This window comes from Hemicordylus capensis, chromosome 1, assembly GCF_027244095.1.
Source record: "Hemicordylus capensis ecotype Gifberg chromosome 1, rHemCap1.1.pri, whole genome shotgun sequence".
NCBI classification, from domain to species: Eukaryota; Metazoa; Chordata; class Lepidosauria; order Squamata; family Cordylidae; genus Hemicordylus; species Hemicordylus capensis.
In genome coordinates, this window is record NC_069657.1 from 411,432,263 (window position 1) to 411,692,928 (window position 260,666).

Consider the following 260,666-nt stretch of genomic DNA (forward strand, 5'->3'; position numbering starts at 1 on the left):
ATACCAGAAGACATTGATTCCATCTTCTATCCCAAGAAATTTGAAGCAGAACTTGAACGGGAGGCCTAGGAAAATCCAACTTCAGAACCAGAAGACATCTACTCTGGGTGTTCGCTGCAAAAACAACTACACCTGACCACTATAACCCCAAAATCACTACTGGCTGAAGCAGAGGATAGCAACTACCAAAAGATTGCCCTTCAGCTCCACCACCTTAGGATCCTGACCCTGACAACCAGAATTCAGGAGAAGCACAACAGGAGGAGGAGGAGGAAGAGGAGGATGTCGAGGGCTCCCTCTCACCACAGTAGGAGGTCACATCCCTGGTCTCCTCCCCCAATGATCAATTAGTGTTATTTCATCGAATTAATAATAATAATAATAATAATAATAATAATAATAATAATAATAATAGTAGTAGTAGTAGTAGTAGTAGTAGTAGTAGTAGTAGTAGTAGACCACAAACCAACTTCCACTTCGGAAGACTACAAGCTCTATGCCAATTACCTATCATGCATGGCTTCCTCACTGGGCATCCAACTCGGCCAACAAAATGGACCCGCTTTTGGGGCTCATAGATGCAGATGCTTGTGCACCAGTGTCCTCGCCACTTAACTCAGACATTGCCAAGTCCTGCTGGAACAAGCCATACTCCTTACTGCAACCAACAAAACATCTAGAAAACTTTTACAAAGTCCACACAGTTGATGAGGCTGCAGGCAATTTCCTGCAAAAACACCCCACCCCAAGTTCAGAGGTGATTGAGGTTCTGTAAAAGAGTACGCACCTCCTCTTCCCCAGCAGACAGGGAAGGCAAGAAACTGGATTCATTTGGATGCAGACTATACTCCATCTCGGCATTACAGCTCAAAATGGCAGCTACCAAGCATACAATGCCAAATATAGTCACTTTCTATGTGAAACTATCGGTCCCTTCCTGGAATACCTACCCCAGGATAAAAAAGATGCAGCTAAAGTTTTCTTCAAACTAGCAAAACAAGAACTACCACTAGTACTAGAGATGGAAAATAGGTAATAGCTTTGCAATACTTTCAGTGATGTGCACAAGCGTGCATGCAATGTATGCACGTGCACTGGGCACTTCTGGCCACTTCCGGTCCGAGGAAGCACCGGGGTGGCAAGGAGGTATGCTGCCACTCTGCCGAACTGTTTTAAAAGACAGCACCAGTGAGAGAAACGCACTAGAAGGGGTAAGAGGACCCTCCCCCATCCTTAAAGATATCCCTCCCACCTTTGAACCGGCCAAACCACTGGACATTTGTACCAGTTCAGAGGCCTGTAAAAGGGCCTCTGAACTGGTTCGTGCACATCCCTACATTCATCCCAAGTAAAGTGTGCTGTCGAGTTGGTGTCGACTCCTAGCGACCACAGAGCCCTGTGATGGTCTTTGGTAGAATACAGGATGAGTTTACCATTGCCTCCTCCCACGCAGTATGAGATGCCGCCTTTCAGCATCTTCCTATATTGCTGCTGCCTGATATAGGTGTTTCCCATAGTCTGGGAATCATACCAGCGGGGATTTGAACCGGCAACCTCTGGCTTGTTGGTTCAGATGGTATCAAAGAGCAAAATTTGTGGTCCTAGCTAGACCAGTCCTCGCAGAAAACCTATTGGTGAACCAGATCTCTCTAGAAAGGAGATCTGGTCTACCAATAGGTTTTCTGCGAAGATTGGACTACCCATTCAATCGGTAGACCAGCTTGCCCAAGAAAAACAGCCAAATTGCAGTTTTTCTGTGGAGAGCATTCATTGAGTTAAATGGGTAGACCAGTTCTCCCAGGATAACTATTGGTAGACCTGCTCTCCCCACATCACATGGAGAGAAAAAACATTAAAAACTGCCTGATTGCCCGATTGCTCTGGGACAGTGTTTCTTCCTCCAACAGGGATTCCCAGATGTTGTTGACTGCAACTCCCATAATCCCCAAGCAAAAGCCATTGTAGCTGGGGATTCTGGGAGTTGTGGTCAGCAATATCTGGGAAACCCTGTTAGAGGGACCACTGCTCTGGGGGTTGGGTGGTGGGTAAGACCATCATGCTCATCACCCAACCTGCTGTGTGGCCACCAGAAGCCTCCTATGGGGGACAATGGAGTGTTTTGAGTCCCATTGTTCCCTTTGGGAGAAACACAGCACCCACAAGCTTTCCTTCCCAGCAGAACACACATTTCAAAGACATTTAAAAGTAGATTACAAAAAAATGATTCACACTGGCACATAATCCACTGCCAGCACTTCAGTAAAGTCATAGGCACAATTTGCTCTCTCACACAGTTATGACTCTATCCTTACTGCCACAGCACAGCAGCACCCTTAGCAGCCAGAATTTGAAAGCAAGCTCAACTACAGCAACACCTTCAGTCACAACTGAATCCAATGGTGATTTTGACCTGATTTGAATCAAATCGATTTGCCAGCGAATCTCTATGCATATCCCCAGTGTAAAGACATCTATAAACTCTCTCTCTCTCTCTCTCTCTCTCTCTCTCTCTCTCTCTCTCTCTCTCTCTCTCAAGCGTACCTGTGGTTAATCCAATGTGTGGCAGCTCTTACAAGAGTTTGCAAGCAGAAGCACTGTGGTGATTGGGCAGTGGGGATTCCATATGAAGAAAGGGAGGAGGAGCCCGTGAGAGCAGATTTCCCTCTGAAGTGGCTATTTGTTAGAAATAACTTGTTTGAGCAGAATTTTCAGCAGGAAAATGGCACAAGAGGAAAGGATTAATCCCCCCCACACACACACACACCTCATGTGCCATGGTCTCAACTGGAATTAGACTTCATGACTGTATTTTTGTGGGGAAAGGTGCTCCTGGCTGGAAACACACTTCTTTGTAATGTGTTGCCAAGAATGTCTCACTTGGCACTCATACTAAAGAGGGAAGTTTCCAATCTGGCAAATCCACATTCTTCCTAAACTGACTGATTTGGAGAACTGAATACACAGCTAAATTTAGAAACAAATTCTCAGAATTGTTTGCGAAAGGAGACTGATGTGTTTCTAGCATCATTTGTATTTGAAGAGATCATATGAATCATTAACTGCTTATTATTGTAATGTTTGAAATCCAGTCCGGTGATATCTCTTTGGGATCAGAGTTGTCCTCTGTGGGCTTATATCCCTAATTTGCATTTGTGTTAAAATGCTAAGTGTCTAAGAGGAAATTGAGGCACAGAAAATTCCCCTTTAGGTTATATCCACGCAAATAGACTGATATGATCAGTTTCACAAAGGGCCAGGTTTCTAACCTAGATGTACCGAATGTTAGGTGAGAAATACCATTCCCAGTATGTTGAAAGAGTCCACATTTGAGAGAAGTTCTGGTTTCTCTCACTCACTCACTCAAACACACTCCACCCTATCTCACTTCTTGAATGTGTCCTTTTGTTCAGTGACTAACAATAATCCTTGAAAGGGTGTTGGATGAACATAAACAAAAGCTCGCAGGGACTTTGGGGTAAATATGGGTGATATGTGAACGTACGTACCCCCTCCATTCCGGAGGAGATGCAAACTAAAAGCCGGGTGGAAAACTTCTTGAAGTGGTAAAGAGGGATTTCATACTCTGTATGCTTTCTGACAGTGCAAAACATCACCCTTGATTCTTTTTCATCAGGCAAGAAAACTAGCTCTGCTATGTGTTCCCTGCCAGACACGATTGATTGCTTACTACATTTATATCCTGCAGATTCCTGCTCTTCCTCCAGGAGGCGAGTTGTACATAGTTATTTTTATTCTCACAATGACCCTGTGAGGTAGGTTAGGCTGAGAGGTAAGTGACTAGCCCAGAGTCACCCAGTAAGTTTCAAGCCTGAACAACGATTTGAACAATGGTCTCTCTGATCCTAATCCAACCCTCTTACCACTATACCACAAGAATGGGATGTTATGTTGTCAGCACTGGAATCTTGCACTGAAGATCAAAAGAGGAGTTTTATCATCTGGATCAGGGATTCTCAATGTTGGGTCCCCAGATGTTATTGGACTTCAACTCCCATAATTCTAGCCAAAGGCCACTGAGACTGGGGATTATGGGAGTTGAAGTCCAATAACATCTGGGGACCCAACCGTTGAGAATCCCTGATCTGGGTAATAGGAGCAGGGTGTGCTCCTGGACAGGGTGTAATTCAGGGTGTGCCATCTAGATGTCCTGTGCTGTATACAATACTAGACAGGAAAATTCAAAAATATTTTCTCTTACTGGATAATTTTGAACCATAAAAAGAAGATGAAATTTGGAAGTAGGAAAATGGAATCTCAACTGGAATCTGTCACCTGAAATGATGGTTTCAAAATGCAAATAAATGTGACAGAGATATGGCAAACAGAAGGTAGGAATGGGTTGGGCATGCCTTCTCCCTTGCTGTTACTCCCCTGCAACTGGTACTCAGAGGCATCCTGCCTTTGAGGCTGGAGGAGGTCCTCCGACTAATAGGACCACTGTTGATAGACCTCTCCTCCATGAAGTTATCCAAGCCCCTCTTAAAGCCTGGCAATCTGCACCAGGAGCAAGGGCATGCCCTCAGCTCTTGCCTGTGGGCTTCTCAGAGGCATCTGGTGGGCCACTATGTGAAACAGGATGCTGGACTAGATGGGCCTTGGGCCTGATCCAGCAGGGCTGTTCTTATGTTCTTATGAGTAAGCCCTAATAAACACAATGGCAGATTTTCTGAGTTAAGAAGCATTAGATTATGCTGTTAGTCAGTTTACCTAATTACTTCCAGTTTTGATGGCTCCCTCGGGGTGGCTGGGGTGGAAATCAAAAGGGTAGAATATTTTTTCAGGAAGATATGGTAAGGTAGGGATATGTGTGTGTGTGTGTGTGTGTGAGAGAGAGAGAGAGAGAGAGAGAGAGAGAGAGAGAGAGAGAGAGAGAGACTTTGAGAAGCTTAGATTAAAATTACTGCAAACATATAATAAAGGTATTAGCTGTGTACATTTTTTACATGCATAGCAAGTTGTGTGTATGGTTTTTGTGGGGGGTGGTTATATTCATTAACCAAAATCTTGCTATTTATATGTATAACACTCCACATGGCAGGGACAATGTGAATGAAGCAAGCAAGATCAGTGGTGTATAAAACTGAGTAAGTTTCCCAAGGTGAAATGAACATCAAGTGCCCAGCTTAGTGCTCAGTTTCTTGTGCTTCCATGAAGATACATCATCTGCATCATCTTAAAAACTGAGGCATGTTTCTTTTTGTAACAGCAGTTTTTCAGAGGCTGATTGTTCAGAAACTGCAGGTTGTTGAGGGAGAGGGTCTTGCCAATTGTGAGATTCCAAAGGTATCTAGCTGGTTGTTGCTGGGACAGGATAGGCCTCAGAGTGGCTCTGCCATGTGGCCATGCAAAGCAATGGCCCGCTCAGGCAGCAAGTACAAGATGGGTTGGTAAGTGCAAGCACTTCGTCCACCCCCTGCGAGCTGTGTTCCCTGCAACAGGGATTCCCAGGTGTTGCTGACTACAACTCCCATTATCCCCAGCTGCAAGGAGGTGGAGAGCTGGTCTTGTGGTAATGAGCATGGATTGTCCCCTTTGCTAAGCAGGCTTTGCCTTGGTTTGAATTTGGATGGGTGACTGCATGTGATCGCTGTCTGCGGGAAGATATTTCCCTGAGGGCATGGGGGCCGTAGCTCAGCGGTAGAGCATCTGCTTACACATAGATGGTCCCAAGTTCACTCCCTGGCATCCCTGCCACCAGCCTACTCCCTGCTGCTGCTGCTCACCCTTGCTCTCAAGCCCCTCTACTGCTGTTAGGGCTGGGAGAGAGATGGACCTGGTGAGCAAGCAAGGTAAAGGGCTGCGGGAGCAAGGCTGGTGCTCGAAGAGCAGGATTAGCAGGAGGTTATATAGAGAGATAGATATAGTGCTAGCACCACAGCCAAGAAGAGGCTGCCAGTGCTTGGATGCTCACTAATTGTTGCCTCGTAGCATGCAAGAAGCAGCCGTGATGATGAAGAGATGGCATTTAGCCTTGTGAGGGATGGGGAAGAGCCAGCGAGGGGGGGCAGCAGGGCATTGCTGTTCACCTCAGGGGGCGAATGGAAATGGGCTGGTGCCAGATGGCACAGGACATGATCTACCAAGGTAATTATCTGGGCTCTTTGGTTTCTGTTTTCTTTCATTTTTCTTTTCTTCATATACTACCAGACCTAGGGACAGCCTATTCAAGAGCGATATAGCTGTGTAATCTGCCAGGTACACTGGTAATGCAAGAGCTGTAGCCAGGGGATGGAGAATCGTTTGCAAAACACGGGAAAAATAATTGAAGAGTTTGCCCAATTGATTGGCCAAACCAGACTCTTCATTGCCAGCTGGTTCTCTTTCCCTCTCCCAGAGTGAGGGAGAGGAAGCAAGCGCCCAGCCAGTCCTTCACTCGCTGGCTGGGAAGGAGCAGGCGAGGAGCTGCACCTCATGCTTGCAGCCAGAGAGTGCTTCATTCTCTGGCTAGGTATGGGAGGAGGACAAGGGGGGCCCTGCCAGCACCGTGGTGGCTTCCCTGACTCTGGCCCAGGACATCTGTCGCCCCTTGCCCAGTGGTGTATATGCCATGGAGTACAGGGGGGGAGCATAGCATGATACTGCCTCTCATATTTTCCCATTCACTGCATTGGCGGCCACTTCCAGGCAGTGGGGAAATGTGAGCACAAATTATATTGTTTGCCACTTTTTTCTCAACTACATGTTACTGGCAAATACAGGTGAATTCTTTTTTTTTTTTTTAGGGTAAAAAACAAGAGCTGCCTTATTGGCATATCCCAGTTATATGCCAATGAGATGACACTTATACCAACTTAAGGGTTCATCATTTTGATCACACTGCACCCGGTAGTGACTAGCAATTATGAATGAACTATCGCAACTCAAAACATTATGGACAGAACTTTGACTCTGGACCTATTTGCATTGTATGTTCAAAACATTTGTGTACAGTGTATGTGTATACATACAGTGTATGTGTATACATGTACACACACACACACACACACACACATCCACACATGTTCAATGCATGCACAGTAGCACAGTTCTCTTCTGTATTCTGCACTTGAGGGGGTCTGTACCCAGGTTCCGTTTGAAAATGAATACATGTACAGTCATTCACACTAGAACCCCTGTAGGCATGTACAACATACAGTCCGAACAGGGCTGTTTCCTCAGTCACAGCGGATGGCATTCAAGTCTTTGATGTAGCAATGCAAGCTCCTTCTGTGAATGTCAGGTGTGTTGCTTGCACAAAGGTCTCTTGTGTGAGTGGCCAACAGTGTGCCTAAAGTCTGGATGTTACCCAGTGTGTGTTTCAGTGGAATCTTTCACACATTCCGTTGTGAATCATCAGGTGTTAAGTGACATACCTGCATTGAACTGGCCTTAAGTCAATTCAAGAAGAAGTATAGTTTAAGTACTTTGTATGACTTGGATTGAGGAATAGGCAAAGTTCTTATAAACATAAAGGAAGTCTTAAATTTTGGTTTGTGTGAAAATCAGCAAGTAAATGGAGCCTGACATCCTGACTATTCAAGTTAGCAGGATCTGTGGGGGTGCAGCAGGAACCCTCACGCAACTCCCCCACTCCTCTTGAACTTGAACTATTGCACCAGAACCCTACAATTTTCCAAGTGCTGCCCACGCTCCAGATAGGGGTGTGCATGAACTGTGGTTTGAGCACCGGTTCGGCATCATGGGGAGGGGAGCAGGAACTTTAAGAAATAGGAGAGCAGGTCCTTGCATGCTCTCCACCACCCCAAACAGCTTCCTGCTGGGAAAGCGCTCAGCCCAAGTACCCCTGTGTGGCGCCAGCATGTACATGGCATCATCGCATGTCCTCTCCCCTCCCCGCGGTGCTGAAGTGGTTGAGACCTTGTCTGAACCAGTTTGGCACGGAACCACTGCTCGAACCATGGCTTGTGCACACCCCAAGCTCTAGAAGTGCTGTGTAAGAACAGGAACACGTCACTTTGTAAGAACAGGAACACAACACATCACAGCAATGTGTTTCTACTCTTACAGAGCACTTCCGGAGTGCAGCCACTGCTTGGATGTATTAGCCCTGTGGCACAAAAAATGCAAGCGCAGGAAAAGCAGGAGAGTTGTCTGAGGGCTCCCAACACATCCCTGTAGACCCTGCTAACATGTGCACTTCATTAGGATACCAGCCACTGCTGTGGAAAACTCTGGAGACAGTGTGAGTGCATGCAGCCCTCAGGCTTCCATATTGCAACTCCCTGTCCCCTTTTTAAACATTTGCTTTTGATTTCTCAAAAGATAGATATTACTACATCAGGAATCAATATTTAAAATAGCAAATATAAATTTCTGCTTGCACATACCGGTGAATATGCACAGATAGATTGGATCTGGATTGCACCATTCAAACCCATGTTTGTGTTACCTTTACCCTGTTGAAAAATATGACAGTCATCCGAGTTACTGCTTGTACAAATGTTTGCTTTGAGATTGGGAAATGGTTGTTGTTTTGGTTCTGGACAATGCAATACCCAACCTGAACTGATTCCTTTTTATTGCACCAACCTCCTGCCATAACTGTGCAATAAACTATCTCAGATGTTGCTTTAATGACTGGTTTTTTAATACTTGCTGGTTGGAAATGAGATTTTGAAGTTTCAACAGAAATGGCTAGTTAAAGTAAAACATGGAATGGCTGTAAGCACATGGTAGTTGTCAATTTGTATCAACTTGCCAAGTTCTAAGGGGAATTTGTGTAGCAGTATAACTGAAGTGGGGAGTGTGCCCTGAAAACCAATGCAAGTATTACTGGGGTTAAACAGCTTCAGAGAGGTTTAAAGATTTTGCTCACTTGTAAGGAGCCAATAGCTGGCACTTCACCTGATGTTCATTGGCCCTCCTTCCTGTTTCAACAACTGGTTCTGCTAAAGGGCCATGCAACCAGGCATCTACAAATCCACTTTCCAGCTTGTCAGTGGCAAGGGCTTCTTCTTCTTCTTCTCCTTCTGGCCAGTAGAACACCCAGCACCACACAGATTTCCTCACCACAGGTTGAATTTCCACTGCCATTTTTGGGAAGGTAATAGCAGAAATCCATTCTGAGCGTAACAGGAGAGGGCTCCCACTCTTTCTTACCATTTCCATATCCCTGTGCAAATAACAGAAGACCTGCATCTCCCAAGACCCGCAAAGGATCTGAGAAGAGAGGGGAATGGAGGTAACCACAAACAACGGCTGGTTAGCAAGCTAAGCTGATACGATAATGATACAATACGGTAATTTTTTATTCAGTCACAGATGAGAAAAAGTCAAAGTAAAAAATATATGCATCAAAATACCAGAACATAACAATACTATCCAACAGCTATAATACAGAGAGGTTAAAGGGCTGTAGAAGACTTCATAACTTTTCTAATCCTGTTAGCAATCAGAAGAAATTTGGCCACATTATATGTAACTTCAATATCTCGATCCAAAAGTGAACAGCTAATACAAGTTTGATCTGAATGACCATAACAATGTCTTAGATGTGGATCAATAAGAGAAACCCGAAAGTCATTATAAAATTTACAATGTAATAAAATATGAGTAATTGACTCAACTGCTTTAACACCACACAAAGACACATTGAATAAGGGACTTTTTTGTACCTGCCCTCTAATACCACAGATGGAAATGCATTGAAGCAAGCTAAAGAGAATATTCTCCTATATTTGGGAACCACAAGTGAATTTACATATTTGGCAGGTAAAACTTCAAATAAGGGCAGATTGTAAACAGATATATCAGACAGATGAGTGTGTTCTTGATGAGCCACATCCAGTATCCTCTGCTTGAGAACAAGCTTAGTTCACTTGTAGCCCCAATCCAATAATAGGGCAGAAGAAAAGCCAAAATGATGCAATTTGGTCTCAATAGAGGACCTCCAGCTGGAATTAAAACTATCTGATAATAACAGGGGGATTAGACCTTTAGGGAAGAGAAAAGGTTTTAACCAAAAATTACAGATTAGCATCCAAGCTCTGACTTCCACCCTATGCATACCTGACTCCAAATGTATAACAGTATTAGATATGCACTGAGGGACCTGAAACAAACTCCTCAAAAATTTGTACTGAATAACTTCAAGAGATGCCAGGTCCTGATGGGGGAAAATCTGAATTCCAAAAAGCAGCTGAGCAAGAGCCTTAGCTTCATATAGTCTAACCACAGCAGGGATAAATTGTCTACCTTTAGATCTATAAGAAGCCAAAATGGCCAAGGAACTTTTTGCGCATTCTGTTTCACATATTCTTTGAGGCAGTTCAGTCTACCTTTACAATGGAAAATTACACCCAAGTATTTAAAATGATCTACTTGACGAGCTAAACCTACATTTGTGGATGCCTGACTGAGAGGCGAACCCAGTTTCTCCCTGCCCCCCAGCTTCCATTACTTTTGTTGACCACTCCCCTCACCCCACTTCACCTTAATCCCCCTTCTGTCTATTTTTCATCTAGTGTCTTGCTCAAACAGTAATTCTAGCAATGTGTTTAGAGTTTTTCAGACTTGTTTATAATGCATAGAAGATGGATATCTTCAGCCAAGCCTCATGATAATTTATTTATTTTTAAGAGGCTTATCACTTGAAGGCTTTTCAGTGGATTGAACCATATGTAGCTTAAATGGACTGGTTACACATTAAACTGCTTTAGGTCCACCTGAGTTGTCTAGGGTTGTAAGGTGGCTAGTTTATGACCTCGGCCCTCCCCCCTTGAATTTGAACTTGGAACCACCTGTTACTTGCTGTGATGTCTTTAATGACTTTTTTGCAGATAAAATTTCTTGTACAGTATTCATGGCAAATTGGACTCCACATTTTTTGCAGAGTCTATTGTATAGGTGTCCAGCAACTCCTCTTATAGGATTAGATTAGTTCACTTTCAGTTTGTGACTCCTGAGGAAGTGGGCAAAGTGCTTCAGATTGTGTGTCCTACAACCTGTTCTCTTGACCCTTGCCCAGCTTGGCTGATACCTCCTTGTCTTAAGGAGGCTATTATTAGACCTTATCTGAAGAAACCTGCATTGGGTCCAGGTATTTAAGAGAGTGCCTTCTTTGTCATGAACCCTGCCGCCTACTACGATCTTCTGGAGAGGTCCACTTATGGATGCCTCCGGCTCGTTTGGTGGCAAATCAGGACTGGACTTTCTCTGTGACTGCCCCGGAGCTTTGGAATATGCTCCCTGTTGAAATAAGAGCATCTCCTTCTCTGTTTGTTTTCAGGAGGACCCTAAAGACACATCTGTTCTCACAGGCTTTTAACCGGATTTAATTTTAATAATTTGTTTTAACAACTTGTTTTATGAGATTGTTTTAATTGTGTTTTATGGATTTTTAATTTGTTTTTACTTTTTATATTGTTTTAAATTTTGAACACTGCCTATTATTCCAAAAATGGCTCAGGGCAGTTTACACAGAGAAATAATAAATAAATAAGATAGATCCCTGTCCCCAAAGGGCTCATAATCTAAAAAGAAACATAAGACAGACACCAGCAACAGTCACTGGAGGTACTGTGCTGGGGGTGGATAGGGCCAGTTACTCTCCCCCTGCTAAATAAAGAGGCATGTTAAAAGGTGCCTCTTTGCCAAGTCAGCAGGGGATGCCTAGAGATGTATATATCGGAATATGATAAATAAAAACATAAATACTGTAAAACATACTGTAAAAATAAATTGGACCCCTCAGAATTGGCTAATTACAGACCCATTTCTGTAACACTTGGAGACTGTTACTCTGCTAAAGTGTGGAGTTCTACAAGGCTCCACACTATCTCCAATGCTTTTTAACATCTACATGAAACCACTGGGAGAAATTATCAGGAGGTTTGGTGCAGGGTGTTATCAATATGCTGATGACACCCACATATATTTTTCCATACTAACCTCATCAGGAAATGGCATAAACCCCCTAAATGCCTGCCTGGAGGCGATAATGAGCTGGATGAGGGATAACAAACAGCAAGTGTACAGAGGCCCGAAATGGGACAAAAACTGTCATTTGTGCAGCAGGCAGGCTCAGGGAAGGAGCTCTTGCCACCTCCTCCCCCTCCTTGGTCTCCCCTCGAGTGCCCGCACCCCACCGGCTGCCCCTGTATCCACTTACCATCCCCGTAGCGCAGTGGTTGAAAAGTTTTTTTAAAAGATTTAACTTGCCTCCAGCCCTTCAAGCCAAGGCAGGAGGCTCCAAAGCCCTTCAAGTCTGGGCTCCAAAATTACCTAGGTGCACCCTTGGTCAGGACTCAAGAGATAGTTTAGATGTCTCTGCTCTGGATGGGGTTACACTCCCCCTGAAAGATCAGGTATGTAATTTGGCAGTGCTCCTGGATCCCAAAATCGCTCTGGTTTTTCAGACTGAGGCAGTGGCCAGGAGTGCCTTTATCAGCTTCGGCTTATAGGCCAGCTATGTCCATTTCTGAAGGTAAATGACCTTAAAACAGTGGTACTTACGCTGGTAGCCTCCAGACTTAACAACTAATGCACTCTATGTGGGGCTGCCTTTGTATGTAGTCCAGAAACTACAAGTGGTACAGAATGCAGCAGCCAGACTGGTCTCTGTGTCAACCCAAAGGGACCATATAACACCGATTTTAAAATAATTCCACTGGCTGCCAATAGGTTTCCGAACCAAATACAAAGTGCTGGTTCTTACCAATAAAGCCCTTAATGGCTTGTCCAGGGTACTTAAGAGAGCGCCTTCTCTGTCATGAACCCTGTCGCCAAGATCAGGTTTCTGCCAACTTGTTTGGTGGTAACTCATGACCAGGCCTTCTCTCTGGCTGCCCCAGGGCTCTGGAATACACTCCCTCATGAAATAGGTGCATTGCCTTCTCTGCCTGCTTTTAGGAAGAACCTCAACATACCTGTTTTTCCAGGCTTTTAACTGAAATTTATTTTTTTTTTAAAAATATGTTTTTATCTTTTGAGATTGTTTTTTTACTTGTTTTGTGAATTTTAACTGTTTTCTATTTTACATTCGCTATGTTTTAACTTTTATGTCTAGAGATGTCTATATCAGCTGGTATAGAAACAATTATTCTTAATTAATTAATTAATTAATTAATCTCATCATGTCAACTATTGAGTTTCATGTATTTGCTTTCAAATAAGTAGGATCAAGATTGCAGCCATGCAACCCATATGCATGTTTGCTCAGAAGTAATTGGACACAAGTGAGTGTATTTAGGATTATTGTAGGCTGGTCTTGAGCCTGCCTGTGACTGATCCTATGTAAGGTAAAGGTAAAGTGTGCCATCAAGTCAGTGTGGACTCCTGGTGCCCACAGAGCCCTTTGGTTTTCTTTGGTAGAATACAGGAGGGGTTTACTATTGCCTCCTCCCGTACAGTGTGAGATGATGCCTTTCAGCATCTTCATATCTCTGCTGCCTAATATAGTAGTAGTAGTGGGGATTTGAACCGGCAACCTTCTGCTTGTAAGTCAAGCATTTCCCTGCTGTGTCTATTTAGGGTTGCCTAAATCCATCAGAATCACTTTTCTTGCAACATGAGAAAAGACCCTGGATCTCTCATAGGAAAGGAGAAACTACTGCATTTGTCGAGATGGAAAAGTCCTTGACTTTTCTTTGGGCAAACTCCCTTGACCCCTTTATTTGCTCTCTCTGCCTCAAACAGTTTCCGGACAGGACTGCCCATATGGGTACTGAGCGCTGGAAAAAGCTTTGGCGGGCTCGCACAGTGGAAATACTTCATGCTATACGATCTGAAGCAGATTTACTCCGAAGGAAGCTCCACTGAGTCCGATGAGGACGTACAGTTTGATAACGTCTGCGTATGGTTAACTGAAAGAATTCTCTTCGACTCCAGGCCTGCGCACACTTAGTTGAGAGCCAGTTCCCCTGGATTGAGGGAGACAGACTTCCTTCTTTCCGTTTCGTGTCAAGATGCACGGGGTCGGGGCGGGGGCACCCCCGCTGACACAGAGCTTTTTACTTTAGGGCGACGACGCAGGAAGCGGTCGCGCCCCCAGAACGAGGAGGAGTTTGGGAAGCCGAAGAGCTCAGTCAGTTTGCTTATTTGCTTTGGACGGAGGACTGGTCTACAGGGGCTCAGAAGCGCAGGCACTCCTCCGCAGGCGCACTTGTCCGGCGAAGGATGAGAGAGCGGGGCGGCGCTTGGCAAAGGTGGGCGCGACGGCCTGAAGCTAGCGACGAATGGCCGCGGCAGCGTGGCGAAGCGCGCGTGGAGCGTGAAAGCGGCCAACGCAGGCTTGCTCGCTGCTTGGGAGGGAGCTGGCGGGGGCGTAGGGGTCTCGGTCGCTGCGCTGACTGAGGCTAGAGAAGGAGGAGGTATGTCGCTGCTGCTCGGCCAGGCAACGGGTCGTTTCCCCTGTTGAAGGGGTCGTTTCCCCTTTTCCTCAGGACTGCCGTCAAGGACAGGCTTTGGTGCTCCCAAAGGTATGGAATTGGAGGAGGCTGGACAATGTATATATGAAGCGACATCTCTTTGGTAGAGAACTCCTCGGGCTCTGCCACAGAGTCCCTATTTGGGACCATGGTCCAGTCCTTTCACTATCTTCTACTTGCAGGTTGGCTGGGAGGGGGAGCAGATATATTAACTGTTATAGTAATAATAGTAATAATTAAAACTTTATTTGTTAGCTTCCCCATAACAAATTGTTCTCTGAGCATCTCACAACATGGATATAATCTCTGGAAGGAACATATGAAATGACCCCAAATAAATTTCAAAAATTTCAGCCCCCAGCTTGGATGGCTTTAAAAGGGGCTTAGACAGATTCATGGAGGAAAGGTCTATCAATGGCTACTAGTCTGGTGGCTGTGGGCCATCTCCAGCCTCAGAGGCACGATGCCTCTGTTGCGAGAAAACCCTCTGGAATCTAGCCTTCCTGTTTGATTCAGCCACTTGCGTTCATCCTTCTATCACATGGATAGAGAATGGGGCATCTTACCAGAACCAAAGAGGATTAGACCAAATTCCCGCAGTTATACTTGTTGCCTGACTGAATGAAGTCAAATGCAGCAAGGGTGCGATGCCTTTAAAAAAAAAAAAAAAAAAAGCTTTTCATGTCATGAAAGGCACAAGCACAGTCAGAGAACATCTGGCTGATACTGCGTACTTCCAAGCCATACAGTTGGCTATCTTTTATAGGTTTCAAACATACAAGCATATCAATAAAGCAATTAACACATGTTATTTGTTATTAAACATACATATTCCAGAGGTGTCACCTAGAGCCTGGGAAGATGAGTTACTACCTGGTTTTTCTGACAACTTTAATCCCTGTTGTATCTCCTCTACCAGCAAGATCCTCTTTCTGCTGACTGAGGAAGTTGGCTAATGGCCTGTGTTTGACAGGTCCTGGTACCTGTTATCTCTAGTGGGCTTCTCACCTCCCATTCTTGAGAGGGGCCCAAGCTCTTGGCTTTGGCCTCTGTTACCAAGAGGCTTCTCAATTCTGAGCAATTCTTATTTCAGTCCTGCTGGCTTTATATTCTGTTAGGGATCTGAACCAAACTACTTTGAATTATACTTTGATACACACTTTTATATACTTATTTGTAGGCCTGGATTAATCAATCCTTTATCACCTCTGAGTACCAGTTGCAGGGAAGCAACAGCAGGCGAGAGGGCATGCCCTCAGCTCCTGCCTGTGGGCTCCCCAGAGGCATCTGGTGGGCCACTGTGCGAAACAGGATGTTGGACTAAATAGGTCTTGGGCCTGATACAGCAGGGCTGTTCTTATGTTCTTAAATTGCTTTTCCTTCACCATTGTGAGAAAAAGCTTGGTTTTACTATCTTCTGTTTGCGGGTGGGCTGGGAGGGGGAGCAGACATAATAATAATAATAATAATGACAAAGATAATGATGATAATAATAATTAATAAATAATATTTATTTGTTAGCTGCCCCATAACAAATTGTTCTCTGGGTGTCTCATAACATGGATATAATCTCTAGAAGGAACATATGAAATGATTCCAAATAAATTGCCTTTCCCTCATAATCATGAGGAAGAGCTTGGTTTTGAAAGGGCTGAATGAAGTAAAAATAGGTTTTCAGATTTCTGAGCATGTTTAAAGTGCCTTTCCCACACTGAGTGGAGAGACTTTTCAGCTTCAGGTGGCTACTTGAAATACCTGGTTTTGTGGTAGCAAGCATGACTTTTCTCGTTAGGTCCGCCCTGGTTGTATATGAATGGGAGACTAAACGTGTGAGCACTGTAAGATATTCCCCTGAGGGGATGGAGCCGCTCTGGGAAGAGCATCTAGGTTCCAAGTTCCCTCCCTGGCATCTCCAAGATAGGGCTGAGAGAGATTCCTGCCTGCAACCTTGGAGAAGCCGCTGCCAGTCTGGGTAGACAACACTGAGCTAGATGGACCAATGGTCTGACTCAGTATATGGTAGCTTCCTATGTTCCTAATGTAGTAGGGCTTTTCCTTCTTTGTGGGAGGGAGGGGTACTGATCTTGCCTCTGGAGAAAGTAAATTGAAGAATGGGCCCTTGGTACATGTGGTGTGCTTTTTCTCACCTTGAACTCTCTTTGTGAAGCTGTACATACCTGCTTGCGGGTCAGAGTGCATACCAAACATTTTGTCCCAGGAACAAGGCCTCCTGGTCAGACAAATGTACTTGTGGTCTGAGTCACAGTATGCATCTTTTTAGAAACCAGCTGCTAGCATTGGGAAATCTAGGTATAAGAGGTTTCCCATTGTCTGCCACCTAATAGTTTCAGCTATAGGTTCTAGGAATCGAACCTGGGACCTTCTGTTGTCACCAGGCTGTCCTCTTCTGCAACTGCACAAAGGTTACACTCAGGGGCACACCTAAGTAATTTTGGCACCCAGACCTGAAGGGCTTCAGATCTGCACAAGGCAGCCGAGAAGTTCCCCCCCCCCCAAAAAAAATTCACGTCAAACTCCTCACCACCACCAAGTCCATTGACCCAAATGGAGCAGGAAGAGGGGCACATAAGCATGTTTCAAGGAGAATATGGTCTTGCCTTGAAAACACGTTGCAATTGAAGGAAAATATGAATGGCCACCAGCCTACAACAAAGCATTGAATAACACTTTACTCTTGGTTTTAAACTGTTGCACTATTCCCTCACACTTTGCAACACTTTACCCTTTGCAAATCTCGTAGTCCCGAAAACACCCTGTAGAAGCAAAGGAAACAAAACAGTGGCAAGCGTTTGGTGTCGGGTCGGGTGGGGGGGATCGTGGTGTGTATTTGTACTGAACCAGCACAAAAAATACCTAACAAAAAGCGATACCACCCCCACCCCCCGACTCCCTGTGTTATCTGAATTCTGAGTTCTCTGCCTTCCAGAGTTCGTGACACAGTTTTTACTTTTAAGAGTAAAGCTACCTAAGAAGGAGGGAAAACACACCCTGGAATGCAGCCAAGGCAAAGTTCTAGATCTCTTATGGAAATTTGGCACAAAAGCACCCTTTTGTTCTGCACTTCCCCTGAGTAGCCACCACCACATCTGCATCTGGAATTCCCCAACTGTTTTTCTCTTGTGTATGTAAAGATACAAGTACATGTATTTCTTCCTTCATTGGGAGAAAGAGCTGCATAGGTGGGTTTTGGTTGAGGGGAACATGCTAGAGGGGGAAAGGTAAATAAATGCTTTGCCTTTCCCCATTTAAATCTCCCACTGCAGATTGCAGCCTTTGCAGCTGCTTTAGGTAAAAAGAAAAAAAAACTAAAACATATGACTGAATGGCATGTGTAGTTTGGCACTTATTCTAGCTGTATGCGTTGTTTGGTTATATAACCATAACAGGCTCTGCCAATAATATTGGTTGAAAGCAGCATCAGAAATTAATTCATTAAAAGTGAGCACCAGATCTCATTTCATCTATTCTTTGTTCCGGTGTTTACTTTTAGATGATTGGTTTTATAAGCTTTTATCATTTTGTAAATAATTTATCGGATTTATTGTTATAATTTTGTGATTGCCTGTAGTCAAACAAGCAAAACTGTTAGCTTACCTCTGTGTGCAGGCACTGTGCCCATTCAAGGAAGGATCATATCATTTGCTGGCTGGTCAATTGATTCAAAAATATCTTGTGGACAATTAACAGTAAACAGAATTTCCCCTTCCCTGATTATCAGAGTTGCTAGATGTTTCATTTCTGCTAATTTCCAAGTAAGAGGTGGTACATGGCCATTGGGAATGTACCTGCCCATTAGTGTCTACCTTGAGTAGTGAATGTTCTGTACCTCCTTTCTATGTGTGCAGCTTATTAGGTCATATTTCAAGGGTTTTTTAAATTAGGTTAGAAAAGGTCATACTGTGTAGCTAGTTTTTTTCTTTTCTTTTGTGATGGGGAAAGAGTAGAAGAGATATTTTATAGGTTTTGGTACCCAAACGACGTTTCTAAAGTAAAGTGTAAGCATAATTCAGCAAGTCTTCAGATATTCCTTAACACAGGAAAGTATGAGTACCCTTCTATTACACAGAGGAACAGAGTGACCCGCACACATTCAACACGCTTTTAGCAAGTATAATAAATACATAACAGGTTGGAAGAGCCGGTTAGCTCAAACAGGGCAGCTGTGACTAAATAGTTACAGCCAACTATTCTTAATGAATTCTCAATGATTTCTGAAAATTTAGTCCTCCTAACTTTTTGTAGATCAACTTGCTATCTAGAAAGGATATGATATAAAGCTAAACATTTGACAGCCAAACTTTACTAGACTTCTTATTTAATTAATAAATATTTACCCTGCTTTCTAAATTTTTTTTAAAGTTACCCAATGTGGCTTACAAGATATTTTATATTTATTTATTCAGTTTCTATACCGCCCTTCCAAAAATAGCTCAGGGCAGTTTACACAGAGAAATAATAAATAAATAAAATGGATCCCTGTCCCCAAAGGGCTCACAATCTAAAAATTGTGAGATATCTAAAAATATAAAAGATATCTAAAAATATAAACATGGACAGCAATCACTGAATGCATAATTAAATCAAAACAAAACATAAAAATGTAAAAGACAAAACTTATACATAATACAACTCTTAGCTTTTAAATATATAGAAATAGAGTAAAACCTTCAAGACACAGCAAACACACTGAGCATCAAAGTCCTGTTTAAACAAATGTTTAAGTACCCACTTGAATCTGAGACAAGAAGAAGCTCAACTGGTCTCCTCCCAAGAGGGCATTCCATAAATTCGCACCACCTTTGGAAAGGCTCCTGGTACTGCATAATCATTTTCAGTTCAAATGGTTAATTTTTCACTTCTTGCTCTTTTCCTTCAAGAAATGCCCAGAATACAAAGTGTTTCTGAAATAGCTAGTGGCACCATTCAGATATTGCAAAGGGTTGTGAGCTGGGAGTGGTTACGCATGAGTGTTGTGTCCTGAGTGGTGTTTCCTACTTAGACTATAATGGGGATTTCCTGATGGACAATGCGAGACAAATGCTAATAGCAGAGGAGAAAGTGAGGAAAGGAGATGATTGGTGAGTCCAGTTAAATTCAGTGCCAAAAACCCTCACTGACAAGATGTGCATCATTATGATTCTGTAACACTGTACCCCAGGTCTGCTGCAGAGTCGGAACGCAGCCAGCCCCAATGCTGTTAAGAATGGGCTGTAGTACTAGCTGTGCTGTCACATTTCCCCCCTCTGCTACAATTGCCAGACTGGCATTCTGATTCAGCAGCAGTCCTGAGACAGAGCCCACAGCATGTGGCCCCTAGAATGAGAAATCTATCAATTCCTGCTCCTGATGGCTGCCAGGCTGCTTAAGCTTAGCACTGTGGTGTTGGGCAGTAAAAGGAATCAAAATGACAAAACTTCTAAAATGAGAACACCAACCCAACAAAATCGGCATTGTGAAATAATGTAGACGTGCTTGATTGAGCTGAAAATGCAATTCCCTTTTAATAAGAGAGAAAATGGAAATTATACATTTTAAAGCCATGATTTTATGAGCTTGTGAAACTAAAAGTGGGTGTCCAGCTAATGAACGGTATTATAAGACTTGTTATAAACCCCTCTGTTCCTTTCACTACATTATATTGCATAAGGTAAAGATGCATCTGCTGACAGTTGATGAGACAGCCTAATGGCTGATTTTGTGTTTCCTTAGTTTTTGTGTTTTAAGTGTCCAGACTTTATGCCTTCAATTTCCGTTTAGTGGCATGTTTTCTCCAATGAATGTTGTTGTAAGTTGCAATTGAAAAAGGACAACTCTTGTCAAATTCTGCTTCCATGAAAGTATGGAAGAAACCTCAAATTCTGTTTGCAGTTAAGCAAAACAGAGTTACCTTAATTGGCATTTCAGCTTGTTATAAATGAGTGAGGAACTACAGATGATAATAGAAGATTGAAACTTGTTCCTTTTGGTTATTTCCTGTTAAACATTGCACCATATCCTGATATTGTACAATATGTTTATATATAAAGGATACATTTTCAGAAGAGCTTGTCCTTCAGAACCAGGAACAAGAAGGATTCAGCATAGCTTGAAATCATTACCCAAGCCCACCACTGTGGAGGAAAGCGGGGCAGGGGGGGAAGGCACACCTTGGTGACTGGACTCTCCGCTGTTGCCCCTGGTCCCACCAGCCATTACTGATCTGTATGAAGGGTCTGGGGTGGATTTATGGGGTTTTGTTGTTGTTATTTTGATTGTGTAATCTCATTTAAACCTTAACCAAAAAAACACTATAAGATAATAATGTCCAGGGCGGTGCAGAAGCACAGCCACAGAAGAGGGGAAGGTCATACATCACTACATATTAAAGGCTTGGTGAAATGAGCATGTTTTCATCAGGTAGCAGCTAGTGAAACTCCAAAAGTGAGGGTGACAAATGGGCTTCATGGGGCAGGGAGTTCCAAAGGTGACAAACCACAATCAAAAAGCTCCTGCCATGTATCCATGCTAGTGAGACTTTTAATGGCAGAGGAATGTGGAGCAGGGCCTCAGTTGAATGAAGTGGATAGACAGTTTTCAGGTAGGGCAAGATGGCTCTTCAAATAACCTGATCCCAAATAAAGTTAGTAAGTTCTGAACTGGTGAAATTGAAGGACGTCTGACATGTATATGTTTCTTCATTCTTCAGATAATCCTTTGTAAAGAGAGTTCAGTTATGTCAGAAAAGAAAGTTGCTCAATAACTATGAGCAATAGTCAACTTTTCTACTTCTGTAAATGTGCTGGAGAATTTCCAAACTGTGACTTGGAACAGACTCGGCTTTTTAAATTATTTATTTAAAGCATTTTTTTAAAGCAACAAACTGAAAAATTCACTGCAAACAAAGAGAAAATTGTGCCAGTGGAACAGTTTAAGTTTGGGCCATGAGCCTTTCTATCGCAGAGTTTAGGGAGGCAGTTTTAGTACCAGTGGGGAGTGAGAAAATGAGGTTTGGCTGGAGTCTATTGGACTGTCATCTGTGCATACTTGCTAGTATGTAAAAGAGGTTTCCCGGAAAGTACTTTTTGCCTGTCATTTCTGATGGGCACTCTGCCTAGTATATTAATAGTTTATGGTTGACCTCAAAAAGGAGGATTGTTTTTTCTCAGTTCCCCCCCATAAAGAATAGCAGCCTTTCACTCTGTCTGAAGCAGTAAGAATCTTATAAATATTCATTCTCGCTGTATCTTTGTAACCAGAAAAGGTAACTTCAGCATTCCTACTGGTTTAATTTATCTAATCTTCTGACATATTTATTTATTACATTTATGTGTCACCTGATATGTGTATCCCTAGGTGGTGTACATAATTTAAATACAACAAAAGTAAAATCAGAAAAACAATTTTAAAAGTTTTACAGAATTAAAAACAGTTTGAAATTAATTTTTACTAAGGGCCTGAGAAAGCAGGTGCATCCTGAAGGTCGGAGATGCTCTTCTTTTGACTGCATTCCAGAGCCCTGGAGCAACCATAGAGAAGGCCTGGTCCTGAGTCGCCACAAAATGACAAAGGACGCTTTCTCTTAAATTATTACTATTATTATTAATTATTATGATTACTAATTTTATTATTAATAATAGTTTTGAAACTTTTATATATCACTTTTCAGGTGAACTTCCCAAAGCAGTTTACAGAAAAGCTTAAATAAGGACCCATACATCAAACAACATGTTTAGATCTTTACACTTCACTTCAACATGGTGAGCTCTTTAGGCTCACTTCTTTCTCCTCTCTTCTCCTTGGAGCAAGATGGCCACTGGTTGCTCTGTGATGGGAGCTGGGGAAGGGAGGGGCCACTTCAGGTGGAACATGGGAGCTGGATGGTGGCAGCTTCCCAGTCTGTGTGTCTCTCTTCTCTCCTCTCCTCTGAACAAGACAGTCCGTTCATATACATGTAGTTTGCTCCTTTGTGTAATAAAGTCTCAAGCCTTCACTTTTCTATTTTTAATTTTTTTTTTTTAATGAAAGGCAACCTTGAAGCTTTATGATTTTTAAGAGAGAAGCAGAATGGGAGCAGGGAGGAGATGAGTGCTTTAATCCTTTCCTTGACAGTTTTTTTTCTGCTCAGCTCTTTGGTGGCCTTTTCTCCTGTAGGGTTCCAAATCCATGTTTGCAAGGGTAGTTTTTACACAACTGAAAGCCCACAGGGGAGAAATAGTTAGGTGGATATATTTGAAAGTAAATTGGCCAGTGGGTTTACTATGTGTGTCTGCACACACATCCCACCATTCCTCTGCTCAAATCACAGCCTCCCAGAGGTGACTCCAAGGGGTAGTGAGTGCTCCTCCGAAAATATTTCCCACTCCCCCATTCACCTGGGTGCTTTCCAGTTTAGCCGCTCAACAGTGGCAAAATGCTTCCATTCAGGCAAATCACATTCAAAACTTAAATGGTAAAGCGCCCAGCAGGGGGAGCAGTCCCCTGAAAACTAACAACCTGAAAAAATAGCAACCTTTTTACACTGGACATACAACGTTTTAGCAATAAATCGCAGGGATTAAATTTGAAACAAGGCATCGGAAATGTAAACGGCACCCTGCTGTCAGCGTAGGAACTGCGGTGTCACAACACAGGAAGTGTGGGAGCATACTTCAGAGATACACTGTGACCCTGTTGCAGGGTCTAATCTGGAAAGCGCCCAAGTGGGAACTTTACAGCAAAGTGTCAGTCATGGTATATAATGATCCTATACACTGAATTAATTTTTTTAAAAAGACCTCTGTTATTCAAAGAAGCCTTATTCACTCACTCTTCTACCCCAGAACATGCAGCAGAAGGCAGTGCATCCAGGTAGGTAGAGACTCCTCTAACCTCCCAGGAGCTTTTAGCTTCCTTCCTGACCAGGAACTAGGCTGGGTGAGACCATGTGTGCAGGTGGTTACAGAGTTATCTCCCTTGAAAATTTCAGCTGGCCTGATTCTCACATCTCTCACCACTCCTGTCTTTCCTGCCACATGGTCTTGGACAGGAAGAGGAAACTAGCCTGGAAAGCAGACTGAATGGTTTGGCTTAATCCCAAAACACAGCATTTTCTAAGAATTGGGCTCATTTTCTGAACAGATAATGATTAATCCCTAAGAATGAGGGACTTGGCTATCATGAGTATGGGGGTGGGGGGAAATGTCACATAATCCCAAAGAAAAAATATCAGTACAGGTATAGAAAAATAATGCAAGTGTCAAGGACACTGTTGTAAATAACATAAGAAAAGTCCTGATCATTACGAGTTGAGCTTTGGCTGCCACCTGGAACAAAATGGCGGCCATCATTTTCCACATATATCTCACAAAGTGTTGCTGCAGTGGGAAAATGTTAAATAAGAAAATGGTAGAGCATTACATTCTCTATAACAATGTGGTGTTGAATGTAGAATTCAATGGTTTTGCCTTAAAATGAAAATTTTCATGGAACACTACTTCATGGTAATACACAAAACACAAAGCAACAGCTGTAAAAATTGTACTCTCATTTAAAAACCTGGGTGAAGAGCCATGTCTTTACTTGTTTTCTAAAAACTGTGATAGAGGCTGAGGAGTGGATGCCAGCCAGAAGAGCATTCCAAAGCCTGGGGGCAATGACAGAGATGGCCCTTTCCGTGTGTACGACAACCAAGCCTCTCTCACCGTCTGAGCAGAGCCCCTTCTGATGATCTTGTCAAGCAGGCAGAAACCCTTGGGAGCAGACAGTCCTTCAGATATCCAGGGCCCAAACCATTGAGGGCTTTAAAAGTCAAAACCACCACCTTGAATTGGACCTGGAAACAAATTGGTAGCCAAAGCAACTCTTTCTGAATGGGTGTAATATGATCCCAACAGGCAGCTCCAGGTCATTCCAACAGGCAGCTCCTAGCTGCTGCATCTTGCGCTAGCTGCAGTTTCCAAAAATTCTTCAAGGGCAGCCCCACGTAAAGTGTGTTACAGTAATCCAGCTGTGATGTGACTAGGGCATGGGTAACTGTGGCCAGATCTGCCGCCTTGAGAAAGGGATGCAACTGGGGCACTAGCCGAAACTGTGCAAAAGTACCTCTGGCCACCGGCTCCACCTGAGCATCCAAAAAGCAGAGCTGGATCCATCAGTACTCCCAAAGTTGTGCACTTCCTCTTTCAAGGGGAAAGAGAACCCATTCAGAACCAGTCAAATCCCTTCATCCTGATTGGCTCTCCTACTGACTAACAGCACCTCCGTCTTGTCTAGGTTCAATCTCAGTTTACTAGTCCACATCTAGCCCATCATATCCTCCAGGCCCAGATTCAGGTCATCCACTGCCTCCCTAGGATCAGGTGATAAGGAGAGATAGAGCTGAGTGTTATCTGCATATTGCTAATAATTCAGTCCAAGTCCCCAGATGACTTCTCCTAGTGGTTTCATGTAGATGTTAAATAGCATGGGGGACAAAACTGAACCCTGTGGGACCCCACAAGTCAGTAGCCAAGGAGCTGAGTAGTAGTCCCTCAGCAGCACCTTCTGGACCCTCCCGCCAAAAAAGGACCAAAGCCGCTTGAAAGCAGGGCCTCCAATCCCCATCCTCAAGAGGTGGTCCAAAAGGATATCATAGTTGGTGGTATTGAACACTGCTGAGAAGTCCAGCAGAACCAACAGGAACGTGCTTCCTCTGTGAAGCTCCCAGCATAGGTAATCCACTAGGGTGACCAAGGCAATTTCAGTCCCATATCCAGGATGGAAGCCATATTGAAAGGGATCTAGATAATCTGTTTTATCCAAGACCTTCTGCAGCTGAGTCTATCACCTTGCCCCAAAAGGGAAGGTTAGAAACAGATCTGTAATTGTGCAGGTTGGAGGGATTAAAGGAGAACTTTTTAAATGGTGATCTCACCACCGCCTCCTTGAGGCATGATGGCACTCTGCCTCCTTTAATGAAGCATTGATAATATCCTCCAAGCACTTGCCCATACCTTCCCTGGCAGATTTTATTAGCCGTGAAGGGCAGGGGGCCAAAGTGCATGACGCTGCCCAGGATCTTGTCCACATCCTCAGGCTGCACCAACTGAAAAGAATCCAACACAACAGGAACAGACAGTACCCGAGGCACATCTGCTACAATCCTGATGTCCAAAATGGCACGGATGCGAGTTACTTTATCTGCAAAGTGGCATGCAAACTGGTCACAGTAGGCTCCTCCCCACTTTGTAGGGAAGCAATAATTTTGCTACATGAAAAGGTTCCGCTGGCCTGCACTGAGCAGACACAATGGAGGTGGAGAAAAAATGTTTCTTTGCAACACTCCACCACCACAGAATAGTCCCAAAAATGGGTTCTAGTCCATGTTCGGTCAGATTCATCACAACTTCTTCCAGCATTGTTCCAGCCATTGATCAAATTGTTTCATTGCCCTAAACTCCTCAGAAAATCAAGGAGCAGCAGAACAGGCTCCACCTAACCAGAGAGGGTGTTTAGGAGTGATTGTGTCAATCGCCTGTCTCTGTGTTCCAGAGATTCACCAGGGCTTCGACAGATTTGCCAGCTCTGGACACTGGAAACTCCCCGAGGGCTGTATGGAAACTGAACAGACCCATAAGCCTCCGGGGGTGACCATTCTAATTGGTCTACCAGCCCTGCAGAGGGTAGATGAAGAAGTCAAGCTAAACCCCATCAGATAATGATCTGTCCATGACAAGGGAGTTGTATCAAACTGCCCCACCTCCAGATCATTTATTCCCTGGTCAGCAAAAACCAGATCCAAGGTATGTCCTGCCATGTGGGTAGGGCCCAATACCAATTGAGATAGGCCCATGGTGGCCATAAAGTCCTGAGCCTTCCCTACTGGGGGCGGTGCTCAGCATGGACATTGAAGTCCCCCAAGACAATAAGTCTGGGGGAACTGTTAATGAAACTGCCTGAAGGGTGTTTGGTCAGCACCCCCAGTTTGGGTGAATGTGGGGAATTTAGCTCAAAAGGAGAGACAGTTCCAATCAGCCTTAATTTGTGCAAGCTTATGAACTCAAGAAAATTGGCTTGAGAGAGAGGTTTTAATTAACTAACAGGGTTTATTGTAAGAAAAATACATGAAAGCAATAAGACTAGGTTACTAGGCAGTCCTAGCATAAAAGTGATACAAATATGTTAAAAAAAAGTTATTGTAAGACAGATTTAGCTTAAAGTTCCAAATTATGTGTAAATTCCCAGGCAGACTAGAAAAGTATTTTAAGATAGAGGGGCAAGATTTCAGAAATAAGAGAAAGGGAGAGGTTCAGCCCTGAAGAAGCCAGGCAAGAGGCTATATCACCTGACCTGAAGAGGAACACCAAGGTGGTCTGCTGGGTTTTCTGGTTACAGTCTGCTGGGGTCCAGAGTGAGAGTCACAAAGGAACACTGAGATGTTTCTCAGTGGGAGTCCCAGGTGTAAATACAGGAGGAAGCACACTGGGTCATGGAGTTAGGGATACTTATATCCCAAAATGTGCCTTGAGGGCACACTTTTTTTGTCCTGCTCTGATGAATAGGGGAGCCCAGACAACCTTTTTTTTTTTTTTAATAAAGACATTGTGTCTTAGTCCTTCCTGGATATGAATGTGTATGAATCACCTATGGCATTCAAGGGTGATTGTGAGGACAACTGGAGTGTGCAGGTGCATTGAAAGAATATTCTATGCTGGGACTGACTCTCCCAATAATTCTATCAACAGTCTCAATGGGCACACTTTCAAAGTTATATCACTTACTCATCCCTATTGTAAAGGAGGCTGCAAATAAGAAACTTGTCTTATCTGTCTTTTCTCCCTGGCCTGATGGCTAGGTATTGTCTCTCTTTGAGAGAGGAAGAAGGAAGTGCTGAAATGATCTTAGATGCCAGACACTTGCAGCAGCTAATCCTGGGAGTCTGCTTAGCTGGGCACCCCTCATAGAGAGTGTGAAGCTAATCCCCTTTCCAATTTATGGGACTTGCAGCCAATCTTAGGGCGACCAGTCCACTGCCAACTAAGCGACTCATCCCCATGTATAACATAGACTGGGAGCTCACATTGCGGTACAGCTCCTGAGCATAGCAAAAGTGCAATCTCTAAGCCTGGAAATGCAGTTGCAACCAAGGAGACTTCTGGGAGCGAGAAGAATAAGCTCAGCTGGTAACAGAATGCACTGCCACCCCTGAGACCACTATTGCCAGCTGAGGTAGGGAAACTGAAGTGCAGCAAGGTGGTCAGCACAGCAACAGAATCCAAAGCCTACCTCAGAGGCCCACCCTCAAGGACAAGCACTCGAAATCAGGAGATTGCCTAACCAGGCACCTGGAAAGGGGAAACGTCTCACAAGAGATGACTGCCACGCCCCTTCCTCACTCCTCACGGCAGGGCTGCTGAAAGATGAGGAAGCCTGGAGGACAAAGCTGAGAGAGACCAACTCCCGCCCCCCAGGTCATCCAACCATCGCACATACCAGGTCAGCATGCTCATCCACAATCAAATCATGGATGAGAGATGTTTTACCATTCACTGACCTGGCATTCAGCAGCAGCACCCTACTCCTTGATAGAGTGTTCCCAGAGCTCCCCGGGGCTGCAGGATTGTGAGAAGAGCCAGAAAAAGAAACAGACCTTAGTTGTGTGGAACATTTCCCCCTGTAATGGCCTGCCCAACTCCCACCGCCATATCTCCCTCTGCCTGCTACCTGCTAAATCACTGCCCCCAGACCCTCCTCAATCTTCCACTCTCTCGGACACATTCTTTAACTCAGCTACCTCAAATCCTATGTGTCCTCAGCACCAAGCCCAAATTCCCTTGACCATGCATAAAACCACAGCCATGAAGCAAGCTCTGCCCAGTGCCCAGGTATGCTCACACCAATCCCGGGCCTAGTGAAGCACTACAACTGCCCACCCCCAGAGGCTTATGAACTCATTCAGTTTCCAGACAGCCCTTGTGGAGTTGAAGGAGGGGGAGATAATTTAAATAAGTCCTCCTAGATGTGGCAAGCCCAGAGAAAGACTCCCTCTCACAAGTCCTCACCTTGCCCTCTCCCCACACCTTAAATAGTCATAAGAAAAGCCCTGCTGGATCAGGCCCAAGGCCTATCTAGTCCAGCATCCTGTTTCACACAGTGGTCCACCAGTTGCCTCTGGGAAGCTAAGGGCATGCCCTCTCTCCTACTACTGCTACTCCCCTGCAACTGGTATTTAGAAGCATCTTGCCTCTGATGCTGGAGGTGGCCTATAGACACCCCCACTGTCAGCCCAGAGGGGATATAGTAGCCCCACAAATGTCAAACATGCCACTAAGAGCAATCCTGACCACACATTTCTAAATAGCCAACCCTAAGGAAAAAGCAATTCCAGGTGGCTGGTCTTAGTCTTTCCAAACAAGCTATTGCTGTTACACCGGGCTGCTGCTGTTGTCTGCACACCCAGTTGCAGCTGCTAACTGTCTCTTAATGCTCTTTGTTAGCCCACATTGTCAAACTTGCAGGGAATGTTCAAATGATCTTGGTGCGGGTTGGGGAGTGGAGGGCTCAATCTCCTCGCCACAAGGACAAGAGCCCTTGTGCTTTCACCCTTAGGCTTGCAGGAAGAGGACCTCTGGCATAAGCAGCTAATCACCTGGAGGGTGGAGGAGCAAAGACAAACAAGGCTCCACCCAGCAGAATATCTTCCTTCCCTTCCCTTCCCTTCCCTTTGATGGAACAGATTAGGATCAGTTCCATCAGCAAGAAGTATTGCAAATGTCAGCCACATCCAGCACAAGATATATAAAAAAGTTGGTGACTGTGGTTTACAGAAAGTCACAGTACAGAATCTTATTTATTTATTTTTATTTCTCTGTGTAAACTGTTTTGGTAACTTTTGTTGAAAAGCGGTATATAAATATTTGTTGTTGTCTCTTGTAAGTCATTGTCTATGCAATTGCACAACACAGCTGTCACCCTGTGAAATATATGCAAAAAATGATGGCCACCATGTTTCCAAGATGGTGGCCAAAGCTCAACTCATAATGATCAGTACTTTTAGTATGTTACTTACCGTATTTTACGGACTATAAGACGCTACGGACTATATGATGCACCTTAAATTTAATCCAGTTTTTGAGAGTTTTCCTTCTCTGAGCTTTCCTTCTGAGTTTTCCTTCTCTGAGCTTTCCTTCTGAGTTTTCCTTCTCTGAGCTTTCCTTCTGAGCTTTCCTTCTTTCCTTCTGAGTTTTCCTTCTCTGAGCTTTCCTTCTGAGCTTTCCTTCTTTCCTTCTGAGCTTTCCTTCTCTGAGCTTTCCTTCTGAGCTTTCCTTCTTTCCTTCTGAGCTTTCCTTCTCTGAGCTTTCCTTCTGAGCTTTCCTTCTTTCCTTCTGAGCTTTCCTTCTCTGAGCTTTCCTTCTCCTCTTGCCTCCATCTCCCCTTGCCTCCATCTCCCCTCCAAGCCCTTCCACCGCGCCCCGCGCTGTCCTTTTGCTTTCGTTCTCTTGCGGGGTGAGCAGCTGGTTGTTGTTCATCGCGGCCGCCAGCGGGCAGCAGCCTCCCTCACTGCAGGAGCATCGGAGCATCGGAACGGCAACCGGAGGGAGCCTGGGGAAGGGGGCGGTGAGCGGGCTGACTAGGACGCTCCCGGCAGGCCCCAGCGAGAGAGGAAGAGAGGTGGGAAGCGAATCCTCCCTGCTTGCCCTTCCTCATCCTCCCCCCCCCCTTTCCTGACAAGCCCAACTTCCAACTTCTCCCCAGAGTACAAGACGCACCTGAATTTGGGCGGTTGTTTTTCAAGGAAAAAAGTGCGTCTTATACTCCGTAAAATACGGTACAACCATGTCCTCAACATCTGCACCTATTTTAAAACCGGAATCCCCCCCACCCCCCGCTATTTAGCTTAGAATATTTTCCGAGTGAAATACAGTTTGCTGGTTAGTATCTATAAAGCCCATAATGGCTTGGGTCCAGGGAATTTAAGAGAGTGCCTCTAGAATGCACTCCCTGTTGAAATCAGAGCTTCTCTATCGCTGACTCTTTTTTTTTTTTTAAGACCCTTAAGACACACCTGTTTTCTTAGGCTTTAAATAAATTTATTTAAAATAGTCTGTTTTATATCATTAAATTTTAATCATTTTATCCTGGGTTATACTTGTGTTTTAACTTTGTACACTGCCTAGGGATGTACATGTCAGGAGATCTATAAGTATGATTTATATATAAATATAAATAAAATGACTGGTCTGCAGACAGATTTGCTTTTTGTCACAACAGGCATATCCAGCTTCATCAATAAGGTAAGTCAACTAACATTATGTACCGTAATTCTATCAGTATTTAATGTTCAGCAAAATCCTCACCAGGGCCGGCCCAAAGATTAGGGGCATCCCTGGCTAAGCCTGACTTTGGCGCCCCCTTTGCCGCAATGGGTGGGTGCCTGCCTCTGGTTACTCTTCATTTTTGTTCAGTTCAGTTCAGTTCAAAGTTTATTATGGTCTATGACCAACACAACAAGGGAAGCTCTTCACTTTAAAAAACCTGCCAAGGTTTAATTAATTTAAAAGAATTGTTTATTTTGCTGCTTCTGTGTGTTTTACCCGTGTATAGTTTTTATGTTTGTATTTTATATATTTTAAATTAGATTTGTTTCATATTTTTAGCTTAATATTTTAATTGTCATTTTTATTGTATGTTTTTTAACTTTTGTAAACCGCCTTGGGATTGTTTTTAACGAAAGGTGGTATATAAATTTAACAATAAAATAAATACATTTACATGCATTTGCCCTGTAAAATGTAGTTTTATCTCTTTATTTTATTCATCTATTTGTCACATTTATATACTGCTCTATACAAAATCTCAGGGTGGTATACATTCTTATCAAACCAAAACCTAAAAATCATGTAAATAATTTGTCCTCAGGAAATCCTGCTTCAGAATTTCTCTGCTGACAGCAAAACATAAAGGGCAAATTTGACGTTTCCTCATGTTGCTTAAGAAGTGGATGTTGAAGAACGGGAAGTAACTAACCATGCTGAGCTTCTCATACCTCTTGAGCACATTTCTCATCTCGCCTGTGGGGATAAAGCAGCTGTTGCCATTGGTTCAAAACAGCTAAATTCTTCTTGTGGATTTTTGCAAACGTGCTCCAAAAGCAAACAGTGCAGGTCAGTTTTACAAGCTGAGCAATACACAGGGCTTTTCCTTCTGTGATTTCTCCAATGCTGTTCCCCATATGGTAAAGAATGCTTTCAACCCTGTCTAGACCTATAGATATGGGAGCACAGCCTCTCTAAACATTCTCCTTGACTTGCATTTCTGATGATGAAGCCTCCTCCCTTGTGCCAAGTAGAAGGACAACAGTGTCCTTCACTACAAAATAGCTTGCAACTTTGAAGCACAAAGCTGCAGCTAAACCCAAATACACTGTCCTCCCCCTGGCATTGTTCAGAGATGACTGTACGTCTAAGAAAGTACAGTCCTTCTCAATGCTTTCATTATAGAGCTCTATGGGGGAAGTCCCGAGAAGGACTACACTTCCCACTGCTCCGTACATGCCTTCCAGAATGATCCTGGGGCTTGAAAGGGCTCAATTTAAAGGTGTGGGGGTGGGTGGGAGGGAGGATGTAGAACCCAGAGAAGAGAGTTGTGATATGCATGGACAAGATAGTCGAGTTGAATCAGGAATATTAATAGTTTAATAAGATAGATGTTGTTTAAAGAGAAGCAAGTGCCTTCAGCGCTCTTGCTGCTGGCTGTTTGTTAGCCCCGCCTCTATTCCAGGACTGGAATAAAAGTAACTAAAGCACCACTCAAAAGCTGGCCTGGATCAAGGAACGAATTGTCCAAAAACACCACAGGGGGCAATGCTGAGAAAAGTGTTGTACTGTGTAGAGGTCAATACAGTCGGAAATGACTCTCACATTGAATTGAATTTATTTATTTATTTATTTACATTTCTATCCCACTCTTCCTCCAAGGAGCCTAGAGTGGTGTACATGGTTATGTTTATCCTCACAACAACTCTGTGAGGTAGGTTAGGCTGAGAGATACAGGATTGGCCCAGAGTCAGCCTGTGAGCTTCATGGCTGCATGGGGATTTGAACTCAGGTCTTCCCGGTCCTAGTCCAACACTCTGACCACTTCACCATGCTGGCTCTAAAGTGTTTTGTTGTGGGTTTTTTTTGCCAAAGTGAAGATCACTGGGATAGAAGTAGGTATCCTCTGTGGAATGCTGCAGTTCAATGTGACTACTTCATGTGATGCTAGCCTTACTTATGTGATGCTAAATGCTGAAGACACATTTATTCACCCAGGCTTTTAATTAGATTTATGGTTTTAAATTTTAATGCTGGTTTTAAATGATTTTAATGTTACTGTTTTTAATGTTTAAAATGATTTAGTTTTGATTTTAACTGTTAAATTGATTTTAATTGTTTTTATTTATTGTAAACCACCCTGAGCCATTTTGGAGGAGTGGTATATAAATCAAATAAATAAATAAATAAATAAATAAATATTTGTGATCGTTATTTTACAGAAAGACTTAAGTGGGCCCATAACCATATCCACAGAAAAGTGATTAGAAATCATATTGACTAGCTGTCATTGTCAGATTAGTAGTGGACTAAAGGCAGCTGCTCTTTTTACTTTGTGGTGAGAGTCCACATACTGAAAACTCTATTGCTTAAAAATACAATAAAAGTTTCTAGTCACACACAAAAAGGATAATTAGTTGTGCAGATAACCTCAGAAAAACAGTCTGTGTGAGATGCTGGCAGTCTATACTGTTAATGTTGCAATTTAGTTATTTGGTATCAATAATTTATGGGATTGGCCTATTCATTAATTATTGACCAAGGGCTTTTCCCCTTCCCTCTCCATGAAATATTTTTATGGGATTGCTTGCAGGGATTTGGTTCCACAACAGTTTACACATATTGAGTATGAAAATGATTATGCTGAAGGGTTCAAAAATTCCTTCTCTGGTTTTCAGCCAACGATTTCAGCTATATTATTTGCAAATGATTATTATTATTTTTTTAGATTGAACTGGCTGCTTTAATACGTCCACTGCATAGTGTTCTCTGCAGAACATCTTATGCCCACTGCATTGTTTATAGCTTTCTCGTAGGAGCTGCTTTCTCTCAGTTCTTTCTATGATAGGCTCACAACCACACAGGCAGAACCAGTCCCAGGGATCCTTCTCTCAGAAACAGGCCCAGGAGAAAGCACTGTGTGATCAGCCCCACCATGGGCTGTGCGAGCCTACAGTTGTGCCATGGGAGGAACCCCCAGAAAAGTGGCTCCTACAGCAAAGCTATAACATGAAGGACAAATAAGATACTTTATTCTCTTCAGAACACTTTCTGTACCCACACATACAGGCATTTTGAGCAATGGCAGTCAAGATGGCCAGATAGTTATGTGCTCAGTCTAGAGAATAGTTTGTGCAAAGCCAGTTGATAGGTGCAAGCTTTATTTAGCCAGCGTGGTGCAGTAGTTAGAGTGTTGGGCTAGGACTGGGGAGACCCAAGTTCAAATCCCCATTCAGCCATGAAACTCACTGGGTGACTCTGGGCCAGTCGCATATCTCTCAGCCTAACCTACCTCACAGGGTTGTTGTGAGGATCAACATCACCATGTACACCACTCTGGGCTCCTTAGAGGAAGCGGGATATAAATGAAATAAATAAATAAATATTTGGGGGGGTTTCTCAAGGTAGCAGTCGTGTGCTTCAGGATGTCATCAGGCCTCTTCTTAAAGGCAATCTACTGGTGCTTTACTGATTTCCAATTAAACCTTCTTGTACACACAGCCAAAGAACACCAATTCACAGGGGCTCTTCCATACCAGATTTCCTCCTCTGCAACGCTGATACTGTTCATTTGTTTATTTCTAAAAATCCAGATGCTATTCCTTTTAAATTGTTGCTTTTCCATTGTTTCTGAAGTATTATCTTGTGCCCCCCCCCATTGCAAGGTTGCAAAGATGTTTAATTTATTTTTATTTCAGTCCATGACCAGCAGTGCTGTTTATTGCTTCAAACCCAATTTAAATGTGAAGCTTTCAAGTGTAACCTGACTAATGCTTTTGCTTACTGGTGTGGAGATGTCAGTGTAGTGGTTGGTGACTCTGTGTCACCTGCACCACCATTTCCTTCACTGTTGTCATCCCCCTCTGGTCAGTGAAACTGCCAGTTGAGTTGGAGGTGGGCTCCATGTCCATTTCACTGCTGCCTTGTCTGGTTTTGTGTTTTGGTTTTGTTGCTAACTGTGTAGTGAAATGGTGAACATCTGATTATTCAAATGCAGGGGGGAAGCGGTGGGAGCTGGTGGTCACCTTTATAATCTATTTGTGACCTTTCAGAGGGATCGGGGGGGGGGGCACTGTTGGAAGCATGGCATTGAACTAGATGGGCCTTGGTCTGTTCTAGCAAAGCACTTGTATTTAACCCAGTTCTCCGCAGCCCAACATGAAATGTATGAGAGAGCCTTTGTTCTTACAATGTTCTTTTTGTCCTTCCTCCAGGGCAAAGGCATGATGCATCATCATCATCATCACCACCATCTAATATTTTTCATTGGAATGTTGCTTGTCTACCGAAAAACAGTTGCAGATCCTCGATGTTCAGTGAAAGGCAAGTTTGCGAACTATGATGCATGCAGCCTCACTCAGGTTCCACCTCTGCCTGAAGATATAGTTATGCTCTCCCTAAACTTCAATTTCATCCAGGAAGTGAATGTTGCCTCCTTCCCATTGCTGGAGAGACTGCTTGTTTTGTCACTTGGAACACAGCAAGTCTCTCCTGTAACCATAGGAAATGAAACTTTTAGAAACTTGCCAAATCTTCAGCAACTTGATTTGGGTGGCAATAAAATCCTCCTGTTGAACCCAGATGCTTTTTTGGGCCTATCTGCATTGCGTGTACTTCGGCTATATTTTAATGGACTTAAGGAGTCCATTCTGGAGGAGGATTACCTTCGAGATTTGGTCTCTCTGGAATATCTGGATCTTGCTTACAATGAGATCACTAGGCTTCGTCCTCACCATTTGTTCTACAGCATGACATCCTTGGATATTCTGAACTTGAAATTAAACAGGATCAGGACCATATGTGAAGGAGATCTTGAGAGCTTTCAGGGGAAAGCTTTCAAAGTGTTAATTCTTGAGTCTAATCAGTTGTATACAGCAAATCCTGTGGACTGGACATCTTGTGGGAATCCTTTAAAAAACATTCTCATAGATACATTGATTGTTGATGGTAATGGCTGGGGTGTAGCTACAACACAGCAATTCTGCAAAGCTATTCAAGGAACACAACTTACAGCTTTAAGACTTGGACATCACACCATGGGCTCTTCATTTGGCTTCAATAACCTCAAGGATCCAGACAATAGTACATTTTCAGGTCTTGCTAACAGTGGCCTTCATATACTTAATATTTCACATGGTTATATTTTCTCTCTTAACCCATACGTATTTCAGTATCTTGGCATCTTGGAATTGCTTGATCTTAACAACAATAAGATTAATCGGATTCAAAAAACAGCATTTTTTGGTCTTTGGAACCTGAAATATCTAATCCTCTCCTACAATCTCCTGGGGGAACTTCTCGATGACACCTTCAAAGGACTTCATAATGTGCTTTCTATAGATTTGCAATATAATCATATTGGGGTGATTGGTGGGGCTCCATTCAAATACTTGCAAAAGCTTCAGGCACTAGACCTCAGGGATAATGCCCTAAAAAGAATTGAGTCACTTCCATATCTCATAAATGTTTTTTTAGGTGGCAACCGGCTGGTCTCTAAAGGACTTGACAAAATAAAGGCTATAAATACTACTTTCCTTGACTTGGGAGGAAACAGGTTGGAAGATCTGGGTGACCTCTATGAACTCCTCAGAATTCCGGATTTGCAAGGGATCATTTTAAACTACAATCGTTTATCTTACTGCTACAAACATAATGATATTTCAGAGAACAACCAGCTAACCTACTTGGATCTTGGGGAAAATATGTTGACGCTTGTATGGGCAAGAAATGCTTGCTTAGATGTCTTCAAGGCACTTTCCAAGCTTCAAGTCCTCCATCTTAATAATAACTATCTTAGTTTCCTTCCAGAAGGTATATTTGATGGCCTGGTATCACTGCAGAGGCTTAATTTGGCTTCTAACCTGTTGACTTACATTTCTCACAATGCCTTACCTACAAACCTGAAGAAGCTTGAATTGTCCTCAAACCAGCTGTTTTCTCCAAATCCTGACATCTTTGCAAATCTAGACTATCTGAATATTACCTATAATAAATTTTACTGTGATTGCCACTTAAGCAGCTTCATTCTGATGCTAAACCAAACAAACATCACCATAGCTGGATCACCAGAGGACATGTTTTGTTTTGGACCGCCTGAACTTGCTACTGTTCCCCTATATACACTTTCTGTTGATAACTGCTCTGAAGACAAACTCTTGGAGCCTCTGCAGTTATCACTCTTCATCTTGACTTGTGTTATTTTGACAGTGTTCCTAGCAGTAGTGATTGTGTTTACTCGCTTTAGGGGGACTTGTTTTGTTTGCTATAAGACTATTATAAAGATGTTCTTGAAGGAGCGTCCACCAGAGGTCAACAGAGAGACTTGTAGATATGATGCCTACCTGTGCTATAGCATCAGGGACTTTGAGTGGGTCCAAGATTCCTTGATAAAGCACCTGGACTCCCAGTATGCTGACAATAATAGGTTTGCACTCTGCTTTGAAGAGCGAGATTTCCTACCAGGGGAGGATCAAATTGTCAACATTCGTGATGCCATCTGGAATAGCAGGAAAACTATTTGCATTGTGACCAAGCAGTTTCTCAAGGATGGCTGGTGTGTGGAAGCTTTTAATTTTGCACAGAGTAGATACTTTTCTGACCTGAAAGATGTCCTCATTATGGTTGTTGCTGGATCACTTTCTCAGTATCAGCTAATGAAATACCAGCCAATTAGAGTTTTTCTGCAAAGAGGTCGGTACTACAGATGGCCTGAAGACCAACAAGATGTGGAATGGTTTTTAAGCTCGCTTTCTCACCAAATACTAAAGGAGAAGGAGGTCAAAAAGAAGCCTACATCATTGCAAACTGTAGAATTGCAAACTATAGCTATCTCGTAATGGAGAAGTTGGCAACCATTTCAATAGCATAAGAGAACAGGTTCTTCAAATAATTGAGGCAGTTCTTGGAATACACAGAACCCTAATATCTCCACATAAGCAAGGCACCAGAATTGCTCCATGAGCACTTGGGTGACCTTTGGGTTGTTCCCCTTGACTGCCAAGTGCAAGATTAAACAACCATGTCATGCTTGGTGGAAGTGACTGAGCTTTGGGCTGCAGAGATCAATATGCTCCCCTGGAGGGACCTTACACAAGCAGGTGTGTGGTTAAATGAAAGGGCTTCTGATCCTGTTAATTGTTTGTGCTCTTGTTGACTTAAGGATTATTAATAACTAGCCGACCCCACACAGAGCATCTGTGCCCTCTTTGGGGCCGGCGGTTACCTCTTCTCCCCCACCTTCTGCCCCAGACTCCACTTCCAGGCCCAGCTGCCTCTCCTCCCCACTGCCCCCCCTTTCTCCCCCCCCACTCTTGGGCCTTGCCTCCACAGCTGGGCTGGGCCCGCCGCTGCCTCTGGCCTCTGCGGCCTGGCCTATTGCTGCCGTGGCAACCGATCCTCCTGGGTGCGCCTGAGTCAATCAGGCCCGTCCGCTGCCCAGCCAATCAGCTGGGCGCTGGGACGCACATTCCAAAGCACACCCAGGAGAATTATATATATGTAGATTAACATCCCATTATGTTGCTTGGGAACCTGTTGCCAATTTCTAGCTTTTGTGGTTTCAGAGATTAAATTAAATTTATGAAGGTACTGTTTATTGAGTCAGAACATTGGTCTGTCGATGTGGTCTGTAATGGCAGTGGCTCTCCAGGGTTTGAGAAAAAAGACTTTCCAAACCCTACCTGGAGACTGAACCCTACCCAGGGGCTGAACTCGGGACATTTTGCATGCCAAGCAGGTGTTCTGCCACTGAGTTATGGCCCCTCTCCACATAGGATGCAACGACTAAATTTTCCATGATGCCCTTTTCAGCACGCAGCAGAACTGGCTACCCCTACTGATGCTTACTGTATAATCGTCTTATTGTACATATATAAAAATGAATATAGGTAGGTTTCTCACAAGCACAATGTCTTGTTCTACTGAAAGGCTACAGCTTTTGAGTGTCAACTGCCTTGAGGCCTGTTCTGTTTGAGATCTTGGTGGAATGCAGCAGAGTTCTGCATCTCCTGCTTTATTTAGTAAAGTAAAGTGTGCTGCCGAGTTGGTGTTGACTCCTGGTGACCACAGAGCCCTGTGGTTGTCTTTGGTAGAATACAGGAGGGGTTTACCTCTGCCGCCTCCCATGCTGTATGATATGACGCCTTTCAGCATCTTCCTATATTGCTGCTGCCCGGTATAGGTGTTTCCCATAGTCTGGGTAAGTCGTGTGTTCTGACAAATGATAAAAACCTGTGTAAACACCTATTGAAGCCAAGTTTTTCTGTAGTCTAACTTGGTATCTTAACAGATCTTACGGACATTTTTCACTTGTATATCTTAGCATCCCTGCAGTGATCACTTTGTTGATCCTAAGAGCTCACTGTTTTTCTCTTTTCCCAAACTTTTACTTAGTCTAGAAATCTCAATATGCACATGTCCCATGATGAAGCAAAAAGTGTACATTGGAAAAGTGCTAAACCTTTTAACATTCAGCACCAAACTTCTTAAAATGTGCTCAATTTTAAAAGTGGTTTTAATGTTAGAGCTGTGGTTTTTTGACTGTTTTGTTTATTTGCTATTTATACTGTGATAATTTGTAGATTTTTATACTTGGTAAAACTGTCAGTTTTTTCTAATGTTTACATTACAAATAAAAAAATTTAAGTGTTCCATTTTAATGTGCTGAGCTAGGTTCTGTACTCATAACCACTGTTCCCTCTAAGGCGTGTGCACGCTCAGAAAATTTCTGATGTCCGCTCAGTTAATTTTAGATCCCGCTCAGGTTGCATCAGGAAGGCCCTGCTCTGAATGCATCTGCGCACACAATGCCTTGATATTGCCGCCCAGAACAAAACTCTCTCCACAGACCACTGCTCATAACGGTTACACGAAATTGGTTAGGAAGGTACTGAAAACAGCCTCTGAACATTCTCCCCTTCATAAGGCTTGGATGTCTCCCCCCGCCCCCACTGCAATTAAAAAGGCCTTCCTGATGTGAGCCTTCGGGCCCCTCCCCCACCCAAGGGCACTTCCAGATGAGGTGTTGAGTCTGGGATTGTTTTACCTTGTCCACTCTTTTGAGAGCAGCAGTGATGTTCTGCTGTGCACATGCTATGCAAGTGAACCAGACATATGCACACGAAAGTGCCCAAGATGAAGTGCTGTGAGTGGAAGAGTAATTGTAGTGCTACACGGAGCGTGACTGGAAGCGCCCCATGTGTCCAGTAGACAGAAGGGAGGGGAAGACAACTTCCGTCATGATGGACCTGAATGCATGGCGATTACATCAGTGAGAGGGCCCAGCCATGAGGAGGAAGCTCTTCCCCCAGCTCTTTAGGCAAGCTCCCCAATCCCTTCGGGTGACCAAGAATGAGACATGCAGACACAGCTCCCTACAGTGAAGGGTTTGTCCTGTAAAGTCAATAGCTGAAGAGCTGTGCCAGCAAGCCTTTGTGTAGAGGCAGATATCCCATCTTTTCCAATACAGGGGGAAGCCAGCAGTTTAGTTTAGATTAGAATCTTTTATATATCACTTCTCAACAAAAATTTCACATGGTGATTTCCATGGCACAGAAATGGGGAGGGCGGCGAGAAAAGGTTCCCTGCTGTACCAAAAGGGGTCACTATCTTCTTTCCTTCCCCTACCCTTTTTTAAAAAAGAAGATACCAGTAACGGCCACTGGAAAATACACTATGCTGGGCTGAAGCGGGACAGTTGGTCTCCACTTGCTAACTATAAGAGAGCTTCTATTTGGCGGCAGGAGATCATTGCACACATTGCAGCACTGAGGGCTCTGAACCAAAGCAAATGTCAAGAAGAGCATTCACACTCTTCTTCCGAGTATAGGGCTGCTTTGTTGTGAGAGGCACAATCAGCATGCACATGTTTTGCTTTTACATACTGGCTGACATGACATGCAGCCTACAGTCTCCAGAACACTCTGCCCTGCAGCTGCTCAGGACTAGACTAGCGGTTGCTCAAGCAGCTGTCATTGCAGTGAATGTAGAAAGCGGTGGTAGCACCACTTGCACAGTCACTGCTTCAGAACAGCCCCAGGCCTGCTTCTGAGTCTGCAGCAGCCCCAGGCAGAGAGTGATGGAGCCAGATCACTGCACACCATCGTAAATCACTGTGACTATTATTTTTTATTAATTATTATTATTATTACATTTAATATCCCGCTCTTCCTCCAGGGAGCCCAGAGCGGTGTACTACATACTTAGGCTTCTCCTCACAACAGCCCTGTGAAGTAGGTTAGGCTGAGAGAGAAGTGACTGGCCCAGAGTCACCATGCCAGTATCATGGCAGAATGGGGATTTGAACTCAGGTCTCCCTGGTCCTAGTCCAGCACTCTAACCACTATACCACACTGGCCACTTTTCTCTGAAATGGCTGGTCAGTGTTTATTGATGTGCTTACATTTCTTAGTATACAATCACTCCATTAAAGCTCCATTAAGTGACTAGTTTAGGGGAAGAAACAAAACTTTTGTTTATAAAAAAGACAACATTTTATTAATTGCACGGTCATTGATTTCTTTCGTAGTTGTGAAAACTAGGAAGTTATATGCTCCTCTTTATCCACTAGGTGGTGCTGTGGGATTAAAAAGGTTTTACTGCTATTTGTGTAAGTGTAAAGGTAGTGGGTCCTTGTGCCAAGATTACTGTTCAGCTGCTTAAATGAAACATTTCAGCCTAAATGTATGCCACATAACATTTAGAAAGGCCCTGACACTCTATCTGCACTCTATCCTATTGTTTAGTTCTCTATGTTAACCGCTTTGGCAACTTTTATTGAAAAGTCGTATATAAATAGTAGTAGTCGTTAGAAGTAAGTAACCCTCTTTGCTTTCCAATGGAGACTGTTCTCTACATCTCCTTCTCACACTTTTTTTTTTTGTCACCTAGAGTTGACACCAACTCCACAGCACAATTCTACTTTAGTGACAAATGACTGCAAAAACCAAAAGGCGTTTTATTGCATCTTAAAGACTAAAGAGTTAATTATGCATTAAAATTGTAGGCAGCTGTGTTGGTCTAATTTTTAAATAACGCAGCTCTCCTCCTTTTCTATGTTAACCATCTTGAGCACTTTGTTGAAAAGCATTATATAAATACTCACAGTAACCCAGCAGTGATGCAAGCATGCAGCCTCTGTGCTGCTACCTTGAGTCATGCATCTTTGCCTGCGCGTTACGTGATAATGCAAGTTATTGAATCTTGACCTGCTTTCTTCCACCTTTCCATTGCCAGCATGTTCCTCTGCAGCATTAGCTTGGTTGGGGCAGAGCAAACCCCCATAGTGTATCTGAGCCTACAACCTAAATCCATCATGATGGTCCTTCAGGTACATGATGCAGGTGTGCAGTGGGACCTCTGACCACACAATCCCTTTTACTTCCTTATAGGACATTGCTGAAATCGGAGGCACTTTTTAGAGAAGCCTTGCAGACATGTAGTCTGGATTTAAAAAACAAAAACACCATTGGGGAAGTATTTCTGCATGGGCAAAGTGAGCCCAACCCTTGTGCTCAGTCGTCAGTTTGCTATACCAAGCACCTAGCGGGAATGAGCCATAACTCAGTGGTGGAGCAGCCATATTGCATGCAGCTGGTCCCAGGTTCAACCCCCCCCCGGCATCTCTTAAGTAGGGCTGATGCTGCCTCTCAGTGTAAACTGTGGTATGCAACTTTGGCTCTCCAGCTGTCATTGAACTACAACTCCCATCATCCCCAGCCACAATAAATTGTGGATGGGGGTGATGGGAGTTGTGATTTAACAGCTGGAGTGCCAAGGTTGCCTACCCCGGTGTAGACAATACCATGTGAGATGGACTCATGAGAGAGATCTTCATGAAATCTTCAATGATTTTTTAGTGAGTTGAACTGAAGTTTGCATCGCTTCATTCTTAGGCTATCCTCATCTGCTGGAAATATATTTCTCTGTTGACTGAAGACTAAGGACCAGCCTGTTTTGAGTTTCTTCTAGAAATGAGGACATTTTCCTGCTTACCAAGCTTATAGACCACCACCTGGTTTACTAGGAAGCCATGCAAATGTGTGTTCTTCCCCGGAGTGTGTGCTCCTGCCTCTGAGGTCATTTGGACATCACAGTGTCCTTTTCATGGGTGTTCCTCTCTGAAGAGCTTCATTCATTCATCATAGTCTTAGGTGGCGGTGTACATGGGCCTCACTGATTTATTTATTTTTTAGAAGTCCACAATTTCAGTCATATACTAAATATGTACTCATTTGACAGCTGATTAAAAAACCTAACATGGGGGGAATTTGCTCACAAATACATTCTATTTTAAGCTTTGGGTTTGGTTTGGGATTGGACATCCAGAATATTTGGCAGCCCATATATATTTCCCAACCGCGACATCTGTGCAGCCAGAACAACATGTACTGTACACCTTGTCAGGAAGGCTGTTGCTTAAACCAATGGCAATAGAGATTAATGTTGGTTATACTTTAAGCGGCTCCTAGAAGCCTGAGCCCAAAGCTTACCAGAAACTGGAGGGGCCAAGTCTACTACAGGCTGCAATATATTGTATTGCTGTGAGCCATGCCATCCTGTTTTTGTAAAGCGTGATGGTGCCTGATCTGGCCCAATACATACATTTGCTTCTGCATGGTTCTGTGGTATGCCCTGATCATTGCTGGAGACAGTAGCTCCTAATGAGCAATTCAGTTGCTCTTTTTCCAAAGCCCCCTTGGACTGTATCATACTTCCTAACCAGGGGCGTAGCTAGGGCAGAGGGGGCCTGTGTTCATCCCTCACTCTGGCGGCCTCCCAGAGTGAGGGAGATAATGAAAAAAATAGGGAGGGGTGGAGCTGGAGGGCCCTCAGGAGCTGGGGGCCCGTGTTCTTTGAGCCCTTTCACTCAATTATAGCTACGCCCCTGCTTCCTAACTATTAACTGAGGAATGGAAATCTAAAACCAGTAAGTGAGCCAGGTCTCACAATCAGTGAGATGCGGTTTCTGCAGCATCCGTGACGGAGCCGGCAGGGGCTGGGCAGCTCAGGGGCCACACAGCCCCCGGAAGCTCCAGTGTGCTCTGCATGAGCACGCAGGGCATACTGGGGAGACCCCCAGAGCCGGGAGGTGGCTTTTCGCCTCCCCTCCAGGGGTCTACTCGTGAGTAGCCATGGCGCAGAGCCGCACCGCAGCTACTCATGATCAGGAAGCACTCGCTCCATACACCTGGGCTTAGGGAGGGCTACAAAAGCGGGCTAGCCGCTTGTAAGCCACTGGGCTCGCCTAGCCCGATTTTTGCTGCTCGTGAGAATAGCCCCAGTGTTAGGCTGAGCCTGTTCAGTGTGTTTGAAAAGAGCTGTACAGCCTGTTGTATTGCTTCTGTTCTCCCATTGTAGACACACAACCTCTACACTTGTATATAAACAGATAATTACACAGTCACCAGATACAGCTGCAGGCAACAACATGTACAGGTGAAACTCGGAAAATTAGAATATCGTGCAAAAGTCCATTAATTTCAGTAACGCAAATTAAAAGGTGAAACTGATATATGAGACAGACGCATTACATGCAAAGCGAGATAAGTCAAGCCTTAATTTGTTATAATTGTGATGATCATGGCGTACAGCTCATGAAAACCCCAAATCCACAATCTCAGAAAATTAGAATATTACATGGAACCAAGAAGACAAGGATTGAAGAATAGAACAATATCGGACCTCTGAAAAGTATAAGCATGCATATGTATTCAGTACTTGGTTTGGGCCCCTTTTGCAGCAATTACTGCCTCAATGCGGCGTGGCATGGATGCTATCAGCCTGTGGCACTGATGAGGTATTATGGAAGACCAGGATGCTTCATTAGCGGCCTTCAGCAATTCTGCATTGTTTGGTCTCATGTCTCTCATCCTTCTCTTGGCAATGCCCCATAGATTCTCTATGGGGTCAGGTCAGGCGGGTTTGCTGGCTAATCAAGCACTGTATACTTTTCAGAGGTCCGATATTGTTCTATTCTACAATCCTTGTCTTCTTGGTTCCATGTAATATTCTAATTTTCTGGGATTGTGGATTTGGGGTTTTCATGAGCTGTACACCATGATCATCACAATTTTAACAAATTAAGGCTTGACTTATCTCGCTTTGCATGTAATGCGTCTGTCTCAGATATCAGTTTCACCTTTTAATTTGCATTACTGAAATTAATGGACTTTTGCACGATATTCTAATTTTCCGAGTTTCACCTGTATGTGGGAATGCACAACAACAGTGTGCATTCGCAACAAGCTGGGAATGCACACTGCTGTCTGTGTTGTAATTCAAATGGAAATGGACATGCCTTTTCACACCACGTAATGCAAATGGGGGCTGCATCAAACACTTCAGTATCACATTATCGCAATTCTGGTGTACTTTTACATCCACTACGCAGGCATGATGCCTGAGGCAGCAAAGGAATTGGTTTCCACATACACCTTGCGCTTCCTTGATAAGGATGCATGGGTCTCTGGTCCAATGAAAAGGATGCTTGGGTCTCTCCTCCACTGAAAATGTGAGCTGCAATGCTCATCGTGAATGCTCATCCTGGCCAGGGAAGGGAAACATGAAACAATACTGGTGGTTTTGTTGAGTTGCTTTGTTTGTATTTTTTTTATATTACCACTTTAAGTGCTGTGACAAAGAAACAGTTGGTTTGGGAGCTGCAACGACATCACTCTGGCAGAAAATTATAGAATAATGTCCTGATCCAAGGACCAGAATGGCCCCCGAGGCTGCTCACTCCTCGGTGTGCTTCAGCTCTTCATGGAATAACACCGCCGGTTGTGCATGCGTTCCTCCATTATTGGATGCTGGCTTCTTCTCCCATGTGTACACAGACACCCAGAGAAGTCACATGGTTTCAATTTCCATGTAGAAATAGGCATCCTAAACAACCATTTCCATCCCGCCCCCGCCCCCCACAAGTTATAATACATACTTATTCTGACCATGCAATTCTAGTTGTGCCAGCACTATTCTTGCCTGAACCACTTCCTTCCCTTCCCCTTCCCCTTCTGCAAAGTTGCCAAGCTAAATGCCTCTAGGCATGTTTCTCTTTGTGGTGGCCGCAGCAACTACAAGGGAAAATCTTTACGGGCACAACACAGCACTCCTGCTATAGTGAAGCTGTGGGGTGCAGCACCGTAATCAATCCCGTTGGCCTGTGGTGGAGACACTGCACACGGTTCTATATGCAAACCTAAGTCCCCATACTCTCTGAAAGACAGAGGTACATAATATATTGTTCCATTGCATCGCTAAGTCCCTCGTTTTTCTTCCTCCCCACCTCTCCTTTCACACATGCACACAAACCACTCCATATGCATGATGGGACTGAGCAGTTGGCTGGACCTTGGGGTGTGTGACCCCTTTTCAAAACCTTGATCTGCCAAGACCTTGCCACACATCAGGCAGTATCGACCTGGCTGTGCCACTGAGTGTATACTCAACATGGGCCCACAGACAATTGCAGCTTGCCAGCATGTCTTATGAGATACTTTTCTTTCTTTCTTTTGCTGCACTCAAAGTGAGGAATACTCTATGAAGAGAACAAAAGAAGTACAATGGCAACACAGGCTTACATGCTGCTCAGTGACCCGTGGGCGTTGCGGGCACTCCAGGAAAAGCTGCATGCCCATAAAGACAGCGTGGATGTCATTGCGCAAGAACACACATGCGCAAATGCAGTTGTATGATGGAAAGCCATCATTTCCAATGAAACCAGAAAAATGTATACCAGGATCTTACATGTCACCAAAACGAATGAAGAATGCAAATACGACAAATATTAATATACTGCTTTGCAACAGAAGTTCCCTTGAAAACACTCTTTGAACAGGTCGATTTGTAAGTGAAAAGAGCAGTTGATAAATAGATGAAGCAGTAATTATGGACTGACTGGGTTTCTCTTTGACTAGACAGATAACTATCAAAATTAAGGCAGTTTCCAAAGCTAGGTTTTTTTTTAGCAGCACAGATTTAAAAACACATGTTCAGAAGTCAACTTATTTAACTAGCAAGAATATCAGTATTTTCTGTGCCAAAAAAAAAAAAAAGTGAAGGTAACTAGTTTGCACACGATGTTAAGAGAACACTCATTTACTAATAACTTTATGGTGTCACACAAAAGCATCAGAATGTAAGAGCTTTAATACTAAAAGGTTAAAACATGGCACCACATTCTAGGGAAGAACATGAGCTTTTAGGTGGAAAAGCTCTAAGGGCTGCTTTCTGGCTAACTTTACTGGCAAGGAGCGCAAAGCCTTGGCCAATGTAATTTGGAACAGCTAGATATAAGTCAATTTCACTTCCCCCAGAGGAGCAGTTTTGCATAATCTTCTGCAATTTTCCAAAGGTTTGTCTCCCAAGTAAAATTGACATGCATCTAATTCTGCAAAAACCGTTTCACACACAAAATGCTAGCAATCTTGCTAGTTAAATGAGCTCTTCCATCAACCATCTGAAATTAGATGAAACTCCCTGGAAGAGTGCAGGCGTTGCTTTGTCAGCATGAGACATGAATGGCATTTTAATAGTCCACTTAACAGTAATGAAACAGTAATTTATCCTAATTGGTATAACACTGATTATACAGGAAACGTGATGCACTTGCAGACACAGATGGCAGAGAGCAAAAAAGAAAGAAAGAAAAAAGATCCAGTATGACAAGTAGGTGAATTATCTTGGCAAAGCTACTGTCTTTGTGTATCCCTTGTGGTTTCCCAACCTGTTGAAACCTGGTACCAGTTAAAACTCAAAACCAAGCAGTTAATTATAACTAGAAAAGCCAGACATGTAGCTTAGCCAAGTAGCACTACAATCCTATACATGGGAGAAGGTCACGTTGGGTTAAAGTCACAGACTCTCATCCTGTGCAGTGCTCCATCTGCCTAGCAACAGAGTGTGCAGTTGCACAAAAGTGCTCTTGTGCAAGATGCTAGAATTGTGAAATGCAGTCGTGCAATAGAGGGTCACTGATAGTCCTCTACTGGTCAACTATGTTTGCTTATTTCTAGCATCTTGTGCAACTGCACTAACAAGTCCATTGCTAGGCAGACAAAGCACTGCTTGGTACGTAATGGCCATCTATTGCACGATTCCATTTGTACCATACTAGCATCTTGGACAAGAGTGCTCTTGTGAAACTGTACAAACATCCCATTGCGAGGCAGATGGAGCACTGCACATGATAAGAGCCACAGTTTGGCCTTTGTGTGAGTTTGTTGTTTAAAAAAATCAGCCACAGGAGACCTGGTCTGAATTGGAACCATGGCAGAGTGAGGACTTTGACCCTTTCCCTCCAGAGCAGTCCTAATCCATTTTAGAGCCTCTTGCAACTGCTGTTTCTCGTAAGAGGGAAGCTCCCACAGACATGAATGAGAGCTTCCCTCCTGGGGGAAAATAGCAGCCATGGAGTGAGGTGGGCCCAATCTAGATCAGAACTGTGGTGACAGACAGGAGTTAAAACCTCCCTCTACCCTATCATAGTCTTAGTCCAGACTGGGCCCCTGTGGCTCAGTTTTAGCACAAGGATACTAAAACTGATGTGTAGTTTGGCCCTCAGTCGTCTGAACAGATATGCACCAAACCTGGCTGCAAGAGGCATATACCATAGTGAAACAGAATGAGTCAGGCTGGTCTGAGAGGTGGTGCTGTTCCAAGGGGAATGTAGATGACCCCTCTGCATCTTGCCACCTGGTTTGGTGCTAGTGGTAGTCTAGGACTAGTGATCCAGGTTCAGAGGCAGGACACGTCTGAATACCAATTGCAGGGGAGCAACAACAAGAGAAGGGGCTGCATTCATCTCCTGCTTATGAGGTTCCCAGAAGCATCTGGATGGCCATTGTGACCAAAAAGACGTTGGACTAAATAGGCCTTTGGTCTGATCCAGAAGGGCTCTTCTTACGTTGTAATCCAGTATAGTCTAGTACTTGTGCTTCGAGCCAGGAGATTTGGGTTCACGTTCCCATTCCACCTATGAATTCACTAGATCACCTTAAAGGCAGTGGCTATCAGTCTTCACAGCCCTCTGGCAATGGAAGGAGATGACACGTGTGCAAGAAAATCAGCATCCCTGTGCTGAAGGCTTCTTGCACAGCATAGCAGGGGCAGAGTGGGTGCCCTTTTCCTCTCCCTCCTGGGTGGAAGAAGAGTGGGTGCCTCTCCCTCCTGAAGCCTGTTCCTCCTGTATAAATACGTTCCTGAGGGTCACGCAGCCCTTTGGAACATATTTATATAAGTGGAAAGAGCTTTTGGAGGGAGGAGAAAAATGTGAAAAGTGTCCCTGCCCCCGCCCCCCGCCACACTCTGTACCTGTTCCGCTGCACAAGTAGCCTTCAACACAGGAATGCTGATGTCCTTACAGACGTGCATGGCTTTCCTTCCATTGCCGGAGGGCTGCAGAGAATGTCAGCCATCATTCCCAGAGTTGCAGCTTCCCACTATGTAAATGAGAACATTTACTCACCCAATGGGATTATTCTGAGGATGACTGGGAAAGGTGTATTGTGCATATGGTAAATACGAATGCTAGGAAAACTCCATCCAGAATGCCCCATGAGCCACTAAGCATGTTGATGCTTAGGGAAAGCCCCAGAGGCACAATCCAGCCAGAGTTAGGCAGTTTTAAAAACCATTTATTGCAGTGGGAGATTTCAGCATGTGTTTGACTTGCCCACTGAAATCAATGGACCTTAAGTACTGGACTCGAGCATGTCCTGTGTAAATAGTTGTAAGTATTGGCTCAGCTGTACGCAAATTTGCTGCAGGAAGCCACGCTCAGTTTTAGCAGACCCTAAATATGGAACAGGCCTTCTATATACTATTCATCAGTATTTGTGGAACAAGGACAAAAATCCTGACACCTACTTAAAAAGGAACCAAAACAAAATGCAAGGGTTGTCCGTGAACGCACAGAACCCAGATCCCAGTCTGTGGAGAGAGAGCCCTCAGAATGAGCTTCTGTGAAGAACCCAGGATGCTGGAATCCAAAAACATTTATTCTACAGCCGCATTACTCAAAGGCTTAAAATATTATCAGAACTGGCTGCGGGGAAGCCATGCAAACAGAGGTGGTGTTAATGTGCTGAAAATGCCCTGTCAATGCATGAGCTCCAGCCAAGCACTAAATGCCTTTTCCTAAAAAAAGAATATTGGAAATGGAATGAGATGCCAAACCTCTAAAATAAATCATGGAATGATAGGACTAGAAGAGACAGGACAGTCACCGAGTCTGCATTTAAGGCGCGTTGCACCACCTGTCAATCCACTGCCCCCTGCCTTGAAATTAATTGGTCACAAACAGGCAACAAGCATAAATAAGGGGCACCACGATCCAGCATGTACCAAACCAGGAGAAGGGAGCTGGCTAAGAGTAGGAACATAGGAAGCTGCCATATACTGAGTCTGACCATGAGTCTATCTAGCTCAGTATTGTCTACACAGATTGGCAGCGGCTTCTCCAAGGTTGCAGGCAGGAGTCTCTCTCAGCCCTATCTTGGAGATGCTGCCAGGGAGAGAACTTGGAATGCTCTTCCCAGAGCGGCTCCATCCCCTGAGGGGAATATCTCACAGTGCTCACACTTCTAGTCTCCCATTCACATGCAACCAGGGCAGACCCTGCTTAGCTAAGGGGACAAGTCAGGCATGCTACCACAAGACCAGCTCTCCTCTCGTGTAGTGGCTACAAGACTGAGCTGCGACTCAGGACTTCCCCAGTTTGAATCTCGCCTCTGCCATGAACTGACTAGGTAAGCTAAGGCAAGCTGCTCTCTCTCAGACTTGGCTCCCCAGCTGTAATCTAGGTATAATAATTGCTTTACAGCAAGGGTATCCAACTGTGGCCCTCCAGCTATTTTCAACCAACAACTCCCATCATTGCCAGTCCGGTAGCTAGAGATGTCCGGTAGCTAGAGATGATGGGAGTTGTAGGCCCAAAACAGTGGGAGTGCTGCACTTGGACACTACTGCTTTACAGGGTTTTTGTAAGGGTTAGATCAAGATTATACCTGTGAAGCACTTGGCACACTCAAAAAGAGCCAGACAAATGTTAAGAATGGAGGCAGGGCTGCACAACTCGGCCCTCCTGCAGATACTGGCCTGCAACTCCCATCATTCCTGATTATTGGCCCCTGCGGCTGGGAGTGATGGGAGTTGTAGTCCAACTTAGGTAGCTGTAGGGCCAAAGTTGTGCAGCCCTGAATTAAAGGGACCATATTTTCTTCAAGGCCACTCAGGGATACAGATATGAGGCACAGCACATGTATTGTGCTAACATAAGAAGAGCCCTTAGATCAGTAAGCATCACTGTAGCATCACTGTAGCCTCTTCCTTCCTTCCTTCCTTCCTTCCTCAGCACTAGAGCCAGGGGTCTGTACGGACAAAAGTACTTCCTCACACAGCATAAAATTAATCTATGGAATTTTGTGCCAGGGAATGTGGTGATGGCCACTAGTTTAGATGGCTTTAAGAGGGGGTTAGACAAATTTGTGGAGGACAAATTTATCAGTGTCTACGAGTCTTGATGGCTATAGGCTACCACCAAGATCAGAGGCCAGAGATGCCTTTGAATATCAGTTGCAGGGGTGCATTGGTGAGAGAGAGGGCTTACCTTCTCCTGCTGATAGACTTCCCAGAGGCTTTTGGTTGATCATTGTGGAAGACAGGATGCTGGACTAAATAGGCCTTGGCCTGACACTATGTTGAAATTTCCCAGAAGGCTTTATGGAGGGAAAATATTAACACTGAGAATGAGATTTTTCAGCAAACGGCATATTACGAATATGACAAATATTTATTTACCACTTTTCAACAAAAGTCCCCAAAGCAGTGTACATAGGCATTAATCAATCAATCAATCAATCAATCAATCAAAATGGCTCCTGTAGTGATCAACCACTGATCAGCCAGCCCTCCCCGATAAAGAGTTAACTGGAAAGAGTTGTCCTGACTGACAGGCTGGTGAACTCCAGGGCTCAGCCTATCAGCACACTAGGTGGGTGGGACATAGAGAGCCATGAGGAGAAAGAGAAGGTTCCCTTGTTAGAAGAAGCTAGGAACATAGGAAGCTGCCATATACTGAGTCAGACCATAGGTCCATCTCGCTCAGTATTGTCTACACAGACTGGCAGCGGCTTCTCCAAGGTTGCAGGCAGGAATCTCTCTCAGCCCTATCTTGGAGAAGCCAGGGAAGGAACTTAGAGCCTAGATGCTCTTCCCAGAGCGGCTCCAACCCCTAAGGGGAATATCTTACAGTGCTCACACTTCTACAGGTGAAACTCGGAAAATTAGAATATCGTGCAAAAGTCCATTAATTTCAGTAATGCAAATTAAAAGGTGAAACTGATATATGAGACAGATGCATTACATGCAAAGCGAGATAAGTCAAGCCTTAATTTGTTATAATTGTGATGATCATGGTGTACAGCTCATGAAAACCCCAAATCCACAATCTCAGAAAATTAGAATATTACATGGAACCAAGAAGACAAGGATTGAAGAATAGAACAATATCGGACCTCTGAAAAGTATAAGCATGCATATGTATTCAGTACTTGGTTTGGGCCCCTTTTGCAGCAATTACTGCCTCAATGCGGCGTGGCATGGATGCTATCAGCCTGTGGCACTGATGAGGTGTTATGGAAGACCAGGATGCTTCATTAGCGGCCTTCAGCAATTCTGCATTGTTTGGTCGCATGTCTCTCATCCTTCTCTTGGCAATGCCCCATAGATTCTCTATGGGGTCAGGTCAGGCGAGTTTGCTGGCCAATCAAGCACAGTACACTGTATACTTTTCAGAGGTCCGATATTGTTCTATTCTTCAATCCTTGTCTTCTTGGTTCCATGTAATATTCTAATTTTCTGAGATTGTGGATTTGGGGTTTTCATGAGCTGTATGCCATGATCATCACAATTATAACAAATTAAGGCTTGACTTATCTCGCTTTGCATGTAATGCGTCTGTCTCATATATCAGTTTCACCTTTTAATTTGCATTACTGAAATTAATGGACTTTTGCACGATATTCTAATTTTCCGAGTTTCACCTGTAGTCTCCCTTTCGTATGCAACCAAGGCGGATCCTGCTTAGTTTAAGGGGACAAGTCATGCTTGCTACCACAAGACCAGCTCTCTTCCCATGGAGGCTGGAGGTGAGAGAAGCACAGGTGGAAAGGCTTAGTGAGGAGCAATGGAGTTTTGCTCCCTCATAGTCAAAAGCTAGCCTGAAGATTTCTCTAATAGAAGGACCTCTGCAGATCCTTGAGAGACAGGATGCAGGAAGCTTGATTCTCATCAGATGGCGGGTGAGTTTCAAAGGGAAAGGGGATTCAGCCTAGGGAACAGTCAGTTTTTGCATTAGAAGCTTATATTTCTTTTGTGTGCTTTGTAAATCCCTGATACTGTTCTAGGATGGTCTGTCTGTAGGCTTTTAAAGGTGTTTTTGTATTTTCCTACATCCATGTTCTTTGCAACTGGGTAACCACGATTTTTAAAGTGTACCAATATCATCTGGGGTGCTTTATGAAGTATTCTTGTAACTACTGAGTATTTTTACCTGTAACTAAAAGCTGAAAAAGCCTCAGATGGAAGCCGTCTGAAGTATTTTGAATAGCTCCCCCCCCCCCTTTTTTTTTGTTCTTTGCATTTTACAAGCTTCTCTGAGTGGATTTTTTAACTCAGGAAAGCGGGGTCTGGAAGGGGGTCAATCTATGGTACAGCACACCTCATAAGTTCAGCAACTACCAGTTTTCTCACCATGTGTAAGCTTGCACATGGAAGGTTTTTGTATACTTTTCCAGTAGCAAAAGAAAGCGAGTTTCCCTGGAATTTCACCCAAGCCCAGGGGGAATTTAAACTCTGTCAATAATTGGGTGGTGGCGGCATCCTAGATCCTGCCAAGGTTCCAGGAAAGTTTGGGGAGAAGCCTTTGCTCGGAAAGCATAGAGAGGATGATTCAGAATTTTTCTTCCCCTCACGTGGCCTTGCTCTTGGACAAAGGCTGGTAATCCGTTACAGCTCCCTGTCCTGAAAGGGCTCACAATCTAAAAAAAGCAAAAGTCCCTGGAGGGATGCTGTGCTAGGGATGGAGAGGGCCAGTTGCTCTCCCCCTGCTCAATAAAGAGAATCACCACTTTTAAAGGTGCCTCTTTTGTTCAGTTAGCAGGAATCCAGCAAAGCTCTTATTATTGCTGGACTTCTGAATGAACCGCAGCAGCAACACAGGCAGATCCTTTAGGCTAATACAAGTTTACATCTTACAATCATAGAATGCCAGATATGGAAGGGACCCTTGGAGGCCTTCTAGTCCAACTTCCTGCTCAGGGCAGGAATCTCCTATCACATCCTTGACAGGGGGCTGTTCAGCCAAACCTCATCCTTGCCATTCCGAGACATATTATACCCTGAAACTTTGCAGGAGGGTGGAAGCTGAGCAGGAGGGTGGAAGCTGAGCAGCCCTGGACTAAGAGGATCCATTGTGTTGTGTGCCAAAATTTCTACATCTAATGGAGCTGTTGATAGCATTTTGAATGGGAATATGGTCCTTGAAAATAAAAATGTATCTGTTGATGTGATAGATCAGGACTTAATTACTATCTGTCAGCTCTCAGTTCAGGTTAGACAAATTACTGCTAGGCTGGGCTGCCATCTCAAAATTTCAGGCCTTGCCAAAGCCTACATATAGAGATAATATTGTCCTCCATTTGAATAATAGCAAGAGGGGAATGTATTTATTCTTTGCATTTATATCCCGCTCTTCCTCCAAGGAGCCCAGAGCAGTGTACTATATACTTGAGTTTCTCCTCACAACAACCCTGTGAAGTAGGTTAGGCTGAGAGAGAAGTGACTGGCCCAGAGTCACCCAGCTAGTTTCATGGCTGAATGAGGATTTTACCTCGGGTCTCCCCAGTCCTAGTCCAGCACTCTAACCACTACACCACACTGCTCCTTCATTTTAAGGAGGACAAATAAGCAGTGTAGAATAGTGATTATTTTAAAAACCTTTATCATAAGACCTCCTATAAAAGCAAGAGCAGTAAGCAAAGTGTCTTTTTAAAATGAACAACCCATTTTTTATAACAAGGCTTAAAAGCATACATCATAAACAATAAATGAAAAACATTCTTTCATTCTACAGTACAATAAAACTTGAAGTTTATTGAAAAATAAGTGGCCATTTTCCTCTTTCTTTATATTCTTGGAGACTAATAGCTTATCTACTGATAAGAAAGAATAAAGCTGTTAATTAGAAAGATGTTTGGAGAGTCAGGAAACCTAGGTAGAAATCCTAAATTTGTCATTGCTTTCCTGAGATGGCGAGGTAGGTCTGAAGGGTGTTTATTTATTTATTTATTTATTTATTTATTTATTTATTTGAAATATTTCTATACTGCCCAAAACTTGTGTCTCTGGGTGGTTTACAATTAAAATCATTTAAAACATCTTAGACATTAAATCAATTAACAATTACAATCATTTAAAAGATTTAAAATATTTAAAACCCAGTATTAACATTATTTAAAACTATAAATCTAATTAAAAGCCTGGGTGAATAAATGTGTCTTCAATGCCTTTTTTAAAGTTGCCAGAGGTGTTTACAGGCCTGGAGTGAATTCATAGAAGTCACCTTGGGTGGGGGAGGCTTGGATGCATTCATACATATCTCTGCATGTTCGACTGCAATTTCCCCCATCTGCCTCTACAGCAGATGTGGGGACTCCTTGATTGGTCACAAGAGAGCTGGTCTTGTGGTAGCATGCATGAATTGCCCCCTTTACTAAGCAGGGTCTGTCCTGGTTTGCATTTGAATGGGAAACTACATGTGTGAGCACTGTAAGATGTTCTCTTTAGGGAATATGGGGCCACTCTGGGAAGAGCACTGACCTCCTTCCATGCAGAACTTTCCAAGGTCCCTCCCTGGCATCTCCAAGATAGGGCTGAGAGAGATTCCTGCCTGCAACCTTGGGGAAGCCACTGCCAGTCTGTGTAGACAATCCTGAGCTAGATGGACCAGTGGCCTGACTCACTCGAAGGCAGCTTCCTATGTCTGTCCATGGGTGCACACTCCATGCCCAATAAAGTGTTGTACTCGCTCGAGAAATTCCGCACCAGACCTGGGAGTCTTCTTGAGAATCATTCTTGAGCTTCTGATAGTGTTTCAAGGATGAAACAGAAACCTGCAGATGAGGGTAAAGGATGGGTCATGGGGAAGTTGCTCACACTTGTCATTCTCAGAACCATTATGAGGTGACCCTTTCTGAGGTTACTTTAGTAGTGGAGGAGCTGTTCCTGCATGTGTCTTTCCTACATTGCTCTGGTACTGTCAGAAGCCTGAACTGATGCTGAAAGGGTCCCCTTCAGGTGTTTTTATTAGAAAAGGGATGGAGGGGAGGGGGCTGACACTGTGCTTGTGCTCGCGATTCTTAGACTGCGCCCGCAAGCCCCACTCTGGCACTGATGATGTGCTCAGAAGCCTCCCCCCTACACTGTCCACGCTTACAGTGTTTGCAGAGACAAATGCTGTAACTGGGTTCAGCATGGGGGTGAGGCTTCTGAGTATGTCAGTGCCAGAGTGGGGCTTCTGGGTGTATTCTTGGAATGCTGGACTTGCATACAGCATTTCTTTTCCTTTCCCTTTTTAATGTCTGAAGTGGGCTGCTGCTTCCCATACTAGCTTTGCCGTCGTTTCTAGCGGGGTCCTTCCTTCTGTGTCACTACCAGACACAGCTGTAGTTCCCACATGTTGGTTGGTTGGTTTTGTTTTTTACACCCAAGTGCCTCACAGCTTTTGGGGCTGGCTTTAAACTATTTATTTATTTATTTATTTATTTATTTATTACATTTTATATCCCGCTCTTCCTCCAAGGAGCCCAGAGCGGTGTACTACATACTTAAGTTTCTCCTCACAGCAACCCGGTGAAGTAGGTTGGGCTGAGAGAGAAGTAACTGGCCCAGAGTCACCCAGCAAGTCTCATGGCTGAATGGGGATTTGAACTCGGGTCTTCTCAGTCCAGCACTCTAACCACTACACCATACTGGCTCTCCAGTCCAGGAACTGTTAAAATATATTCCGTATACAAACCCAGACATATGGCCAGGCTTCCCAGATCCCAACTTGTTGGAGATGGAGTTCCAGTGCATCTGTCACGAGCTTGTTTGTCTGCTGGCTGGTCCAAGGTCTCTCTATCTGGAGAAGCTCCAGAGTTGTTCTGCATCTACAAAGAAACACAAGAGTACTAACCATACCGAGTACCCAGTCCACATCGTCCCTCCGAGACCCAGGCTGCTCACCAGATTCCAAATGTTCTGAGCCCAGAGTCCAAGGCGACACAGAGGGAGATGAAAAGGCTGTTGATGAGTCTCCTTCAGCAGCCCATCCGGGGGGAAGCAATCCAAAGCCTAGTTCAGGAATCAGGTTATAAGCAGGAGAGGCCAGGAACCCAGGAGTCCGATCACGACCGGGGGTTCCACGTAACCGAAGGCTGGAGATGCAGCAAGCTCAAACGACACGTTGCTTCCAGCAACTTGTTCCTTGCCTGCCGGCTGATTTATAGTCCTTGACTAAGTGCTCTCCAATTCTGGCCAGCTGTTAGAGATTCTGTGTTTATCTTGCGCTGACTCCTTCTGAGTGTCTGCACCTGCTGTCGGCGTTTTGCACGTCTCCACTCTTGGGGGGTTAATGATTGATCATCCTCCGGCTCAGAGTTTGGCTTTTTGCCCCCCGTCTCCTCTGCTCCCAATGGGCCTTTTTGTCCTGAACATTCGTCCCGGCCCATCTCTGCTACCTCCTGGGGGCCAAAACACAATATCTCCCCCTCAGCTTCTCCTGATGCTGGAAGGTTGCCAGCCTCTGACTCCTCTTTGCTATCTGTGGGTGAGGGCATGACAGCATCGACCTTTTGCACCGACTGTCCTAATTACCACTAGGGGCATTGGGAGTAGAGGTAGTTAGTGAGAGTCTCCTTACCTGTCCCTGCTTGCCTCTACTCTATGACCGCTGCCTTGACTCCTCAGGTACTTCCTGTGCTGAGTCAGTCCCTTTCCTTTCCTCTTGGAGAGTAGATGGAAACATATTATATAGCTAATAGATAGGACTAGGTCTTTCCTATCCAAAGTACTTCACCAATACACCTATTTAGTTTAGATTGTACAATAATCTCCATGTGTGTTCTTCAGATAACTGCAGCAACTAAACTCTGCACTCCACTCTGTAGCTGGAGTGGGTAGCTTCCTTTGTTGGTGCTTCTCTGTCCCTAACCACCCATTCAGCCAACTCACCCTAGTACTGCCTTGGACAGCCGCCGTGTCTTCAGCTGCTCACGGAGTGAGTGAGTCAGAAGCCTCAAAACTGATGAGGGAGTTCAGAGAAGCATGCAGGGTTGTTAGGGCAACCCAGTAAGGTACTGTGGGGGTGGGACTCAGGGACGCTTCCGAGAGCAGAGGCATCAGAAGCTCTCATAAAAACATGGGAGGGAGGGAGGGAATCTTATTAGAACGTGAAGGGGAAGAGGCCAAAGAAGGAGAACCATCTGGGCACTGGATGGCTGGCCAGATGAAGGGAGCACAAGGAGGAGGACAAGGTCGAACCTGTGAGAAACCCACTCCATTACTAAGGCCTCAGGAAGGTGAATGGGAGAGGCCAAGGAAGGGTGGTAGGGTAAAGTGTGCCATCACATCGATTTTGACTCCTGGCGCCCACAGAGCCCTGTGGTTTTCTTGGATAGAATACAGGAGGGATTTACCATTGCCTCCTCCCACACAGTCTGAGATGATGACTTTCAGCATCTTCCTATGTCACTGCTGCCTGATATAGTACCAGTGGGGATTCGAACTGGCAACTAGGGATGTGCACGGAACCACAGCAGGGCAGTTTGAACGCGGCAGGGATGCCACTTTAAGAGCAGGGGAGAGTGCACTTACACCTCCCTCCACTTGCCCCCCGCCAGCTTCCTTTGTTTAGAAAGCTAATCGGGGTGGTAGCATACCTCCCTGCCACCCCATTGCCCCCATTGGCCAGATATGACCGGAAGTCCCTGATGCGCCTGCGCCCACAGAGAAAATTAGCTTTCTAAACAAAGGACGCCAGTGGGGGGGAAGTGGCGGGGGGGGGAGTGGCGGGAGGGGAAAGTGCACCCTCCCCTGCTCTCAAAGCTCCACCCCCACTGCCTTCGGTCCACAGATTATCTAAATAATTCTGAAAGAGTTATTTTCCCCTGATAACTGAGCAAAGGGGCACCTTTTAAAAGTGGCGGTTATCTTTATTTAAGCAACTGGCCCTGTCCATCCCCAGCACAGCATCCCTCCAGTGGCTATTGCTGGTGTCTGCCTTATGTTTCTTTTGTAGATTGTGAGCACTTTGAAGACAGGGAGCCATTTATTTATTTATTTGTATCTATGTAAACCGCTTTGGAACTTTTGTTGGAAAACTGTATATAAATATTAATCATATTTGTAAAAGCCAAAAAGCGGGGGGGGGGGGAGAAGCTGATCCCTTCTTTGGCTAGTCATAGACTGCCAGCAATGGATGCCCATTAAATTGGCCTTTCAAGATAAAAACAAATACTTGACCTGACTCAGTTAAACTCTTCCCTTAATGATGAAAGAATTTATTTGAAACAGAGTTACATCACAATCTCTCATGAGTAAGGAGCTGTCTCCAGAATGTTTTTGATAACACAGCTTAAACATTTTAAAAATCCAAGAACAAGAAACAAAAGCCTTGGAGGTATTGTGATGAAAATCCACCTATGTCACCACAGATATTGACTCGTATGTTTCAACAGGAAAAGGAAAGGAAAGGTTGTGCCGTTGAGTCGGTGTCTACTCCTGGCGCCCACAGAGCTCTGTGGTTGTCTTCGGTAGAATACAGGAGGGGTTTACCATTGCCATCTCCCGCACAGTCTGAGATGATGCCTTTCAGCACCTTCCTATATCGCTGCAGCCTGATACAGGAGTTCCCCATATTCTGGGAAACACACCAGCAGGGTTTCAAACCAACAGCCTCCTGCTTTCTAGGCAGGTTACTTCCCCGCTGCATGGGGACAGGCATACGGACAAAATGGCAGCAATGTCTGAAAAACACACCCTTTGTTCCAACAATGCCAAGATATTTGCAAAATCAATATGCTGCACAGGCACACTCATATTTTTGTCATAGCGTGCCTCATTTGTAAAATGAGGACGAGATCGATAACCCAGAGGTACGGCGGCTATAATATAAAGCCTGTGAGAAGTTAGGTATGGCAGCAGTCATAGAGCTGGAAGACATTACAGATAATCTATTGCAATCACCTGGCAGTTAGCAGCTAGGTTTTCTTCATTGAAACTGTATTTAGTATATGCACATCTATTCTTCTTAAAACCCTTCAGGAAACGAAATGCCACAAATTCTCTGAACACGGCCTATCTGTTTTAGCAGTTAGGAAGTATGCTCTCATATCCAACATAAATCAGTTTTTCTGTTGTTTCTTGTCCTTCTCTTAGAGGCCCCAAGATAAACATAGTTTCTTCCAGTCTAATGCTGTACGTTATATATTAGATAACGAATATATTGGCTGTCCATCACCAGTAACCTCCTTTTGCTCAGGTTTGCTCTCCACAGGTCATTAGGGGGAAATTGCTTTTCTTCTGGAATTTCGTAATTGGCAAATACAAATGCATTGATGCTTCCCCAACTGATTCAGCATTCAGTGCAATTAATCAAGGCATACTAACGGTAATGTATTCAAACTAACCTGATGTGGTATTTTATGCTCTGCTTTTTTCTTATCATCTCTGTCCTGCTACATTTTCGGTGCCAATTCTGCTAATCATTTGGTCACTACTACTGCACTATTTATTACCACTTTTCAACAAAAAAGAACGTTCTCAAAGTGGCTTACATGGGGTGGGGAAAAGAAGAGTACTTCCTAAATGCAAAGGTCTCACAGGGCTTAATATAAAGAGGATATAAAGAAGAGGATACTTTGAAAAGCTGCTTCTTTGCCCAGTTAGCAGGGGTTACAACCTGTAGAGGCATGCTCTCTTCAGAAAGGCAGATCTATCTCTGCAGGACCTCTCTCTCCCCTCTCCTCCCATTGGCGTGAAGGAAAACATGGAGCATGCCATGTGGACTTGTTTCAAAAAGAAAACTGAGAGCAGAGGGGAGGGGCTGCTTCCCTCAATGCCACGAGTGTCCTTCGAAGTGGCTTTGCTCAACCTTTACCCCGAAGCCTGAAGCCAAGTGCAAATAATTCCCTGAGGAAATTTCTCCCTCACTTGGCAGAAAAATCAAAACCACCATTAAGCCCCCAACAATCATGGTATCGGGGTGAGGTGGCACAAAGAACAGCTTTTGAAGATATAGACATGCCTTCAGCACACCCCTACTTTTGGTCCTCTACAATCCAAATACAGCCATCAAGGTCTCAGCCGATGCCGCTTCTTCTGGAATCCTCCTCCAGGAACTGTTTGCTGGCAACCAATTGCTTTTGCATCAAGATCAATCACAGCCACCAAACAACTCAAATAGAAAAAGAGTCCCTGGCCATTATGTGAGCTTGTGAGTGATTTAATGACGACCTCTTAGGACCGATGTTTCACATAGAAACCGACCACAAACCCCTCCTCACATTGTGGGGGTGCAAAATCCTGGATGAGCTACCACTGAGGATCCAACGCGTCTGCATGAGACTAACGAGATTTCATTTTACAATCTCCCATGTACCTGGAAAGAAACTCACTGCAACTGATACCCTCTCCAGGGCTCCACATCTTGAGATGGTACCAGAAGACCATGCTCGTGTAGAGCACGAGCCAAAATGTCTGTGTGGTGGCCAGAGCTGAGTACGCAGCTCCAAAAGTGGGTCAATCCCTGTGAGAAATGTGCCAGCATGTGAACCGATCCACCAGAACCACTTAAGCCTTCTGAACTCCCAAATTGACCTTGGCAAAAGGTTGGAACTGACCTTTATTACTTTGATAACAGCTCTTAGCTCATACTGACAGATTACTTTTCTAAAGTTGCTCACCTACCCAGTACTACTCCTCAAGTGGTTATCAGTAATATGAAGCCCATCCCCCCCTTTGGAATACCTGAGCAGATCATTTCTGATAATGGACCTCAATTTTCATCAGATCCTTTCAAACTGTTTGCAACAGATTATGGATTTCAATAAATCACCTCCAGCCCTCTGTTTCCTCAGAGCAATTACAAAGCCAAAAGGGCAGTCCAGTCAGTAAAACACCTATTGTCCAAGGCTCCTGATCCCTAGATTGCCTTGCTAGGCTATCGATCAATGCCCTTGGCTAATGGTTTCAGCCCTGCGGAACTGCTCTGTGGGCCAGAAACCTTTACTTCTCAGCTAACTCCCAGGTGGCCCGATTTTCACAGCCTCTGAAAATAAGATGAACATTGCAAAGCTTCCTAAAAGAGAGCCTATGGCAAATGCCACAACGCTAATCCCTGCCAGCACTGAACCCAGGAGAGTTAGTCTGGGTGAAGGACTCCCATGAAAAAGGGAGAGTACAGGGAAATGCAAAGACTCCTCAATCCTATCTGGTTGCATTCCCAGCTGGTATTATTCATCACAACCATGCTAAGCAGGGTCTGTCCTGCTTTTCATTTGAATGAGAGACTACATATGTGACCACTGTAAGATATTCTCCTTAGGGGATGCAGCTGTTCTGGGAAGAGCATCTGCATGCCTGCATGCAGAAAGTTCCAAGTTCCTTCGTATCTCATCTCCAAGACAGGGCTGAGAGAGATTCCTGCCTGTAACTTGGAGAAGCTGCTGCCAGTCTGTATAGACAATGCTGAGCTAGATGGACCAGTGGCCTGACTCGGTGGAAGTGTTCCTAAGACTTCACTGAAGCACAGCCTGCAGAAGATGGTACCCAGGACATAATCTTAGCTGATACTTCAACCCCTTGCCCTGTGTGGAGGCATCCAGACAAGAACAACCTCCAGGTTTTCTATGTAACATCTGGAAGCCCACAGCATACTCAGACTTAGAGCCTAACTGACTATATGGCAGAATAATCACTGACAGGAAGCCGAGGTTTCAGGTAGCTCACAGGAGCTGGTCTTGTGGTAGCAATCGTGACTTATCCCCTTAGCTAAGCAGGGACCACCCTGGTTGCATATGAATGGGAGACTTGATGTGTGAGCACTGTAAGAGATTCCCCTCAGGGGATGGAGCCGCTCTGGGAAGAGCAGAAGGTTTCAAGTTCCCTCCCTGGCTTCTCCAAGATAGGGCTGAGAGAGATTCCTGCCTGCAGCCTTGGAGAAGCCACTGCCAGTCTGGGTAGACAATACTCTGCTAGATAGACCAATGATTTGACCCAATATATGGCAGCTTCCTATGTATTTTCATTTAAATGAAACTGAGAGAGAAAACACATGCTCACTGTGTGTGCCCACACACATGCTAAGTGTAAAAATGTACCTGGGTATGGGCTCCCTCAAATGCAAGGCACAGATAGGAAGAGTACATGCACTTAGCATACTATGTGAGTGAATAACTGTACAGATCTGTACATGCATTCATTGTATACAAATTGTACTTGTGTTTGATATAGCATGTGAAGAGGCTATCGATGGAAAGCAGGGGGCATGGTTGAAGAGTAAATAAGTGAGGCATGTGGGCGGGGCTTGCTGGCATGCTCCCCCGTGGATGCTGTGCCTGGGCACAGTATCCACTGTTCTATTTGTAGTATTATCATCTGAACAGGGCTTTGCTTTCTTGTTGGAACTGCGCAGTAGTTGAAGAGTAAAGGTGCTAGCCCTCAGCAAGGCCTTAGTAAGACACTCAGAGACGCGAGTAAAATCACAGCCAAGTTGTATTGAGTTGAAGGACACTCACAAGATATGAAGTCCAAGGCTGATCCAGATACACGTAAAGTCAGATACACATAAAGCAGGAACATAGATTTCAGCAGCAGGTACACAGTGTGATGTCAGTCACAGAGTGGACAAAGGACTCTTACATAGGCTCTGTATATATACTGACCCAAGCCAATCACATTCAGTCATGTTTCACTCACATGGCGGCTTGTTACATAACCCCTGCTTAGATTCACTTGTCAGCAGTTTATCTCTGATTGCAGCAGTAGTGACTTGCACTTTGTGTTCTAGCTTGCACTTTCCTGTTCTTACAGGAAATCCGTTCTTTTATACATCCTGACATTTCTGATGTATTCATGCAACTACTTCTTACTCTTAACATCTCCCATTAGCCATCTCCCATGAATCTCCAGTTCATGTTTCATTTTCTGATATTATGTTGAATTTCTGAAATCAGCTTGGCAATGCATAGGTAGTTCATACAACTTAAAAGAATAATTCACATTGCCAATGTTAAATTCTTATACATAGAAAAGACTTTCAGGAACAGTCCTCTGACTTGAAAATATAACATGGGAACCAGTTATTACATTATAGATAGGTATAGATTTCATGTATGATCTATGGAAAATCATGGATTTCAACTTCCAGGCTGTAGTGCTGAAAGCCAAGAGGTGGGTTACTGTATTGTTTTCACATTAACATTTCACAGAATGTTACTCAAAAGCATTTTGTAATTTTCATGATGTATTTATTTAAAATTTTATACCATATCTGTACCCACCACCACCAAAAAAAATATCCGGCAAGCAAGTTACTAGTTAAACTCTGTTTGAACCTAGTTTCAACCAGCACAACAATGAGAAAATTATGTGAGGATATATTTTTGTATGCCCTAGGAAAGCATTTTAATATCAGATAGTTTGAAGTACTCGGCACAGCTGCTCTTGTCTAAGTTTACTGTAGGAATGATAATAATGAGTAATTAGACAGCAATTAGAAATGTTTGGTTATTTAACAAGCATAGACATATCCCTAGTAAATCAATCATTCTTATCCCATTTACAAAATGAAGAACCCAGAGACAGAGACAAAGCTGCCAATATTCAATTGAGGCAGAGTGGACCAGGGGCAAAAATTGGCAGGGGTAGGCCTCAGAGCATCTGATGGGTTGATGCACGGAGTCTGGTAGGTCCAGGAACAGGGCCAATAGCAAATATACATGCAGAAATGGGGGTGGGAGGCGGGAGAGAATGAGTGAATGAATGAATTCTGATTATCAAATCTGGTTACCTGCCAGACTGCAGTTTTATGAGATGAGAAAACTAATGAATGGTTGACAACTTAATTAGTGAAGGGCTGCATGAATGATGAGTGTACTGAAAGAATCACAGCTCAGTGGTGGAGCATCTGCTTGCATGCAGACGGTCCCAGGTTCAATCTTGGAATCTCTTGGTAGGGCTGGAGAAGACTCCTGCCTGAAACCTTGGAGAGCCACTTGTTAGTGTAGACAATACTGAACTAGATGGATCAGCATCTGACACAGTATAAGGCAGCTTTATCTGCTCATGGTGTCCCATTGGAAATCTCAATGCAAATATATGGCCTGAGGCCCAGAAAGCACAATGGACATAGCACGAAACCATATAGATACAAAGTGCCTGTCCACAAGTCAGCATTAAGGTGAAGCAAATAGAAATCAAATTATTATTATTAGTAACAATAACAATAACAATAATAATAATTCCTGGCAAGCAAGAATTGGTGGAATCATCCGACTGAGAAGGTCACAGAAAATGACGAGGTAAAAATCCTTTGGGATTTTCAAAGACAAACTGATAGGCATTTAGTGCACAATATGCCTGATCTGACAGTCATCAAGAAGAATCGGGTTCTGATCTTCATTGATATTGTAATCCCAGGGGATGGATAAGTCAAGAAAAAAACAATTGGAGAAAATAACTAAATACCACGACCTTCAGATTAAAATTGTGCAGCTCTGGAAAAAGAAAACAATAGTGGGGCCAATAGTTGTTGGTGCCATTGGTGCAGTACCAAAAGAACTTGAACACCATCTTGACACCTTGGGCATCAATAAAATTACAACACATCAACTACAGAAGACCACGCTACTTGGGACAGCACGAATACTAAAACGAGATCTTTAATTTTTCTTTAGTTATCCTAAACCCTTGGAAAGAGCCCGATAATTAAATTACCAAATCCAGTCAATAATATCTGTGTAAATACGATGATGATGATGATGATTGACAATGATGATGATGATAATGATAATGATAATAAACAAACTGGAATAATAGCAGATGAAGTAATGCAACACTTATTAACTAACAAACAGCTTCCAGTTGAACAGAAAGGAAATTGCCCGAACACCAGAGGCACAAAAGACCAGCTGCTGATTGACAAAATCATTTTAGAAAATTGCAGGAGAAGAAAAACAAATCTAAGTGTTGCATAGATTGACTACAAGAAGGCCTTCGACTCATTGCCTCTTACATGGATACTAAAATGTTTAGAAACAACTGGTGTCAGCAAAAACATTCAGATATTTATTTTTAAAAAGCAATGAGCATGTGGAGTACACAGTTAACAATCAATGGTGAGACACTTGGACAGGTTAGCATTAGAAGAGGCATTTTCCAAGGGGACTCACTATCCCCTCTGTTGTTTGTAATCGCCATGACCCCACTTTCACAAATACTAACAAAACAGGCTTCCGATACCAAACATCTAAAACATCAAGTAAAATAAACCATCTGCTGTACATGGATGATCTGAAGTTGTATGGAAAGTCCCAATCAGAAATCGAATCACTGCTAAACACTGTCCGTATATTCAGTAGCGATATAGCAATGGAGTTTGGACTAGACAAGTGTGTTGCATTAATAATGAACAGAGGGAAAATAACAAAAACAGAAGGAATAGAACTGCCCAATGGAAGCAACATCAAGAATCTGGAAGAGAAAGAACATTACAAATACTTGGGCATTCTCCAGGCTGATAACATCGCACACACTGAAGTGAAAAGAAAAATTGGAAGTGAATACATCAGGAGAGTTAGAAAAATCCTCAAGTCCAAACTCAATGGCGGGAACACCATACAAGCCATAAACACCTGGGCTATACCTATTATCAGATACACTGCAGGAATGATAGACTGGACCCAGGCAGAGCTAGAGACGCTAGATCGTAAGACCAGGAAAATAATGACCATCAATCATGCTCTGTACTCCTGCAGTGATGTAGAAAGGCTATACCTCCCTCGCAGCTCAGGTGGAAGAGGAATGCTGCAAGTCCATCAAACAGTAGAGGAGGAGAAATAATATATAAGAATATATAAGAAGAATATATAAAGAATATATATTGAAGAATATATTAAGGACAGTGAAGAAGATGCACTGAAAATGGTCAATAATGAGAAACTATTAAACACCAATGAAACAAAGCAGGCCTACAAGAAAGAACAAATCAAGAACCAAGCAGAAAAATGGAAAAATAAGCCACTGCGTGATCAATATTTGCACAATATAAGTGGAAAATCAGACATCACCAAGACCTGGCAATGGCTTAAGAATGGCAACTTGAGGGTTTTGTAATACTGGCTGCAAAAGAACAGGCACTAAGAACAAATGCAATAAGAGCCAAAGTCGAAAAATCCACAACAAACAGCAAGTGCCGCCTTTGTAAAGAAGATGTAAAGATGAAACAGTGGACCACCTAATCAGCTGTTGTAAAAATATCACACAGACTGACTACAAAGAAAGGCATGACAAGGTAGCAGGGATGGTACACTGGAATATCTGCAAAAAATACAAGCTACCTGTAGCCAAAAATTGGTGGGACCATAAAACTGAAATAGGGGTAGAAAATGAAGATGCAAAAATATGATGGGACTTCAGACTACAAACAGACAAACATCTGCAACACAATACACCAGATATAACTGTAGTTGAGAAGAAAGAAAAACAAGTTAAAATAATCGACATAGCAATACCAGGGGATAGCAGAATAGAAGAAAAAGAAATAGAAAAGATCACCAAATACAAAGATCTACAAACTGAAACTGAATGGCTGTGGCAGAAAAAGACCAAAATAATCCCAGTGGTAACTGGCGCCCTGGGTGCAGTTCCAAAAGACCTTGAAGAGCACCTCAACACCATAGGGGCCACAGAAATCACCATCAGCCAATTACAAACAAACAACTTTACTGGGAACAGCCTATATTCTGCGACGATATCTATAATAATAACAGCAACAATATTGATCATAAAATTCAGCCATCCCAGGTCCTTGGGAAGGACTCAATGTCTGGATAAAACAAACCAGTCAATAACACCTGTCTGACTGTGTAAACAACAACAACAACAACAACAATATTGAACTCCCTTCTCCCCCTGGCTGGGGCTCCCGCTTCTGTAGCTGTCACTGCCGCCAGCCATCTCCCTTGGTTGCTCACCCAGCTCCACTCATCCTTCTTTCATCCACTGGCCTCCTGGGTGGTAGAAGGAAGGTGTGCCTGCACTCATGGGCCACATGTGCACCCTCCCTCCATCGCCCAGGAGCCCGGCCAATGAAAGGAGGATGGGTGGACCTGGGCCAGCAGCCAAAGGAGGCAGGTGGTGGTGGCTGCAGATGGTTGGTGGTGGCGGGAGCACCAGCCTGAGGCAGGAATAAGTGGAGGTGGTGCACTGCCATGGGGGCACTGTTGCAAGGGGGTGGGCGTCTGTGTTCATGGTGTGAACATGGGCCCATTCTGCCCTCGCTACGCCCCTGATTGGAGGCACTGCCTAGAAAGAATTTCCCTGTGATACATAACTGCAAAATCCAATTACCTTGGGAGAAAATTAAAACCGGCCTTGGAGTACATGAACTGAAAATACAGTGGCCACAATCCAGTGCAAAGGTATGCACAATTGAGTCCCACGACTTGCTTGCAGGATTGTGACCACCATGTGTGCAAGCATTTAGATTTTGTTCCAGGCACTGACTCTAGGCTAGGGACAAATTTTTTCAGACTCTTCAAAGTGGCATGAAAGACAAACGGCTGCTCCCCATATGTGCATGAACCTCTCCTGATTTTGCCTCTGGTAAAGAGGTTTTGCAGATTTTTGTATGAATTCAAAGTCTTGCAATACATATTTGATGAGAGGTGGCAGTGGGACCAAAGACTTCTTAATTTAACTACTATTTTTCTAAATTATATTCTCTTTTTTAAAATTAATTTTTTATTAATTTTAACAATAATCATTCACAATACATTAAACAAATATGGACTTCCCGCTCACACCTCCTCGTGAATCACCAACTATAGAATTAACCCTTGCTATAATCTATTTTTCTAAATTATATTCCATACCAAAGGGATGTTGGACCAGTTTGGATGATACAGTCCATGCCTCATGCAATCATAGTCCATCAGTCAAGCTGAGCCCAAACATTTTGGCCAACAGTACCATCTTAGGGAACAAATACTCCAAGTGGTGTTTGGCAACATCTACCCGCTCAGAGATGGAAAATAGGTGATAGCATCGTTGCACTTATAGCTTTCTCTATGTTATCACCTCTTCTTTATCCCTACCCCCAAATAGTTGTGGTAAAATTGCAGTCATTTTTTGCACAGATGAGAGGGTTAGTGTTAGGGTAACAATAAATGAACACATAGTTGTGCTTTCTCTGTGGAGTAATCTTTGGAGGACATTCCTGCCAATCTTCCTCTCCATTCCTCTGACAACACTGATGACATTTTATAATTGTTGTGTGTGTGTTTAAATTTCTTAAAAACTTTTAGAATATGATTGCAAATTTGGCCGCTGAAGGACCAGTAATAAAAGTATGATAACCCATTGCAAGCTGAAAGTATTGTGATGCAATCACATATTTTCAGTCTCCAGGGGCGTGGACTTTGTCAAAAATCACAGGGAGCATTTGTCCCCCAGATGGTACTGACCATCCCAGCTGGCTCATGTGGAAGAAGGGGACATGCACACATTCTGTCCTCCGCTGATGTCCTGAGAGCTAGCACATCTCTTTATCACGTGTGTAGCGGGATGCTTCTCATCTAAATGGTCCCTCTATATATGCTCCAGTATCCAGAGTTTGCTCTATGTTATTTAGCATGTACCATTACAAAACTATGAACTGCATCCAAGTTCTTTTCCCCCAAGTTTTTTGATGTTAGAAATCAGGGCAGCATCTTAAATTGAGAATCCTCTTCATTTTGGGTAAATATAATATAATATAATATATAATATAAATATAATAATATACATATGTACATAATCTTAATATACATAATCTGTATTTTCTAAGCGGGTCATCTAAAATTCAGAGACATCTTCTATTCAGGTAAATACAGTAATAAATATAGTAATAAAAGCAATCTAAAATAAACATTTTGTTTTAAGACATGTGTACACCATGGGAAACTATGTTTCTCTCAAAACCACTTTTAGCTAAAACATTGGCTAAGCCTAACGACTTGGAAAATGTCTCAGAAGTGGACCTTCAGCCTTGCCTGACACATTTGCAATACTTAATTCTTCATCGTATTCTGAGGAAATGTCTGAAAACACATTTTGCAGCACAAAAACAGATTTCTTGCTCAGATAGGAGACAAAGCCAATGATTCATCTAGCTTAGCATTTTGCTTTTTAATGGTGTCTGACCAAATGCTGTTTTATTTTTGACGCCTTTTCTAGCTGACATGCTTCGCTCTAAACTCTTTGCTCATTTCCTTAGGACAAAAGGGTTTTGTTCAGCCCAAATGTCAACGACCAGCCAATTAAATTGCATGATTCCATCCTACTTTGGAGGAGGCAGGGTTATCTGCAATGTGAAATGCTTTCATAAAAGGAGACCTTTGTGTATAAAACAGAAATAAGAGTGCCCTATAAGAGCAGAAGTGGGTGGCAGCTGCAGCACACACATTTATATCTAGAGCTGTGGATGATTTTTGTAGGTGCAGGTTTAAGTATATTGCTGTGAAATCTCAGAGCTTGTGGGCAAAGGAAATGGGGCCTCGTAACTGAGGAAATTTCAAAGGGCCACTCATGAGTAAAATAAGTTTTGTTTCCTTTTCATTGCTGTTGGCCCAAGCAACCCATAATTACCAGTCATATGAAAGGATGCCTTATTAGGTCTAATTAGTGTCTAAAATGTTAGAAGCAAGCCTTTTGAGTCACACAAAATTCTTCTTCTAGATGTTCAATGCAAAGAACAGGGTGGGGGAGAAAGAAATAACCAGAATGGTAATTCTGCTGTTTTTCCTACTACATGCAGATAAGTAGATTCCAACTAGGCCTTGTTGTTAAGAGTCAAGTTACAAAAATCCCCTCTAGGGACAAAGCAGTCAATGAAAAATAGATGCTCGCTCTGGAACAATGTCAACAAGAAGTTAGGCTCATCGGTGCTTTCAAGACCACTGCTCTTGGCAAGTAGAGGTAGGCAAGACAAAACACAGTAGTTATCAGAGCAAAGACAGAGATTAATTTTGAAAACTCATTAGGCAAAGTGTCAGCTGAAGTCCTGGCTGGCGGTAGTGCCTGCTAGTGGGAGGACTTGGAGATGTGTCCTCTTGGAACAAAGTCTCCTTTCTTAATGTCATGGGGGGACGGACGGTTTGTTGACTCACAGAATTGGCCTTCCTGAGAGAGTCTTGGCTCAGATTTAAGTATAAACCTCCATGCCAAGTCAGTCAAATGAATTACCATCCAAGCTCTGCATCAGGGGAAGAATGCCCAAGAACCCAGTCGACAGGAGGAGACCAAGAGTGACTCATTTCCTGTCTTCCACCCTCTAATAAGGACTTGCTATGGAAACTTGCACCATTGTCCCTTTTCCCAACTGCTATAAAGAATGGGGGTAAAAGGCCAAGCTGAATGTTTGGATATTGAGAAGTTGAAAATTGTAGGGGCTAAAGCCACTGTAATGGCCTCAGACCACCTGAGCAGACTGTGGCTGTGCTGGGGTTGGATGTCCACCTGCTAAATATAAGAGAATAACTGCTTTACAACATGCCTCTTTGCTCAGTTAGCAGGGAAACTATCAGCTCCAGAACACCAACCTCTCACTTGACAGTGGTGTGAATTTTTCAAGGACTGTAATATTAACCAGATTATTGGTAGGTAGGTAGACAGATAACATAGTTGTTTGTTCCCCTTAGACACTACAGAACATTGATTTCAAGTTTGGCAGGAAAACCAGAGAAAATGGCAGGGGGAAGACCAAGGCCACTTACTTTAGCAGCTCTCTAAGAATATCACCGTGGAGTTCTAAAGATCCTGAAGAGATTTCACTGCACTCCATGAATTGGTTTTTCAGACATATTGGGATTTGGCAGCATGTAGAAGGAATCCCTAAACCACAATGGTTTGGGGGAAGGCTTTGACTTCCTACCTCACTTGAACTGAAGTTGTTTGATCTGTGTTTTTGACTGAGCGCAGCTTTGCTTTGGCAGCAGCGCATATAATTTCCTGAGGTCGTGTCAATATTTTGCAGTTTGGAGGCCCTCACTCCTCCACAACACTATGATTATTATTAGGTCTACACAAAATATGAGAGCATTATGCCAAATCTTCCAAAAGCTTGCCAGCTAAAGAAAGCAGAACCTGAAGATGGGGGAAACCTTGTAAATCACTGCCATACATGTACTGAAACATGAAGCTCATCCAGCATCAAAGATCATGCTCACTTCTGGCTGGTTTCCCCATCTCAGGGGCACTCAGGGAATACAAGGCTTTGGGGTTTTTTTCATCCTTATATCCCACCCCTCCAGTGCAATATTGCTCAGAGCGGTTCACAAAAATGACAAAACAGACACAACATTAATAAAATACATAAAATAAATAAAAACAGGACCAAGTTAAAACCCGATTTAGAAGCTGAAAGTTAATTTGTAAAAAGTATTTTAAAAATTAAATAGAAAAACCCACCAGATACAGCTGCATATGAAACATTAAATAGTCTCTCTAAAATGATGAGTTTTCAGATGCTTTTTTTAAACCCTGAGGGAAGGATCCTGGCGAAGTTCATTCTTCACAGTTCTATATACAGGGGAGTACTGCCTGGTTCAGCATTGTTGGAATTCCAAGCAATCCCAAATTGAGGGACAGAAGCATATACCTCACGCCCAATTCATCTGTGGAAGCATATAATATTATAACAGTCAGTACAGAACGAGATTAAACCTTCCTTGGAAAGAGTTGGCAGTAGCAACTCTGATTGGTTAGGGTTCAGCTCCTTTCAACGCTTAGCTCAATTTAATTGTCCCTCTCACCAGTAAGGGGGTCATCCTGGAAATGTTCCAAGCGGTTATTGTGCTGCACTCCCAACACCCACCCAGCACATCCCTTTATTGTATGCAGTGGGGGTGGGGGAGTCCTTTTATCCCAGCACTTGTCTAAATACTTATTGTCTAAAGAAGTAGACAATACTTATTTGCTCAATACTTGCATGTACAAGGGCCATGAAGATGAACAGCTGCCCCTCCCACACAATAGTGGAATGTGCAAGGAGGGCATCAGGACATCCACGGAGGATGTTTCGGCTGGTGTGCTCTCAGCACACCGCCTTCATAACTGTGTGTGTCAGGGGCAACATCATCTGAACCAGATCCTCTTACACAGGGCTACACCACTTTGTCCTTCCTGCAGAAGTTGGACTACAGTTCCCATAATCCCTGACTATTGACTATCATGGATGGGGATGATGGGAGTTGTGAGTGGAGGGCCAAAGTTGAGCAGTCCTGCTCTAACAAGTTTTGCTCAGCCATGACCAAATTTAATCACTCTGAGTTAAAAGCCAGACAGCTAGGATTTTCAGGATTCTTACAAGCTCTCTCAAGCTGCACAAAACCCGTAAATTACATTCTGCTAACTTCAACCACATTTCCTAAGAGGAAACCGTTCTGAAGCAGGGCACCGTTCAGAGGGGGAAATCTCCCCATTATTACAACAATGTGCGATAGGAGAAGCTGCACTCCTGGCTCAGCTCTCTTTCTCAGAACTCCTAAAATAATGGATGCTTTGTCCCCTTAGGGACCATAGGAGGCTACCTTCTACTGAGTAAGACGATTGGTCCATTTAGCTCAGTATTGGCTACTCTGACTTGTAGTGCCTCTCCAAGGCTTCAGGGAGAGATCTTCCCCAGCCATACCTGGAGATGCTAGGGATTGAACCTGTGACCTTATGCATACAAAGCAGTTGCTCTGCCACTGAGCTATGGCCCCACCCCTCCTATAATATGGCCAGAGGCGCACTAAACCGGGCAGCCCTAATCACCTTGGTGCGCCCCTGAATATTTATTTATTTATTTATTCATTCATTCATTCATTCATTCATTTATTTATTTATTTATTTGGTTTCTATACCGCTCTTCCAAAAATGGCTCGGGGCAGTTTACACGGATAAATAAACAAATAAGATGGAACCCTGTCCCCGAAGGGCTCACAGTCTAAAAAGAAATATAAGATAGACACCAGCAGCAGTCACTGGAGGTATCGTGCTGGGGCTGGATAGGGCCAGTTACTCTCCCCCTGCTAAATAAAGAGAATCACCACATTAAAAGGTGCCTCTTTGCCAAGTTAGCAGGGGTTATGGCAACTCTAGAGCTTATTAGAGTCATAAACCATTCGTGGCAGGGAATATGTGAGACCAGGTAGGTATAAGAATTTTGCTCTGACTCAACCAGCAAGCTGGCAGAAGCCACTAATAGTGGGAAAGCGAGGTTTCTTCAAGCAGCCAGTGATGTCATTCACACAGTCAAAAACTGTTCTACCCAGGTTTGGGAGCTGTGTGTGCTCCCTGTTTTTGGTTGTGTGGAAGCAAGGTAGGAGGAAAACCTGGGCAGCTTTTCCTCCTACCTTGCTTCCACACTGTCATGTTTACCCAGGTTTTCCTCTTACCTTGCTTTCACAAAACTGAACATTGGGAGCACCCAGCTCCCAAACCTGAGTAGAACACGGTTATTGATTGTGTGAATGACATCACTTCCTTCAGGATGGGGGCCAACCTGGCTACCACTTTGCTCACAGACCTCAATATATAATTATGTCAGTGGGATTTCTGTGCAAAGCAAATAGGGCTGAATCGGTTGGTATAATCCTGTCCACTTATGTGCAAGCCTATCCACATTGCATTGCTGGATTGTGACAGCTGTTTTGAGCCTGCCCGCTTCAGGCAGAAACCTCTGTGGTGATATGGGAAGAGTTACAGCCAGGAGCATTCTGCTGTTTTGATTAGGTTCCCCTTTACTCAGTGGTGTATCTAGGGTGGGGCAGGCAGGGCACATGCCCCAGGTGCCACTTGAAGGGGGGCGTCATTTTTTAAAATTAGATATTTTGAAAAAATGGCCACCAAAAACAAAATGGCCACCGTGCATGCTCAAATGGCCTCTGTGAGGCCCTAGGCCATGCCAGGCCTCACAGAGACCATTTGAGCATACACGGTGGCCATGTTGTTTTCAACAGCCATTAAAAACAACATTATTTTTAAAAATGGCCACCACACATGCTCAAATGGTCCCTGCGAGGCCCTAGAGGCCAGCAGAGGGAGGGGGAACCTTTGCAGACCCCCCCCCCATGGCCTTTAGGAAGCCCCCAAAAGGGGCTACAGGTAAAAAAAATTAAAAAATTAATATAATATAAGTCACTGTACACATATTCAGTTTGACACTATGTACAGAGAATCAGGGCTTGTGAATACTGAGCTGAAGCTTATGAGCTAGGATTGTATTCATTTGCTCTTACTTTGCTTCTTGTAATAAGTGAGTTAAATGTGAGGTCTTAATAATATGGCTATTAATGGTGAGTTTGTCTTTGAATCAGTGTGAAATCCTTAGTATTAAGGCCCACTGGGAGTTTCTTGCTCTCTTTCTCTCATTTTAACTGTCTTTCTGAAATACTATAATATATTCCAAGCAGTAACACAGTTTACTCTGCATATCCTTTAATTATTTTCAGAGTATCTGGGGAAAGTCAAATTCTCCATTTATTTTTAAAACTTATGTAATAGTGATGCTACAATGCATAGCAGATAATTAGACAGGCACTTCTGTTTATTTTTCCAAGTACAGCTCCACATAGTATTTGGGTATTTCATGAGCCCCAGCATACTGAAATTTGTCGTTTTCCAGCATTTTTTGGTCTGGAAATAGTTATTGAAATATTAAAAAATTAACGAGCTTGACTTGTATTTTTCAGCTGATATTATGGTAAAGTTATCTGAAAGATGGGTGTCAGACGTTTGGACAGTGGGCGCAATTTCAGTGCTTGCCCTAGACGCTATTTTCCCTAGATTAGCCTCTGCCTTTACTCCTACATCATTACCAATCTACTTACAACTCAAAACCAAAGTTCCCACCTGTAGACACAACCACTCCTTGCTCTTCAGGAACAGTAAACCCTCTTCACCTTTCAGTCAAGCTTTTAACTGGGCAAAGACCTGGAGATATGGGAGTAGGGCTACCATATGGAAAAGAGGTCAGGTTTTCTGTAACTTTAACAGATGCACAAAAGAGGGAAATTCAGCAGGTGCAGCTTTTCTTTTTCTTGCATGACAAGCCACTCCTGGGCCTTTCCCAGATGGCAGGTTTAAATGCGGAATTAAGTGGGGTAAAGTAGAGTGAGTTATATATAACAGTTATATAATTGTTATTATTATCAGTTCACATAGGGCTGCTTTAATAGGGTCCTGTCAGTTCTTTCCAAAAAAAATTTCCATGCACTGTTCATACCGTGCACCATTCAAGACCGTGTAGGGGTACCATTCCCAGTTATACTTTATGGTGAACATAGGAACATAAGTAGGCTTTTCTTAAAGCCTTGCTTTTTCCTTTCCCCCCTTTCCCCCCTCATTTCCTTGGTGCTTTTGCGGAACATTGTATGCACCTGCCCCATGCGGTTTGGGTGCGTACGGTGTTCCACAAGATGACTAAGCACATGTTTGTTGTTGTTTAAAATATAGGTTATGTTTTAAGAAAAGCCTATTTATGTTCTTAGGTTCTTATGGGATGTGTGAGCCTGCTCGATTTGACTGTGGTTCAGATTGAACCAGCTCAGTTCGGCCGGTCTGAGTTTGAACCAAAACAGCCTTGCTTCGGGGATACTGCTTCAGGGATACCTGTGAGCCATTCGGGAGCACTTCACCCACAAATAGAATTTTTCATTGCGTGTTATAGTGTAGCCCAATTTATATCCAGGGTATAAAAACCCACTTTTTGCATTGGTTTTTGGGGGCAACTTTGAACTTGCAGTAAAGCCTCACAGTAAACTCGCAGAAAAGCCTGCTGTGTCAAAAACACCCAGCACATGGAAAGTTGTCTGTTTCTCTCCTCCAGCAAGAGCGCCATTGGCTACAAGTAAGAGTAATTCCTCAGTAATCTCTAGCATCTTATCAAAACTTGGGTCAGGAGTGACACATGAGCGGCATTACAGGATAGCACAACCCTCTCTCCCCTAGTAAATATCAGGAGACTCTGACTGTCTAGTGTCAGATTTTCCTAGGGAGAGGGAAGCCACAGCTGGCAAAGTGAGCGGGGAGAGCACAAGGAACATCTGATATAGATCTCTGTTCTCTTAATCCTAAATCATAACAGTGTGAAACCAGAGCAAGTGTGAGAGCCGCCATGCCCAGCTGGGATTCACATCAGCTCTTTTGCTTCATGTTGGGTATGAAAGAGAGACTCGTTCATTACGTGCAGGGGCCATTTCCACCGGCTCAGAATAGACACTGTGATGGCCAGAACAAAACCACTGATTCCCATCAAGAAGCATTAGAGCTCCTTAACATCATTAATGAACAACCCCTGGATGCCATTCAAAGTGCAGAGCATGAGAGACGCCCTCCCCTCTGGGAAGCGCTTTGGGGCAATGCAGTGCGTGAGCGTTCTGGAATGCAAACCAGGAAGGTGCCCTGATGGACAAGAGCAGCTGCCAGCGAAGTGGGAGGAAGGGTGCCAAAAACCTCATTCTGTATAACGAGGTGCAGTGATGATAAAAACACTCAAAGGAGATGGGGAGTGCACATACCACTTGGTGGAACTCACAGAGAAGCCAAAGGACAGCAAGGAGAGGAAATTTCAGACCAAATGTCAGGAAAATAGATTGCTGCAAGATCCATTAGGCTGGAGCCTGAAATCCCCCAAGGGAAAAGGCGGAGAAACTTCATTGCTTTGTAATTAGGGCTGTATTCCTTTTCATGGCAATAGATTGTGCATTTCATGGTCCGTCCCCCACCTCCCCAGTCCTAAAATGGATCCTTATGCGACTCTTTTCACAAATGGAGATTTTTGCAGGGAACTGATATTACACAGCCATGGGAGGATTTCACAGACATTACAAAATCCTTGATGCTGGTGGAAAAAAATAAATACATATGACCCTACTTGCAAAATTCCAGACTGTGATGTGTGACTCACTCACTGACCCCCTTTGCAAGAAATGTTACATTTCTTTTAAGGGAATGAGACACAAGGGAAGCAGAGTACTCAAGGCAGGCCGCTTGAACTAGATTATCAAACTGTCCTTTTTTGCACACAATTACAAGCTTCAGTTTGGAGATGGATCTTTTTGTGACAGTCCACTGTCTATAAATATTAACTGGGTTTAAAAAAAAACACCCAAACACCTTAGAAGGGTTACACTTTCCCCCAAACACTGAAATATATTGAACTGGTCGATGTCAATTAGACTAAAAGAAATTAATGATCTACTTCATCAAAAGGGCAAACTCATGAAAAGTCCCTTAGGAATAGGTAGAAACCACATCCTGCTAATCAAAAGCCAAATTGCACAAAAGCTGCATCTTATGTGGCTTGAACAAAGCATTCCAATTCAACAATAGAGGGACGAGGTTTCAGACTGGGAAGTGGGAAACATTTTTGATGCCACCTTTTTTCTTGGCTGTCTACTGTTGCTAGGGGTAGAAAGTCTGAGCAGAGAACTGATGATTGATCCAGCTTTCTTCTTACTATTATTTTTAAATTAGCAACACTTCTCTATGCCATCTTTCAGTTTGTAAAAAAATGCCTATGTCTTCATGGCTGTCACATAAAGGCTCTTAATTCTGTCACATTGCAGCAGCCATATTTGAAAGCTGTTTTTCTTGCTGATTGTCGGGATCAGATGCAACCTCTCCAGTGCCATTGTCTTCCCTGGGATTCATGATACCCATAGGGTATTAATACCCTAGTGTCTCCACACTGTCTGAGTGATGCCCGAATGAGCTGTTTAAAAAGTATTATGGTCCTTGCACAGAAGCATCTCTAGCAACTTGGAGAAGTAACAGCAGGAGAGAAGGCATGCCCTAAAGTCCTGCCTGTAGGTTCCCAATGGCATCTGGTGGGCCACTATGTGCAACAGGTTGCTGGACTAGATGGGCCATGGGCCTGACCCAGCAGGGCTGTTCTTATGCAACTTTCCTCAAATAGGATGACTCATTTGACCAAACGAATGGTGGGGCTATTAATTTACGGAAAGAAACCAGGATGTGGAACAATAATCCAAGGCAATCAACATCAGAACATGGGATAAAATCCAGTCTGTACCAACTCCCAAAAGCAGCGGGGAAATGACTTGACTAGCAAGCCAGAGGTTGATGGTTCGAATCCCTGCTGATATGTTTCCCAGACTATGGCAGCAGCAATATAGGAAGGTGCTGAAAGGCATCCTCTCATACTGCACGGGATTTGGCAATGGCAAACCCCTTCTGTATTCTACCAAAGAAAATCACAGGGCTCCGTGGTCACCAGGAGTCGACACCGACTCAACGGCACACTTTGCCTTTACCAACTCCCAAATCAAAACTGCATGACAGTCAGCTGTTGTAGACAGTGACATACTTATGGTTAGGTCTTTAGCCCAATTTAACATCTGATTGTATTATTTTGTGTAGAGGCTGACGTGTTTGTCCTATGTAGGTAGCAGAAGGATACTGTTAGCAGGTGGTAGTATGTATGTATACAATGTTAGAGCCTTGGGTCCCCAGATTTTGTTGGACTGCAATTCCCATCATCCCTTTGGCCATTGTGGCTGGAGATTCTTGGAGTTGTAGTCCAACACCATCCAAGGCTGGGAATCCCTGTGTTAGAGAATGAGCAGCTTCATGAATCTCCTATAGTCTAGCTGAAGTTACTAGGTTCTGCAATAGTGTTCTTGGAATAGATATGGGGATGGAGTTTTTCTTTTACTTTTTATACAATCCCTGCCAACTGAAGATAGCGGTGTGTGGAATTGTTTGGAATCGAACCTGGTTCAATTTGAACCAGCCGGGTTTAACCACTTTGAGCTCTAACTGGACTGCAGGGGCCAGTCCAAGTTTGAACTGAACTGGGCCCAGTTCAGAATTAACTGGTTCAGTCCGGTTCAACCAACTCAAATCTGCTTGTAAAGGGGAATCTAGTAAGGCGGCTTACCATAATTGTGTGGTGATGTCAATGGCCTCGGCGCATGTGCAGAGGTCATGCAAGTGGCTTCTGTTCTTGAATGGAGGTCATGCAAATGGCCTCCATACATGCAAGGAGGTTGAAACCAGGCCACCTGCCAGCCAGCAGTGCAAGGGGCGAGCGTGGCAGGGCCGAGAGGGGCTGCCAGTGGCGAGCCACCACCACAGCGGCTGCCTCAAGAGCCAGTAAGGTGCCCATTCGCCCACCCACCCAACCCATTTTTAGATAGGAAGTCCCCCTTTGCTTCCACCTTTACAAGCAGGACAATCGAACCAGGTTGAACCGGTTCCAACCAATTAAACAGCCCAAATTGCACCGAACCACTGCCAGTTCTAGTAAACTGGCTCATAGACCAGGTGGGTCAGTTTGGGTTCAGTTCTAGCTTGACCTGCACCACCGGTTCCATGCACACCTCCAACTGAAGGCAACACTTCATGCATCTGATGGACCGTAGTCCACAAGAACTACAGTCCTTTATTATTATTATTATTATTATTATTTTATTTTATTTTATTTTATTTTATTTTACATTTATATCCCGCTCTTCCTCCAAGGAGCCCAGAGCGGTGTACTACATACTTGAGTTTCTCTTTCACAACAACCCTGTGAAGTAGGTTAGGCTGAGAGAGAAGTGACTGAGTCACCCAGCAAGTATCATGGCTGAATGGGGATTTGAACTCGGGTCTTCCCAGTCCTAGTCCAGCACTCTAACCACTACACCACGCTGGCTCCTTAAGGTGCCTCTAGATGTTTTGTTGCTTTTGATATAAAGTCTGAAGATAATACAAAAAGAAGAGTTTGAAGAAAATTATTTTATTTGGAGTTACACAAGGAGGGAGTCGATGCAATGGACTGAAGTCTTGGTCAAATAAGATCTCATTTCCCATAGGTGAAAACATCAAGAATTAAGAATTCTGGACACAAAAGCAAAAATGTGAGATCAGACAGATAGGGCAGTGTGAGCCGAATTCCAATGCTAGTCCCAACATGTAACTCCAACATTAGGTATGAATTCAGGGTTCACTAGAGAACAATATTCATGCTAAGAACATATATACACTGGTAGCTATACCTCATGTCTTTCACAGAATATCCACATATCCTCAATCTCCCAGAGAAATTTTTTCCTCCAATCTGACACAACTGCATCCTTACATAGACAGCTGCCAGTTCAAATGCAGGTCTCCATCCTCGTCTTGTTACAGGCCAGAGAAAACAATACAGGCTTCCTTAAACTAGCCTACAAATGACCCCCTCACCTCTGAGTGATCCATAGGTAACCAGTGGTTCAGGACATCCTATGCCCTGAACTTTGACAATCGTGCTTTTTTGACCTTTATTTAGCATTGACTTTTGCAAGGAGTAATGCTGGATTTCAGATCCCAATGAACCCATGTTGGCTCTTCCTGCCAGTTCAGAAGTAATCCTAAGGATGTCTTAGTCTGGAATGCAACATTATGAATGCTGATAATACAGGACAGAAAGGGGAAGATTCAGAACCAATTGTGAAGTAAATGTCAACTTCCCATTCAAATTAGAGATGCAGCATGGTATAGTGGTTAGAGTGTTGGACTAGGACTTGAAAGACCCAGATTCAAATCCCCACTCAACTATCCCTACACAGCTATAAACATGTATCTATTTAAATCCCCACTCAGCCATGAAAATCACTGGGTGACTCTGGGCCGGTCACTTATCTGTCAAGCTAAATGACCTTACAGGGTTGTTGTGAGGATAAATATCACCTTGGAAGAAGCACAGGATATAAATGTAAAAATAAATAAAACTGATTTTGAGCATAGCTTATGAGAATGACTTTAATCAACACAACGCTCTTTTCATTTTAAGTTAATCCAGTATGTAGGGCAGGTCATTTTTGTATAGTCTGCCACTCTAGCTCTATTAAGACATTATGTTGCATGTGTGGACAGATTTCTGCACATCCATACATGTTTTTGTGTGAGTGACTGTATCTGTGTTCACTTTAAAAGTGAACCTGGGTGTAGGCCCCTGAAATGCAGGGTACAGATAGGAAGTGTACTGCTCTACCTGTACTCCACATAACATGTGAATAACTATACCTGTGTACAGATCTGTACGTGTGTACACTGTGCACTTGTGCAAGTGTTCAACATAATATTAATATTAATATTTTAATTGTCTTTTTCACACTTGTTTTTAAATTGTGCTGTAAACCGCCTTGGGATTGTTTTAATGAAAGGCGATATATAAATGCAACAACAAACAAACAAATAATGTCTGTATAGGACTTTTCTGATCTTTTAAGGAAGTGTGGTGGGAGTAATTTACCGTTTTAAAATGTATTAAACTTCATCAGTATCTCAAGTGATGTCAGAGAATATCAGCCACTCTAATGGTGGCCCTGGGGCACAGCTTTTCACATTTTATTGGCCTAGTAATTGAAAGCTGTTGATCTGAGCTATCCAGGTCACCCACTGAGCTGTCTCAAATCCTTGCTTAGGGCCTTGTGTATCTTGCCATTAAAACAGCCTTGGTCCAATCCTTTGCATTGCTGTTGCTCTGCAAATGAGAGCAAGGAAGAAACCCTTGAGAAATTGTTTTCATTCAGACATTTCCCCCTTTAGCAAGATCTCATCTTTCTTTAGGTTTGTTCAGATTACTAGATTCATTCAAAATGTGTTTAATAACTTGTATAGGTGCCTACTTTCATCTATTTTTCAAACTTTCCCCCAGCTCTGTTAAAGGGTTCATCGTGTTTTGTGCCTGTATAGCTGTTGCTAGGGTAAACACTCTGAAGATATAATTAGTTCTTCCAGGTATAAGAAATTGCTTATTATGTACTGATGGTTTATCCTCACCCAGATGATTAAAAAAATAATATCCAAAAGAGTATGAGGGAAGCAAAATCCTAGAACTCATTATGTGAATGTTAACGAAAAGCAGGTGATTCCAGCAGCATGCATGAACTACGTGGTTAGGCAGAGTCATGGGCTCATCATAGGCCAAGCCACATGTGTATAAAGCCATCTGTACTCCAGCAGATTTGGAGCAACTGCAAACTATTCCTAAATACTTTGGCCTATTTTTATGGTGCAAGCATTGTATAAGTGTGAAAAATATATATATTGCCTTTCTCTGCCAGAAAGGAGAATGGCAGAAAATCATAATCGTTCACAACGTGAAGAGGAGCCAGCGTGGTATAGTGGTTAGAGTGCTGGACTAGGACTGGGGAGACCCAAGTTCAAATCCCCATTCAGCCATGAAACTAGCTGGGTGCCTCTGGGCCAGTCACTTCTCTCTCAGCCAAACCTACTTCACAGGGTTGTTGTGAGGAGAAATTCAAGTATGTTGTACACCGCTCTGGGCTCCTTGGAGGTAGACCAGGATATAAATGTAAAAACAAATAAATATAAATTTAAAAAAACGTGCAAAGGAAATAATCTTAAGAATGTGAGGAGCAAGAAGCAGATCTCTGCCTGCAACTGTTTCTCAACAAGGTGATATATCAAATGAGAACTCCAAGACCTATATATGGCTAGTATGTGAGAGGATGCCACATTCCTCTCATCTGCAACCATACAATATCTGGGCAATGTTGCCTCGAAATTACATGCCATTCTTATGAGTCCCAGAATCATGAGGTTTTCCAAGCAAGAGAGCTACCACGTGAAACACGGACAAGAAAATCATGGAAATAAATTATCAAATGAGTTTAGAAAGCATTTGCATGACACCATAAACCAACCATGAAACAAACAACATTATTGGATCAGTCCCATCATAGAATAATAAGTGCTATTTGTAATGAATGAATGCCGAAATGTGGAGAATGTCAGAACGTAAGCAGATGTGAGTGAGTACTATAAGTCTGGGCCCAAACACATAAGATTATTCTTGTTTAAAGCAGCTGTCTTCTGCCTTTTCAGACCGATGAGTATAGTTTAAGGTGTGTGTGTGTGTTTGTGTGTGTGTTGGGGGGGAAGTAATCCACTGTTCTCCTTCTCTGACTGTTTTAACTGTTCTCTTTGCTCTTACTATATCCTCCTAACAAAATACAATAAAAATGGGGTTGGGGGCAGGCAGAGGTGCACCTAGGTAATTTTGGAGCCTGGAACTAAAGGCCTTTGTAGCCCCTGCCCCTTGCTGGAGGCGCCTCCCACTGAAAGTTAAGCATCCCCCCCACACACACACACACAACTACCTGTGACAAACGCAGTATTTTTTTTTTTGGGTTCTTAAGGACACAGACAGCAACTGAACTCACAAGAATGTAAGAATATGAAACAGGCATATTTATGCAATTATGCATTAGCAATAACCTTTCAACACACAACTTAACATATCCCCAACCCACATTTTTCTTTCCCCACTCCCTCCTCTGGCTCTGAAACACCTGGCACAGGTCATACTCATACTCCACCACCGCCCAGCATAGTGCGGGCCAGTGGTAACAACACCACCCAGGGCAGACTAAAGAGGATTGGAGGCCCACAGGGGCTATGGAGGCCCTGGTCTTCAGCCCTGAAGTCCAGGGGTAAGAATGCCACTGCAAGGGGGGGAGAAAGCCCCCCCTTACCCCCCACAGTGTGACATGGACATAGGCCAGTGGTTGAAAGGACTGTGGCACCAAAACTGGGGTGCAGACAGAGGAGCCAATTCTCACTTAATTTTTTTATGGGGCAGCATGGGTGCCCAGAGGGCAGGCAAGAGGAGGCAGTCCCCCCCTCCCCGGATTGAGTCAGTTCCATTTAATTCAGTGGAGTTTATTCCCAGTAATTGGGCATAGGATCGCAAACTTTGCCCCCCTCCCGCCCAGAAAAGGTTCTGTGAACGCCCATGGTGGGGTTATAAACATGTTTTGAGCGAGGAAGATATAGGTTATACGTCTGAGAAGAGAGCTGGTGAGAGGACAGCTTGTCTTGTAGTAGCAAGCATGACTTGTTCCCTTAGCTAAGCAGTGTCCACCCTGGTTTGCATTGGAATGGGAGTCTACATATGTGAGCATTGTAAGATACTCCCCTCAGGATGGAGCCACTCTGGGAAGAGCAGAAGGTTCCAAGTTCCCTCCCTGGCTTCTCCAAGATTGGGCTGAGAGAGATTCCTGCCTGCAACCTTGGAGAAGCCGCTGCCAGTCTGTGAAGACAATACTTAGCTAAATAGACCAATGGTCTGACTCAGTATATGGCAGCTTCCTATGTTCCTAAGTCTTTTGTGCAAGCGGAACTCTGTTCACACTTCTCAGATTCCTGTACACACTTTCTCTCTTTCTCTCTCAAACACACACACGATTTCTTTTTTCTTGGACCCACTGCTCTGTTTCCATCTGGTACAATGAGATGCACGCCAAGTGTATTTTCAAGGGAATATCCTTGTTCTAATTTAATCAAGTGCAAGTTGGAAATCATGCCAGATGTCCAATGACGAGTTAAGAGTTGAAAAATACTGGAAAGGGAAGAAAGTAAACAAACATTTGGCTACTTCCCCCTTTATTTTCTTTAAATTCTTCCATATCAAACTGCAGAACTAAAGTTAGAACTTTTTTCTTTGAAGTGTGACAGTGTAATGAAGTGAGGTTACAATATGTTTCCTGTTTTTTTCCTTCTATTAGTGCTTGCATAGACACAGCTATTGTGCTAGACGTTATATTAAGACACAGAGATACTATGAAAATCTTATCGAAGATGTTTACTACTTAATCAGCAATATCCAGCAAGGGTACCATTTGTTCTTCATATCAAATTATCGTTCTGTAAACTGTAGCCTAGATCCTATCATCAAATGGCTGTTTTTGTGCCTTCCTTTGAGACCTACAAAATAATCTGTTCTTTTGTCTGATTTTGGTTCATACCAGGCCTCTCCTCTTTCCCCACAAATGCCTATTTTCCCCCCTCTTCCACGACCACAGGTTAGGCTGCTGCATCTCGCTTGTGTAAATGCAACTGACAGCATGCACATATCAGCTCAAATGGAAACAAATGTTTCATATACAGACTTTGGATGCTGCTTTTCTATTACTTTTTGATCTTGATTACTTCTTTTTTTCTTTTTTTTCTTTTTTTTTTAGTGTTTGGTTACTTTTTATTGAGTTGGATCTGAATTAGCATTTGTGTGAGTGGAACAGCCTTCCACATGCACAAGGCAGGGAGGAATTTCCACAAACTGACGAACCCTCTGGATTTGCTTTCAGGGGCACTGGGGGCTGCAGGATAGCCAGGAAAATCCACCATCACTTGACTCTGAGCCGTTATGGTTTCATGGGTTTTTTGTTTGTCTTTGGACTTGAGACCATCCTGTCTACTTATTTGGAAGGCCGGGCGTTAAAATGTCAAATACACAGAACACACAAAGTCAGTGCACAGTACTTTCCTTAATTCCTTCCCTCTCCTTTTCCTTGCATGTTTGTTTACTTAGATGGTAAAACTGTGAGCAGAATTCAGTCTTTTATTCTATTTTATATTGTACAATACCTTTTAAAATAGAATATTAATATTAAAAAGTAGGGATGTGCCAAAACATTATTAGGGCATCTGAATCGCAGGGACATCCTTTTAAAAATGAGGGCTTACACAGCCATAATCCTGCCCCCCCCCCATCCTGCAACACAGAGGCTGATGTAGGTGTCAGGATCACACAGGGACAGCTGGGAGATGCCCCACCAGTGTGCAGGCATAGCTGGGGGAGTGCCGGGATTATGGCAATGGTGGCGATTGGAGGAGGAGCAGGTATGGACATGCTCTCCTCCGCTTTAAAGGAGCTGTAGAAACCCTCATTGATAAAGGGCTATGCCTGCGATCTGGACCGAATTGCACTTTGGCACATCCCTAATTAAAAGGCAATTTCCCCCAATGTGGTTGCTAGCTACTGAAAAAATCTACTTGTCAGATATTTGGGGTGTGTATGAACCATTCACTGCTGAACCAGTTCACCTCAAACGGAGCCGGTTTGGAGGCTTGGTCACGAACCGAAGTGGGGGCAGTTAGGTCCGTGATCAAACTGAACCAAGCCTGGTTTGGGAGAACTGATTCAGCAGCAAATGGGCGGCCTGGCAGGGCTGGTGAAAGAAGAAGTAAGGCTCTTACCTGGCTGGCAGCACCACCACTCATCCCCAAGTGCACACAATGCTTTGTTAGGAAGTCACCCGTGCAGTGGTAGTGCAGTTCCGGCCTCAGTGCATCTGCAGAAACTGGCACCATGCCGCTGCTGCACGGGTGGCTTCCTAACAAAGCATCGAGTGCACTTGAGGCTGTGCCACCGGGGGGTGGGGTGAGCAGTGCTGCCAGCAGCCACACCATCTAGTTAAGTTCCTTCTCTTGATGCCCCTGCCCAGTTTCCCTTTAGCATTCCTTCACAAGACCTGTTCCACTTTACTTGTAAAGGAGAATCCTCACCAGATTCCCCTTTACAAGTATTAGCCGCCCAAACTGCCAAACCAGTTTGGTCAAATGGACCGGACCAGCCAGTCGGTTCAACCAAACTGGTTTGGCAGCACATGGTTTGGCTCGAATTCAATTCTAATTTGAGCTGAACCGTGATTTTTGGTTTGTGCACACCCCTATCAGAGATTTTTATGTATAGGAATTTTATTTTTAAAATAATGGAAACAAAGCCAATTCAAAAAGTTAGAGCAGTTGTACAAAGCATGGCACAGCATGCTTATGGATACACTGATGGCACAAAAGAATTGGTGGCAACAAAACTAATTCTCTTCTCCAGTTTGAGGAGCAATGGCATCTGCTTATATTATTCTGGAACCAAAAGAAATGGAATTAAAATTTAAAGATGGAAGTATTGGCTTTAGTAGGTTTATTTTTGCTGTCAAGAAGATTGTGGCTTTGTTGAGTTACAGGGGTGACTGTGTGTTTTTAATGCATTCTTTTTCTCTTAAAGAGAAATTTAATAAATAATATATATTTTTAGAAAAGTTCAACCTAACAGAAAGTTTGGCAGAAACCACTGAAGATATCAAGTTGAACATAACAATGAGTCAAATATGTGCACGCTGCTTTGTTTTGTTCATCAGCCAAGAGCACAGCTAATTTAGTTTTATAAATATACACTAGCTCACAATCCTTTATCTAAATCCAGAGATGTTCCTAAGAAAGTTATTTTAAGAAACAGTTTATCAATCTTGTATTGTTAACTTTTCACATAAAATATGAATTAAATGACCAACAGGACTGAGTTCTGTTGTAGCAAATGACTTGATGAAAATCAATACTGAAGGCCTTACTTGTCTTTTAGCTGGATAGCCAAGGAGAATATGGATGTGCCCTAAGACAATGCAAACAAGTTTTAAGCCTCTAATTTTTCTAGGCTTCCGCCAAATAATGTTAGGAAATGTGGTTTGGGAAAGGTGTTGGGAATACTTTGTTAGATCCCAGCTGCCACTTCTGCATTTTTTTAAAAAACAGACACATGCCTAACTCCCATCATCTCCAGCCATAATAAATTGTGGATGAAGAAGAAGTTGTAGTTTCATCATGACGATGATGGGAGTTGTAGTTCAATCACTGCTGGATAGCCAAATTTGCCTATCTCTGCAGTAGAATGTTTGGTGCAATCTCTGTAATATTGGTTTAGTTGAATCATGCAGGACTTGGCGCTTACTTTGTTCCTAGATTAGGGCTGTGATTAAAAAGAATTACTTGAGTGAAGTTATAACTCGCTGTGCTCTAATGCAAAACACTTCTCACCCACTCAACTCAGTGTCAGAAAGCACCTCAAGCAGAGTTTAATTATACCTGCCTGAACAGGCCTGTCTAAACTTTATAATGTGGAATCAGGCAAAAATTGCTGAAACACATACCAAACAGCTGAGAAAATTGCTCATATGGTCCTTGAAGCACTGAAATAAAGAATAGCAGCTAGGGTAGATGAAAATTCACCAATTTATTATCTTTCTACAGTGACTTTTGGGCACTGGGCTTTTGAGGGTTTGTTTGTTGTTATTCTGTCTCTCACAGCTACAATAAACCTACCATTCCAATTATAGCCTGGTCATTTCTGTGTCAGAGGGCAAACGGACAAAATCAGCAGGGAATCAAATACTTATTTCCCTCACTGTATATAATTCTCGAAGAGATGTTCTCCTTTGCTAATCCCATGTGTGGCAGCTCTCGTGAGAGTTCACGAGCAAGGTGCTGGGAGGGGGAGATGAAAGTGACGGCCGACAGAGAAAACGGCAGCCATGGTGGCGGGGGAAACAGTGGTAGCGACCGGGGGAGAAGAAAATGGTGGAGGAGGGAGGTGGCAAGGGCAGTGGAGGAGAAAACGGCGGTGGCGAGGAGAAAGCGGGGGGGGGGGGGGGAGAAAGCAGCAGTGGCGGGGAAGTGGTGGCGGCAGTTGGAGGGGCTGAGAACGGGGGAAGAGCTGGGAAGGAGGGGGCAGAACTAGAGGTGCAGCTGCTCTGCACCTGGGCCAGCTAGTTATTAAAATGTACAGACTATAAATAAGAACATAAAAGGTAAAGTGTGCCGTCGAGTCGATGTCTACTCCTGGCGACCACAAAGCGCTGTGGTTTTTCTTTGGTAGAATGCAGGAGGGGTTTACCATTGCCATCTCCCATGCAGAGTGAGATGATGCCTTTCAGCATCTTCCTAGATCGCTGCTGCCCGATGTAGGTATTTCCCATAGTCTGGGAAACATACCAGTAGGGATTTGAACTGGGAATCTCTGGCTTGCTAGTCAAGTCATTTCCTCACTGCACCATTAAGAACATAACAGAATATTAAGAGCACCTGGTTGAACTACAGCTCCCATCATCCTCAGCCACAATGTATTATGGCTGGAAATGATGAGAATCCACCTAGTTCTGCATCTGTGCCAACGGATGCTGAACTTCGCATAGTGCTACCTAGATTAGGGATGAGCCCGGACCGTTCTGGAGGCCATTGAAAAGGCCTCCGGACCGGTCCGGACCTGGGTGGTTCGGTTCGGGGTGGGGGGTACCTTTAAGAGCGGCGGGAGGGTTTACTTACCCCTCCCGCTGCTTTCCTGCTGTGGCACCGTAATCTTAAGAGTAATTGGGGTGGCAGGATACCTCCCTGCTGCCCCTTCCCCGACGTTGCTTGCAAAACCTCCCAGCAGTGCTTTGCGCGCGCACGTCACAGAGATGAGTACACGCTTCACGTCTCTGTGACATGCGCACACGCAAAGCACTGCTGGGAGGTTTTGCAAGCAACGTCGGGGAAGGGGCAGCAGGGAGGTATCCTGCCACCCCAATTACTCTTAAGATTATGGCGCCACAGCGGGAAAGCGGCAGGAGGGGTAAGTAAACCCTCCCGCAGCTCTTAAAGGTACCCCCCACCCCAGTGCCGGACCACAGTTGGCGGTTCCGTGCACACCCCTAACCTAGATGCCTCTGGAAAGTCCACAAGAAAGAGAAGCAAACATACTCCCTTGCTCCCCTGAAATATTCAGAAGCATACTGTTTCCGAATAGCCATCCAGACTAGAAATCATTCATAGATTTGTCCTAATTTGTATAATGAATTCTCTTTTAGCTCATCTAAGCTAATGGCCATCGCCACATCTGGTGGCAGCAAATTTGCAAGGCTGATTATGCAGTGTGTGAAGTAGCTCTTCCTTTTATATGTCCTAAGCCTCAATCAGTTTCATTGGATGACCCCTGCTTCTAATCTTGTGAGGGAGAAAAACCTCACTTTCTCTATACAATGGATGATTTTATAAGCCAGATTCCCTCCTTAGCCATCTTTTTCAGCACTAAAAAGCCCCAAACACTGTAGTCTTTTCTTGCAAGGAAGATGTTCCACCCCCCTGATCATGTTGGTTGCCCTCCTCTGCAACTCTTCCATCTCTGCAACATCCTTTTATTTATTATTTATTTATTTATTAGATTTATGTACCGCCCTTCCAAAATGGCTCAGGGCGATTCACAGCATGATAAAAACAATTAAAACAAACTAACAATTAAAATCAAACTATTAAAACACAATAAAACCAATAAAACAGCTAAAAGTCCTGAAAATCAGGGCAACAATTTAAAACAATTTAAAAGAGTTAATCATTTAAAACCCTGGAAGGCCAGGCCAAACAGATGGGTTTTAAGGGCTCTCCTGAAGGACAGCAATTGTCTCAATTACGAATTCCTGCCAGGAGTGCATTCCACAGCCCAGGAGCAGCTACAGAGAAGGCCCACCTCTGCACCGCCACCAGACAAACCAGTGGCAACTGGGGACGGACCTCCTCAGATGACCTTAACGTGCGGTGGGGAGCATGTAAAAGAAGGTGATCTCTTAGATAGCTCGGACCCAAGCCGTTCAGGGTTTCAAAGGTAATAGCCAGCACTTTGTATTTTGCCTGGAAACATATCGGCAGCCAGTGTAGCTGTTTCAAAACAGGCATAATATGGTCTCTCCGGGTTGCCCCGGAGACCAACCTGGCTGTCGCATTCTGAACTAACTGAAGTTTCTGGACTACGTACAAAGGCAGCCACACGTAGAGTGCATTGCAGTAGTCAAGCCGGGAGGTTACCAGCTGATGCACCACTGTTTTGAGGTCATCCTCTCCAAGGAATGAGCGCAGCTGTCGAATCAGCCGAAGCTGATAGAAAGCACTCCTGGCCATGGCCTCCACCTCAGATACCAGGGTGAGGCCTGGGTTCAGGAATACTCCCAAGCTGTGCACCTGCTCCTTTTGGGGGAGTGTAACCCCATCCAGCACAGGGAGATCTAACTCATCCCTCAGATTCTGAGCCCCCACAATGAGCACCTTCGTCTTGCTTGGATTCAGCTTCAATTTTTCTCCCTCATCCAGCCCATTACTGCCTGTAGGCAGGCATTTAGAGAATGAGTGCCATTTCCTGAAGATGAAAGGGAGAAGTAGATTTGGGTGTCATCAGCATACTGCTAGCACGCAGTACCAAATCTCCTGATGACCTCACCTAGTGGTTTCATGTAGACATTAAAAAGCATTGGTGACAGAATGGAGCCCTGGGGGACTCCATATAGCAGCTCCCATTTTGAGGAGCAACTGTCACCAAGCTCCAACATCTGGAATCTACCCGAGAGATAGGAGCGGAACGACTGCAAAGCAGTGTCTCCTATCTCCAACTTCCCCAGGTGATCCAGAAGGATACCATGGTCGATGGTATCGAACGCCGCCAAGAGATCCAGAAGAACCAGCAGAGTCACACTCCCTCTGTTGATTCCCTGGTAAAGGTCGACCAAGGCTGTCTCAACCCCATAGCCAGCCCTAAAGCCAGTTTGAAATGGATCTAGATAATCAGTTTCCTCCAAGACTGCCTGGAGCTGGTCGGCCACCACCCTCTCAATCACCTTGCCCAACCAAGGGAGATTGGCCTGTAACAGTCCATCACTAAGGGATAAAGAGAAGGCTTCTTTAGGAGTGGTCTAATCAATCCCTCCTTCAAACAAGGGGGCACCCTACCCTCCCTCAGTGATGCGTTTATATTAACTTGGCCATCTCCAACAATCTCCCGGCTAGATAGAAGCAGCCAAGTTGGGCAAGGATCCAGAGAACAGGTGGTAGGCCTCACCGCCCCAAGCAGCTTGTCCACATCCTCAGGAGTCACAGGTTGAAACTGATTCAATCTAATACTGCAGAAGGGATTGCTGGACACCTCCTCCATAGATCCTGCAAAAACAGTGGAGTCCAAGTCAGCCCGAATACAGGAGATCTTGTTTGCAAAAAACCCATTAAAGGCATCACAGCAGAATGCCCCCGGGGACTAATTTGAAGTAGAAAGAGCAGAAATCAAACTCCTCACAACCCGGGATAGCTCCACTGAGCGCAAACCTGCAGCCGCAATGTGCGCAGACCAAAAGCTCTTTTTTGCCCCACACACCGCAACTGCATAACTCATCAAATGGGTCACATGCTGTATCCTGTCAGATTCAAACCGAGTTCTCCTCCACTTGCGCTCTAGTCGCCTACCCAACTGCTTCAGCCCCCGCAGCTCCTCAGTATACCAAGGGGCCATTTTTGAAGCAGGTCGGAAGGGACGCTTAGGAGCAGTCATATCTACTGCCCTGATGAGTTCCTTGTTCCAGGTTCCCACCGGGGCATCGACAGAATCACTGGCTGCACCAACATCAAAATCCTGTGAGGTTGGCTGTGAGACCAACCTTAACCAGGTAGTGGTCCGTCCATGACAAGGGGGAAACGACAGGATCCCCCACCCACGGAACACCCCCCCGATCCGAACAAAAGACCAAATCAAGTGTGAGGCTGGCAACGTGAGTTGGTTCAGAAACTAATTGGGATAGGCCCATAGTTGTCATGGCCGCTATGAACTCCTGAGCCGCACCAGACAAGCCAGTCCCAAAGTAGATATTGAAGTTCCCCAGCACTAAAAGTCTAGGAGACTCCAACACCAACTCCGCGACCAGCTCCGTCAGCTCAGTTAGGGAGTCGGTTGGGCAGCGGGGTGGACGGTACACCAACAGAATCCCCAATCTATCCTTAGTTCCCAGCCACAAAAATATGTACTCGATATAAGTTAGCTGTCTCACAGGGGCCCTGGTAAGAGAAATGGTATTCTTATGGACCACAGCCACTCCCACTCCCCGCCCACATCCTCTAGGCTGCTCCACAACAGAATAACCTGGTGGGAGAAGCTGAGCCCACACATGACCACTCGCCTCCCCCAACCAGGTCTTGGTTATGCATGCCAGGTCAGCTCCCTCATCCACGATCAAATCGTGGACAATTTCGGTCTTATTCTGAACTGACCTGGCATTACAGAGGAGCAAGGCCAGACTCTGTAGGTCACTGGGGCTGCTCCCCGAGGCCTGGGAGTTGACAGAGCAGTTGGAAGTGGAAACAGTTATTAAATTACTAATTTCCCTTCCCCTGTAACGACCAGCTGCTCTGCCAGCGCTGATTCTTCTATTCCCCACCACAACAGTAATAGCTGTCCTTTTGGAGATCATTATGCGCAGAGGGGCTTCAAATTGTCCATATCATATCATATTTCCAAACTCTCAGTCAATATGCCACCATCCTCTCAGGGCACTTAACAGTGTCATAGACATGGTACTCTGGGTTTGGCTGAAAGGTCATTAGGAAAACAAATCAAACAGTGGATGATCAAAATGAGTGAAATTCTAGCAGCCATGGGTGTCACCATGCTGGAACCATGGACTTAATACTTTGCCTACTACTTTGCCAATTGGAGAAAGCACATGAATGAGAGACTAGAAAATCCATCCAGGTTAAGGAAAATTCCTGTTGACTTCAGTTGTATTGCGATTTCTGACTTTAAGCTACATTCGTGGAGGTTAGGTGCAGTCACATAAGTAAGGAACTTCTTTCTTTCTTTTAAAGGCACTGCCCACCACATCCCAGAAGCCCCCCTTGCAGGGGCATTTCTAGGGTGGGGCAGGCAGGGCACGTGCCCCGGGCGCCACTTGAAGGGGGTGCAATTTTTTAAAATGAACATTTAAAAAATGGCTGCCAAAAACAAAATGGCCACTGCACATGCTCAAATGGCCTCTGTGAGGCCATGGGCCATGCCAGGCCTCACAGAGGCCATTTGAGCATGTGCAGTGGCCATTTTATTTTTGGCAGCCATTTAAAAAAACCCATTATTTTTAAAAATGGCCACCGAACATGCTCCAATGGTCCCTGTGAGGCCCTAGGCCTTGCTAGGCTTTGCAGAGGCCATTTGAGCATGCATGGCGGCCTCCAAAATGGCCACCATGCCGATCTTTGTAGTCTCAAACAGGCCCAAAAATCAGCCCAGGTCAGGCTGCAGCAGTGAATAAAGAGGCTGGCAGGAGGATGGGGGTCCTTTGCAGCCCCCCACCATGGCCTTTAGGAAGTCCCCGAAAGGGGCTATAGGTTTTTGTTTTTTTTTTTTTAATTTAATATAAGTCACTGTACACATATTCAGTTTGGCACTATGTACAGAGGGCTTGTGAATACTGAGTGGAAGCTTATGAGCTAGGATTGTATTCATTTGCTCTTACTTTGCTTCTTGTGATAAGTAAGTTAAATGTGATGCCTTAATAATAAGGCTATTAATGGTGAGTTTGTCTTTGAATCAGTGTGAAATCTTTAGTATTAAGGCCCACTGGGAGTTTCTTGCTGCTCTCTTTCTCTTATTTTAACTGTCTTTCTGAAATACTAGAATATATTCCAAGCAGTAACACAGTTTACTCTGCATATCCTTTAATTATTTTCAGAGTATCTGGGAAAGGCAAATTCTCCATTTATTTTTAAAACTGATGTAATAGTGATGCTACAGTACATAGTAGAGAATTAGACAGGCATTTCTGTTTAGTTTTCCAAGTACAGCTCCACATAGTATTTGGGTATTTCATGAGCCCCAGCATACTGAAATTTGTAGTTTTCCAGCATTTTTTGGTCTGGCTATGTCCACTGCTAAATACTTTTTGAAATATTAAAAGATTAATGAGCTTGATTTGTATTTTTCAGCTGATAGTATGGTAAAGTTATCTGAAAGATGGGTGTCAGATGTTTGGCCAGGGGGCGCAATTTCAGTGCTTACCCTAGGCGCTATTTTCCCTAGATACTCCTCTGCCCCCTTGAACCACCAAACTGGTTCGTGATTGGGCTGAACTGGTATGAAACAGTTTGTGGAATCTTGAACCAGTGCATGAAGCTTGATTTGTGCACATGCCTAGTTTTAAGTCTTTCATAATATTCCGACAGAGCAATAATGTGGAAGCATTACCCCTAAGAAGCTCATCACAGTGCTAAAGAAGAGAACTAGGAAATAGGGGCGTTGCTGCCATCTTGCTTGGAAGGCACAGTAGGAAGGGAGCTAAGAACTGATCCCTTACACTAGGGGTCAAACTACAGCCCTTCTGCTGTTGCTGGCCTACAACTCCTATCATCTCCAGTCACAATGCCCAGTACCCAGTGATGATGGAAATTGTAGGCCAACATCTGCAGGAGGGCTGCAGTTTGACATTCCTACTTTACACTATTGTCTGGGGAGGGGAGGCATGCTGATCTTGGCTGGAACCATGGGCATTCAAAGAAAGGGGCAAGGGAGGCAGTTCCCCATCCCCCTAATGAGCCAGTCCAAGTGAATTCAATGGGGTTTACTCCCAGGGTTATGAGATTGCAGATTTTACATACTCACTCACTATCCTGAAAAAGTCCTGCAGACACACCCATGATTGAGACATTGCTCCAATGGAACTTAATCATCTCTTCTCTTTCCATATAGAAGACACTGGGAAAGCAGACATGGAACATCTACTGTCCTAGTGAAGACAATTCAGTATCTCCCCCATGCCCTATCCTCTCCAAAGGAGAAAGTAAAGAACCAGATGTTTAGAATGGGCTGGAATGCAGCATACACTTAACCCACATTATCGGAGGAAAGCAGGTACTTTGCCCTAACTAGGGGTGTGCATGGATCACAATCTGCGCACTGGTCTGAATTTGGACTGGTCTGCGGTCTGGTTTGGCCAAAGCTGATTGAAGTGGAGGTCTGGCTATTTTTAAAGGTGCTGCTTGCCGCTGCCGCTGCCGCTGCCGCCCCCACCCCCACCCCCGAGTCGCCCCGAACTGCCGGACCAGGCCACCGGACTGTGGTGCTGCCCCTGACAGTCTGTACATGGCGTGGCTCCAACACTCACCTGGCCTCAACACATGTGTGAAGGCCATCTGCATGGTCAGCATGTACAGAGGCCAGGTGAGTGATGGTGCTATGCAGGCTGTCAAGGGGAGTGCTGCCACAGCAGGAAGCTGCTTGGAGTGCTGATCTGGCTGCATTGCTTTCAAAGGCGCTGCTTGCCACCGTGTCCCTCCCCCGGAGCTGCCTTGAACCGCTGGACCAGGCTGTGAGACTGCGAACGGATTCGAATTTGAACCGGTGCATGAACTGCGGTCCATGCACACCCCTAGCCCGAAAACTAGTAACAACCCATTTAGTTTCTACATAATTTCCCTCCAACATGTCTTGTTAGATGGAGCTAATTGCTAATAAATGAGGGGAATTAACAAGTTGTTTGCTAAAGCTACCAGGTGTTTTTTTAAAGTTCATCAAAACGTCCCAATATCTACTGGCAAATTTCCAAAATTTAAATATCTGGGTAAAATCAATATATGATGAATGCTTGAAAGTTATCGTGACATCTATGAGCTATAATTTTTCCATTTTTAATTACTCAAGTGACTGTCCATGTCATTTCACTTATGACAAAATGGAAAAAAGAAAGAGCACCCTAAGAGTTACCAAAAGAAAAACAGAGGGGAAAAGAAGAAACACAAAAAAGAAAGAAAGAAAAAACTCAAACCCAAAATTTATATGTATGGAGAAATGTTGAAACAATTTGAGCATCAGTACTATTCTGTGGCTTATTGGATCAATGAGTGACAGTTCAGTTTGAGGTTGTGATGTAGTTTGATCTTCTTTATAAATACTACACGAATAATAAATCTTACTAGATTTAATTGAAGACACAAAACTAACAGCTGACATGCTTCAGTGCCATTTTGAACTTCTAACGCAAGGGTTTTGAGAGTCTAATCAACATGGAACAGAATTCATATAGTCAAACTAAATTGGTTAAATTTGCGGCTCAAGGAGCTGAGAGAACAAACTCCTAAGGAGTACAGTGGAATTATTTTGACTATAATTTCTCTTTCATTATATTCTTTGGGGCTTTCCTTCATCTAATTTTGTTACCCTCACTGATCTCCTGGAGAGAGAAGCACTCTTCAGATGTTATACAAAAAGCAGGGACGCTGTACAGCATCTCAAGAGAGCACCCTCAAGCGCTGGCCCTGCACGGACACACTCAGAATCACCACCCATCTGCTGTCCAGTTTTTGTAATGGCGGGGCTTCCGAGATCATCAGCGGGAGTGGGGGGTGGATGGGAGGAGAGCTGGTCTTGTCCTAGCAAGCATGGATTGACCCCTTTGGTAAGCAGGGTCCACCCATATTTCCATTTGAATGGGAGACTACATGTGAGTACTGTAAGATCCTTAGGGGATGGGACTGCTCTGGGAAGAGCACCTGCATGCTGCATACAGAAGGTTCCAAGTTCCCTCCCTGGCATCTCCAAGGTGAGAGAGACTCCTGCCTGCAACCTTGGAGAAGCTGTTGCCAGTCTGTGTAGACAATAGGGAGCTAGAGGGACCAACGGTCTGACCCGATATAAGGCTGCTTCTTGTGTCCCTTTTACTTTAGGACACACTCTTGAGACACCATACTTGAATACACTTGCTTTTTTAAACAGCATCTGAAGGCTACAGTCAGCTAGCAATCTAAGCAATAATCTAGGGCAGAGCTGCACAATTTTGGCCCTCCAGCTGCTTTTGGACTACAACTCCCATACTCCCCAGTCACAATGGCTATTAACATGGGATCATGGGAGTTGTAGTCCAACATCTGCAGGAGAGCCAAAGCTGTGCAGCCCTGATCTAGGGACACAGTAATATGTTGTCATAACAGGATGATATGGTGCAACTGTAACTACAAAGAATAATTTTCTGTTTAAAAAAAAATATCCCAGGAAATTGGTATTTGGAATGTTTTGTTTTTCATCTAGGTAGAAAAAGAATAACCCAAATTCTTTTGGCATCTATAGAGCAGGATCTGAATTAACCATCTTTTTGTATTCTTGGCAAATGGCTCATCAGTTTTGTAATGGATTAAAGAAACCTACAAGCATTCACTTCTCTTTTATATAGGTTTCTAATGTCAAAACGTTGGCTTTAGTATATGAGCTGCTTTCAGTATTTAAAACCATGTTTTAAAAGGAAGACAGGACTGCCAAGCTCAAGATTTATTATAGTGTTTTTATTAGCAAACTTTCATTGGAAAGTTCTGGGTGTGCTAATAGAGCAGGCACATGGGCTTCAGTGTTTGGCATATGACACTCAACAGAATTGCACTTTGTTGCTATGGTTCTGTTACAATACTGTGAATTTTCAGGACAAGACTCATAACCAGCCTCTACTGCTGTACTACTCTCTATACAATTCCACTCCTTCTGGTTAGCCTTCACACCTGGAGCAGTTTGTGATAAGTTCTGCATACCCTCGGTTTCAGCTTTCTTGCTTTGCTTTGATGCAGAAATCTCCTTTTCATTCCCATTTACTTCAGTGACCCATTGGTCTCTGTAGTTACTAGCAAGTCCCTTTTGATTACTGGACGTGCTTTTTTCCATTTCACAATATGATTTCATTAGTGAACCAGCATTGTTGCAGATAAATGGTGAAGAACTTGCTTCCTTTGGAAGAGTTCTTAAATTCTCCTCTGTGTTTGGAAGACTGTGGGATTGAAAATGTTGCATGGAATGGAAAAATATATTTCTAGGGAGTGAATTCTGAACTGGAGGTCTTTTTAATCTGCCCTGTAGACAGTTACAGTGGAGAACATGCTGGACAGCATTCACATAACCATCAGAAGAATGGTGCAAAGCATTGATGGGAACCAGAGAACTCTGGATATGCACATTTCCAGATGAAGGAGAGCAGTGGTAGCATAATGTTTCATTTAACTGTTGACATGACCGTGGGCTCCATTTCATGTCCACATGCTTATATCCACCTGAACAATTACACTGTTGGTTTTGAGACATCAACTGGCAAGGGATATTCTGCTCGCCAGAAGACGTCACGGCTGATCCAGATTCAGTTTTAGTGCTTATGTTCAGTTCGTTGTTATATGCTGACTGGGGAAGAACACATGTGTTTGGGGGTCTACCATTGAAAAGTTCAGAACAGATGTGTGTTTCTTCATAGGTTCTCTTCTCCGATGCACTGCACTTGTTGGTATGCAATGCTAAAGGCTCTAGCTCATAATGATCATGCTCCAAGTCTGGTTTTTGACTTCGAGAGTCCAACTTGTATTTGTTAGGAGAATTAGCTTTGTTTTGTTCCCCATCTCCTTTGTTTCCTGACAATGCCTCAGAAAAAGCGCTACACTGCAGTTTTTTTGGCAGAGGAATCTGACCACAGGTTCCTTGGGGCCCAAGGCAACGGCACATGCACTGGAAAAAGAAGGTTGCAAAAGCCCAACTGATGCACATAATAAGCATCATGAAGGTGCCAAGTTGAGTGTATGCTAAAACCGTGGAAGGCATCATCATTGCTCCAGCTACAAATGTGGTCAGTGCAGCCATAGCAATTGCTGAACCCATGCGGCTCAGGGAGAAGATTACTTTTCCTTCTCGATCAGGGTCAGGAGCTAAGCGGTAAGCAACTCCATAATGGACAGCAAAGTCTACTGATAAGCCAACAGCAACCGATATGGTGACAGACTCCAACACATTTAGTTCCCATCCAAGAAGAACAAGAGAGCCGACAGTGACAAATATCGTTCCAGCTATTGAAACTATTGCATAAAGGCTTATTATTATATTCCAAGTTGTAAGCAGCATTACACTGAAAGCAACAGCAACTGAAAGACCCATGGCAATCAAAGTACCATCAGAGAGACTGTCCTGGAGGTCATAGAATTCTAAATTACTCACAAACCACCCATTACTTAGACCCTCAGGAGCAGTAATAAGCTCATTTGAAATCCATGAATCCACCTCCCTATAGAACTGATGCATCTTCTCATAAGCCAAGGTGAAGAGGTAGGTGCTCTGGAATTCCAATACTACTGCTCTGATGGTATCATTGATGTCAAAGCGAGGTCCAGGGGTCTTGCTGTCCAGGTGGTACCCTGTGCTCCTCTCAAGCTCCATGATGGCCCTCTTGATACATAACTCAAAAACTTCCTGTTTGTAGGGAAAGCTCCAGTGACTGCAGCAGGGATAAAGAGCCGGCTCATCACAATCCTGATTTTCCATCCACTGTTTAAATGTTTCAATGAAGCAGCTTGTGAAGTCTTGCTCTTCCGTTTGATAATAAAAGGTTTGATTTCTCAGCTTCTGACAGAACTTTAAAATCCAGAGCTGTGAGTCTGGGCTTGCAATATTAAAAGCGCTGTCGAGTTTTAGCTTTCCTTTACTTTTAGGATTTAAGGGATCCCCATTATCTTCAGAAGAGACACCCCAGATAATAGTGATGGGCATATGAAGCTCCTCCCCATGATGGACACGTTCAAACATAAAAAGCTTTTTGAACTCAGCATCGTAACGTTCAAAAGGGTGAGAAGACCGGAACACTTGAAACTCTGCGAGTTCCAGTGATGGGAGCTTCATCTTTGGATTCACGCACACAATATATGCTCCACCAACAGTTAAGGCTAGAAACCAGACCAACCAGATGTAGCGAAACTTGATAACAATGCATGGCAACACTTTTTCAAAAAAGATCCTGGATGCTTCGGAGAGGGCAAAAATAACCTTATGGCACATTTGGCACAGCACTGTGCAGCAGCTTTTGTGACTGTACACCCTTGCCTGAGGCTTTCTGAAACAGCTAAATATATTGAGCAAGTACCGTTCATGTAACACAACGACTGCGGGTAACCATGTTACCATTAGAACATAGTTCACTAATATGGCAGTGCCAGCATAAACACCAAAACATCTGATTGCTGTGATATTGCTGACATAATTGGCATAGAAGGCAGCAGCGGTAGTAAAACTGGTAACAAACATGGAAAGAGCAGCATGTTGCAAGGTGATGCTCACCGTCTCCGATGTTTCGGCATGAGACTTATCAAATTTTGTGTAGTTCCACACATCACACAAGACGAAAGCATCATCTGCTCCAATACCAACGAGAATAATCAGTGCAGTGAGGTTCATAAAGGGGAAAAACTCAAAATTAAATACTACCCGATAAAGGAAGTAAGAAACAATCAAGGAGCTAATTATTGCAAACATGGTCATCAGTGTGATAAACATGGACTTTGTATATATGCACATGACTAAAAGAACAATCACAATGGCTATAGCAGGATACACGGTATCCATTAAAAGATAATCTTGGAATAAGCTGTGCTTTATCCCAAACTCAATCCCTGTGATGGTGGTTATTCCATCAGAAGAGTTCCAATTCTCAAAGTTATCTAAGTAGATATTCATCATGCTCTCCCCCTTTTCAGTAGGTGAAAAGAGCATGCTGTACTTTAAAGCTGGTAAAACATAGTCCATGGTCTTTGGGCTTAGGAAATCTTTGTCTACTAGGTAGTGGAGGATCTGGTAAACAGCATTGTACTTTGTACATTTACGAGGCACGTTTGTACATTTGAGCTGGTCCTTCCTCCTGGCTGCCATATCCCAGCAATCTGGCCCCAGAGTCCCATTGTAGTAGTATTTGGCACATGTACGGAGCAGCTTCAGAGTATGAGAAACATCTCTCTCCACAATCTGCTGACAGGATGATCTGTTGTTTAAAATGGCAATATAATTGCCTAGTGTCCAGCTGGGACAGCATGAAGCAGCAGTGGTCCTCTGGCAGAGATCACCAAACTGAAAATGGGATCGTATCTGTGTAAAGACAAATATAGAGAATTACAGTACAATGCAGAAATGCAGAACTAAGAACCATTTAACATCATCATCCACAAAGACAATAAAACTTTGTTTGGCTTATGGCTGCAAATAAAATGATTAAAATGATTATAAAACTTTCTTCCTACCATCCCTAAAAATTACATCAACCGTGGGCTCTCCCAGAAAGCATTTTGAAGTGATTTGGTGCCAATCTTTGAGATCCTTAACCAGAAACACTTTGAGCTCAGTCTCTCCCTTATGCACATTTAAAGGAAGAGTAACTTAAATTACACAATTGGTGGTTTAGAGGACTGAAAAAAATTGTGCAAATGATGAGCTAATGAGATGCAATGTTAAAGATAATCTGCTTTGGAGACTACAGCTAATGCTTGAAGATCCATTTAGTGCACACAAAAAGCCAACAGGCCTGGTTAGGATTAGTTCACTTTTAGAAATCACAAGAGGAGGGCATGAGAAGCAGCAGCAATTACTTCCACATCTTGAAAATGACGACACTGGAGATTCTTGTGAATAGTTTTAGCTGCATTTGCACAGATGTGAGCTCATGTGCAAAATGGAACATTTTAACCTGGCAATCAAAACTTGGCCATATCTTTAGCTGTGTTAATAACTGTTGGTGGGGAATGACTTAGTGGACAAAACTCTAATCAAAATTTGTTTATTTCATTCAGTCTGCTTTTCGAGTAGGTCAATAGCTTTTCTCTTCTACACTGGGTCAAGAAAGGACAACAATGGAACCAAACAGATAGAGGCTGGGTTTAGTACACACACACCATTTTAAATTCTCAACCTGCTTAAAAGATTGTCCTGACTGGACAATAGTAAACCCACCCACAAGCCACAGTGAACATACATTTCTGAAAAGTGGCTTGCGACCACAGAAAAGCCACCCCCCGCCAAACATACTTCTAGCCCAATGCTATCCATGTTTGCTCAGAAGTCAATCCACCGTGTCCAGTGGAACTTACTCTCTAGTAAACCTGTTTAAGACTACAGCCCTAACAGCTTAACATGCACTGACTGTAGCATAGCCAAACCCTGAATATGTATGTAGATGCTTTTTCAGGCCAGTCTTTTGAACAGGTTCTTACATCAACAGGCTACAGATAAATAACTACATGGACTAAGCCCTAGCAGGCCACATGCTGTATGAAAAAGCTCCACTGGACATAGGAACAAAGGAAGCTGCCATATATCGAGTCAGACCATTGATTCATCTAGCTCAGTATTGTCTACACAGACTGGTGGCAGCAACTGCTCCAAGGTTGCAGCCCTATCTTGGAGATGCTAGGGAGGGAACTTGGAACCTTCTGCTCTTCTCAGAGCAGCTCCATCCCCTAGGAGGAATACCTTACAGTGCTCACAATTTAAGTCTCCCATTCATATGCAACTAGGGCAGACCCTGCTTAGCTAAGGGGACAAGTCATGCTTGCTACCAGAAGACCAGCTCTGCTCCCTCAGAAAGACAGCTTTCTGCAGACATGATGGCAGCAGATAATCAACATTTCTCTGATGCCATCACTACTATGGAGTACTCCTGCAGTTGGGCTCTAATTTGCGTTGAGTTAGGTATGGCTCAGGTTTGGCTCCACTGCTGCGCAAGCCATCTTGTCTGTCATTTTCACCACCAACAATTCTGTGATAGACCACTGAGTTCTGTTCAGGCCCGGACTGGCCCACAGGGCAACAGGACATATTCCCAGTGCGCCCCACCCACAGTGCGCCCCACAGCACTCGGCAGCCCCTGCGCCCCGCCACACTCAGCAGCAGTGAATATTCCCACCCTTAAGTACCCATTCTGCTCAAAACCCAGCACCCTCTCCACATACATTCCACTGCCCCCAGTCCAGCCCTGGTTCTGTTGGCTCTGTGGTGGGGGAGAGGTCACTCAGGCGTGATCGTGTGGCAGCTGTATTAATTGGGCAATACCCCAGAGCCAGCAAAAATCCAGTCAGATCTATACGTTTCTGAAGGCACAGCACCTTAACAGGTCTCCCCCACCCTTGCCATTATATATTTATGCTACCACAGGCCCCTTCAGACCTAGAAATCTTGGTGACTGCATCAGCGCAGCACTGTTTGGGGAGCAGGCTGCCCATTAATTAGTTAGGCCTGAAAAGCTTTAGAATTAAATATTTTAATGCACATCTGGACTCACTAGTCAAATTTCCTGGTTGGAATGCATAACAAAGAACCAATCCTGAATACACTTATGTACATTCCCAATATTATTATAGGATTAGTCTTACTGAGTCAGTTACACACATGCTTAAGCATCTGAAAGCCAGGCAGATTTCAGACATTCAAGCATTTTCATTTTGAGTCATACTGAAATTGCTTTGGCTTATTATATGCAATCCTTTTATAGCACAGACAAAAACCAGGATTTAGGGATTGATTGTTATAAAAGATTTAATATGGGCTTAATTTTGTCAAACAATCTCAGAACAAGAATGACCTGGCATTCCATAAAAACAGGATAATTCACATTTGATTGTTTCCAGATAAAAACACTCACACATGAAACCTCAGGAAAAAAATGAACAACCTAATAAATAAAAGGAAGCACTGGAATGCCATCTCTTTATTTTTCATGGCACATCTCCAGTTTTATCAAGGAGAACACAATATGCAAGGTCTTGGGGTCAGCCAGATGAGCTAGGAGGAAAAGACTATTGTCCACTTCATTGATTCAAGTTCAAGTTGAAACAATGAGTGTTGTTTGCTCTTCTTCAGCATGCAGGCCGTAATATGTTTGCTGCTGAAGTAACCATCGCTGAAGATAAAGATGAATTGGCAGCCAGGACTGGGATGGAGAGACTTCGCCTGGAACTTATCAAAAAGCCTCATGAAAACATTTTGTTTTAGAAATATTGCTAGCACACTCAAAGGATATGTCCTGTTTTGTTGCTTGATCAAAAGATGTTGTCGAGGCCACATTGTGCATGCTAGATCAGAGAAACCATTATTTCCTACCTGGTATATCTAAAGAAAATATTGTGCATATACTATTACTTATTTATTTTATTATATTTCTCTATGGCCCCATCGATCAGCTCAGCGGGTTGCAACAGACAAAACATAAACCTAATCAATTAAAATCAACAAAGCAATCAAAAACTAAGCAATATATAAAAGAGTGTAAAACCATTTTTAAAACCCTGGAAGGCCAGACCAAAAAAGTTAAGGGCTTTCTCTTAATGGTATATGTTCCAAATATTGGAATGTTCCAAGTACTATGTTCCAAATACTGCACATATAAGAAGCCTAAATGAAATACTGTGCATATTCTGAGCCACTTACTGCACAGTACTACACAGATGGCAGGGAAGCACCCACACTGTTGTGGAACCAGGCAGTTCGCCTCCATCTTAAAGTTATGTGACACGATGGCCACTGGAACGGCTTTGTTCTTCAGGGGTGCGCTGTGCAAGCAGTGCCCTGCTGCCCTCAAATTGCTATGCAGTATGTCTAGGCATATTGTGCATATACTGTACTATTGTGCACCTTCTATTTGTCTTCCAATGCGTACTGCAGGCAGCCCTGATGTGCTATCTAGGGCCCTTTCTTGGTTCATTTGGGGAGCCAGTCAGGCCTGTGGGGCCTTGCCATTGCTCCACTGTGTGAAGTACATGCCTTTATGCCCTAGAACTAAAGCAATACACCTCTGTAAATGTAACACTGTAGGGAAAACTTGGTAATGGCAGACAACCTGCCTTTCAGGAGGCTTTGTCCATCATGATCTGATCTTCTCACTGAAGAACTATTGTTAAGTTTAAAAAACCAACAATAGAGGGTTTCTCAAGTGCATAAATCACTGCTAAAAATACACTTAGATGCATCTTGGAACAGGTTTTTCTCTGTGACTCTATGTTAGTTGGAAGCACTGTGGAGAGAATGTTCAGATCACTTGAAATTTAAAAGTATATGGTTGATTGTAGAAAAGTCAAATGTCAGCAGTACACAAAATGGAGGTGTGCCCCATAGCCACTCTGCATATGGCATTACCATTAAGATTATGAGAGTGCCATGTGTAGAACAGTTACAGGATATAAGTCCAAATACAAGCAAACCAGATGGCTAGCACTGATAGAGCATGCCCCAAGACAATTATGTTTGAATGGTACACAGCTGGCAATACAATACACCTCCCTTTCGATATGCTGGGAACTTATAATCAAAGCTTTCATTAACAGCATAGAAATGCTGAGGAAAATACGTTGTTAAATCTTAAAGTAGTCCTTAAGCTTAACTTTCAAAACTCCAAAGCAGTTGTATTTGCTTCCACTGTAGTTAAGGCCCTGGCTTCACTTTAAAAGCAGTGGGACCTTTAAGAGCATGAATTGAAAAGAGATATGGACAGCAGCCAACGAAAGAGAGACTAATAAAGATTAAAACCACAGAAGACTCACGGTAATTTCTCATTACTATGTAAGGCAGCATCTTTTCAAAGTTCCAGAGGTTTGCAACAGGGCAAAACTGTTTTCTAAACACAACACACGCTTGAAAGCACCATATATAATGGTCCTGTTAGAAAAACTAGCTTTCTTCACATTATTATTCATGTTATACCACCCATTCCATTAAACCTTTTAAGTTGGTGGATTTTTATAACAGGGAACCATCTGTTTTAATGTCTGCTGCTTCTCCAAACATACAGGATAGAGGGGCTACATTTCTAAAGATAAAGTAATAACCCAAGGAGCTGCCATCTGGCTGAAAATAAGCCCACTATTTTTAAGTGATCTTGATCGGGCTCATGCTGGCTATAATGAATAATACCTATAAAGTGCCACAAAAGAGAGAGTCCACGCAAATGTGCTGGCAAGCTGCCCGACTGCTTGTATAAAATCAAATTACACTAGAAATAGGATTTTTTTTTTAAAGTTACAACAATGTAGAAATGGACACAGCTTTAAAGCATCCTTTACAGACTCTCTCATTTTGTTATCTAAAGCCTTTTTTGGAAGAAAGCTTGCAGTGCCAAGAGATAATGGGGGACTAACATCAAAAGCAGAAGTCATCATTAAGAAGCAACTGAAAACATTTATTTTTACATATAACTTGCCCAATCCCTAGAATCCAGGGTGAGCTGCACAAGCCTTTCAATAATTTGAGAAGAAATACGAATCATTCTCTCCAGAGAACTAACAAATCAGTTTCCTACCCACGTATTCCTGCAAGTGCACACCCATTCCAAAGGGTTCTCCATATTTCCACTAAATGGAGAGCTGGTCTTGTGGTAGCAAGCATGAATTGTCCCCTTTGCTAAGCAGGGTCCACCCTGGCTTGCATTTGAATGGGAGACTACAAGTGTAAGCAATGTAAGATATTCCCCTTAGGGGATGGGGCCATGCTGGGAAGAGCATCTGCATGCTTGCATGCCGAAGGTTCCAAGTTTCCTCCCTGGCATCTCGAAGAAAGGGCTGAGAGAGACTCCAGCCTGCAGCCTTGCAGAAGCCACTGCCAGTCTGTGTAGACAATACTGCGCGAGATGGACCAATGGTCTGACTCGGTATAAGGCAGCTTCCTATGTTCCTACAAGCATTCATCCTTCCCTTTTCTCAGCTTGCATGTCCTCTCACAATGTTGGGGTATAGCAGTCCAATATAGGCAAACCTCGCTAGTTACGGACCCGACACCCATGGTTCCGCGTATCTGCATTTGGGTAATTGACACCCCACCTTGGCATACGTGGAGAGGAAAGGATTAATTTTTGTGTCTGGAAATTACCTCTGAGGTCATTTACAGCCACCATTTTCAGAAAAGGAGCCATTTTGTAGCTCTTTTTAAAAAAACAATTTTTCTCACGGGTTTTTGTGGGGAACTGTGGCTGAGCGGGGGGGCGCATTCCTGGACAGGTAGAGACTTGTGGAGCATGGTAGAGCACTTTTTTCCCTTTCTGGGGGGTGTTTTTCACCAATTGTTGCCCATTTTCCCAGTCTCCAAGAAACTAGCCCACTCCCATTCCTATAATGCCCCATTATCCGTGGTTTCATCATCTGCAGTTGTAGCAGAGAATGGAATCCCCACAGATAATGGGGTTCACCGGTATCCCATAAAAATCAAACTTCCCTTTCTCCCTGCCCATACAACAGTATATACTGCTTGCTGCCAACATATACTGCCAACATCTGTGACTCCAGCACCTGTCAAAGCGTACCTAGTGATAAGCTCACAGATCATCACAGATATGCAGCACGATCTGTGCTCTTTACTTCAGCACAGACCTTGCACCAGTTAAGGTCCATTAGTTAAAACCAGACTTTGCTCTCAACTATGTGCAATGTTAACTTCTAACACATGCAATAGGAACTCGTGCAGCCCCTGAAGCTGCCAGTTACTTTTTACATTTTGGTTCCTTAGGGGAATAAAAAAAGGCCCTGACTATTCTAGTGATGGAAAACATTCTCTCCTGATCAGAGAAGTCAAGACCAAAGTGTCTTCTTTCATCCCCTTGTGTTCTGAAGAGGAAGCAAACTTTGCTTTCTCAGAACTCCAGGATCTGGATCAAATTATTTTTTGGTATTTACACAGTATATATGGCTGTCTGGGTTCCCTATTGCCAATCTATTCCCTTTAGAGGTTACAGGTCTAAGCATCACACCCAACATAATGCTGACAAACTGCTTTAAGGGGAATTAAAAATGGGCAAAAAGAAAGTTACTTTCTGGCATACTTTTGAAGGATAAGAGATGACAGAAAGCAAGCAAGGGGGGAAAGCAAAGGCATGTTCTGAAATACGCTTTACTAAACCCTTCCCCAGCATCCCCCCATCCAATTTCTCAAAACAGGAAATGTTGGAGAAAAGAAACAGATGGCATTGTTAAGCTTGAGAAGGGTTCACCGAGAAATGTTGGGCTGCATCCTTATCACCGAAAAGGCAAAGTTAATTCTGTCGTAATGGCTACCTGTTGATAGCAGACTCTATCATTTCATGACAGGAAAAAGACAAAAATTTTGACATGTATTTTTTATCATATTAAGTTACATATCTTTATTTACCCTCAAATTATCCACATTGCACATTGATTTTATTGCTGGTAAATTCCACAAGTTCTCTCCATCTGTTGATGTAAACACCACACGTGAATAGCGGTCACCTGAAAAATAATATTGATATATTGAAAAGGTTTCTGATGTCACACAGCTTCAGAGCTAATGTACTGTCAATAAGACAGAAAACACAAGAGGCTGCTTGTGGTGCAGACGTACAGCTGAGGACATTGAAGCCACCTAGCTATAGGGCTGTGTCTAAAACGTCTTCTGGACTGCAGAAATGTGTTTCCAAGAAAATGTGTTTGTGCATGTGTATCAATTCAAGCAGCTCAGTTAACTGTGCAGAATTAATTTTAAGAAAGACTGAGTAAACATTTTGTGGTAGCAAATTTTTCACAAGTTATATGCTGAAGGATTCTAGTGTCAAGTGTATTGTTTTAGAATATTAAAATACACACTTGCAATATCATTATAGTTTTATAGGTATAATGAAATCCTAGCTCACTGGAGCCAAAATGACCCATATGCTTTGGGGTATGAGGCAGGATTCAGAGAAGAAACAATTACTTCTTCCACTGATTTTAACAGCAAGTAGAAGAGGTCTGTGGACTAGGGATGTGCATGGAACCGGCGGGGGTGGTGGTGGTGGCTTGAGGGTGGAGGGGAGAATACCTTTAAGGGCGGGGGAAGGTGCTCTTACCCCTCCTGCTGTGTTTCCCCTGCCGGAGCTGCAGTTTAAAAGGATCCAGCGGGGCAGCAGCCGTTGCCTCATTGGACTGGAAGTGACCCAACATGCGCACACACCCGGCATGAGGCAACAGAGTGGAAGGCTGCCACCCTGCCGGACCCTTTTAAACTGCAGCGCCGGCGGGGAAACATGGTGGGAGGGGTAAGAGCACCCTCTCCCGCCCTTAAAGGTATCCCCCCTCCACCTTCGAACCGGCTCGAACGCAGGTCCATGGAACCAGTTCAGCACTCCTAGAATGGAGCACTGAACGGTTCCGTACACATCCCTACTGTGGACCCACTTTCCCCCATCCCTACAGAAGTGCAAAACTGACCAAGACTCTCCAGTTTCCATATCAGTCCCACACCATCTGGAAGAAGGTAGCACTAAGCAATTTACTTCCAGCAATGAGAAGCAAGGATGGACAGGAGGTGATTTCTTTCTACCCCAAACCTCAAAAGAACTGCAGAGAGAATGCAAGCATCAATAGATCACTTCAAAATAATCTTCAGAGGATAGATGTTATTTTCTCCCACATGTGTGTTTGTGTGTGTGTGGAGGGGGGGAGATTGTGTACACGTTAAGTAATGAAGGAGCTGACCTGGCTTGTATAACTAAGACCCTGTTGGGGGCGGTTAGTGGTCCTGTGTGGGCCCAACTTCTTTCCGCAGGGTACTATTTGCTGAGCAGGTTAGGAGAAGTGGGGTGGTGGTATGTGGAGTGGCCATAAGAATGACATCTCCCTTACTCTCTGTAAGGGATCCCTGTGAAAGAATTGACTTGTATTGAGTGTATGTACCTTAGGCTGGGGACTTGAGATAGATTGGGCAGCCCTCTATTTAGGGCTGCCTTTGTGCGGAATTTGGAAAGTTCAAAATGCAGCAGCCAGATTGGTCTCTGGTGTATCCCAGAAAGACCACGTTATGCCTGTTTGTAAACAGTTGCACTGGGTGCTGATATATTTCCAACAAAGTACAAACTGCTGGTTATTACCTTTAAAGCCCTGAATGGCTAAGGTCCGGGTTACCTGAGAGAGCACCATTCTCTAGAAGATTCCCATTGTTCATTAAGATCACCAGAAGGGGGTCCATCTTGGGTGCCAGCAGTTCATTTGGTGGTGACCTGGGATCTGGCCTTCTCAGTTGTTGCCCCGGGTTGTGGAATGCGCTCCCCATGGATATAAGAGGATTGTCTTTCTTGGAGGCCTTCAGAGAGCCTTAAAGACCCATCTTTTAGCCTAGCTTTTAATGAGATCTAGTTTTAATTTTAATCTGGTTTAAATGTTTCTATCTTCTTTATATATAATTCTCTCAATTGTACCCATCGCGAATCCCATGCCTGCTAATCCCATGTATGGCAGCTCTCGTGAGACTTTGCGAGCAGCTGCTGGGAGATAAGCAACAGGGACAGAGGGAGAAAACAGCCATGGCGGCTGTTGGAGCCATAACTGCTGGTGGAGCTGTGCCAGCGGGAGGTGGCAGCCGGCCAGTGGAGCTGTGCTGGCAGGCTCCTGGCAGAGCCATGCTGGCGGGAGAAGGTGGCCAGCCGGTGGAGCTGTGCTGGCAGGCAAAGCCGCGCTGGCAGGAGGAGCCGAGGAGGCACCCGGCAGACTGAAGGAGGTAGTGGCGGGCCAGCCAGAGGTGGCTGGCAGATGGGTGGGTGGGAAGTTAGGCCCCAGCGGGTGGCCAGCGAGAAAACAACAGCGGCAGCGGTGAGTGGGAGAAAACGGCTGGGCCAAACTAGAGGCGCAGAGGCTCTGTGCCCGGCCCAGCTAGTTTTATTTTAATTGTTTTATTATGTGTTCTTGATTTTAATGTAAACCACCCTGAGCCACTTTAGGAAGGGCAACATATAAATTGAATGAATGGATAAAAAAATAAAATAAAATGTAACTTCTACTATAATAATCTAAGGCTGCAATCCTAAATACATTGACTAAGATGTATTACTAAATACGTTTACTAAAATACATTTACTAAGGAGGCAGTGTGGCAGTAGCACAGCAGGGCCCTCTGACTGATGAGAAGCTCTACACTGTGGAGAGGGCCTCAAAGCAACAGAGTTCCTCCCCGCCTTTCCTTGTCTGTATTTAATTGGTTTAGCTGTGGCGTTTAAGGTGATGCGCTGTTTCTGATGGGTTTTTGAAAAAATCCAGCCTTTTCCCCTCAGTGTGGTGTTTACGCCAATGCGGTGCTTCTGCCCAAAATTACAGTAGTGCAAATTCCTCAGTCCCACAAGAAATCATGTATATAAAACCAGAATTGCTTTAATACTGAGGGTATATCCTGAAACATGTTCATGCAAACACTAAAGAATCCAGCTTATTCCCAGCAGGAAATGTCACAGAAAAACTCACTTGGAATGTCACAGAAAAAGCTGTCCTTGTGGAAATCCCAGTCTGCTTCTCTCCTCTCCCTTTCATAGTGGTCATCTGACCATCTGTCCTGGTGACTAAAAGAGAACAAATTTATCTCAGTATCTAAACCAGACACATTTTCAATTGGTTTCCCCCCCAATAATAAATGTACAAGGGGAAAATGTGCTTAAAGCTATTTAGAAAAGGAAAAACGAAAAGCGAGATCTTCATAAAACAGCTGAATTGAAAACAAACCCAGAACTAATCCAGAACCCAGAACAAATCTTTACTATTATGACCCTCTAACCTTAAAAGCATCTTAACATGAAATAGTATAAAAACAGAGAACACAGAGAAATAATGTCACTTAGTCAATGTAGTGCAGTGGTTAGGATGTTGGACTAGCATCAGGGAGACCAGAATCAAAATCTTTGTACAGACATGATACTCACTGGGTGACTTTGGGTCAGTCACTTATCTCTCAGCCTAACTTATCTCACAAGGTTGCTGTGAGGATAAACATAACAATGTACAATGTTCTGGACTATTTGGAAGAAGAGCAAGATATAATTGCAAAAACGAATAAAACCTTATAAGTTTTTATATTATAAATATATGTATTTATATTATAAAGTTTATATTATAAATGGATCCTATATAATAAAGAGCTTGGCGTGCGTCCGTGTCTCCCTCGGCTGTTCTGGGCATGCGCAGAGCACATGCCCAGAACACGCCGAGGGAGACACGACCGCCGGGACCAGGCGGCCTTGATGGACAGGAGAAAGAGAAGCGGAGGCCGCCACAAAGCCGGGCAGGGGGAAGACCTTGGGGCCCTTGCCCGGCCGGGTAGACCGGCCGCAGCATGGAGGCTGGTGGCGGGGGGAGGGGGAATGGCGGCGGGGGGCCCGGAGCGCACAACTCTCCTAGCGCCTGTTATTTAACGGGCCTAAAATAACTAGTAGCAATATAAAACATCAGAAATTTTCAGCAGCTATCACCAGAGAAAGTAATACTTTGCAAAATAAACTCTGAAAGTAAAGATGAGGAGATGAAGCTGTAGGCTCAGGAGGCAGAGCATCTGCTTTGCATAGAGAAGAGAGGAGAGCTGGTCTTGTGGTAGCAAGCATGACTTGTCCCCTTAACTAAGCAGGGTACAACCTGGTTGCATTTGAATGGGAGACGAGAAGTGTGAGCACTGTAAGATATTCCCCTCAGGGGATGGAGCCACTCTGGGAAGAGCATCTAGGTTCCAAGTTCCCTCCCTGGCATCTCCAAGATAGGGCTGAGAGAGATTCCTGCCTGCAACGTTGGAGACGCCGCTGCCAGTCTGTGCAGACAATGGTGAGCAAGATGGACCTATGGTTTGACTCAGTATATGGCAGCTTCCTATGTTCCTATGAGGTTAGTGTCCACTACTGCCTACCACCTGCCTTCTGAGCCCTGCCCCTTGGCAAGTGTATTGAGTGATGATGGGTGACAGCAGGAACAGATGTCATATGAACAGCCTTGCTTGATCAGGCCCAAGGCCTATCTAGTCCCACATCTTGTTTCACACAGTGACGCATTAGGTGACTCTGAGAGTCTATTGTCTGTGTAGACAATACTGAGCTAGACAGACCAATGGTCTTACTCAGTTTACGGCCGCTTCCTAAGATCCTAGGCTCAGTCCCTGGTAGGGCTGGGAAAGGTCCCTTCCCAGAACCACAGCAATTGCAGGGGAGCAGTAATGGGAGAGAGGGTCTGCCTTTATCTCCTGTTTGTTGGCTTCCTTGAGGGAACTGTGGGAACATGGTACTGGACTAGAACAGCCTTGGTCTGATTCCTCTTCATTTCTTATAGAGAACCATTTACCACTAAGAGCAGACAATTCAGAGCTAGGCAGATCAGTAGCCTAAACTCTGCATAAGGCAACTTTACCTAAGGGGCGGGGGGGGGGAACATACCTCACATGATGACTTTCATCATTTAAGAACTCAAATATTTAAAATCATTTTTAATATCACTGTAACATTTTGTGGCATATCACCTTGTTATTAACAGTGAACAGTGTTTACAGTTAAAAGATAGCCAGATGTCAGATGTGCAATGTGCAATACTATTTTTGTTGTATGGTAGGAACACTTTAAAAAAAAACACTCCCATATTTCACTGCATATACTTGGCCATATGATAAATAAATAATCAAGGCAAGACAGTTGTGAAGAAGAACATGACTGATAATCCTCACCTTTTAGCCTGCTCATCTGCATATTTAAAAGGGTAATTTGCTAGTGTTGCTTTGTAGCCTGTATTTTTCACCATGTTATTCCAGGTGACCAGTCTCTGCCCAATTGCAGTCCCTCTTGGCTCAAAACCCTACGGCAAAACAAGAGAGAGCTGTTAGCAAAAGCCACCCTTTTGCTTTACCAGGAAGAAAGCAATCAGAATGAGTTTCATTAGCAAGCACATTCTTTACAGACAAATATTAAATTGCTTTACATCCCAAAGGCAGAACTTCATGACCAGAAACATAGGACTACCACCAGAACCAGCAGCCTCTTGCAAATTCCACCCTCCCCCTGTAATAAGTAGTAATTTCCCAGTCTCCTGACATCATTATGGTGAATATTTCACAACCCTCACCAGCCAGTGATGCGGAGTGGGTGCAGGGAAATACACGCCACGAAGATGCCAAGACACAGGACAAATGGTAGTATACATTATGTAGGAGGAGAACTCAATCAATCGGTCTTTTATTATGGTCCTAGACCAGCATAAAGTACAAGTAAAAGGTAGGGTAAATAAAAGTATAAACGGCATAAAGGACATAAGGGCATATTTACGGCATAAAAAGACAAAGGCATAAAAAGGTTAAAAAATACATTTAAAAGTATATAAAGGCATAAAAAGCATATAAAATCATACAGGGGCAGCTATTGGCATAATATAAATTTTGTCACTTTAGGACAAGGTAAGGAGCCAAGAGGCTGTAGACTAGGGTTGCCAACTGTCCTGCACTGTGCGGGATGTCTCTCATTCCTGGGGAGAAATTCTCATCCTGTTCGGGACTCAATTTCTCCAGTTTTTAACCACTTAAAATATATATATTTTAACCCTTTTAAAGCCACCGCTGAGCAGGACGGTGGCAAGAGCTGTCCCGCCTCCCAAACGATGTGAATGTTTGCCACTGTTGAGCTGCTCTGGCCGGGGCAGGGCTCACTGGGATGGACACACTGCAGCTGAAGAACTGAAAGCAAATCACTCACCAATGAATGAATGGCTGATGGGAGGGCGGGAGTCAGAGAGAAGGTGGCAAAAGACTGCCTTCCTCGGCCCCACCTTCCTTCCAAATAGGGCAGGCTCGTCTACCTCATTTAGGAAGAAGGCGGGGCCAAGTAAGGCAGTCTTTTGCTGCCTTCTCTCTGATTCCGTCTGTCCGTCCCTCCCCTCCTCCCTCTGTACTTCCAGTGGTAGGAGGAGAGCAGGACACCAGCAAGAGCTCTCCTGCCTCCCAAAAGATGTGAACGGCTGCCACTGCTGAGCTACTCTGGCTGGGGCAGGGCTCGCTGGGACAGGCGCGCTGCAGCTGAAGAACTGAAAGCAAAGCGCTCACCAGTGAGTGAATGACTGATGGGAGGGAGAGAGGGACGCAGTCAGAGAGAAGGCGGCAAAAGACTGCCTTTCTTGGCCCCACCTTCCTCCCAAATGAGGCAGGCCCATCTACCTCATTTGGGAGGAAGGTGGGGCCAAGGAAGGCAGTCTTTTGCCACCTTCTCTTCAACCCTCCCTTCTTCCGTACTTCCAGTTGTAGGAGGAGAACTCAGCATGGAGCTTGAAACAGAGCAATTTGTCTTTCTTTTAATATGCAATTTCACATATAGCTTCACCCTCAGAGTTCAACAAAAGGAGAACAATGCATGGAAATGGAAAGGAAGATTTAGACGATGGCTCCTGCAGAATGGGCGTTCAGGCAACTCCATACAGATAGAGCTTTTTTGTATGCAACAAGTTCTCAAATGCACTTTTTTCTGCCTCTTCACTACTATAGGTGAAAAATGCAAAGTTATAAAGTGCTTGGTTAATATCTCTCACTAGCTTCCTCTTTTAAACCTTCTACCTTGCAATCCTCGAGGCACTGTGGTGTGCTTTCCTATTCACATGGCGGGGGAGTTTCAAGACAGGATGGCAGAATATTTAGAATTTTTATATATGGTAAAAAAAATTCTGAAGTTAGTGCTTTAAGTCCTTAAAGACTATGCCTCCCTCCCAACTGCTATTTTAGAAAATGGCAATTAAAAAGCTGTTGCAGAAGGGTGAGGGATGTTAAAATCAGGGGCGTAGCTAGGGGAGAGGGGGCCCATGTTCATCCCTCTCTCTGGCGGCCCCCCAGAGTGAGGGAGATAATGAAGAAAATAGGGAGGGGTGGAGCTGGAGGGCCCTTAGGAGCTGGGGGCCCATGTTCTTTGAACCCTTTCACTCAATTATAGCTACGCCCCTGGTTAAAATACCTCCTACCACCGCACTGCAGTCCTGATCTGAATCACAGTACAAGGCTGCTACCTGAGAGTAAATATAAGTAAATATAAACATGCTGATGGACTTGATGCCACATGTACTTGGCCCTTAGCAACGGTGGATACAAATCTCATTTTCTCACAAATGAATATATTAGACCAGACTTTTCCTGTAATGCATTTGTTCATTTTGGTATTCCAAGAGACAACGGTAGTTCTTCAGGCAACAAACCTTCTACTAACTGAAATCTTTATACTTTGAATAAATGTAAGTTTTGCTGCAGATATAATAAAATGCAAGCACCAGAAGTTACCAACTAGTTTGTACAAAATGTTGGTGTCTGGTTTTATGTCTTACCATATATCTGCCTTGCAGACTAATCCATTTGGTTCTTATGCCTTTCTGAACAGCAATAGGTCTTAATGGCCAATGAGGGAACCTGCTCCACCTAGGGAGCTCATACAGACTGCCCTGTGACAATTTTAATAGCTTAATTATACTTAGTTTTAGAAAAATAAATCCCTTTCATGATTTATTTTTATTATTAGAAGGGTACCTTTACCACACCCAGATGTTCCTTTTCCATTTTAATTAATTCTGCCAATGTTTGATTGGTCAGCTGCCTCACTTTGAGAAAGTATGCAGTTTGCCATATTGCCCACATCAAGTGTTGATATGTATGAAGCTATCATCATCATTCACTTCACCCTACCGTAAGCATGTATAGGTCTGCTTTGTAAAACATAAAGACACTCAGAACTGAAGGTCCATGGCAGCTGCTACATGATGTGAACCATTTTCCCCACAATGCCTCAGTATGTGTATTGGTTGCCATCATGTGGTTCATCTCTAAGCTAATGCAAAACAACCCTGACATCTTGACTAATGAAGAACCACTGCAACGGAAGAAGCACCAGTGTAGTACCAGTGATTCTGAAGAGTTCCAGACTAACGCTGTACCAGTGTTAATAATATATATGTGGAGGAATTCCAACTATCTCCCTATCCTCCAGAAGCCCTCTGTGTCACCCAAAAACATGTCCCTGAAGGCTGCATGAACCTCAGGGATATATTTTTGGATGGCACAGATCTGCTTGCTGGGGAAGTGGAGATTGAAATTTGCCCATACTGCTGAGCCAGCAGTGGGGCTGAGTTAGCTGGACTTTTTTTCTCTTGTGTACTGGTGCTTTATTGATCAGGATGTCAGCCAGTAGTTTGTGGAAGCGTGGAGAGAAAACTGGTGGCAGTGAATTCCTGTGCCTAGCTGCTGCACACACATAGTTCACTGCATGGAGCAATGGGAGATGAAGAGGAGAGCTGGTCCTGTGGTAGGAAGCATGGATGTTATTAATTTATTAATTCACTTTATTAATATTTTACTTTACATTGTATCTGTTTTGGTGATGTTGTGAGCTGCCCTGAGCAGTAGTGTACCCAGGGGCTGGGTATAAATATTTTAAATAAACAAAATAATAATGACAATAATTGTCCTCTTTGCTAAGCAGGGTCTACCCTGGTTTGCTTTTGAATGAGAGATTATGTGTAAGCACTGTAAGATATTCCCCTTAATGGGGTTACTTTGGGAAAAGCATCATAGGGCAGCTTCCTATGTTCCTAACTGTCTTATAGTGCAATTTCAAGTAGCCTTCTATTGAAAACCATTTGAAATCAAACAAGGCCTGTGTCCTACCACCTTCCTTTCTTCTGGAACTTTGCATACTAAGCCCTTTATAGCACTGCGGCTGATGTGCCCTGTACTCTCTTCATGCTGTCAAAATGCTTAAGCACAGAGTCCTAAACCAAAGACAGTGTTTGGGCTAAGGCCTGAAAAACACAAAAGATTGTGACCATTATTGTATGCATTTTAGATGCAGTTTGTTTAACGCAATTTTAATGACACCCTGAAAAAGAAAAAGAGGTCTTCTAACATTTCTTGGAAGCTAACACTTCAGGACATTGAAGCTGCTATGCTTGACATTTTAGATATTGCAGTAAAATAAACCCATAACCTTGCTAGCACTAGAACAGCTTTCTACAGTAAATTCATAAACCACATTATTTTCAGAGGTGTTGCTGGAGGGGTGGAGGTGCAAGTTTTGTTACTGATGAAAATATTTAACAGCTGCTCAGACACATTTAAAACATCTGGACTCTACCAAGCTTCACAAATATTCAGATTTGGGGGTTTGATTTGTACACATCTGTATTTGAGAAATATAATATATTCACTGAGAATTCCTTATAGCTTTCTGTTTATCATTATTTCTGGACAAAGAATATGCCAACACAACACTTTGACAGCATGGGATACTAATGTTTACTTACCAATAATGGATCGGAGAAGTCTGGAAGATCTGGTACTAATATTCCAACCAATGCACACACTACTATTAACACAGTACACAGGCCTAAAACTACCACAGGCCAGTCGGCTATCAAGGCTGCATAGCTAGAACAAAATGAAAATAGCAATTAAATGAGATAACAGGGAGAGGGTTACTTATCTTTCCTTAATAAAAATGTCTTCAAGAAGAAAAGCTCAGAGAGGTTGACCCAGTTCACATTTGGTTGAGTTTTAAGCATAGACAGAGATTCTCGAGAAAAAATACAGAGGGTGACACAGACTACTGTTTGTGAATGTGTTTCTTTGGATTCAACTGTATTTCTTCTGTCCCACTATGGTAATTAAATTAAAAAATAAGATTCTGATGAGTAATTTGCTAGCAGGTGTTCAATCATATGCTAGTTGCCTGAACTTGGAAAAACATGAAGCTTCTCTTTAGAGGAACAGTGCCAGAAACTACAGGCTGACATCCTGACTAAGAAGACTTGATGCAAGGCCCACAGAAATTAATACAACAATCATGACTAATGCCCTATTAATTTCAGTGAAACTTCCATCAAGTAATTTCATTTATTCATTTAGTATATGTGTACACTGCCCTAAACTCACATCTCCAGGCAATTTACAACAAACATAAAACAAATTAAAACAGAAATTAGAACATGAAAATAGTTTAAAACCACAAATCACTAAATTAGACCAAAATTTAGTCAGAATGTCAGCCACAGTATGAAATTGCTTCCATGTCAAAATTGACACCTATGGTAAAGATTTGTAAAAGGCAAGGAAATGGGATGCCGATGTTTGAAAAGGTTTGGGGGAAATCTGTTCGGTTTTGGAACATTAAGGTATTCATTCATTTATTACTATTTTTTAAAAGGTCAGATCCAGCTGGAAATCTACAACTTTTCGGCTGGTAAGTGAACCATGCTGTCAATTGCTTAGACTATATTTGAGACATTAAAATATTTCTACATCGTATTTCAGCAATGGCAACAAAGTTCTCAATGTGGTGTGCATTCCCTGACCCAGGAGACCTCTCTCTCTCTCTCTCTCTCTCTCTTAAACATACCCGTCGTTAATCCCATGTGTGGCAGCTCTCGCGAGAGTTCACGAGCAGCTGCCAAACAGCGACGGGCAGTTGGGGGAAAATAAATTCCTGGCCAGGAGAATGGCTGAGGGGTGGCCATTGGGCAGGGAGGGCAAGAGGAAAGCCAAGAAGAGAACTAGAGGTGCAGATGCTCTGCACCCGGTTCAGCTAGTTCTTATTAAAGTGGCCGGGTGGGGGACAGCACAAGTGACACACCACCAACAAGCACTGGAGAGAGATGTTATGCAGGGCTGAACAGGGACAGTAGTTCTCCTGACAAACTGCTTGGCAGGTGCCTCCTTGCCCAGTTAGTAGAACAGAAAGGAAGACACACCTTTTTTCTTCTCAGTACAAACTTTCGCCCCTGTGCATCCTCTCTAATAAAACGCTTGGTGTCCGTCCGTGGACGGACACCAAGCATGTGTCCGTGCCTCCCTGCCCTGTTCTGCGCCTGCGCGAAGCGCAGGCGCAGAACAGGGCAAGGGAGACACGCTCGCCGGCACCCGGCAGCCATCTTGGGCGGCCAGAAGCAGCCGCCCCGAAGAAGCCGGAGAGGAGGCGGCGGGAAAGTGACCGAGGCGGCGGCAGAGCCGCCGCCTCGGCCAAAATAGATGGAGGCCGGGGGCGGAGCGGAGGCCATGTAACCTTAAAAAAAAATTTACTCCCGCGGCCGACGCCGCCGACCGCCCACCCTCCCTCCCAGCTGCCGAGTCCCCCTTACCCTGGCCGACTGCTGTCGGCCGAAGACAGCCCTTAATTTAAGAGGCAGAGAGGAGCTCGCAAGCAGAGCTCCTCTCTGTGCAAAGCCTCTTGCCGAACTGCCGCTTTGGGCGGTTGCGTCCCTTGCGCCCAAAGCGGCAGTTCGGCAAGAGGCTTTGCACAGAGAGGAGCTCTGCTTGCGAGCTCCTCTCTGCCTCTTAAATTAAGGGCTGTCTTCGGCCGACAGCAGTCGGCCAGGGTAAGGGGGACTCGGCAGCTGGGAGGGAGGGTGGGCGGTCGGCGGCGTCAGCGGCGGGAGTAAATTTTTTTTTAAAAGTTACATGGCCTCCGCTCTGCCCCCGGTCTCCGTCTCCCCGGCCTGGCGGGGGCAAGTGCATGGGCCGATTTGGCCCTTAAAGGTAGGGGGGGAACAGCGGAGGGAGGGGGAATGGCGGCGGGGGGCCAGGAGCGCCGTTACTAGCGCCCGTTATTCAACGGGCCAGAATTCACTTGTTATTATATAAAATACTATTCTTACTTTTCTAATTAAAACTACCATTATCTTCAGTTTACTTAAATGGAATTAAACTGGATCTCAAACACACATCTAATACAAGACTCAAAGTAAAACAGTGTTTTATCATGGTCTTTTTAGAAAACAGTACTTCTGATACACACTAACCTAATTCTTTAACCATCCCCTATCTGCCCATGTGATTCTTCTTCAGACTATTGTTCTTAAATAACATTTACATCAGTTTGTAAATCTCTGTCCCAAATCCTCAATAAAAAAGGTATAACTTAGTTATTTTTTCTGTTTGCTACAACTGCTTACTATTTCTGGTATGGTCAAAAATAGATTTCTTTGGCTCACAGATCAGTAATGGTATATATTTATTCAAACCATTCTGGCACCTACAGTTTAGGAAAACTGCCTTTATGAGGAGGTTTCCAAACTCAATACCAAAAATAAACCCTACACAACATCGTAACTTTAGATGTGGCTGGCTCTAGTTCCTCTGTGAAAGTCCGAGGGCTTCAATGTAACAATGCTACAAAACATTTTGCAAAATGCTCCTTGGCACTTTGCTAACTGGAACTATTTGGAACAGACATAAAAGGAAACCACCCTCCAAAGATAATCTGAGAGGGTAATCCTCAGATAATTATGCTCTGTTTTGGTCACCACAACCTAAGGAAGACACCAACAAACTAGAGAGGATTCACAGGAAACCCAGTTAATGGTTTGGAATGCAAGACATGATGAAAAGAGAAAGGACTAGCTGTATTTACTTAAAAGAAAAGGTGACTAAAGTTGGCCAGATACTGTCTGCCATGATATAAGAAGATTACCAAATGCACCATGAGAAAGGTAAACCTGGAAGACAACTCGACTAGTCTTGAAGGTTACCTCCAGGTTCAAATGCAGGATGCCTCTGAATACCAGCTGCAGGTGTTCAACAGCAGGCGAGGAGGAATGCATCTTCTGCTTGTGGGCCTCCCAGAGACATCTGGCAGGCCATTGTGAGAAACAGGATGCTGGACTAGATAGGCCTTGGGCCTGATCCAGCATGCCTCTTCTTATGTTCTGAATTAGTGGATTCAAATCTTCCCATGGCAGGGGCTTGATACAGATAGATTCCTGCTCACCCATCCCATAGCTTCTATTTATGGGTTTGTTTTGTTTTTAAAAGCCAACACCACAGAAGCACTAAACATGTGGTAGTTCTATTCTCTTTGCACACAAGCCTCTTGTTTTCCTTTTTATGTGTTCCATCATTGGTGTATTGTCAGACGAACTTTGTTTCAGGAATCTTAACTATGCTTATGGATGTTTACTGTGTCCAGTTTCTAAAAATGATATCTAAACTCCCATATCATCCGAAGTAAGTATTTCTCTTTCACATGCATTCAACAGTACAATGCTGCTACTGTCTATACAGGCATCTCACTTAGACAGGAAGCCTTGAACTCAGCAATGGGAGGGGGTGACACCTGACATTTTGGTCTGAGAAAATCCTTGCTAGTGAAGAATATAAGCATGTCTTGTCTTGCTTCTGTAAGCAACTCTCTGGTTCCTTCCTGTTTTTATAAATAAATTGGGAACAAGAATTTAATGCTTTACATGGAGGGACTAAATTGTATTAGCAAATGACTATGAAGACACCTGACATTTTGGTCTGAGAAAATCCTTGCTAGCAAGGGATATAAGCACGTCTTGTCTTGCTTCTGTAAGCAACTCTCTGGTTCCTTCCTGTTTTTATAAATAAATTGGGAACAAGAATTTAATGCTTTACACGGAGGCACTAAATTGTCATTACCAAATGACTATGAAGGCACCTCAACTGCTATTAATATGAGTAATAAAAGAAGCATCTTTAAAAGACATGTCTGACAACTTTGCAAAATTTTATGAGGTATAATTGAGCTAGAAGAATTTTTCCATGGTTTGGAGACATATAAAAGTGGCTTTATATGTCCATCACTCTGCTACTATATTGGGGGTGGGGTTTTTTGTCTACACTTTGGGCACACCACAGATCTACCTCATATTTCACAGGCTGAATTTTGTTCAAACATTACAGGAAATTTTCCTTAATGTTACGCAGAAAGACTAATTAGGCAGACAGCAAGCTGTGAATGTGCTTCTCTACTTTTGTTCCACTGAAAATTCAAGTCACCAAGGACTCAAATTAGCAAACACCAATATGGTGCTGTTAAAAGCAAATTTTTGCTCCTACACACTTTTGAATTCTTCCTTGCTTTTCACACTCAACATGATACCACAGCCTTTTGTTAATTAGTGTTGTGCCTTTTAATGCCTGAAGCATGCAAAAGTGATTTCCCACCTCGAACACAAAACAGCAGGAAAGCAACTCAATCATGTGTGTTATGGAGAGGAACAGCGATTCTCTTTCCTCAAAACATGGATTTATAGCCCTAGCCGTTCAAGCTTCCTTTTGTCAACACCATACTGAGAAATATTTCACATTGCCTGGTATTTGTTTCTTTAGCAAAGCAAAACTGAACACATTTTCTGAAAAACGTATACATCTAACTCATAACAGGACAGGCAGACCAGTTCCCTGGTAAAAGAAAGAACTATTCCAACTATGTCAGGATGTTCAGTGGGACCTGTAGAAAATGGCTCAATATAGTTGCAGGGCTGGATGACCAATGGAGGAAGAGTACTCTAGGCCGGGGTTTCTTAACCGTGGGTCCCCAGATGTTGTTTAATTACAATTCCCACCAGCCCTAGTAGTCCAACATCATCTGGGGACCCAGGGTTAAGAAACTCTGCTCTAGGCCTTTCAGTGGTCACCTGCTTTAAAGAAGTCTCATTTATTTTCATTTAATTGCCCATAATTTCTACAAGGGAAGTTGGGCAATGAAAGGTGTCTTGACTACGCAGTTGTTATAAGGAACAACTGTAGTAGAACTGTAGAGCTTTCTTATTTTATTCTGAACTATGGCTTGTTCTCTAATTTTCTTTATACTCATCTGATTTATTAGACCCTGATTTATTAGGTTCACATTCCTGTTCAGCCATGAAACTCACTGGGTGATTTTGGGCCAGTTGCTTCTCTATCTAGCCTATTTCATAGGGTTGTTGTGAGGATAAGGAGAACCACAAACACTGCCACGAGCCCCTTGGAGAAAAAGCAGGCTATGAATGCAATAAATAAACAAACCTAACTTTGCATAGGATCAGGCTACCCATCACTTAACCCCTTTCTCTTCTCCTGAAGAAGAGAGAAATGGAGAGCAGCAAGAAAGTAAAAACAGAAGTAATTAGTTATGGGGTTCCATATTTATTATTTACTTTTCTATGTAAACCAGTTTGAGAACTTTTGTTGAAAAATGGTATATAAATATTTGTAGTGGTAGTAGTCCATGGCACTTTTCAGTAAAGAATACAGAAGTTACCTACCATGTTTATTTATCCTTACAAGTATGTAAGGTAATTAAAGATTAGTTTACCCAATGAATTTCATAAATCCAATGATCTGACCCTGAATCTCCTATATGCATCTCAGGAGAGGCAGTCAGGTCCCTTCCATGATAAAAATGAGGCCTAAAGTCACCACTAGGGATGTGCACAAACCAGTTCAGAGGACCGGCAGTGGTGGCGGTAGGGGAATTACCTTTAAGGAACGAGGAGGGTGCCCATCCCCCCCCACTGCACTTCCCCCACTGGCAATGTTGCCAGAAACGGTGGCAAGAAACCTGCGTACCTCCTTGCAGTCCCTGGTCAACATTGTACTGAAAGTGACCCATGCGGGTGCACACATCATGCATGCGCACAGGCCATTTCTGATACAACGCTGACCGCAGCAGCGCCGCGCCAGCATTTTTGGCAACAGTACCAGCAGGGGGAAAGCGGTGGGGGGGGGGAACGGGCACCCTCCCTGCTCCTTAAAACACACCCCGCTGAACCGTCCGAACGGTTTGTGCACATCATTAGTCACCACAGGAATGTGTGGAGTGCAACCTTGGGGTATCTGGACAACAAAGGTGTCATGGGGCACAATTCTGAAAAATTAACTTCAGTAACAGAAAGGATGCCAGTTAGAACTGAAAGGTATAATCAGAAACGGGAACAACACAAAGTAGATGAATACCTCCCGCCCCGCCAACTCAGCCCTTAACAGAAGAAGACAACTGCAGGGAGGATGTGGAGTTGAATCATGGCAAGGCTACAGTCATGTTTGTTTCATATGAGGCATTTACATGGGGCAGAATTTGCTGACCGGTATTGTGCCCGCCACTCTAATGCGGCCCACTTTGGTTCACCACATTAGAGCGCATGATGGAATCATGGCGTAACAATCTGGCTTCTATACAAAGTGAGCCAAAGTAACGAGGGAAGATTATCCTGCTTTAATCAGGAATCTCCATCCATGTTCAAAGCAATTTTTGTTTAAAGGAGCATTCCATTTAGAGTGGCAATTTGGTAGAAGTTAGTCTTTGCTATGATGCAATTATTTCGTGCTTTATTTCCCCCCCTCATATGGGTTTTGTATGGTTTGATGTTCTCATTAGTTACTCTGGATAACCAAAAACCATAAATATACATCAACTTCTATAAAAAACTGCCAAATGCCACTAAAATACGGCTTCAGACACACTTCTGTAGGATGTTCCCCCTCCCAAGCCTTCTTGCCACACAAAACCATGATGTCTAAACTCCCCATTACTCTTAGGTTCTGAGTAGTGAACAGTCCTGCTGCACAAGCAGCATGTGGTCTTTTGCTTCACCTTTGATTCAGTGCATCAAACCATAAGAGAAAACATGCAAAGGATTCACAAGAGGCTGTATCCTACCTTTTTGGCAGTGTTAACGTTCTGGCGGGCCTGAAAATCAAACACATTGTAATTTTAGGTAGGTGACATATATACTAATTACTTACAACCCCTATCCCACCCCACCCCAGACAAGTTTTAGACTATCAATAAGCTCTGATAGGATTGAATGAAACAAAGTTGCTTTTCAGAATTCTACACATTGCTAGTGTTTTAATGCATGTAAACCATATGCACTTGCAGTCATGAAGAGCTTGTAAAACCACAGCAAACTGAACAAGGAAAAAGAAGAGAAAGGAAAAAAACACACTGCACTCTCCACTCCCAGAATGAATATGGAAAGATTTCCTAAGCACGTTTTCAAAGGCAACCTCAAACTTGTAAGCCATTCTTTAGAACACAAAGTTGTTTGGCTGTTAGGAAAGAACTAGCAGGAAATTTAAAATCCCTGTTCCTATTACAAGTGCTTAATTATAAAAAGCATTTCCTGTGCAGCATTGCTTTTAATGGCCATGCCTTTCTTCACTGATAGAAAATAGTAATGTATGAATGCACCAAAACAGAAAGCATAAGCTCTTTGTTTGGATTGTTATAAGTACAAGAATCCCTCCCTCAATGTTTTGTGTTTCTTTAAAGAGGGTTTAAAAAAAATGTTTTATCTGCTGCTTATATCTGGTAGGTTCTTTAGTTTTTATAGTTCTCAGTTTTTAGCTTTTTATTAATAAATTTTAATTTTAAAATTTTAAAAAATTGTAATTGTAAATGTGGTTTTAACCAAGTATTTTAACTTGTTTAGCTTTATTAATCTTGTATTTTACGTTCGATCTATTCTGTTATTGTTGTGAGCTGCCCCAAGCAGTAGTGTACTGGAGGTGTGGGGTATAAATATTTCAAATATTTTTATTATTTATTTAATTATTTGTTCGGTTTTTAGACTGCCCTTACAGAATAGCTCAGGGCGGTTCATAAATACCATAAACCAGTTAAAATCAATCAATGATCAGGAATAAAAATTTTAAAATACAATAAAACAGCTAAAAATAAAACAATTCAAAACCTTATAAAAACCCAATACATTGAAAACCCTTTAAAACATTTTAAAAATCCTGGAAGGCCAGGCCAAATGAACAAAATAATAATTTTAAAAAACCAATCTATTAACATTATTTCAGTAGCAAAGGAGAGCCTGATTAAGAGTTTGGAGCAGTGTTTGCTCCCATTGGGCATGGGGGGGGGAGGGAAGGTTCATGCTCATATTTTGAAGAAGCTATTCAAATCCTGCTTCGAAAACTGTAATCAGATGACTAAAACGGGCCTCCTGGGGAAGCTGCAAATCCTTTGAAAAATGCCAGATATATGGACACGACAAACATAACAAACAGATGTTCAGAAGCAGTAACTTAAGCCATGGCTTCAGGTGAAACAGGAACTTCACAGAGGAGATCAGAGCTAAAAGGTGCTTCTGTATGCTCCTAAGCTACTGGACCAAGTTTTCAACAGAAGTTTACTTGAAGATATTCTGTTTCTGGTTTGGAAACAGTACAGGATTTAGTTTTAGTTTTTTGCCATGTAGTAATACCGTTTATTACAAGTTTTTTGTACTGTATGCAGATCAGTTACACAACTTCACCCTATACAAATCAAATAAATGATTTCTACCTGTACAGGCAATCAAGGCAATTAACAAAATAAACATTACAAAGAAACAATAATAATTGAAATCATCAAAATAAAAGTAACATCAAAACAGACCAACTTCTGGATCTATTAAAAAACCCCAACAACATGTAAATAAAGACAAAGCCCCACTGTAACTAAAACAGTGACTCATCCAAAGGAGCAAACACATTATAAAGTTTTTCTTATATTATTTTCAAGAATTTTTCTCTTCCATATTAGGTATTTGCCCCTGTAGTTTAAACACACATTTTTGCAATGCCATTCAGCATACCTACAGTTGCACCATAGGAACATAGGAAGCTGCCATATACTGAGTCAGACCAGTGGTCTATCTAGCTCAGTAATGTCTTCACAGACTGACAGCGGCTTCTCCAAGGTTGCAGGCAGGAATCTCTTTCAGCCCTATCTTGGAGATGCCAGGGAGGGAACTTGGAACCTTCTGCTCTTCTCAGAGTGGCTCCATCCCCTGAGGGAAATATCTTACAGTGCTCACACTTCTAGTCTCCCTGTCATATGCAACCAGGGTGGACCCTGCTTAGCTAAGGGGACAAGTCATGCTTGCTACCACAAGACCAGCTCTCCTTTCCCACCATAGTGATTCACTATTATTCCAGCTAGGCATTTCATAGGATTTGTTATATTAATAAGTTGTACCAAACACTTTTGGGAATGGGCTTTACATTACTATATGGATAAATTGTGTTAACTATGCTCTCATGAAGAGAAAGAATCCCCCAGCCCGCACTGCACTTCTTCCAGACACTGGTCTTTACATTTAAGGGAAGGGTTTCTAAACAAAACAAATTAAAGCATATAGCTTTTAAAATTGTGCACATCAGTATCTACTAACCAAGCGGCAAAGATCCATTTTGCTATGCATTTTTGTATTTTTGAGCATAACTAACAATTTTTTTACGTCTAAGAGGGATTAACGTTTCTAACCAGCCAATATAATAAAGTTGTCATAAACAGCTGCAACATATTGGTTACAGTGCAGGAATTCATTTTGGTATAAAGCTTTTTAAATGCATAGTTTTAGAAACAAAACAGTTTGATGGCAGGTGTGACCTTTAACCTCTTCAGACTTGAAGGACTTCATCATTTTGTGCAGTATGGAATATGCTTAAAAGCACAGAAGAAGCAGAAGGGGGAATGCCGGGATACCAAGACAAGTTTAGGCATACATTCAAGGGCTTAAAAGTACCCAGTGAGGTTCCTCCCATCTGCCACTTTTTGTCTCTGAATATGCCATACCACAAACTGCTTTGGAGACTCCCCTGCATTTTCAAAAGTGGTGCTTTGAACTGGCATGAAGCCTTGCTGAGGGATGGCCAGGGTTTTTTTGTTTTTTTTAAACAAAGTGTTATGTTGCAATTCTTTGGATTCTGGCCTCTTGTTTCCAGAAAGATGTTGTAAATTATTTTTAAATGCTACCTATAAAGTCAGTTACTAACAAATAAATATATAAAGTGCAGAGACTGGCTTGAAGCTTAATCACCAAAGAACTGCATTTGATTTGGTAAGTGGTAAAGTTTCATTTTTTGGTTTGGCTTAACGAACCAGGCTTTTTCCTACAAGACTGCATGTGATGGATAAAGCTCAATGTGCGATTAGTCAACCAACATCACTTTCAGAATGGTTAAGAAGACTGCTCTGGAAAACACACTGTAGTCATCTGTAGGATGGAGTAGGAAAAAGGAAATATTATTATTTTGGAAAGCAACCATTACTTGATCAACCTGGAATCTGTTGAAAGCAAGGTCACTATTTCAACATGTGTATGCAAATGAATCTACTGTTTGTGTGTGGTAGACATTCTTCCGCACACTGATGGAAAATGGGAAGCAGAAAGCCCACTAGGCCAGCTAGAATCCCATCCCCAGGTTACCTACCGTGCTGAAGAAAATAAGGGCCCATGGCAGCATGTGAAAAAGTCCCAGAGATCAAACCTTTCAAACATGGTTTGTAAAACAATGGATCAGAGCAGATGCTAAAACTCACTTTTACATGTAATGGAGGCTTTATGCCTTGAGCTGAGTGGGAAATGTCAGGACTTGATGGTGAATATTCTAAATTACATAGTATTTTCCAGTGGACATGAGGACTTGCTGTTCTTTACCATATTCTTCATCACAATAAGCCTGTTGGGAAGGGTGTGAGGACATTACTATTTCCTGAAATTATTATTTATTCCCATTTGCAGATGGTTAAATGGACTCATGCAGGATAGTTGATGTTGTAACTCATACTGACCTGGAAATGGAATTCTGTTCACTCAATATCCACTGACCACTCTGTATTAGCCGTATCTAACAAAGCTATGAAGTGGCCTAAAAATCAGCAGACCCGACAGCAAGGAAACTGGGACTGTACGCAGGGGTGCCCTTCCCCCTAGATTTCCGGGTCCTGTTTCCCACAGGCCTTGGGTTCCCAAATGATGTTTGCAAATGTCCCAGGGTGGGGTGGGGGCCACCGCTGCCCCTTGCCACCCCGGGCGGCTGAACGTGGGTTGTGCAGCTGTGCAAGTGCTGTGTTGATTACCCAATCTGCTCCAGGCATGGTGGGGCCGGGCTGGGCCAGGCAAGAAGGCTGCTAAGCCACAGCAGCTTCTGTCCGGCCATAGCACTTCGTGCAACTGCACACATGTGACAGCACCGCTGCTCCAGGCAGCCCACGCAAGTGGTGCAACTTGTGAGTGAGGAGAGCGAGGCAGGCTTTATATGAAATACCGGCCAGTAGGAAGTATAGAAAGGCACAGGGGGGAATCCATGCATATTGCATTCATTTTTCTTTACCCTCAATGAAAAGCTCTTTGAAACGTAACACAAATAAGTCAAAGTTGTCATAACCACCTCTTAAGTACTTTTCACTGCCAGAGATGTCTTCAATTTGAACTTGTCACTCTAGTCTTTTAAATTACCTTTCAAAGTTGCTGTTTTTATGTGCCTGCTTCTGTTCTCCTAGATTTACCAGCAACTGATAATAGCTGCTAGAAACCCAGAGAGTACTCAAATGAAATGTGAAGCAATGATTGTAGTAGCCCAGTCCAGATGAAAGTATGGATTTGGTTGCATTCTTTTGAAGGCTCTTTTCTTTTGTTGAATTTTTTTTTTAAACCAACCCAGATTGCTTTTATCCTGAGATCTTATTACTGTCTCATCACAGCATACCCTGGTAACAATCTGAATTTTTTACCTAAGCATTTTCTTAGAGATTGATGGTTAAACTACTTTCCTTCTCTTCCCCCTAAAACTGAAGCTAAATGTTTCAGCTGTTTTCTCTAAATCTAAATAGGACTACATCACCAAAGTACACTGTTGCAAACTCTTGGCAATCTTTGAACACTAAAACCATTAACCTCTAGCATGGAAGTCAAAGGGATTAAACAGTAAGTGGATGCAATCTTGCTCAGGGTTTGAGTTCCAGAATAAATGGAATTTGTCAGAAATCACTCATAGGGCAGTAATATACAGAGTTTTAATATAAATTACCTTTCCATTAATTAATTATAAAAAATATTGGGTGGGCATTATTTTCCTGACTGTCATCTACTTAAATTTTCTGGGAATATCTTTGTGTAAGGAAATGAGAATGTACATCATTGGATAAAAAATGAAGAATGCCATGCAATGCAATTTTAGCCAAGACTGCATAATGCCATGAATACACAGGCTGTAATACTGATACATGCAGTGGTTTTTGTACTTATGAATTTACTGGAGAATAAAACACTTCTGCTGACTTCACAGGAAGTGTACACTGGCCAGCAGTGCCTCTTCAGGATTCCAAATGGGTTTTCCTGATCCCTGCACCTGGAGCCTTCCACATGCAAAGCTTGTGTTCTACCCACCAAGCTACAGCCCCATCTCCAGGTATCATCTGCAGCCATGGTTTGCTTTAAGTATACTTTGTTACCACAGTTATCAATCTGGAGTCTGAACTTCCAAAGCATGGTTCAGAATTGCTTGGCTGCTTTCATTCGCCATTTTCTCAGCACTCCAGTAGATGAATGGGCCTCCATAGTTTGATCCCATGCCAACAAAAGCTCACCACAACATATCTGAACAGGCTCATGGGGTTTGCATATCTTACCAGCTCATGAACTGATCACATCATGTCCCATAGAGAAGACTTAGAGGATCAGGTTCACATATAGTTGCTACTTCGGCTCAAGCATCCAATGCAAGGTTGCAAATCTCAGCAGGCTCTTATGCTGCTTATCTAGCCTATTTTCAGCTTTAAAAATTCAACACAACTGGAAGCTGCTTGAAGCTGGATTTATGCACACAAGGCACAGTGGATCTGGTACATGGGATGAGGTTTTCTAGTACCATAGTCAATAATACTGATGAAAGGTTTTGCCCTCTGCATACTTTGAGCTGAAGCATGCCCTTAGCATTAGAACTGAGCCTCATTAACAAAGCAAAAGGGAAGGGAGGTTTGATAAAGGCATAAAGAGAAGCAGATATTTTGGGGGAAGGAAGGGGTGCTTGGTAAGGAAAGGCACAGTAGTCCAGAAAACACTTTGTGGAAGGAGTTGTGGGTTTTAAGAAAGGTTTTGGAGGAGGAAAGCAAATTAATGTAGGCTTCTAAAAGCATGGCACAAAAGATGACACAACAGTACAGAGAGAAGGGCTGAAAATAGGCTACAATCTTTTTAAAAAGTGTACACATATGGAATTGCACAAGATTTATTTCAAGCAGTCTGTTACAGGAACTCTGTCTCAACAAGATAAACTGCTGCTCAACTCTAAAAGTTTCTTGCCTCATCAGCTGTGCTAACTGTAGAATCAAACTCTTCCAAAAATATTTTTTTAATTAAAACCCAGCCTGCACAGTACAGTTACTTTGTACGCATATAAATAGCTCATTTGGATCACTTGTGAGCTATACTGTTTAAAATGAACAAGCATAGTCAGAACCCCATATATTGTGGGTTCCAGTCTTGAGAGAAGAACTGGTCTTGTGGTAGCAAGCATGACTTGTCTCCTTAGCTAAGCAGGGTCCACCTTGGTTGCATATGAATGGAAGACTAGAAGTGTAAGCACTGAAAGATATTCCCCTCAGGGGATTGAGCCACTCTGGGAAGAGCAGAAGGTTCCAAGTTCCCTCCCTGGCTTCTCCAAGATAGGGCTAAGAGAGATTCCTGCCTGCAACGTTGAAGAAGTCACTGCCAGTCTGTGAAGACAATACTGAGCTAGATTGACCAATGGCCTGACTTAGTATATGGCAGCTTCCTATGTTGCTATTGTTAGTGGTGAGCTTTATGAATCTGTTCAGATAGGCAAAGCAGTGTAATACAATGTGCGAGAATGTGTTACGTACAAACTATATTAGGGCAAAGTAGCTTCTGGAGGGGCAATTTTAGCAGAAGTAAATGTGCATGCAAGCTTAACTTTCCCCTAGCTTGGTAAAATGTATCTCTCTCCCTCCACCATTTCTCCACTAAAAATTATCCCGCTCTGCCCATAAGCTGCTTTGCCCCTGACACTTGTTCATGTAAAATGGTTTTCACCTTAAAAAAAGAAAAGAAAATTGCAACTTCTTTCCTCTCTGTCCAGCATCTGCTTTTCTGACTGCTAGCTGAGATGCATGTTTGTTATGCATGTTTGTTACACACATGTTTGTTATATCATGTTTGTTACATGATGCATGTTTGTTACACACACACATCTGGAAGCCCATGGGGGGAGAAGAATTGAAGGGGTACAAAGAAAAATGCATCACACAGCTATTTATCTTCTTCAAGTTGTTCCTGTCGAAAGCTGCTTTATTCAAAGAGGCATGGTAGTCAGGATTTTGTTATACATATTTGTGCACATAGTGTAGTTTGGTTCTAAAATTAGCTCCTGTCATGTTTCACCACCCCCCACTTCCAAGACACTAATGGGAAAATACAGTTTGGTGTACAAGTTTAAATATTCAAAGATAATTTTAAAAAGCTTATTATGAATCACAAACTGAGAACAGGCTGATATCTAATTTGAAGCAGACATTTTACTTCAAGGTATTTCACAAGCTAAAATCCTTATGTTTCTTCTCCATATCCCTTTCTATAACTGAAGCAAAATTAATATAGGTGTAATGGGACCCAAGTGATGACCAAGTGGCTCTCAAGAGCTTTTCTGGTTAAAAAAGGGGTTTCCATAAAATATTTTATCTGTCATCCCTTTCTCTTTTCATACAGCATGACAAGGTCAATGCTGAAAGAGAGCATCTCTGAGAGGAAACTCAAATGACTCAGCAAAACCCAAAATATATATTTATTAAAGCAAGAGGGGCATGAAGGATGCATTAAAAGTTTAATTTATGTTTAAGGCTAACCATGTAAAGCTTCTCATAAGTGCAAATGATTAAAGTCTACAACATTTTGGGAGTTGGATACTAGTCAAGCGTGTGTGTTTCCCCCACTACAGATAAAAGGATTTCCAAAAGGTATTCCATGTACTTATTGAAAACACCTTAAGCTCTTTATTAAGACACCATAGCTTCTAAGGTTGTAGAATGGCAATAGCTGTTATGGATCAGCAGAATTTGCTTTGCTTTGTCAAAGATTCAAAAAATGAATCTGATATTCTCCAGCTCTCCAGGAAAATCTCTCACTCAAAACACTTTGAACTCCAATTCTAAATACATTGCCCTTTTGGCCTAAGTCAATACATCTCTAAATAGTGCTTCTGTGTATCCACTGAGGGATTTTGCTGATGCCTAGGCTATTCAGATAAACAAGGTTGGTACATAGTTAGTAAAGTTATGACACATTTTTTTCTTCTGCTTTTGTTGCAGTTTCTTTCAGTTTTCCTACAGGTACAGGAGTCCAGCAGAATACAGTACTATTAAAACTTTTTATAAAAGCATGAGACCTGTACTCAGCCTCAAGCAGCATACCAAAAAATGTTCTTTATATCTCCAGGAAAGAGTTTGACTCACTGCTGACATGCCTGCTTATTAAAATTTCTTTAACTTGTTTAGACACCTACTTAATTTCCTGAGGAAAAAATTCTTTACCTCAACCTGGTGTCTTCATTAAGAGGAAAGCAAAGTAAAAAATTTGAGGCTGCATCCAAATAAAATGCCAGTAGTTCATTATTTCATGTGTGGCTGGGAGGGTGAGGGAGACTGAAATTAAATCAAGAAAGAGTAAAACTGGGTTAAAATTTAACATTGATGTATTAAAATGCATAGTAGTCCAAGTGTGAGACCCTGGGGACTAAAAAGCAGATTTATTTTCATTAGCTTAAATAAAAATAGGAGAACCATCATTAGTAGCCACAATAATTTACAGTTCTATCACATCCTTGAAACAGAATTAAATTTGACCCACAGAAGAATGTCTTATTGTAGTTTCACTCAAGTGAAGTTAGCTTCTCACAAGTATGGGGCAGGCATAAGAACATAAGAACAGCCCTGCTTAATCCGGCCCAAGGCCTATCCAGTCCAGCATCCTATTTCATACAGTAGCCCACTAGATACCTCTGAAAAGCCCACAGGCAAGAGATGAGGGCATGCCCTCTCTCTTGCTGTTGCTCCCCTGCAACTGGTATTGAGAGGCATTGTGCCTCTGAGGCTGGAGGTGGCCTATAGCCACCAGACTAGTAGCTATTGATAGACCTGTTCTTCATGAATTTGCTAAGCCCCTTTTAAAGCCATCCAAGCGAGTGGTCATCACCACATCCCATGGCAGAGAATTTCACAGATTGATTATGCACTATATAAATATCGACTTCCTTTTGTTGGTCCTAAATTTCCCAGCCTTCTGTTTCATGGGATCACCCTTGGTTCTAGTGTTGTGAGAGAGGGAGAAAAATTATCTCTGTCAACTCTCCCTACTCTATGCATAATTTTATATACCTCTATCATGTCTCCCCATAGTTGCCTCTTTTCCAAACTAAAAAGCCCTTGATGCTGTAGCCTTGCCTCATAAAGAAAGGTGCTCCAAGGCCCCTGATCATATTGGTCCAAGCACTTGGAACATTTCCCACAGATCTTTATTAATAAAACTTACAGTCTGGTGTCATCTGCATATCTGGCCACCTCACTGCTTACCTCAACTTCTAGATCATTATGAACAAGTTAAAGAGCACTGGTCCCAGTACCAGTACAGATCCCTGGGGGACTTGACTTCTTCCCTCCATTTAGAGAACTGTCCATTTATTCCCACCCTCTGTTTCCTGTCCTTCAACCAGTTAGCAGTCCACACATGAACCTGCCCCCTTTTCCCTTGACTGCAAAGTTTTTTCAAGAGTCTTTGATGAGGAACTTTGTCGAAAACTTTTTGAATGTCCAGATATACTATGTCAACTTGATTACCTTTATCCACACACCTGTTGGCACTCCCAAAGAACTCCAAAAGGTTCATGTGGCAAGATTTACCTTTGCGGAAGCCAAGCTGGTTCTCCTACAGCAGGGCCTGTTGTTCTATAAGCTTAACAATTTTATCCTTGAGAATGCTTTTGATCAATTTTCCTGCAACAGAAGTTAAGCTAATTGACCTGTAATTCCCCAGATCCCACCTGGATCCCTTTTTAAAAATTGGTGTTATATTGGCTACTTTCAGTCCTCGGTACAGAGCCTGACTGTAGGGGATAAGTTATATTATTTATTTATTTATTTACATATTTTTAGATCGCCCAAAACTTACATCTCTGGGTGGTTTACAACAAAATAAAAACAGAAAAGTAAAACATTAGTTAAAACAAAAATGAAAAATTTAAAACATTACAACAAAATAAAATTTAAAGAATATTTTAAAAGAGCATTAAAACCATCAAAACAATATTAATTAAAATCCTGGGTGAAGAGATGTGTTTTTAAAGACTTTTTAAAAGCTGTCAGAGATGGGGAGGCTCTTATTTCACTAGAGAGTGCATCCCAAAGCCTTGGGGCAGCAGTGGAAAAGGCCCGTCCTTGAATGGCCACCAGACGAGCCGGTGGCAAATGCAGACGAACCTCTCCAGCTGATCTCAATGGGCGGTGGGGTTCATAACGAAGAAGACATTCTCTTAAATACCCAGGGCACAAGTCATTTAGGGCTTTATAGATTATAACCAACACCTTGTATTCTGCCCAGATACATATTGGCAGCCAGTGTAGCTCCTTCAATACAGGAGTTATATGGTCTCTCCGAGATGACCCAGAGACCAACTGGCTGCCGCATTCTGGACCAACTGTAGTTTCTGGACTACATACAAAGGCAGCCCCACATACAGCACATTGCAGTAATCCACTCTGGAGGTTACCAGCAGATGTACCACTGTTTTGAGGCCGTTCACCTCAAGAAACGGACGCAGTTGGCATATCAGAAGGAACTTCTGGCCACCGCCTCAACCTGGGAGACCAGGGAAAGGCTCGGATCCAGAAGCACCCCTAGACTGCATACCTGTTCCTTCAGGGGAAGTGTGACCCCATCCAGAACAAGCAGATCAAAATCATCTCTCGAGTTCCGACCCAGCACATTGAGTACCTCCGTCTTATCTGGATTCAGCTTCAGTTTGTTATCCCTCATCCAGCCCATTATCATCTCCAGGCAGGCATTTAGGGAGGTTATACCCTCTCCCGATGATGCTGACATGGAGAAATAGATTTGGGTGTCATCAGCATACTGATAGCACCCTGCACCAAATCTCCTGATGATCTCTCCCAGCGGTTTCATGTAGATGTTAAACAACATTGGAGACAATATGGAGCCCTGGGGAACACCATTCAAAAGTTCAGATTTTGAAGAACAGCAGTCTCCAAGGGACACCATCTGGAACCCGCCCAAGAGATAGGAGCGGAACCATGACAAAGCAGTGCCTCCAACTCCCAACCCTGTCAGATGCTCCAGAAAGATACTATGGTCGATAGTATCGAAAGCCACCGAGAGGTCCAAAAGGACCAACAGAGTCATACTTCCTCTGTCAACTGCCAATTGGATATCATCCATCAGGCCAACCAAGGCAGTCTCCACCCCATAGCCAGTCCAAAAGCCAGTTTGAAATGGCACTAGATAATCAGTTTCCTCTAAGACTGTCTGGACCTGGGAGGCCACCACCCTCTCAATTACCTTGCCCAGCCAGGGAAGGTTGGAGACAGGCCTGTAGTTGCTCAACTCTGAAGGATCCAGGGTAGGCTTCTTCAGAAGCGGTCTAATAATTGCCTCCTTAAGACAAGGAGGCATCCTACCTTCCCTCAGAGATGCATTTATAATCTCTACCAGGCCTTCTACAACAACCCCCCTGCCAGATAATATAAGCCATGTTGGCCACACAGTTCCAATCAGCTTGTCCACATCCTCAGGAGTCACAAACTGGAACTGATCCAACCTAATCACACAAGAGGAGTCACTGGACACTTCCACATCAGACAATGAAGTAATTGTGGAGACTCAGTCTAAGTTGGCCCAAATATTAGAGTCCCCCCCCCCCGCAAAAAAAATTCATTAAACACATCACAGCAGGTAATCGATGGTTCCAGATTCTGATTCAAGGGAGGAGAGGCACTCACTAGCCCTCTCACAACCCTGAACAACTCCGCTGGACGTGAACTTGCGGATGCAATACGGACAGAAAAGAATCGCTTCTTTGCCACAGGTATGGCCTGAGCATAGGTCTTCAAATGAGCTCTAAGTTGCAATCTGTGGAATTCAAGCCGAGTCTTTCTCCACTTGTGCTCCAGTGATGTACCTTGCCGCTTCAGCCTCTGTAGTTCTTCTGTATACCAAGAGGCCAGTTTTGAAGCGGGTCGGAGAGGACGCTTAGGAGCAATCATGTCTACTACCCTGGTGAGTTTGCTGTTCCAATTCTCCACCAGAGCATCAACAGGATCACCAGCAGAGCCAACACTAAATCCCTCCAAGGCTTCTTGAAATCCTATTGGATCCAATAACGTTCTCGGGCAGATCATCCTAATAGGTCCCTCACCCCTGAGAAGGGGGGAAGTGATTGTGAGTCCAACCTTAACCAGATGGTGGTCCGTCCATGACAATGGGGAAATCACAGGATTCCCCACCCACAGAACACCACCCTGATCAGAGTGAAAGACCAAATCAAGTGTGTGACCAGCAATGTGTGTCGGCCCTGAGACCACTTGGGATAGGCCCATAGTCATCATGGCCGCTATGAACTCCTGAGCCGCCCTGGACAAATCAGTCCCAAAGTGAACTTTGAAGTCCCCCAACACCACAAGCCTGGGGGACTCCAACACCAAGTCCGAGACCAAGTCTGTCAGCTCAGTTAGGGACTCCGCTGAGCAGCGGGGCGATTGGTACACCAACAGAAGTCCCAGTCTATCCCTGGTCCCCAGACTTAAGTACACACATTCAATATGGTCCGACACTCTAACAGGGATCCTGGTAAGGGAAAGGTTATTCTTATAGACCACAGCCACTCCACCTCCCTGCCCACAGTCCCTCACCCACTCCTCAACAGAGTACCTTGGAGGAAGAAGCCGGGACCACACTGGGCCCCCAGCCTCTCACAGCCAGGTTTCTGCAATACATACCAGGTCAGCACCTTCATCCAGAATCAAATCATGGATGGTTTCTGATTTGTTCTGGTCTGACCTGGCATTACAAAGAAGCAATATTTTTGCAAAGAGGTCGGCAATTTCACATATGAATTCCTTAAGAACTCAAATGTGAAATTGCCGACCTCTCTCTCTTTTAGCTTCTCTGCAATCTCCACATCCTTCAATACCCATATCGGATCTCTTTTAGCTTCTTTGCAATCTCCATATCCTCCTTAATGAGCCCTTTTACTCTCTCACCATCTAACAGTCCAACCGCCTCCCTGGCAGGCTTCCTCCTTCTGATGTATTTAAAGAAATATTTGTTATTCCCCCTTGGTGCTTTTAACTAAATGTTGCCCAAACTCTCTTTTTGCCATCGTTATTGTCTCCTTGCATTTCTTTTGACAGAGTTTGTGTTTCTTTCTGTTCTCTTCAATTAGGCAGACCTTTCAATTTCTGAACAAAGTCTTCTCCCCCTTGACTTTGTCAGCCATGCTAGCAACCTCCCTGACTCGGTGGTACCTTTCTTCCTTTTTGGTATACATTTAAACTGGGCTTCTATAATTGTTGTTTTGGATAAAAGCCATTCATTGTGGAACAAAGTGACTCTCCTGATTTTCCCTTTGTTTTCTTTTCACCAAACTCCTCATTTTAGATAAGTTTCCTCTTCTGAAATTCAAAGTGTTTGTGTTAAGACTTCCTTGGTGATTCTCTCCTCACATGTATGCTGAATTTGATCACACTATGATCACGGTCCCCTGACACTGACATATTGCACCAGGCCCTGTATGCCACTCAAGATTAAGTCCAAAGTTGCCTTCTCTGGTTGGTTCCATGACCAGCTGTTCTAGGGCACAGTCATTCAGCAGCCTCTTTGTCCTTACCCAACTGAATTTACTGACTCTGTGTGTGGTAGCTGAAGTCACCCATTATTACAGCTCTCTTTGATGCCTCCCTGATTTTCTTCTGCAACTCCCAGTCACTGTCAGCATTTTAATGAGGAGGGCAATAGCATGTCCCTAGAAGCACACTTCCTTTCAGACCTTGTTTTGCCACCCCCAGTGTTTCCATGGAGGACTCCAGTCTTCCTCGGTTTTCTAGCTTATTAGATTCTATCGCTTCTTTAACATACAGTGCTACTCCACTCCCAATTCACCCCTCCCTGTCTTTTCTATAGAGTTTATATCAAAAAATAACCATGATTCACTGGTTCTCATTGTCCTACCATGTTTCTGTGATGCCCACTATACCTATGTTTCCGTTAGCAACTGAGCACTCTGATATGAGGAGGCCAGACGGACTCCATTTTGTGTGCAAACAAGCTTCTCACCCCCTACTTAGTTCTTTGCAGTTTAAAAGTTGACAGCTAAGGGCTTTATGATCAGAATTGCTTAAAGGATGTTACAAGAATAGCCATAACCAACATGTGGGTTGATGCAGTGTCTGGGAAAAAGGAGAAGTAGGCAGTTAGGCATTGCTACACAACCCCATGCCAGTTAGATATGATTGCATTAATGTGCTCTTTTGAACTTGCTTATATTAACACAAATATTTAGGGAGCATTAAGTAATGGTTGGGAGGGGGAAAGGAGGCAAGGCAGCTTATGTGTAAAATGCTGTAATCATTTAAAGAATGTATAAGAAACCCCCCTGAGGATGCGCTTTTACTTTGTGAAATTATTCCCAAAGTGCCACTGTAGCTATTCTATAAAATAAACTGGTTTTTGGTTTGAACCTCCACAAACTTGGTGTGTTAATTGGACTTGCACGCCAGGCAAGGGCCTGGCTTTCCGGCATAACAACTCCAGCTCACTACAAGAACAAATGGGAGAGGGTACTGAATGCTTCCAAAACCATCCCCCGTCCCCAACCATTTTTCTTTTAGCTGGGCTGCTTTCTGATCTCAAAAGTTCCATCAGGAGAAAAACAGATAGGAAAAGGGAATTTCTAGAAGGAAAGCCTGGTCAGGGGAAGAGTTCAGGACCCTTCTCACCACTCCATTGTATTTTTAAGCATGTATCTATCCTGATTTACACAGATTCATCAGCTATCAGAGCCAGACATACAATGTCCTGCTATTACAAGTAGTTTTGCCTCAAGGCAGATTCTTAAATAGGACAGCACCAGAGACAGAGTTCTTGATGTTGTGCTAGTATTTATTGCTAAATATGAGTTTTAAGGACTAGATAATTTTCATAGTACCACTGTGTTAGGTGTTTACTTTAGTAAAATGTAATTTATTCAAGGTGAAAAATTTCTTCTCACACATCTATGTGTACTTTAATACAGTGTTTGGGTATTTGAACTTTTGAAATAAATTTGAACTGGGTAATGTAGGTATAAATGTTGGTATTTGAACTGGGAAATGAATGTAGTTGCTTTTCAATTACAATTTTATAATATGCAAGTCACATTACTTTTAAATGAATCTATAGGCTTCTTTTTAAAGTGTCCCTTTGTCCTCCTTCCTTCACACATTTATTTTTGCCATTACTAGAGTCCCACAATGTACTTATCCATTCCTTCAATGATTTTTATTTGTTCCATTATTTAGCATTCAAAATTCTGACGGCCACAATCATATACGCAATGATTTCTGTATGAAATATTTATTGTGCGGGTTCGTCAGGGGGAAACGGACAAAATCAGCAGGGGATCAAATACTTATTTCCCTCACTGTATATGCATGTCTTCCATTAATCAAAATTACCTAATCTCGTGAAAAGTTTAAATTATATATTTTCTACTACTGACACAATCCGAGATTCAGCCTGTACATCTATCTGAGATGGGGCTATATCACTACTGTAAGAATAACTGAAGAGGGGGAGAATTATTTATTTATTGTTTAACTTATATACCGCCCAAACTTTCGTCTCTGGGCAGTTAACAATGACATAAAAACAATTAAAACAAATATTAAAAGGTTAAAAAAAGTTTAACAATTTAAAAACAGTATAAAATTAAAACCTACAAATTTAAAAAGCTGAAAAAGCTTGGGTGAAGAGATGGGTCTGCAGACCTTTTTAAAAAAATAGTCAGAGATGGGGAGGATCGCAGGGAGCGCATTCCACAATCTTGGGGCAGCAATCAAGAAGGCCCATCTCCGTGTGGCCATCAGACGAGCTGGCGGTAACTGGAGACGGATCTCCTCAAGTGACCTCAATGAGCAGTGGGGAACATAACGAAGAAGGCGTTCTCTTAGATACCCAGGACCTAAGCTGTTTAGGGCTTTGTAAGTTATAACTAGCACTTTGTATTCCGTCCAGAAACCAACTGGCAGCCAGTGTAGCTCCATCAGCGAGGGTGTAATGTGGTCTCTCTGAGATGACTCGGAGACCAACCTGGCTGCCACATTCTGAACCAAATGAAGTTTCCGGACTACGTACAAAGGCAGCCCCACGTAGAGCGCATTACAGAAGTCCAGTCTGGAGGTTACCGACAAATGTACCACCGTTTTGAGGTCACTGATCTCGAGAAACGGACGCAGCTGGCATATCAGCCGAAGCTGATAGAAAGCACCCCTGGCCACCGCCTTTACAATGGATGAGCTGTTTTCTTAGTCTAAAGAATAGTGCCTGGACGAGGTGATTCCCACTAGTCATCCCTTTCTGTAACTCCTGAAAATGTGTCCCAGAGGGTGCAGAGGGAGAGAGAATCAGTGAAAAAAACACCCCTGCCCTGCCACATGCATGAAATATTACTTGACATGTACAGCATTAGTCCAGATGTCAGTCAATGCCTAGATCACAGACTGACTATCTATCTATCTATCTATCTATCTATCTATCTATCTATCTATCTATCATTCCCTAAGGTGTACCCATGGCTAATCCCAGGTATGGCAGCTCTCGCAAGAATTTGCAAGCAGAAGCACCTGACTGGGCAGTGGGGATTCCATATGCAGATAGGGAAGAGGAGCCTGTGATGATTAAGTTCAGTTGGAATGCAACTGTTACTGGTTGGAAGATGTTCTTGATTGTAGAGGAGAGGGATAGATAGATAGAGGGCAGGGGTCTGCGAAGAGAGGGGTCGTGAGGGAGGAAAGAGCCCCTTCAGGAGAAGGACGCTGCTGTTGTGTGAATTAGATGAGGAAACAAGATGAACAAGATCTGTTAACTCAGGAAGCGAGAGAGAAAGAAAAAGAAAAAGGGAGGGAAAGAAAGACAGAGGAGAAGAGCAATTGGAGGAGAAAGAGAGAAAAAGAAGGGAGGGGAAGAGTGAAAGAAGGAAGAGCGAGGGATGGGCCCAAGCCTGTCAGCACCTGAGGGGAACGAGTGGCCATGGCAGCGGCGGCAAGGAAGGGCCCAATCAACCACAGGTGCTGTTTGGGGCTACTGAGGGCATTGGCAGGAGGCACGCAAGGGACAGGCCCGGGCCTGTTTGGGGCCTGAAGGTAATGAGCGGCCACGGCAGTGGCAGCAGCGAGGAAAGGCCTGGTCTGCTGTTGCTGCTGCTCCTGTGGGGAGGAGCGGGGCTCGGGTGAGGAGGTCTCTAGGATTAAGGGGCTGTAGCATGGCCAACAGCCCACCAGCAACAATGCACCCGCATCCAAGAGGGATGAGGGGATGGAGTAAAAGGGATGGAAGAGTGACCAAGATAGGTGAGGGGAATGGAAGCAACAGGATGGAGGAGGAGCAGGAGGAGGAGTGCGGTGGCTCAGGTGAAGGTGGAGAGATCTCTGAGATGAGGGGGGCTGTGGCAGGGGGTGAGGAGAGCAGTCAAGTACTAGCACACAGATGCTCTACGCGGGTTAAGCTAGTTCTTAATATAGCACTATCTATGTACATGTCATTTTACAGAGAATGAGGGCGGGGGGGGAATCGCTGCCCCAAGAGGCTTACAATCTAGACACAAGGGGGAAAGGTTTGGCTTGTTGCTTATCACTTTGATCATGTAGCCCAGGAGAGATACATAATAAATCACATAATAAAATAAATTTAATTGTGGAAACAGCTAGATTATCAGTCTATTGTTCATCACGTTTTACAGCTCTCCTGTTTTTCCAAATAAACTCAACATTTTCTGGAAGGCATTAAGTTGATTTTCTTCTTTTCTATGGGTTGGAATAAACACATGGCTGTTACTTTCTGTGATATCAAAAGACCATAAGCAGAGTCATCAGTTGGAGGCAAGTATACAAATGTTTGAAGTATGCAAGTCCACTTTTCATAAAGAAGCTTCAGAAAAATAAATGTCCAGCACATGTGCACATATTCAAGACTGCTGAAGAGAAAGAAGTGCCTTGTTGAGTCTGATCTTTTTTCAGACTGTCTAGTGTCTTGTTTAGAACTGGAATCTTGTTGCTTGAGTGTTTGGAAAAAGGAAGCCATTCATCTATTGGACCAAAAGTTCTCAGTATTTTTGTCCTTAAATTACGATGCTCACTGCTCATATTCCGCGTACATTTTAGCACTTTTAAATCTAGCTTGTGTATAATTTGCTACAAGCTTTAAAATATTCTGAAATAGTACTTTGCATACTTAATTAACAGTGGGCCATGGCTCCAGTTATTTGGATAAGCAGGAGAGGCTTTTTTTGCTATTCTAGTTATATTAATTATCTCATCTGGACATCCCAGTTCAAAGGACTATCAGATCACTAGGTCTAAGTACTAACTATTCTGCCGTTTCTTGGAAGGTGAGGGATGCAGGGCATGGGAAATGAGTTTTCAAACACTTTGTTGCTACCATTTGCAAATGCCAGATTCTAAAGGTCACAAGACGTCAATACTCCAGGATTGTGGAGCAGAGGCCAAAGTAAGAATTTAAGAAGTCTCTTTTGAAATGCCAGTGAAATCTAGTTTTTAAAGAGGCAGAGAATTAATTAGAATGATTTCAAGACCTTAAATGCATTATTTAAATGTGCCCTCTTATTAAACTAAGCACATTTTTCCAGTTCACATATTGAGTTGCCAAACATAAAGTCTAAAAATATTTTTAGGTAGCCAGGTACATTCATATACAAAGTACAACAATGGGGCAGAAGTACAAACTATTTTGATGTGCAGCATATGCACACTAATAATCAACATGGGGTATTTAAAAACCATAAAGCCAGGATTTTTTAAAATCAAATTAATGTTGATTGTGAATAATTTATTAGAACAAAAGGCCAGGCAAGCTGAAGCCTATCAAACTTGGCTGATCTTCTGAGGCTCCAGAGAACTCACAGATAAGAAATCGGGGTACAAAATATGTCACCCTGAAGTCATTTAAGATACAGGAAAATATTTTTCTTCTTACGAGTTGCCAGCACAGAGAGCATTACTTTGCCTTAGCTGTTACTGCAGCAGCTAGGGTAAAATACTCTAAATTACTGTTTGCGAATATATGTGTGTATGCATCTTAAAAACCCAGAAGTAATGGTATAGAACTGGAGAGTATGAGTTTTCAGTATGTTTTTCTCCAATACATCAGATTTCCCAATATAACAAAGGAAGTTTTTATGTGGAATGCAAAAATCATGCCAAGAGAACCAACGGAATGATTTGCTACAACTTATAGTTGCTTTATTCAGGCAAAACCAACTGTACTTTGTAGCAACCTGGAAGTAGAAGCTTCTCATCTCAGAGCTTCATTGTAGTTAGTGCTCATAACAAATCATGACAGTGATTGTCTCAGAATCAAGCCACTGATCTACCAGATTCAGTTATCCAAATGAGGTAGCAAAATCTAATGTACACGTTGTGGTGTGAAACATGGGGGCCCTTATTGAAATCCACAACCCCACCAAGTCTTACCAACTTCAGCCAAATCATGGGACCCTGCAGTCTGCTAAAAACAGTAGCTAAGGAAACTAGCACAAAAATTAAGGGGGCTGGGCCGTTCTGGCCCCACAGTGTTTGAAATCCTAAAGCAATTAAACCAGATTAAAATTAAGGCTATATATTAAATGTCAGGCTAAAAAAAGAAGCTCTTTAAGTATCTCCTGAAGGCATGTTCCACAATCCAGGGGCAACCATTGAAACGGCCTGATCCCAAGTGGCCACCAGATGAACAGGTGGCACCCGAAGAAGGACCTCTCCCAATGATCTTAATGAGTGGTGGGGATCTTGTAGGGTTAGGCACATACAATTTAGGAACCTTAGCACTGTGTAGCACTGCAACGTATGCTATCCATGATATCCTCCCAGTCTTAGTGCTCTTTCACATACTCACATCACTCAGAGTGGCAGAAACATCTGAACCAATTACATTGAAAGGCATTGCATTTAAGGCAGTGCTAGAATTACAGAGGAACTAGAGGCCTACCCTATTTAGCTATTGTTTTTAAAAATGCTATAGCAGGGCCAAAAATGGGACAGGGGAGGAGTCAAGGAGTGGGGCTTGTGAATATCATAAAGGGCCTCCCTATCTGTTCCCTCATAGTTCAAGCAGCAATAAGGCGACACTGGGTGATATGAGGGTAGTTGTGGTATATACTAGTGATGACTTTTCAACAAGCAATACATTTCACAGTGTGAGCCAGTTTGCACTGACATTTTACATTCGTTTTGTACTGCTGGTGAACGCATGTTAACATCCTTCTGACACAGTAGTGCACAACAGTGATAAATACTGCATTAAAAGCTGGTTAAGGCAATGCACTGCCTTCTGCAATAGGTGGCGTGACCTTTTCTCCCCTTACTAGAATGCCCTTAGTTCAAAGTGAGAAGCAAGAAGAGTAGTTACATTGACAGCTACATACAGTATAGTGCAGATCCTGTTCACAAAGAAATTAATAAGTTAATAGATTAGAAATTACACCAACTAAATACAGCTTTTAAAAAAGTCAAAGATTCTCAAGTTTGTATCTTAAGTGACTCTTGTGCGAATGAAAGTTGCTTCATTCATGGGGATGGGATTCATGCCCATTTCCCCTTACTGGTACAGTGAGTCATCTGCACCACATAGAGTTTTGTTCTGGAAGATCATCATTATACACTAAATGATTTTTGGAGGGTGCAGGGGCTGCTGTAGTAAGGAAGTTCACTCATGCAACCTTCTCTCCTCTTGGAATATAGGAAGCTGCCCTATATTGAGTCAGACTATTGTTCATCTAGCTCAATACTATCTACACTGACTGGCAGCAGCTCTTCAAGGCTTCTTCCTGGAGATGCCAGGATTGAAACTAGGACCTTCTGCATGCAAAGCAGATGCTCTGCCATTGAGTGAGGGCCCATCTTCTACTTGTGCTCCTTAAGAGACAACCCGCATTTATCATTATTCACATTTTCACTAACTTGAAAAGTTATATCTTTTTTTAAGAAAAGATAACACGCTCAGAAGTAAAGTCTGACTCTTTTGCACAGTCAGACTTGTTTTTAGAAGGAGACCAAACATTCATATATTGATGACATTTCACTGAAATGTTTCAATTCAAGTTCATTAGAATTTTCATAATTCAAATCTGAACATGATGCCAAGCCCCACTCAACTGAAAAATAGAACACAAGCATTGCTGCCCCTTTTGACAATCAATATACAGTGAGAATCAACATTTCATTCTTTTAATGTTAGGTCATTGACAAAAGTTAAGCTCTACAGTCTTGAAAAACATGCCATAACCTGCTGTGCTGAATTGGTTATTTGCCAAGTCTAAAAATTTTAGTTAAATTTTAGTTAACTTCTCCTGTAAATAGAGAGGTTTTTCTTCTTTCAGTATCCAATTAAAGTTAACAATGTGGGCATATACAGTAATGAATGCTGATTTCATTATACACTAAATTTAATAAATGTGTCATATGAAAATGGGAAGACACCTGCATTTAATATTACATTTTCAGAACATGCACACTGTGGCACTGATGACTTCCAGCTAAGGCTGTTTCACATATGATGTTTTCTGGACTGACTTCTCAACATTTATATTCATGATAAAATAGATGCTTGCATATTCACACACAGCGCTGTATACATTATGTTTTTAATTGAGATTATTTCTACATAGAAAAGTATGTGAAACAGTCCTCAATATAACAGGGAAAGCTAACCTCCCAAAATTATTGTAGTGCATCATCAACTCAGAATTCACACACAAAAAATAAATTATTCATGGAGCGATACATACATTAATTAAAAGAGGACAATGCAAAGCAAGTTGCTCTAGATTAATATACCAGTAATCTCACCAGTTCAGAAAAGTTGAGATTGAGCTTCATGCTAAAGAGAGAAAGGGATCTGGGTTTAGAGAAGTAGAAGGAAATGGTAAAGGGTGAAGGACTCCAGCCTAATGTACAAGAACAAAGCTTGTGCAAGTACTAAGGTGGAATGGCCAGATCAGGGTCTGACTGGCAGGTAGTTGGCCTGGCTGAGCAGAGGGCAGAGACTGGTGCCAGGGAGTAATGTGTACTGATGGGGTGGACACCTGGAAAGTTTTAGGCAAGTAGAACAGAGCTTAAGGTTCACCACTTAGAGGACTCTATGCACTCTGTGCATTTTCCTACTCATTCCATAAGCGCTCCTGTGGATCACAATGTAACCAGGAGAAGAGCCCCAAGAAAATCTTGCTGGTGACCTAAAAGTACCAGACGCAGCTGGGCAATAGATGGTTAGGCTTGGTTTAGAAAGGGATTGACTTAGCATAGAATAATCAACAGACACTAAGCATTTCTATTTATTTTAAACAACAGCTTTAGGGCACATGCTGAGCTCCCTAAAGTATGTGGAACCAGATATCACTTTCAAAAGTCTTTTCTTGCAAGTCCAAATGCTACTAAAATGCTGAGTTAATACACACCGGTCTCCGGAGAGACCAGCTTTGCAAACACTGCTTTAAGTACATTTTGTTTGGCTCGGATGCAGGTGCTGGCACATGAAAATCGTGTGCAACAATGCAGATACCAAGAGATCAAGTAAAAGGCTTCTATGTGGGAGAGGTTGCTAATCCAGCTTCAGAACAGCAATTTTCACGACATTTTTGATATTTTGGCTGAAGCAAGAACTGCTAACTAACCCAGAATACTAGTTTTGACTCTCATTTATGGAACATAGCATGCATAGACACAGCAATCACAGCTTGTTTGCCTTGGTCACATGTCCAGCTTCTTTATCTTCAGCCAAACTATGCAAAGTTATATACAGCATGTGAAAGTGATTCGTCAGTTTTTGTCCAATTCTCAAACACTGTGTGATTTGGGCATTCTACGGTAAAAATTAATGTTCAATATGTGTCTCTTGTAAGTTACAAAATATTAGCAGAGATTATAACAGAAAATGGCAATATTTAAAGTAAAGCAATATTTGAAATAGAAAGAATGAACTGAATAAAAAATTGGAACCTGATTAATGTAATTTATTCCAAGAGCAGAAAAAATCTCAATGATCTTCTATATATTTCTCCTAGACGTACCCGTTGCTAATTCCATGTGTGGCAACTCTCACGAGAGCAGCTCCCTGGGGGATAGCAATGGGGAGACAATGGCAGCGGTGGCGGGTCAGGCCAGCCATGTTGGTAACAGGAGGTGGTGGGCCGGCCTGGCCCGGCCACCAAGAGGAGATAGTGGCAGGCTAGCCTGGCTCAGCCGCCGAGAGCAGGAGGCAGCGGCCTGGCCACCAGGAATTGGCAGGTGGGAGGGAGGTGGTGGCGGGCCGAATGGCCCACCAGGCAGAAAGCACCAGGTGGGGCGTGGGGGGGGGGGGGGAGAAGTGGGCCAGCAGAGGTGCAAATGCTCTGTGCCCAGCCCAGCTAGTTTAATTTAATATGCGAAGTAAATTGTTAACTTCTGGTGACATTTTCAAACTGAAAGCATTTTAAAAACTGAGAACATCTAGTATTATTGCCCAACCAATACAAAGCAAAGGTTCATATATAAACATTAAAGGAATGTGAAAATACTGCAATACTGTACTAACATAGTCAGACAGGGTATTTTATGACAATGAAAGACAATCTCTGCCACTTTGAACCAGTTTCATCATGTCCTTAAGTTGTACTGGTTCCCATTATTCCTCTGTATAGAGATAAGTCCCAACATGGTTAGTCAGCCAGGACAACTCGGAACTACATACACTATTCATCCATGTACTATGTCAGGTAAATATTTATTTATTTATTTATTGTTGCATTTCTATACCGCCTTTCGTTAAAAGACAACCCCAAGGCAGTTTACAAAAGTTAAATACAATAAAAAGACAATAAACACATCAAGCTAAAAAATATAAAAACATAAAAAACAGGCATAAAAACAATACAAGTAAAAACACACAGAAGCAGCAATAAAACTATTATGTAAAAGCCTGGGTAAAAAGCCAAGTTTTAACAAGCTTTCTAAAAGCCGTGATGGAGTCCGAGGAGCGAATGAACACTGGGAGAGCATTCCAAAGTCTGGGAGCAGCAACAGAGAAGGCCCTGTCCCGAGTGCACGACAGCCAGGCCTCTCTCATTGTCGGCACTCAGGGCCCCCTCAGATGTCCTCGTCAGGCGGGCAGCAACCCTCGGGAGCAGGCGGTCCCTCAAATACCCTGGGCCCAAACCGTTAAGGGCTTTAAAGGTCAAAACCAGCACCTTGAATTGGACCCGGAAACGAACCGGCAGCCAGGGCAACTCTTTCAGAATGGGAGTGATGTGCTCCCAACGGGCAGCTCCGGATAGCACCCTCGCTGCCGCGTTTTGCACTAGCTGCAGTTTCCGAATATTCTTCAAGGGCAGCCCCACGTAGAGCGTGTTACAGTAATCCAGCCGCGACGTGACTAAGGCGTGGGTAACCGTGGCCAGATCTGCCTTCTCGAGAAAGGGACGCAGCTGGAGCACTAGCTGAAGCCGTGTAAAGGCACCCCTGGCCACCGCCTCTACCTGAGCTTCCAAAAGCAGAGCCGGGTCCAGTAGTACCCCCAAGCTGCGTACTTGCTCCTTCAAGGGGAGTGCAACCCCATCCAGAACCGGTAAAATATCCTCATCCCGATTGGCTCTCCTACTGACCAACAGTACCTCCGTCTTATCCGGATTCAATTTCAGTTTATTAGCCCACATCCAGCCCATCACGGCCTCCAGCCCCCGATTCAGGACATCTACTGCCTCCCTAGGATCAGATGACAAAGAGAGATAGAGCTGAGTGTCATCCGCATATTGCTGACAACTCAGTCCAAGTCCCCGGATGACCTCTCCCAGCGGCTTCATGTAGATGTTAAACAGCATGAGGGACAATACCGATCCCTGCGGGACCCCACAGGCCAACGGCCATGGGGCCGAGCAGTAGTCCCCCAGCACCACCTTCTGGACCCTCCCCCCAAGAAAGGACCGGAACCACCGCAACGCAGTGCCTCCGATTCCCATACTCGAGAGGCGGCCCAGAAGGATACCATGGTTGATGGTATCGAATGCCGCCGAGAGGTCCAGCAGAACCAACAGGGACGCACTCCCCCTGTCTAGTTCCTGGCGTGGGTCATCCACTAGAGCGACCAAGGCAGTCTCAGTCCCATACCTGGGGCGGAAGCCATATTGAAAAGGGTCCAGATAATCCGTATCATCCAAGACCCTCTGCAGCCGGGACGCCACCACACGCTCTATCACCTTGCCCAAAAAGGGAAGGTCTAAAGTTATCCAGGTTGGAGGGATCAAGGGAGGGCTTTTTTAATAGTGGTCTTACCACCGCCTCCTTAAGGCACGATGGCATCCTGCCCTCCCTTAATGAAGCATTAACGATCACCTCCAGCCATCTAACTGTCCCCTACCTGGCAGCTTTTATTAGCCATGAAGGGCAAGGGTCAAGAGCGCACGAAGTCACCCGCACACTGCCCAGGATCTTGTCCACAACCTCAGGCCGCACCAACTGAAAATAATCCAACACAACGGGACCAGATGGTACCAGAGGCACGTCTGCCGGAATTGCCAAAACTCTGGAGTCCAGGTCAGCACGGATGCGAGCGACTTTATCTGCAAAGTGACAGGCAAACTGATCACAAAGAGCTGTAGATGACTCCTCCCCTATTGTCTGGGGGGATGAGTGGAGCAAGATTTTTACCACACGAAACAGCTCTGTTCGTCTGCACAGAGCAGATGCAATGGAGGCGGAGAAAAAGCATTTCTTCATCGCCCCCACCGCCACGGCGTAGTCCCTAAAATGGGCTCTAGCCCGTGTTCGGTCGGATTCGAGACGACTCTTCCTCCAGCGTCGTTCCAGCCGTCGCCCGAGTTGCTTCATCGCCCTAAACTCCGAGGAAAACCAAGGAGCAGATCGGGCTCCACCAAGCTAGAGAGGGCATTTAGGAGCAACCGTGTAAACAGCCCGGGCCACCTCTCCGTTCCAGAGATCAACCAGGGCCTCGACAGGGTCACCAGCTCTGAACACTGGAAACTCCGAGGGCCGTCTGGAATCCAAGCAGATCCATAAGCCTCCGGGGGCGGACCATCCTAATAGGCCCACCACCCCTGCAGAGGGCAGACGGAGCAGTCAAACTAAACCCCACCAGATGATGATCTGTCCATGACAAGGGAGTGGTCTCAAATTCCCCCACCTCCAGATCATTTATTTCCCAGTCGGCAAAAACCAGATCCAGAGGGTGTCCCGCCACGTGGGTAGGGCCCGATACCAATTGAGACAGGCCCATGGTTGCCATGGAGGCCATGAAATCCTGAGCCGCACCCACTAGGGGGGCCTCAGCGTGGACATTGAAATCCCCCAAAACAATAAGCCTGGGGGAACCCAAGGCCACCTCCGAGACCACCCCCGCCAGCTCTGGTAGGAAGACTGAAGTGCAGCGGAGTGGTCAGTACACCAGCAGAATCCCCAGCCTATCTCGGAGGCCCACCCTCAAGGACAAACACTCGAAATTCTGAGATTGCCTGACCGGGCACCTGGAAACGGGGAGGGTCTCTCAAAAGATGACTGCAACGCCTCCTCCCTGACCCTCGAGGCGGGCTGCTGCACGATCTGGAAACCTGGAGGACAAAGCTGAGAGAGACCAACCCCGCCCAGCGCATCCAACCAGGTCTCCGTCACACATACCAGGTCAGCACGCTCATCCACAATCAAATCGTGGATGAGAGATGTTTTTGCATTAACTGACCTGGCATTCAGCAGCAGCACCCTAATCCTCGAGGGGGTGTCCTCAGAGCTCCCTGGGGTCAGAGGATTGGGAGAAGGGCCCGAAAAAGGAACAGGCCTCAATTGCCTGGACCGTTTCCCCCTGTAACCGCCTGCCCAACTCCCAACACCATACCTCCCTCTGCCCGCTACCTGTGATATTGCTGCCCCCACTCCATGCCCACTTTTTCGCTCTCCCAGACACATCTCCCCAGACTAACCCACCACGGCTTCTTGGCTTAATAAAAACCAGAACCAGACTTGTACAATCTCTTGCTGACTTCTTGATTTCAGGAAGAAGGATCTTCAGGGCAGAAGGAGAAAGATCTTCTGGGCCCCAGGCAGCTCGCCCCATGGCTGAGAGCCACAAGGACGAGAACCCTTGGGCCAGCCTGCCCTATATAGCAGCAGAAAAAGCCCCAGCCACAGCAACAGCCCAAGGAGATGTTACACACCTGAGGAAAGGTGAGGCAGAAGCAAAGACAGCACAGTCAGTGCCCCACCCAAGCTGTTCTTTCTGTCTTGGACTCTGTTATTGGACTCTGGAAGGGGTATACAGCAGCTGCTACCCCCTGAATGCCTTCACAGTTCATATGCATAGTTTTGGAGATACCATGACTTTTGTAAGATGTTTTAAGAAGACGACTTTTGTACTTGTGATGCCATTACTTTCATATGGACTCTTCTACCACAAGCTTGCATGCACTTCTAGATGAAGCATGTACGATGCATAAGCAACATACTGGAAGATTGAGCTTACCATGATTTGTTTTAAAAATTCCATCAGTTATTGTGAAGCAGTTATTACAAGAGTGCAACACATATAAGACGAGAACAATTATTGATCATTTATCTACATACCTTATACTGGCTATGTGCTGTTGGGCAGGCTGATGCTGAAAGTGTTCAGGCCACTGATGATGTAGGCAGAATGAAGGGGACGACTGGAGACAACAGGCAGTCTGATACAAGGGTGCATGTTTTTGGCAAGCAGATGCTGAATATTCAGTATGAGGGTTTGGGCAGCAGGAAGTCAATGGAGATGGTGCATTGGTGCCAGCCACTGAAACACATTCTTGTTGAGTACTATGGTTATTTAGAGGATGATGATACGGGCAAGGACAACATTTTGTTAACACCTGCGGAGTCCTTTGGTCATCTACAGGCAAAAATGATGCTTTTAGCATGCCATTAAACTGAAGGCACCCGTTTGCACTCACTTTTCTTCTTGAGGTTTCCTTAGATGGTGTGTTTTGGACTGCAACATTGCCATCATTGGTTGCCAGCAGGAGATCAGGATTAGTCACATTGGACAGAATGTTGCCATTGCTCAGAAGTACAAAGTCATTGTTTCCATTGCTTGTAGCCATGCTCTAAAGTCCTGATGGTCTGCAATACTTCTGGGAGCGGGAAGAGAGAGAGAGAGAGAGAGAGAAAGGCACATCACCAGAATTATACGTGTCTCAGGTCTGGTGTGATGAACCAAATAAATAAGTAAGATGGATTAGGGATGCACCACATTCTTTTCTAGTAACCCATGTACAGCAATTGGGGCAGTCAGGAACTTCACTATTCCCCTCTAGTAAAATACATCACAGAGTAACAAACCACAGTTTCATGAACTATTCAAAATATACCTAGAAGACCAAGATATAAAAGACTAAAAATTCTCCATTCTCCATTCTCTCTTCAGTTGGGACCAGGCAATCACAGGAGAAAGAGCTCTCCCCTCCCTCCCTCCCCGGTACAGAGCGGGTCTAGCGACTGGCCGCCTGAAGGGGCCGAGTAGGAATTTTTTGCTCCCAACGCATTGGCCACTGTTGGGGTTTTTTTCTGCCTACTCCGTTCTGTGTCCTGGGTGCGTAGTTAGAGTTAGGTCAGCCACAATGGCAGGAACAGTGCGGGCGGGGTGGTAATTTGAGGGTTAGAACATCGGTGAGCACCCTTGGATATGTAAAAGGGGTGATTGGTTAATCGCTCCTTTGTAGCCTGTGCAGCACGGGGAGAATGATTGCCATGAACCCTGCTTCAGGACTTCTCCAAATTTGGGCTGTGCAGTCCGGGGTGGACGAATGCCTAGAAGTATCCAGATCCTCTCTTACAGAAGGGGGGGTCGGCTTTGAAGGAATTGGGTGGAGTGTACCTGCCCATTCCCGAGCCAGGGTGTGTCGCCCAGTAGGGCGCTGGGTAGGATTTCAGAGTTCTGACCTGCTTCTATTGGCCCGCACTGTTCTCTAAGGGTGATTAATCACCTGGTGTTCCAGTCTGCCATGCCTTGTGTAATAGTTAACAAAGTTGTGGCCCTTTTCTTCCATACTAAGTCTACGTGTTTTCTTGAGCTGGGGTCTGGGGACAATGTTTAATTTTTGTTTTAAAATGTTTTTAAATTGTTAGTTGTTGTTTTATTGTTTTAATTTGTTTTAGCTTTTCATTGTTATATAAGTTTGTTTTAATTGTAAACCACCCTGAGTCATTTTGGAAGGGCGGTATATAAATAAATAAATAATAAAATAATAAAAAGACTATCCAAAGCAAATGGACAATCCTTTTTCAAATTAAAGCAAAGCTATAGAACACAAGATCTAGAAGCCTTATTCAGTCCTTTGAGGGTCCCCAAAGGAGTTCGCTACTCTCCTACCATACTCAACACAAATTAAGTCAAGTTCGGGAGGAAGAAATGGCTCTAATAAATCATATGCAGAAACAGCCATTGGGAGATATGTCCATACAAGGACCTCCCCTTTTACATTTAAATTAGCAGTACTGCCAACAAGAATTGTGGAATTTATTTTCTAGAATTACTGTCAAGGAGGTGGGTGGCAGAAGCATGTCACCAGTGAAGCAGAGCTGGAATGGTATGAAGTACTTAGGATGGCAAGGGGGGCATATTATGGTATATGATGATTCTGAAGAGCAAGCAATGACATGTACAAAGAGGGCTTAAATCATAGGGATTTGGGAGCTGCAGAGGGGCACACCAGGCTGGACTGGTGATTAGTGACAGCAATGGTGCTGGTGAAGGTACTTTGACCTGCAAGATGCAGAATGGTGGCACACTGGGACTGGATGCTGCGGAATATTCTTATAGGTTAACCACAGATTCCTGCTCCTCCTCTGCAACATTTTTCAGGAAAAAAGATATTGGCATGGTCTCTAGAGAATGTGCCCCTTCAACCCTGTTGACTTCTGAAGCCCCCAAACTAGAAGTATGGAAGGTCAATACTGTCAGCTAAGGAAACATCTCCTCCAGGTGAGAGCAATCTTGAAAGTAATTAGGATGTGGCCTTCCAGGAAAAATGGATTTCACTAGAAAGAGGGGAGGGGCTCTGTAAAGACTATATGTGAGCAGCATAAGATATTCCCCTTAGGGGACGGAGCCATTTTGAGAAGTGTATCTGCATGCAAGTTCTCTCTATGGCTTCTCCAAGATAGAGCTGAGAGAGACTCCTGCCTGTAATCTTGGAGAAGCCACTGCCAGTCTGTGTAGACAATATTGAGCTAGAAGGACAAATGGTTTCACTCGGTATATGGCAGCTTCCTATGTTCATATAAGAGATTCTCTTCTCATTGTGAATATGGAAACGGTGATGAGAGGGGATTTGGCTTAAAATAAGAAAGAGTCAAAGCAAACTACAACCACATGCAATTAGGAAGTAGGAAGATATAATTAATAATACAAAAGCAATAGTGCATGTTCCTAAAAAGTGTAGCTCCCGGAGCTGGGAGTGGGGAAGCTGTCATCTGATGCTTCTGTGGATCTTTTATTATGGTGCAGACAAAAGAAATAGGCATCAGCAAAATACTTGAGGGTGTGTGTGTGTGTGTGTGTGTGTGTGTGTGGTGGTGGTGGTGGAGGAAAAGCCTGTATCTTACAGAATCTACTAGTTATGTTACAAAGCATCTATATGTTCTCTGCACAAAGACATACAGTATCCCAGGAGGTTCTTGACAGTGTAGACCAGATCACACAATCTCCGAAGGAGCAGACAGGTTTTGCCTGCCACATGATCCCTAAACCTACGAATCCCCATGGCTGAGGAATGACATGGGATGCTGCAGTGGGAATATTCTGAAACCATGAGTGGAGCAGTGCCTCTGCTAAAAACTCAACACTCTGGAAAGCTACCTGTATCCTAATCCCAAGTACTAAGAGTTCAACTCTATTCTGTGTCCGTCAGACCTCTTTTCGAATACTGCATCCAGTTATGGGCACCTCATTTTAAAAACAGACTTTGATAACTGGGAGGTCGGTAATGATGGTGAGGGTTCTAGAAAGCACATCTTACGGTTAAAGGAACTGGGCATGTTTAGTCAGAAAAGGCAAACAGTAAGAAGAGATATGATAGCTGTCTTCAAATATACGAAGGGCTGCCACACAAGTAGTGGCCTTGTTCTCTGTTGTTCCCAAGGGCAGGATTAGACCCACTAGGCTGACATTACAAACAAGGAGGTTTTGGCTAAACAGCAACTTCCTAACTGTAAGAGCTGTTTGACAGTGGTCTTGTGCAGTGATGGGTCCTCTCTTGTTGGAAGTGTTTCAACAAACAGAGGCCGGATAGCCATCTGCCAGGGATACCATAGCAGATTGAGCATGGAGTTGGACTAGAAGACCTCCAAGGTCCTTTCCTACTTCCAATGCGATTCTATAATCCTTTCAAGAGTCAAAATAAAATACCACGTCATTCTATCAAGCTCTTCTGAATACCTGTATGCTCATCCTTGGCGTTTACAAGAACCTTTCAAAATTAGTTTTCTCTTGCTTCACTACTGGGCTGTTATGAGTACTTTTAATGTTCAGCCAGTCAAGCTGTTTAAATTTGTTAACCACTAATATTAAGCAGAAAGTGCTTTGCACAATGGAATGCTGCCCCTAGCAACCCTGGGTGCTGCTTCTCAGACTTCGTTTGGGTTTGGAATCCTCAGTGCCTAGAGCTAAAGAGGTCGGAAGGGGCGAGGGAGGGAATAAAGTATAACATAATGCAAGTTCACACTGTTTGTTGTGTATTATACTCAGACTGAGTATTATACTTAGACAGAGGAGAGCTGGTCTTGTGGTAGCAAGCATGACTTGTCCCCTTAAGCTAAGCAGGGTCTGCCCTGGTTGCATATGAAAGGGAGACTAGAAGTGTGAGCACTGTAAGATATTCCCCTCAGGGGATGGAGCCACTCTGGGAAGAGCAGAAGGTTCCAAGTTCGCTCCCTGGCTTCTCCAAGATAGGGCTGAGAGAGATTCCTGCCTGCAACCTTGGAGAAGCCGCTGCCAGTCTGTGAAGACAATACTGAGCTAGATAGACCAATGGTCTGACTCAGTATATGGCAGCTTCCTGTGTTCCTGTGACTCTTTGCAAAGTTAATACCAAACAGCAACTAGTCATAACTTGAACACATTTTCTAGGCAAGACTATTTTGCTTCAATTCCATACATTCTTGCTTAATATTTCCTCCCGCACCCCTGATTCTCCAAATGGGTAGAGCCTATTTCAACCTTATTGTCCAAACATTGCTGAAAATAAATGGCTTGTTGAAGCTGGATGGAGGCTGGAGAGAGATTTGTCTTTCTGAAACCGTGCAATGCTGAAGTTGCCTGGTTTTCTCATGAAGTGCATGACAGCTTCAAAGCAGCTACTAAAATAGCAGTAGGTATACATTCCATACAGTAAAGTGTTTTCGTAACAGATACATGCATCCTTTTTGTGCGTAGATTCAGGACATACAGATATGTTGGAGAATTATTACCACCTTCTAAACAATTAATTCAAACATGCAGCCCAACCAATAGTTTCAACAGTATATGCAGAAAACCCTATAGCTACATTTATTAATCTGAACAGTCAGAAGGTGAAAATTAGAATTCTGAGAATGAGGACCTGAACTCTCCCAAGGCTAAGATGCGGATGGAATAAGATGGACAAGTTCCTTTCTGTTAAGCTCCTCTTCTTGCAATGTGTTGCTTACAGCAAGACACAAAAATGCAAGCCTGCTGGGTGGGGGTGGGCAGTACTCTTGTAGGGTATTTTAAATTTTTTTTTAATTGTCTATGATGATTAGGCAAGGATGAGCAAGTCCACTGCAAAACACACAGACACACAAACAGGTGTGAAGGTTGCAAGTGCATGGAGAAAAACCAGTGTTCCACAATTTTGCCCACCATGGTAAACCTCCAATCTTTGGAGCTGCAGAAAGGCACAGACGTTCACTGACGTGTTGCACTTCTGAGGCCCCAAGAGCAACTGTGGGGGACACTCTCTAGTCTGTTCTCAACCACAGGGTTGGGAGGTAGAGATGAGGGTTATTTGGCCAAGTTTAAAGGGCATTCAGAGCAACAGAGAAATGCAGAGCCAAACCAAGTCTTGCTATCCTTTCTAGCACTGAAGTATGAAACTACAGCTGAGACTTGTTTGGTAGTTGCAGAGGCACTCAGAGCACCACAGAGGTGTAGAGTCAAACCATCAAACTCCAGTCACCTCCTTCGGCATGGAGCTCGAGGAGGGCTTGGGCAGGCAATGGACCAGCACAAACAGCAGGAAGTAAGCAAACTGCACCCCTCCCGCCTTGCTTGCTGACTCCTCCTCCTGGTGATATCCATTCAACACTTGGCTCAAGTGTCAAACTTAAAACTTCCAGGCACTTGGGAATTGTTGAGCCCAGTCTTGAGCAACCCTTCCATACCATTGGAGACCCTGACAAAGTAATACAAACAAGGCAAGACTCATTCCTAAATATTGCCAGCTCTGAGATCATAGGTACAAATCTCTGGAAGTAGTAGCTACAGCTGTTTGAAAGCATAGGTGTGAAGATATCCACTGAATTCCAGTTAGCTAGACAGACAGAACAACCATCAGTGTCAAATATATAGCCAGAGAGTTCCGGAACTAAATGTCTTTGGATTAAGAACTAACTTAGGTTTCCACCAGCAAAACCTAACACTGATGTGCAAAAATACTTGCATCATAAGTATACAATACTCAGTGTTTCACTCTATAACTTGTCCCTCACCACCCCCAGAATATTCATTCCATTCTCTAATTATTACAATCAACATATCTTTACAGGACACATAATTTGAACCTTTGGTCTGCAAACAGCAAAACCACTTTGACAGCACTGTGATTACCGTATTTTACGGAGTATAAGACGCACTTTTTTCCTTGAAAAATATGCCCCCAAATTCAGGTGCGTCTTATACTCCGATTGGCCGGGGAGAAGTTGAAAGTTTAGGGCTTGTCAGGAAAGAGAGGGGGAGGAGGAAGGGTTCAGAAGTGGAGTGGGGGGTTCCATTAAGGGCGGGGGAGGGTTTACTTACCCCTCTCACACTTTCCCCACTCTGGCGCCGTATTTCCTTTACAAATCGGGTGGCAGGATACCTCCCTGCCGCCCCTTTCTCCTTATTCTGTTCAAATCGGGGGGCAGGATACTTCCCCGCCGCCCCCTTCCCCGCTGGGCTCCTTTTAGAAATCGGGCGGCAGAATACCTCCCTGCCGCCCCTTTCCCTGCTTGGCTGCAAAAGGCTTCTAGCCTTTTGCAGCCAAGCCTGGAAAGGGGCGGCACGAGCCCGTGCAGGCGAGCGCCAGCCCGCAGGAGCCGCCAGAGGCACAAGGTGAAGGAGCTCCCGAGCAACAACTAGCAGCAGCTGCCGCGGGTCACCAACGTGGGCTCACTGCTGCTGGCAGGAGGGAAAGGACAGAGCGGGGCTCGGTGGGAGGGCTTGGAGGGGAGATGGAGGGGAGAGGAGAAGGAAAGCTCAAAAGCTGGATGAAAATTTAAGGTGCGTCTTATAGTCTGTAGCATCTTATAGTCCGTAAAATACAGTATATACAGAAATATTATTCACTACCATATTACTAGTTGTAGAGTAGAGTTTAAGACTGAAGATTGGAATTTCATAAGTATGAGGTTTTGCATCAGGACTTGTATTTTAGAGTAATAAAAACTACAAATAAGTTTGAACTGCAAAGAACAAAAGGCTCACAAATCCAAACTGTCTCTAGCCACGTTGTAATACAAGACTACCAGCATGCACAAAACAAAGTTTCTTCGAAAGAGAGACGCTGACCATAAAGTGCCATGAAGAGATAGTAAATGCAGCAGAAAAGGTGGTTTCAAATAAGTTACTAAGGAATTATGTTAAAAACTCTGTGGGCAGGTACATTTGGGCAACTTAATAACAAGGCTGTTCTATACTGGCAATAACTTATCAAAGATCAGTCCACAAAATTGTTCTTTAGTAACTTCTGGATTTGTAATTATTTTCTCAGCTGTATTTCCTGCTACAAAACAGTTAACATTTTTATCCTCCAATGCCACTCACCCAAACATCAATTCCAGGTCATCAATGGCAACCAGGCAGGTGGTTAAAGACAAAACTGAGCTCCAAAATGGCAAGGGCTGACTTTTTGTCTAAATGAGAGCTAAAAATTCAGGCCAGCTCATTCCCAAAAGGGGCACCAGGTAGCAGGCTTAGAATCTAGGAAAAACTCCACCAACTGGACAGTATGGCAACTCTACACATGGACATTTCATCAACAAACCTGCTTGTTCTTTGCAACAACACTAAGAACTGTTTCCTACCAGACAATTGCCCTCTGGGGCTCAAGCCTTTCAGGAAGAACTGTAATGTTGTACTACATTCAAACATGTGTGTAGGATTTTGTGTTCACTCAAGTGAATGTTAAGTTTTAGCTGTGGTTAAAAACTTCATCCATTCCTCTGGGTCTGGATGACGTCTTTCATTGCTCTAAAAAGTTTTTTTATTTTAAAAAGAGCAGGGGGAGGGAGACAAGCAGGCTTATAACAACATCGGTTCAAGCAAAGCCATCTGGACTAACATCACTTACTATTCAAAATGACAAGTGCAAAATCAGGTGGGGATTATGTATTGGAAATGTGATTTAAGTTGCTATATAGCACAGAGAATTTACAGATATTCAGAATTCTTTAGTAAGTTAATGGGATTATTTAACTATTTTAAATATGATTATTCCACAAGCCCTCTAGTATAAATAAAAAAACTAAACCTGAAAAAAATGCTCTTACATTTAGCCTGATCTTCAGTTCATGCTGTATGTGTTTGTGTAATCATCCACATCCATTGATAGCAGAAACCTCTAGCCACCCAACCTATTAATACTGATTGTTTTTTTAATCCTTATTCAAATAAAATAAAGTCTTTCACCTTTTTTTAAATCTTTCAGACAATTTCACAGTGTTTGTAGAAGTATAACAACTGATGCAGAAATGTTTTTTGAATATCAATAGTTCACTAAAACATTTTTCATAAATGTTGCAAGAAGGGTAAAATTTGAGCAATAAGTAACAATTTATTTGCATTAAACTAAAGCATCTATACAGTTTAGCTAAATAACTCTGAGGTGCTCTACAAAATGCTTAGAGGGCAAGCATACATCTTCTCAGCTGTATGAAACTAAGGTCCAGTTTTAAAACAATTTCATACATATGATTTCTTTTTAAAAGAACTAATGTGCACATTTGTAGGAGATAAGCTTTTCCAGCACAATGAGAAAAAGGCAAGTTGTGGAGGCTTGTTTTGCTCTACCACAAACATCTGGACTGGTTTGTTTGGAGACTTTTTGTTGTTGTTTTTAAATTAACAGAAGTAACAGGTGGTGCCTGATACTTTTATGGGCAGGGTCTATCTGCCTCTCAAGTCAGATAGTTTTTAAGATGCTTCATGTCACTGATCTTAGCATCTGGCTCCCAGCTAGACATTTCTGAAATTCCCTAGAATCTTTGCTATTCACATGAGAGTCTATTCAGTTTTCTGGCACATTTTTAATGTTTATGGATTGCCAGCTATTCCTTGAAACATTTGTGTTATTTAGCTATAATAACTTGCTTGTCAAGGAACTCCCATACCTGCTCCTTAAACAAAGAGGTCAAGGTCTACTTTAAGATGTAGCAAGATTTTGGGGTGTGTGTGTGTTTTAGTTAGCAAGTATTAAGATTTCTCAAATTCTACTAGCAAGTGAAGTTTGGCTTAGTTTTAAGCTTTTTAATTTCGCCCCTCTACCAACTATCTTTTAAAAGGCATGCATGAAGAAGGCAGCTCACAAACTCCCTTTCCTCCCTTAATGTGATCAGCACCTGGATGGAGCTCTTGCTTTTTTCTTCCTCTCTCCTAAAACAAGTTCAGCAATGTCAGAGCTGATCCCTGTGCCCAAACACTGCATAGGCATTGCTGGAACCGAATGTAGCCTCAGTGGAGCAGATGTGTCTAGAAACCAGTTTTATGCTGCTTGTAATTTTACAGTACAGAAGAATGGTCACCCAGTACTGATTTGGTCAAGTGATGTATATTATCTATCTGTCTACCTTCAATAAATGAGAATGGCTCTCAAGTGTTTTGGTCTAGTGTCTTTGTCTATATAGTTCAAGAAAGGTATTCTATCCATTTCTATATAAAGTTGTTTCCAATATGTTTTTTACATAGACTGATCAGGGCAACCAACTATAAATTATAAATTCCAGCACTTTTATATCCTCCTTAAATCCAAAATTATTCCACTTTTGCACTGGATTTGCTATGATATTAGTTATGATTATATTGCTACTGATTCCAGCATTTTTGTCTCTATATTTGTTAGCTAACTTGAGTTGTATTATTATCCAATACCTTCCAAGCCATAAAATGAAACAAACATTTTAAGTTGCATTTTCTCTCCTCACATTTAAATCTCATAATGTTACTGGCAACCCACACCCCAGAAGATGGTGTGCCTCTCCTGACCTTGATAAATCATTATTTCATTTCCTGTGTTGAAGGCTGGATCAGGAATTGCAATTCCTCTGACATGGAGTTTCCAGAAATCACCATGTTAAGGTAGTAAACATTATACTGCAGATAGGCATCGAATTGATTAAATGGGGGGGGGGGGGGAGAGAGCATCCATCATTGGCAGCAAAGAAGCGAAGGAATGACTAATGGGATTAGGGATAAAGATGAGGAGACTAAATTAAAAGCCTTAAAAAATTCTATTAATTTACCTAAAAGAACATTAGGCTGAAGATGAAACACTATTTAAAAAGTCAGCTTAAAGCCTTTTTCTCCCCTGGGATCACACCAGATTAACTAGAAGGGTTTTACTATACAAATGCATTTTCTGTATAAGTCAACATCTCATACGCAAAGCAAAGGAAGCAAAGGAAAACTAAACAAACTACAAGTTGTCTACCTACGAGATGTCCTACTTAAAGGAAAACTAAGAAAAATAGTAGCACTTTTACCAATGCATTTTAAGACTAAGTATTCTGATGGAAGATATTTAAATCCTACACCCCACCATTTAAATCGTGTCATCCCATTACATCTTGTTTACATAAATTAATGACATTCAATTACAAAGTAGAGGGCAATTTTCATTATTAAAAATCCTATGCTTAAATAGTGTTCTCTGTACACACAGTGTAATATGGTATTTTTTCCAGCTGAAAAATAAACTACTTGTACGGGACATTTCACAGGACTTGCAATAAATTATGCAAACAGGGAAGGTCAACATTTAAACTAACATGGCAGTACAAAATTCTGCTGGGATACATTCATTATGTAGAAGACCCTCTCCACTATGCACACTCTAAAGTTACATTATGCAAGAGGTTTAAAATCATCTCGGATGCAGTGTGTTGTGCTAGCAAAAGCTAGAGAGCTTAAACAAATTAAAGCAATTTTTGGCACACAGTAATCATTATGGACAACAGAGCTACATTTCAGACATATCATTGGTTAAATATTTTTATACCTGAACATCTGTATGGACATTTCAAAGTGAAGCTATATTTGGAATATCTTGAGACATCTGTATCCAATAACTACTTCTCAAAGCATGAAAAAGCAACATTGTAATACTATAGAATTCCTGTAGAAACATACAAGTGATAAATAAGCTTCAGATGACATTAAATGCAGTTCTCCTCACTCAGTTTACCTACTAAGGAAAAGGCTTGTCCTTCATGTGTATCTCCAAGTATGCATCAACATTAAAATTAAAATAGTATTTATCTACTGCCTTCCAGTACTGCAAGGACACTCTGCTTTCTTTCAGGACAGCCAATTCACATTTTCCTTCCTGCAATCACAGTATGAGTGCTTATTGTTCTTAGCACTGGTCAGAACACAAACAGCAATCTCTTATTTACAGCAGGAGACGTTATTTGGCAGTGGATGCTCTTATCACACAAACCCAATCAAGTTTTGCCACACTACTCAGACATACTAAAACCTCTTCTCAGCTGCAGTCTCTTCCTAAGTCATGGATTCTATACATACTTACAAGTCAAACATGCTAGTACTTTAAAAAGAAAGTTAATACATTAACTCTAATTATTCTGAAATGCTTGGTTTTAAAGTTGTATTAAAAATGCAGTGTGGAAGCAGTAGATTAAAATCTAACATATTTATTCTGAAAAATATCTCCTTCCTTAGCCAACACACACAATGCTGAAGAATTAAAACATTACCTTGAAATTAAGGTGGGAAAACCCTCAAAGCTATGCATATAATCTTTTATGAAGTCTTCAAGGCAAATGCCGTTGGTTTAACTGCTAAAACCTAGCAGAGACAACAAAGCTGGTTGAAGCTGCTCTGCAGTACTGCAGAGAGGAGCCTGAATGACACACAGATGCAAATTGCCTTGAGTCCAGCTTGCTGGGGGCTGGAGTTTCCAGCTCTCTCTTTTTCTCTGATAGGACAGCTGAGTTTCTCTCCTACTTAACCCTAACAGGGAAGGGCATAATGGTAACAGCTGGTGTGGTTAAAGGCTTGATCTCCATGCAAGGTTAGAAAGGCAGGATATGAAGGTAATGTGTTTTGTTTTATTTGCCTTTTCCTGTTTCTACAGGGAAAGCCCAAGTGCTGTTACAACTTTTATAACTTCATATGGTCTTATCTAGCTTCTTCAGAAAAAACTGTCTAGCAGTTTAGGTGCACAAGTTAAGCATTTGTTACGTGCACGGATTTTTACCACACTTTGCAAACAGAAGTCCAGTTCATACGAAGAATATAACAGCAGCTCTGCTGGATCAGCCCAGAGATCCATCAGGTCCACCATTCTGCTTCCAGCAGAGGCTATACTAATGCTTCCAGCAAGCCCATAAACAGGGCATGAAGACAACATCGCCATTGCCACATACCAAGTTGACACTTTTACTGAGTATCTACCATAATCCGATAGTCTCTCTCCAGGAGAGTCTCCATCAGCATATATGAAACAGGATTTTTTGTCCAAATATCCATCATTTACAGCTATCTACAGTAAAACATTTCAGCATCATTTGCCATTGTTACCCACTCCCTAGTTTGGAGAGACTGCAGGGGTAATCTTACATGCATCAGAGTAGGCACACACACACACCCATTCTTGGGGCTCACACACCTCAGAAAGCCACACAGTGCGGACTGGCCCTCAACATGGTCACCACACCATTCTGCGATCATGGCACCTCTTTAAAGTGGATTGTGATAATATGAACCTACCTTATACTGGGTCAGACCACTAACTTCAACTAGCACAGGTCTGCCTGTTCTGACTAGCAGTGGCTCTCCAGGGCAGGCATCCCCAAACTGTGGCCCTCCAGATGTTGCTGAACTACAACTCCCAGCATCCCTAGACACAATTTTTTGTGGCTGGGTATGCTGGAAGTTGTAGTTCAGCAACATCTGGAGGGCCGCAGTTTGGGGATGCCTGCTCCAGGGTCTCACAGAGATCTCTCCCGGCTTTCCTATCAGAGATATTGTAACACAACAAGAACTGAATATGGGAAATACACAGAAGCATGTGTTTGATTATTGGCCCATGTGTAAAAAAAATACTTCTGTTCCGAAACCTACTGCCAATTTCATTGGGTTTGGAAATAGGTCATATTTTTATAGAGAGGCAATTTGCTCCACCCTGCCTCCATATCCACAAGTGTGCAGGAGGTATACTGCATACCTGTCAAAACACATCATGCTACTGAAAGGACTATTGCAGTTAGCCGGTGTACATTATTTCCACCACCACTGTAATCTGTCTGACTTATTTTTTCTCAAAACCGTATTTATTCAAAAGGTAAACAAATGCTCTTTCTCCAAATGCTAAGAGGAAGTTAAAAGAACAAATCACCTTGGGAAAAGCAGATTACAACACACACTGGATACTATAGCTACTATGACAATGACTACTACTATAGTAACTAGGCTTGAGCCCGAAACATTTCGGAGGCCATTACAAAAGGCCTCTGAAATGTTTAGGCTCCGGGGGCCATTTTGGTGTGCAGACGGGCACACATGCGATCGGTACTTCCAGCCAATGAGGACAACGGGGTGGCAGGGAGGAACGCTGCCGCTCCAAGGGGCTTGAAAATAACGGAGCACCAGTGGGGGAAATGCGGTGGGAGGGGTGAGTGCACCCTCTACCGCCCTTAAAGAACTACCCCCACTGGCGCCGAAGCAACTTCGGGCACATCCCTAATAGTAACAGTATCCTGAAATGTATCAAGAAACTGCCAACAATTTGAAGTCTTACAGTACTGGTTCAGTATGTGCCATGTGGCTGACTCTGGCCAACACCTGAGAGTATTCACACTGTTAGTCAGCAGTTTTGCTTGAACAATCTTAAAGGGGAAACATATAGAGAGCATCGTAGTAATCCAGGGAGGAGATTACTAAGGCACATGTAACAATACTCAGTCTTTCCCCAGAAAAGTACATACTCAATACATCAGAGTTGGTGAATGGTACTGCTGGGCCCAGCTGCCAACCAAGAGCAAAGAAGGGTCCAGTAGTAAGCTCCAGCTACCAAACTGCTCCCATAAAGAGTCTGCAACCATCCCTTTCCATGGAGAGGCATTCCCCACTACCAATATAGCCAGTCTCTCCCATCAAAATGTTATCAGGTAACAAGAGCTGCAAAAGATAGTCTGCACTACAGCAGGATTTCTTTTGGGCAGTGGGCATTATATGCAGTACTCTGGCCATTAGCTTCTAGAAGGCTTCCTTATAGAGCATGATCTCTTGTAAGAAGGTCAGATTGTGCAGACACTCACACACCCCTGGACCACAGTCTGCAGACTAGAGTGGTCCTTGAAAATACAAGACTTGATCAGCCATTAATCAAATCAGAAACCACTTACACAGCAGTATCCAGCTAAGCATTACTCAGCAGCCGACAGCACTGCGGTTGCCAGAGAACGCAAAATGTAGCCAAACTTTTAGAAATAAGAACAAGCATTTTACTGACTCTGAAAAAACAGGAGATAACCAATAAAAAGGCCACCACAGAGATGCAATCTCAAGACACAAGTGCCATTTCTGGCAGCTATTTGTTACCAGGAACAGAAAAAGGGGAAAGCAAAAAGCCTAGTTTGGATGCAAAGTGAGGCCAGAATTTGTCTTTAACCCTAGAAATCTGCCTGTGCAGTTTAAGCAGGCTAGCAAGTAATAGGTGATCATTTCCACAAACATTATTTATCACAGAATATTCTCTATCCACAACTTTACAGACATAAGATTATTCTTGTTCCATAAAAAGTAAATAGGTGTGGCAGTGACAGGCAACACCAATAGCGAAGACAGCTTTTTTAAAAGGAACTAAAGAATTCCACACAATAGAAATGGACTAATAACCTCAACAGGCATGTTTAGTTTATCCATAAAGGATTGAAATTAACCAATATAGACTCTTGAGTTCAAAAGGAACACTGCACACACCTGTGGAGTTTCAATCAAACCACAAAATCTGTTGGACTGATCTCCATTATACTCTAGTCTATACAGTCACCTGGTTGTAAACAAAGGAATGTATGACTTTGGAGGAGTCAGGTCACATACATCTTACCTTGCTGGCAACTAAAAGGGGTTGGAGCTTATTATGGGATATGACAGCTTGTCTACTGTCAACCTTACTGGCACTTAGGGGCCTATAAACATTATTCAAGCATATAAAGTTATTACAATATAGTCTGCATAAGTTCAGGAGCAAGTTCTAAGAAGTTAAACAATGCAAAGTTTGACTTGCTGATCTATGCAATCTCTAATTTTGGTAAACCTCTCCTGTATTCTACCAAAGAAAACCAAAGGGCTCTGTGGGCACCAGGAGTCTAAATTGACTTGATGGCACACTTTACCTTTACTAAGATATGACTTAAGCTTTAACTCAAGTTACCACTTTGAGATAGTTAGTGCCAGGGTATTCTTCTGGACTACAAACATTACCTTATGTAAAGTGAAAAATTAGCACCATTATTAACACATCACTACACTTCTTCCTTACCTCTGATGAGCTAGCCCTGAGCACACATGCACACTTCTTTATAGCAGTCATTCTTTTATAATCATCCAGAATCCTCTGCCACATGGTCCCACCCCACATTATTCATGTTCTGGACATGAGTAACTTGGAAACTCAGGGCCATGGGGAGGAGAGAGATAGCCAAGATGGCAGGCACATACAGTTCTAATGATGGATGACATATTACAGTGTGCCTGTGCCCAAGGGAATAGGGAAAGGGGAGGGAAGAGGGCTCCAATGAGTGCTATCCTCAGTCCCTGAGGCTGCTTATGAAAGTGCTGTTCTATTTAAACATGTCTGTGTGCCTGGCTACTTGGAGAGGAGAACTGTGATGTGCAACTGCTAGTTCTTTTTATACTAACTACAGGGCTGGTATAGAAGTGTAAATATGTTACATTTAAACATGTTGAAAATGAGATATACATGACAGGATTTTAACAGTCACAGACTGCACAGAAGATCAGTTAATCCTCCTTCCTATCACATACAAAAGTGCTATTAAAGTGCATACCAAAATTATTCCAAGAACCATACATGGCCTAATACAAAAAACACAGTACAAAAATCTGTACATGTTTCAAACAATTTTATAAGTGTGCCCTCATCAAGACATAAACCACCTGATGGTGCAGCAGGAAATGACTTGACTAGAAAGCATGAAGTTGCCAGTTCGAATCCCCACTGGTCACCTATATTGGGCAGCAGTGATATAGGAAGAGGCTGAAAGGCATCATTCATTCATTCACTTATTTGAAACATTTGATATACCGCCCACTCCATTTATTTGAAACATTTGATATACCACCCACTCCGAAGACTCTGGGCGCTGTAAAAAAAACATGCAAAACAAGACAGCATTAAAATTACATTCTAAATAAAACTAAAGTAACAAAAAAGAAAAAAGAAAAAAATCTCATACTGCGTGGGAGGAGGCAATGGTAAACTCCTCCTGTATTCTACCAAAGACAACCACATGGCTCTATGGTTGCCAGGAGTTGACACTGACTCAATGCCACATTTTACCTTTAATCAAGACATATCAGATTGGATGAGGAAATTTGGATGTTGTAAGAGTCAGAAGAATCCAGTTTTTCAGAGCAGAATTTTAACAAGTCTGTTTGTGACTTCATTACATTGCATGATCCTACAAACACGCACAATAATAAATGACTAACACTGAAGTGCAGCTGTACTAACATTTATACAAAGTTATATGGTCATATGCATTCCATTATCACAGGTGTTGGCTTTCCACTATGAGTTATACCTAATAGGAAACTTATTTGAACATGCACATGCAAAATGCCAGACAGGGCTATTTTTATAAGCAACCAAGGAGGGAGATTATGTGTGAGTCTCCATCATCCATAAACATAACAAATGATGCAAACAGCTGTATTCATCACATAAATTGGGCAGGGCTGGCACTTTATAACACTGAGATGGCAGGATTTTTAAACTGATTATGTTGCTTGCCTGACATCTAAAAGAGTCAGCACCTGCCTGTTTGCAACCAATGCTGTTAGAAAGGACAGAAGAATGTATTGGATACTTAGGCAAGGCCAGAACAACAATATTGTAACCATACTGGAGCTAATAATTAGCCATTTACCCCAAACCTCAGCCATTTACCCCAAACATTTGAGGTGAGGACACCATTAAGAACAAGGCTATGAAGAGTTCTGAAAATCTGTACTCTTACTAGTTCCAGAAGCAATATGGGAGGAAAAAAGCTTCAAGTCTGCATAGGCTCTCAACACTGTACTGTATTCTCTGCAGATATCCAGAATTATATCTTTGTTAGGTTTTTCTATGGGCATAAAAGGTGGGAGGTTGTGAATGTTCAGTTAATTTCTTACTGTTTCTTTTATTGAATGAGTAGTTCTGGCTTCAACCTGGGAGGCTTAGAATAGCAACACTGGGGACTCTAATCAGTTGAGATTTTTTGCCCAAGGATTTGCCAAAAAGCATAGTCCAAAACCACAAATAGTATATATAAGATTATTTTTTCTGCATCACCTACCGTATACTGCTACACATCCTGCTTAGAAGACGCAAGAAGCATCAGACTAGTTCCCCCCACTTTCTTTACAAAAGAGGTCCAAGTAGTTTGAGTAAACATACACTGCAACAGCACATACAAAAGGTTTTATTTGATCTGAGATTTGCTGACACACTAATGAGGACTGAAGCAGACAAGGCAAGAGAAAATGTTATTTGAGCACAAATTTAAACGTTTATTCACTAGATGGCTTAGTTTTGAGAGCACTGCCCAAACACATCTCTTCCAGTGTGGAGACGATCTTTTTGAGTTGTTTCTTGGCAAAGAGATGGAAGCCTGGGAATTTGTCCCACAGGTAGATAAATCAATGGCCAAGCTTTTAGAGGAACAATCTTCAACACCTTCAGAAGTACATGTTAGATTTCTCCAAGACTCTCTGATTTTGCACAGCTTATGCGAAATAAAAGCTGCTGCCTCCACGTCATTAGATAGCAACTATTAAAATCTATTAATTCAACACATTTATTTTTAAATGTCTATATTAAAAGGATTATTTCAATAGCAGAAACTAATCTCTTGTATTTGGGCCAATTTAGACTCAGACCGCAGAATTGTTGCAGAGTCTAATGAGGTGTCCAGCAATAACTCTTATGTGGCTAAGCTGGATCAGTTTGTGTCTGTGACTCCTGATGATGTAGATAAGCTGCTTGGAATGGCGTGGCCTACCACTTGTTCTCTTGACCCTTGTCCAACATGCCTTATACTATCTGGCAGGGGGAGTTGTTGTAGAGGTCTGGTAGATATTATAAATGCTTCTCTGCGAGAGGGCAGGATGCCTTCCTTTCTTAAGGAGGCAATCCTTAGAACTCTTCTGAAGAAGCCTTCATTGGACCCCACAGAATTAAGCAACTATAGGCCTGTCTCCAACCTTGCATGATTGGGCAAGGTAACTGAGCAGGTGGTGGCCTTCCAGCTCTAGGCAGTCTTGGAAATGGGTTTTTTGGGTGGGATATGGGGTAAAAACTGCTTTGGTCAGCCTGATAGATGATCTCCAACAGGGAACTGACAGAGGCAGGGGCGTAACTATAATAGGGCAAAGGGAGACAGTTGTCTGTGGGCCCACTGCCTTGGGCCCCCCCCCCCGAGACAAATCACATGACTGACTCTCCCAGCCACGCACCCACCTGGGCTTCCTTCAGTTGTATTCATCCTCTGAAACTGATGTGAGTGTTAAGACCTGGAGCTACCAGAACAGCATGTCTTTCTCTAGGACCATTCAATGACTTGCACCGTCCACAATTTACAAAACCTTTTAAAATAATATATATATAATGCTATGCTTTTTGTTACCACTATTCAGACTCATTTAAGATTTCTTTACCTCATGAGCTGAGCTTCGGGGGGGGGGGCATTTTAAAATCTTGTCTCTGAGCCCACTCCAACCTTGCTACACCCCTGGACAGAGGAAGTTTGATTCTGTTGGTCCTTTTGGATCTCTTCGAGGCTTTTGATACCATCAACCATGGTATCCTTATGGAGCATCTGAGAGGGTTGGGAATGAGAGGCACTGCTTTGCAATGGTTCCACTCCTACCTCTCGAGCAGATTCCAGATGGTGTCACTTGGAGACTGTTATTCTTCAAAACAATGAACTATATGACATCTCCCAGGGCTCCATACCATCTCCAGTGCTCTTTAATGTCTACGTGAAGTTGCTGGGAGAGATCATCAGGAGATTGGTGCAGGGTGTTATCAGTATGCGGATGACACTCAAATCTATTTCTCCATGTCAACATCATCAGGATAACCTCCCTAAATGCCTGCCTAGAGGCAGTGAAGGGCTGGATGAGGGATAAACCAAGACTGAATCCAAATAAAACAGAGGTGCTTATTGTGCGGAGTCAGAACTTGGGAGACTATTTTGATCTGCCAGTTCTGGATGGGGTCACCCCACAAAAGGAACAGGTAAGCAGTCTGAGAGAATTTCTGGATCCAAACCTCTCTCTGATGTCCCAGGTTGAGGTGCCAGAGGTGCTTACTATCAGCTCTGGCTGATACACCAGCTGTGTATGTTTGAGATAAACTATATCAGAATAATCTGTTTGAGATAAACTATATCAGAATAATGGTACATATGCTAATAAGCTCCAGACTTGACTACTGCAAAGTGCTCTATGAGGGGCTGCCTTTGTATGTAGTTGGAAAACTGCAGTTGGTACATAATGTGGCAGCCACGTTAATCTCTGGATCATCTGAGAGACCATATTACTCCTATTAAAAGAAGTACACTGGCTACCAATAAGTTTCTGAGCAAAATACAAGGAGCTGAATATAACCTATAAAGCCCTAAACAGCTTAGGCCCAGGGTATTTAAGAAAACGTCATCTTCACTATGAGCCCAATTGCCCACTGAGATCATTTGGAGAGGTTCATCTGCAGTTGCCACCAACTCGTCTGGTGACTACAAAGGGATGGGCCTTCTCCATTGCCGCCCTGAAACTCTGGAATGCGCTCCTGGCTGAAATAAGAGCCTCCCCATCTCTGACAACTTTTAGAAAGTCTCTAAAGAAATTTTTTTCACCCAAGCTTTTTAAGGTTTTAATTTTGTTTTAATTTGTTTTATGTTGCTGTTAACTGCCCAGAGATGGAAGTTTGGGGCACAATACAAATAGAATAGATAGATCCAACTATATTTTCTTCAAGTCAGCATTTATTTGCCATTATATTATCTCTTGGTAATGACATATGAATCCACAATGGGGGTAAATCAATTTAAACTTACTCTAGCCAAGTAATATACCCTAACCCATAAACAGTGAAGGGGGTTATATGTAAAAGCTACAGAGACTACTGTAGCCCTGAGGTTGAAGCAACTGCAGACCATTTGTAGACCATCAGACCTGTTGAAAATTGTCAGCTCCTTCACCCACCAATTAAATAAAAATAAACGAACACCTACACAACAACATTTTCAAGTTTAACCTTGAAAGACATTTAACAACATTAAGTATTACCGAACAGTATTTCATTGGAACTACTATCTAATCCTTTGCAGACAGCTTCTATCTTCTGTTTGTTTTGCACCCCCATTGTGATAAGCATACTCACAAATACAGTACTGGAATGCTGTGCTTTCACTCCCAAGTACGCATTCCTTCAAAGGCATTTAACTGGTTTGTAAAACACAGTAATTATTTCAGCAAGAAATTTATTTCACATATTCCATAACACATCTCACTTTTCTACACATGTGTTTTCAAAGCAATATGCTAATGAAAACATACCTTCTTCCAATATGGGAACGCAGTTCCAAACAGATTGGCCTTCAAATTAACTCAGTGTCACCCCAGAAGAACCTAATTCCCCAGCACCTTCTCCTCACTTTGCCTCAACCCCTATAGCCTATATAGATGGTGAAGAAAGGGAAAAGATGTGCACAGGACAAACAAAAATTACATGAGCAAGCCGGTACAACAATAACCTCCATACTATATAACTTGGTGAAAAGTACACTGCTATTCAACAGGATTTATAGTTTCAGGATTGGGCACAGCAAATTAAGATTCAAAGGACATCACTATGTATAACTTCTGTTTTATATTGAGGGTCTTATAAAGAGAACATTTATAGAGCTTACAGAAAGCTTAACTCCTCTTCAAAGTACAAAATCTACTAAACCCTGTTTAAATACACTGCATATGCACCCATACCCTTCAACATGGTAAGAAATTCTTCCCTGGGGGAAAGGGGCCTAGCTCATAATTTCAGGATTAAACTCTTAAACTCTGTACTGTTAGTTAAGGAATGGAATTATTAGTGACAGGTTCACTGAATTACTTTTTAGAGGTCACTAGAGCTTCCTCAAAATCTAAAACTGCCACTGTAAATTTAACTAATGACAAATGATTTTCTAAGCTACTAGAAGCAGATGTAAACAGGATAAAAACCATTCCAATATTGAGTTAGACACTGTGTGTTACATATGAAGACAATTTTCTCTTAATTCAATGACAGGGATATGTACACACACCCACACCCATCCTCAAAAATGCTTCTTATCATTTTCATAACTGTGTATAAAACTTAGTCAGTTAATGGCACTGGGGGTGGGGGGTGGGTGTTATAGACACAAAATGGAAACAGTGTCAAGCTAGCCATGATAGTAGCTTAAGCCACTATGCTTAAACACAGAACTGCCCACATTGTGTACAGAAAGAGTTGGGAAGGATCTCCTGCTAAGCCAAAAAGACACATAACCAAGAAAATCAGAGTTCTCCCGCTGCTTGCAGCTTACCTACCTATAAGTCCCTCTCTCCAAGCACTTTCCCCCCTCACCTCTAGTGCTCAGCTAAGGGGGGGGGGGCGAGTATGTGGGGAGAGGGGCTACAAGAGGCCCAATTCTTGAACCAAGACCACGATGCATTTAATTAATCAATGCATTTAACTGAAGGCAGCAATTCCAATTCTCAGGAAGTTGGCCTAGGACAACCACCTCCTCACAAAACCCAGAAGAGCTCAAGACTGACTTAGTGCTATCTGGACGACCTTGACAGAACACAAAGGCTACTTACTCACTTTGTGCTGGGCGTTCTAAGAATATGGTCAAGCTATCCAAGAGGAAACCTCAGCACAGCTTATGATAGAGCAAGCATAGTGGTGCTGGGTACTGAATGTTTGTTTAGCATCAGTTGTACAATAGGCAATGATAACACAAAACAAGTACAAGGGTTTTTGAAAATGAACTTGGGAACAATTAAGACAAAGCAGCAGCCAGCATGACTTTCCCCCCCCAAGCATGAGAGATATCCTTACTTTAAACCAGTCTCTCACTGATGATGATTCTCTCCTCTCAATCGAACAAGAATTATGCATCTTGTTCAACTCTAAAGTAAAAAAGATCCAAAATTCAAAGTGATTCTACACTGGGTCACTGCAAGTTGCCAAATAAAACTTTTTAAAAGAAATGCATGTTTTACTTGCATGACCTTACAATGATTTCAAATGAATGAGTAAAATTTGACAGCAGTTAGTATATATGATGTCAACTAACAAGTTTCACATTTTCCATTAGACAGACCCTTCTCTCCCTCCAAAATACACTTATTAAAGTGTCACTGTGTCCAATCCTAGGGCTGAGTCATACAAGGCTTTTTTGTATGTTTGGCCCTCTGGAAAAAACACACAACCTGTATGATGATCATGACATCACTCTAAAGTAGAGGATTTCTAACAAGCATTCTCAGGATCCCAAAGGCCAATGAAAACAGCATTTTGATTGGCACCACCCCTTCCAAAATTATAGTTTCACAGAAGTTTTGGAGTTTCTCTCTTACTACACTTCCATCTCAAAAAGACAGGCTACTATTCAGCTCGCAGGAAATTATGCACAATGCACAGATACCACCAACTGTGCACTCTCTTGCACTCTGCTTATTACCAGTTCATGAGAAACACAGATGCCTTCTATTTAAGCACACTTCAAGCACAGTGCAACACGGAAAGTTAGACTGCTTAGACAAACATTAACTCAAATTTATCTAATTGCATACAAAGTAGAGATTACCGGAAGCTTCATGTAATATACCCATGGACCAATAATATTAATATGCTACTCTTACAAACATATAAGAATGTATTGTCTGAGTGGTCCCTTACTTAATACTGTACCAGATTCTGCTAAAATCTACTGGCACATACACCTGTATAACTATAGAACAGAATCAGGCATTTGTACTACTTCTTATAAATGCATTTAAATATTCATGCCAGCCCTTGAACACACAAATCACTAATTTCATTTAATGAGGGGAAAACTGGAGAACAGTGAAAGAAATACTGTGGCATTATCATAGATAACACTAGGGCTACAGTGGGGACAACCTAATAAGTTGTGGTCAAGACAGCTTGGCCAGGGAGTAGGTGATGGAGAAGATTGAATGGGAAGACTGGTTTGAGGGCCAACCAAGGCTAGTCTTCAAAGGAGTCTTTCTAAACTCAAATACTCAAAAACTTAAGAACTCGAAAGGTTCCAAGTTCAACACCCCTAGCATTTCCAGTTAAAACAGATCAGATAGCATGGCTGTGACCTCTGTCCAAGACCTAGAGACCTACTGCCAGTCAGATACTGGTATATAATGGACTAATGGTCTGACTCTGTCTAATGAAGCTTTGTGTCCATGCATGACAGCGCTGCTCTCGCTGGAAACCAAACAAGTCGCTGACACAACATGGACTGTGCCTGCAGTTTTCATCAATGACATGCATAAACTGTATAATATCATACATATCAGCTGTATCAGCTGGCCTGGCCTTTCAGGGTTTTTAATTAGTTTTAATTGTTTTAATGTTAACCTGGTTTTCAGGGTTTTAAGTGTTTTGATAGTTTGTTTTTTAAGATGGTTTTTAAATTGGTGTTTATATTTGTATTTCTGTTTCAATTGTTTTTAATGATTTCTGTTTTTTAATTGTAAACCGCCCTGAGCCAGCTCGGAAGGGAGGTATAAAAATCAAACAAAACAAACAAACAAATAAACAAACAGGGATCTATGTGGGTTGAAGCACTCCATAGGCATGAACCATAGGGACTGGAAGCACTCAAGATGTCTAATTTATTTAGTAAGAACTGCCAGGAAACACCCTAAGAATTGTTTTCTTGCCATATTTTCAATCTATACATGGAAGCATTCTCTTTCCTCTGCTTTGGAATAGGAGCTCTCTTTGGCATTTGGGCGATCCCAGAGCAATGAAGCAAGTGGCAAGGGCTACAATGCAAGTGGCAGATGGCAGACAACTTATGCTGAAATCAAATAATTATAGCACAAAATCCATTTGCCATGACAGTAATGGTGGCAATGAGATGACATCTGTGAAGTGCAGTTAAGTTGTTCCTGGTGGAGAATAGCTTACTAATAACCAGTAGAGATCATCCAGAAGAAGAAAGGGACATTGGTTCTTACCTGTGAAGTGTCCTTTTTCCCTGTAGCTGGAGCTCATCAGTATGGGATCAATCACTGGGTATGCTCGAGACAGGCTGGAAATTAAACAACTGTACTTCCTATCACTAGAGGACACCAACCACAGTTCCGGGACTGACATGAAGAGTGAGACAGTCACCAGAGAGGCTCTGCTGCAAAACAAGTAACTTGAAGAGAAAACATCAGAACAGTAGGAGTAACTTGTAGAAAAGGAAGAAAGAGAGAGACAGGAGAAGGTCAGGAAAGATGTACGGAAAGGCAACTATAACCCTGGAATCTGCCTCTACCCAAAAGTGACCTGACCCCACCAGACTATATACACTCCACGCAGTGGAACTAAGAAAATCATCCAGGGAGGGCCTGATGAGCTCCAGCTACAGGGAAAAAGGACCCTTCACAGGTAAGAACCAATGTCCCTTTTCCCACTGGCTAGAGCTCATCAGTATGGGACTTGCCCAAGCAGTAGCCCCCAAACAGGGAGGAAAAGGATGCCAAACCACTTGTTGCAGCACCCTGTGACCAAAGGTTGCTTGTGCCGCGGCAAAGGACGGGATCTTGTAATGGCGGATGAAGGGGTAGCCGAACTCCAAGTGGTCACTTTACAGATGTCGGCCAGAGGGATTTGTGTAGCGAATGCGGCAGATGTAGCCGCACTACGGATAGAATGGGCCATAATGCCCAGAGGAGTCAGGTTCTGGGATTCATAGGCAAGACGAATGCAGACCCTAATCCAGGCCACCAACAAGGATTTTTATGCCTTCTGACCTAGATTGTGTGCGGATAATGAGACAAATAGGGCATCAGACCTCTGATGCTCCTTGATGTGGTGGACAGAAAAATGCAGTGAGTGCCGCACATTCAACTTGTGCCAGAGGCGCGCTCCCAGATGGCTAAATTTCTGGCAGAAGGGAGGCAAGATGACATCCTGAGATTGATGGAACATTGAATTGATTTGGGGCAGGAAGGTAGGGTTCCAGCGGAGAATCACCACCTCAGGCTGAAAGATGCAGAAGTCTCGGTGGACCAACAGGGCCCCCAATTCTGACACTATGCGCCAAGGTGATCGCTACCAAAAATAATGTTTTGTAAGACAAGAGTTTCAGCAGGATAGAGCTCAGGGGCTCGAAAGGTGGCGTGGTGAGAGTGCTTAACACCCGACTGAGGTTCCAAGTTGAAAAACAGGGCACCGAAGGTGGAGCCAGTGGAAGCCCCTTTTAGGAAGCGAGTGACATGAGAGTGTATGGATTGGGTGCCCAGGTCTGAGATGTCCAAGACTGACGCTAGGGCTGAGACCTGTCTCCTCAATGTTGATGGTTTCAGACGTAAGTCCAGACCAGCCTGCAGAACACTCAGGACCTCTGCCGACAGGGGTTGAATGCACTTCCTACAGGCCTATCGGGAAAATGCCGCCCATGAAGCCTGGTAAATTCTCTGTGTAGACGGGCAACAGGAAGCCAAGATGGTCTCGAGGACCTGTGGAGAGTAGCCCTTTCTGCTCAACCTCCATGAGCAGAGCTGGAGCCAACCTGGATCCTGGTGGAAAATGGGCCCCTGAGACAAAAGGTCTGGACGAAGAGGGAGACACCACAGAGGGGCGATGGACAGGTTGACCAGGTCAGCAAACCACGCCTTCCAAGGCCAGTGAGGTGCCACAAGGATGACCTCTCCTTGTTCTAGACAAAGCTTCCGAAAAACCCTGGAGCTGATCGGAATCGATAGGAATGCATAAAGCAAGCCCGGTGGCCAGGGAACTGAGAGAGCATCTGTGGCCTCTGCCTGGGATGACTGGAAAGGACGAAAGAGCCACTGAAAGGGCCGAGAATGCCACCTGGCCCAGGGCACGCAGTCCATGGTGGCCACCATCAACTCCAGAACCTGGGCCAAGAGCATCAGGTCCGTGAGCTCCGCCTAAAGCAGAGGGAGAATTGTGACTGCAATCTTTGTTTTTCTCTCTGGGGGTAGGTTCACCAACGCAGGAACGGAATGGAAGATTGCTCCCAGATGCTACAGTAACTGAGAGGGGTGAAGATGGCTCTAGTCCCGATTCACGATGAACCCGTGGTCGCTCAGGCATTGCAGGGTGAGGTGGACATGCCATTGGGCAACCTGGAAGGACAAGGCCCTGATCAGGAGATTGTCCAAATATAAACGAATACACAGCCCCTGCAAGCGGAGATGGGCCATGAGTGCCGCCATGATCTTTGTGAAAACTCGCGGGGCCAAAGCCAGGCCAAACAGAAGAGCCTTGTATTAAATATGCTGATTGTTGTAATAGAAATGAAGAATTTCCTGTGCTCTGGACAGATGGGGACATGGAGATATGCCTTGGAGAGCTCCACTGAGGCCGGGAAGTCGTTGGGAAGCACAGCCTGCTTTATGGACTGCAGGGATTCCATCCAGAATTTCTGTTTCTTGATGAGGCGTCTGAGATTCAGGACCACCCTACATGACCCATCCCTCTTGGGCACCAGGAACAACAGCGAGTAGACGCCAGAACATCTTGAGGTTCAAGGCATGGGTTCGATCCCCCGTATCTGTAGAAGATGCTGGATCACTTCTGTCATCAGGAGAGGTTTCTCCGACCTCCGGGAATGGAGGGGGACGGTTTAACAAAAAAGGAATCGTGAGGGAGCAACACCAGATCCAAAGAGTAACCTTGGGTCACTGTGTCTGGCACCCATCGATCCTGGGTAATGGACAGCCATGTGAGGGTAAACTGTTGAAGCCTGCCCCCTATGGGCCAGCAGTCATTCCCTCTTGTTGAATTGAGGGACTGAGCCTGGTGCTTGATTCCTCTGAGGCCTAAAGGAGACCCTGCCACGTGGTCTCCACTGGTATCTACCTGCACCCCTGAATGTGGACTGCCTGGGTTCTCCATAATGAGTGTAAGCCTGCTGTTGGTATTGCCTCTGCCCACGAAAAGAACCCGATGGGTTGTGAAAACCCCTTCTGGTGAAAGGCATAGCCTTCTTTTTGTCCTTGGTCTCCACCAGGACTGAATCTAGGGAGGGGCCAAAATATTAGAACCCACATAAGGTGAAGCTGTGAGCGTAATTTTGGATTTGGAATCCACTTGCCACCCTTTAAGCCAAAGGGATCGGTGCAGGACCACCCCTGAGGCCAACGCTCTAGATGCCTGCTGTACACAATCCAAGCTAGAGTCTGCCATGAAGGCAGCGGCCTTGGCCATCTTATTGATGCCCTGTCTCAGCTTGGAATTACTTGTGGGGACCAGTGGGGCCAACTGTTTTGCCCATAGGATGGATGCTCTAGCAAAAATGGAGTTCGCTGTAGCTGCCCTGATTACAGCGGCAGAAGCCTCATGCGTCTTTTTAAATAAAGTATCACACTTCTTATCCTCTGTGGAGCGAAGTTGTTCATGACTTTCAATATTCAAAAGGGTACCTGATACTATTTGGACCACATGGGGAATCTACCCTAGGAGAAGCTAACAGGGATGTGACTTTGGGAGAAGGAGTATAATGTTTCCTAGGATAGGACCCAATAGGCGTAGAAGAGACAGGGTTCTGCCATTTTGCTAGCATAACTTGTTTAAACAGAGCAGGAAAAGGCACAGAAGTGGAGGGACCTGCAGAGGAAGGAAAAACCTCCTGGTCCAATTTGTGGGCGCGGGGGGAGGGGCGCTACATCTGCAGGAGCTGTGTCCTTGATAGCCCTCTTAGCCTTGGACAAAAGAACATCAAAGTCAGAGGAATTAAATAGGAGCGCTGAGACAGGAGCGACTAGAGTGGTTTCCTCCTCTGACAATTCACCCTCTTCCTTATCCAAGTCTCTATGGAATGGTATAAGAGACTCATGCTCAGAGTCCGAGGAGGGCTGTACAACAGGAATAGTAACAGGCAAGGCAAGGTTAGGCTGAGGGAGGGAGTAGGCGAGGTGAGAGAGAGGAAAAACTGGCCCAGCAGGGACCAGGGGCAGTGGTTCCTTGATCAAACGCGGGCCCTTGGGGGGTCTAGGCTCCAATTCAGATTCAGAGGAAGGAGGTACAGGCAGGGGCCGCTTGCGACTCCCAATTTCCAGAGCCCTCTGGCTCCCCCTCCACTGCAATCACCAGGGAAGTGCTGACTGAGGCTAGATCCTCTTTCCCCTTTTGGTGCCTTTGTTCTTTGTTGCAGACTCTCAAGCATTTGCATACTGCTTGTATGAGCAGGCATTCGCTGAGACAGACAGACTCCGAAAGCCATTTTTCCTTTTTTGCTTTGCCTCCATTTCCTTCCTTGGCATGTTTGCTGTGCTTGAGCGACTTACGCAGTGAGAGGACAGTTATTGGGGCTGTGGCTGCCACTAGAACATGAAGGGCCGTCCCCGAAGCTGCCGAGGTGGAGGCTATGGCTCCTTGAGCTTCCCCAGTCTGATCGGGGGCCATGGACCCCTCAGACAATGAGACCCCAAGCAATTCCTCCGCGTGGGAGATTTCCATTTTACAAGAGCCCATTCAGCAAGGGCGCAATCGAGAAACAAACAAAACTCCAAAAATGAAAGTAACTTCCAAACAGCTAAATAAGAATGGAAAAACTAATTTTGTACGGAAAAACCACAAAAACTAAGGCAGAATCCTTCCTGCCCTGCACACTAAGGTGAAGAAGCAGAAGAAAATAATAAACACAGCCAAAAGGCCAAAAAACCAGCAGAGCCAACTCTAAGCATGCAAGCCTCAAGCAGACAAGACCGGAACTGGGGTTGGCATCCTCTAGCTAGAGGAAGTACAGTTGTTTAATTTCCGGCCTGTCTTGAGCAGGCCCATACTGATGAGCTCCAGCCAGGTGAAAAACCATTCATGACCCATTATGGCATGCCTATCAAGCACTTTCAAGGGTGTGTGTGTGTGGAATCAGTTTATTGGTTGCTGAAGCTGGAGCATTAAAATGGAAGGAAAGCCCCAATTGCATCAGTCAATGGACTATTGTTCCTATCTTCTCAAAAAGCTGAGTAGTATTTCATTTGCTAGTATTTATATCTGGTCTGGCCAATCCAAAGACTATAACATCTGCCAATCACATAGGTTGATGTTGCACAGCTCCATTTCCTTTCTGAGTCTAAATTCTAGGACACTTACTACCTTAGTATAAGACCCAGACTCAGGCCACAATGTTTCCAGTTCAGACATTGGAGTCCCTGACAAGGCCGCACAGTACAAGTGGCTATTTGTATTAGATACATGTATTTTATCATAGAATACTGGTATATTTATGTGAGATGGAGCAGGCCTCTGATCACGTGCACAATATATATTTCAATCACACCTAGAAAATACCACAGTGCCATGTTACCCTGTGGTGAACCCTAGTTTACATTTCAATTTTGAAATGTTAATTTTACCATTTGTGTGTACCTGTGTGTTATTAAAACACACAATCATCTCTCAACAGATCTGAATAATGCAACAAGTTCTGTATTACTGCTACAGCAAGATACCATATGTTTTTAAATAAAATTAAGTAATTTATTTAAAGTCAGTCTTTTTTTAAAAAAAATGCTTATTCTTCCCTTTCATTTGAGCTATGCAATAGCTTTTCCCATTTAAACTGAAGAGGATCTTTTCCCCCTTCCTGAACTTCAAGCCAAATACATCTTAGGACAAGATCCCAGCAAACTTTAATTTACTCCTCTTTTTGCTATTGTTAGAGCATTTCTAAATATTTGCCCTTCCCAGATTACTAAAATGGACTCAGATACTATTCCTTTGTAGTGTAGATGATTTGCACAGACCTCAAACAGCAGAGAAATTCTCACGCCTTCAAGGGACAAACTGGATTTAGGAGATGCTTTGCTCACAAGGCAGTGTAAACTAATCATTAAAGTCAAAGAGCTTTCTAACTATCCTGGTCAAAGAAAAGGCTAGTAACACTTCTATACTACAGAGGGATACTAGATTTTGAATTTTACAGAATTAAAAATTCAGGTTTTAGTCAAGGATAAGAAGGAAAGTCCTGATTGCTTGTGCTGCTGCTTCCTTCGCACGAGGTATAGATTATTTTTGCTTGCAAAAATGAGAGGCTTTTGGAGGGTTCAGGACATTGGTCCTGTTCTGGCTACAATTCATTATGTCTTTTGGAAACTTCTCTCCTGGTTGCTATTGGCATATCATGAATACACTAAGACATGCATGCTATACAGGAATCATTTTATGTTGCTGTAATGCTTAAAATTTGGGAATGTAATAATAATGTACATTAATTTCTTTGGAATGCATATGCAAACTTTCTTACAAAGATGAGAAAAATCTTTAAAAGCTTTGGGTAAAATCCTTGCCCAAAGCAGGTACAAAGTAACTTTAAAACATGCAATAAAATTCCATTTAGCAAATGTTAAGTCAATTTAAATTCCACCTCCCCCAATTCATTTCAAAGAGACACTGACTCAACTTACAAGCTTCATCATAAATCCTTTGCAAACCTTAATAAGGTTTCAGGCCAGCCTCTTAATAACTGTCAAAAATACCTAAACTGCTGAATATACACTTATTAATTGCCAAAGCTACTGTCTGCTTAAACAAGTGAAATAGGTTTCAGATGTGCAAACCCTTTACACATTAAAGCATAAACACATTGGGATAATGTGGGTGAATTGTTAGCTGCTTGGACACGTTAGGCTCCTTCTCCCAATCAGAACTTGGGTAGGAGAAGCTTCCTACTCAAGTTCAAGGGCTGTACACACTCTCGTTTTCTGATGTTGTACGCATTAAAAAACAATCTAGAAGGCAGGTAGCTTGACCACTTGCTAAGCCCCAGCTGGTCAGGATGAATTTTCCTCCTACCTCGTTCTGAAGTTGGGGAGGGAATCTGGGTAGGGTATCCTCATCCTACACAGCCGAGGCTTAGCAAATGATCAAGCTCCCCACCTACCTTGTTTTTAACTCACACATGATCAGAAAACGGGAACACTCACACACAGCTTCCCAACTTCGGTAGGAGACTTCTCCTACTCAAGTTCTGATTGTAAGAATCAGTTGAGTGGCTGACATCCTGACTAATGAAGCACTTGTCTAATGAGCAAAGTTGCACTAGTACAAAAAGATCATGTAGCTGCACTAAAAAGAGAAATTTGTGTAATTGCACAAAACTTACTTTTAAAACACAACAAGGCATGCCACAGTTTGTGCAACTGTTGTGCAAGCATCCCTGTAGTAGCACAACACTTGTCTGGAACGCAAACTCCAGGAACTCCAGTAGCTAGCCCAACAGCTTCGCACTTGTGTAAATTCCTTCTGCAAGCCCTTCATTAGTCAAGATGTCAGCCACTGCATACTTTTCAGAAGTCTTCTTCTCTTTAATACAGAGATAGCTGTACAGGAAAAGCCTTGATGTCAAAGCTTAAGAAGCTAGTGTGCCCTTAAAGTGCTAGACTGATGAGCAATTCTCAAATAAATTGACTTGCCACTTTTATGCAGCACTTGGCACTAAATAACAATCTGGTTCTACTTCCATGGTTTTGTCTATTCTTCTTTTTGGAACCAGTCTCAACAACAACAGGACTACAACAGCCTTGTAATTAATCACTTGCCTGATAACGTGTGTCAATTACAAGATGTTCCGAGGCTAGTTTTTAGCTTTAAAGGTCCTGTGTTAGAGAGGACTGTGTTATAAAGGCTGTGTATGGGGTTCCAGACGTCGATCTGCTTCACACTAAACATTCATCCTAAACATTCATGTGCATTTGTCAGAAGAATGCAACTGAGCCATGCATTTCCAATGCATGAACATCATTTGCACTTTATACATTTGCTGTGGACATCATCAATGATTGTATGTAGCAAATACAATTGCTGCATAAAATGCAAAACCACTAGAGCTCTTGTCACTTGTGATTTTCCACAAGGGAGAACGAAACCTCACTGTCACTCAACCTCACCTTCCGAACTTTACTTGTAGCATTTTTCTACATTTGTTTACTTGTAGAAAGAGATAGCAGGTGGCATCCAGACTTTTGACTCAGTGGCACATTGTCAATGTAAGTTCCTTCCATTTTTGGAAGAAGAGCTGGACTCATGTAGATGCTGACATCTGGAAGACTTAGGATAGCCTGAATAATGAACAACTGCTATCAAGTTGCAGAAGAAAGACAGCTGAAACTGAATACAGAACATGCATATTTGAACATAGGAAGCTGTCAAGTTGGTGCTTCTAGACTAGTGGTTCCCAACCTGGGGGCCTCCAGATGTTGCTGAACTACAACTCCCATCATCCCCAGCTACAATAGCTGGGAATAATGGGAGTTGTAGCTCAGCAACATCTGGAGGCCCCAATTTGGGAACCACTTATCTAGACCAAGAAATACAAGGTCCATCCTAAAAAGAACCAACACCGCCATTTCCCCATTCCACTTCATTCTTAATACAAATAGAAAATGTTTGAGGATACAGGACTGCTGAAGCTGTCAGGTGCACTTCTAACAACAAATGGGGTGGTAAGTGGTATGTATTGGTCCTTACATACAACTGTTTAATGATGCCCAAACAAGGATCCACAAAAGTAGAACTAAAGCCAGTTCTACACATTACAGATGCTGGGGGGTGGGGGAGCCCAAACTAGAGTAGCCCTGCAACACACAAAGTGTGTCTATCATACATGAGCATGAGATACATATATATCTGAGTTTAAATACCTATGTGCATGCATCTGACAATCATGGCCCAATAAGGTGTCCCAGTCACATGCACACAGATGTTTAAAGATGTATCCCAAATGCAGCAGACAACACTAGTGAATGCACACTGTAATCATGTTTATCATACAACATGAAAAAGCTGTCCACTGACAGCAGCAATACAGGCAACTAACTGCCTACCGCTCTACTCACTCTAACTGTACAAATGTCACTTTCAGAAGTTAAACAAAGATATTTAGTAACACTTGAGAGCGATATATAGCCCAACATGCTAAAGTCTCACTCCTACTCCTGTCTCTAGATGACAGTAACAGCTGGTGGAGACAAATAAATCAATTTAATCCCATTTAAGAATCAAATTACATACAGGAAAACTTTGGTATTTGTGGGAGTTCCGTTCCTGGCTAGTGCCGCAGATACTGTAACAGCGAATACTGAGTCATTGGGGCTATGGAACTGTTAGGGGGTTAGGTTCCTAAGGGAGAGGGAATGGGACAAAAATTGGGACTTTTTGTTGTTTTTAAAGAAATTGGCCAAAAAATGGCCAAAATGGGTAAAAATCTAACAATTGCCACTGATGGCAACGGGACTGTGGCAGACGTGGTGCATTTTACCTTTGAAAATTTCCACATAGGTGGTGGCAACCGTGGGGATCAGATAGATCCATCAGGCCCATTTTGTCTTTTTTTAATCGCCATGGAGATGGGCAGCTGAGCAACAGGGATCCCAGCGGAGGTAGCAACGGGGATTTCTTCTCCCTCCAAGCTTCTCTTCAAACTGATCATAGGCAGGTCTCAGAGATGCTTGAAATGGGCTCCAGACCAGCACCCGCGCACAGTTTGAAGGGAGAAGGTGTCCCTGTTGCACCAGGATCCCAATTGCTCAGCCTCCTCCATTGCGATTTAAAAAGATAAAATGCACCTGATGGATCTATCTGTTGCCGCTGCCTCTGTGGCAATTTTCAAAGGTAAAATACGCTGCCTCCACCGCAAGCCCGCCACCTCTGTGGCTATTTTTTAATGTAAAATGCTGCTTCCTTTCCCCTGACTCCCCTCCAACTTGTAAAGGGGAATCCTTGCCAGATTCCCCTTTATAAGTATAACAGTGGGCAATCCCCAACCTGTGGATACGAGTCTGTCTCCCTCCCTCCCCCGTCGCGAATGCTGAGGTTGGATGTCTATTACCTGACCACAGATACACAAAACTGCAGATGGCGAGTCCGTGATTAATGAGGTTCTCCCGAATAGACTTTTCACATAACACTCTTTAGGATCAATGACTGACATGAGGAAATTTACACAAAGTAGTACCTCAAGTTAGGCACTGCCTAACTTGTACTTTTAATGTCAATGGGACTAGTTTGAATAATTTTCCTCACCATGTCAGCCAGTGAGGAGAAGTTCAAGCAAGTTACCACTTCAGAAAATAAATACCATGTTAAAAGTCTTCAAGCAGTTGCATGCAGATGCTTTTGTGCTTCTTCAAAGTTCTTCAGTGGTTGCATTTTACAATGAAAATGGATCAAAGGGAAACATTCACTGAAGCTCTTTTTACTAGCACACTCCTTTCTGTTTGATATAGCAACTAATCCTGCTGTTAACATGGCACAGAACTTTAGACTTAGTATTTAAACAAAAAGATTCATAACAAAACAAAAAAAATCCTCAAAATACATGTTATTGTTTCTTTATGACCTAATAACTAACCAATATTCCTTACTATAAGTGAGATTGGATCAGTCTTCTCAGAAACCTTTGATCTATTTGAAGACAAGATCTACTTGTCAAAACTTCAAACCATGTCCTTCAGCTACTAGCATACACAAGACCCCATCCACATTGTGCACAAGTTAATGGAGCATATTGAAATACACTCACAATATCAAATGGCAACCATATCAAGATATAAATACACGTAGTTTTTTGTGCCTTAAGGCAACTCACATCTACCCACAGCAGCTTGCTTTAAAGGGACCAGTCATCATTACTGTAGATGGTCATAGATTTTCAGTTGCTATGCCCAACAATCCTGCCACTGACTTGTGAGCCAGTATATTACCCTCACATAACTTGGGGGGGGGGAGGAGAAATAAAAGGAGGGGGTCTTTTAGGGCAAAGCATGTGGCTCTGAAAATTCAAGCTAGTGGAGAAATGGGAATCTATGTATCTTCATACACCTCCACATACTGTGTTTGCAGTATGTGCATGGACTGTAATATATTTCTGTTTCTGGCCTACAATGGCTATACCAGCCAAAGATAGATTATTTTAAAGTCCAAACAGTTTGTAGATAGATCTTTTAATGCCTTGTCACCTTTCATTGCACGGTTAAACAAAATGGAAAGCAACACCACAAAATGCACATGAACACCCCACATGAACATGACATTTAAGAGCTGTACAAGAATGCATGTATGCACATGTGGACACACACACAAGCCATGACTGACCAAACTTGATTCGGATCAGAAATGCTCCATTCTTATAACTTTGTGCTCCAGCAGTAGCACAACAAAGGCCTGTTATTCAACAGTAACTACCAGTTGACTCATGAGAAATGGTTGACTCCGTGCATAATGAATTCTCTACTGGAAGTTACCCTGCATGTGTTATATATGATGTACTCCAGGCAAATGAAAAGCTTCATTACTGCATACCAAGCAGATTTCCAGAAAGAGGGACACACTGCATTAGAGTATAATGAGCGAGTTGTCAGCTTTCACTGCATTAGAAAAGAAAACAGGAACACACTTCCTGGGGTTTTTAAAATTACACTTCAAGAGCTATTACTACTAAATGGCAGCTCCAGGTTGTAAAAATTTGCAACATGTTAGGGCAAAGGGCAAAGAAACCCTACTGTTCCTCCCCCCCCCCCCGATTACTCACACTGTTAATAAGATCAATTGGAGTAAGCCGTAAGATTATGAGAAATTTCTAGTCATATGCCAATACTTTGTCTCCACATAATGATGTGAAGCAGTGAAGCTAAAATAATTTTTCTTACTAATAGGCAAGTTAAGAGTTAGGTAGCCATATACTTAATCCTGAAAATAAAGATTTAGGAATAAGAAATGCTTTTAGAAACTTTGTTTTGAATTCAAAATGAATATTATATTGCAGGAGTCTCACATTAGCCCAAAAGATGATTTGGGGGTCAAAATTGCATGATTTACTAGAATACACGTTTTATACTCTAACACACATATTTGATTGCCCAAACCACTTCCATGCAAAAAATCTAGTCTCAAACACAGAATGGAAACTAAAATTCACCAAAAGCCATCCACCAGACACCCACCACCACCACCAGTGTTCCCTATCAAATGTTTTTTCTTGTCCGCTCAGTTAGTTTTAGTTTCCACTCAGGAAGGCCCCACTCTGAATGCACATGCGCACACACTGCCTTGATATTGCCACCCAGTATCTGCACAGAAATGAGAAAAATTAGAGCAACCACTGCGCACAATAAGGATATAGATGCTGTTCTAGAATGATTTATTAAGCCCACTAAATAAGAAGAGGGTACAGACTCACCGTGCCAAGATGTTTCAAATCAAGTCAACATAACCGCTTTGAAGTTGTATCCAACTGTTTGCAGGACAGACTGAACACAGTATATCTAGGAATTGTTTTCTACTCTATCTGTGCAACTCCAAAGACTGCATACTATTTATTAGTCCACATAGTGAGTTAAAAAGCAACACTTTCACTGCAACTCTGATTTACAGATTTACATGGTAGTACCACCTAATGGCACAGTGGAGAAATAACTTGCCTGGCGAGCAAGAGGTTGCCGGTTCGAATCCCCACTGGTATGTTTCCCAGACTATGGGAAACACCTACCTGTATATCGGGCAACATTGATATATAGGAAGATGCTGAAAGGCATCATATCATACTGCACGGGAGATGGCAATGGTAAACCCTTCCCGTATTCTACCAAAGAAAACCACAGGGCTCTGTGGTCGCCAGGAGTTGACACTGACTAGACAGCGCAACTTTACCTTTTACTTAATCACTCTGTAAACACTGTTAACACTTAACTTTGCCATTTACTTATCCTGGTTGGTAAATTCTATTTTTGTTTATTGTTGGATAGAGTTTCATTGGAACTTAGTCTCCATCAGCTTCAATTTGATGAGATTTGCATACAACAAGGAAAAAGCTTAGCAGTTAATCAGTATTAACTGCTAAGCTTTTTCCTTGTTGTATGCAAATGTTTACACAACTCTTCTGTTCTCAACAGGTCTCCAACTCTTTTCTTTCAAGGGCAGCTATGGTGTAGCCGTACTTTGCAGGGCTACTAGGCTGACATCTCCAGACAATTTAGAAAAACATTTTGTTCTTAGCATTTCACCTCCTTCAGCATTTGTAAGGCAATATTCCACCCACATAATGAGGTAGGCTTGTTACTGTTCCAATTAAAAAACAAAACAATAACCTCAGGTGGGTGAGACTAGATTTGTATTGCAAAAGAGCCAGTCAGCATTTAAAAAATAATAATTCCCTAGTGTGATGTTCAGTAGTGTTGAAGGGTACAAAATAATCTTGCTGTTTTAACTTGCATTAAATGAGTACAGAAGCACCGTAGGAGCAAAGTAAATGCAGCTGAGCCGATACGAGATACACTAGATACTAGATCGAAAAGGGAAGAAAATCCCCAAAATAAAATTCAAAGGCTACAATCGGAAGAAAGAGTATGGATCCACACTATGGGATACTAGCAGAAGCGCAGGCAGAAAGCAAGCTTGAGGAGCAATTCGTACTTTTGGGGAGAAAATATGTTTTGGGGAGAAGAAAGTCACTTTGGTGTGGGGAAAACTCAGTAAAATGTGGGATCTGCTACCTGGATACTAAACCACATAATTAAATGTTAGTTCTTTACACTTTGTATGTGGCAAAAAGGATAACAAATATACATAACCAAACAACATAGTTCAGAGTCTGTTCTGTATTAAAAGAAAACAAAGAGAAGTTGTCTTTTTACTTAGAAGGAATAATTATCTCAGCTATTTCAGGTTTGATGTCAGAGTTCTGCTTTATGAACAGCAACAGGCTCTCAAGCTTAGAGTACTATCCAACGGCATCATAATGTAGTGAAAAATGTTATCGCTTCTTAGCCAAAAACAATTCTACATAGAACATTTTAAAAGCAGTTTAACCTTTTGTTCAGAAAGGGCATCTGCTTTCATCTAAAAAGCCTTACCATATGCTTACCACCATTATTCCTTGAAATGCAGAAGGAAAGCTTGCATCTTCTTGACTTAATCGTGAAATAAACTATACCGTAATGCCTTAATGATAGCTAACCACTGGTAGATAGAGCCTGAAGAAAAAAGAAAGAAAACTATACCTGGATTAAGGGAAGCCTAGTCTGCACTGGAAGAAGTCTCATTTTAGGACAAGGAGTAGGGAACCTTGACACTCCAGCTTTTGGAGTATCAACTACAACTCCCATCACTCCAGCTACAATTTATTGTGGCTGGGGATGGTGGGAGTTGTAGTTCAACAATAGCTGAAGTGCCAGTGCTACCCTTGGTTTATGACTAAGAACCCTGGATAGCACCCAGACTAAGCACTCTGTCAGAAAAGCTCCATCTGTGAACAGAGCATGCTATATTTGTGCAAAGCATAATTTCAAAAGGGGTCACTTGTGGGATCAAAACAGGACCAGCTTGAATGATACTTTCCAGGCCCACAAGTCTAGCAGACTAAATGGGCCAAGAGCACACACTTTGTTATGTCTTTTATGGATGTTCCCCCCCCCCAACACAAATGTTCCTTTATCACATGGGGTTTGGGGGAGACTGTCCTAATTGTCACTCTCCATGCATTGCAAATACTAGTTTAAACAAGAATTTGGGTCGCATGTAGAGCAGCTGTTCAGATCTTCCACCAACCTCCATGGATAGAAGAGCATTGGGACATCTGTGAAAGACAGAAAGATGGGCATGCTCTCTCGGTGCATCTCCCTTGTAACTGCATGCAACAGTTCAAATGTATTGTCCAAGCTGTCCTGCAAGCCTTTCTGTTCATGAAAGGAGCTCCGCTGTTGGAGCATTTAGTCTAGCTGCCACCCCATGTTTTCCGAGAGCTCCAGGAATCTACAAAGTAGAAACATGTTTATGGAAAGAGTCAGTAAAAAGCATTCTTAGGCTTTATACAAAAATAGCTTTTGCGAGTATTCAGACTGTGGGTTGCAGGCCTAACCTAATTGCACCTATGCTGTTATTAGAATTATTCTGTCAGAATGCACACAAGTGAAAAAACTTGTTTGCCACATAATCCAGTCCTTCCCTGCTGTTAATGTTAGCAGCACTTTTGTTAAAGTTGTGGTAATGTTTATACTGTTGATATATGTCTGGGGTGTTTTTTTAGCAATTGAATTGTCATGAGCAGATACTGGATAGTGTCCAATACATTCTCCAATCCAGATGCCAACACAGTTTTTGTACTGAACTTGTTCATAAATGATTTGGCAGCGAAGTGGCCAAATTTCCAGATGACACTAAACTATTTAGGGTAGTGAAATCCACAACAGATTGTGAGGAGCTCTAAAAAGATCTCTCCAAACTGGGGGAGTGGGTGACAAAATGGCAAATGCAGTTCAATGTAAGCAAGTGTAAAGTGATGCACATTGAGGCAAAACACACCAACTTCACATATACACTGATGGGATCTGAGCTGTTGGTGACTGACCTGGAGAGAGATCTTGGGGTTGTGATGGGGCAGCTCGTTGAAAGTGTCAACTCAGTGTGCGGCAGCTGTGGAAAAGGCCAAATTACATGCTAGGGATCATTAGGAAGGGGACTGAAAATAAAAATACTATTATAACGCCCTTATTCAAATCTATGGTGTGGCCAAATCTGGAATGCGGCATACAGCTTTTGTCACCATATATATTAAGAAAGATATTGTAGAACTAGAAAAGGTGCAGAAGAGGGTGACCAAGATGAACAGGGGCCTGGAGGCACCTGGCTTATGAGGCTAGGCTACAGCATCTGGGGTTCTTTACTTTGGAAAGGGGTGACTAAGGGGAGAAATGACTGAGGTGTATACAATTGTGTATGGAGTGGAGAGAGTACACAGAGAAGAATTTTTCCTCCCTCTCTCACAACACAAGAACCAGGGGTAATCCCATGAAACTGAAGGTTGAAAAATTTAGGACCAACAAGAGGAAGTACTTTTTCACAGTGCACATAATTAATCTATGGAATTCTTTGCCATGGGATGTGGTGATGGCCACCAGCCTGGATGGCTTTAGAAGAGGTTTAGATAAATTCATGGGAATGATCTATCAATGGCTACTAGTCTGGTAGCTGTGGGCCACCTCTGGACTCAGAGGCAAGATGCCTCTCAATACCAGTTGCAAGGGAGCAACAATAGGAGAGAGGGCATGCCCTCACCTCTTGCCTGTGCGCTCCCCAGAGGCATCTGGTAGGCCATCGTGTGAAGCAGGATGCTGGACTGGATAGGCCTTGGGCCTGATCCAACAGGGCTGCTCATATGTTCTTACTGTTTGAAGGGTTTGGAGTTATTTTTGATTCTGTAAAGGGCAAGTGCTTATTTGCCACAGCACATCAACACTAATGTTACACTTTAAAAAGAAAAGAGAGCACCTATCTCCTACTTTCCTCAATGCCCAACCAATATTTGAACCTCTGTTTTTGTATTAGTATTAGTATTAGTATTTTACAATTCTCACCCCACACCCTGGGCCTTCCTCCAAAGGCTGTGCACATCCTCTCTTCAGTGCTGGAGTGCATCTCGTAATTTTAAAGTGGGGGAAGGGCATACAAACAAGCTCACCACATCAGGCCCAACACTCTCCCCCTTCTTTCTGTACAGTTAAAATGCTACATCTGCAAAGGAAGAACATAGCAATATGGGGAGAGTTATTCCAAGAAGAGTACCATCTATGTATAGCATAACAGAAAAAGTCACCAGAAATTCAGATAGTCTCGAAACAAAATAAAAATCTGTAGCGCATTAAGCTATTAAACGACAAAATAAAATAGAAAGTACATCAACATCAGAAGCCTTTTTCTGGAGTAAAATGCAATTTGGACAAATTAAGTTCCTCTTAATATAAATTGCAGGAGAGGCTGGGAGAAAAAGAAGAGGTTTTGGGGACCTCCTAAAATGGTCCCTTCTTAAAGAGAAGAGGAGCAGAAACAGCATCTCAGACCATCTAGTACATCAATATTTGTATACGTAAGCTCAAAGGCTTGGGTACTCTACTCTGGCCAGTCGCACCCCAGAGTTTGGAAGCATATTTGGAATGTTCCTGTTTTAGTTGGCAAACTTGCATTCAAAAAGAAGCTGGATTATTTCAGTCCTAGGAATCCTTAATTTGCCTTCTCAAAGAAAATAAAAAGCTTCAGGTTAATATTGCAACCTTTTCAAGGTTGTCAGTTCTGGTTTTCTGCCTTAAATAGACACAAATATACATCTCTTAAATATTCTTGCAGCTTTCACATTCCTGAAAATTGCTAAGCACATTAAAGTTCAAAGGAAATGGAATAAGCAAGTGGAAATCAAAGAATGGTTCAAGCATGCATGAAAATAATGAAAGGTCATGCAGGACAGATGACTGTTTCTGCCTGGCAGTTATAATCATACAATCAAACTGTGTTATTAAACACCTGCATATTTAAAGTCATATGGTAATGTAATACATTTTTTAAAATGTATGCTTGGCATTAGCTTTCCAGAGCCCTCCAGACCCTCAAACCTGTCAATGATCTGCAAGATATTGCCTCTTTTTCTCTGTTTATTCATATTGTTACAGATCTAAACAGCCCATGGGCCATTTGCATTATATAGAACAAAATATGTAGTCACATAATTATAGTTAACAATCAACCTCCACTTTGAAGTCAACTATATTTAAGTTAAACTCAGTTCTAGATAAAAGACTAGATAACTCCTCTGCATAGATAGTGAGTTGTCTATATAGGATATGGACTAGGCTTGTGCCCGAAATGTTTCGGAGGCCATTATGAAGGTGTCTGAAACGTTTCGGCTCCGGGGGCCATTTCGGTGCTTTGGCACCGGCAGGGGCAGTCCTTTAAGGGCGGGGGAGGGTGCACTCACGCCTCACGCCACATATCCCCCACCGGCGCTCCATTACTTTCAAGCCCCTCGGGGCGGCAGCGTTCCTCCCTGCCGCCCCATTTTTGTCATCGGCCGGAAGTGGCCGGAAGAAGCAAGCGTGCATGCAGCTGTCTGCCATGCGGGTGCACGCGCACGACGGGCGCACGTGCAGTTATTTCTTCTGGCCGATGACAAAAACGGGGCGGCAGGGAGGAACGCTGCCGCCCCGAGGGGCCTGAAAGTAACGGAGCGCCGGCGGGGGATATGCGGCGGGAGGCGGGAGTGCACCCTCCCCCGCCCTTAAAGAACTACCCCCGCCAGTACGGAAGAAACTTTGTGCACATCCCTAATATGGACTCCATTCAAAATGGTAGATTTATACTCTAAACAAAATAAGGAATAACTTCTGACTGGATACCTTCATGTTTTCAATATTCAATAAGTTTGTCCCATTAACTTCAATAAGGCTGCTTTTGAGTAACTTAGTGTGAATGTGAGTCAGTGAGTGATGCAGCCTGCCTCATAACTGTTACATACGTGTGTGTGGATGTGCGCACATGCACACAAATTTAAGTGTTACAGTTAAGGAGACAGGCTATCTCCCTAACTGTAGACTGGTTCACAATCACTCAGGCTCACATCCACACTAAGTTACTCACGAGTAGCCTTTTTGAAGTCAAATGGGACGAGTTTATTTGTGAAGTGAAGTCCCATTAGTTTTCTAAAATGTCAGTGAGGCTGAGGGAAAAGGTACTCTGAGCTTCAGCATGTAGCCAGCCAGTCAGGAACAGGGTCCTCAATCTCTTCTCTCCCCTTCTGTGGTGTACACATCACTGAGGATGTATCTGCTTCAAGCTGATGATCCTCAAATAGGAAACTAATCACATAGCTGCAATGTAGGGAGACAAGACAGCAATGAGCACCCACTGGAAGCCCTTCAAGTATCCCTGGGATACTGGTACTTATTTAATGTACTTTTATACTGCCCAAAATACAAGTCTCTGGGCAGTATACAACAACAGGTAAAAAGGTTAAAACATGTCAATTTAAAACCTAAAATGTTAAAACTATCAAAAAATCACCAACTATTAAAACAGTATCTAATTAAAAGCCTGAGTGAACAAATGTGTCTTGCCTGCCTTTTTAAAAGTTGTAAGAGATGGGGAGGCTTTTATTTCAGCAGGGAGCATGATCCAAAGCCTCGAAGCAGCAATGGATAAGGCACGTCCCTGAGTAGCCATCAGACGAGTCTGACAACTGCAGACAAACTTCTTCTCCTGATGATCTCAATGGTCGGTGGTATCCCATTGGGAACCACTGCTCTATTATATAAGTGGATCCAAGATCTAAATACTAGACCAGATTTCTTTAAAAATACATGGGAGAAGGATTTGGGGTATGGTACTTTGCTTAACTATCTTGGATGATCAAAACCTCCTTTGTATGCTAGGGTCTTCATGAAACAGCACAGTGACAGCTGGAACATCCAAGGATTGGGGAGAGGCTTCTAAACATCTTTCCCCCCACAGTGCCTCTTGCATCTGTCACCACAAACCAACATCAGACATCATTGGCAGCCTGAGAGAGGAAGGTCTGCCCAATGACAATGGGATCATGGGAATCATTAGGAAGGTTTTGAAAATAAAACTGCTATTATAATGCCCTTATACAAAACTATAGTGCGGCCACACTTGAAGTACTGTGTACAGTTCTGGACACCATATCTTGAGGACATTGTAGAACTGGAAAGGTGCAGAAGAGGGCAACCAAGATGATCAGGGGCCTAGAGCACTTTCCTTATAAGACTACAACACCTGGGGCTTTTTAGTTTAGAAAAAGACTACTGTGAGGAGGCATGATAGAGGTCTATAAAATCATACATGGTGTGGAGAAAATGGAGAGAAATTTCTCTCTCATATATAACACTAGAACCAGGTGTCATCCCATGAAAGTGGCTGCCTAGAAATTGAGGCAAGATGCCTCTAAATACCAGTTGAAAGGGAGTAGCAGTAGGAAGGAGGGCATGCCCTCAGCTCAGGTGGGTCACTGTGTGCTCAGAAGCATCTGGTGGGTCAGGATGCTAGTCTTGGGCCTGATCCAGCAGGACTTTTGTTATGTTCTTACAACTTTTAACATCCAGATTATTTGTAAATAAAGCCAGAACAACATAAAGTATTACACAGATGGATGACAGCTTCCAGACTAAGTAAGATCCTTCATACTAACCGATTCAGATTTTGGAAGTATGCAAGGAATCATGTTCTATATTTATAGTGGTGGTGTTTTAAGGCTCCACTTTGTTGGGACCAAATTGTCAACGTTATTTTTCAAATCATGAGCATACGGCTCAATATGGACCCCTCAGTAATTACTTGCATCTAATTTTCCATCTGTTAAGTGATTATTTTTGCAGCAATGAAATGGCTCAGAATCAATAGTTTTGGCAAGATATTGGAAAGTAATCATTTCCCCAGCTATCACAGAATGATTGATTAAAGTAACCGATAAGAGTTGAAATGGATAAACATACACATTTGATCAGAATACATCATGAGATGTGTATGCCTCCTTTGATGGGTAAATGGTAGCAATTTTTGTGATACTGGAATTCCAATAGTAATTTTGTACTACTTAGAGAAACATTGTCTGTGTATATCTTCCAGAAAAAGTTATACTTCTATGTGTTGTAGAGGATAATTTAATCAGTAAACATCTGACTTGCATATGGGCACATAAAAAGTAACTTACATGAATTGAAAAGAAAAATGCAGCACCCACCCTCAACAAAGTGAAGGGTAACAGTGATTCATGCTAATGAAATGTGGAGAATTCAATTTAGGATAATATATTAAGTCATCAAAAGCTAATCTTGCAATAAGATTTGCTCTCCAGCCAAGACTTTTTTCGGGGTCAGAAATATAAACCACTCCATTAGCAAAATGAGAAGATCGGTACAGAACATCCACAGAATTTTCCTTAAGAGCAGTAGTTCACCTTCAGTCTCAGAGACACGATGCCTCTCAATACCAGTTGCAGAGGAACAACAGCAGGAGAGAGGGCATGCACATACCTCTTGCCTGTGTGCTCCCCAGAGGAATCTGGTGGGCCACTGTGTGAAACAGGATGCTGAACTAGATAGGCCTTGGGCCTGATCCAGCAGGACTGTTCTTATGTGGTCCGCAGGTCAATGGTTGGCAGGCTTTATTTTACAACTGCCAGTGACCACAATATCAAGTTCCTGCCATTGTGTTAATGTTTTAATAGTTTTATATTGTGAACTGCCTAAGGACTTTTTTGTATGGGGCGGTATATAAATGGGGGGGGGGATTTAAATTCAGTTAACCTCCCAGACTCCATCTCCATTGTACCCACTGCTCTTCAATCGATATCTTTCCCATCCTTCAATCTCTCAAATTCTCCTCAGGGGTGTTACTAGGTACATAAAAAATTTGGGGCCTAAGCCCACAGCCTCCCTTTTGATAATTATACTCAATCATATCTCCACCAAACACCCCAAAATAATTACGTATAGTTTTTAAATGGTCATGTAGTTCTGTACAATACCTGTTCTTTGGCCTGTCTTTTTAAAAAGTGTCTGACATTCTAGTACAGCACCTATGAAAGTGGAAGCAGCAGAGAGCTAGTTGAGACTAGGAGCTTTCTCCCATGCACTGTGCTGATGCCTCCATTGCTGCACTTTCTGGAAGAGGACACGGAGGTGGCTGAATCAAGGCGGGTATAGCAAAATGTTCTTCATATCCAATCAGATTTTCTTACCCTACGCAACTGAACACACCCAACTGCAGTGGAGCATGCTCAGTATGATTAAAGGGAGGAGCTTTCTTTCCCCCTGCCCACAATGCCCAACAGCTTTTATTGCCATCTCAAAATGAGAATACCACAAAGCCAAATTCTACTGAAAAGCACCAGATTTTGTTGTTTGTGTTATTTGGCACCCAGTATTGAAATGTTAATGGGTACTGAAAAAAACTGAAATTTGACAATAATGAAAAATTATGGTCCAGTACATCAGAAAATGTTACCCATCAGAAAAGCTTACCTCGGTATTAGAATCTGACAGGGTACTTGAAATTTACTAGTTCACCAGAAAGCGTTACCGGGTAAGGAAATCGGACAAGCTATGAAATAATTTTCACTATACTAGCCCTGGGCTGATGAGATTCAGGACTCTAAGCAATTCATTGGGGGCCCATGCCCCATGAGTCACCCCAATGACTCCAGATTCTTCTCCACTACTATTGTCCTATATCCCACCAAAATATTCCTCACCCTGTCTTGCCTCCCCATTTTGCCTCCATTTTCCTATTGTTATTTCAGTCAGCCCCATCTCCCACAATCATTCCAGGATAGTACAACTTTTCCCACATGGGTTCTTCCCAAGGCTGTACCACTTAATTGATTAGTTTGTTATATCAAGGATTGAACACTTTTTGAATTAAAAAGGGTACCCCCAATTAATGATGAAGCAAGAGGTAGATGCCATCTTAGAATATACATCTTCTCTGATACACACACACACACACACACACACACACACACACACTCCCAAAATGGCACCTGCTGAGACATATGAATACATTATCTAAACACAGAAGGCAAGCAGACTTCTATTCTTTGAAATATTTTCATTAAATCTGCATGGATATATGAATTAATTGATTAAAAGTCTAACATTTCTTCAATTAGGTGCCTTAGGAAGGAGCAGTTAAGCTACACTGTGACCATAAGAAAGCCACTTCGCATGAACAACTGCAAACTGTTGCTCTGGTGGATTGTTTTGCATTTTGTTTATCAGCACCGTTTTTAAAAAAAAACGGTTTACTTCTGCTCCCTAACCTCTCTTGCACCTAACCCGAATCTCTTCATTCCACTACACCACGCAATGTAATCTTGTGCACATTAAAAGTAACTTAACATCTTGCTTAGTAACAGTTGTGAGATGCTGGCATATAGCCAATTTGCAACTGATACCACAGTTTAAATACCTTCCCAGCAAAGTTGCACATTAACTTCAGAATGCTCTGGGATTAAATGTGTTTTTGTTTCAGTTACAAAGCTAATGAAAACCAAATGTCTGAATTTGTTTTAGCTCGTGTAATGCACTAGGGATTTCACTTAAAAGAGAAAGGTTTGAACAAACTTCCATTTACTCAGATGAATACATAGCAAGTACTACACTATGTGCAGATATAAGTAATTCTAGAGCAAGTTTAATATGGGGAGAAAAATTTAAGCTGAAATTGCTTCAGCCACACACAATGAAATTCATAATATCTAATTAGGGAAACATTTTCAACAGTTATCTAAAGCCCATTGAAATCTATACGCAGTTCAAAATTACATGTTCACTGAAGAAAGGTTAACAGCACAATCCTATACGTGTTTACTCAGAAGTAATTCATTAGCATTCAATAAATGTTAGTCCCAAGTAAGTGTGACTAGAGTTGCAGCCTCGGTCTATTAACATCCCAGTAAGAGTCAATCACCACCCAAACTGTTCTAGGCTTATTGCAAAATCAAGTTTTGCGTGACATACTCTGACAACTTTATCAATTATGGCCCATATTCAGCATGTTCAGAGTATACTCCACCTGTTTCCAACCAACATTTCAAATGTCTCAATGTCAGTAGCGGCTGCTGAAAACAATCAAATCAAACATCAGGCAATTAGTGGTTGCAATTCAAATGAGTGTGAAGCTAAGAAAGATGCACAGGGGTAATGCAAGATAATATTTTATTATTTTGTTTAATATGTCTATGCTCTTATGGTCTGAAGTGGATCACAATAAAATACAAAAGTGATTCAAAGAAAATCAATTTTACACAATTTTTTTAAAGTTATAAGCAATACAATGACAAAACCAACAAAACAGTAAGTCATAGAATAGCCATAAAAAAAAACTTTGGTGTGCAGGCTAGTTTTGACCAGGCATCTAAATGCTGCCTATATAAGTGTCTTCCTCAGTTGTCCATGGAAGACACTCCACAGGCAGGGTGCCTCCACTGAAAAGGCCCTTGCCATGATTGCCAGCAGCCTCACCTCTGAACGCAGGAGGTACCTGAAGAAGGGTCCCTTTTGCAAATCTAAACAATTGGGTATATATGAAAGTGCTTCTTCAAATATCCATTTAGGTTTTTAAAAATTAAGCCATAGCATTTTAGAATGTGCTCAGAAATAATCTAATAGTCAGTACAGATTTTTAAGACTGGCAAGATATGAGCAATATGATCAAAATCAATTTGCCAAATTAAAGCTCAGAATCAAGACAGTATGACATAACTTGCCACACACCACTAATATTAAGTATATATATATTTGTAGCTGTACATATTTTTCACCTTAGGCCTACCAAATAACCCACTCCATGGTGCTAGCACTCACTTGGAACCCAGCTGGCTTCCAAGGTTGAAACAGATCAACCCTGGGACAGAGCTCTGAAACTCATGCATAGCAGAATTCTGTAACAGATTTCTGGGTCATCTAAAGGTTTGCCAGGTTTAGTTACTGCAATAAAGTTCTGCCTTCCACAACATTTTAGGATTGGCACAGTATCCCAAGCAGCTGTTGAAGATACAAAGCACCACATTTTTGGCACGTGATCTAAGGTGATAAAGAAACCCATTATGGGTTTTAGCCAATATTGGTGCACGTCCAACCTGTCTTTCAGAGCTGTGTCCAACAGCGATAGTGAAGGAAGATTTATAATTTTACATATGCTCTTCCACAGCCTGCTTTTCTAACCTGCAAACTTCACAATTAAGTCTTTGTTAAGCAATTCGAATATTCTATCTATGAATGTTTTGGATTTTCATCTCTTAGCATTTGCTTGAAATGGATCTGCATATAAAAGCATCAACCAGCAGGTGTTGAAGTAGTCTACTATTTCCTATACATGTTTAAATTTTATTTTTTAAAACATACATAACTATCAATATGTTTGAAGCAGTTCAAGGATCTTATTAACCTTCCCCAGATGTCATGACAATACAAACATGGTTGTTGTACCCCACACTGGCCAGCCTTGGCAATCATGGCAGAGAAGTACACAGAAGTATTTACTGTTAAAGGAGCATCCATTGTGTTTTTCTCTCCTCCTCCTCCTGTTCTCTTGCTTGATCTTCACACTTACTTGCTTTTCTGTCCTTGCTGGTAGGAAAGGGGCAATGGAACCAATATTTATAGGCAATCATCTCTGGCTGACATGGGACTTCTTATTTTGAACGGTCAGAAGTTCAATGGCTTGGCAAGAATATCAAGGTCAATAAGAGGCTCCTTCCTCTTGAGATCAGGTGATAATGACTTTTTCCTATGTCCAGGTATTGCACAGGTTTCAAACAACTTTGTAATGTTAAGGGGTAGTCATTGCTAGGTGAAATTGTTCCAAAGTTGCCATTATGGTGAACTTTGAATGCACCCTGACCCATAAGTCACCCCCCCCCCAAAAAAAAAACCATGCAGAGGCAAACCAAGTCCTAGAAGAATATATTTTACTAAGATAGTGGGTGTTTTGCAAGACAAATAGCTCAGGGGAACAACTGTACCCCTAATGGGGCATGCTTGTAACCCAACAGTGTTTTGTTTTAAATCATGGAGGCAAAACTATTTATGGTAATGACCTGCTCTTTGCAGGTTTTGTTTACTGAAGTGTCACAATGTCCTAAATGGACAAAATTTTAGAATTAAGAACAATTAATTCCGTAATTCTACAAAATTAATAATTAATTTTGAGCCTCTAGGAGTAGAGATACCCCATGACAGCCACTGAGGGTTAAATCACCATTTAATGCCCCCTTCCTCTTAAACACTGTCCTTAAAATTTCAACCACCTGTAAGAATTACTTAAGATTAAATATGTTATATTCTTATGCACTTATTATAGAACTGTCCAGGGGTTATACGCCTTCAATTAAAAAGTCATAAATAGCTTAGGCTCTGCATAACTTAGAGAACACCTCTTCTATCTTTAGTCCTAAAAACATATTTTTACCAACCATGCAGCATCTTTACACAAATGCACATAAGCAGGCACTCAAGCCTTAATTAAGGCTGCAAATGGGAGTCACATGACTGAAGGATCCTCCACACAAGAATATTATCTGTACACAGAAGACAAGATGTTAGGAACAAGACTTATAGCTTAACCTTCTCCCTGAAATGCTTTTATTCTATATACAGGGATTTTCCCCATAGAGTGGGGCAATTACATCATGTGATTCCCTCACCTGTAGTCTGAAGTGTACAACCTTGATGCAGGTAGCAATGTCTACCTCTTCATCTGCTGCTTGTGGAAACAGCCTCAGTAGCCGCCCTCAGTTCTGGAGTTCTCTTCCTCCTAGATTTCACAAGAGTGCAAGCATCCAGTGTGGTGCAGCAATTAAAGTGTTGAACTAAGGCCAAGTTAAAATCTCTGTTCAGCCATGAAAGGCACGGATAACTATGGGACAGCCACCTAAACTACCCCACAGGTTGCTATGAGGATAAACATAACCATGTACACTGCTCTGGGCTCCTTGGAAGAAGAGTGGGATATACATGTAAGAAAAAAATGGCATACAATCTAAATCAATTTAAACAAGTGACTGCAGATATGTTGCATATTACATTTATATCAACTGCATAAACTCTGAATCTGCAACTTTATAAGGCAGGCCACAAAGCTTACATGGGTGATTAAAATAGCAAGGGATCCTGAAAGAAAAAAAGGTGCTGCAAGCTCCTAAGAAGCTTGCCAAATTACTGTCATTACAGCCTTCCAAAAAATCTGGTAACAGCTTTGAAAATTGCATGAACTGCTTGTATCTGAAAGCTAAAACAGCTAAATTAGAGATGATTTTATCTGAATCAGAAGAGTGAAATGAGACGTGTAAATTTTACATGAATGCTACATTAATATTTGGAGGCAGATTTTTTTTTCTGTTTATGACAAACTTCTAATCAAGACTATCTGTAAGATAATCACATATAATGAAGTCACTATTGTACTAAGAAATGCAAATAAAGCAAGAATTATCCTCTTTTCTCCTTTGCTAAAATGAATTTCTGCATAGCTATAAAAAGAGAAAACTGCAATATTTCAATCATAACAGAACAGTACACCCACAAACATGTTTAAAAGATGATTTAAAGTTATGAACATTTCACATACTCTCATACTTTATTTTTTCCTGCACACTAAAACAAGCTGATATAATCATAGTGTGCTACTATAGTGTGAATAAAAAGCTTTATTATGTTCTCTAAATGGATGAAATGCAATGGAGGACATGGGGAAGTTAGCATCCTAAGTATCTTCCACCCCTAGATGTGGATGGATTCCTCAATGCCTCTGGAGAGTTTTCATCTAGCATAACTGTGCTCCTACAGATGTCATGATCACTCTCTTGGGTTCTGAAGTGACTCATAGGAACACAGGCAGCTGCCACATACCAGGTCAGACTACTGGTCCATCTAGCTCAGTATTGTCTACCCAGACTGGCAGTGGCTTCTCCAAGTTTGCAGGCAGGAGTCTCTCTCAGCCCTATCTTGGAGATGCCAGGGAGGGAACTTAGGACTTGGTCTTACCAGAGTGGCCCCACCTAGCCAAGGAGAATTTCTTACAGTGCTCACATGTAGTCTCCCATTCAAATGCAACCAGGACAGACCTTGCTTAGCAAAGGGGACAATTCATGCTTGCTACCACAAGACCAGCTCTCCTGTCCATGTGTCAACAGGGTTGACACAATCACTCCTAAGCACCCTCTCTCCTCAAGTGAAACTCATTCAGCCCCTTGGGTTTACCAGGAAGCTGGAAACAATCAGAGATGGGATGATGGCTCGAACCAGTGTTCCCTCTAAGGCTTAGAATCTAGGAAAAACTCCACCAGACAGTATGGCAACTCTACACATGGATATTTCATCAACAATCCTGCTTGTTTTTTGCAACAACACTGAAAACTGTTTCCTGCCAGACAATTGCCCTCTGGGGCTCAAGCCTTTCAGGAAGAACTGTAATGTTGTACTACATTCAACCATGTGTGTAGGATTTTGTGTTCACTGCTGTTCCCTTTAAGGTGAGTGCACGTGCATGAGCTCACACGGTTTTTGATGTACACTCAGTAAATTTTAGATCCCGCTCAGGTTGAATCAGAAAGAGACATTGGTCTTACCATGAAGGTTCTTTTCCCCTGAAGTAGGAGATCCTCAGATAGGGTGATGTACTGCACATGCTCGAGACAGAACTGGAATCATGTGACTTGATTGAAGGCGTGGTCACCACCCAGTCCCAGGACTGTTGAGCAAGGTGTGTTGGATTCAGTGGAGAGAGCTCATTGTAACAGGAGCAACTGTAGAAAAAACATGTAAAGAACAAGAAAGAACAACAACAGCCAGGACACAAACAGCGTGCCCGGATAAGGCTAGAAGAGGAAAGAAAGATTCTATGGAGCCCTGGGAGCAGGCTCATCGATATTCCCAGCAAGGCACCCCTCCCAAGGAGACTGATAGAGAACACTCAGTAAGACTACGCCCCAACCCAGACACACATCCGGGTGGGGCCGAGGATCTCCTACTTCAGGGGAAAAGAACCTTCACGGTAAGACCAATGTCTCTTTTTCCCCTGAGTAGGAGATCCTCAGATAGGGACATGCCCAAGCAGCTACTAGGATCCGGGATGGGAGGATGTGTCTACAGTACTTGCTGGAGGATGGTGCAACCAAATGCCACCTGGTCCTGGGAGAAATCCGGAATTTTATAATGCTTGATGAATGGAGTGGAGGAGGACCAAGTAGCAGCCCTGCATATCTCGGAAAGGGGAATGTGAGCGCAAAAGGCAGAAGAAGCAGCAATGCTTCTAGTGGAGTGTGCGGTCACCCCACCAGGGGGGTTGAGATGGAGGGCTGTGTACGCCATGTGAATACAGGATTTGATCCAGCTGGCTAGTGTGGATTTTGAAACCCGGGCGCCGAGATTGCTGGAACGGAGCGGAACAAAAAGGGAGTCTTCCCGGCGAATGGGTCACGTGCGCTGTACGTACATGCGTAACGCCCTGCGTACGTCCAGCTTGTGCCAGAGTCTTTCTTTTGGATGGACCGGATTTGGGCAAAAAGAGGGGAGGACCAACACCTGTTCCCTTTGAAAGGAAGAGTTGACTTTGGGAAGAAAGGTGGGGTCCAGTCGGAGGGTGACTGAGTCAGCGCTGAAGGTACAGAATTCTTTGCGAGCGGACAAGGCGGCCAGTTCAGAGACCCTGCGGGCTGAGGTCACGGCTACCAGGAAGGCAACTTTGAATGAGAGAGTTCTTAAGGGAATTGAGGCGATTGGCTCGAAAGGTTCCTTGGTGAGGGCATTGAGGACCCGATTTAAGCTCCAAGAGGGAAAACGTCGGATGGGGGGCGGTGCCAAGTTGGAAGCCCCTTTCAAGAATCTGGATAAGTGGGGATGCAGGTGTGCAGGGCCCGCAACGCCTGGGGAAAGCTGGAGAATAGATGCCAGTGCAGAAGCTTGTCTTCTGAGGGTACTTGGGCGAAGCTTCATGCGAAGTCCCGACTGTAAGAATTCTAGGACCTCTGAGACCCCTGCCTCCATAGGGTCCTTGGGATGGGAGAGAGACCAGCGAAGGAACGCCGACCAGGTGGATTGATAAATGCGTATTGTGGAAGGGCGTCTGGAAGCTAAGATGGTGTCCTGGACCTCCTGGGAGTACCCTAGGTTGGCAAGTCTCGTGCGTTCAACCTCCAGGCGGTTAGCCGTAGCCAGAATGGGTCCGGATGTATGACCGGGCCCTGATGCAGAAGATCTGGGCGATTGGGTAGGTACCAAGGAGGGGCCGCTGCCAGCTTCAGGAGGTCTGGAAACCACAGGCAGCGAGGCCAGTAAGGGGCTATCAGAATCAGCTCCCTTCGTTCTAACCGGAGCTTCTGGAGCACTTTCATGATAATTGGTACTGGCGGGAATGCGTACAGAAGTACTGCTGGCAAAGGAGAGTGTAAGGCATCTATCCCCTCCGCGAGAGGAAAGCGGTACCTTGTGAAGAAGCGTGGAAGTTGGTTGTTGCCCGGAGCTGCGAAGAGATCGACTGCTGGAGTCCCCAGGTGTGTGGAGACCTGTTGAAAGACCTCCTGGTGTAGGGACCACTCTCCCGGATCCAATGCCTCCCTGCTGAGCCAATCCGCGACTTCGTTGTGATCGCCCTTGAGGTGCTCGGCAATGAGAGATTGGAGATTGAGTTCCGCCCAGGCTAGTAGAAGGTCCGCCTCCGTCATTAGGGAGGGGGACCTGGTCCCCCCTTGTCAGTTTATGTGGGCCTTTACGGTGATGTTGTCTGTCCGTAATAGTACATGGTGACCGTGGAGAAGGTGTTGAAAGTGGCAAAGAGCTAGGCGGGCCGCTCGAAGCTCCAACCAGTTTATGGGAAGAGATCTTTCTGAGGTTGACCAGGAGCCCTGTACGACCTGGCCCTGGCAATGTGCTCCCCATCCACTTTGACTGGCGTCGGTCGTGACCAGAATCCTGCTGGGTTCTGTCAATTGAGTTCCCCGAAGGAGGGCCGGTGATAGCCACCATAGGAGCGAATCCTTGACGGCCTGAGTAAGAGGAATTAGTTGTTTCTGGTTTCCCATGATGTGATCCTGCCATGGCAGAAGAAGCCATTGAAGAGGGCAGGAGTGCCATCTTGCCCAGGGGGTGCAATCCAGGCAGGCTATCATGGAGTCCAGGGCTTTGGCCAAGATCATGACATCCGCCCTTTGTTTGCCCAGGAGGGGGCACAGTTGCTTGACAATGAGAGCCCTGCGTTCCTGGGGGAGGGAGATTGTGTTCTGAGCAGTGTTGAAGAACGCTCCTAGATGGACCAGTTGTTGTGAAGGGACGAGGTGGCTCTTTTGCAGGTTGATGATGAACCCGTGGTCGCGCAGAGTCTGAAGGGTGTTCTGAACATCCCTGGATGCTTGCTCCTTGGAAAGCGATCTGAGAAGGATGTCGTCCAAGTACGGATGCAGGCCCACGCCCTGGAGGCGGAGGAAGGAGATCGGGGAGATCATCAACTTTGTGAAGACTCTCGGGGCCGAGGCTAGTCCAAAGGGAAGGGCCCGGTACTGATAGTGTTTCCCGTTGTATAGGAAGCGCAGGAATTTCCGATCGGAGAGTCTGATCGGGACATGTAGATATGCCTCCGATAGATCCACTGAGGCCAGGAAGTCTCCTTTTCTCACCGCTTCCTTTATAGTGCGGAGGGACTCCATACGGAACTTCTTCTTCTTTACGAAGTGACTGAAGGCCTTGAGGTCTAGCACCGCTCTCCAGGAGCCATCTTTTTTCGGTACCAGGAACAGGATGGAATAGACTCCCTGAAACCTTTCCAGGGGCGGCACGGGCTCTATGGCGTTGATCTGAAGCAGATGAAGTATAGCAAGTCTCATCCGATGATGTTTGAGATGGTTGGAGGATTTTGGAGTGGGGATGAAGCGAGGCAGTGGGAGGGATAGCAGGTCTATGGTGTATCCCATAGAGATGGTGTCTAGGACCCACTTGTCTATGGCTGTCGACATCCAGGTTAGCAGAAAATGCGACAGCCTTCCCCCCACGGGGATGCCGTCATTGCTTACGCTGACGGTAGTAGGTGAATGGGCGAGAGCTTGTTCCACGGGGATGGCCTCTGGAACGGGGTCTCCAGTGTGAGCGTCCGAAACCTCTGGAGAAGGAGGAGCGTGATTCTCTGTTTTGGTCATGTGGAAAGGATTGGTTGTAGGGCTGGCAGAAAGAACGAAAGGAACTATGGGCGCCGCGAAAGGAAGACCGGAAATCTTTCTTAGCGGCTGGCATGACTTTCTTTTTGTCTTTGGTATCCACCAGGATGGGGTCCAGTGACTCGCCAAATAGGGAGGAGCCCGAAAAGGGGGATGCCGTCAGGGCCATCTTGGATTTGGTATCAACATGCCAGGATTTGAGCCAGAGGATCCTGCGAACCGCGACATCGGAGACCAAGGCCCTGGAAGATTGCTGTATAATATCCAGGCTGGAGTCCGCTGTCAGAGCCGCGGCCTTGGCCATCTTGTTAATCCCCTGGCATAGTTTGGTATTTTCCGGGGGGGGCCAATTGCACCAGCTCTTTAGCCCAGAGGACCGTAGCACGTGCAAAGATGGAGTTGGTAGTAGCCATCTTGATAGCCGACGCAGAAGCCTCATGAGCTTTCTTTAGCAGGGCGTCACAGCGTCTGTCTTCCTGGGATTTAAGTTGTTCCTGGTGTTCAGATTGGACTAGCGCCCCCGACTTCAGTTGGGCGACAGGTGGATCCACCTTAGGAATCGCGATGAGAGAAGCCACATCTGCAGGTAGGAGATAGTGTTTCTTTGGAAGGCTGCCAATCAGCTTGGATGAGGTGGGACGTTGCCACTCAGCACACATAACCTTCTTGAATAGAGGGGGAAAGGGAACAACAGGGTTATTCGGTTCTGTGGGTGGAAAAACCTGTTGGTCAAAGGAGGTGATAGTGGTATTGGAAGGATCCTCCGTGGGGGAGACATCCTTGATTGTGTGTTTAGCTTTAGCTAATAGGATCTCAAAATCTGAAGATGAGAATAATCTGGTGGAATTAGAAATAGGGGGGTTGATTTCTTCCTCAGACAACTCTCCCTCCTCTTTTCCAGAATCAGAGTCATCAACTGGAACCAGCGGATGTGAATGCGAGGACTTCTCCTCGGAGGAGGAGTGCTGAATAGGTAGCGGGGCAGGTAAGGTCGGTAAGTGGGGAGGGAGTTGAGGGTTAGGGGGTTGTGAGGGGGGAGGTAGCGTAGGATTAGGGAGGGTAGGTTTGGATGGAGGGAGAATACGCCTCTGAGGTGAGGTAGAGGAGGAAGATGAAGAATTCCTCTTGGCTTGCTTCTGCATCTGAGAGCAGGAGGTCTTGGTAGAAATTGACCCCTCTCCCACTTGGGGATAGCTCTGCGCCTAGGGCTAGAGTCTGGGGAAGATGAAGAGAGGCGATTGCCAGCCAGTACTCTGGTCCTCCTACGCCCCCTATGCTCTCCTGGTACAGAAGGGACAGCCACACTTTGTAATGGGAGAGCAGAATTAGGGACACCAGTTAAGGGAGCCTGATGCAGAACAGGCTGGTTTGAATCAGAAAGGGCTGTATTTGGCAAGCCCGTAGGAGCTGAGGACACACTGTGGACAGGGTCTCTAGGCTGCCCTGGCTGAACATACAGAGCCGCAGGTGGCTCTAAATTAAATTCTCTGGTGAAAAAAGCTCTCAGCCACTGGGTGGCTTGAGGAGAAAAAGGATCACTACTTACAGTTTGCGGTTGAGCAGGTAGATGAGAAGTGCCTGCGGCTGCGTTCTGGAGCGGGGGGGACAGCGCGGACCAGCTGGTTCCCCCTCTACCGCCAGATCTTTAGAGAGTATGGGAATGGGAGCCGGTAAGGTGCCCACCGGGCTCCAGACTCCAGCAGCAGTCGCTTTAACAATTTTGGCGCGCTCCTTCTTCTCCTTAGGTTTAGAGCCATTCTTTCCTAGTTTCAGTTTCAAGCGGCAGCAAACCAATTGTATAAGGAGCTACTCACTCAGCCGCTTATGCCCCTCAAGTAAAAGACCAGCTTCTCTCTTTGCATCCTTTCGTTATTTCTTCTTTTTAGGAGCAGAGGGCTGGTCATTTAAGTGCTTTTCTTTCTTTGCCGCTTTGCCCGACCATTGCTCGGCGGGTTTAGCGGAGCGGGGCTGTTGGGAGGGATCGGCAAATGGGGGCGGAGCCGCGAGTCCCTGGAGCAATGCAGGCGGGGAAAGAGCTGCAGCAGAACACGCTGCCGAAGCAGCCGGCTGAGTTTGCAAATGGCTCTGCTCTAAAGCCTGTGATAGGAGAGCACTCTCAGAAAGGGAGCCCTGCATTAGCTCCTCAGCGTAAGACGCCTCCATAATAACGAAAAACTAAAAGGAACAATTTGGAGTCTGATTAAGATTGGAAATTAAGAAGAAGAATTTTAAATTAATTCAATTTGTGGTCAAATGGAAACCTGCTCCCTTCCCACCCTTGCACACGAGTAAAGGAAGAGAGGCAGGAAGCAGTAGGGGAGTGAGAGTAAGAGAAAGTCAAAGGTAAGCAGAGAAAAAACCTAACTGACCAGAGCTCTCTCCAAATAGGTCCTATCCCGAGCGAGACAGAACTGGAACTGGGACTGGGTGGTGACCATGCCTTCATTCAAGTCACATGATTCCAGTTCTGTCTCGAGCATGCGCAGTACATCACCCTATCTGAGGATCTCCTACTCAGGGGGAAAAGGTCCCACTCTGAATGAATGTGTACCACACTGCCTTGATCCTGCCGCCCAGAACAAAACTCATTCCGCACACAGATGAAAAAAATGAGCAAACACACTGGCTGGAACATAAATGCACTTGAAGGAAATCAAGTTAGACCTTGCCTTCGAGCCTATTCTGTGGCAGTGATGGCACTGAAGAAACAGTATTTCTCACCATCATTGCATCTTCACAGTGTTATTCAGTGGAGCTTTCAGTGATTTGAGTGAGTCTTCTTTAGCTTGGCCAGCAAAATGAGACAATAAATAAGTCACAGACCTCCAAGGGACTTAAACACTTTGAGAATAAAATCACTCACATCCACAGTGTCTTGGGCTCCAATATTAAATGCAGGACTAGCACATCCACAGCATGGATTCTGTATTACAGGATGACTTTCCATTGCTGAGGTCCAAAACTGTAGACTAAGTGCTTGGAGCAATGTGGCCAACCATCCATTTATTTTGCTCTTGCCCTTCTGGTTCATTACATGAAACAGGAGAGGATTATCCAGGTGGTGATAAATGCTTCTTTATGAGAGGGGCTGTTTTCAGCCACCTTGATGGTAAAGGTCCTGTGGCCACTCCTTATCAAAGCTTCTCTGGACCCAGAAAGACAGGGAAAGCACAATCCTGGCAATTCTTCTTGAATTTTCAACAGCTTTTGGTACCATTGACTACAGTATCCTTCTGGACCAGCTCAGGTGGAGCTTATTAACAACTTAGCATTTGTACAGTGCTTTGACTCTGCAGAGTGCTTCACATTGACTATCTTGTTGTAATTATTACAATAGCCTCTGCAAGGCAAGTATTATTCCCATATTGGCTAGGGGGCTATGGTTGAGAGGGAGTACCTTGCCAAAAGCCACCTAGTGAGTTCATAGAAGAAGTGAGATTTGGACCAGGGACGTCCTGATTCGTAGCTCAGTCTTCTTAGGCTTTATTCTGCACCACCTCTGCACAGCACAATGCTCCAGTAGTTCTATTATGATCAGAATAAATCACCAGTTAAGAATTTATACATGAGGATCTTTTAATACAGCCTCTCTACCAAGACTAGCAAAAATTCCTAATAACCAAGGCAAGAGCTGTTCTTTGAGGGCATATGAAAATGCACATTTTTCCACTTTGAGATAAGAAACTACCATCAGAACTACAAAAACAAAACTATAAAAATGAAGAGCTACTGGGGTAAGGGTGCAGACTACTTGAAAAGCACCACCACTATTCTGTAGAATTGCCAAATGATCTAAAAAATACTTCAACATTTTTCTAGTCACTTTGAGAATGTAAAAGAGCATAGGCCATAAATAAATCAGACATTCTTAATGTAGTTCTTGAAGTCAGCTTGGAGTTGGGGTGGGGGGTGACTTTAAAGCCATAAAATCACTGCAGGCAAAACAATATTCAGATGTGAATGAATGCCAAAGTGAAAACCTATATTTTAAGAACAGTTTTGGACGAAGAAGCATGCATGATGTGTAGGCATGTCTGAAGCCTATATGGCATATTAGAAAGCAAGCAGGAACAAGTTTTGCAGACAGAGCAGTCTACCTCATGGAAGGCTGGTTCCAAAAACTAGAAAGCGGCAATCTCAAAAACACTTAGTAGGAAGCAAGTCCCACTAAACTCAGTGGAAGTTACTTCCAAGTACAAATATTTTGGATCAGGCTGCAAGTCTCTAAACAGCAACATAAAGCTGTCAATGGCAAATTACATTCCACTGCAGTAAAATACTAGGATGCACATGCACTCTGATCAACAGACATCTTTTAGGTAACTATGGTAGAAATTCAGACGAACAATGCTTAGGATAATGACAAACCTTGAGCAGTTCCATAATTACAGTGTTTGCTGATTGGGCTAGATCTTTACTCTCTGTTATTCGTTATAAAAAGTTTTTTAAATTCCTGGAGGTCCCAAATAAAGTTGACTCACTTATTCAGATACTAATGGAGATGTATGTTATGTGCTGTGTGCACATACACACACACCCCTTTTTCCTTCTCATGAGGCTACTAACGCTACGCTGCAACCTCCTCCTTAAAAGGACACTCTAATCTGAAAACACTCACTTCACACAAAAAGTAGTTCTTGACAGAAGAGATGAACCTGAAAGCCGCCACTATCACTTTTACTGTTCAGTTCAAACTGATCCCCCACACACCGCAAACTAGGCTTTCAAGAGGCAACACAGAAAAACATACTATATGCAATCTGTGCAATCTATATAGTTCAGATGAACTCCCAGCTCACACTTCTACCACTACATACTGTCCATTTAAGGACAGAAGCACTCAACCTGTTAACTCCTAGTATCATCAGAAAATTTAGAGGAAGGGAAAGATAATTGCTTGGGAGCAACCTTCATCTTTCATTTGAGAGAAAACCTATCAAGTCTATCATCTCCCCAGAAACTACAATGGGGCAAACACACAGTGAACAGTATGTACACTTGAGTGAGTTTGTGACATCAGGTGATAGAGGATCAATGTCCTTCCCTCTACTCATATCTTTCCACATGCTTACATCCCAAATGGCATGCAGGTATCGAGTAAATTCAAATTACTGCCTAAGCACTACGTGGTAGCCATCTTAGGTTCACATGCTTGGAGGGGCCCCAATAATAATGGCAGTAACGGCCATGTGTAACAGGACTGGAAAGTCACCACAGGGCCAGCTTGTCTCTCCCTCCACTTTCCCCAGAGAGATAATGTAAGTGTGATGATGCAAAGGTAGTCTCCCCCTACTTTGCACCATCATACTGCAAGGCAATTTAACAAGAAAGGAGAGAAGGATTAGTTGTGCTGGATTCAAGCAGTAGAAAGGTTGTGTGTGCATGTACCCTCAAATGAGATGAATATGAAAAGACTGTCTGGGGTAAGGATGTCCAAGCACTTTTTCGGCAGGGGGACTAAACACTTTTTTTTTTTTAAGAGAGCAGGTCCTTCCCTGCTCTCTACCACCCCATGCAGCTTTCTGCTGGGATGGCGCATATCCCTAGAAGCCCCATGCAGTGTCAGCATGCATATGGTATCCATGCATGTGCAGGCACCATGTGCATGGTCAGAATAAAAGATGGACAAACTTCCAACTGTCCTTGTTATTGAGAAACACTATCTTATTTATACAGGCACATATTTATTTCATGTTGCTACTACGTGGTGGCAATATTACTCCTTTCATATTGACAATTTAGATACATGCTCAATTAGTTGCCCATGATTAAAATAATTTTATCCTTTATTGCAGCATTTTCTTCCATGATTAGTTAGCAATAATAAAATTTACATACTGCTTTTCTCTCAAAATGAAAATTAGTAATCTGACATTTTTTTAAAAAAAATAAAGATAGTATTGTTAATGGAGATGTATTCAAACTGATCTCTCACCAGGGCTAATTAATAGCCTCAGTTGGCCTGAACTAGGCTAAGTGTTTATAGTTTTATTTTCAGCAGACCCATATGATTATAGTATTATAAAAGATAACCAATTCCTCTCCCCTGTCTATAATTGATTCTACTAATTCAGCATAATAAAAGAATAAAATGTCTGAAATGACTGTTGCTGGTCTTTATTTTGTGTTTCTTTTTAGATTGTGAGCCCTTTGGGGACAGGGATCCATCTTATTTATTTATTATTTCTCTGTGTAAACCACCCTGAGCCATATTTGGAAGGGCGGTATAGAAATCGAATGAATGAATGAAACAAAAAACTAAAACAGATTTTCTAATAAAGAATGCTCCTATTAACTTCATAGAACAAGACCAGATTTAACAGGAAAAGGCCACCATGTGACAGGATACAAGTGAAATTCATCCAATGAATTTTGCCCACTTCTCTAAATTTCATTATGAAGAATGAAGATAAACCATAGAAGAATTCCCACACTGAAGCATATAAAATATTGCAACAAGGAAAACTAAGAAAAGACAATCAGCACTGCTCAATTTAGGCCCCCAGCTGTTTTTGGACTACAACTCCCATAATCCCCAGCCACAGTGGCCAATAGCCAGGGATTATGGGAGTTGTAGGCCAACATCTGCAGCAGGGCCGAAGCTGAGCAGCCCTGGGTCAGACAGAAGCAGGTTTAAACAGGCCACTGGATGTAGGAGACTAGGCACATAATGGGCAAACACAAATTATAAGATATTTTCATTCAGAGTTGCAAGAACAATGAGGGCTACAGTCAGAACTGGCATTTTCTGCCAAAAGAGAGAGAGGGTATATTCCAAGTAATTTTGTGGCATGATGATGATGATGTCTTGGAACTCTATTCTAACAGTTTTGTTTGAGTAGTCGAGCAAGCATTTTCACCCTGTTGAGACAGACACATGTACCCAAGCAGTAATTTATAGTTGCGAAATAAAAGGATTCCAAATGAAGTTTTTTTAGTTCACACCTTTAAATCAGCCACTACCCTGAAGCACAACTGTAATTTGAGAAATACCATTCTCAGCAACATTCCAGTTGAAATGGGGGGTGTTGAATTGTTCCCACAGTTAATTCTTTTTATTTGTTTAGCTCCCAAACTGAGCCTTCAATTTCTAAATAAATTCACTCTGGAACAACAAAATACAATTAGCTTAAAAGAAATAGAACAATTCACATTCCACTTCTCTAAAGGCACAGAGATTGAGAGAAAATTGAATCATTTTAAGCTTTCTGAATGTTTTGAAAGTTAAGCATTTCCAACTGCAATGTGTAATGCAAAGCACACAATGTTTAACAAAGCTTGAGCAGTTTTCTGTACAGGAACACTACTGAAAGCATATCTTCAGAGGGGAAAGCGAAAAAGTCTATTATTCTAAAATAAATTTATGTGGGTGTAAGTGTTCCATAAACATAGTAAAACCTAGGTTAAATAGCTTCTCTGAAGAACTACAGTATTAGCACAAAAACATGAAGCTAGGTGCAGAAATCTCTATGGGATTGTATATTGTGGGGTTGCACACTACCCTTTTACTACAAAGCACATGCAAACAACAAAAAAACAAAAAAACAAAAAACCCACACCCCAACAAAGGTTTGCAATATCTATGCCTAACCATTTCAACTCTTGGATAGATTCTGAGAACTTTTGCATTTTTCTCTCCAAAACCATGTTTAACCTCACAAGGTTTCAGCAATAAGTTTGAAAAATATGAATGGGAGAGAGAGAGAGGAAAAACTTACTGCAAAAGTAATGTTATTACTTCACATGGCATAGTGGTTAGAGTATTGGACTAAGACTGGGAAGACCCGAGTTCAAATCCCCATTCAGCCATGAAGCTCACTCAGTGACTCGGGCCCAGTCATGTATCTCTCAGCGTAACCTATCTCACAGGGTTTTTGTGAGGATAAACATAGACATGTACACTGCTCTGGGCTCCTTGGAGGAAGTGTGTGATATATGTGTATGTAAATAAATAAATAACCTGAAGGCACTTAAAGGAAGACCGGCTTCAAGGAGGGATGCTGGTCTTAGGAAGCTGCCATATACTGAGTCAGACCACTGGTCTATCTAGCTCAGTATTGTATTCACAGATTGGCAGTAGCAACTCCAAGGCTGCAGGCAGGCATCTCTCTCAGCTCTATCTTGGAGATGCCAGAGAGGGAACTTGGAACCTTCTGCTCTTCCCAGAGTGGCTCCAACATTTGGTTTGGCACCACCCCGGCACATGACTTAATCAACTGCATCCAAGCTGTGCTGTGCATGATGCAGAATCCAGAATGCCACAAGCTGCTGTTCGATGCAATGAATTACCACTTGTTACCTTATCAGCAAAATGAGCTGCAGTCCAGGAGGACCAAGATCCGAGGAGGCCAGAAGGTGGTCTCCCATTCAAAAGCAATCAGAGTAGACCCTGCTTAGCTAATAGGACAGGTCATGCTTGGTCCGCCCCGGTTTGCATTTGGGTGGGTGATTACATGTGAATGCTGTAAGATATTTCCCTTACAGGATGGGGCTGTAGCTCAGTAATAGAGCATGCAGAAGGTCCCATGCTCACTCCCTGGCATCTCCAAGCAGGAATGGGAGAGACTCCTGCCTGGAACCTTGGAGAGCCACTGCCCATCAGCATAGCCAATACTGAGCTAGATGAACCAATGATCTGATTTGGCTTAAAGCAGCTTCCTATATTCCTAAGACCATGGGCACTCTCTGCCATCATCCATCACAACTGCTCCTCAATTCTCTCCTACCAAAGACTCATCCAAACAGTACAGCTACTAACATGGTTTTGCATTTAATTTGGTCTGGCTTTTCATACCAGAGCACAGCAATCGTGCTTTAATACTCAACTGTAACCAACCAGAGTTTCATCCAGTTAATCCCTGAAAACTGGGCAAAGAGGCAGCTTTTAAAGTGGTGGCTAAGTCATTGCTTAGGCGGCAAAGGTGAGTTATCTGCATCAGTTCTGTGTTGAGGTAGTTACTTGCAGCATGGCTGAGTCCACACAGTTCTGCATACTTCCCAGCAGGGGGAGCTCTCATTTATGAGAGGCAGAGCCCCATACCACCACAGTGATGGGACTCCCCATACACCTCCTTCTGCCACATCCCATCATAGCTACAGAGCACACAGTACTCAACAGAGAGAGCCACAGTGAGAGCATAATACTGACGTGATGATGCAGCTTTGGTGCATGGGCATACAGGGGGCAGTTGTCTCCCGCTGGACTGAGCAAGTCCCACTGATTTCAATGGGGCATACTCCCAGGTAAATGGCTATAGAAGTGGAGGCTTCCCCTCCATGCACAGAAAAAATCCTGTGGACACTCATGCTTTGGTGAGTGCATCTGCTTTGCATGCAAAAGGTCCCAGTTTCACTCCCTGGCAGCCCCAGATAGGGTTGGGAAAGACTCCTGCCTGAAACCCTGGAGAAACGCTGCCAGTCAGTGTAGATAATACGGAGCTGGATGGGCCAATAGTCTGACTTGGTAGAAGGCAGCTTCCAATGTTCCTCTGAAGCATTACCTTTACATTACATCTTACATTTAACTGAGGGAGAGCAACTGCCCCTATTCAATCCAGCAGAGTGTTACTCCAATGGGTGTTGCTGCCCCCATCACGCTATGTGAAATGTTTTTGTTGAGAAGTGGTATATACATAATATTCTTTAAACTTTTGAAACACTTGTGCTGCCAAAAGTCTTCAGTACTGAGCTAAGTTATTGTTTTTAATATGAAGAGGATTTCAAGGAAAAAAAGTATTAATGCAAGATTTGTCACTCGAGGCAATTCAGGAGTTTTCAAAACTTAGTTGTGTTTAGCTGTGTGTTGCATTGGTATTATAACTCACTGGCTCTTATATAGGAAGGAGGATGTGGAGACATTGTTTGAGATGAAATTTAGTTGCAGGATTGCATTTTCTTGCTGCACTTTATTTTTGCAAACAGTACTAAGTAGGCATTATCTCATACTGCTTGGGAGATGGCAATGTTAAACCCCTCCTGTATTCTACTAAAGACAACCACAGGGTTCTGTAGTCACCAGGAGTCAACACCGACTGGATGGCACACTTCACCTTTACTAAGCACTCAGTGATCCCAGTTACAAGACCCTGACAACAGTTTTGGGATGTTCCAAGATCCCATCATGTGAGCTAGGTTCAGAAACTATTCCCCTCCCCACTCCCAAACACTAGCTTTTGTTGTCATCCAGTAGGACCAAGTTCTTTGAAGGGATCCAGCAAGAGTTGACTCTATAACTGTGAAGCCACAACTCACTGTACAGTTTTGCACACAGCTAACATTTGACACATGACTTTTTCCAGGCTTCCTAGCTCCACTGGTTGCACACTATTTGACAGCTGCAGAACTCAAGCCAGCAGAGGAAAAGTTAACTGAATCCACCCAACTGGTGAGGTTGCATCCTGTATCAAGATTCACATTTGGCTGCCCAGAAGGATCCTCGATTTAAGTCTCAAGTAATGAATTTTGAGGGAGAAATGAATCTCAAAGAAGAATGTTGTGCACAGTATTTGAAAAGAGATGTTTTACTTGCCAAGCTGACACACACTGCAGTAAAAGCTGAAGATTTAGGAGTCGGTTTTAAATTGGAATTTGTCCCTTTCCAAGGAAGCCCTTTAAAATGCAGTCTGGATTCCCCATGTTCCCCTGCAGTTGGTGTCTACATCTCCAACACAGAATGAGTGGCAGCGGGGGGGGGGGGTGTCATGGTATTTACTCTGGGATGATTTCTTGCTGCTTTTTCCACCCAATACCACCTCAGAAATTCCAAATATATAAGGACAACAAAACCAGACCACTTCCTCCTAACCCAAAATCATACTGCATGATTGAGAGGGTTACGTGTTTGTTCTACCTTCTCCAAATGGGCAAGCAAGCCTACAGAAATATAGTTCTTATTCCCATAAGGAACCCTTCAACACCCACAACCAGTTGGGTATGCAATGGGGCGAGAAGGTTAGCAGTATGAGAGAATAATTGTTTACATCATAAATTATGGCATGTTTAATGCTACAGTTCTCCAGCTTGAGAAATCAGTATTGTAGGCTTGAGGAGCACAGGTGTGTAACAAGGTTCACCTTGATTTATAACATTTGTACGATAGTGATACTATAACACTGAAAGATCTTGATGTGCATTCATTTAAGGGGTCAACAACATTCTAACCCAACTCAGCTATAAAGTGACTAATTTCAAACCTCAATAGACTTATGATGGCAAACACAGACTTGCTATCCAGAAATAACAGTCTGGCAATACCTTTATTAGGACCAATCAAAATGGTACAAACTTGTGAGCAGCAAGCTTTCAAGTTCTCCAGAACTTTCATCAAACTGGATGGCAAAAGCATGAAGGGTGGGCAAAGCTGGGCTTGATGGCAGAAACTAAGACTGCAGTTTATAAGGGACAAACAAGGTGTATGCACACAAATGTGCGCTATAGTGGATGCTCTGCACCGGAATTGGTTCTTTCTCTCTATAAAACAACCATAGAGGGGCAGTCCTGGTCTCCCCCCACCCTTTAGCTCTCTCCCAAAACACTGTTTTCCTGGCAAGAATTGCCACCCTGAAGAGCCGATTTGCCCATGAAGCAGATATTCCCTGAGATGGCCTCTTCTGGGGCAAGTCAGTCACTTCAGGAGGTCCTTTTTCAACAGGAAAACAGCGTGAGGAGGAAAAGAGTTACATTCCCCAAGCACCATATTCAAAAGCAAGATTGCCCCTTGTACCCCATGGCTGCTTTTAGAGCAGGGCTACACTACTTCACCCCTCCAGCTGTTGCTGGCCTACAACTTCCATCATCCCTGCATTTGGCCACTGTGACTGTGGATGATGGGAGCTCTAGTCTAAAAAAACTGGATGGCCAAAGTTCTGCAACCCTATTTTAGAGGAAGAGAGGTGCTTCAGGGAGGGAGCAAGGTGCTGGCATGCACATTTAGTTTGATCCCAAGAATTTTAATGTAAACTGTCCTGAGCCTTTTGGAAGGGTGGTATAAAAGTTTTAATTAATTAATTGATTGATTAATGAGAGTCCTGAGATGGAGCACAGAAGGAGCTACACAGACTTAAGTTGATTAGTCTCACTGGATACTTGACATACATGGATGCCGGCAAGGCTGTTTCCTTTTTCTAAGTTTTAGAAAACAGAACCAAACTGCTCGATTTTATCTTTTATAAAAATGAGGAAACAGTAAATATTAACTCTTTACCCCTACAGCTCTAAGTGCCTCCTGTAACCACTGTCCAGTACTTGTTAGGCTAACCAACAAGCCTACTCAGAGGTGTGTGTGTGTGTGTGTGTGTGTGTGTGTGTGTGTGTGTGTGAGAGAGAGAGAGAGAGAGAGAGAGAGAGAGAGAGAGAATATGACTGCACATAGATTCATTGGGGGGAAATGAACCTGGTACAGGCGCCCTTAAAATACAGGATTAAGAACCTGAGAAATGTCCTGCTGGATCAGGCCAAAGGCCCATCTAGCCCAAAATCCTGCTTCATGTAGTGGCTGGTCAGGGAGTTGGCCTGCTTCATGCAATGGCCAATCATCTGGAAAGTCTGCAAGTGGAGAAAGTGCATTTCTCCACTTTCCGACAGAAAGTGCATTGAACATAATATGTGAATAACTATACATGCACAGATCTCTATGTCCACACACTGTACATGGGCTGAACATGATGTGAGAAGAGGGTTCTTATCTGCATAATTTATCCTACAATCCATTTTAAGACGCTTATGAACTGTAAGACTTTGGATTAGGATACCACACCCAGCAAAACCCTCTCCCCTTTGCCATCCAACTTGATTAAGAGTTAGCAGTTGTGTGTCATTTTGGCTGATCCTTGTATTAGACTGTTTGGATGTTCTCCATTGGATCTACACAGCTACCCATGTCTGTGGACTTCAGAAATGCAACCTTTATTGAAGACTCTAAAAGAGGTTTGTTTTTTAAACTCCAAGAAAGAAAGAAAGAAAGAAAGAAAGAAAGAAAGAAAGAAAGAGAAAATATTTGCAGCTTCTGCTTCTTCTGTAGATTAAAAACAATAGCAAAAGTTCATGTTAAAGGACAAGCAGTAGTCTGGTTACGTAAATGTTGTGGTTAAAGAATATAAGAACAGCCCTGTTGGATCAGGCCCAAGGCCTATCTAGTCCAGCATCCTGTTTCACACAGTGGCCCACCACCAGATGCCTCTGGGGAGACCACAGGCAAGAGGTATGGCCATGCCCTTTCTCCTGCTGTTACTCCCCTGCAAATTCCTCCCTGTAAATTCCTCTACCAGTTGGTAGAGGCATCGGGCCTCTAAGAGGCACAAGTTAAGAAAGCTCTCTTGGCTTTGAATACATGCTTAGCACAGGAATGGAAATATTCTGAGGTCCTTGTTAAGCACTTCAGAAAACTAAAAGAATGATCAGGAATTTACAGGGAGGAATAATGGTTTAGTTGCACAGCACATGCTTTGCCCACAGAAGGTCCTGTGTTCACTCCCAGACATCTCAGATAGCCGACTGAAAACGACTCTGCATGAAACCCTGGAAAGCTGCTGCCAGTCAGAGCAAACAATACAGAGCTATAGACAGACCAATGGTCTAACCTGCCAGGTTAACATGACCATTTAAGTTCAGATGTAATGTTAGTCAGCTAGGAAAGCTGCTGAAGCTTCAAAAGATAGTTTGACAGGCATTATAAGATGCCCCGTTTTAGAGCAGACAGTTAAGCGACACCGATCACAAAGTTCTAACTATACAAATTCAATCTTTCATACTTGCCCCAAGCATGTCAGCCAATAAATACACAGGCCTCTTTGATGTATAAAGGCCTTTTTTAAAAGCCCATTATACCTTGTGTGCATAAACCATCTGAATAAGAGTTTAGTACCCAACTCAAATATACAAGAATGAAAATCTTTCATCACAGACTCAAATAAGGACATCTCCTTTGAGGTAAAGAATGAGCAATCAATGGCACATTTCCATTTCTCTGCATAAAAGAGGACTCCACCAGATGAGTATGCATAAAAGAGGACCGATCAGAAGGGTCAAACAGCTCTCATTTTGCAGATCAGGAAGCATCATTTTTGTAATTCTAAACCTGACTCCAGAACAACCCCCTTCAACCCATGAGAACCCCTGAATACACACAGCTGGACTTCCCATATTTATCTTAGGGGTATTCCAGAAGGAAAAGGTACTTAAATCTCCCTGGTCACCTCTTGTATTCCCAGCGGCATGTTACAGCACCCAACTGGAACACACAAAGTTGGTCTGGGTACATCTTAATGCAACTGAACTTGCAATCTTATACAAACTTATTAGAAAGGAAGTCCCATTGAACTCAGAGGGACTTACTTCTGAGTCAATGTGCTTAAAATTGCACTATCACAGTTTCCTTCTCAAAGTACACACCACTGGGGCTATTTTCTTTGCCAGAACAAATTGAAGCAATGCTTTTGCATATAAAAGACGTACAAGACAGAACAGTTACAGAAATCAGGACCTAGGTTTGGGGTTTAAATCACCCAGAAAGTATCTGACTGCCTAGCAATCGCCCTCTGTTCCAAAAGATAAAACCAAACACACAACATTCAGTCTCATTTTTGGTGGGCTGGACACAAAAAACTGTGTGTCTTTCAAAGGGAACGGGGACAACAGATAGGGAAATTGTGTACACAGTTAGCATGGGAAGCTGCAGTATATGGAGTCAGACCACTGACCCCCTAGCTCAGTACTGTCTACACAGACTGGCAGTGGCTTCTCCAAGGTTGCAGGCAAGAATCTCTCTCAGCGGAACAGGTGCCCTCATACCAGGGAATTGGAACGTGCGTCCCCTTCTCGTAATCAGGTTAGTAAACCTATATGTCATTTATGCAATGCTCTTGCATAGGAACAGGGAGGGAAGACGCGACCAAGAGGTTCACATGGCTGAGACAGTAAATCTTTTCTGGAAAAGTTTGTATAGTTATGTGCAAAAAGACAAGTGCATCTCTTCTAAACAGCAATGGGACAAATTATGGAAATGGACATTGGACATAAGCCCCCCCCCATTACCTGATGTGCCTTGTAATCCCCCATCCCCAAGTTACAGTACTGCCTGCATATACTTTATAACCCTGTGGGTCTCCAAATCCTTGTGTGTAAATCCTTGTAGATATATGATGTACAAACAACTACTTTGTATATAATTGTGCTTTGGCAACGTACTGTATGCTTTGGTAGTTTGTTGGTTCAATAAAAGAAATCTTGTCCTATTAAAAAAAAAATCTTGTCCTATCTTGGAGATGCCACGGAGGGAACCTTCTCTTCTCAGCGCAGCCCCATCCCCTAAGGAGAATATCTTCAGTGCTCACACATGTAGTCTCCCATTCAAATGCAAACCTAGGCAGACCCTGCTCTGCAAAGAGGACAATTCATGCTTGCTATGGAGAAATGGCTTGACTAGCAAGCCATAGGCTGCCAGTTTAAATCCCTGCTGGTATGCTTCCCAGACTATAGAAAACACCTATATCAGGCAGCAGCTATATAGGAAGATGCTGAAAGGCATCTTCACACTGCACGGGAGATGGCAATGGTAAACCCCTCCAGTACTCTACCAAAGAAAACCACAGGGCTCTGTGGTCTCCAGGAGTCGACTCCGACTCCACGACACACTTTACCTTTACCACCAGACCTGCCCTCCTCCCTTAATTGTCCCGAAATTGTACCTACGCAACTCAACCTACCCAGAGAGAAGAGGTTTGTGTTAAAAGGAGGGCACCAAAGCGAGACCGTGGTTGGTGCAAATGAAAATCTCAGCCCTCCCCTTAAACAACAGCATGCATTCCTCAACAACATTCGGGACTCTGATCGCTCCCATTTGGGCTACCCATCAATCCGTTTTGTTTTAAGAGGAGGAGCCCCTCTGGCCCCAGAGCAATCGCAACCTTGACGGAGCACAATGGGAGCCGCCGAGCCAAGAGCTTGTTCCGCGCAAGAGGGACTCCGCAGTACCGCAGCCACCCTCGGCGCAGCGGGATCGGGGAACCCCACGGCGGTTGTGCTGCTCTGCCCTACCTGGCCCTGGCGCGCAAGTCTGGGCCTCCCCGAGGGCAGCCAGAGAGGGGCTCCCCACCTGCCCACAGACCTGGGGCGGTTTCTGAGTCTCGCCCCCCCCCCACCCCCGAGTGCAGCGAAGACCCCCATTGCTAGCTGGGGGCCCTGAGGGGGCGGGTGGGGAGTCGGTACCTGCCCGCTGCAGCTCCTGGGGGCCGCGTGTGAAGCTCGGTCTCTCTCCGTCCTTTCCCTCTTCCCCGGCTTCCCCGCCGCCGCCGCGACCAGCTCGGCTCCCTCCCTTCACTCTGCGTCTCTGGGGCAGGAGGAGGCGAGCAGACCCCTCTGGCGTCCCCAGCCCTGGCCCAGTTACCATGGGACGAGCTCCCTCGCGCTCCGGAAGTCACTGCCGGGAAAGGGACTGGGCATGGGAGGGGGGAGGAGGGGAGGGCCGGTGTAGCTGGACCACCCCCATCTTGGGCGTGGAAAACTCTCCCGCCATCTTGAGCGTGGCACAAATCAGGCTCGGCCTTCCGTCGCCGCTGCTCTTAAAGGGACAGGCGTGAAAATGTGGTTGGGAGGGTTGTGATAATAGATCTCTCGACTCGGCACCCGGGCAGGGGTGGGCAGGCTTGGCCGTTCCGCTGAAACTGAACTACAGCTCCCATGGGAGTTGTAGTTCCAACAGCTGGACGGCCAAGTTTGCCCACCCTTCCCCGGGTGCCGAGTCGAGAGGTCAATTATCACAACCCTCCCAACCACATTTTCACGCCTGTCCCTTTAAGAGCAGCGGCGACGGAAGGCCGAGCCTGATTTGTGCCACGCTCAAGATGGTGGTTTGCCCACCAGGGGCTCATAACAACCTAGTTTAGGGGTGTGTGTGAGTGAGTTTTCGTTTTCGTTTTCTAAAAGGGATTAAGCAAATGTATAGAGAATGGCTCTATCCATGGGTATTAGCTGTGATAGCTAAATGGAACCTCCAGGGCCAGGTGCAGTACTGGGGGACAAACGGCATGGGGTGGGGGCGGTTATTGTTGCCTTCATGCTGTGCTTGGAAGTTTCTCCAAAAGCACCTGACAAACCATTCTTGCACTAGTCTAGTTTATATAGATTTGTTACAGAGGCGGCCCACCAAAGGGTAAGTGAGGGCTGCCCGTCCTGGGCCCCTGCCAGCCACAACCCTTGCATGGCTTAAAGGGGTGTGAGACTGAGTTGAAGAGAAGAGGCTGCTTGCTAGCAGCAGCTTCTGGTTTTCCTGAGCGCCTGTCCGAGGCTTACAAGGTTAGGCTGCTTCATGCCAGGCAGTCCCAATGCTTGGAAAGGGTGAGGGGGCTGTTGGCAATTCCCTCTTTCCCCTGCTGCCCACTTGCAAAAGCTCGCAAGAGTCAGATCAACCTTGGAAGCCCTTGCAAGGAGCACAGGGTGGCTCACCCCTTCCAAACGCTTGCACAGGCTTCATCAGGCCCAGCCCTTTGAAGTGCCCTCAAGTCGGGGTCGACGCTTAGCGACCACATAGATAGATTCTCTCCAAGATGATCTGTCTTCAACTTGGCCTTTAAGGTCTCTCGGTGGTGCATTCATTGCTGTCATAATCAGGTCCATCCACCTGGTCGTCCTCTTCTTCTCTTTCCTTCAACTTTTCCCAGCATTATGGACTTCTTAAGGGAGCTGGGTTTTCACATAATGTGTCCAAAGTATGATAGTTTGAGTCTGGTCATTTGTGCCTTGAGTGAAAATTCTGGTTTGATTTGTTCTATGATCCATGTGTTTGTTTTCCTGGCTATCCATGGTATCCTCAAAAGTCATCTCCAGCCCCAAAGTTCAAAAGCGTCAATGCTTTTTCTATCCTGCTTCTTCAAAGTCCAGCCTTCGCATCCACAGAGTGCCCCGGGGAAAACCATTGTCTGGACGATTCTACCTACACCTACTTTGTAGGTAGGTGTAGACATGTCATGGCATCTAAATATCCTTTCCAAGGCCTTCATTGCAACCCTACCAAGTGCTAGTCTGTGGCATATTTCTTGACTCTGGATCCTTTACTGTTGACGGTCGATCCTAAAAGGCAGAAGCTATCTTCAATGTCTTCATGAGAGCCAGCGTGGTATAGTGGTTAGAGTGCTGGACTAGGACCGGGGAGACCCGAGTTCAAATCCCCATTCAGCCATGAAACTAGCTGGCTGACTCTGGGCCAGTCACTTCTCTCTCAGCCTAACCTACTTCACAGGGTTGTTGTGAAAGAGAAACTCAAGTATGTAGTACACTGCTCTGGGCTCTTTGGAGGAAGAGCAGGATATAAATGTAATAATAATAATAATAATAATAATAATAATGGTCAATACTGAGGTTGGTTGTTGTGCCCATTATCATTAGCTTAGTCTTCTTGACATTTAGTCATAGGTGTATGGCACCAAATTGTTTAGGGTGGCAGCAGCATCCTGGCCAGACAAGGCAGCAGCAGGTCAGCCAGCCACCTGAGTCACCACCTCAGCACAACCAGCCGGCCCTGACTTATGTCAAGTCGAACAGCTGACATGTCAAAGTGCAGCTGACCTGGAGGAAAGCCAGCCATGGCAGAGGAAGGGAGCAGCATGCTTGTAAAGGCAGTATTGTGACACAAAATACTCAACAGGTACAAGAAGCAAGAAATCTCAACTTTAGTAGAAGTTTTGCACCATTCTTTCTTGCAGAGAAAGGTCTTCAGGATCCAAAACATATTCCATGCAATTACAAATAAGAACAGCCCTGCTGGAACAGGCCCAAGGCCCACCTAGTCCAGCATCCTGTTCCACACAGTGGCCCACCAGATGCTGCTGGATAGAGATGTGCACGGTGGCTTTAAGGGCGGGGGAGGATGCACTTACCCCACCACCACCACGTTTCCCCCACTGGCGCACGATTCCCTAAAAGCCCATCAAGGACGCAGCATACCTCCCTGCCGCCCCGTTCTGACATTGTCCAGAAGTAACCGGAAGTAGTAGCTGTGACTGCGCACACCACACACACGCACCCGACATGTGTGAGTGCAAATGCAACGTGTGTGCACGCACATGGTGTGCACAGTTGCAACTACTACTTCTGGCTACTTCCGGACAACGGAACAGGACGGCAGGGAAGTATGCTGCCTCCCCAACAGACTTGTAGGGAATTGTGCACCAGTGGGGGAAACGTGGTAGGTGGGGTAAATGCATCCTCCCCAGCCCTTAAAGCCACCCCCAGCTGTTGAACCCTCAAGCCGGCCAGCGTTTGAACCATGCACATCCCTACCGCTGGAAACCTACAGGTAGGAACTGAGGACATGCCCTCTCTCCTGCTATCACTCTCCTGCAACTGGTACTCAGAGGCATCCTGCATTTGAGGCTGGAGGTGGCCTATATCCCTCTGAATCGTAGCCATTGATAGACCTCTTCTCAATGAAGTTATCCAAACCCATCTTAAAGCCATCCAAACTAATAGCCAACACCACATCTTGTGGCAGAGAATTCCACAAGTTGATTATGCGTTGTGTGAAAAATTACTTCTGTTTGTTGGTCCTAAATTTCTTGGCAATCAATTTCATGGGATGACCCCTAGTTCTAGTGTTATGTGAGAGGGAAAAGAATTTTTCTCTATCCACTTTCTCCATTACATGCATGATTTTATAGACCTCTACCATGTCTCCCCGCAGTTGTCTTTTTTCTAAACTAAAAAGCCCCAGGTGTTGTAGTCTTGCCTCATAAGAAAGGTACTCTAGGCCCCTGATCATCTTGGTTGCCCTCTTCTGCACCTTTTCCAGTTCTACAATGTCCTTTTTTTAATGGGGTGACCAGAATTGTACACAGTACTCCAAGTGTGACCACATCATAGTTTTGTATAAAGGCATTATAATATTAACAATTTTATTTTCAATCCCCTTCCTAATGATCCCTAGCATGGTATATGTGTATGCTTTCTGGTTTTACTCTCATGCTCTAGCTTTTTTCCAGGTTGGGGTTTTTGTTTGCTTATTTGTGTGTTGGGGGTGGGGGTTACGTAATAGATGGAGCAGTCGCTCTGCTATGTGCAAATACTTTGTTTATATTTTATGTATTTTGTGTCCATCAGAAGAATTTCTGTAGTTTAGAATTAGAAATGAGTTTTTTCATCTTCTTTACTGTTCCTTTTCTCTTTTTCTTTTTCTTCTTTTTCGCTTTGTAGTTATATTTTATGGTAATGTATTCTTCTTGTTTGTATTTTCAAAGTAAAAACTTGTTTTAAGAAAAGATGTTATTTCTATGTGAATAATACCAGAATATGGATGGGGATACATATTCAAAGGGAACATCCCATTGAAAGCAATACATTGTGTACAGGCAGCCTCCATTCTGATTCACATGTGAACTGTATCCACAATGTATATCTGTATTTATACTCTCAAGTAAATATGCATAGGCTGCAGCACTTCTTTGTAGTTTCCATGGCAAAGCAGCGAAAATATCTCTGTGTGGAGTTCCAATTCAGACCATGTATCTGTTTTTGATGACTGTTCAGATAATCTTAATCAGATGGCAATATGCTAGCGATTTCCCAGCAGGGGTATTTCAATCTATATGTTAAGCATCAGATAATAGTCCAGAGTCTATTTCACATTCCCTCAGAAGCTCATAAAAGGTTTTGTTTTTTTAATAATGACCAAACATTTTCATATATATCAGTATGATTATTTTAAAGAATTTCAGATATACTGCTGCCATGAAGACAAAGGTGGGAAAATGAAAGTAGCAAAAACAAACTGAGGAGGCTGGAAGAAATATATACATATAGACAGACAGACAGACAGACAGACAGACACACACACACACACACACACACACACACACACACACACACACACCCCTACCTTAAAGGCCAAATTGAAGACAGAGAATCCTGGAGAGAATCTATCTGTGTGGTCACTAAGAGTCCACACCGACCTGACGGCACTTAATCATTGATATATATATATATATGTGTGTGGTGAATGAATAAGAAAAATAGTTTGTTTGTTTTTTAAAAAACAGGATAAAGAAAATGTAACCCTTTTTTAAAGTTAACCAGAGGTAAGAGGACTTTGCACAGAGTGCTTCTGCATAACAATTTTTCCTAACACTTGTTTGGTACTTCATCATCAGACTTGGAGTCTGGCAAAAGTTCCTTGAAAAAGTGGATTCATGTGGTGTGGGAGAATGATTCACATTGTGGGGACAGTGGTATTTCTGCCAAGGTATTTCTACCTTGTAAATACCTTGTAAATAGAGACAGGATTAGCACAGGTTCGGGTCAGGAAACTGGTACAGTGTGGCAAGGATCAGATAAGTTGAATGGACCCATCCCATCTTCCCAAAAGGCCCCTGAGGAGAATTCTTGTGTCCACATGCAAATAATGATTGCCTTCTACCCTTCAGGTAGAGTTGTGTGTATGTCTTAAAATATAATTTGTGTGCTGATTAGTGTGGGTGTAGATGTTTACTAATAATTACTACTACTAGAACAAAGCACTTCCATTTAAAGAATCTGGAGGAATTTCCTTCAAAATCTTTAAACGGAAGTACATATTTGTTGTCATTATTACTCTTAGGCATCTAAAAGTAAAGTGTACCATCAAGTCGATTTCGACTCCTGGCGCCCACAGAGCCCTGTGGTTGTCTTTGGTAGAATACAGGAGGGGTTTACCATTGCCATCTCCCGCGCAGTGTAAGACGATGCCTTTCAGCATCTTCCTATATTGCTACTGCCCGATATAGGTGCTGGCAACCTCTAGCTTGCTAGTCAAGTCATTTTCCCGCTGCTCCATTAGGTGGCTGTGTAGCATCTACACCCTCATTAATCACCACACACATTATATGTTAAAACATACAGACAACTCTACCCGAAGGCTTACAACCTAAAATGATGCAAGGGAGGGCAATTTCAGTGATCCTGATCTGACTTCCTTTATTTATTTAATATGTCATACAGCAGAGGTTCCCAACCAGTGGTCCCCCAGATCTTGCTGAACTACAACTCCCATCATTCCCAGCTACAGTTTCTTGTGTCTGAGTTATTGAAGATGATGTTGCTGTGGTGGATTTTTTAGAGATGCCAAGGTTACAGGGGATTGGAGCCCCTTTAGTGTTGGGAATTTTCTCTGGTAGGAGAAACCCTTTTTCATTATAGCACAGTGCACAGAGGCACAACACAGCGGAATTTAGTTAGGCATGCGTGTATGCTGAGAGTAAAATAACTTGGAGCCAGTTCATAGTTTCAAATCAATATAAGGAGTATTTATTAGAGAACTCCATTCTAGATAGGAAAGTGAGAAGATAGAATCTCTTTATCTATCTATCTAGCTGGATGCAGATGGGTTCTGCATCTCTGCACACATGATGCGGGGAGAGGAGCTTGCATGTTGAAAGGTAGAGGGAAGAGAGGAAGAGAAGGGAGAGAGGAAGGAAGGAAATCCCTAAGATTAGCAATCTACATATCAAAGGGATAGTGTCAGAGCAGTAGAGAAGGGATGACCAATGTCTTGACCCTCTAGCCCTCTGACTCACTAGCCTGTCCTCCTATGTCACTGAGACAAGAGATAGCGCATAGTCCTTCACTTCCAACATTTAGCTTAAATCCCCTTAGCTAAAGATGTGCATACAAATATGCCAGTCTGGAAGCTGACAGGTTATCAGTTTCTGTGGGAGTTACATTGGTTACACACAGTGAGAGAGAGTGGAAGTTAATTTTTAATGGTGTCCAGGCTGGAGTCAGGAACATTCTTTATCACCCCTTTCAACTCTTCTCCCTTCCCTAAGGAGAAATCAGGATGGAGAAACAATCTGGCAACCATGGGAAGAAGCAGCAGGTTTTATCTGGAACAGGATAAGAGCGACTTGCTATTTTGCATTTTGATAAGGAGAATAAGGTTCAGCAAGGGCCCTCTCTTGAATATGCTCAAGGTGAAATGGTTATAAAGCAGTATATTTTAAGAGTATGGATTTCTATTATTTTCTTCCTTTCTGTTCCTCCATTTTTTTCCTTTCTGTGCCTCCATTTTCAAGTAAGTTATTCTGCCTGCAGTCAAGAATTGTTAAACTTCTTTCTTTTGCAAGCTTCACTTTCACAAAGTACCATCCTTGCATGGACAAATGTTTCTGAGCACCACTAACCTCCAGACCCCCGCTAACTGAGCAAAGAGGCACCTTTTTAAAATGGCAGCGATTCTCAAAGTTGAGCTCACCTCAACTTTGTTATGCCCCAGATGCACAATCTAGGGGTTTTCCTGAACCCAGTGCTGCTCCTGTAAGGCCAGGTGGCAGCTGTGGCCAGAAGTGCCTTTGTTAAGCTTGGGCTGGGCACCAGCTGTGACACTTCCTTGAGAAAGCAGATCTGGCCATGGTTGTGCATGCCTTAGTCACACTGTGCTTGGACTACTGCAATGTGTCATGTGTGGGATGTCCCTAGGGAAGCACCCAGCAGCTTCAGCTAGTGCAGAATGCAGCCACCAAACTTGCTTTAGGGGCCACTTGGGTGGACCATATTACCCTAGCTTTGAAAGAACTGCCAGTGTGGTGTAGTGGTTAGAGTGCTGGATTAGGACCGGGGAGACCTGAGTTCAAATCCCCATTCAGCCATGAAACTAGCTGGGTAACTCTGGGCCAGTCACTTCTCTCTCAGCCTAACCTACTTCACAGGGTTGTTGTGAAAGAGAAACTCAAGTATGTAGTACACCTCTCTGGGCTCCTTGGAGGAAGAGCAGAATATAGATGTAAAATCATCATCATCAATCATCATCATCTGTGTCCAGGTTCACTTCAAGGTGCTATCTCTGATCTTCAAGATCCTAAACGGCTTTATTGTATTAAACATTAATAAACAATATTTGATTTTGTAAAATGGAGAAATAAGGGCATAGGACTTGTCGATTACATCAATTGACCAAAACGATTGTAAAGTTGCAACAAATATACTTTGTAGCAAGCAACTGGGTAAAATGCTGCTTGTATGGGCTTCCTTATCCCCACAAAGATGAGATATGGCCATAGTAAATAAGTTAAATCCATATCAGAATCCCATGCTTGGGATTCCTGCTGTCATCTTTAGAGAAAGCGGCCATGAGGTGCCCTGTGGTCCAGGGAGAAGGCAGGGGTTAACCTGTGCCATTTCCCCTTCAAAAATCAATCCTGCCTTAAGCGCTGCCATTTCCATCCTCCCCCCGCCACACCCAAATTCCTACTGAAAACTGTCTGTGAAGCTACTATTCAGCCTTGAAGGCAGGCGCGGAGCCTGACCGCCAGTGGCCCATGTGCGGCCACAGCCCCGCTCACCCTGCCCCCCGCGTCTGACGTCAGACGTGGGGGGCGTGGGGTCTCGCTCCTGAATGGAGCCATGCGGCTCTGTTTGGGAGTTGGAGTCTGGCTGGCGCTGCATTCGAAGCACCGGCCATTTAACTCCCGAAGGGGCTGCAATTCTCCATCAGACGCGTCAGATGTCAGACGCGAGGGGCGTGTTGGGGCCGCGAGGCACAGCCCCTGATTGGGCACGGCCTGGGTTCTTTGAACCCGTTCGCCCAAAGGTGGCTCTGCCCCTGCTTGAAGGGTAACAAATGGCTGCAAATCGTAGGTTCAAGGGGCTGAGTTTCAGGAGGAAAATGGCTTGGGGGCGGGGGAAGGATTCACCACTTTCCACAGCTGCTTTTTGTAATAATCCTGAGGGAGCAGCCAGCCACCCTGCCTGGATGCTCTGGTCCTGTAGAGCAGGTGTTCCCAACCTGTGGTCTTCCAGGTGTTGCTGAACCACAACGCCCATCATCACCAGGCTGGCATACACTTTCAGTAGGGCTGGCCCCCTTTTTCCTCAGCAGGGTTCTTAATGGGTTTAAAAGCTCAGTAACAGGAAATATCTGCATCTGTCCAATTTATGCTAGTTGTGAAGCTGTTAAAGCAGCAGAAGCTTCAGCATACAAAAAGGCAGCCGCCTTATTGAGAACTTTTAGCCAATCTTAAGCTCCAAATAATTTCTCTGTGACCAACATTCAACAATGTTGATGACTGCTTATCATACACCACTAGGCTCTTCCGGCAAAGGATGGTTCTTTTGCTCTTTCCAGGGATTATTACACTGAACTGGGCCCTCCGAACCGGAATCTTCTGCAGCAAGGCTGCACAGCTTCAGCCCCCCTGCAGATGTGGGACTACAGATCCCATAGTCTCTGACTATTGGTCACTGAGGCTGTGGATGATGGGAGCTGCAGTCCAAAAACAGCTGGAGAGCTGGAGTTGGGTGGCCCTCCTGTATGGCAAGGGTTCTCTACCTTGGTCCAGTCTTGTATATCACTGTAGTCTAAGGCAGCGAATAAGTCTTGGTCTTCTACAAATGCAGCAGAATGTGGTGGAAGAGTTTTAAGAGTCTCAGGTAAAGGTAAAGGTAACGTTGTGCCGTCAAGTTGGTGTCGACTCCTGGTGACCACAGAACCCCGTGGTTTTCTTTTGTAGAATACAGGAGGGGTTTACCATTGCCATCTCCCGCGCAGTGTGAGATGATGCCTTTCACCATCTTCCTATATCGCTGCTGTCTGATATAGTCTGGGGAACATACCAGCGGGGATTTGAACCGGCAACCTCTTGCTCGCTAGGCAAGTCATTTCCTCACTGCGCCATTAGATGGCTAGAGTCTTAGTTATCCCCTGCTAACTGGGCAAAGAGGCCATTTTTAAACAGTGGTGATTCTCCTTATTTAGCAGGGGTAGAGCAGCTGGCCCTATCCACCCCCAGCACAGCACAGTATATGTTTGGACTTATGTTATGGAAATACAAGTCCAGTCACAGCTGTACTCCCTGTGCACATGCTGCTGCTGCAGGCTTCTGAGTTACTTCCTATCACAATCTTACCCTTTGTATAGACACCAAGCAGACCTTGCATGATTTCACAGCACCACCTGCTGGTCAGTTCTTGCAAGAGCTCCCTGCTAACTGAGCAAAGAGGCACCTTTTTAAGTGGCAATTTTCTTTATATTTAGTAAGAGGAAAGCTATTGGCCCTGTCTAACCCAAACACATCATCCCTCCAGTGGATGTTCCTTTGGAAACAGTGGACCATATATTTTCCTATGTAAAGCACTTTGAGAACTTGTTTTTGTTGAAAAGCAGTATATACATATTGAAAGAAAGAAAGAAAGAAAGAAAGAAAGAAAGAAAGAAAGAAAGAAAGAAAGAAAGCAAGCAAGCAAGCAAGCAAGCAAGCAAGCAAGCAAAGCCCACCCTATTTAATTACTAATTTTCTGATGATTGGGGGAAAGTGTGGGTTCTTTTCAGAATGCAAGAACTGGTCAGCCAGTGGTGCTGTGAAAATTGCACAAGGTCCCTGCTCAGCAAGGATACGGAGGATAAGATACTTAGAGGTTTGTTTGAACGAATGGACGAATGAATGAATCTTTATTTTGATCACCGACCAGAAGCAAAACCATAATTGGAGGTGTGAAAACAGAATGGACGTTCTCCTTCTTTCTAACTAGTGGTCTTGCTAACATCATCTATCATTCTCAAGCCAAAGTAAGTAATGCCTTCTAACAGGACTGGACTGACCAAAAACTAACAACAGAATTCTTCATCAGGCTAGACGGAAAGCCAAAGGAGGCAGGGAACATGCTGGAGGCACCTCAGTAGTCTGCAGTTTGTAAAATCCAAATGTAGATTTAGATTTACAGGCTGCAGGTTATTTGGCCACTTCCAAGCATGCCCCTGCCTGCTCAGCCTTTCGCTTAACGTCTAGCCTAGTCAAGAATTATCTAGGACTCACAAGCTGACTGTTTTGATGCTTTGTTACGTTTTGGTTGGTCCTAATACAAGGTTAGTCCTAATACAAGTGTTATAGCCACCGTAAGTGGCGCAGCGGGGAAATGCTTGACTAAAAAGCAGAAGGTTGTCAGTTTGAATCCCAGCTGGTACTATATCGGGCAGCAGCGATATAGGAAGATGCTGAAAGGCATAATCTCATACTGCGCGGGAGGAGGCAATGGTAAACCCCTCTTGTATTCTGTCAAAGAAAACCACAGGACTTTGTGGGTGCCAGGAGTTGAAACCGACTTGACGGCACACTTTACCTTACTTTCAATACAAGTGTTACCTTTATCATAAAGCCACCTACAATGTTAAGGTCCTTCATGTAACTTTAAAAGGCTGTCAATTTTGGAGCTTATTATGCAGTGCCCCCTTGTGGTGAACAATAATATGACTCCTAATCACAATGGCTGGTGTTAAATCAGTATGAAGATATAACTGGTGTTATCTCAGTTATATCAGTATGAAGTTCCAGTTACAGAAGGTGTGTGTGGTTTTTATTTCAGATTTATATGCACATTGGGCATTTCTTTACAAACTTTCTGGATCATTTCAGAGCAGCAGAAGAGGTGGATTTTGAACTTAAGACAACCTCCTTAAGACAAAAGGTTATACCTGTATTTAGGTGAAAGGAAGAGGTCTCTGGATTTAAGACAACCCCCCAATTTGTAACATCAAAGAGCTTGGGGGAAATGTAGTCTTGGATTCAGGTAAATAGGGTGATTCTAAGCTGAGTTAGTGACTGGGAGATAAGAATCAGACCAGCACCTACTCTATGGTTTTTGAGGGATTGCAGTGGAAATATTTTCCAAATGCATCTCTTCTTTGAACAATGTATTTTATACACTTCAACCTAGTCCTCTTCACAACTCTGTGCATTCAGGTTGCAACCCAGAAAGAAGACTCACCTCCCCAGCAATGAAAGGCAATGTAGCCACCACTGCCCCTGGCCACTCCTTATCTGGTCCCTTTCTCCTCTCCCCTCTCCTCTGTGAGACAAAATTAAGGGGTCTGTTTGGTTGTGGGTTTGTTGAGCAGAAAATATTCTGCTCCAGCAGGCAGGAGGATGGGAAAGGAAACATGACCAGGGGAGGGGGAGAGAGAGGAGCGGCAGCTTCTTTTGCTTTGGTTGCAAGCTGACCCCCTGGCCCAAGGGTCGGTGTTGCTGGGCAGCTGCCCGGAGCCCCTTGCTGATCCCTGAGACCACCTCCATCCCCCTAGATTTTGTGCAGTGGTGGCAGAGCGACTTGAGGGGGCCCATTTGTTGAAGGCTGCGATCTGGAGTGGGCCCTGATCCTTCTTGGATGGTTGCTGCTTTTTTACCCTAGCAGGACTCCTGACCTGAGCCATTAAAAGTGCAGGGCGATGCAGCGATGTGCGAGACTTTGCCAATTCACTGTTTGCCTGCTGCTCAAACTGTTAATGGCACAGGGGTCCTGCCAGCTAAAAACCGGCCAGCCTAGTTACTACAGTTGTAAGGATGGAGAGTCTTGAAAGCACCCAAGGCCATGGGCTGGCTCATATGAACAGCGGCTAGCAGGGGTGCACACTGCCGTGGTGTACACCCCTGCTGCGCACAGTAATGGCGGGGCTGGGGCACGAACATGCCTGCCTGACGATGTCACGCAAGGTTGTGCCGACGTGATCACAACACATCCTTTACTTGCATGAAAGGGGTGATCATCTGAACCACCTCTCTACACACACTCCGAAACCCTGTTTAAACAGGATTCATGTGAACTGGCCCCGTATAAAGAATCGGGAAATCCTTCAGAAGTGAACTGGCTCCTTGTCCCATTGCAGGGTGCCCTAGACTTGAATAATCCATATTTATGCAGGAACTTAGTGCAACTGATTTCTTAACTCCTGGCTACCAGCAGGGCCAGGAGGCTTTACATACAGGTCTTCTACCCCAAATCTCCTTCAGAAGAGAGCAAGTGCGTTCACACACCAGCCAAACATACCCCTTCAAGATCCTTGGACTCACTCCACGCACAAACTGGGCTTTGTCTTGCAAATTCTAGCTTATCTTGAATTATTTCCGGGTTTTTAAAATGCTGGTTTTAAGCTGCTTTTTCTGAAAACACCGGAGCAATCATTAGCATGATAGGAGGGACATTCTCTTTAGAAATGCAGATGTAGCTCTTGAGTAATCTCTCTCTACCCGCCCCCTCCATTGGCTAGAACAGTGTTTCTCAATGTTTTTGGAGCCATGGACCGGCACATTATTCATGCGCTGTTTCCTGGACCAGCAGTTAGTAAGGGGGTTGCCCCCCTCACCCCCACCCCCTATGCCCAGGCATCCCCCCAAAAACGATTTCGGGCAGCTCTCTGGAGCTCATTTCCAGGCTGCCCTCACTGCTGGGTAATGTTCATTTTGAGGAAGTGAAATGAACGTTATCCAGCAGCAAGGGCTGCCTGGAAATGAGCTCCAGAGAGCTCCCAGTGGCCCCCACTGGCCCAAAATTGGTTTTTTGGGGGGTGATTTTTATTAGTGATGCCTCACGGACCGGTACCCAACGCCTCGTGGACCGGTGGTTGAGAAACACTGGGCTAGAAGGAAAACATAGAGGCATGCCATGTGAACTTGCATCAAAACGAAACCCGAGAGCAGAGGGGAGGGCTGCTTCCCTCAATGCCACAAGTGTGATTCAAAGTGGCTACGCTGAACTTTTACCCCACAGCATGAAGCCATGTGCAAATAACTCCCAGTCCAAGCCCTCCCTGGAGCCTGAGGCAGCAGCAGGGCAAAATGCAGCCCTCCATCCCATCATGTGGAGCACACTGTACACCAACCACTCCTCCACCCTGCTCCCCTTCCTTCATCTGCCACACACAGGGCATGCCAGTGTTCCTCCAATCACTCCTACCGAGTCAGGGGACCCTCCAGGAGACAGTTTTGGGAGGCACGGGCAGCTGGAGAGGGGAACCACCGAAAAGCACCTATTTGTGCAACAGAGATCCCTGGTGCATTGGCAGAGTTAGTCTGGATGTTGGCCAATACCTTAAAGGACTCCAACCATATTTATTAGACTAAAGGCTTTAGGATCAGACATTAGACGTGAACCAGGAGTCTATACATATATACATGGTTTTGCGTGAAAGACAAAATGCAGCTGTACATGCATTCATTTCAGGAGTAAACCTAAATACAGCCTCCCTCAAATGCAGGCTTCAAAGAGGAAATATACTGCTGTGTGTGCATTGAACAGAATGTCTGGAATACTGTGTGGTGTGCAGATGTGTGTACCCTGTACACAGATTGTACCTGCTGGAGAAGAGAGAGAGAGCTGGTCTTGTGGTAGCAAACATGACTTCTCCCCTTAGCTAAGCAGGGTCCACCCTGGTTGCATTTGAATGGGAGACTAGAAGAGTGAGCACTGTAAGATATTCCCCTCAGGGGATGGAGCCGCTCTGGGAAGAGCAGAAGGTTCCAAGTTCCCTCTCTGGCAGCATCTCCAAGATAGGGCTAAGAGAGATCCCTGCCTACAACCTTGGAGAAGCCGCTGCCAGTCTGTGAAGACAATACTGAGCTTGATAGACCAGTGGTCTGACTCAGTATATGGCAGCTTCCTATGTTCCTATGCATTGGATTTCACACATGACTAGGGCTTACCTGCATGTGCATCCCGGCCATTCTGTAAGGATTCCCCAATCTTATGGGCACCATAAGATTCCTGGCTGCAGCACTGCCCTTGGATTTCTCACCACTCAGTAAAAGAAGAAATGCTTAACAGTGTTTGTTTTTTCATTTATTCATGTATTTAGCCGAGTGATTTTTATCCCACCTGGCCTTGTTCAAAACAAGCATAAAGTCACTAATAAGGAAATAAACTAATGTAAAATATAATAAAACATTAAATATAAGAATCAAAATCAAAGACAGGTTAGCAGACTAATAATAATATTGTTTCACTGATAAAGCCAAACGTTAAATGCCTCACAAAACAGAAAGCCCACTTGGTTCTGTGGCCTTTCCAGTGCCTCTTTGTGCATATCCAGTGCATTAATGATGTGTTATAAAGGAGTGTCTTCTTTCCAATTGGTTAAAACATCTCTGTTATTCAATCAGGAAGCATCACCAGTGATACAATTTTCCCTTATGCTGGAGATACTCATACCAAGTTACGTTTAATATCCTATTGAGTTTTCCACTTTCAGAACAATCCGATTTCTAAATTCAAGTCAAAGTACATCCATATTTACATATTCCATTTACCAGAATAGACAGACAACTGCAAATACGAATAATAAAAAGACAGAGGGTGTGGAGGGTGACATTTCACCTTCCTCTAAGTTGGATATGTATTATCCCAGTGAAATGTCATCCTCCACAACATCTGTTAACTGGGCAAAGAGGCACCTTTTTAATGTGGTGATTTAGCAGGGGGAGAGTAACTGGCCCTATTCACCCTCGCATAGTACCTCCAGTGGCTGTTGCTGGTGTCTATCTTGTGTTTCTTTTTAGACTGTGAGCCCTTTGGCGACAGGGAGCCATTTAATTTATTTAATTTATTATTTCTCTATGTAAACCGCTTTGGAAACTTTTGTTGAAAAGCAGTATATAAATATCTGTTGTTGTTGTTATGCTGGGCAGAAAAAAAGAGAAGGAACAATCTATTTCCTCTAAAACAGCCATTCTCAACATTTTCTTCAGGAAATCCTTTAGACATCCATTTGTCTGCTGAGGAACTTTTGATGTTGCAGTGGGTTCTGAGGGATGTTCTAGGGTGGCACACACAGATCATGTGAGGTCATTCACACAATCAAAAACTATGTTCTACCTAGGTTTGGGAGCTGTATGTGCCCCCAATTTTTGGTTGCACGGAAGCAAGGTAAGAGGAAAACCCGGGTAGAAGTGATTGTGTGGAAGCAAGGTAGGAGGAAAAGATATCCAGGTTTTCCACCTACCTTGCTTCCACACAATCATTTCTACCCAGGTTTTCTTCCTACCTTGCTTCCACACAACTGAAAATTGGAGGCACACACAGCTCCTAAACCCGGGTAGAACACAGTTTTTGATTGTGTGGATGACCTCTGCGTCTTGCATTTCACCTTCCAGGTGAACTGAGGGTGCCCCCAACAGGACACACAATGCTCCTCTGTGGCTGAACATTTCAGGGGACAGTACTAAAGAAAAACCATCCTTCAGGTAACCATAGGCAGCACTAGGGGATGCAATGGGGTGTCTCATCCCCCCTGCAAATAGATCTCCCATTTGTGCACGCACACACACACACACACACACACACACACACACACACACACACCCTTACCCTTTGCTGGACTCCTGTGGTTACTTGAAGGAAAGTCACTTTTCACATACTCAAGAGTGCTTTTGTTTATTATCGTCAGTACACACAAGCTCACCATTGGTTCCTTTCTGTCTGTTGGTGACGGAACCATGATGGTGAAGAGAACTTGTAACGTCTTTGAAATAAATAGGACTTATCTCAGAGAAAATAAGTTTAGGATGGGGCTAGCATTCACCTGAAATATTCTGTTATTTCTCTTTCAGAATCTAACACATGGTACCTACTAGAAATGCACATTGCCCCTTCTGTGGCCTGCACCAAGGTTTTTCCTCTGGTGCTGCCACTGCAAGGAATTCTGCCTGCCATGGCTACATCCTTCTCACTGAGGGGCCACAGCACTCCCAGGAACACAGGTTTAAGGCCATCCTGACATCACTTCCTCAGTCGCCAACAACTTATTCTTTTCCTATCGAGCAGGCAATTTAGTAGGGTGAGGGTGAGGGGTGACTCATAACGTTGCCTTCATTTCCCAGTGGCTGAGGTGCATTTTGGATCTGGCAAGCTGCCTCCTCCAAGTTCATTGACATTTTCAACAGTGTTTTCCTGAGAAAATGCAGACATGTCTTGGCAATGAATGGACCCATATTCCAGGCTCTGCATCTGCAGACGCTGTTTTTCATTCTGTACAACAATCTCTTCCATTGTTGGCATCTCTTCACCATCTTCGTCACTTTCATTTTCCTGAAACAAATCCCAGATAACCAAAAGGGGAAAAAAAAGGGGGGGGGGAATCCTAGTGAAAAAGTGAACTAAACCAAACCTATACTAGTTGAGGGAGATATGCGATGACGACAGCTAGACCAGAGTTTCTCATGACCTTATGTGAGATTTTAAAAATTAAATTAGACAAACTAGCTTCCCAGATGGCTGCACTAGTTTTTGTATGTTGAGGTTAATATGAATTGATTGGAGAACATGTATAAAATCCAAAGAGTATGCATACATTTACTGGATATTTCAGTAATTTCATACATCACCCAATCAACATGCATCATCTCTGTCCAAACAGTTTACAGACTGACTGGGAAATACCCTCAGATGAATTCACTTTCTGCAATTGCTGGTGTTTATTAACCTTCATTCAACACACATTAAGAGATATATTAAAGGTAAAGTGTGCCCTCGAGTCGATGTCGACTCCTGGCGACCACAGAGCCCTGCGGTTTTCTTTGGTAGAATATAGGAGGGGTTTTCCATTGCCATATGCCGCACAGTATGAGATGATGCCTTTCAGCATCTTCCTCTATCGCTGCTGCCCAATATAGGTGTCTGGGAAACATACCAGTGGGATTCAAACCGGCAACCTCTGACTTGCTAGTCAAGTCATTTCCCCACTGCGCCATTAGGTGGCTAAGAGATATATTAGTAACTACATAACATTGCAAATGCTGCTTGTTGTCTTTCTTCCCTCCTTTGGAGACACATTTACCTCCCCACCCCACCCCTTTTAATGAGAGTCGCACAACCCTCAGGAACACGTTTTTGGGAGGCACAGGCAACTGCAAAGTGAAAGAGGGGGGATGCAAAACAAAACCCACTCCTCCCCTTCATGCATATGTAAAAGCATCCCCAATATGCAATTTTTAGTTTGGAGAGAGTCTATTTGAATCTCTTTAATTAGGGGGCATGCTTCCAAATTCTGAAAAATCCACAGACCCTTCCAGATGAATATTAACTGGATTTGTGTGGACCCAGCCCTAGATTAACCATAAGGCAAAACAAGCACTTCCTTAGGGCATCAAGGGAAGGGGGGGCACCACAGAGTTTCCCCCCTAGCTATCATGCCCTTAACTCTTTGACTGAACATAAGAACAGCCCTGCTTCATTAGGCCCAAGGCCCATCTAGTCCAGCATCCTGTTTCACACAGTGGCCCACCAGATGCCACTGGGAGTCTACAGGCAGGATTTGAGGGCATGCCCTCTCTCCTGCTGTTATTCTCCTGCAACTGGTACTCAGAGGCATCCTGCCTTTGAGGCTGGAGGTGGCCTACAGCCCTCCAACTAGTAGCCGATGATAGCCCTCTCCTCCATGAAGTTATCCAAACCCCTCTTAAAGCTATCCAGGTTGTTGGCTGTCACCACATCTTGTGGCAGAGAATTCCACAAGTTGATTATATGTTGTGTGAAAAAGTACTTCCGTTTGTTGGTCTCAGATTTCCTGGCAATCAATTTCATGGGACGATCCCTGGTTCTAGTGTTATGTGAGATGGAGAAGAATTTCTCTCTATCCACTTTGTCCACACCATGCATGGTTTTATAGACCTCTATCATGTCTCCCCGCAGTCATCTTTCTTTCTAAACTAAATAGCCCCTGGTGTTGTAGCCTTGCCTCATAAGAAAGGTGCTGTAGGCCCTTGATCATCTTGGTTGCCCTCTTCTGCACCTTTTCCAGTTCTACAATGTCCTTTTTTAGACGTGGTGACCAGAATTGTACGCAGTACTCCAGGTGTGGCCGCACCATAGTTTTATATAAGGGCATTATAATATTAACAGTTTTATTTTCAACTCCCTTCCTAATTATCCTTAGCATGGAATTGGCCTTTTTCACAGCTGCTGCACATTGAGTCGACACTTTCAATGAGCTGTCCACCATGACCCCAAGATCCCTCTCCTGCTCAGTCACCGACAGCTCAGATCCCATCAGCATATCCTTGAAGTTGAGTTGTGGGGTTTTTTTGTCCCAATGTGCATCACTTTACACTTGCCAACACTGAACCGTATTTGCCATTTTGTTGCCCACTCACCCAGCTTGGAGAGATCCTTTTGGAGCTCCTCACAATCCGTTTTGGATTTCACTACCCAAAAGAGTTTGGTATTATCTGCAAATTTGGCCACCTCGCTGCTTACCCCTACTTCTAAATCATTTATGAATAGATTAAAAAGCACCAGTCCCAGTACATATTTCTGGGGGACCCCACTGCTTATTTCCCTCCATTGTGAAAACTCTCAGTTTATCCCTACCCTCTGTTTCTTGCCATTTAACCAGTTTGCAATCTACAAATGTACTTGTCCCCTTATCCCATGACCTCTAAGTTTTCTCAGGAGTCTTTGATGAGGAACTTTGTCAAAAGCTTTTTGGAAGTCCAGGTATACTATATCAACTGGATCACTTTGATCCATACACTTGTTAACACTCTCAAAGAACTCCAAAAGGTTGGTGAGGCAAGATTTTCCTTTGCAGAAACCATGCTGGTTCTCTCCCAGCAGGGCCTGTTCTTCTATGTGCTTTACAATTTTATCTTTGAAGATGCCTTCCATCAATTTGCCTGGAACGGACGTTAAGATAACCGGCCTATGATTTCCCGGATCACCCTGGATCCCTTTTTGAAAATCGGTGTTACATTTGCTACTTTCCAGTCCTCCGGTACAGAGCCTGATTGCAGGGATAAGTTATATATTTTAGCAAGGAGGTCGGCAATTTCACATTTGAGTTCTTTGAGGACTCTTGGATGGATGCCATCTGGCCCCGGCGATTTGTTAGTTTTCATATTTTCCAGACAGTTTAGAACATCATCTCTTGTCACTTCTATCTGACTCAGTTCTTTAGCCTCCATCCCTGAAAAGTCTGGTTCAAGAACAGGTATATGCTCTGTATCCTCTGCTGTGAAGATGGACACAAAGAACTCATTTAGCTTCCTTGCAAACTCCATATCCTCCTTAATAATCCCTTTCACTCCCTCATTAGCTAATGGTCCAACAGCCTCCCTGGCAGCTTTCCTGCTTCTGATGTATTTAAAGACGTTTTTATTATTCCCCTTGATACTTTTAGCTAAAATTTCCTCACTCTCTTTTTGCCTCCCTTATTGCCACCTTGCATTTCACTGCCACACTCAACTTCAGTCAATTTTTTGTAATTGTTTTTATCTGCCATGGTCGACTTTACTCTCTGTTGTTAAAAAAATGTATTCTTTGGCTCAGTGAGCAACTAAATTTTTGAGAAACTACTAAATTATGTATCTGAAGAACAAAGTCATTGATTTGCGAGATTACTGTAAAGAGCAGTACAAAATATTGATAAAACTTCATGTAAAAGATGGTCGTATGTTATGATGTATGACCTTGAAGATGAAATATTTTTCTCAATCATTCCTTCTGTTGTGGCTATTTATATGAAATTATAGGCAGTAGAACTGTTTTGTTTTACCTTAAAAAATCTAGAAGAAAACTTTTTTAAAATTTAAATAAATATTAAGATATAAGTAAATAATTTGCTTGAGTCTTAATGTCTTGTCAGTTAAGCAATGGAGGGGGCCGAGGGGGGGGCACCATTGTTGGGCTGTGCTTAGGGCATCAGTTGCCTTTAATCCGGCCCTGTGTGGACCCACACACTAGGGGTGTGCACGAACCTGTTCGGATTTGGCGACTCGAAGGCGGTGGGGGGCAACTTTAAGGGTGGGGGGAGAGTGCACTTACCCCTCCCTCCGCTTCCCCCCTGCTAGCATTCTGTTTGTAAAGACCCCATTGGGGCAGCAGCATACCTCCTTACCGCCCCATCCCCTCCTTGGCTGCAAGTGACTGGAAGTGCCGGGTGTGCATGTGCACGCCAGGCGCATGCACATCACACTCACTTGTGTGCATGTTGGGCACGCGCAAGTGAGTGCACGCACTTGGTGTGCACATACGCACCCGGCACTTCCGGCCAAGGAGGGGATGGGGCGGCAGGGAGGTATGCTGCCACCCTGACGGGGTCTTTACAAACGGAGCGCCAGCGGGGGTGGGGGGGAGAGGAGGGAGGGGTAAGTGCACCCTCCCCCGCCTTTAAAGTTGTCCCACCCTCGCCTTTGAACCGGGCCCCTGCCGGTTCCATGCACATCCCTACCACACACTAGTCACATTTTATTCCCTTAGCATTAGCGAAAGTAAGTTAGAATTTAGGTAAATGCTTATCTGTAAACACCCACCAATGTATGAATGATGAGGAAGCAAACAGGACCTCTTTGACAGGTCAGCCATGTAGTTAGAAAGCTGTTTTAGATTTCTGTATCAGATGCTTAATTCTCAAAAGCAGCCAATGAGGTTTGCAAATTGGCATACAAACTACACAATTTCACACCGCTGGTGAAGGCTTAAATGTTAGAATTACAGAGAGAGAGATTCCTAAACATAGAAAACACCTGGACTCTCCTCCTCCCTCCGGCATATATTTTTGCATGTACAGAAGGTTATTTTATTTTATTTTTAATGGAGGAGCTCATTCCATCATGCAAGCCCCTACGTACAGTATGAAGTGGTGCAATCCAGACACAAGATTAACCATCCCATTTTTTGTTTGAGAGAACTGAACTACAGCTGGAGTCTGATTACTTCATATGTAATGACATGAATATGTGACATTTGTTTTCAGGTATGAGCACTAAAGTTTCTTTAACATTTCTGTGAAACCAGATTTCAAAGGATCCTACTCCATTATTTTTCCTGGAACTTCACAACCAATTTGCTCTTCACAAATTTCTCTCTACCAAGCTGTTTGCTTCTTGTTGGTCAGCTGTCTCACAAGCAAACACCAGAACCTGCCTTTGAGCAACCTAGCCTCCCAATACTCATATATCAAAGCTATCAATAACAGGTTTCTCAACATAGCAAAGTGGGCAGGTCATTTTGCTCCAAATTCTCCAAAGAGCTCTCAGAAACAGAGAACATTCGTGGAGGTACTATATTTACCTGAATCCAAGACTAGGTTTTCCCCCAAGTTTTTTAATATTATAAATTAGGAGGTCATCTTACATTCAGAGTCTTGTTCCTTTCAAGTAAATGCAGGTATAAGTTGTATTTAACCTCTGCTTTTTAAAGGGATCATCTTACATTCAGAGTCATCCTTGATTCGGGCAAATATGGGTAATTTGATAGGATCAATTTGCCCCATATAAGTATGAAATAGTCTGCTATTGCTCTGTAATAGTTTCCTGGTAAGACTGCCCAATCACTTTAAGTGGCACAGTGGAGAAATGCTTGATTAGCAAGCAGAAGGTTGCTGGTTTGAATCCCCGGTGGTACTATATCAGGCAGCCGCGATATAGGAAGATGCTGAAAGGCATCGTCTCATACTGCGCGGGAAGAGGCAATGGTAAACCCCTCCTGTATTCTACCCAAATAAGGCTCTGCAGGCACCAGGAGACGAAATCGACTTAATGGCACACTTTACTTTTAAGATTGGCCAAAGCAGAAAGTGTTTGGATGAGATTTTTAAGAGGTAGGCCCCTTTCTCCATCTACTTTTTAATTGTATGAATATTATAATGAATTCTATGACAGAATATTGCACAACAGAGGCACCACTACACACAGGGGTGGTGGTATTAATCCAGGCACATTTCTCCATATCCCCCCTTCTCTTGCAGCCCTGCTGTGCAACATCCTAGGCCACAGCTGAAGGTCTCCCCATTCTTAGCAATGTTGGGGGGTTTTTGTGTGGGGGGGGAGCTCAAGAAGCTTTAGTAGGGAGGAATGGCCAAAAATGTGTCTTCTGCTGGTGCAAATTGCACCAGTGCTGCTCTGAATGCTGCCCAATGTATTTTGTGTAGAGCAGAACTCATTAACTGAAACTGAAAAACAAAACCAATTCTATTTCTTTATTTCGGACTATAACCAGCTTAAGGCCAACTTTAAACAGAAAGGGAACCCAAACATGCTGATGGCAAATTAAATGCATTATGTTTTTTCCTTTACTCAGAGGATTTACTTGGTGTCAGAGCATGGTCTGAGGGCACCTGATATAGCTACTTTGAGCAAGCTAAGCAGTGTACCCTCTAACAGGGATTCCCAGATGTCGTTGACTACAACTCCCAGAATCCCCAAGCAAAAGCCATTGCAGCTGGGGATTCTGGGAGTTGTAGTCAACAACATCTGGGAATCCATGTTAGAGGGAAAACTGATGCTAAGTAGTTCTAGGTAAGCGTAGTGCCTGGATGGGTGATGGTCTGGGAACTTGATGTACTCTACCTTGAGTTCTTCTGTAAAAGAATGCAAGAAGATACAAATGTAATAAAATAATAAATTAACCTTTTCTTGTGTCCTGTAGTATTCGTCTATCGCGTACTGATATTTGGGTTCATTAAGTCCAAGGAACGTGGCCAACTTTCCACCGAGGAAATCACAAGCTGGAAAGATATCGGAGAGAAATAACAACAACTGTTATTATTAAATAATAACAACTGTTATTATTATGTTATTACTGTTATTAACTCATGTTAAGGCCAAGGAAGAGGTAGGTGATGGATAAAAGCTAAACAAAAAGATATCAGTGCATGCAACTGCAGCAATTCACACACCATCTGAACAGAGCCCATATTGATCCCCACCTCACAAGCAAAGCACATGGAGATGGAAGCAGGGATATCGTGGGTCATGCTGCCCACACAACCCAAGGGAAAATGCTAGCACATAGATTGTCCCCACACCACATGCACCTTGTATTTTGGTATTTTCCAATAAGATAAACAGGCTTTGTTCTTAGTTGCTGCAGGAAGAAGGAAACAGAGCTTGTCATCCAAGAGAAGGAGACTGAACTAGCTCAGGAGAAGAAGAATGTGTTTGTTTTTCACACTGTGCCAATGATGTAGTGATTGTTCTTGTCCTGTCAACTTGGTCACCATGGCAGAAAAAAACATACTTACTAAAGAAAGCTGTTGCTGCCATTCGACGGGCCCAAAGTCTCAGGTAAGCACCCCAGGAGAGTTTGGTCTGTAAAACAAAGACAAAAAGGTCTGCTTGGGGGCCACTCTATTCTCCAGATAATCGTCCAGGGACTCGAAACCTGTTTTGTAGCACAACTGGCTCTCCCATGAGTGAGATGGAGTGATCATTAAGCTAAGGCCACCTAGCAGCAAGGGTTTCTGGTAAAAAGAGCATATGCACCCAGGCATAGCCATGATATACCAACAGCCTGCAGCCAGATAATTAGCTTGTTGATTTCACCAAGGCTGCACAACTTTGGCCCTCCAGCTGATGTTGGACAACAACCCCCATCATCCTCATAGAGCCAATAGTCAGGGATGATGGGGGTTGTCGTCCAACATCAGCTGGAGGGCCAAAGTGGTGAAGCCTTGGATTAAGCAAGTATGCAAAACATTAGCCCCCACTCCCAACTTCTTGGCAACCATTGCCTTCTTAGAATGTTAGTTTACAAAGTTATGAACATCCCTGCTGGATCGGGCCCAAGGCCCATCCAGTCCAGCATCCTGTTTCACACAGGGGCCCCCCAGATGCCTCTGAGAAGCCCACAGGCAAGAGCCGAGGGCATGCTGTTCTCTCCTGCTGTTGCTTTCCTGCAACTGGTATTTAGAGGCATCCTAGTGCAAACTGAAGCTGCAACTTCCCCATCATGGTCTAGATCCTAGCCATAATATTATGCTGCTTTGGCTCCCTCCCTTAATTACATAAGAACAGCCCTGCTGGTTCAGGCCCAAAGTCCATCTAATCCAGGATCCTGTTTCACACAGTGGCCGACCAGATGCCACTGGAGGCCTACAGGCAGGAGCTGAGGGCATGCCCTCTCTCCTGCTGTTATTCTCCTGCAACTGGAACAGAGGCATCCTGCCTTTGAGGCTGGAGGTGGCCTATAGCCCTCCAACTAGTAGCTGTTGATAGACCTCTCCTCCATGAAGTTATCCAGACCCCTCTTAAAGCCATCCAGGTTGTTGGCTGTCACCACATCTTGTGGCAGAGAATCCTACAAGTTGATGATGCGTTGTGTGAAAAAGTACCTCCGTTTGCTGGTCCTAAATTTCCTGGCAATCAATTTCATGGGATGACCCCTGGTTCTAGTGATATGGGAGAGGGAGAAGAATCTCTCTCTGTCCACTTTCTCCACACTATGCATGATTTTATAGACCTCTATCGTGTCTCCCCGCAGTCATCTTTCTTTCTGAACTAAATAGTCCCTGGTGTTGTAGCCTTGCCTCATAAGAAAGCTGCGCTAGGCCCCTAATCATCTTGGTTGACCACTTCTGCACCTTTTCCAGTTCTACAATGTCCTTTTTTAGATGTGGTGACCAGAATTGTACATAGGACTCCAGGTGTGGCCGCACCATAGTTTTATATAAGGGCATTATAATATTAACAGTTTTATTTTCAACCCCCTCCCTAATTATCCCTAGTATGGAATTGGCCTTTTTCACAGCTGCTGCACAATGAGTCGACACTTTCAATGAGCTGTCCACCATGACCCCAAGATCCCTCTCCTGCTCAATCACCGACAGCTCAGATCCCATCAGCGGATACTTGAAGTTTGGGGGTTTTTTTGTCCCAATGTGCATCACTTTACACTTGCCAACATTGAACCGTATTTGCCATTTTGTCGCCCACTCACCCAGTTTGGAGAGATCCTTTTGGAGCTCCTCACAATCAGTTTTGGATTTCACTACCCAAAAGAGTCTGGTATCATCTGCAAATCTGGCCACCTCGCTGCTTACCCCTACTTCTAGATCATTTATAAATAAATTAAAAAGCACCGGCCCCAGTACAGATCCCTGGGGGACCCCACTTCTTACTTCCCTCCATTGTGAAAACTCTCCATTTATACCAACCCTCTGTTTCCTGTCCTTCAACCAGTTACCAATCCACACATGAACCTGTCCTCTTATCCCCTGACTGCTAAGTTTTCTTAGGAGTCTTTGATGACGAACTTTGTCAAAAGCTTTTTGGAAGTCCAGTTATACTATGTCAACTGGATCACCCTTATCCACACACCTGTTAACACTCTCAAAGAACGCAAAAAGGATTGTGAGGCAAGATTTCTCTTTGCAGAAGCCATGCTGGTTCTCTCCCAGCAGGGCCTGTTGTTCTATGTGCTTTACAATTTTATCCTTGAGGATGCTTTCCATCACTTTGCCTGGAATGGATGTTAAGCTAACCGGCCTGTACTTTCCCTTATCACCCCGGATCCCCTTTTGAAAATCAGTGTTACATTTGCTACTTTCCAATCCTCCGGTACAGAGCCTGATTGCAGGGATAAGTCATATATTTTGGCAAGGGGGTCGGCAATTTCACATTTGAGATCTTTGAGGACTCTTGGATGGATGCCATCTGGTCAAGTCAGACCCTGCTTAGCAAAGGGGACAATCCATGCTTGCTCCCACAAGACGAGCTCTCCTTCCCAACTTCTCTCCCCTATATGCCCAACATTCAGAACTAACAGGTTTATCCTTTCCCTCCCCCGCTGCCCTACTTCTCATTATATGCCATCATTCTCCAACACAAATGAAGCAGCCCCACCACACTTTCTGTCGGGTCCTCTCACCGGGTCAAGAAGTGTCTTATAGGTGACCTCTACTGCATCTTCCTCCTCCTCCGTGCTGTATTCTTCCATAGATTCACCACTTGCAAAGTAAATAACCCTTCTTGGAGTCTTATTTGCATTCAAATTTTTCTCACCAACCTGCTGGGCGTCATCGTCTTCCTTCTGCTCATCAGAAATAATAGACTGAATTGAGAGAATTGTAGGAGAATCTTGGGGGGGGGCAGTGCATGAAGAAGTGCAGTTCACCTCTTTTTTTCTTTTAGACTTATCAGGGTTTTGGAATATCTCCCTTCAGGGTTTCTAAAATTAGGAGCAAAATATCTGTGGCAGATGGCAAATGTCTGAATTTTATAAGCAATGTGCAGGCACCAGTGTGGTACCTACAACACCTATTACGAATTAGCATGTGGAAATCAACCAGCCACCTTTCTTGGTGCAAGGCAAAAATAATTTTCATGATGAAACCAATATTAGTCTGATGACGGCATTGGCTCCACTGGCTCTTGGGAGCAGGGGCGTAGCTAGGGGAGAGGGGGCCAGTGTTAGCCCCTCCCCCCGGCAGCCCCTTGGAGTGAAGGAGATAATGAAAAAAATAGGGAAGGGTGGAGCTGGGGCCCCCAGGTTCTTTGAACCCATCTCCTCAATTATAGCTACACCCCTGCTTGGGAGTACAAAACAGACTGGCTACTCATTCTCCTTATCATCCTAGTTCCCAACATTTCCTTCAATGATCCCAATATCCCCCTACCACAACTTTAGAGCAGGGGTTTCCAAATCTTGGGTCCACAGATGTATGTTGTTGAAATATGAATCCCATAATCCCCAGCCACAGTGGGCAAAGGCTTTGGCCATTGCAGCTGGGGATGCTGGGAGTTGTTGTTCAGCAACATCTGGAGTATACTGGAGTTTCCCAACATCTGCTTGGGAACTCCTGGTCTAACAATATTTGCGGATCTAAGGTTGGCAAACCCTGCTTCAGAGTGACCAAGGAACAAAAGCCACAGTGAGGCTATGAAGATAAAAAGTATTATTATTACATTTATATCCCACTCTTCTGCCAAGGAGCCTAGAGCGGTGTACTACATACTTAAGTTTCTCTTTCACAACAACCCTGTGAAATAGGCTAGGCTGAGAGAGAAGTGACTGGCCCAGAGTCACCCAGCTAATAGCATGGCTGAATGGGGATTTGAACTCGGGTCTCCCCAGTTCTGGTCCAGCACTCTAACCACTACACCACACTGGCTCTCCACCAAGTATGCTTGATTCTCAGTGGTCACTGAGTATCCAGGGTCATGATGTACCCAACAGAGTTTTCAAGTGTGTAAGGTAGGGAGAGTAGCAGTTGTTTTTGGACACCCCTCCCCCCAAAAAACCTACAATGTATATAATTAAAGAATGCAATATGGAAGAATGTAAATATGTAGATTTTTCAGTCTCTTGATGTTTCAACAGTGCGTATGCACTTCCTCCTAGAAGTTTATTTTACTCTGTAAGGACATATCTTGCCAGAAATATGTCTCACTTATTCTGAAATAAAACATTTATGTTTGTGTTTCCAGCTGCATTTTTCAGCCACAGTTCTAGTCAGCAGCAGGAGAGTTAATTAAATCTTTCCAGAGGCTTAAACATTTGTATATGTATGGAATTATAACAGGCAGCTATTGCTCAAGTACTAAGGTAGCTATAATGTATACTGTTTAAACAAAACAATACTAACTCACCTTAAGAATCTCTTGGCTATCTCCCATCACAGAAAGAAAATCTGATTAAAATGCTGCTGTGATAGTGAGGGGGGTGGGTGGGAACCGAACATAACCAGGAATCCTCTACTTAGGTCTTTCAGGAACACAGGAAGCTAAAACTAAGAGGCCAGTCAGGAAAAACAAAGTATAAAGCTTCAGGATATTGCTCTCTGAAAAAGGACTGGCTCTGTTTGAACTGGGGGCAGGGCTTTTCTTAAAGCACGAGGTCAAAATTGTTGCAATGGGAGCTGGAGGGAAAAGGACACCAGCAAGACAATATAAGAGGTTGGCCAATCCAAATCTGCAAATGCTTCCCACACAAAATACACCCAGCTCCAAATATATTCTAGCTCGGGGGAGATTTATTCAGTATCTCTTAGTCTCCCCCATTATCAATAGGCGTATATGCTTATCTCAGTCCCCAGAGGCGTAGTATTATTTACTGTTTTCCAACAGAGTCAGCAAGCCAGAAACAACCACACCTTTGAACGGCGAAGATGCTGGCACCCAGAGAGGCCGCGCCACCTACTGGTTGCTGTATGCAATTGCCATTTGTGTTAGAAAATACAGCTGTTGCTACGTGTAACTTCTGATGAAGAGCACCGAATTTCGAGGAGGAAATAACAAGGCGTCGTTTATTCTAGAGAATAAGCCTAGGCATACACAAACTAGGCAAGGGGTAATTTATTCTGTGTTTAATAGCTTCAGAGGCTGGATACTTCTTTCTTTCCCACACCTCTCTAATCCTGTAAAAAGGTAACATGCCTTTATATAGCACCTTTCACTTTTTCAAAACTCTTCTCATATATTCTCTCAGCAATAGGAGAGGAGAGCTGGTCCTGTGGTAGCAAACATAACTTGTCCCCTTAGCTAAGCAGGGTCTGCCCTGGTTGCATATGAATGGGAGACTTGATGTGCGAGTACTGCAAGATATTCCCCTCAGGGGATGGATCTCCTCTGGGAAGAGCAGAAGGTTTCAAGTTCCTTCCCTGGCATCTCCAAGAGAGGGCTGAGAGAGATTCCTGCCTGCAACCCTGGAGAAGCCACTGCCAGTCTGGCTCAGTATATGGCAGCTTCCTATGTTCCTATGTTCCAATGTTTAAAACAGTCCTATAAGGTAGGACATTATTCTTCCTATCTTGCACACAGGAGGTGGAGGGGGCCCAGATGGAAAATAGCTATATACAGGGGTGTAGCTATAATTGAGCGGATAGGTTCAAAGAACCCCGGGGCCAGTGGTCCCTCTAAGGTGTGCACATGTGTGCGTGCGCTCACAAATTTTTTGATGTTTGCTCAGTTAATTTCAAATGCCACGCAGATTTAATCAGGAAGGCCCCACTCTGAATGCAGGTGCGCACACACTGCCTTGATACTGCCACCCAGAACAAAACTCATTCCGCACACAGATGAAAAAAATTAGAGAGAACTTTGACCATTACCACCCAGCTCCTAAGGTGCCCCCCCAGCAACATCCCTCTGTATTTTCCTCATTATCTCCTTCACTACGAGGGGCCACTGGAGAGAGGGGTGAATGCGGGCCCCATCTCCCCTAGCTACCCTGCTGGCTATATAGCATAAACAACTTTGGAGGTGCAATTTGGCATGTAGGGAGAAGACAAGCTGTCCTAACTGTGATTCCTTCTTGTATACATAGCTCCTTTGATCGCTCCATCAATCAATGCAACCAAAATGTACTATATAAATGCATGTTTACCCTTTTATTGCATTGGAGAGGTGTGGTAATTAAATAGTCAACCTTTGAAGCCGTTAAATACAAAATAGATAGCCCTTTGCCTAGGCAGGCAGGCAGGCTTACCTAGAATCACCTAATGAGTTCATTGCCGAGCAGAGGTGCACCTAGGCAATTTTGGAGCCTGGACCTAAAGCCTTAGGAGACCCCCCCCTCCCCGCCACAAATTGAGCATCATCATGCTCCACCGGGAAATCACACCACCCGGGACAGACTAAAGAGGATCTGGGGGCCCCCAGGGGCTGTGGAGGCCCTGGACTTGGGCCCCGGATTCCAGGGGTAAGAGTGTCACTGGTGCCGAGGCAACATTTGAACCAGGAGCTTCCTAGTTCATGCACTTGGCCAGGGCAAGCACCCAGGAGTGGGGGGGGGGGCAAAGAGGACCAAGTGCTGCCTGTAATATGCATTGCCCTGCTCTCCAGGAATGCCAGCTTCGTTTTCCCAGTGTTATTGGGGAGAGCAGAGGAACAGTGGTCTGCCTGCTATCCCCTCACGTCTCCCCGTGGTGCACAGCCAGGCTAACCGAGAGAAGTGCACCTGACAGCTGGCGGCCTCTCCCTCTGCATGGCACACCTGTTGTGCTGTCCCGCACTCCTCCCCTGTCCATGGCATCCAAGGCTAGGCAGACTGGCCAGAAAGTGGATGTTCCCTTCCTTCAGTACTGCTGAGGAGAGAAGGGCATCTGCTCCTGGCCTCATGTTCAGTCCCTGGCATCTCCAGGCAGGGTTGGGAAATATCCATTTGAAACCCTGGATGGCTGCTGTCAGTCAGTGTAGAGAATCCTGAGCTAGGTGGACCAATAGTCTGAGTCAGTATGAGCCATCTCCCATAAGTGCTGCCAAAACAGTTATGCCAAAGGAGGCATGAGAGGAGAGCTGGTCTTGTGGTAGCAAGCATGACTTGTCCCCTTAGCTAAGCAGGGTCCACTCTGGTTGCATTTGAATGGAAGACCAGAAATGTAAACACCGTAAGATATTCCCCTCAGGGGATGGAGCCACTCTGGGAAGAGCATCTTCCCAGAGCCACTCTGGGAAGTTCCCTCCCTGGCATCTCCAAGATAGGACTGAGAGAGATTCCTGCCTGCAACCTTGGAGAAGCCGCTGCCAGTCTGTGTAGACAATGGTGAGCAGGATGGACCTATGGTTTGACTCAGTATATGGCAGCTTCCTATGTTCCTATGAGGTTAGTGTCCACTACTGCCTACCACCTGCCTTCTGAGCCCTGCCCCTTGGCAAGTGTATTGAGTGATGATGGGTGACAGCAGGAACAGATGTCATACAAACAGCCTTGCTTGATCAGGCCCAAGGCCTATCCAGTCCCGCATCTTGTTTCACACAGTGACCCATCAGGTGACTCTGAGAAGCAGACAGGCAAGAGGTGAGGGCATGTCCTGTCTTGTTAGTGCTCCCCTGCAACTGATAGGTGGAGACATCATAGCCACCAGACTAGCAGCCATTGATAGACCTGACCTCCATGAATTTGTCCAAGCCCCTTTTAAAGCCATCCAAGCTAGGGGCCATCACCACATATCGTGGCAAAAAATTCCATAGATTAATTATGTGCTGTCTGAAAAAGTACTTCCTTTTGTTGGTCCTAAATTTTCTGGCCTTCAGTTTAATGGAATGACTCCTGGTTGAGGTGTTGTGAGAGAGGGAGAAATTGTTAATCTGTCCACTTTTTCTACTCCATGCATAATTTTATACACTTCTATTATGTCTCCTCGTAGTCTCCTCTTTTACAAACTAAAAAGCCCCAGATGATGTAGCCTTGCCTCATAAGGAAGGCGAGGAGAGCTGGTCTTGTGGTAGTAAGCATAACTTGTCCCCTTTGCTAAGCAGGGTCTGTCCTGGTTGCATATGAATGGGAGACTAGGAATGTGAGCACTGTAAGATATTCCCCTCAGGGGATGGAGCCACTCTGGGAAGAGCAGAAGGTTTCATTTCCCTCCCTGGCATCTCCAAGATAGGGCTGAGAGAGATTCCTGCCTGCAACCTTGGAGAAGCTGCTGGCAGTCTATGAAGACAATACTGAGCTAGATAGACCAATGGTCTGACTCAGTATATGGCAGCTTCCTATGTTCCTATGAAGGCGCTCCCAGATCATCCTGGTTGCCCTCTTCTGCACCTTTTCCAGGTCTACCATGCCCTCCTTAAAATATGGTGACCAGAACTTAACACAGTACTCCAAATGCAGCCAAACCATAGATTTGTATAAGGGCATTATATTAGCAGTTTTATTTTCAATCCCCTTCCAGTGAGCTGTCCACCACGACCCCAAGATCTCTCTCCTGGTCAATCACCGACAGCTCAGACCCCATCAGTGTATATGTGATGTTAGGGTGTCTTGTCCCAATATGCATCAATTTACACTTGCTTACACTGAACCATAGTTGCCAATTTTTTGCCTACTACAGCTTGGAGAGATCCTTTTGGAGCTCCTCACAATCTTTTTTTGATTTCAGTATTCTAAATAGTTTGATGTCATCTGCAAATCTGGCCACTTTCACTGCTTACCACCCCAACTTCTAGGTCATTTATGAACATGTTGAAGAGCACTGGTCCCAGTACAGATCCATGGGGAACCCCACTTCTTGCCTCCATTGTGTAATGAAGGGAAGCCCTCCTTATCACAAATTGATTGCTTCATTAAATTGAACTTGTCCTTCTGCTTCATTGTGCAGGGCTATTTTGATAGGGCTATTTTGATTTTCCAGGGAGCCAGGGCATCTGAAATGTCAAAATGGTGCTAGATGCTGAAGGATGATGTCCACTACTGCTACCTACCATCAACCAGTAAGTTTGCCAGGGGATGGAACTATAGCTCAGTGGTAGTGCATCCAAGTCCCAGGTTCAATCCCTGGCATCTCTAGGTAGGGCTGGGAGAAACCTCATGTCTTTAGCCCTGGAGAGCCACTGACCGTGAGACAATAGTGAGCTAGATGGACTAAAGGTCTGACTTGGTAAAGAATCAGTAAAGGATCCAGCAGTCAAGAAATACACCACAGACTAGCACTTGGTAGGATTGCAATGAAGGCCTTGGAAAGGATATTTAGATGCCATGATGTGTCTACACCTACAAAGATTAGAATCATTCAGACAATGATTTTCCCTGTGACACACTATAGATGAGAAAGCTGGACTTTGAAGAAGCAGGATAGGAAAAGTACTGACGCTTTTGAACTTTGGTGCTGGAGTAGACTTTTGAGGATACCATGGACAGCCAGGAAAACAAACAAATGGATCACAGAACAAGTCAATCCAGAATTTTCACTTGGGACACAAATGACCAGACTAAAACTATCATACTTTGGACACATTATGCAAAGACCCAGCTCTCTTGAGAAGTTCATAATGCAGGGGAAAGTTGAAGGAAAGAGGACGACCACCAGCAGCAAGGTGGATGGACTCAATTACGACAGCAATGAATGCATCACTGAGAGACCTTAAAGGCCAAGTTGAAGACAGATATCATCCTGGAGAGAATCTATCTATGTGGTCGGTAAGAGTAGACAGCACTTAATCAATCAATCAATCAGACACTTAAGCCTGTAGACAAGGCCCAATGGAGAAGCTCAGCAAAGGGTAGTGGGCAGCAGTGGATGCCCTCCTTCAGGGATTGGCCGGATGATGCCCAACCCCTTGCTGTTTAACCACTATCCTATACCAATTAAGTTGAGGGTGTTGGGGATTCTCTCTGGTAAGAGATACCCTTCTATTACAACAGAGTGTACAGAGGCAAAACACAGTGGAGTCTGACCAGGCATGCATGTCTGCTAAGAGCCAAAAGAAACTTGGAGCCAGTTCATAGTTTCAAATCAATATGAGGAGTCTTTATTGGAGAACTCCATTCTAGACAGGAAAGTGGAGAGACAAAATCTCTAATCTATCTATCTAGCTGGATGCAGAGAGGTGCTGTCTGCATCTCCACACACATGGTGCAGAGAGAGAGGCGAGCATGTGTGTTAGGGAGAAGAGAGGAAGGAAGGGAGGCAGGAAGGAAGTCCCTGAGAGTAGCAATCTACATATCAAAAGGATAGTGTCAGAACAGTAGAGAGGAGGAATGACCAATGTCTTGACCCCTCTAGCCCTCTGACTCACTAGTCTGTCCCCCTCTGTCATTGAGGCATGAGACAGCGCAGAGTCCTTCACTTCCAACAGAGGAAAGGGCTGTATTGTCTGCTATTAAGCATGTCTGAAGGCAGTGCATCGTGGAAGAGTCTCTGGTGAAGGCTAGTTATAAAATAAGCAGGGAGACCTGATGAATGAACTGCCATGGATCAAGATATCTGAAGAGCATGGAAATGTTAGCTCCATGTTATCTCATAGGAACATAGGGATATGCCATATACTGAGTCAGACCATTGGTCTATCTAGCTCAGTATTGTCTTCACAGACTGGCAGTGGCTTCTCCAAGGTTGCAGGCAGGAATCTCTCTCAGCCCTATCTTGGAGAAGCCAGGGAGGGAACTTGGAACCTTCTGCTCTTCCCAGAGTGGCTCCATCCCCTGAGGCGAGTATCTTAGAGTGCTCACACTTCTAGTCTCCCATTCATATGCAAGCAGGGCAGACCCTGCTAAGGGGAAAAGTCATGCTTGCTACCACAAGACCAGCT

At 43.7% G+C, this 260,666-nt stretch overlaps 3 protein-coding genes across 9 annotated transcripts; 1 reads left to right on the forward strand and 2 right to left on the reverse strand.

Annotated features, from left to right (window-relative positions):
- The first annotated feature begins 13,991 nt into the window (after positions 1 to 13,991).
- Positions 13,992 to 39,309, forward strand: TLR5 (toll like receptor 5). 3 transcript variants are annotated; one of them, XM_053308367.1, is made up of 4 exons: positions 13,992 to 14,438; positions 22,054 to 22,144; positions 31,263 to 31,507; positions 34,873 to 39,309. In XM_053308367.1, exon 4 carries the CDS (start codon positions 34,882 to 34,884, stop codon positions 37,492 to 37,494), a length of 2,613 nt encoding a protein of 870 aa, XP_053164342.1. In that variant the 5' UTR covers positions 13,992 to 14,438; positions 22,054 to 22,144; positions 31,263 to 31,507; positions 34,873 to 34,881; the 3' UTR covers positions 37,495 to 39,309. The 3 variants fall into 3 exon arrangements, with proteins under 3 accessions (XP_053164342.1, XP_053164333.1, XP_053164352.1); XM_053308358.1 differs by lacking the exon at positions 22,054 to 22,144; XM_053308377.1 differs by lacking the exon at positions 22,054 to 22,144 and having other exon boundaries at positions 13,992 to 14,165.
- A 59,347-nt stretch (positions 39,310 to 98,656) lies between these two features.
- DISP1 (dispatched RND transporter family member 1) lies at positions 98,657 to 226,680 on the reverse strand. Of its 5 annotated transcripts, XM_053308406.1 has the most exons (9): positions 165,955 to 166,180; positions 165,237 to 165,353; positions 154,342 to 154,880; positions 126,331 to 126,360; positions 119,198 to 119,321; positions 114,606 to 114,733; positions 112,379 to 112,473; positions 109,302 to 109,399; positions 98,657 to 102,269 (listed from the first exon to the last, which is right to left on the reverse strand). In XM_053308406.1, the coding sequence occupies exons 3-9, from the start codon at positions 154,848 to 154,850 to the stop codon at positions 98,667 to 98,669; spliced, it is 4,587 nt and encodes a 1,528-aa protein (XP_053164381.1). In that variant the 5' UTR covers positions 154,851 to 154,880; positions 165,237 to 165,353; positions 165,955 to 166,180; the 3' UTR covers positions 98,657 to 98,666. The 5 variants fall into 5 exon arrangements, with proteins under 5 accessions (XP_053164381.1, XP_053164365.1, XP_053164374.1 ...); XM_053308390.1 differs by lacking the exons at positions 165,237 to 165,353; positions 165,955 to 166,180 and adding an exon at positions 226,408 to 226,680; XM_053308399.1 differs by lacking the exon at positions 165,237 to 165,353.
- A 15,345-nt stretch (positions 226,681 to 242,025) lies between these two features.
- On the reverse strand, positions 242,026 to 254,372 carry FAM177B (family with sequence similarity 177 member B). Its single transcript, XM_053285799.1, has 5 exons — positions 254,286 to 254,372; positions 252,565 to 252,726; positions 249,941 to 250,007; positions 249,327 to 249,424; positions 242,026 to 243,009 (listed from the first exon to the last, which is right to left on the reverse strand). Exons 1-5 carry the CDS (start codon positions 254,310 to 254,312, stop codon positions 242,791 to 242,793), a joined length of 573 nt encoding a protein of 190 aa, XP_053141774.1. The 5' UTR covers positions 254,313 to 254,372; the 3' UTR covers positions 242,026 to 242,790.
- Positions 254,373 to 260,666: the final 6,294 nt, after the last annotated feature.

Excerpts from the sequence above, each read along its gene's own strand:
- TLR5 (XM_053308367.1), top strand. The coding sequence starts at position 34,882 with ATGATGCATCATCATCATCATCACCACCATCTAATATTTTTCATTGGA.
- DISP1 (XM_053308390.1), bottom strand. The coding sequence starts at position 154,850 with ATGGCTACAAGCAATGGAAACAATGACTTTGTACTTCTGAGCAATGGC. Across the intron at positions 112,474-114,605 it reads GCAGATGAGCAGGCTAAAAG|TCACCAGGACAGATGGTCAG; the intron begins GTGAGGATTATC and ends GTTCTCTTTTAG. Across the intron at positions 109,400-112,378 it reads CTTTTTCTGTGACATTCCAA|GTGACCGCTATTCACGTGTG; the intron begins GTGAGTTTTTCT and ends ATTATTTTTCAG.
- FAM177B (XM_053285799.1), bottom strand. The coding sequence starts at position 254,312 with ATGGGAGATAGCCAAGAGATTCTTAAG. Across the intron at positions 252,727-254,285 it reads ATAGCCAAGAGATTCTTAAG|AAGGAAGACGATGACGCCCA; the intron begins GTGAGTTAGTAT and ends TCTGATGAGCAG. Across the intron at positions 249,425-249,940 it reads GGCAGCAACAGCTTTCTTTA|CTTGTGATTTCCTCGGTGGA; the intron begins GTAAGTATGTTT and ends ATATCTTTCCAG.